Source organism: Ambystoma mexicanum, chromosome 1q (assembly GCF_040938575.1).
Source record: "Ambystoma mexicanum isolate Mex_15411 chromosome 1q, UKY_AmexF1_1, whole genome shotgun sequence".
NCBI classification, from domain to species: Eukaryota; Metazoa; Chordata; class Amphibia; order Caudata; family Ambystomatidae; genus Ambystoma; species Ambystoma mexicanum.
The window spans coordinates 44,003,309-44,291,666 of record NC_090922.1 but is presented as its reverse complement, the minus strand read 5'-3'; the positions used below and the strand labels follow the sequence as shown (position 1 = coordinate 44,291,666).

At 46.2% G+C, this 288,358-nt stretch overlaps 1 protein-coding gene across 1 annotated transcript; it reads left to right on the top strand.

The window, feature by feature from the left end:
- Window positions 1-113,026: 113,026 nt before the first annotated feature.
- Window positions 113,027-243,854, top strand: PKD1L3 (polycystin 1 like 3, transient receptor potential channel interacting). Its single transcript, XM_069642533.1, has 10 exons — window positions 113,027-113,271; window positions 115,434-115,450; window positions 115,831-116,024; window positions 132,757-132,987; window positions 144,797-144,898; window positions 185,511-185,686; window positions 187,587-187,733; window positions 199,172-199,359; window positions 219,527-219,729; window positions 243,849-243,854. Exons 1-10 carry the CDS (start codon window positions 113,027-113,029, stop codon window positions 243,852-243,854), a joined length of 1,509 nt encoding a protein of 502 aa, XP_069498634.1.
- The last annotated feature ends 44,504 nt before the right edge of the window (window positions 243,855-288,358 follow it).

The following is a 288,358-nucleotide window of genomic DNA, read 5'->3' as shown; positions in this document are numbered from 1 at the left end:
CCTTGTCTCGCCGTCCTGACTACGTGACCACTGAAGATAAGGCATTTCCTAAAATGTTCTCTCCCATGATCTTCGTAGCCCAAGCAGTTGATCTCCTGGAAGAAGTCCGATCGCAAACTCAATCCTCAATCCTCGGAATTATGGAAGGACATTTCAACACGAAATCTCTAGAAATTAAGAGCCAAGGAAGGCTACTCATTCAAGGACAATGCACTACTCATTCCTACACGGAAGTTACAGCAAAAAATAATAAACCTTTGTCATGACACACTCCATTCCGGGGACCGAGGTATCACCAACACCCTCCGTCTTATACAGAGACAGTTCTGGTGGCCTAAAATGAAGTCTGACGTACAGCAATACATCCAGGCTTGTATAACCTGTGCCCAAAATAAACATGATAACAAAAGACCGGCGGGTCTTCTTCTGCAGCCCACTCTACCCTTTAAACCATGGGAAATCATTGCTACAGACTTCATAGTGGAGTTACCACCTTCCCGAGTTAATACTACCATTATGGTCACCATAGATTTGTTTACCCATATGGCCCATTTTACGCCACTGATGAAACTACCCTCCTCTTCAGAGCTAGCTGGAATATTTCTGGAACACATATTCAGACTACATGGGCTTCCTTCCAAGATCATATCTGACCGGGGTCCCCAATACATTTCACAATTCTGGAAACACCTCTGTCGGGTACTAGGACAACGTGCCCTCTCTTCAGGATATCACCCCCAAACCAATGGAACCACAGATCGTGCAAATCAGACCCTGGAACAATATCTCTGATGTTTTGCCACCAAGGTCCAGGATGACTGGTCTCTCCTGATACCCGTTGCGGAATTCGCTTACAACAACTCCGAGCACTACAGACCAGCCCCTTTTATTGTAGCCAGGGGTTCCATCCATTGGTCTTACCCTCGGTTCTTCCTTACCCTATACCAGTACCTACTGTTGACTCATGGATCAAAACCCTTATCAACATTCACCGGGAGGCTAAAGAACACTTAGAGAAAGCCAGATCACAGACCAAGAGGTATGCGGATTCCAAGAGAAGACCAGGTCCTTCCTATACGGTCGGTGACCGAGTGTGGTTGTCATTAAAACTACTTCCCCGACACTTACGACCAAACAAGCTGGCTCCCCGCTACTATGGTCCATTTCCCATCAAGGAGATTATTAATCCTGTCTCATATCGAATCAAGCTACCTGACTCCTGGAAAATAATTCATCCAGTTTTTCACACATCCTTATTGAAACCCTACATCCAATCCTCTCGAAAATCCAGTAGACCACCTCCTCTACTGGTTGACAACCAACTGGAATATGAGGTGTCCCGGATTTGTGACTCCAGGTATAAGCGGGCCATCTTCAATACCTAGTGGAGTGGAAAGGATATCCTCCTAGCGAAAGGACCTGGGAACCTATTTCAACTATCAAGGCTCCTCGGTTGCTCAGAAGATTTCACCTAATACACCCGGGCAAACCTGGAGGGAAAGGCCTTCGGAGGAGGCATGCTGTCATGACCTTCAGATCACGCCCCTTTTGGACCTCCTGGTCCTTGTCTCAATGGGGCTTACATTCCGTACTACTTCCAACATGACCGTTCAGAGCCATAGCCCTTGCTCGCTCCATACGCTGAGCGCGGCGTGATCTATTTATAGACCACGCCTTCCGTGGCTCCGCGCGTCTCAATGCTATTGCAGAGTAGCCCAGACGTGTTCGTAGCTCGCGGTATTGTTTCCTTTGTCCCAGTGCTATTACCCACTCCTGTCCCTTTCCCCTTTCCTGGTTCCGGGCATTTCTAGACTTTTCAGTCTCCCGGATTCCTGGACTCCGCGATCCCGGAACTAAACGCAACCTGGAACCAGACGAGACTCGAGCAGCGATGTTCAAGACCAGGAGCGTTCGCAAGAAGGCAGCGATCGAAGACACCGGCAAACACCGGACCCAGGTGAGAAGGGGGGAACTCCTTGAAACCTGTGTCTTTTCTCTCCTTGCAGGTTGCGATGTTCCTCGCCGAGCGCCGTAATGTTCCAGCAATGATACCGACCAGGAGATGACTACTCAGGTAAGAATTGTGTGGCTTTCTTCATTTGGGAGGAAACGTGAGTAAACGCTTACTAATGCTGTCTTTCTTTCTCCTCTTTCCAGGTTATGGTATTCCAGGATGCATGCAGTGCCGGATGATGGAGTTGGTACCTTCAGGTGAGTGGAACTGAAGTCGGCGATGGATTGAAGACAGCCTACTGTTCCAGGTAATTTTCGTAGTGTTCTTTCTCTCTCTGCAGGTCCTTGGTTTCAGATAAGCTGGCATCAAAGAACTGGACACGGTTAGCGTTACGCTGCCCCACAGCAAAATAGCACAAAGCGTTTTCTGCTGTTTGGGTGCGGTTTAAATAGTCTCAGGTAAAGTAGTCCAGGTAAAATAGTCCCAGGCCTGCCACACCCAAAAGACTGGACTGCATAGCTCAGTTCCTTGTAACTGAGCTATGTGTGTGCCTCCATGTTGGCTGAACCCCCCCAAGTTAAATAGTCCCAAGTAAATAGTCCCATTCTAATGTTGGTCTTTATGATGGATAGGAGACTGTCGCCAAAGGCGCCAGGACTGACTTCAAGAGAGTCTTGGATGAGGTTTTAAGGCCATTGGCCTAGTCCTAACTGGAAGGCTGACTTGCCAGTGAGGGCCAGGGGCAAGGGTCATGACACTAGCTAGGCCTGAGTCCCGACAATCCTGACATTAGTGTAGCCCGGATCTTTTCCAGACCTAGCAACACCCCTGGATGGTGCAGATCTCTTACGTTCCCTCTAGATCAATCACCGCGACCACACTGTTTGCTGGGTGTGGGGCTCCTTGTGTATGTGGTGGGATATCTCCAACAGAGAACATATGGTGCCTTTGGGACCTCCCGTTGAAGGGTATGTGATGGGTTTGAAGTTGGACATCGAAGCTGATCTTGTGCTCTTGTGTGGCCTTGTCCTCTGTCTTGCGGAGACAGTTGTGGCCATGTCTGCAATGCCGGTGCTTCTTCTACATTGAGCTCTCTCACTGCTTCTTCCATTTGGATTCCGCAGGAAGTTGCAAGCTTGCGAGCTCTGCCTAGTTCGCAGATACGCAACAAGGGGAGACCTGGTTCCTTCACAATGTGTTTCCTTAGGTGAGAGGAATGACATTTTTGAATGACCTGTCCCTTTATCTCTCCTTCCTCCTGTGGTAGGGCGCATGCCCCTGCAAGGGTCCTCAGGCGAGTATAGAAAGCATCTCGTGATTCGTTGGGCCCTTGACTCGTTGTCTTAGTTGGAAGTGCTGATAGTCGAAATGTATTCCAAGTGTAAAGTATTAACACCTCATTTGTTGCTCTGTATGATCAGTCCCCTCTGGGTAGGGTTTTGAGGAGTTTCTTTGTGTCACTTCCAGCATAAAAGAGAAGGCGCGAGCCTTGTTCTTTTCCACCATAAATGCTTTAGATAACATTTCCTGTCTTTAGTACTACAGGGACCAGTGTGGCCCCAGAGTGGCAGGAGATCCATGAAGATCGAACTCGGCACCAGGCATGCATGACAATGATGGGGTGGGTGATGTGGTGCCTTGCTGCATTCCTATCACAGGGCCGAGCATTGGCTGAGCAGGAAACCCCACCTTCCTGCAAAATCTATGATGAGCTGACACAGTGATTACAGTTGTTCAGCACGTGGGATTGGTAGATTGTACTACACAGGGTATGACTGTGGGAAAATGAGCTGCACGAGCCCGCTTTGAGACCAGGGCAGCTGGCTTTGTTTCCCATTTGATGGGCTAGGAGGTGCAATGCCAGTAACATTTCTGTTAAATTATTTGATGTGAGTGACTTCTTCGTATCCGGGATTAGTGTGTTAATGTATTCTTTTCTTCTTTTTGAGTTTTCTTTTGTACATCAATCGGCCTTCCTGTCCGTGAGGTGGATGCGCCCTGTGAACTGGTGCCTGCAGACGGCCAGTGCAGCAACGTCAGTTGCTCCAGAGTTTGGGCACCTCCACCCAGCGTGTCCATCATGGCCGGCGCGACATTGGGGATAAACTACTGTTATATCTGCCTTACGTCCCGCTACGGTGATGTAAGGCGTCCCTAATAAAAGCCCGCTCCGCGTGGGCAGTTCCAGGGCAGGACAGCAACACACGTGTGTCCGTGTCTTAACTGCTCCCGCTGGAGCTGCGCAGCGGGGCTTTGCAGCCCGAGGCCCTCATCTCCTGTTTCCCGCCGACACATCAGCAAGGAAATAGGATCCAACAACTACATTGCAGCTCAAGGTGGCACTACAAGGAAAAGCGACAACCCCCTTGTTGCCAGTTGTTGGAGGAGGTGAGGGCCTCAGGGGCAGCTTTTAGGATGCTGCGTGCATCAATGCAGTGACAGGTGTACACACGCTGCCTTAAATTATTCTGTGTGTGGAAGGGCGCGGTCCTTTTCATTCATTTGTCATATCCGCTGCATCACTACCCCAGCGGCGTGACATTGCAACATATGTCAATGGCGTCATGTAGAATATTTGTCAGTGTTGTTATTAAAGACGGCTGCCAACAACGTTGTTAAAGATGTCTGTCAATGACATCAAATTAAACAAGCACAAGAAAAGCCAACAGTTAGGGGTATTTCCTTCCACAACAATTATATGCAGCACTTACAGTGCCACCAAATAGTAAAAACTAAAAAAAGACCAACTAACGGTCCCCCTAGGCATGCTCCATTCATAAAGATGCCCACAACTATTTCTAATGTTCTACAATACCCCACAAGAATGCTGCAAAACAGTGAACGCCCCTTTTGAATAAAGAAAATGTCGTACGTGCACCTGCACATAAAGCCATCATCCCAACCTTATAACAAACATTGGCAATGGCAACAGTTTGGGTTTTTGTGTAGGCATGTGAAAGACACTTAACAGGCACTTTCATAGTGTTATTAACTGGCCATTGAGGGTAGCGGGTGCAATATGGTGCCAGTACCTGGCCATCTAATAGCAGTGCCTGGCAAATGCCTAATAGTTATACACAGGCAAAAACTGTTGACTTTGCCAATGCTTAGTTTTAACAGGACTTCAGTGAAGGACACGCATAGTTATTATAAATCGAGTGGCTGAAGGCAGACCTGGTTAAGACATTTTGAATTCCACGCATAGCACGCGTTTACAGCTCCAATAAAGTCATTAACACTTGGAAGAATGCTTTGAAAAACCACTGGCAGGCACTTCGAGTGAAAAGTTTGATGGAAAGGCTTGAATATAGTGAGCTCATACAGTTCCCATGAGGCAGTGTTTTAGGCGTTGGGGCAGGAACTGGGTGGGAATGGCCATAAGGATTAACATGGCCATGGGCAGTCAATGGGTCGGCAACGCCAACCGTTTGGCCTTTTTTTGGAGGTATGGGAAATGCATTTGGCAAGCACTGTCGTCAGGGTATTAATGGCCAGTGATGGTAGAAAGTGAGAAAATGGTGTGAGTATCTAATGGCAGTGGCTGGCACATGCCTAATACATATGTACAAGCCAGAACTGTTGGCTGTTTTTAACATGAATTCAATAAAGGACAGGTATATAGTGCTTATAAATTGAGTGGCTGAAGGAAGACCTGGCAAGACATTTTTATCACACCAGTAGCGTGTATACAGCTCTGGGTTGTGATTAAAAATGTAAATACCGACATTGGAGCATTTTCACTTTACTCCTTCACGCGTGCATCCAAGAATTGCTGAGGCTCCTGTTTTTCTTTCAACTGGTGTTCTCCAGCATGGGTCTGGCATGGTTTCACATGCAAACCTTCCCTCCAACCCCTCTGCGGCTCTTCTCTTGGTCCTACTGCCACTTTACTTGCTACCAAGTCTGGGGACGGCTGCCAGAGGAGGGGTTTAGGTAGAGAGCGGTCGTTGGCTGGGGGCAGTGTGGCCCGGAGACCAGTGATTGGTTACTAGTGGAAAGACAGTTCAGAAACGAAACTGAAACTGTTTTTTTCTTTACCGAGGATTCCCAGCCTGACGACGGGGAATGTTCATGAGCATGTGAATCCATGCCAGACCCATGCTGGAGAACAACAGTTACAGGTAAGTAACTTGTTCCTTCACTTTACTGCACTGGGAAACAGTACTTTATCCCAGAGAAGGTATTTAAACCTTGGAAAATCTGAAAGACTTCCCTGTCACTGCCCTGAAGGTGCCGTGTGACACAATGCACACTCCACAACCAAAAGACAGTTTGAATCACAGTAAAACACATGAATTGGGGGGAAAAAGGGTCTCGGTCTCTCCGGGTTAAAAAATGAAGTCCTCAAAATCCAGCAAAGTTTCCGGGGGACTCTAAGGTGGAGGCAATTGGCACATTTTTGAGAATTCACATTTAACATCTGGCAAGGACAGCCACCCTGCTGGGTGAGTGACAGCTAGGCTGGAATGAATGGGAGAGAACTGAATAAAAGGCAAGGCTTTTGGCTTGGAAGGCAGTCGGCCACTGGACAAAGGAACCGAAGAATAACTTGAAGAGGACGCCTGCTGCAGCTCCTGGACCATTGGTTTGCCCGGTGAAGCCCTGCTGCTGTGCTGAAGCTCCAAATTCGTATTGTCTGAGAAGCCCCTGCAAGGACGACTTCTCACCTTGAGTTGGTGGGACCAATCCACTCCAAAGTAAGCCACCTGGACATTCTCTTGGAGCTGGTTAAGTTTCCACTGCAGTTGGAACCGAATAGCCAGGGAGAGGCACACAGATTGTGTGTGTTGCTTAAGCTGGCCAGGAGCTCCAGGAAGATCCTCTGGACTCCCAGAAAACCGGACTGACCGAGCCCGAGCCCCCTCAACAGAGTGCAGGACCCCAAAAGCAAGGAAAGCCCATCTCGACAGCCAGGAACCGCTGTGTTGCTATTTTCAGTAGACGCGAGGAGCTGAAACACTGAACAGCCACTTGTTTGAAGATTTGAAGAGTACAGGAGTCCTCAGTCTTGTCCCCACAACTGAGGCCCAGGAACAGTGAGATCTGCAGAGCTGCACAGGAATAGAGGTCATCTGATGCACTTTTTCTTCAGTACAATGGTACTGTAAAAGTCTGAACTTCTTGCTGTATAGTTGCTTGCGCCTTCTACTACTCACAACAGCTTGTGGCCCTACATAGATTCTTTTTCTTCAAAAACATTGTGCAAAGACTTTTCTTACTTGCCTGCAAAGAAGTGCTTCAGCTCATATAGACTTTTGCCCATTGACTTTGGCTTAGCCTGTTCCACTGAATGACTTATTTGGGACATGAAATTATTTGCCTGCTTAAGAATCTGTGGTCTCTTGTATGTTCTAATAACCTTTTCCTTTGACGTACTCCTAAATGATTCTAAATACAACAGTTATAAATTAATGTCCCCAGCACCCTAGCTATTGAAGTCACCTGAGGGTGTAAGTTGTCTGTGACCCCTCCCAAAAGGGTACTCACTGATTTAGAGATATTAAAAGTGTATTTTGTGAAGTATATTTGGGTGTTACTGTTGGCCTCATTACACGGATGGCGGAGAACCATGACGCTATTAGCGCCATGGTTCATGCCGGTAAAATACCTGCACCGCCTTGGCAGAAAGGGGAATTACCGCCCCATTCCAAGGTTGGCGGAGCAGTGATTCCCCCTTCCACCATTGCCCTTCCCCATTCCCATTTTTGCCCCATAGGGCATAATGGGGATGGGGAAGGCGCTAATTACGGTACCGCAAATTGCGGTACCGTAATTAGCCCCCTGCGTCCCTTTGCGGGTTGGTTTTTAACGCCTGCAAAAAGCAGGCGTTAAATCCCCCAACCCGCAAAGGGACCTCGTAGTAAGGCGGTAAGGAGTTACCGGTACCGGTATTTTACCGGTACCGGTAAATCCTTACCGCCATCCATGTAATGAGGCCCATAGTCTCTCCCCCCGCGACCACATGTGAGCCGCTTGCCCAGCAAGGCCCCCGAGCCCATTTTTGAATAAGGGCAACAGTCCCAGGACCCGCATGCAGCGCGGCCCAGAAACCAACTTCCTGGTCCCGCCTCCCTCCAGCCCTGATTGGCTAATCCTCTGGCTACTGCCATACTACATCTTGGAGCCATCAGCATGCTCCCACTCTCTCCCCCCACAAACACAGGTGAGCCGCTTGCCCAGCAAGGCCCCCAAGCCCATTTTTGAATAAGGGCAGCAGCCCCAGGCCACGCGTGCAGCGCGGCCCAGAAACCCACTTCCTGGTCCCGCCTCCTTCCAGCCCTGATTGGCTAATCCTCTGGCTACTGCCATACTACATCTTGGAGCCATCAGCATGCTCCCACTCTCTCCCCCCACAAACACAGGTGAGCCGCTTGCCCAGCAAGGCCCCGAGCCCATTTTTGAATAAGGGCAGCAGCCCCAGGCCACGCGTGCAGCGCGGCCCAGAAACCCACTTCCTGGTCCCGCCTCCTTCCAGCGCTGATTGGCAAATCCTCCGGCTACTGCCATACTACATCTTGGAGCCATCAGCATGCTCCCACTCTCTCCCCCCACAAACACAGGTGAGCCGCTTGCCCAGCAAGGCCCCCAAGCCCATTTTTGAATAAGGGCAGCAGCCCCAGGCCACGCGTGCAGCGCGGCCCAGAAACCCACTTCCTGGTCCCGCCTCCTTCCAGCCCTGATTGGCTAATCCTCTGGCTACTGCCATACTACATCTTGGAGCCATCAGCATGCTCCCACTCTCTCCCCCCACAAACACAGGTGAGCCGCTTGCCCAGCAAGGCCCCGAGCCCATTTTTGAATAAGGGCAGCAGCCCCAGGCCATGCGTGCAGCGCGGCCCAGAAACCCACTTCCTGGTCCCGCCTCCTTCCAGCGCTGATTGGCAAATCCTCCGGCTACTGCCAGACAACATCTTGGAGCCATCGGCGTACTCCCACTCTCTCCCCCCGCGACCACAGGTGAGCCGCTTGCCCAGCAAGGCCCCGAGCCCATTTTTGAATAAGGGCAGCAGTCCCAGGCCCCGCGTGCAGCGCGGCCCAGAAACCCACTTCCTGGTCCCGCCTCCTTCCAGCGCTGATTGGCAAATCCTCCGGCTACTGCCAGACAACATCTTGGAGCCATCGGCGTACTCCCACTCTCTCCCCCCGCGACCACAGGTGAGCCGCTTGCCCAGCAAGGCCCCGAGCCCATTTTTGAATAAGGGCAGCAGTCCCAGGCCCTGCATGCAGCGCGGGCCAGAAACCCACTTCCTGGTCCCGCCTCCCTCCAGCCCTGATTGTCTAATCCTCCGGCTACTGCCGGACTACATCTTGGAGCCATCAGCGTGCTCCCACTCTCTCCCCCCACGACCACAGGTGAGCCGCTTGCCCAGCAAGGCCCCCGAGCCCATTTTTGAATAAGGGCAGTAGCCCCAGGCCCCGCGTGCAGCGCGGCCCAGAAACCCACTTCCTGGTCCCGCCTCCCTCCAGCCCTGATTGGCTAATCCTCCGGCTACTGCCGGACTACATCTTGGAGCCATCGGCATGCTCCCACTCTCTCCCCCTGTGACCACAAGTGAGCCGCTTGCCCAGCAGGCCCCCAAGCCCATTTTTGAATAAGTGCAGCAGCCCCAGGCCCCGCGTGCAGCGCGGCCCAGAAACCCACTGCCTGGTCCCGCCTCCCTCCAGCCCTGATTGGCTAACCCCTGCTCTCTGCCAGTTCCACCCAAATTCTGATTGGAGTGCCAAAGGTCAGCAGTGACCCTCCCGGGGCAGCCCTCTGCCCGTGCAGCCCCTGCGGCTAAAGACCCAAGGCAAAGGGCGGCTCCAACAGAGGCGGCTCCAGTAGTGTCTGCAGGTGTCCGCAGGGGAAGCCAATGAAGCCAGGAATCGGCAAACAACAACAAAAACTGTGAGTGTTGCATGGGTGGGGTATAGAGCAATTACTCTATTCCAGAAAACCGCTGCCACTCTACCTTACCTTTTCATAGCATAGACTGCCATAGACTTACATAATGCATACTTAAAAAGACTTGCGACCACTGCAAATGGACGGTAAATGTTGCCCTGCAATACATACCAACTTACTTACCAATGTCTGCTAGTACCACACCTGGAGGGAACTGTGTAGATTAGCCTGCGTCGCATCTAGATGGGATCAAGATTGTTAGCATGCACCACACTTACAGAGAATTCTTAACATGTGCCCACATAGATGGAATCCTCAACCTAGCCTGCGTCGCACCTAGATAGAACTGTGAATGCTACCATGTGCCACTCTCAGACATAATTCCTTACTTTGGCCTGCGCAGTATCTAGACAGGATTGTGAATGTTAGCATATGCCACACTTAGAGTTGAGAACATAAGCCTGCGCCGTATTTAGACAGGATTGTGAATGTTAGCATGTGCCATACTTAAGGTTGAGAACATTAGCCTGCGCCGTATCTAGACAGGATCGTGAATGTTAGCATCTGCCACACTTAAAGTTGAGAACATTAGCCTGCGCCGTATCTAGACAGGATTGTGAATGTTAGCGAGTGCCACACCTAGACAGAATTATGACGATTGCCAAGCACTAAACTTAAAAGGAATTGAGAATGTTGGCATGTCCCGCACTTTGATAGAATTATTAACATTGGCCTGTGTGGTATCTGGATGGTATTGTTAGGGTTGGTGAGTGCCACACTCAGACTGAATTGTGTAGGGCAGCAAATGCCACACTTAGATAGAATTGTGAATGCTTGCATGTTAAATGTCACATAACTCACTAACCAATATAAACTCTAACTCTCTGCATACTTAAAAAAAAACTCACACAACCATCTCTCACACAGCCAGCTGCACGCACTTCACCACACTGCAACAACACATAAGCCACACCAACAGCACAGGCGGACTGACACCGATCCAATACTCGCACCAAAGCTCAGCACCCGGTGTCTACCGAGTTGAAGCTGCCGAGTTGAAGCTGCCAACAGTACACCACTCCTCCCACTATCCTGCGCCCTCTTCACCTTACTAACCCATCCCACCTTTCTCATTTACAGAACCTCCAGAGCGCCTGGGGACCAATTCCGTTGGTGACGGTGCGCTATATAAGTACCGTTAACATAACATAACATAGCATTTAACAAATACCATTTTGTTTTCTGGACTGGTACAATAGCAAGCAATGCATTTAAAATGGCTGCAGATAAAAAACAGGTCAGCTAAGATTCAGCAATCTATTTTAGAAAGCATTTTAGTTCTCGTTCAAAGCTATATCAATCAATTAAATTGTGATGCAAAGAGACTACTTTTTAGTGCTAATCCCTAATGCGTTCCCACACAGTTCCTCTCCCTTCCCTGTCCAAAACACTTCCTCGTTGGAACTCTTTGAGCTCACTTTAATCAAGCCGCACCATCAAACTTTGCACTTGAAGTGCCTGCCATTGTCAAAGCTGTCTTCTGAAAGATAAAATGGGGGTCATTACGAGGTTGGAGGTAACCATGGCGCTATTAGCGCCATGGCTGCCTCCAAATCCTTACCGACTCCGCCCTGGTGAATGGAGCTATTACCGCCCCATTCCAAGGTTTGCGGGGGCGGTAATTCCCCATTCACCAGGGCCCTTCCCCATTTCCATTTGAGCCCCCATAGGGGTCAATGGGAATGGGGAAGGCGCTAATAACGGTACCGCAAATTGCGGTACCGTTATTAGCTCCAAAGTCCCTTTGCGGGTCACGTCCTTAACGCCTGGTAAAACCAGGCATTAAGGGAGGACCCGCAAAGGGAACTCGCAGTAGGGCGGTAAGGGATTTCCGGCACCGGTGCCCTTACCGGTGCCGGTAATCCCTTACCGCCCACCTTGTAATGAGGCACAATGGCTTAATTGGAGCCATGCTCTCCAGATTCAAAGACAGAGGCAGTATACTTGATGATTAGGTTCAGGTCACAGCTGCCCTCTTGACTTAATGGCTGAAATGCGGAGCAGGAGAAGGAAAGGTGCATATCAAGGAATAGATTCTCATTCCTTGACATGTCTGATAGTGAGAAATTATTCAGGCAGACCCTACACATTTCTCATTCCTCTTATGTCATCCATGGCCTTCTATCTGAGGGGCTGTACCTTATTGGCCATCCTCGAACATGCAATAAGCTGGCAGCTGCACCCCATGCTATGACAAAGGTCCTGTAGGAGAACCACTATGGCATTACCACAGGAATCCCAGTCACTAGTCTGTGCCTCAATACACCTCTATACCACAAAAACCCTGTGTAAGGTGATCAGCAGTGAGGAATTGTTCTGATATTGCTGGCTGCCTCTGTGCTACTGGGGCTGTAAATTGACCACTGAGCTCACAATCTGTATTTACAATGTCATCCTATGCAGCAGTGCCCACTGTCCCATCTAGCAAGCAAGTCAGGTAATGCATTGCTTCAAGCAGATGTCTTATTGAGGCCATGCGGCATGGCCTAGAGCTCATGGTGTGAGGCTGTGTTGCGAATCGTTTATTGATCCTGAAAACAGAGCCTTGCACTCTTGCAAACTACAAATATATTATTTGAGGGCTGCTGGTGGGTCACCGCTGCTGGTGTTTTGCCCACGCCTGGTGAACCTGTGCTGCAGAAGTCGCGTAGAGACTCCGGCCTGAGCTGCGTGGCACACAGGGCGAAGATGGCGGCAGTCCTACGCACTTGACGTGAGGGGGCCTGGGGGCTGACTGGGGGCCCGACCTCGCCCCGCTGGTGGGCCCTGCCGAGAACACAAACAGAGCTGCGGGCGGTGCTGGCTGGATGCGCGGGGGGCTGGGATTGCGCCCGGCCCACGGCCCGTCGTGGAGGACGCCACACCTTCGGAGAGGTGACTTGCGGTCCCACGGGGACCGTCTGGAGAAGCCACGGCGCACAAGGGGCTGAGACTCCCCCCTACGATAGTGTACTCGAAGTGACAACGGTGGTTGGACACTGCCGTTGTGCTACCCGGAGAGCGTGGCGCGGAGGAGTGGACCCTACTTAGGTGAAAGACTTGCACCCGGGCCCGCGTTGTGGACTGCAGCATTTCCCCTGAGCATGGCCCTGGCTGATCGAATGGCTCACAACACTGCCATAAAGACAGTAATAAGCTGATTGGAGTAGGAGTGTTGGGTAAGGAGTGCTAGTGGGGCGCACATCCATGAGGCAAAGGGGAACACTGAATCTGCAGAGGTGCACCTGACCTAGGCACAGCAACTGAGGTGCGGGTGCGCACCTGGACCCCCCTGTGGGGTGTCAGGGAGTCAGGGACCCCTGGAGGACTGAGGGTGGGGGAGGCAGCCAGGCGTCTGAACTCCTGCCCTTCTTTCAGAGACTGGGGTACGTTGAGTAGAGCCACCGTCAGAATGGGGGAGGCCGGCAGCGGGGGCCCCTGCAGGCTTGCACTAATCAGCACACAGTGCCTGGGGGGCAGTGACCCGCAGGGGTCCCCAAAGTGGAGCGAAGGAAAGTGGCAGTTGAGAGAAGGGCCATTGTGTGTTGACATACACGCCAGCAATGCCCCACCCTGTGTGGCGCACCCACTTGACATATGGCAGCTCAGAACGACAAGGAGTGCTAGACTGTCGCCAGGGGATTGCGGTGCTGTGAAGGGCTCTGAGGCATGTGGAGACGGCCTCCGCAAGCAGTAAGCTGCGGATCAAGGAGGGCGGTTCTGCTTGGATTACTTTGGGTGCCTGTGGCTTTTGCTCGTGGCGAGGCCTGGGGGTGCAGCACTCCCCAACCTCATCGACCGGTGAGATGCCTAACAATAAGCATAAGCAGAAAGGTACCATCATGGACCCCTTCGCTGGGCGTGGAAAGCAGCAGGGTTCGGCTGAATTGCAAGGTGCTGAGGAACAGGGGAACGCCGAGATGCCCCTGGAGCAGCGCGAAGATAAGGTTTTGGCGGCCATAGCGGCGCTACGGACCTTACTGGAACATAAGGTCGATGAAGTCAAGATTGACGTCCAGCTTTTGTGACATGATGTGCGATCTCTGGCAGAGAGAGTCGTGACTACAGAAGAGCAACTCAAGCAGACAACGGATGTCACCACGGATCTGGCTGCCAAACTAAAGACTCTAGAAACCCAGAATCGTTTTTTGGAGCGGAGGAGGCAGAGGGACACTCTCGCTGGAACAACGTATGAATCCTAGGCATTCCCAAGGGAGAGGAAGGCAGGGATCCTATGATGTACATTGAAACTCTGTTCCAGCAGGAAATTGGAGCAGGCAAATTGACGCAAGGTTTCTCGGTTGAGAGGGCACATTGGTCCCTCCAGAGGAAACCCCCGCCGGTGTCGCATCCACGCCCGATCATTGCAAAAATGCTAAACTTTCGGGACCGTGAAGTGCTGCTACAGTTCTCCAGAGACGGAGGGTTTATTGAACGCAGAGGCTCAAAGGTCTCCATTTATCCGGATTATACTCCCCAGGTGCAGCAGCAGCGGAACCAATTCATTTCTGTTAAAGCCAGACTCCGCAGAGAGGGCATCCGATATATGCTTACATATCCCGCAAGGCTTAAGGTGATCTACGGTGGCAAGACAAGATTTTTTGAGAGTTGTCCTGAAGCAGTGACTATGTGGCTAGAACATAACAATCTGGACACTAACGATTGCATGGCACCACAAGGAGCGGAACCTGCAAAGTAACAGGGCTAGGCACTGAGTACTGTGGACCACCTGGGCCAGCCTCATGACTCGAACATGGCCAGAGAAGACCAGTGTCTATCCTTTTCTTCACCAACGGAGATCCTGGAACCAGGCTGCGCAATCACAGTGGCTATTACACCATGGCTGGCGATCTGGCCCACATGGGTATATTAGGATCCCACCCTATCCGGAATGGAAGGGCGACAGGCAGTCCCTGTTGCGTTACCTGGTGAGTGCTGGCCCATTTTGGTCGGTGCCCACAAGCCCGAGCAGTCTATATTTGCTGGGCAAAGTTGGTACCCCATGTTACCGGGTTATTTGTTTTGTATAATATGATTTTTTACTCAACCACGACACAGTACACGGGGGATAATGTCAAACGCTGCCTAGGTAGCATGGATGTGGGGAAGATTGCGTGGTCAGAGGAGGGCTTTGCATGTCCAGAGTTGTCCCGCGCATGCAGAGGCAAGCAACAGAGTGAAGCTTTTTACACCGCACAATACGACACAGGTTAACATCATCACATGGAACGTGAGAGGACTGGGCACATATATGAGGAGAAACAGGGTCAAATCATAGCTACAGCGGAAGAAGGTCATGGTTGCATTATTGCAGGTGACACACCTCATGGCCACGGATCAGGAAGTGGTAGTGAAACACTGGGGAGGTGCGGTGTACGGGCCACCTATTCCAAATTTGCACACAGGGTCCTTACATGGATTAGTGGGACGCTACCATTTCAGTACCTTAGTAGTGACATTGATGCAGATGGTCGGTACGTGATCCTGAGAGGGTACGTTGAGGGGATACAGGTGGCCATTGTTCTTCCTATTTCCCAAATCATGCCATAATGTCTTATGTCCAGTGTTTAACAGCTAATCTAGCATTATACAGGGACGCCCTTTTCATATGGGGGGGTGATTTCAATTGTGTACGGGACAACATCAGAGATAGATCTAAACCGCCAAGGATAGGCGAGAATGCAGAGGGAAAGGCACTTAATGCAGCCCTGGCAAAACTGTCCGCCGTAGATGTCTGGTGGGAGATAACCCGGAGCAGGTAGAATACTCCTATTACTCCCCACTACATAAACTCCACACCCGATTGGATTACATTTTTGTAGGGGCGGAACAGTTGTCCTTTTTTACGGGGGCAGAGTACATGGGGCGAACGGTCTCGGATCACTCGCCCCTGGTGGTGGCATGGAGTTTTGGCACACCTCGAACCCCAGTCTCATTGTGGCGATTGCCTGCAGATGCCCTGCGGGACGTAACATTCTGGGAGCAGCTCCGAGAGGTCCTGCCCCTATACCTTGAGGAGAATGTTGGTAGCGTGAGCAGGTGGGCGATGGTCTGGGAGGCATTGAAGGTGGTCACTAGGGGGGAGGTTATTGATAAAGCAGGGGGTGTCCGCAGACAGCTTAAACGAGAGCTAGATGCACTTGAAGATAAGATACAGAGCTTGGAAGTTAGGCTGCCAGTGGAACAGATGGTTGAGCGACCACTCCGAGAGGCATGGCTGGAGTGCCAAGCCACTTGGGAGAGGGTGTCTAGATTTGATTACACCACAAAGACTGAGCGAGCACATGCAGAGGGAGATAGATCCGGGAGGCTCCTGGCTTGGCTATGCTTGAATGAACACCCCAAAGTCCCGATTACGCTACTCAGAGATGATTGTGGTACACCCTGGAGAGCGCAATCTGCTACTAACGATATATTCACTGCTTACTATACCAAACTCTACACTCACACTGTGCATGTCCCAGCAGCAACGTTGGCTGACGCTTTTGCTGAAATCGCGCTCCCCACTCTGAACAGTGAACAGCGTAACTTCTTAGACCAACCTTTCACTGTGCAGGACCTGGAGGAAGCAATGGTGGCAACTGCCGCGTGCAAAGCCGGGAGGCGATGGTCTCCCAGCCGAGTTCTACAAAACCTATAGGGAGGAGCTGACACCAATTTGAAGAAGCCATTGAAACGTGAATGCTTCCGGACTCTATGCGAGAAACATGGATGGTTCCTATTCTCAAGCCAGGGAAGCAGGCGGGCTCATGCGACTCATATAGACCCCTAGCTATGCTGAATACTGATGTTAAACTGCTGACAACGATGCTGGCGTCTCGTCTCCAAAGGCACATTGCGGTACTGATACACCCAGACCAAACAGGCTACGTAACTGGTCGCTGCACTACCTTGAACTTACGCAGAATGCAGCACATAATAGAGCAGACCAATGATAGCCTGGGACAGTATGTAGTAGCCCCGCTAGATGCAGTGAAGGCTTTCGATTCAGTTTATTGGGAGTGGATGGAAGCAGCATTGAAGGCCTTCGGATTTGGAGGGTCATTTTCGAAGATGGGTCAAAATTCTTTACACCTCTCCTGTTGCTAGAGTTAAGACGGGGAGACACATATCCGCAATATGGGATATACAGAGGGGGACACGACAGGGGTGCCCCCTCTCGCCGATGTTATACATCCTAGCGCTCGAGCCCATTGCTCAGTATTTTAGGCAGGAGTATCTAGAAGCTGGGATATGTATTGGTGGTACAACTTACTTACTCTCATTGTACGCAGACGACGTGTTACTTTACCTATGTCAGCCGCGGCACAATTTGCCCCTTATATTGGGAATATTGGATCACTTTGCCAGCCTGTCTGGGATTGCATTCAATAGACACAAGTCGTGCCTCTTCCCTCTCGCAGAGCTAAATGATGTGCGACTGACTGCTACACTAGATCGGGGGTTGGAATGGAAACACGATTGCTTCAGGTAGCTGGGGTTGCAGAGAGCACACACACCAGGTGAACACGCTGAAGAAAGTGGAGGGTGTGAAAGGTTCCATGGCCTTCTGGTCCCGACTCCCCCTCACGCTGATGGGCAGAGTAACTATTACAAAAATGATTCTACTGCCGAGGCTGTTATACAGCTTCACTAACATCACGTATTACATCAAGGCCCCCTTCTTTCGGGAGCTGGAAACAGTAATAAGAGACTTCTTATGGGGCCCCGCAAGGCACAAATTACCTGTTAACATATTGTCACTCCCATTCGCACATGGCGGGGTACAGCTGCCTAGGTTCGAATTTTATTACTAAGCGGCACACATCGGCTTCCTAGCCAAATGAATGGCAGACGATCAGAATGCAGAGCATACCTTGCTTGTGCCTTTGACACACCCGGTGCGGTTAAGGAAAACACTCTGGCACCCGCCTACCATATCATATGCACAGCCTTTATTATTAGCTGTAGGTAGGAGGGTATGGCAGAGGACATGGAACATTTTGAAGACCCCTCATCCCTACTCGCCTCATAGGCCCATATTGACAGGTGGCGGGAACAAAGATACGGAGGAAATTATGATAATGAGGCGCTGGGAGGAGGTGGGCATTGCGACGTGGAGGGACCTGTATGAAAATGGTACCTATAGAGAGTTCCCAGACCTTATTCAAAAGGAGGGGTTGTCTGAAGGGCAGTTCTTGAGACATATGCAAATTACCAAGTATACAAAACTAACCTAGCTGGACTGGCCGACAGAGCCACAGCCGAACGCCCTTTTATCACTCATGTATGAGCTGGAAGACTGCTGGAGACCTGTGTCCTGATTGTACAAAGCCCTTATAGAGAGCACGCTTATAGATCATGCATGGCTAAAAGCTAGGTGGGAGACAGATCTAGGCATGGCCTTTACAAACAAACAATGGCAATGGGTGCTTGGCTATGGGGAGAAAGTCTTGCAAAATGCTAGGTTTCGGCTCCTACAGGTTAATGTACTACATACTTAACCCCCGCTAGGATTGCTAAATTTAACAAGGAGGCGACATCTAATTGCCCCCAGGTATGGTAGAGCGGAGGCACACATGATGCATATGTTTTGGGAGTGTGAAGTTGTACAAAGGTTCTGGGGGAGATCAAAAACACCAGTGTAAAGGCAGGCAGTACGAGGTACCAGTGGACCCCACAGGAGTGTGTTCTGGGAATGTACCCCAGTGTTGGTCAACATAAACACACTGTCAGGTTCATGGACTTGGCTTGCATCATGGGGAAGAGATGCATTGCCATGACATGGAAGTCTAGTAAGGGGCCGAGGTGGGAGGTGTGGCTGAGAGAAATGTGGCGCTGGTGTTTGGCGGAAACCACGGTTTAGGGCCGGGTCATAGATGTACATGGTGGCGAAGTAGGCCTCCTCTTTGAGGCATGGAAATCCCTGGTCAATACTGCATTACATCCCTCAGATGACAAACCCCCATGAACTTTATACACCTGAGGCAAGGTATACTCTCCTATTTTGTTTACTTAAAGCAACCCGGACTAAGTGGACATAGAGACTTACACCTATATCAAAGTATGAGCTAATACTGGTGAAGGTTGAGAGAACCAGAATCATAATGGTATAATTGGTTGGTTTTCATTTTCCTTTGTTCTTTTGTACCCGCTCTTTCCCTTTCTCTCCTTTCTCAGTTCTATTTACTTTTCTTCTTCTCTGCTGATCCTTTACCTAAAAGGACTTCATATAGCAATATGACAGGCACAACTGTTTTTTTTGTCTTTCTTAATTCTTATTGTTCAGGCTGTTGGCCTGCTTATTTGAAAATGTTAATAAAATACTTTAAAAAAAAATCTTATTGAGGCCACCCACCTGCTAGATCACTACACTTGTGGATTCCCAGCTCCTAAAACAGAAGCTACATTTCCACAACACAAGTAGGAATTGACTGTGATGAAATGACAGCACTCACACGAAATTGTCCATAGTAGAGGCTTTTTGTCAATCTGAAATACAGTGTTCCTATTCAAGCATGTTAGTGCTGCTGCTTGGCCACCTACAAACCACATACACAGCAGGCAAATCCATTTCAAGAGCCATTTTCAAGAGCCGCAACTTAAGCAGATCATTTTCTCAGTTTCCACTGGGTTCTTTAGGAAGATTCTGTGGTGCACCAAGTGCTGTTTCTGACTCACAGGGACCTGTAATAAGGTTGTGAGTTACTGCACTATGGTAAATCTCCAGTGCTCTGTCTAACTCTACAGAGACCTCTATTAACAACCTGTGGTACTGCACCCAGTAGATTATAGCCTTTGAGAAGAAACAAAACAAAGTAGTATAACTTACCGAATGTAAAAGCTGCAATAACAGCCTGACAGAGATCAGCCTTTGAAGCCGGAGCCCTGTTGGATTGCCATTGCACTTCATCTTGCTGCTGGGGGATATTCTCTGCATTCAATATGGTGCAATCAGTAGAAAAAAAAGAATGCATGTTGGATTGCACTTTCAAGCAGCCCGTGCTCGGTTTGTTTCATCACATGGAATTTAACACCAACAGGCAACATTTGAAATACTGCAGGTGAGGGTGGGCTTACACTGCTCATGCAGTTAGCTATTGAAAATAGACTGTAAAAACAAATTGTTCTGAATTATAACAGAGGATGATACCCAGCATATGCTCCAAATGGAACATGTAATGACGTTTAAGATGAAAGTACAATTATGTAGCAACAATACCAGCATTCCAATGCTGACCACATCCCTTCTCGGTACAGCCCTCGACAGGCAATGACCTGCAGAGCCCTCGCTAGACAGCCGCTCAAGCAGCCTGGTCCAAGGCGTTGAGCTCTGCAAGACAAAGGGCCTCATTACACAGTAGGCGGTAAACCATGGCGCTACTAGCGCCATGGTTCATGCCAGTAATTTACCGGTACCGCCTTGGAGGAAAGGGGAATTACCACCCTATTCCAAGGTTGGGAAGGCGGTAATTCCTCCTTCCTCCATTGCCCTTCCCCATTCCCATTTTTGCCCCATAGGGCATAATGGGAATGGGGAAGGCGCTAATTACGGTACCGCAAATTGCGGTACCGTAATTAACACCCTGGTCCCTTTGCGGGTTCGTTTTTTAACTCCTGCTAAAAGCAGGTGTTAATGTACCAACCTGCAAAGGGACCTCGTAGTAAGGCTGTAAGGGTTTACCGGTACCGGTAAAATACTGGTACCGGTAAACCCTTACCACCTACTGTGTAATGAGGCCCACAGTCTGGTGTCTGAGGATCATCAACAGCCAGAGACTGCCTTGGAGCACCCTAAGTGTATGCGAGTAACACCATGATTCAGTGAAAGAAAATGGCTACCATGCGGAAAAAGCACATACTGCAGACCCAAGTACATCATACTGACATCACAAAACTGCACATCCAATCAGGCACTGCTTACATCACAACACACTTGACTAATGCCCACAGATAAGTACATGCACAGTTTCAGAGACATTTTGCAACAAAACATACCTATAACAGTAACTTTTTAATTTTTTTATAAAAAATAAATGACAACTTAAAAGCTCGAGTATGTTTTTTTTACGGCATCAAAAAAGTCAACTAACTTTTTAGAAATATTAACATATAGCGGACACCATTTTGGAAGTGAAAATGGCTGCCAAATTCAGCACACAACACAAATGCAGGGAAAGAGTGCAAAAGGGGAGCGGTTTTGTGTCGGGATGGGTGGGAATGTGTGGAGAATCATATAGATTCGACTTAGAGATGGGCGTTAAATGCATGGACACATAACCAAACAACACAAATAGCCTATGTATCCATCCTCATATGCCATCTCCATTGAAAAGCATTACAGACCCTCATTCACAACTCCTATTTGAAGCTCTTATTTTAAAGCTCTTATTTTAATGAGAATAGCTTTGTTTTAATAGGTCACGTTCAGCACCACCGAATAGGCAAAACTAAAAAGGCTGTCAGCCATGCAGCAAAGGTTGTCCTTTGGTGGTGATGTTATTTTCCCAATTAGCTTGCAGAAAACTCCAGGATGTTCGATGTCCTATCTACCGGGTGTTATCACCTCTAAACTGTGTAGCTCTTCCCTTACTTTTTATCTCTTGAGACTCCACTTCCCATCTGAATATATGTGGGTACGCCCACTGCTGCATGATCAATGGTTGTATAACCATTGGTAAAGAATCCGTTTTGGCAAATGTATCTTCTCCATTGAGAAAATGCCTAATTTTCTCCCCAAAGATCCTCCATTTGTTTGAAAGGGTCATGTTTGATACTGGTGTTTATGGAGAGAACCAGAGAAAGGTAGACTGAGAAATGGAGAGCCAGAGAAAGTAAGAGTAAGAAATGGAGGACCAGAGAAAGGAAAAGTGAGAAACAGACATCGAGTCAAAGTTAGATTGAGAAATGCAGAGCGAAAGGTGTAGAAAGTGAAAGAGAGAAAGGAGTGGGGAGAAGAGTAAGTAGTGCTGAGAGAGGATTAGAGAGGGAGCGAGAAAAGAAAATGAATGCTTGTTTCTGAAGTGAACATACCAGAAATTGAAGAAAAAGATCTTGGCATTCAGAGCCAGCAAAGTGAAATAAAGCGAGGATGTTCTGGGAAACAAAACCATCGCTTTTGCATGTGTTCTTGCAACTGCATTGTCTCTAAGATTTGTAATGAATTTACTTCCAGGCCAAGGAGCTGGGGATTGCAGATTTCAAGGATTTGGCTAAACAGGTGCGGACCTTCCCAGTGCTGCAGCAAGCCGCTGAGATACTGCTGCATCTAACCAACACTGCCGAAGACCTCTCCCATGAGGCACAGGTAGGAAAGGTGCCAAACAGCTTGAATGCCAATATTTGTATGTGAAATTTAAGGGTACATTGACTAAGTGTAGGGTGACCAGATTTAAAAAGTAAAAAAATGGGACAGGGCAACTAACATAAAATTAGGATTAACTCTTGAAAGTGGCTGTCATGGCACTGCACCTCAGTAGCGGTTGGAGGAGAAGGAATTTAAGTGTTACTTGTGGACTAAGCACATATTATAATTAATTTATCACACATTACCACTATCTTATTTCATAAAATGCTGCATTTCTTCTCTGTGAGATTGTGCATTTCTGCCTGCCAGCTATGAAGACCTGCTACCATAGACCAGGACCATTGCATTTTCCAATGGAAAAATAATCTTGAGAAATAGGGACAGAGCACCCAATTCCCAGCACAGTCCTGGCAAAACCGGGATGTCTGGTCAACCTAACTAAGTGTTCTTTGCATACCATAATCAAAATAGTGCCTTTTCTACTATAGTTGCGAAAAAAGCATAATGGTCTGACACCCATTGAACCTGGCACCATTGTGAGAATTAGGGGTGTGCAGTAGATGGTTAATAACCAACAAACATTCACTTTTAAGCAAACATTATGTCCATCTCTCATGTTTAACATTCTGCAAGTAATATGCAAATCAAACACTGGTTAAACCTAACCTTGTTCCTTTCATACACCTTGTGGGTCCTTCCTGGTTGCAAGTCACTAGTTTGTTGCATTTCTTTACATTGCATAATATTATACGAAGGCGTATGTAGTAAAGGTCCTTTTGAATCTGTCCTTGTTATGTTATGTTTACTTATACCGTGCACCGCTACCAACCAGGGGCTGTCTCCAGGTGCTTCTTATGCAATGGCTGTGTATCCTTTTCCAATTAGGAGAGGTAATCTGATGCCCTGCCAGTTTTCGGGCTGAGCCATAAAAGGGAATAGGCAAAGGGTGGCTTTGCCATGCCGTGATTGAGTAAGTGAATGAGTGCGTGAGTGATATATTTCGTATAGCACAGACCGTGGTGACGTGGCCAAGTGTCTACCTTGATTGTGGCATCAGGGTGACACGTTTATCTGCCAACAAAACTAAACACTATGGTCTCAGTCTCATTCTCATGCCCATGTTATGATCACAGTAATGGTTGGACTCAGTTCCGTCTTTGGAAATGACAGAGGCAGATCTGCGGTTCTGAGTATGTGAACCCTGGTTTGGTTGGATTTCAGTGTTTTTAACGGCACACCTAGCTCTCAACCTTCTCTGTTACCAAGGCAGGTGAAAACACCTGATTGTTTTTTTTGGGTGGTTGTGTGAGAGCCCGTTGAAGTGAATCAGCGTAGAGGGGGCTTGACGTCTAAGTCAGCAGATTGCAAGGCGGTTGACACCCGCCAAAAGCATGTGAGTTGAGAGTAATGCGCACATATCCAGTGACTGGGGCAATCTAAAGGGTGCACTATACGCACAGTGAGGATATTCAATGGCTGCCGTCATTTTCTCAAGCATTTCCTGGAACTGCATCATGTCACCGCTGGCGCAGGTAAACATGGCATGTTTCGAGAAAGTGAACGACTTTCCCACCTATCGAAATGAGGGGATTTCCGGTGTTCGTCCTGCTCCCCAATGTATAGCGTTGCACCTGGTGTTCAGCAGTCGGGCCTGTAAACATAATGTGCAGGGGAAAATGCTGGAAGTTCAATTGCCTTGCGTTTACCAAGCATCTGCATTCATCAGAGCCAGCAAGAACCTACACTTTTCAGTGTTAATTAAAAACGGGCACATTTTCTTTCTCACTTAATCCGCGGTTTGGTTTAACTGCGAGAGTGGGCAGAGCCTACAATGTTTTCCTTTGGGAATTCAGGACCAACGTGGAAATATTGTTGATAAACTGAAAGAGTGCACTGTCAAAACACCAGAATGTAGCAGATTTAAACATATGTTAGAAGATTCCAAGCATCTGACCAAGAGCTCAACTTTATCTCATTTTTAATCTTAATCTCACGAGAGGCTGTGCTAATTATTTACCAGTAATCTTTAACATTTCCAGTCCTATTCTTTCTCGTCACAGTACCCCTGATGGACCAACTCCCAAGCAAGGAACCCAGTCCACCTGTTCTTTATTGCCCATATGCCCCCACTAGCATGACTCTCCCAGTCATCATTATGCATCAGTTAAATGTGCCCAATACAGCATGGTCTGTTTCACAGTGCGCCAGGTGACCGTAAATCGGGTTGTAAGTACTGTGAAAAGGAAGAGGGGGCTTGAGAGGAATGAAGATTACCGGAAGTAACCAGCCCATTACCTCCACATCCCACTTCCTCATTCCAGTACTTACTTCTGAGGATGGAATACCAAAGTCTGCCATGTAGTAGTGCAAGAAAAAAAAACACAGACTACTCAGGATGTGCGTCACACACCCGTTACCAATTTATTTCTAGAAAAAAACTCAAAATGATACAAAATGTACAACGTCCTTTCATGGCGGGACGTTTTTTCGCTGGGTTTTTTACTGAAATTTTTTTAACGGAAAAAAAACCTTTTTTGGGGGGGTTAGAAAATTATATATATGGGATGTGGGTGTTTGGGAATAGATAAAAACTGAAAGGGAATGGGGGTTGGGGGTGACCCCCCAAAAATAATAAAAAAAAATAATCTATGGGTATTTTCGTTTAAAAAACTCACGGTAAAAAACCCAGCGAAAAAACATCCCGCGATGAAATGACATGGAACCAGAGGGCAGTGACCAGACCAGAGCCACAACCAGCTCGTTCAGCAGAGGATACCAGGGCTGCCTCAGCCACACTCGCACCACCAAAATCCACTGCGACCCCAAGTCTCGGACCATGACCAGTACCCTTTCAATTAGAAGCTGAGGAGGAGGACAGGCAGAGAGAAGCCCTTTTGACCAAGCCCGTCTTCTGATGCACATCTGCATACCAGTCTCTAAGGTGCAAATGTGGGCGGCCTGGCACAGCTGCATTGCAGAAGCATGAACACCATGAGAGGTTGAGTCTGAAAGCAGTTCCCCTTGGATTGTATATCCTGCAATATTAGCGCACCGCCCGCCTCTTCCTCCTTGAGTTTTGCTAGCTACCTTAAACAACCCAATGCAGGTCTGGCCCCATATGATGTGTACATGGAAGCAGGGAAGGCCATCTGACCCGAAATATAAGCTATTGTTTTAATGCGAAGTCTGCCTTCCTGTCCACCTTATCCTGCACAGCAGCCTCCTGCGATGCCATGCATGAGTGGCCTGCCAGGCTAGACACAATCGTGCCCACGGGCCTAAGTGTGGCAGCAAACGTCCCTCCCGTTGCAAGGGATAATGACGGTGCAGGAAACAATTGGCGCTAACGGAATTACTGGCACTTTTCCCGCACCGCCATACTACGTGTATGGTCCTGGAGTTGGAGGATTAACCTCCAGCATCGTGCTGGAGGTAAATGCTCCCACTTTCTGCCGAAATTCGGCAGAATTACTGTGGACCAAGCAGCGGTAATGGTTATTCAGTTGGGTGGTATTCCGGGGGATTTACCGTCAGAATACCACCCAACTCGTAATGAAGCTCAAAGTATAGACATGAAGCGAGGCACATTTATTTTCTCAAGCTCCCTGCAGTCCTTCAGAACTTCCTCCTTAATTTCTGGAAGCAAGGGAAACGCCACTTTGAGGGTATGCTTCAATTGCCTGGGTGGAGGCCGGCCCAGTAGACCACCACCGTAACAGCCAGCGTTAACTCGAAGCCCATATAGTGCAATGCCTGAACCAGCACTGCAGATAGCGTCTCCTTATCCAGATATGATCCGCTGGGCTCCTCCTCCTCCTCAGTGTCCACCTTTGATGCAGACAAGGGGCCCTACTGGAAGAGGATGACGACGAAGCGCCTCTGTGGATTTCGTATCCTGTTGAGCCTCCACCGACAACGCTTTTCAGCCAATGCGGACCAACTTTCTTAGACAGCACCGGCATCTGCCTGTTCATCTTCCTCTGGACCGCCCTTGTCCTAGCAGGAGAGAAGAGGGGGAGCTCACGGATGCCTCATCCAAGGGTAGGTGCATCCTTTTCTCAGTCCAATTCCTGGAACTCATGGAAGAACTCACTAGACACCAACAGTAAAAATTCTCTTTCAAATGAAACCGCAGGGCCAGCTTCCCTGTTTCACCACCCGGGAGCAGGTTGCGAAACTCTGAAATCATGGACCTCTGAAAAGTGCTGATGGGCCAAGCTGGTCCAGATCCACTGACATTCCAGACATGGAGCACCTGAGGCTCGCCTCATAATCATTTGCACATCCGAGAACCAACTCATGAAGCAGCAACACAATGCATGCAGCAATGGGAGGCAATACCCCAACTCCCATTGCAGTGCCAACAGTAACTACAACAAAACGGGCAGCCAAATTCCAAAAAATGCCACACAAAATACAATGGGAACCAAAGGCACAAATCCATGCCGCCACAACACAGCAACCACCTCCTACCTAAGCCCATGTGTGGAGCGAATCCCATCCTGGGCAGGAAACTGGTAAGCCCCCCCCCCCCCCAGGATCCACTCAAAAGACGGTAAATCGGCCCATACACCCCTCATCCAGACCCTTCCGCACCACAGGTGCCCTGGAAGAACTCCCACCTCACCCATACATCCGGAGCTCAGCAGTGGCTGGAGGCGGAATGGAGCCCACACACAGTTGCCCCGCAAAGTACAGCAGTTATAGGATCGTGTAGCAGCAGACAGTGGAGCCACCCAGGATGGCAGGAAACACAACACTGATGCATGATGGTGACTGGGAGTAATATGGTCTTGGTGGAGAGGGGCGGGGCATATGGGCAATAAAGAAAAGGTGGAATGGGTTCCTGGATTGGATTGGAGTTTGGGACCTTAGAAGTAGGTACTGGGAATGTGAGGATGGATGTGCAGGTAATGGATCTTGTGGATACATACTCTTAGAGTCCGGACCAGGTAATTGGAAATCCTTGTCTGTGTGAGAGACATCCCCACTACAGAAGACAGGTGCATGTTCTGGACGAAGTAATTGGTACTTTATAAAGATGATCCATCCCGGGGAGTGAGAACTTAGCTATTTGCACACTGCCCTGGCTTCCAGAGAGGGAGGTGACCTCCAGTTATGACACACGTTATTCAATTATTAGGATCACATTTCACTGCAGCACACCACAATCTCCAATTTTGCCGGCCCTTCCGTTTACAACCCATAGTCATCATGTACTTTTGCCGAATTGGCTAACTAGAAGTGGCAAAGGTCTACCATGTAGAGAACGCCTTAGGTTATTAAATGGAAGACCAGTGCTGGAACATGAAGTGTTCTGGGGCACTGGGGCCTCTGGTACACCTGCATTGGCATCTCCTGTCTTTATGTCGATAGATCTTTGCTTTTTTTTGTTTTTATAATCCACCTTGTTTTGTGTTTGTTCCCAAGATCAATGCTAGCCATACTCTACTCATCTTATCAGAACGGCTGATGTTGACCTTGATCCTGAACAGCGATTTACTGAACCAGGCCGCCTCGCCGGCTACCGTCCTTTTTAATTCCTTCGACAACCTAATGAGAGGTTTGAATTCCAACTCCAGCATCTGGGATCCGGATGAGGTATTTCTATCTGATCAACTCTATCACTGTTACTCTGGTGATGCGCATGCCCTGAGGTGCTGTTCAATTGAGGTGCACACAGTATTGTTACTTTGCTAGGCCTACGCCATGAAGTGCAACTGCCAATTACAATTTATCATACAATACTATATGACCTACGAAAAGATGGTTCTGTTCTCCTTGGTGTATAGCTCAAGAAAGGCTTGCAGTGAGAGATATGGAAAGGTCCGGCGAGGGTGTACCACACCCTACGTAGCCTCGATGATTTGAGGTGCTGATTAGAATTAGACTACAACCAACCATTTGGGTTAATTACGTGTATGGTGGTGAATTGCTGCATCTTTACCACACCGCCGTACTACGAGTTGGGCAGTAATGCAGAGGAGATACCGCAAGCATTTGCCTGGAGGTAATTTCTCCCCCTTAGCACCAACAAATTGAGGAATTACTGCATTCAATAATTCCTCCAAAGCCCCCATGGAGTTGTACGCCCACCGAAAATGGGGATCAACACTGCCATCCTGCCACTTGTAACAGGCAGATTTTGCCTGATTACAAACATTAAACCGAATCACCACCAAACTTGTTACTGGTCCAATGAGTTCATACAAATGAAAAGTGCACGCCTAGGGCCCTATTTATGGAAATGTGTGGATAAATCCCACAGGGGCTGCGTGCTGAGAAGGACATTGCGCGAGCCTGCATGCAGAATGAAAAATGCGCGCCCCACGTATTCATGGAATTTACTTCACAAAGTCACCGTAATTGCAAACCGCGGCCTGAACGCCCCGACATGCCCACACACAAAGCATAAACAGGTAGAACAGCTACCTTTGTGCGCTCTCCCAGGCGCGAACACACGCACCCTTCAAACAGTACATGGGGTCCCGCGCAAGCAGGCCTGCATTTGGGGACTCTGCGCAAGGTCCCCCGTAACTTTATCTGGCACCCGACAGCATGCGTATAAAAAAATCGTAACTCTGTAATTACTTGGGAAATCTGCCTGCGAACCCCCGTAAACCGTTCCTGCACCCCACTTAACTGCATACGCACACCCCTAAGTTAGATCGGATCCCCAGTTGAGTACACGCACTCCGAAATTCGGCAAGCAAACCCACCTCCGCGCTGCGAATCCTATGCGCAAGTGTACTTACACCTGCCTTCGGGTGGCGTACAATATAAAGGACTTGCATGGTCATTTCCCGGCCAGGAGGTTGCACGATTGAATCCATGAGTACGTCTCGTGCCGCGCAATTGTGGGCGTGCAAGGGACTGCCTGCTGGCTGTCTCTCGGAACGCCCATTTTTGAGCAAGTTCTTCCCTGTTTTTGGTGTTCCGGCCCTTCCCAGCCCTCTGCGCAAGCCATGCCCATGCTCTGCGTGGAGTCTCGCGCAAGGCCCTCAATGGCACGCAGAGAGGAGTCGAGCCTGCGCGAACACCACGCAAGTCCAGCAAAAGTACAGCGCATTCAATTCCATGAATCGACTAACTGGGATTTGCGTGCAGAATGCCACGCAAGTACCCTATTTTCCACGCAAATAATTCCATGATTCTGGCCCACAGTCAATGAATTAGCAAGAGGGAAGTGCACTGACACAGAGTAAGAAGGTAAGGAGGAGAAGATATGAAGAAAAGAGCAAAGAGGCGTAAGGTGGTGGAGAAACCAAAAGTAAATGCGGAAGAGTGAAAGCAAATTAAAAAAAAAAGAAGGGAGCACGAGAAGAAGGGCTGAAGGATTAATGCAGGAATGGAAGAGGGGGTAAAGCGGGATCTCATGCAGGAGGGCGAGAGAAGTGACCAAAGATAGAAGGGGCAATGACAAATACAAGGAATTAATGGATTGGCAGGAAGGAAAGAAAAGAAGAACAAAGGAAGAAAGGTACTGGTAGAATGGAATGGTCTGGGGTAAATGATGAAAGAAAAAATACATCACAGGACAGTAAAATGAACACAAAGCTATTCATTGCAATTCCTTTTTAGATGTTAATACGTTAATCGTAAAAGGTCAGAGAACACCAACTTAAACAATAAAAATGGGGATCAAAACTGAGTTAAACAAAAAAAAAAGAAATAGCAGTTTCAGCTAATCAGATGTCCATTGGGAGGGCATTCAACGGCCCAAGAGAGGCAGAGCGAAGATTACGAGGTGAATAAACTTCTGAGTGGTAAGCGGGAGCAAGTGAATACATGGATTTAAATGAGAAAAGTGAAACTGACAAGGATGCATGTGGGAAAGCATCAGTGTCAGGAAATTTACAAAAGAGCAGGTGCCAAAAATAAAGAACAAAACACATGAACAGAAACGTGTGAAAAAGACTGAATTGGAAGAAAACCAAAATTAGTTGGGATACCAAGGATAGTTTAAGCAGGTCAGCAGAAAAAAATGGTAAATAGGGTCTCATTGTCTTGATATTGCCCACATGAAACCAACATAGCCAAGTAACCAATAACATTTGCTCTTGCAACGAAAGAGGAGCATTCATATAACGCTTAAGGAGAGACGCAGTAGAAGAAAGACACAAGCCTGGAGACAAAGACATAGAAATGGAGGAAGGGTCAGCAAACAAAGAGATTGGTGAAAGGGATTCTTAATGTTTTAGCAGGATTAATAGACTGATTATCATTCAGGAGTGAAAAACAGCTAAACAAGCAGATAAGTGGGCGTGTATTAGTCAGTGATTTTAAACATAAGGCAAGAAAATCTGAGTGTGTCAGCATGGAAACATGCACAAAAGCCAAATGAAGATATCACCAAACTCAAAGACATAATATTAAGAGTGAAGAGACGAGGACCAAAGACGGACCCATGATGCATCCCACAGGGCAGAGAGAAAAAGGGGGAGCACATTCAGGAGACAAAAAGAGCAGTTCTAGAAAGCAAAGAGGAAACCAGTTCAATCCTGCTCGTGAACTATTCAAGGAAGAAAATGGGAGGATGGAGAGTAAGGTGATCAACGTTATCTCAACAGCAGTAAACATATCCATGGGTCCCAAGGCAGAGGAATGTTTTGGGTGATGCAAATGATGACGATTGTGAGGGATTATAAGAAGCGCAGTCACTGAAAAGTGACCTGTTTGCAAAAACTGCATTGTATTGGGGACAACAAGGTATTGGTTTGGTGAAAAGCAGAAATCTGAGCATGAACAGTTCTTTCTAGTAATTTTGAGAGACAATGCAGAAGAGAAGTCGAACAAAAGAGAACTGAAAAGAGGCATTGAGAGAATATGTTTTTGTCTGATGGGTGTAGTTTTAAGTATAGCCAGGCAGTAAGGCCAAGCTGTGCAAAGTTGACCGTTAAGACAGATTTTGTGAACATTTAGATGTGTGTGCGAGTCAGGCATATATCAGAGACGTTCACCCCTAGCAATGCGTTGAATTTAAAGTGTCGGTTTCAGCATATATCTCCCAAGGGGCGCAATAATATGACTCCATTAATAAATTAAAGTAACAAGTCAGCTGAGAGTTCCACAGCACAAGGGGGCTACATATATGCATTGATCCTTTCATTTCCGGAAATAGGAATTAAATACTCTTTTATAACCAGATCAATGACAGAGACCAATTGCTAAGCCAGGGATTTGAACAAGTGCTGATCTGCATTGCCTTGCTTCTAAGACAAACACATTACCCCTTAGCTATGCTCCCGGTCCGCAAGCACTTGGTTTACTCCAGGGCAATGTTGGGTATTGCATGCATCACATATGTGCTTCCCACTGGTCAGCCTTGCAAAATCTTCCACCAAACAAGTACATTTCCTGCAAACCATGGCTCTCTGTAAAATATGTCAGAATGTAAGACCAAGTGTGAGGTCACAGAGCAGTTAAGTACAACCCTTTTTCTAATGCAGTTTGAGTGTTTCTCTCCCTGCATTTTAAACATATGTTACTCAAGCTCATGACGCAATAAAAAGAAGTACACTAGAAGGGTTAGCAATCTTGATCATTAGATATGATAAGTCATTTATAACGGGCCTGTACACAAGAGTTTCTCGGCATGGTGATTAGGGAAAAGACCACCAGGCAAAATATGCAATATTGGCAAGCAAGAGATGTGATAAGATAGTTTATTTATATAGCGCCTATACACAATGTGTTTCAAAGCGCTTCAAGGCAAGGAAGGGAAGAAGGGAAAATACAATGACATTCTTACATGCCATGAACAGCAAGGATGTGAAATTAACAATCGTACTCGGCCTGACGACATTTCAGATAGTGCAAGAGCTAAGGCATAGATAAGGAAGGGAGGGGGACAGTGGGAAGGAAATGGAAACAGACAGGCAACTACCGTACTAGGCCTGATGACATTTCTGGTAGAGCCGGAGAAAACAAAAGGTTAGGGAGAGGGGTGCAGAAAGGGAGGGGAGGAACAAAGCAAGCAACTATCATACTAGGCCTGACGACATTTCAGATAGTGCTGGGGGGGAACAAGCAATGAGAGGGGGAGGAGACAGAGGAGGTTGCTATCATACTAGGTCCAGGGACATGTCTGATAGAGTAAGTGCATGCAGGAAAGTAAGGGGGGAGGGGAGGAGTTAGGAAAAGGGAGAAAGGGAGAGGAAGAGAGAACAGAGAGTAAGCAGTGAAAAAGAATGGAGAAGCAAGAGGGGAGAGTGAATACAATTGCAGAAGTCAGTAGTAACACATAATGTTGCAAGCCTGGATACAAGATGAAGATCAGCAATAATGACAACAAAGACAAGGAGAGCAATCTTGACTATTGGGCTGGGCTAGCAATACTGATGAGAAGGTACGGGAATTGCTATAATGATCCACTGTCAGGGGATTCGAAATAATGAGAGCTAGCAGGTGATTTGCAATATTGACCGAATGTGATATGAATGAAGATCACCAGAATGGACTACCCGTAATGATTTCAGAAGGATTATCACACATCATAAATCAGACATCTCAGACATTGTATTGGTCTGGCATGAAACCCAGCCACATCCTCACCGACATAGCCCTACCCTCACTGAGACATCATCTTCCATTAACAGTTCCACCTGACCACCTCTGCGCACTATCCAGCCATCCATCAATTCCAGTCCCCACATAGGCATAGCACCACCGCCACAAGCACGATCCAACCATGCCACACACATGCGATGCCTCGTTCAATCCCCAACTTCAGGTCTGTGTGGAAGTAGCCCCATCCTTGATCCACGCCGCTACAAGTACATGCTTACCTTCCCACTACACCACCCAATCCCATTTACACTATTTAGTCACAGGTGTCTGGGTGGACAGGAAATGGTGAGGAGCAGCGAGAAAAGAAGCGGGAGAAGACAGAAATGAGTGGGGTAAGGAGTGAAAGGGGAAAAGGAGGTGAGGGAAGGGGAAAGAAGGAGAGTCCACTCTAGAGGATGAGTTTCCAACTTAGAAATAAGACGGTCTATGGGCTTTAGCTGGGCTCCCCACTTGAACAAAATCGGCCGACATTTGCCAAATCACGATGTAATGTCAAAAGTGGTGGTGCTTATAAATAAAGTGGACACCAATGTAAAGTGCTTTGCTTAATCACAAATAACTGAGTAAGAGAGACGCGCTGTAGTATGCTGGGAAACTGCCGTTTTGGAAACAAGATGGTTTGACTTCTAATCCCTGCTTCTTTTGTGATCTTGGGCACTTCGCTTTAGTTACCTGTCCTGTGTCTTCCAGCGTTTCACTGCTGCAGCATGGCCAGGCTCCCTGCAGACTTTTACCATCCTCCGTCCGCCCCTTGTATTCTGGCTATGCCCCCCTCTGCTCCCCCCGCTGAACCACCCACCACCTCCGGAAGTCATATCATCCTGCCTGGGGCAAAGCCCCAGACAAAGTCCTGGCAAAGTCTGTGCTGTCTCTGCCAGACTGCTTAGTGTTCATAGTGTTTGTGATGTTATCTTTTCCGACCTGCGGTATGCTAATGCTCCAGGGGGTCGTGGCAATTAATACTATGAGTTCATGGGTCGCTCCAGAATGAATCCCTTCCGGCAGAATCTTTATTTCGCCCTCGTCACGTGGCTCGGGTTTCCCCTCGGACAAGTGACTGGGCCCATCTTGGTTACACCACAGTGTTGTGGCGCTGTGCTGGCCGTTGTGCTAGCCCGACCTTCTATTGGATTGTGTGTCACGTGTTTTACCAGATGACAGTGAAATGAACTGTCCTGTGCCTTCCAGGGTTTCATCGATGCTGCGCGCCCGGCCCAGTACCCCTGTGCCCTTCTTCTTAATTATTGGAGGCGTGGGCGGACCCACGCAGGCGCTTCCCCATCTGCTACCATCCTCCATCCGCCCCTTGGATACTGTTCATGCCCCAGTGCTGACCCATCCACGACCTCCGGAAGTGATATCATCCCACCTGGGCAAAGCGGCAGCCCCAGGCAAACCTGTGCTGTCTCTGCCAGAATGCGTGGTGTTGTGGCGCTCTGCTATCACCCCGTTTGAATAGTACCCAATGGGGAGTTTTTTTCAAAATAAAATGGGATGCAAATTGTGCATTTTAAATAATATTTACTCAGCAACACTTGTTAAAACTATTATCCGCACAGTGAAGTAACTCATGGCCAGTGCCATGGAAGTGGTTTAAAGTGGAATTCATATATAAAGAAATTGCACTGTTTTAAACTATTATTTTGGACATTTCCTTTGATTGGAGGTCAACTGCCAGCTCTGCCCCCACCCACGTCTCATCAGGCACCGCCCCCCCCCAAAATCCGCCCCCACCTAGACCTCGAGGGATCCTCCACCACATTTTTTCCATTTCCACCACTGATTTCTTTGCTTGTCTGGTTCTCATCCCTTTCCTCCCCTACAAGTCTGTACCCTCACATCTTCCAGACATTCGCCTCTGCAAAGGCCACCCTCTCACTGCCATCAGGGATAATTGCTTTGTTTGTGATTACTGGTGTATTTATAACCACTCCTCAACAGTTTATGTCTGTCCCCTCTCCGTTTCACACTCCCTTATGCCACCATTTTAACTCTGGTCCCAGACCAACTCTCTCTCTCCACAGTAGCTCTAATCATATCAATCCCCCTTTGACTGGTCTTTCCTAAATCTTTAATGTTGTTCTTTGGAACTCTCGTTCCATCAATAACAAAGCATGCTCTATTGTAGACCTTTTTCTCGTTTTCATTATCGTTTTCTCTGTTTTACAGAAACTTGTCTGTCTCCGTCCAATACTGTTATTCCTGCCCAGTCATTCTTTTCCCACACACCCCACCCCTCCAGACGTGGAGGCGGTGTTGGTATTTTGTCTACTGTGTCCACTGCTTCTTACCACCTTCATTTGGACGGTCCCCGTTTCTTATCTTTCGAATACCATTACAGCTCTTTCTCTTGCCAGGCTATTTCATTGTTATTTAAAACCCCCAGCCCGTTTCCACTTTTTGTGATGACCTTGATCTTCTCTCTACTCTTCTGACCTCTGCTGTACCTCTGTTTCTTCTAGGTGACTTCAATCTCCATCTTTATTATATTCATGCCACTGACTTGCTCCTTTCTATTCTTCATTCGTATCCACTTCTACAAATTCCTACACCACATTCCCACGTATCAGGATCCTCCCCTTGCCTTATTTTTTCCACTATCCAATCTATTGCCCTGACCACTCTATTCCTTGTTTCTCTTTTTCTCTCCCTCATTCCCCTACTTTGTATCAGCCCTCCTCTACTTTTCATCGTTGAGATCTTCAACTCTTTGATCTCTCTGCTTTTTCTTCTGCTGTCAATTCAACTCTCCCTCCAATTTCTATGTATTCTTCTCTGCTGACTCTGCCTCTTCTCTTTTGTCTGATACTCTGTCTGATTCACTTGATGTTCTCTATCCTTCGATTGCCCTCAATCCATCTAATAGGCCCTCTCAGCCTTGGATGTCACCATCTCTCCGGTCCATTTGCCGCCCCCTCCATCAGGCTGAGCAGTGTTGGCGCAAGTCTGGGACAGAAATGGACTTATCTCTTCGATCTTCTATACACTCCACTTAAGACTCTCTGCTTCTCTCTTCTAAGTAAAATATTTCCATTCTCTCTTTTCCTCACTTGCTTGTCATCCTTATCTTTTTCAAAATCTGAACTGCATCCTTGCCTCTCCTCCACCCGCCCCGTCTTCATCTTCTGCCCTCACTGCATCTAACTTTGCTAACTACTTCATTTCTAAAATCTCTCTACTTCACTCTTCCATTCCTTCCTCTTCTTATGCTCCTTCCTCACCCTTGAGCTATTCTAGTTCCTCTTTCTCATGTGATATTTCTCCTTGTCACCACCCTGCTTTCATACTATCCAATAGTGCTTATCATTTGCTTTTCACTAGCCTCACAAGCTCTCATTATTGCTTTTCACTTGGCTTTGTACTTTCCCATTTTTCAGGAATGCTTTTCCTTCAAGTTCACTTCATTCGCAAATGCACATCACTTTCTTTTCACTCGTGCAGTATTTTCATATCTTTTGCATATCTTTTCCTTAGTTCGGTATTCAATAACTCCTCACGTACTTTGCAGCTTATTGAGTATTGACTATCGTCCATTTGGTCTCCAGACCCATGAATGACATGCTTTTATATTATTTGCATCTTCCTTTGCCCATACCAAGTCAGTGAAGCGCCCTGGCATGAGTGATCTCTCTATACCACTCACTGGTGTACGGCCGCTCCTCCGGGTGCCATTGCTTTGGTCTCTGGCTCTTGCTCGCGCCTCTCTCTTTCGTCGGGAGCTCCAGCGAGCATCAGTTGCCTCTTCTAAACCTTCCTGCTGCTTTCAGTGGCTTACTGAAGAGTTCTATGTCCCCCTGCTGCAGCAGGGAACACACAGTTCAGGGCTCTAGAGCTCTCTCAACCCTCTCAAGGCCAGTCCCAGCCTCAGTGTCTTTCTTGCTCTCCTGCAGTTGTCAGCATCCTTTTCACTGGCCCCTCTCCAGCCTGCTCCACATCGGGTTGCTGTGTCCTCCTTTCCAGACGGAGCTCTCTTTCCAAATGGCTCTCTCTTCCATGTATGCACCTGTAGCTGCTCAATTGGCTGCAGGTGCAAGTCCTTTGCTTGACCATCATTAGTTCTGTCAACGGGACATGCCTGACCCTCATAGTGGTGTTTCACAGTTCTCTTCGTTCCAGTACCAAAGTGGTGTGCACAGAGTGAAGTGTGCATTACTCTTAGTTGCCTCTTCCTCATCCCAGTCTTAAAGGGATATGAATATGGGACAGTTGGTGTTTGTTACAGTGGGGAAGATTGGTAATAACCTACAAAGGTCGGGGGAGGGGTTGGTGTATTCTGAAAAGGGAAAGGGGGATAACATACCTCACCCAAAGCCACCTTTCCTCCACTCCCCAAAGATCCTTCACCCAGGTGATACTCCCTCACATTTCCACCCCAGGGTTGGCATACAAAAGCGAGGGCCCTTTCCTTGTCACCTGAGAGGAAGACCCAAGGGGAGTAGATGGGAGGATGCCCTCAGGTTCCTCGCAGGTGGCAAAGATGATTGCCTTGGGTATGGGTGCCTACGAGGATTGTATTAGGGCTGTGAATGTTTGTAGTGGGCTGGGAGGTTCACATAGTTGTGAAAGAGTGAGAGTTAATAAAAAGGCAGCATTCAGGGAGGTCTGAGATTGACTGGTAGGTGGTTTATAGGCAGTCTATGTAAGTGATTTGTATCATTTGCGTAACTGGGTAGGTTGTCTTGGAAGGTGGTGTTGTTAATGTGAGTTTGTGTGACTTGTTCAAAACTTGGAGTTGGCGTGGCAGGATGTGGCATAGGCAAGGTAACCTGTTAAATGAATGCCTCAAAGTGGCATGCCTGCAATGGTCGGGTGACAAAGTATAGAAAGATGGTACGGGGGGGTGGTCAAGAAATTAGCTTGATTAGGTCAATGGAATGTGCATGATGACTGGCTCAGATTGGTCGAAATGCAAATAAAGATGGGATAAAGGCAGGAAGATAGTTAAGCAAGCCAAGACCTTGGTGCTAAAATAGTTGTGCAGCCCCCGGAACAGAAGTTGGAATCCCTGTGGGATCCCCTCACCCATTCCGCCTTATAAGATTAGCTAAAACAAGTCCAACTGAGTTTGGCAACAGGATCACCTTTTATTTGTTTATTCATCCTATGTGTCCCTCTCTGCTACTTATGGTATGTGGTCAGCACTGTCAAGGTCCATGAAATAACAGATGAACAATTAAAGTATTCAAGACGATGGCTGTCAAAGGAGGCACTAAGTAGAATACTGTTTTGTATTATTCTGTGGGAAAGCATTTTAGATGCACGATTGGTTAAGGCTCTATAAAGAACTACAATTGGAAAGAATTAAGAGTAATTGAGGTTTTAGGGAAAAGGGATGTCCATAGTCTCCGGAGGATAGCTCAGGGGCAACATGCTCGCCTTGGAAGCAAGATGACACGGAGCAACGCAGCTTCAATCCCCGGGTCCATGCTTAGAAACCTCTGGGTATTAAGCGTGTTGTAAATAACCTATCATATCATTGAAATGGTATTATTGAAGGCTGTATGTTTTTAGTCAGACTAGCAGGAAGCCTGAATATAGTGACTGGTTGAGTTTTGCAGTAAAGGTGGACTGCGACACAGCTTGGTGAGGATAGCTCGATGGTTGCAGAGGTATACAATTGGATGAAGCTGGAAGGTGTGATACAGTGAGGGAAAGGCAGAGTAGTGGAGGCTCATAGTAGGATCATCATCACCAATCATTTTGTTCAGAAAAAAATGTATCAGAGTAGACAACAAAGCAGATTTTACAGCACATCATAAAATACATAAAAAGATCATAATTAAATAGTTAAATGTTCACTAAAATATTGGGTAATCAGCAGTAGTGTAGTCTAACACACCCATGATGTTATCCTTAAGGACATTTTAGAAACAGTCTCACTTCTCCTCCATGCTGACCGAAGAAATGTTAAAAGTGTAAATCAAAGGGAGGTCTGCGAGTCTCTCTACCAGCACGAACACAGCCCCTTGACCTGTTCTTGGGTGGATGGCGCCGTTTTAAATTTGAAAAAGTAGATTCTCCATGCTCCTCGCGCTTTAACAAGTGCAGGTTTATTTATCAATTTGAGTGTGGACTCATAGTGCCAATTGTGGTCAGCCGACACGTGTTTCGACCTCGTGGGTCATTGTCAAGCCTGAGGTTAATTTAAAATTACACACATATCCAGCAGTTGGTTTGAAATTCATGACATGTGTGCAAAGTGACGTGAGTGCAGAGTGTGAAATCTGTGGAAACTGTGGATCTCAATGTGGGTGTTGTGGCCCTTTTCAGAGCAGTAGTAGGGTTCACCTTTCTGTATATCGGCCTTCTAACAAAAAGGGGCTTCCCATGGCGTACAAGGTTCTCCACATATTCTTCTCTTCCCGTGATCCATTTGGAAAATCCCTGTTGGGTTCTGGGGTTTCAACCTCCAGCTGGAGTAATGCTTTGTGGGTCATGTATTCCCAAACATTCCAATGCTGCAACTGCCTTGTGGAACTAGTGGATCGTATGTCTTAGAATCTTTCCTGCAAGGGTTCTGCTTCCCAACCTTCTACTGGAGTGGTCTTTGCCCCTTGCACCTCATAACCAAATTTGGATGTTCATTGCAAGCAATAGGGCAGATGTTTATGGGACTTTGGATGGGTTTGGGAGTATTATCTCTGCCCTCTATTCAAAACAATGGGATGGTGGTGAGACCCAAAGGTTGCTGCCCATAGCATGCAACTTCCCCTGTTCCCAGAACGTCAATATCCGGTCCATGCCATGTGTTATCATCACAGAGTATAGGTGGTTTGGGGGGCTGAAAGGGTATGTTCCGGTATAAAGGAGGTATATGTAGAGAATAGACGATTGGTGACAAGGTGATGGATGGGGCTGACTTCATTTGGATTGAGTTAGAAGGTGGAATATAGTTTATGAGATAATAAATGCCACAAAACGACCTTAAATATGGTGAGATAGCAGGGAGCTTTCATGGACAGCATCAAAGCGAGGCAACAGGATGACATATGTATCCACTTTCTGAGCATTCCACACATAGATAATTAAGGAATCCTTCAGCCTAGTCCCACACTTTTCATTTGTGTAAAAATCCACAAACACCTTAAGTCTTGGTATAGATTGGAAGACTCTATATAGCTTTTCAAAGCACGTAAAGGAAGTGCTCATCCGCTCTGAGGTCCCTCAACCAGGCAGCTGCTGTCTACTCCAGTAAGGGACATATCCCTGCACCAGGGAGACATATTCCTTCTGGGAACCCTTAGTTGTTTAGTAATCAAGCCCCAGGGTGGTAGGCCCAGGTATGCCCGTTTCCATGAGAAGGTGTCTCAGGGGAAAGTCCCAACTCAGGTTAGTTGCCGCCAAGAAACAGCAAGAGAGCTACAGGGCAGTGCCTCTTTCTATAACCTTCGTGAGCATGGCTTAGGCCCATTCTAAAGTGTAACATTTTGCAGGTGAATTTCTGTTCTCAAACATTCTGTCCCCCTCCTAGAGCAGGCCCATGTGGCTGGTGTTGCATCATTCTGCTATGTAGTTCAATAGGAGAGGAATTATTTTCAGGCACTGCTCAAATTCTTAGCATTGTCATCGGAAAAAGGGATTATGACACCCTTTAAATTCTATTACATTATAATATACATACATTTCAAAAAGTGCATCTATACATATTAGGAATTCCAAACATCTACATACGTCCGTTTTGCATAACTACTACTAACTATGGGCCAAGTGTGTTTCAAAGTATATTTATGTTGGCTTTTCATGTCACTTTACATTTTATGCTTGTTTCATATAGGCAGAGGTTTAGAAGTCTCTAGCCTGCACCTGTCACTTTCTGTTTCCAAACAGTGGGTTTTGAGGACCTCATGAAACACACCTCGGGAGGTTACGGGTTAGCTCAGCAATGTTCTTCCCGCCCTCTGTAACAATACAGGGGTTGAACTAAACCCAGGTGCAAACCGAAGAACTGGTGTATCTCCAAACCTTCATCCTCTGTGGGACGATAAGATACCCACCGTAGGAATGGTCCTGAGCTAGCTGGTGGCAAGCCGTCTGAAGAGTCTTTCGATGAATTAGGAGCTGGGTAGGAGTCCATACGCCACACTTTCTACCCTGTCTGTTACAGCTCTATTAGGAAGAAGATGTCTCTGCCTTTCTCACACATTTCAGGACAGCCACCAACACCCTAGACTGGTCCTGTGAACAACAAGTCTAATACCTAGGGCATTTTCTGCTGCAAGAACTATAATTGGCCTATTAAGTGGTCAATCCTAATGGCTAGACTAGTTGTGCTAACATCAAGAAGGACTTGTTCGAATAGATGGGGCATAACGGCAAACGCTTGTACAACAAACTTCAATAAGTAGTGCTAAATCACAACAAATTCATGTGGCTGATGGCTAGTAGAATAGAGGGCCTAGTTAGGACATTGATAAGGTCCCAAGCCCTAGAAGGGATCATTAAATTGCTAACCTTGGAGACATGTGTTCAATCCCTACCCACCCCTGTAAAACGTCCGGTCAGACAGCTCTATCTTTCAATCTTGCAGCAGGCTATAGAAACTCCAATTGGCCCTCAACTAGCCAACAGCTCTTGGACTTTCCCCACAGATATCCACTTGATTGATGCCATGGGCCCTCATAAAGACAACCAGGAATATCATAGACAAAACAATCCCGACCCCCCCTGCAGTGAGAAGCCCCACCACATTGCCCAAAAAGAGATAACCAGACCCCCAAACAAACAACACCTATGACAACCTTGATATTTCATTCCCAATCCCTTCATCAATCTCTTGGTGTAGGCTGCAACCAATTCACATAGGGGATATAGGTCTATACAAAATCCAACTAACAGGGTATAATTAGGTCATCATTGTAAAGAAGAGCCTATTTACTCACAATAAAAAAGTAAATGGAAAATTACAAAAGAATGAAGGCAGTACTAGACAAATGATTTATTTCCAACTCATGAGCTTGAAAGGTGGGGTGAGTTTATCGGAGGGATTAAGAAAGGGGTAGACTAGTGAATTTAGGTTGGAAGGTGAAATGAAGGGGCTTTTCTGCAATGTGGGAAAGTGGCATTGCGATGAAAATCTGACTGGTTGATGTTTTATGTAAAGGTGGCATTGATGTGCAGGCCAGGGAAGCTTCATGAAAAGTAACATTGAAGAAGTGGTGGCAGTATTCTATAGCAGATGACCTCAAGGGCGATGAGAGGGCTTAGTGTGACTTGTTTGGTCTACTCCACTGTGTCTTTGTAAAAAATACTTGAAACAAGGTATACGCTCCTCCTGATCTTAGATCCATGTTATTGAATATCAAAGTGGTCTCCCGTTTTTAAACGTTTGCCATACTTAGAGCCGTTACAGTAAAAGGTCTCCACACTGTGCTACTTTGTTTTGATTTATTAATCAAGATGTAAACACTGTGTACACTAAGATGAGCTGTCCCAAAATCAGTGACACTGTTGTTCATTTAGTAGTTTCCTGCTGGTACGCTCCCTCCCCTAGAACAAGCCTCACCTAGCATACAACTGGCGTTAAGGGAGCTGCATCACCTGCCCTAAGAAACAGCACCCGATTATGACTAAAGGTAAGACCAGGATCCAGAATGTTTGCTCAAAAATGTCCAAATGACAAGAACCCTAGACCTGAATAGAAATGGAGTGTTCCGATATCTACTCAAACATATGCAGCAACCACAATAAGAAGCTTCAAGATACTTCTCCCCAAAGCCCCAAAGGTCTACAACTTGCCCAGAACAGAGAAAAGAGATCCTTCAGAAATGATCACATTTGTGGTCTAAGTTAAGTCCTCAAAAAGTAACTTATTACCAACCTGGGCTGTTTGTTTTGCGCCTACTTCTGGGCATGGTTCTGTATCTCATGCAGCTGTGAAAGCTGAGTGCTGGCATTGTCACACTGGATGTATGATTTGATGTTGCTAGGAAGAAGAGAACTTGAGTAGTACCACAGCTGTGCTCAATCACTATAGGCAAGGAACATCTGTAACGTATGTTGCTTATGTAAACAGATGGCGGAGGCAGTCCTGGGGACGGTGGCCTATACAATATGAAATGTTAGTGGGTTGGGAGTACAGCAAGTGATCAGGCGGAGAATAAAAAGAAACATAGGCCGGGGACATAATAGACAGCGGAACAGACCTAAAAAGAATAAACATATAAGACTTAGTGCCGTAGTCAATGGAGAAATACTCCACCTGCACCGAAAATGCCCACTTCTCCATGAGGATCACCAGAAAGCTTCAGGAAGGCCCTGCCACCATTAAGGTACACGAGGTACCTGATAATTCCAAGATGGCCGCCCGATTGATGCCCGAAGCCCCTCTGCCTAACTGAGCCTTCTGCAGCCATCTGATTGGCCAGCGGGCCCATCTCTTCCCCCACTGGCTGCCGGCAGGCGAAGCCGGCCCACTCACTCTAAGGCCCACGGGAGGTAAGGCCAACACCTGTTTGTGCCTGTTTCTTGCCGATTCTGCCTCTGCCAGTCCCCCTGGACCACACAGGAGAGCACCAGCATGGAGGACCCGCTGTCTCAGGACCAATCACTACTGCCTTCCAGCGCCTGAGGTCAATGGTTAAGCCTACTATCAGTATAATATGCGCACCCAATGATCCCCAAGTTGGCTATCCTTCAGCCCCAGGCGCCAAACCTTACCACCTGGCCGTCACCCTACCTGATTTACCTACCACCACTGGCCCATTCCACTTTGTTCACGGCAGCCGCCCAACCTTTACGTGACAATTGTACTGTATTCGAGCAATGCCTCTGAATCACTGATTGCCCGCATATGTACCTACCTAGTCAGCCATATTTGAGCATTGCCTCTGAGTCACTGATTGCCTGCATATGTACCTACCTAGTCAGCCATACTTGAGCATTGCCTCTGAGTCATTGATTGCCCGCATATGTACCTACCTAGTCAGCCATATTTGAGCATTGCCTCTGAGTCACTGATTGCCGGTATTTGTACCTACCTAGCCAGCCATATTCAAGCATTGCCTTTGAGTTATTGCCCCTGAGTCACTGATTGCCTGCATATGTACCCACCTAGTCAGACATATTTGAGTATTGCCTCTGAGTCTTTGATTGCCAGCATATGTACCTACTTAGTCTGCCATATTTGAGCATTGCCTCTGAGTCATTGATTGCCCACATATGTACCTACCTAGTCTGCCATATTTGAGCATTGCCTCTGAGTCATTGATTGCCGGTATATGTACCTACCTAGCCAGCCATATTCGAGCATTGCCTTTGAGCATTGCCTCTGAGTCATTGATTGCCTGCATATGTACCTACCTAGTCAGCCATATTTGAGCATTGCCTCAGAGTCACTGATTGCCTGCATATGTACCCACCTAGCCAGCCATATTGGAGTATTGCCTCTGAGCCATTGATTGCCCGCACATGTACTTACCTAGCTGGCCATATTCGAGCAATTGCCTTTGAGTCATTGACTGCCTGCACACGTACCAGTCACTAATGTGGTATTCTAGATAGGCCCCACTTTGCAATTATGTATCTACCAGCCATTTACACAATTCTACTGAGGGCTATCCTACACCTACTCATCATGCCAGATGTTAACATACCTAACTCCTTGCCAACATTGACGTCTGTAGTACACCTGAACGATAACTCTCCTGACCAATATTTACCCCCGAGTTATGAGCCCCTTGAGACAGTTACCGCGATATCTCACCCATGTGATACACTTAGCAGAAACTTCAGTCTCCGTGCTAGACTATGTAAACTGCATGAACCCCTCCGCAGATCTCTGCCTTCTACCAACATTCAAACAAACCTCAAGCAGGTTTGCAAACCTTGCCATACTAGACAACCTCCACAACTTAATTCCTATACTTGCCCAACTCAGAACAACAAGTCAAAAACACCCATTATGTCCACTTCTCTACATCCTCAAGCCATAGAGGTCATTAAGACCCCTATTATTGTTGGAGCACTCCTTAATGTAAGATCGCTTGTCGCCCATGCCCTAGACATTGCCGACATAATTACAGAAGGCAACCTTGACTTTCTCGCTATCACAGAGACCTGGCTACACAATACAGCAGGACCTTTGCTCATGCTAGCTATCCCTGATGGCTACACGATAGTCAGACACGACCGAGAAGGTGCTAGAGGTGGCGGCATAGCCATAATCTCTAAAACAAGCCTTTCACTCAGATTAGCACACACCCAATCGATTCAATCTTGTGAGACCCTATCTGCCAAACTCCAACTAAATAATAATCAAACACTTATCATTCACCTCTTATACAGACCCCCTGGTCCTCTAGGCACCTTTGATGAGGATCTCCATAACCTACTTACAAAATAACCTCAAACCCTGTTCTCAATCTATCCTTCTTGGGGACTTTAATTTAGGTCTCCATGACACCACAGATACCATTGCCAAATTGGTAGCTAACACTATTCACACACTTGGCCTAACTCAAAGAGTTGATAAGCCTACGCACCTGAAGGGAAGAACATTAGACTGGATAGCTGACTGCAACTGTACAGCCACTATTTCATCTATAATGCCCCTACCTTGGACAGACCATTCCCTGGTGTCCTTTAACCTAGCTACCGCCAGACCTAACCCGACGGCCCATCCACTAGCGCCACCTTGCTTAACCAGAAATAAAAAATGTATCACTGTAGAGAAAGTGATCCCAGCGATATTACCGACCCTTAACGCTCTATCAGCTAATCTAAACCCTAGTATCCGAGTGCAAGAATTTAATACCATCATGCTCACTACCCTAGCTCATCTAAATAAATGGTTTACTCCACAGCTAAGAGATTTACGCATTCTGAAAAGAAAGAGTGAAACCACCTGGAGGCTCTGCCCATCAGTCAATAACAAAGCTAAATTATCCACCCTCTCCTCACTTTACAAAAAAGAAGTTTGCCAGGCAAAACGTAACTCATATGATGACCGTATAGCTAAATCTAACTCTAGCATGAAAGAGCTTTTTGCCATTCTAAAGGAACTCGAGTCTCCTATCGCCATTCAGGACACCTGTACCAAGGACAAACCTTGGTGCACGGATATCCAGCAAGCCTTAGCAAATAAAATTATCACTCTCCAAAATAAAATCCAGCAAAAAAAAAGAAGTACTCAAAATTCAGGATTTGACTAAAATGCCTCACATCAATATCCTACTGGCGCACAGTAATATCTTCCACTTCTCCAAAATGACCGCCTTGGAAGTAGAAAAAGTTATCCTGTCGCTTAAACCATCAAATTGTAAAGGTGACATTTGCCCAGCACAGTTAATAAAAGACGCTGCCAGAGAATTATCTCCCTTTATCGCCAAATTGATCAACGCCTCCTTTGCCTCAGGCACTATCCCTGCCAACCTTAAACAGTCCTGGGTACTCCCCCTCCTTAAAAAGCAGACATTAGATCCCCTCATCCCTACTAATTACCGCCCTATTACTACGGTACCGTTTCTTCTTAAGATTCTGGACAAAGCCGCATATAACCAAATTCAAAAGCACCTAGAACTACATAACTTATTAGGAGAAAGACAATCGGGCTTCCGTCCCCTGCACGGAACTGAAACTGCCCTCATTGACTTGAAGTCTCAAATTGATGAGCTGAGTGACAAAGGGAGAACAGTACTCTTACTACTCCTGGACCTCTCAGCTGCCTTTGATTTGGTGGATCACAAAGTCCTCTGTAGTCACCTGAACTCCGCCGCCCATTTCTCTTCGGAAGCCATTGGATGGATCAAGTCATTCCTGAGCGAGAGAACGATGAGAGTCTTCTCCCCCTCAGCAGCGGCAGATCCCATCCCTATCTCATGTGGTGTTCCCCAGGGCTCTTGTGTATCCCCAAGCCTATACAATATCTTCACCAAGCCCTTGTTTGATGATCTGGACCATCTTGGCATCACCTACACTAATTATGCAGATGATACACAGATCCTCCTCCCGCTTTCTGGGGATCATGCCAAAGACATGGAATTGGTGAACAAAGTATACCTTATCATCCAGGCATGGATGGCCACTCACGGCCTCTGCCTAAACGATGATAAGACAGAGTTGATTATCCTGGGTACCCAAGCCAATATCAAAAAACTAGGTCAGGAATTCTCCTCTTTCAACATAGATGGGAACATCATCCAAGTATCCAAGGATGTAAAAACCTTGGGATTCTATCTTGATTCTACCCTATCACTCGATAAACAGCTAAAATCCCTTGCATCCTCTACGGCCTACACGTGCAAACTGATAAGAGCCGGTAAACCATTCCTTTCCAATAAGAGCTGCCTAATCTTGGCTAGAGCCTTAATTCTCTCCAGAATTGATTATTGTAATGCTCTATACTCTGGAGCTAATAAAAAAATAACCCAAAGACTACAAACACTACAAATAATGCCTTGAGAGCAGCACTAGGCATTAATAAAAGGTCCCATATCTCTTCCACCAGTCGACATCATAATTGGTTGACCACAGAGAACAAAATAAATCTTAAGATGCTATCACTGACCCACAAAGCCCTTAATAACTCTGCCCCTAGTTACCTGTCTGACAAATTCCACAGGAGAACATCTCTTAGACCAACTAGAGCTGGCAACTCCAATTGCTTGACAATACCGAACTTTAGACTCACTACTATTGGAGGAAATAGTTTCCCGGTTAAGGCGGCTAAAACCTGGAACTCACTACCACAAGACCTTAGAGCGGACCTGCCCTACCTTTATTTCAGGAAGAAAGTCATTCAATTCCTTACCTCGACTGACCTCAGTTGACTGGTGTTACCTACCTCCTACTGATTTTTATCACTAGACCTTCATTCCATATAACTGGAATTCTGATTGACCTACTTGAACTTGTATATTTTGTAATTATTTGTGTGACCCTACTGTAGTTTCTAATGTACACTGTGCTATGATGCAACCTTGTGACCCTACTGTAATTTCTAATGTACACTGTGCTATGATGTAACCTTGTAAGTCTCGCATTTTCTTGCCACTGCGCCCTGCTACCCCTGGGTCTGGCGCGCACAGAAAATGAATAAAACAAACAAACAAACAAACATATCATCATAATTGCAGTTGTGAGTGTACATGTGAGTGAGGTGGGCTGGGGTCAGGTATGGAGAGATAGAGCGGGGGAAACGGATGCTACCTCAGAAGCTAATAAGTAGAGTTTGAGTTGGCCTTTGAACAGATCTACAGATAGGCTGTTTTTTAATGGCTGGGGGAGAGGGTTCCATTGGAAGGAGGCATGTAGAGAGAGGGTCTGAAAGTAGGAGGATGCTCGGGGGTGAGGCACAGAAAGGTTGAGGAAAGTGGAGGATTGGAGAGAAGGCACATACACTGTGATGAGTCGGGAAGATATTGGTGAGCAAGATCATTATTGATTTTAAAACAAGGTGTATGCATTTGAAGAGAAACTGGTTGAACATGGAAAACCATTCAGTGAGGTTTCAGTAAGTGGATGTGGGGGAGTATCTGTAAACGGTGTGCATGGCAAAGTTGACAACCGTGTTTGCTTTGCACTAAGATGACAACTAGATTCTTGGCAGTGTGGGAAATGGATGAGGTGGTAGCAAATCTTCCTAATAATGAGTTGGTTGGTTCTGGCCTGAATGGCAGTGGTCACAGGGACCTGTAGAATTTTGAGGTCACTGTCAAAGACGATCCCCAGGTTAAGAGCCTTCAGTGACAAAGGTAAACGGTCAGGTGTGAAAGAGGGTGGAGATTGTTATTGTTATTGTTATTTTGCATTTATATAGCGCCTTATATACCATTGGTATGGTATGAAGGCGCTGGTAGGTTGAACGCCCTTGGGAACCGAAGCTCATATCAGTAGGGAAAGTAGAGTCAAAAAGGTGCGTGTGAGCACCGGGTATGTGTACAACTTGTGTGGTATCCGTGTAATAGCTGCTTTCTAGCGGTAGGTGTGATGGTTGAGAGGTCAGGGGTATGTGTTCGTCCTGGCAGGATTTATCCAGATCGGAAGTGGCTGCGTTAGGCCTGAGGAGAACGCCTGGCTGGGGGGCGTGTTACCAGCAGTGATTACTTAGAATGATGTGGAGTGAGCAGCGAATGTTGATATGAGAACAGTTATACCGAATGGTGTCCTAGTATCTCTGTGTTCTATTTGAGTGGTGATGTAAGGAGAGAGTAAGCGTGTTGGTGAGATATGATGGGTTACATGCCCTTTCAGGCATTTCTAAATTCACAGAGAGGCTATTGGGCACGCTTCTAATATTCACAGAGAGGCTATTGGGTACATTTCTATATTCAAATTTCACAGAGAGGCTATTGGGCATACTTCTTAATTCATAGAGAGGCTATTGGGCACACTTCTAAATTCACAGAGCGGCTGTTGGGCACACTTCTAGATTCACAGAGAGGCTATTGGGCACACTTCTAAATTCAGCTTCTAAATGCACACTTCTAGAATCACAGAGAGGCTATTGGGCGCACTTCTAAGTTCTGTTTCCATATAGAAACTATTGGGCACACTTCTGAATTCACAGGGAGGCTAATGAGCACCCTCCTAAATTCAACTTTCACAGAGAGGTAGTTAGGCACACTTCTAAAATTCACAGAGAGGCTATTGGGTGCACTTTTAAGTTCTACTTTTCACAGAGAGGCTATTGGGCATACTACTTAATTCACAGAGAGGTTATTGGGCATACTTCTAAATTCACAGAGCGGCTAGTGGGCACACTTCTAGATTCAGCAAGGCTGTTGGGCACACTTCTAAATTCACAGAGGGGCTACTGGGCGCACTATGTGTTCACCTGTTTTACGCATTCATCCCCTCATTGCACTCATTCCCTCTACGCACTCATCCCATCTACGCACTCATCCTCTCTACGCACTCATCCCTTCTACGCACTCGACCCCTCTACGTATTCATCCCTCTACACACTCATCTGCTCCCCGCACTTATCCGTTTTTAAGGACTTGTGCTTTACACGCATTCAACAGCAATATCCTGTTCCATATATTCATCTCTACACTCATCTGTTCTATGCCTTCATCCGTTCTGTACACTCATTCTCTCTGTACACTTCTCTACTCATCTGCTCTATCCACTCAATCAGCTCATCCGCTCTATCCACTCATCAGGTCTATACATTCATCTGTTCTATCCACTCATCCGCTCTATCCATTCATCCGCTCTATCCACTCATCCGCACTATCCACTCATCCGCTCTATCTACTCATCCGCCATATACACTCATCTGCCATATACACTCATCGGTCGTATATACTCATTCGCCATATACGCACTCATCCCCTCTGGGCACACATCATCTCTATACACTCATTCCCTCTACGCACTCATCACCTCTACACACTCATCGCCTCTACACACTCATCGCCTCTACACTCGTCGGCTCTACACACTCATCCCCTCTATACACTCATCCCCTCTACACACTCATCCCCTCTACACACTCATCCCCTCTACACACTCATCCTATCTATGCACTCGTCCCCTCTACGCACACGTCCCCTCTACGCACTCATCCCTTCAGCGCACTCATCCCCTCTACGCACTCGTCCCCTCCACGCACTCGTCCCTTCTACGCACTCGTCCCTTCTACGCACTCATCCCCTCTACGCACTCGTCCCCTCTACGCACTCCTCCCTCTACACACTCGTCCTGTCTACGCACTCGTCCCCTCTACGCACTCGTCCCCTCTATGCACTCGTCCCCTATACGCATTCTTTCCCCTCTACACAGTCATCTCCTCTACACACTCATCTCCTCTACACACTCATCTCCTTTACGCACTCATCCCATTTTACGCACTCATCCCCTCTGCGCACTCGTCCCTCTAGGCACTCATCTGCTCTCCGCACTCATCCACTTTAGGCACTTGTGCTTTACACGCATTAACAGCATTATGCTGTTCTGTATATTTTATATTAGGGGTTGTTAGCTGTTAGTTTCTCACATCAGGTGATTTGACGGATTGGTGTCCTTGAGTTGCTGTTGGTCTGTTTGGGTTAGTTTGGTACAGGTTGGTTTTAGGGGAAGAGCCAGGTTTTCAGGAGTTTGCGCAAAGACATTAAATCCTCAGTTATGCGGATGTGGGGTGGGAGTGAGTTCCATAGCGTGGGGGCCAAGGCTGTGAATGATGATCCACCTAACCTGATTGAGTTTGTCTTCGGTATGACTAGGAGACCGCTGAGCTTGATTTTAGGGTGCGTGGGGGGTGGTAGGGTTTTAGCTTGTCTTGAAGATTTTGAGGTCCGATTTTATGCAGTGCTCGATGGGAGATGCACAAAGTTTTGAAGGTCACTTTTGGGCTACTGGAAGCCAGTGCAGCGTCTTAAGGGCTGGGGAGGTGTGGTCCCTTGGGCCATGCGCAAGTAGCAATTTGGCTGCCGCGTTTTGTGCTCTTGGGAGTTTATTCAGTTGGTACGCGTGAACTCCGAGGTATAGGGGGTTTGCGTAGTCCAGTCTTGATATAACGATTGATTGGACCGCAGAGCGTCTGTTGGGAAAGGAGAAATATGGAAAGATGCGCCTAAGGGTTTTAAGATGGTAGTGGCAAGACTTTGAGACATTGTTGATTTGGCGCGAGAGTGTTAGGTCAGAGTCTAGGGTGCATCCAAGATTTTTCACTGAGTTGGAGGGGGTCGGTGAGTTGCCCAACGCGGATGGCCAGGGTAGTGGGTGCGGAAGGAGTTCAGAGTTGCCACATACCATGATTTCCGTCTAGGAGGGGTTTAACAGGAGGTGGCTTTCAGTCATCCAGAGCTCTATGTCGACGAGGCAGGAGGCTAGGTCAGGTCGGGAGTTGGGTTTTGAGTTCAGGAGTTTTAGAATTAGTTGAGTGTCATCGGCGTAGTTCTACCACAGGATGTTGTGTGAACAAATTATTGGTGGGAGGGTGATCAAGTAGAGATTGAACAGGAGGGCGAATAGGCATGCTCCTTGTGGGACTCCTGTGTCAACTGGTTGGGCTTGGGAGGTATAGGTGGAGAGTATCATTGTTTGGTACCGATCTTTGAGGAATGAGGCTATCCATTTAAGAGCGGTTCCACGAATTCCTAGGGAGTGGAGGCGGTCTAGGAGGATTGAGTGGTTGATTGTGTCAAAGGCGGCGGATAGGTCAAGAAGGATTAGTGCTGCGCATTCCGCAGAGTCAGCAGTCATTTTAAGGTCACCCCAAATAGAGGTTAGGGTGGTTTCAGTTCCGTGACGGGCTCTGAAACCTGATTGAGCGGGGTCTAGGAGATTGTTGGCTTCGACACAGGCATTTAGTTGGGAGTAGACAGTTCGGTCAATGAGTTTGGCAAGGAATCTGGTGTTTGAGATGGGGCAGCAGTTTTTGGGCTCGAGAGGGTCGAGCGAAGGTTTTTTAATTAGAGGTTTGACGTGAACCGGTTTGAATGCGTCGGGAAAGATACCAGAGGAAAAGGAGGTATTTATGATGGATCTTGCATGTTCTCCTGCGCAGATGGAAGCAAGCATTTCTTTGAGGATTGTTGCTGGTCAAGGGTCTAGGGGCGAGCCAGATGATTTGCGGGCAGATAGGAGTTTGCGAAATTGTTCTGGTGAAATTGGACTAAAGGATTCGAACGTTGGTTGCATATTGGTCGCAGCTGGTGGGCCGGCTGGTATGGGGGGAGGATTGCTTGGGGGTGTAAGAGAGCCAGTTTTGTGGCTAGGGTATTTGTTCTTTCGAGAGCTGTGGTGTAAAAGTGGAGTGAGAGTGAGTTGCACAGTGATTGTGAGGGGGTCGGGATGTTCATGTTGCAAGTCGGATTGGTGAATTCGGAGATGATTTGTGGAGTTCTTTGCTTGAGTTTTTGCAGTTTAGGATTCGGGAGTTGTAGTGGGCTTTTTTTGCTTTCCGGATTTCGGCTTTGTACTGATAAAGGTGTCGGGCCAAGGTGGTCCTGTTCTCCTGGGTTTTGTCTTTCTGCCATTTGCGTTCTAGATATTTATATAGTTGTTTAGTTATCTTCAACTCAGAAGTGAACCATCTGGGGAAGAGGCCACGGCGGTTTGATGGTTTGCAGGGGGGTGTGAGCCGCATCAGAGGTGCGTTGAGCCATGCGTCGAAGACTTCGGAGGTTAGTTGTTTGTTGAGTTGGCAGGTAGGTGGTGGAGACTGGAGGAGTGCGTTGGCTAGGTCTGGGACGATTATTCGTTTTTTCCAGGATTTACGTAGATTCGGGGGTTCAGATTCGATTACAGGAAGGGGGTCAGGTGAGTGAATGGCGAACGGGAGAATGAAGTGATCGGACCAGAGGATAGGGGTGGGGGGCTTTAAATGAATCAGGGAGTTGGAGCTGAAGATGGCATCAAGAGTGTGTCCTTTATAGTGAGTCGGGCCGTTTATGAGGGGTTGGAGGTTAATTGCGTCCAAACCGTCAACCAGAGAGTGTTTCATAGGGTTGGTGGGGATGTCGAGCCACATGTTGAAGTCTCCAAGAAGGGTGAGGTTGGGATGGTTTAGTTGAAGGGTGGCAATATAGTCACAGAGGTTGTTTGCGAATTGTCTATCGTAGCCAGGGGGCCTGTAAATTATTAGGAAGGTGTGTGAGAGCGACGGGGAGAGGGCTAGTCTAACGAAGAGAGATTCGCAGGAGGGAATGGAAGGTTGGTTGTCGATGATTGAGGCATGGAAGAGGGACTTGAAGAAGAACGCCTCAATCTGGAGGGACGGTTCAGTGGGATGAGGGAGTAGTCAGGGGGGAAGGCTTCATTAGCGATCGGGGCGAAGTCGTCCGAGAACCATGTTTCGGTGATAAAGACCAGGTCTGGTTTGTCTGAGGCGAGGATGTTAAAGATGCAGTGTCTGTTTTTCGCTACGGATCGGGCATTAAATAGGATGCAGTTTACGACCGCCAGCGAGGTTGGTCTTGGGGCTGGAGCGGAAGGTGGTGGTGGCGGAGGGAGTGGAGACTGGGGAGGGAGTGGGGTAGGGGGGGTGCTGCTCGATGGGAATAGTGGGCGAGCAGATAGATTGGCGGGCTTCGGGCGGGATTGGATAGCTGTGTGTGTTAGGATGATCGGGTTTGGTTCAGGGAATTTGAAGGTGGGGTGTGGGCGGTTAGGAGTTTCGGTTGCAGTTGATGAGAAATCGAGGGAGAGTGGTTTTAGGAACGGTGAAGCCCCGGGGGAAGGAGGTGATTTCGGGAGTGAGGTGATGGGTCGAGACAGGGGAGGTGAGGAGTGCTGAGAGATTGAGGGAGACCATGTACGTTTCCTCTTTAATTTCTTTGTGGCGATTAGAGTATGAGAAAGGGTAGTGGAATGGAGGGAGAGAGGGGCATTTGAGGTTGACAGAGGTTGCAGGGAAAAAGATGACTTCCAACTTAGATGAGTTTGCTACCAAGCAGGGTACAGCCATCCAGAGTCGAATGGCTACTAGGCAGCTGATGACCCTTTCTGATATGGCAGGTGTGAAGGAGGACAAATAGATAGCGATTTGGGTGTCATCAGCAAAGAGGCGATGTTGAAAGTTAAAGAACGACAAGAGTTTGCCTCAGAATGAAGTATAAAGGTGAAAAGGTGTGGGCCAAGGACTGACCATCGGTGGTGCCCACGGGAAGATGTGTGGCAGACAAGGAGTTAGAATTCCATGATGAAGGATTAGTTGATCAGTTGAGAGTAGGATGCGACCCAGTCGAGGACTGTGTCAGTAAGGACATGGGAGAAGATGGTTTAAAGGAAGGGATGACCAACTGTGTCAAAAGCAGCAGAGAGTTAAACTGGGATGGGGATGAGTCTGGAGGAGCGGAGAGAGTCGTGGGTAATGGCGAGAGAGTTAGAGACGTGGGTGAGAGCAGTTTCATTAGCACCCTGGGATGGGGTGCTGTCCATTCAGGATGCTCGAGATGCAGGCTGTATTCTATAGTGCAAAACCGCATTCCAAGTAGCCTTGAAGGGCAGGGCCCCCACCTTCCCTTTCCCACTCCCCCTTCACCCATTAGCACCTGTGTAGTTTCCTACATGAGTGCTAGTGGCGACATTATTTTGTAAAAAAATAAAATAAACAAACGTACCTTCACTGCGCAGCTCAGCCCAGCAGCAGTGATGCTCTCATGAAATCCATTTCCATGTCTATGGCATCACATTCATCCACATGAAAAACGGACTTCCTGTCAGCAGCACTGCTGCTGCAGTGGGCATCGCAAGAAGGGTAAGTTGATTAAAAAAATAAAACATCTCCTTTAGCACATGTTTAGGGAACAACATGGGTGATAATGCGTTATGCCCCACCGTGGCAGCCCGACCGTTTCGGTAATGGCACTGCCACCCTCGTTAAAGGGCCCTTGCTGAACTCGGGCCCTTAACTTGGGTGGCAGGCCGTTACCTACAGGGTTGGCTCACCACCTCGGAGCATATCGCCTCAGTAAAGTGGTCACTCTGAAAACCAGACTACAGTGGATCACAGAGTGTTTGAATCTCAATGTAGTTAACAGTGTAGTTGAAGCCAACTCTTTTGAGAATGTTAGAGTGGCAGGGCAAGAGAGGGAAAGGCCTATAGATAGAGAAGTTATTAGGATTAGTCACAGGTTTCACAAGTATAGCAATTACTATGGCTATTTTATAGCACGTAGGTAAATGACTATGAAGAAGGGTAGATTAAATAGGGAGGTGAGAGGAAGTGATGGGGACATGCTCTTTAATTATTTTCGTTGCGAATGTATGGATGGAAGCACAGGATGTGTTCTCTGAGAGGAGGATGAAGTCCTGAATTCTAACTTTCTTCTAGATATAACAACACAAATGCAATGAATCTGTTACTAGGTTCTCTGAAACACTGACACTATGCATGCTTACTCAAGGCCGATTTTAATGGTCCAGTGAATTAATTTGCTCTGTGTCCTTTGATGCTATGCAATGTTGTACCTTGAGTGCGCAATACAGGATGAATAGACATTGGGGGTCGTTATGAGTTTATGACCCTACCATTTCCCCCGCCTGATATCCCAGTATTACCGGATATTCCAGGTTGCGCAAACGCTGGTAAATCCCCATTCCATGGAGTCCCATAGGACTTGTGGTTCCCTGGTCCGGTAAAATTGTCGGTGCTGGAATTACAGGCACATTTACTGGCAATTTTTCCAGACCGGACAAACTGTAATGAGGCCCAGTCTCGCTAACAGAAGTGGCAATTCTCTCACCACCCATCCCTACCACTCTACTACACTGACCTAATATCGTTTCTCTCTCATACCCCAAAAATGACTTAAACCTATGTTTTAACAGAATTAGGTACATCGACACCGAGATTCGATCATCCCGCATTCTTAACACTCCCTGCAGTGGCAACATCCAAAGGATAAATGGCTCTGATATTGTATTCCATTATTTGTTTTGCTGAACCCAGAAATGACATGCTGTTCACAAGCCAGTCTTGCAGACACAGCTATTTACTTTGTTCTCTTTGGGATAGGTATGGATATGGAATACAAGAGTGGGTGGGGTGGAGGTCTCGGGGTGGATCCCAACCTCAAGTGAAAGATGGGCGCATGTGGTGTTCTGGCTAGCCTGTGTACCAAGCTGACACGCGCTTTATTTGCTTCTGCTCTATTCTGCAGGTGGAGCAGCTACTGGATCCAGCCCTAGAGGCCCTCACCAATATACAGACCTCCTTACTGTGGCACAATGGCACTGCAGCTGTATCGCTGAACGTGTCCGCCTCTGTTTCCAGCACGATCGTTAGCAGGTAACGACACAATCCGTGACCGACAATAAACACAACATCTAGTCACTGCATGCTGAGCAACTCTCATAAACACAACCGCACAACAATTGCTGAAAGGATAATCTAATGCTAACAGCAGAACTTAAGTTCAAGAAAATAGTACGTGCCTAAGAAAAAACAGCATTGCCAGCCTTCTCCAAAAAACACACACACTGGATAGCAGAAACGAAACTGTACAAAACCCAAAGGTGGGATCCGTCACACGCTACAAAAATACAAATACAAAGCTCAACTCACACTCTTCACCTCCTCAGACCTTAGCTAGCAACAAAGTGGGTGAACACCCCAGATCTCAACTCCCCAACACCTGCAAGCAATGCACTGAGTGCAAAACTATACCAACTATTATACACCCAAGCAATAACTTGCTAAACTCTCAAACTGTGGGCAAGAATACAACTAGTGAATAACAAATATCAAACCTTCTGAACCTCAAATTCTTCAATTGAATAGAAAACCCCAAACCAATGCTTGAATCACTGCCAATGACACAAGTGGATATAGAAGACTAGCCTCATCAACCCACCGCAGTCCATGATAAATATATAAAAAAGAGCAGAAACTCCCGAATCCATAACAGAAAAACCACTGAAAGGCCAATACAAACCTAATCTTTAAATCCAATGTCAGCAATACATAGCATGGATGGCACAGATCACCAGGTGCTAGTAAACCAAAGTAAATCTTCCCACACACTGTATACATAATGTATACATAGTCCTTACTAAACCGGTCTACAGCACACTGGGCAGATAATACAAACTCAGGCAACGGTATAGTGTGCATATAAATAAAACTCAGTAGTTCAAAACATAGCCATCACATGATTACCTGGTAGCGTAAAAACAGAAAATCCACCTCTTACACACAACTAACACCTCAATGAAGCAATAAATCAAACCAAACATCTCAAGTTTGTTAATGAAAGAATGGGTGGCCATTTAGGACTCAGGAGCCTACCCCAAACATACATAAGTAATGCACAAACCAAATCATGAAAGCAACAAACAAAACTTGAGTGTTGATTGCCTTATATCCTATAATCGCGCGCGCATCCGGAAGTGCTCGGAAGTGTGGCTGTTGGGCTGAGCACTCTGCTTCTTTGGTACTGGGACAGGACTCGGGGATAGCCTCGTCGTCGGCAAGGGGAAGCCCAGCATTTTCTTCAATGCGCGAAACGTGCACTACTTTGGACTGTTGTGGACTCGCTACTGGACACCCCGCCCATTGATCCCACCTACCACCTGCTCACACGCCCACAGCCACTTCCACTAAAGCACTGGTGCGCGCGCATCCCGCGCGCGCATCTGGAAGTGCTCGGAAGTGTGGCTGTTGGGCTGAGCACTCTGCTTCTTTGTTACTGGGACAGGACTCGGGGATAGCCTCGTCGTCGGCAAGGGGAAGCCCAGCATTTTCTTCAAAGCGCGAAACGCGCACTACTTTGGACTGTTGTGGACTCGCTACTGGACGGTATATATTGCATTCAATTGTTCCTGTTCCTGGTATTGACCGCGGGTCTACCGCGGGTCTCGCTAGCTTGCAAGCCAGCGTTACTTACTCTGTTCTCTCTTTGGTTTCAGCCCCACCCATTGATCCCGCCTACCGCCCGCTCACACGCCCACAGCCACTTCCACTAAAGCACTGGTGCGCGCGCATCCCCCACGCGCGCATCCGGAAGTGCTCGGAAGTGTGGCTGTTCGGCTGTTCGGCTGGCGGAGGGCGTACGGGGTAGGAGCTATTGATCCCTGCGACAAGTTTGTTAAAGGTTTGTCCTGTGAGCTATTGGGGTGCTATTTGGGGTCAAAACTGCATAATCAGTTAAATGGGGAAAACCAAACATCCGCCCCGCAAAGATGCGAGAGCGGACTTCTTTATGGCAGTAAGTGCCAGAAGAGCGAGCCTCGCCCGAGCAGCAGCCCTACCGCTGCCTGAGGCCGATGAGGATGAGGCCGAATTATTACAATGTGCGCAACAGTGTTCACTACTTGATAAGCAGATGGAGGATAACATAGATCCCTCGTAAGAGGCCGAATTTTTAAAATATGCACAAGAACGTTCCTTGCTTGATAAACAAAGCAAGGACAATATGGATCCTTCCCAAATGCTGTTTGGAGAAGATGATCCATTAAACAATGTGCAGGAAATAGGGAAGGTACTGAAAACAAATAAAGAATATGATAACACCCTTTATGTGAATGAGAATGAATCCCAAGGTAATTTGAATTATGACAAATTATTGGATTTCTCTAATGGTACTACATTCAGAGGGGAGAAAGCCACTAAGAGCAGTTCGGACCCTTCTGCCTCAGAATTTCCTGTAATGATGGCTATCTTTAATCATCTAATTCTGTCTGAATTACATAAGCAAACTGATTCACTAGCTAATTTAGTCATCGAATTTAAAGCTTTACCAGACAAATTGTCAGATGCACTGACACAGACACTGAAAACTAATATGGAGAGGAAAGGGGAGCAGGGGTCAGAGACTCTAACAAAGGTATCTCCTATAGAAGAGATAACTATTCTAGAAGCTTCCCAAGATCAGGCTCAGGAGTCTATCGAGGTGGGGGAGGTTACTGTGCAAAGTACCCAGGCAACCAAAACAACCCCTAAAGGGCTGGAGAATGTGGTGCCGGAATTTAAACTGTCAAAAAGACAAGAAAAAAAAATTGCAAAGCAAAAAAAGAAAAATAACAACAAAAATGGAGCAATAGCAAAAACATCTAGAAAGTTTTTGAGAGATGTCATAGAGGTGGAAGAGATTGAGGAATCTTCACCTAGGGCAATTAAACAACAACAAAACAAAACCATATTAGAGAAGGAGTCCCGGAGAGCCATTACGGTTATGGATCAATCCACCCAAAGTGCATATATAGAAGGGGACAAACAACTATGGGAAGCAATGAAAAACAAAAAACATAGGGATGACCTTTATGAAATCTTTAATGTGGCTGTGCCGCAGGAAAATATGGCAGACAAAGGGAGGCTTGCTAAGGTTAAAGAGGTGACTCACTCTACCCGAATGGAGGGACCCATGATAAAAAGGAAGACAAATGGGATGAATGAAATAGTCACTGAAAGGGGGCCAGTCAGGAACTTGGTCCCAATCGCAGTTAATACTGGCCTGGGCAGCAGGGATTGGAAAATCGTCCCTGGGAAAGATCCCAAAATTAATCAGAATGTGGCCCCGGGCAATATGAGACGGTCTAGTTTGGGTCAAGAGGTTGATGTGGGGGTGAACAACGGGGGTATGAGGGCCAACAACGAACTTAGTCATCCTCACAGGCCAACAGACTCTCAACCATGGACTGTGTCCAACAAGGGGTCGGGCAATTCGGTTGAACTAAAGACAAGGAATGGGCACGCCAACGATAACCTTTCCGAAGTGATCATAGAAGGCAAAGATGGTAACTCGAAGGAAATGATGACGCCCTCTATCAATCAATAATAAGAGTGTTAAGGGAGAAACATCCTCAGGAGGCACTTAAAATTGGCATTGAACAGCGTCAGAATAATACGAAGGAGGTTACATATGAAGAATACTGTAAGGGTTCGAGTGGGGATGGTTATGGAGGTGTAAATGAGATTAAGGGTGTTAGAGAGAAGGATCTGCTCCACTCACAACCGATACTCGATCTAAAAGATCCGCTAAGACCTGATCTACCAGGGCTGGTCCTGACAACACTATTTACGGATCAGACCAACACATCCCTCAACAGACCCTTCATATTGTCTCTTCTGGGACAGATGCCGAACTTAAGTTTGATTGAATCGTCAGATATCCATCTGGTTGACTATATACATAGGCAGAGGTTGGATTATGTTCGCCTTGTGATCCCTTCACCTTTGGTTAGAAACCTCATGATGAGAGACGCGGAGCAATTTCATCGTAAAGGTTTCGATATTTTTGATTATGTTCATTCTCAACCCCATATATCAGCATCAATTCGAAACAATAATAGACCCCAGAGGGATGAATTTGTAAATAGGGAGGTGGGGGTCAGTAGCGAGGTGCCTGAGAATGGGGAGAAACAAGATTGGAGATGGCTTGCCCTGACGTTGAGAGCGTCGATTGATACTCTTAAAAAACTAGGGAAGCCACTCTAGCGAATGAAAATCGAATCCTCAAACTTCTAAGTTGGAACTCAAGAGGGTCGATCAGTCTCCTACATAATGTGACCTTAATGAAGGAATTGGTGCAATATGATTTACTTTTTATTCAAGAAACCTGGTCAAGGGTGCCATTGTGTTGGGAGGGTTTTACGGTATGCTCATTGTGTGCACAAGGGGGTGTGAGAGGTCGTCCGAAAGGAGGCCTCTTAATTGCTGTTAAAAATCACTTGAATCCCAAAAACATGGGTGATGGGCATTCGCACATCATTTCTTGGTTGTGGGTTTCACATTATTGTTTAACAATAGGGTTACACCCTTTTTTTTGGTCAATATAAATTGGAATCCGGTTGAACATTTGGACAGGCAATTATGGTTGGAACTATGTAACTTGGGGTCCCTGTTGGAGAACTGGTTGCTTGTAAATGCAGGGGGCCAGATTGTGATTGCAGGTGATCTTAACGCAGTTATTCATGAGGACCCTTTAATTGGGGAGGTACTGATTAGTAATATGGAGGCATCCTCGCAATCAGTGGGTAATCAGAAGTGTAGGGGAAAATTTGGGCTCACTTTTCGGAGGTGTGGGGTTTGGAAATACTTGTAAATATTTTGCCAACTTGGAAAGCCAGAGGTTATCACTCGATAATTGACTATTTTATATGTTCAATGGATCTGTTTAACCGTTCAGGTAAATTTGATATTATTGAGACCATATTTAGTGATCATTGTATGCTAACTTTGGACATAGGCATAACAGTATCAAATGAGCCAAAAATAATATTTAATCATAATTTGAAAGTCATTTGTTCAGGGAATCGAACTATTTGGAAAGGGAAAAAAAACATTTGATTTACCGCCTCCATGATTGAAGATTTGGAGACATTTTCAGATCAGCAGAGACTGATGACATACTCGGTCAGTAAATTCACTGACTACATCAGTCGCTCACTAACAAAACTTGGGGTTGTAAGTACTCCCTCCAAATCGGCTACGAAGTCGAAATCACATACTTTTGACATGGAAGTCAGGGATAAAAAGCGCTGTATGAGGAAAGAGATCAGACAAATCAGGAAATCAGGGCTCACCCTCTTAAACATGGTTAATGGGATTAAAAAAATAAAACAAAGCTACAAAAATGGGTCCATACAACATCGTATAATTAGATGCCAGAGAGACGGGGAAACTATGCTAACAGCCCTGAGAGGAGCTAATTCAAGAAACTTTTGTTTTTTAATTAATAACTGGGTCAAACCTCAGAAAGAGGTACTTTTGAACCCCATCAATGAATCAATGTGGAAGGGCCATTTTGCCAATCTGTACCGTGTTAATAAAGAGGAGGAATTGGCAACATGGAACCATGAACCGAAATGGCTGTTGAACTTTACCACATGGGACTTAAAAAATGTTATAGTAAAATCCAAAAACTCAGCGGCACCGGGCCCTAATAATTTGTCTAATAAAATCCTCAAGTGTGATCCCGATTTATGGGCAAAAATACTTTCCGTTTTGTTTACCAACATATTAACAACTAAAACCATACCGTTGTCCTGGAGGGTATCAATCATTATCCCTATATTTAAAAAGGGTTCTCGAGTATGTCCCATGAGCTACAGGTCAATAGCCATTGCCGATCCTGAATCTAAATTGTTCTCATCTTTGGTTCTAAGAGACATCCAGAAATGGATAGATGATAAACAGATCTTGGACATGAGACAATTTGGATTTAGGAAAAACATGGGGACCGAATGTGGGGGGCTTATCTTATACTGTCTGAGAGCGGAAGCAATGAGGAAGGTGGACACTTCGGTCTTTATGGCTTCAATGGACCTGAGTTCCGCGTTCGACTTGGTGGACAGGAACATTTTGTGGAAAAGACTAAGAACACTGCACATGCCAGCAATTCTATTAGACATAGTAAGGGCAATTTATTCCCAGACTGGTGTGAAAGTCAGATTAGACTCAGAGGGCACCCTTTCTGATGAATTAACCATACATAATGGCCTGCGCCACGGCTGCAGATAAGCACCCACAATCTTCAACCTCTACGTTAGTGGTGCGAACCTGGCTCTCTCAAATAAGGGCCTAGTGCCTCCTAAACTTTTGAACACCCGCCTGGCCTGGTTAGCATATGCTGACGACTTTCTCCTCATAGATACCACTAAGGTAGGACTACAAAGAATGCTTACAGCCTTTCAGGGGTTCATTGATTCGATAGCGTTAAAGATCAATCCAGCTAAAACAGTTATAGTTTGACTTGGCAGGAAAAACAAGAAGTCAAAAATGTTATCTTGGTTTCCTGGTACCACTCGACTTAAGGCTCAGTCGGAGTTTAAATACCTTGGCTTTGTAATAGCGGGTGCGAACTCGAGACCCCTGCTGAGGACACATCTTAAACTTATGGCTGACATTGCTATTGGTCAAATGCGTGCCCTAGATTCGAAATTTGGGAAATTTTCAATGATTCCTCTGAGAGATTATTATACAAAAAAAGTTATTCCCCGCTTAACATACGGAGCTGAATTTCAACCTGCAAATTATGAAGGAGAGTGGTTTTATATAGAAAGATATATTTAGAAATCAGTACTGCACCACTTACCGAAATGTATTCCTTATCATCTGATCAAGTACGAACTGGGCCTAAATTCCCTTCAGGCATTGGTAACTTGGAAAAGAATGATGTTATGGAGGAAATGTAACTCGATAGAGATCAACTCACTGTACATTCATGCAGGTCGGGACATAGGAAATCCTTTCATTGCTGTATTGAATGATGAGATTTTAAAAAGTTTGAAGCTTTTGGGTATGTCAGTCACTTCTCTTATGAACAACCCTTCGAGGGTGAAAGAAAGTGTTCTGGGTTTCGATTGGATGCACACGAAAAATGCTATTCTTAATACTAAACTGTATCAACAAGTGTGTGCTCTAAACAAATGGTTCCCAGTTATAGAGAGTTACTTAATTAAGTACCCAAACAAAACAATTCGAAAACGTTTTAGATTCAATGTAATCCCTACTAATCAGATTAATTCAATTAGATTGACTGTACAAGGATCTTGGCCATGGTGCAGATATTGTCGTATAGAAGGGATGGTTGAGGACCTGAAACACATACTCTTGGTCTGTCCGGCCCTCAGAGAAAAACGACTTCTATACTTTGGTCAATATGTGCAGAACACAGCAGAGGTGGATAGAGAATTTATCTGGTACAAAATGCTACACAATAGTGAAGGCAATTTAAATATCAGGGTGGCAACATTTCTGAGAAATATTTGTGCTCTGTTTTAAGTTTCAATATTGTATACAACTTTCGTATTGTTTATTTCTGTTTTTTTCTTGTTTAGCGGTGTTTTAGGTCGTTTATGTATCATGTACAAATATCAATTTGGATTCTGATTATTTGAATTTGTGAAACTGTGAAAGGATAAAGTACTTTTTTTGTGAATTTTGTAAAGGTTTTCAGAAACCAAAACAAATTTAAAAAAAATAAATATATCCTATAATCGTGGCCTGAACACTTGATGTTGCCACCTGATTTGCCAAGATTGACACGTAGCAAGACTCGTGAGGCCGGCCTTGTATCAGAAACATATGGATTAGAGTCCTAATTCTCCATAAATTAGTATTACTCTGTGCCAGCAGCTCACACTTACCCATCATGCCACCAGCCACCAAAGAATCTAACTCGGGCAGCGCAAGAAGTTGGATATCAAAAACAAATTCTTGTTCCTCCAAAGGGAGGCAAGCAACCAATACATTACCGCAGGGACAGTCCATCCACTTGGATGATGTTTTGCAGGATATTAAAACTATCAATAAAATTAATAAAGAAACAAACCAATCATTTAAAACATTGTGTGTGAGATTAAAGACATCAGCGCATGCATGACTCAGCAAAATGACCACTTGGAGCACAACAAATGGCAAATAAGTGCCTCTGAAGATTTGATTTGAGTTCATTTGATTTATTGAGCATTTGTTAGGCGCCTATGCAACAAAATGGTGTTTCCAGGCACCACAAGATAAAGTGGGGAGGGAACAGGGGAGTAAATAATAATGGCAAAAGAAAACAGTAAATATAAATTTGTGGTCCTACTTGGGCTTGTGACATTCAGACGTGCAAGTGCAGTGAAAAGAGGAGCAGGAGATAGGGGAGGGAGAGAGCAATGTATTAGCAAGTGCTGGTGAGAGCCCAGGAAGGAATTGCAGAGGGGATCCAGGGGAGGAGGGAGCTGGCTAAGTGCTAGGGTGGAGGAATTCCAAGGGTGGAATGCACAGCCGTCAGTTAGGGGGGCCACAAGGTCAGCGATGGGGGGGGGTTCTGTTGCCGACTGGGCAGAGGACTGGTAACCTGTGAGATTCATGAAGGTCCGGGCCACCAGTCTCAGTGGCAGTGGGGTGGTTAGTACGGAAGGGAAAGAGAGAAAGCAGAGTTTTGAGAAATTTCTGGAACTTAAGGAGGTCCGGCTCAAGTCTGAGAGGAGAAGGGAGGCTGTTCCAAACAGAGGCACCAGCTGAAGAGAGAGACCTGCCACTCACTCTCTGCTTGGAGAAACGTTTGACAAGAAGAGATTTTGAGCTAGAGGAGCGGAGGGCTCTCGCAGGGAAGTATTTAGGGAGAGAAAGTTGGAAAGAGCATGCTCCCAGGCCCCGGAAAGCCTTGTGGATGATGCAGAGCATCTTGAATTTCATCCTCACAGCCACCGGGAGCCAGTGGAAAGATCTTAGGGCTGGAGAGATAAGTCTTGCAGCCCTGTTCGGGATTATCTGAAGTGGGTGTAGTGAGGAAAGCAGGGGATTGAGGAAGAGGCTGTTGCAGTAGTTCAGCCTAGAGAGGGCCACAGCTCTGGAAAAATTGAGCTTCTGGGGAAAGGTGAGGAAAGGGAGAATGCCTCTAGGGAGGTGAAGCTGGATGTGGGCCTTCTTGGTAAGGTCCAAGATCTGAGGGGTGAAGGAGAGAGAGGAGTCGTAGAGGACCCCAAGGTTTTTGGCCTGACAGGATGGTGAGGGTAGAGGGCCCAAGGAAGGCAGCCAGAGAGTAGGAGGGAAACAGGGAGCAGGTGTCTCAGTTAGAAGGATCTCTGTCTTACTGGCATTAAGACAGAGGTCATTGGCCACACACCATGTCTGGATAGCGGAAAGACAATCAGGTATGAGAGAAGAAATAGAAGAGGTAGTAGAGGGAAGTTTGAAAAAAAGCTGTGTGTCATCAGCGTTACAATGGAAATGAGGAGAGAAGGAGGAGATCAGGTGAGCATGAGGGGCGAGATATATATTGAATAGTCATGGCGACAGGATAGAGCCTTGGGGACGCTGCAGATAGAGAGTGAAGTGGTGGAGGAGAAAGGCCCACTACATCTGGGAGGGGTGGTTAGTGAGGAAAGAGGTTAGCCAATCCAGTGCCCGATCTGTGACGCCAAGCGTATCAAAGAGCCGTTTTATGAGGATGGGATGGTCGACCATGTCAAAGGCAGAGGAGAGATCGAGGAGAATGAGAAAAGCTAGAGACAAGATTTGCGAGCATGTCTTCATGGGTGTTCAGAAGAGCAGTTTCCGTGCCTCTGGATGCCCGGCATCCGGATTAATGGTCATGGAGGCAACCAGCGAGTTCAGTATGAAGGATCAGTTGGGGAGGACCAACTTCTCCAAGAGTTTACCCAGGATGGGGGTGGTGGAGATAGGGCAATAGTTAGACAGGCAGGAAGGGTCCGCAGATTACTTTTTTAGGAGAGGGTGCACAAGGGAGTGCTTGAGGGATAGAGGAAAAGAGCCAGTGGTGAAGGAGTGGTTACAAAAATCGGCAAGAGCCAGCGCAAGAGAGGAGATGTTGTCCTTAATGGTTCTAGAAGAGCTGGGGAGCACCTGTTTGGATGAGACCTTCATAGAGTGGATAACTTTGATAACCTCATCAGGTGCTAAGGGCAGGAGGCAGGAGGGTATGGGGGGTGGAGGGTGGGCAGCCAAGGGAGGCATGAGAGAAGGAGCAGGAGTGGAGATGGGGGTGGTGGAGAGTGAGGACAGGATATCCTGAGTTTTTTAAGTGAAATCGGAGGCCAAAGCTGTGCAGAGAGCCTGGGAAGGAAGGGGAGAGGTGGAGACTGCAGTTGGATTGGCAAGTTCCTTGCAGATTTTGAAAAGTTTTGCCGTATTGTTAGTGGCTCCTGAGATGCAGGCTTGGATATAGGCCTCTTCTTGGAGCGGATAGAAAAACGATATTGCCTTTGGAGCAGGTGGCAGGCCAATTTGTCAGAGGATGAAGCCGAGATCTGCCCCTTCCATTCAGCAACTCTGAACCTGCGTTTCAGAGATGCTAGATCGGAGTCATACCAGCCATTGCACTTGGAGGCAGGTTTCAGCTGGATCCCATAAAAGGAGCAAGGATGTCGAGGGTGTTATAGATGTAGAGGTGCAGGTTAGTAAAGCAGTCAGAGGCAGAGTCAGAAGCAAAAGTGGGAGGAGTGATGAAAGTGGGGGCACAATCATTGACTGACTCTCGCTTCATTGGTCGAATCACGGTGAAAGGAGGCTGGCAGTGCGGGGGGGGGGTTTCAGATAGAGGGCCGAGGCACCAAGTGGGAGGAGAGGGGAGGGTTGTCAGACCAGGAGAGGGGGTGGTGACCGGGTTAGAGATGGGGATGTCTCCATAGATGAAGGCATCCAGAGTGTGTCCGGCTGAGTGGACCGGAAGGACGAATAGTGAGAGAGAGGGAGTTGCAGAAGTCACAGAACTGTGAGGTGGCTGATTTAGGAGAGTTAAGGTGGATATTGAGGTCACTGAGGAGGATGAGTTTTGAAGAAGAAGATAAGAGGGAGGAGGCCAGGTCGGCACATTCAGAGAGGAAGAAAGAGATAGGGCCAGGGCCTGTAGATGGTAGTGAGAGTGAAAGAGAGAGTACTAGAGAAACCAAGTCTACAGACAAGGCATTCAAAAGTAGGATTGAGTAGGTATGATAGAGGCAGGGACCCACTCCTGGGAAATCAGGGCTACTCCACCTCCAGACCAGTTCAGCCTGGCTTTGGAGACGATTTTGTAGCCCTCAGGAAGGAGAGGGTCAAGAGCAATGACAGAGCTGGCATTGAGCCACGTCTCTGTAAGGGCGAGGATGTCAAGGTCAAAGTCTTCAAGAAGGAGACAGATGTCAGAAGAGTGTTTGACAGCAGAACAAGCATTTAGAGTAGCTAAGTGAAGCTGATTACCACCCTTGAATGTTTTCCAAGGAGGGATACAGGGGTGTTGTTTCCCGTTGGTGGTAGTGGAGGGGTTAGAGGAGAGGAGGAAGGAGAGGTAGCAGGAGAAGGGAGGAAGTTAATGAGAGAGTGCAGGCACCGGTCAAGGAGGAGAAGAGTAGGTTGCGAACCTTGGGCCATGATAGTACCATTGAGGTAGACATTAATGATGCACCTAGAGGATGAGAAGTATGCCAAGAGTACTTCCCAACTAGTGCCATCATTAATAGTTGAAGAGGAGAAAGGGGAGAGAATGGAGACCAGGTGGGGAGTCCATAGATCTGGGGAAGAGACAGAAAAGAGGATGTCATTAATAGTCTGCCTGGAAGTAGCATTGACGTAGGTGTCAGCAATAGGTAGGCTTTGTTTGGAGGCCAGGAGAGCTTTTTTAAGTGTGTTTCTTCCACACTTTGTGTCAGAAATATGATAGTTGATATAGTAGCAGTTGGAATAGATAGGGGAAATAGAGAGTGCCATGTAACGGGGGTGGGGGCAAGGAAACAGACATACAGGGGAGCTGCACAGTATACAAATAAACTTACCAGGCGGCCTAGCAGCCAAGCAGGCACAGATGAGGGAGGTTCTTTAACAAGATATGCAAAGGGTATCAGAAATGTTAAGTACCAGACTGGGCCAGCGTTAAAATGCTGTAAAAAGCGATCAATGTGCAGGTTTAAAGGCACTTCTAGATTGACCTTTCCAGCAAAGCACTAAAATGCAGCAAAAAACAATCGCTGCACAGGTTTAAAGGCACATCTAGATTCAACTTTCCAGCAAAGCACTAAAATGCAGCAGAAACAATCAATGCACAGGTTTAAAGGCACATCTAGATTCAACTTTCCAGCAAAGCACTAAAATGCAGCAGAAAACAATTGCTGCACAGGTTTAAAGGCACATCTAGATTCAACTTTCCAGCAAAGCACTAAAATGCAGCAGAAAACAATCAATGCACAGGTTTTAAACACAGCAAGATTCAAATTTCAGGCGATGCAGAGACTACAGTTAAAAAAAGGGCTTCAGAAGGTGTTTCCAGAAAGCAAGAAAAGTGCAGCAATTCAACCCGGGCAGTGAATATTTAAGAAACCTAGATTTGAAAACCAAGCACACATGTAGAAAGGCAGCATTTTAACAGAGTTTGCATCGGTAAATCACGTGTAACAGATGGAACTCAAGGCTGCGGTGGAGAAGTGAAGATGCAATTGCAGAGGTGCTTAAGAGCAGAGAAAGCAGCAATTGGGAACAGAAGAAAAGTTTGTCAAATGCAGCATAGCGAGATGGGTGGGTAGCATCCACTATGGGAAGATCGTGGCACAAGCGCATCAAAGTAGACTGTAGAAGGAGGAGGTCAATCAGGTCCTGCAGGCATGCCAAGTGAGGGACGGCCGCAAAGACAGATGCTCATTTGAAGCCGGGCAGCGGTGCACAGTGGATGGTGGTGAAGTGAAGGAAATGCATGCAAAGTACAAAGAGCCATCAGCGCTGGTATGAGTGGGCCTGGTGAACCCTTGGAAATGGTGGGAGACAGCAGCCAAAGGTGCTGCAGCAACGGAGAAGGGTGAATGGTGAATGAGGGTGCTTACCTGGTACTGCACTGATGAGGTCCGTTGTAGGCGAGTTCAGGGATGTTGCAAGGGGGCCCTCCCAGGTCTGGACATGGCCAGACAAAGTAGGAAGTAGCCCTTAGGTGCAGGCCCTTTGGTGGGGGCTGAGGCTCGCCTGCTGGCTCCCGGGCCAATCGGGTCTTTGTCCTCACAATGACCAATCAGGCTGCTTCGGGCAGGCTAGTGGACAGCCGCAGATGTTAGAACCAGTCACGGCAGCCGTGTTGGAAGGCCGGGTTGTGAAGGTAGAGTCTCTCCCAGGGGTTATTCACCCAAGAACAGGTCATTGGGCTGTGTTCGTGCTGGTAGAGAGATTCCCAGACCCCCCTTTGTTTGCATACATTAACTTTGGGTTCACCCTAAGTTAACAGGGCAATCCAGACGTGGACCCCTTGCTCACTGTTCTTAGAGAGGCAACAGTTTCACCTCACTGATGATGCCCAACAAGGCTGAAACACGTGTATGGGGTTACTGATGGTACTCTTGTTCAGAGGAGAATTGCCTAGCATTTCGGCGCTGGACTGCCCCTGGGCAGGACAAAGGCTGATATGCGGGGACATTTCTTCTCTGTGAAAAGGGCAGTGAGCTAAAGACTTGGTAGAGTCTCTCCCAGGGGTTATTCACCCAAGAACAGGTCATTGGGCTGTGTTCGTGCTGGTAGAGAGATTCCCAGACCCCCCTTTGTTTGCATACATTAACTTTGGGTTTCACCCTAAGTTAACAGGGCAATCCAGACGTGGACCCCTTGCTCACTGTTCTTAGGGAGGCAAAAGTTCCACCTCACTGATGATGCCCAACAAGGCTGAAACACGTGTATGGGGGTTACTGATGGTACTCTTGTTCAGAGGAGAATTGCCTAGCATTTCGGCGCTGGACTGCCCCTGGGCAGGACAAAGGCTGATATGCGGGGAAATTTCTTCTCTGTGAAAAGGGCAGTGAGCTAAAGACTTGGTAGAGTCTCTTCCAGGGGTTATTCACCCAAGAACAGGTCATTGGGCTGTGTTTGTGCTGGTAGAGAGATTCCCAGACCCCCCTTTGTTTGCATACATTAACTTTGGGTTTCACCCTAAGTTAACAGGGCAATCCAGACGTGGACCCCTTGCTCACTGTTCTTAGGGAGGCAAAAGTTCCACCTCACTGATGATGCCCAACAAGGCTGAAACACGTGTATGGGGGTTACTGATGGTACTCTTGTTCAGAGGAGAATTGCCTAGCATTTCGGCGCTGGACTGCCCCTGGGCAGGACAAAGGCTGATATGCGGGGAAATTTCTTCTCTGTGAAAAGGGCAGTGAGCTAAAGACTTGGTAGAGTCTCTTCCAGGGGTTATTCACCCAAGAACAGGTCATTGGGCTGTGTTTGTGCTGGTAGAGAGATTCCCAGACCCCCCTTTGTTTGCATACATTAACTTTGGGTTTCACCCTAAGTTAACAGGGCAATCCAGACGTGGACCCCTTGCTCACTGTTCTTAGAGAGGCAACAGTTTCACCTCACTGATGATGCCCAACAAAGCTGAAACACGTGTATGGGGTTACTGATGGTACTCTTGTTCAGAGGAGAATTGCCTAGCATTTCGGCGCTGGACTGCCCCTGGGCAGGACAAAGGCTGATATGCCGGGAAATTTCTTCTCTGTGAAAAGGGCAGTGAGCTAAAGACTTGGTAGAGTCTCTCCCAGGGGTTATTCACCCAAGAACAGGTCATTGGGCTGTGTTCGTGCTGGTAGAGAGATTCCCAGACCCCCCTTTGTTTGCATACATTAACTTTGGGTTTTACCCTAAATTAACAGGGCAATCCAGACGTGGACCCCTTGCTCACTGTTCTTAGAGAGGCAACAGTTTCACCTCACTGATGATGCCCAACAAGGCTGAAACACGTGTATGGGGTTACTGATGGTACTCTTGTTCAGAGGAGAATTGCCTAGCATTTCGGCGCTGGACTGCCCCTGGGCAGGATAAAGGCTGATATGCGGGGACATTTCTTCTCTGTGAAAAGGGCAGTGAGCTAAAGACTTGGTAGAGTCTCTCCCAGGGGTTATTCACCCAAGAACACGTCATTGGGCTGTGTTCGTGCTGGTAGAGAGATTCCCAGACCCCACTTTGTTTGCATATGATAGTTGATATAGTAGCAGTTGGAATAGATAGGGGAAATAGAGAGTGCCATGTAACGGGGGTGGGGGCAAGGAAACAGACATACAGGGGAGCTGCACAGTATACAAATAAACTTACCAGGCGGCCTAGCAGCCAAGCAGGCACAGATGAGGGAGGTTCTTTAACAAGATATGCAAAGGGTATCAGAAATGTTAAGTACCAGACTGGGCCAGCGTTAAAATGCAGTAAAAAGCAATCAATGTGCAGGTTTAAAGGCACTTCTAGATTGTCCTTTCCAGCAAAGCACTAAAATGCAGCAAAAAACAATCGCTGCACAGGTTTAAAGGCACATCTAGATTCAACTTTCCAGCAAAGCACTAAAATGCAGCAGAAACAATCAATGCACAGGTTTAAAGGCACATCTAGATTCAACTTTCCAGCAAAGCACTAAAATGCAGCAGAAAACAATCAATGCACAGGTTTTAAACACAGCAAGATTCAAATTTCAGGCGATGCAGAGACTACAGGTAAAAAAAGGGCTTCAGAAGGTGTTTCCAGAAAGCAAGAAAAGTGCAGCAATTCAACCCAGGCAGTGAATATTTAAGAAACCTAGATTTGAAAACCAAGCACACATATAGAAAGGCAGCATTTTAACAGAGTTTGCATCGGTAAATTACGTGTAACAGATGGAACTCAAGGCTGCGGTGGAGAAGTGAAGATGCAATTGCAGAGGCGCTTAAGAGCAGAGAAAGCAGCAATTGGGAACAGAAGAAAAGTTTGTCAAATGCAGCATAGCGAGATGGGTGGGTAGCATCCACTATGGGAAGATCGTGGCAAAAGCGGATCAAAGTAGACTGTAGAAGGAGGAGGTCAATCAGGTCCTGCAGGCATGCCAAGTGAGGGACGGCCGCAAAGACAGATGCTCATTTGAAGCCGGGCAGCGGTGCACAGTGGATGGTGGTGAAGTGAAGGAAATGCATGCAAAGTACAAAGAGCCATCAGCGCTGGTATGAGTGGGCCTGGTGAACCCTTGGAAATGGTGCGAGACAGCAGCCAAAGGTGCTGCAGCAACGGAGAAGTGTGAATGGTGAATGAGGGTGCTTACCTGGTACTGCACTGATGAGGTCGGTTGTAGGCGAGTTCAGGGATGTTGCAAGGGGGCCCTCCCAGGTCTGGACATGGCCAGACCAAGTAGGAAGTAGCCCTTAGGTGCAGGCCCTTTGGTGGGGGCTGAGGCTCGCCTGCTGGCTCCCGGGCCAATCGGGTCTTTGTCCTCACAATGACCAATCAGGCTGCTTCGGGCAGGCTAGTGGACAGCCGCAGATGTTAGAACCAGTCACGGCAGCCGTGTTGGAAGGCCGGGTTGTGAAGGTAGAGTCTCTCCCAGGGGTTATTCACCCAAGAACAGGTCATTGGGCTGTGTTCGTGCTGGTAGAGAGATTCCCAGACCCCCCTTTGTTTGCATACATTAACTTTGGGTTCACCCTAAGTTAACAGGGCAATCCAGACGTGGACCCCTTGCTCACTGTTCTTAGAGAGGCAACAGTTTCACCTCACTGATGATGCCCAACAAGGCTGAAACACGTGTATGGGGTTACTGATGGTACTCTTGTTCAGAGGAGAATTGCCTAGCATTTCGGCGCTGGACTGCCCCTGGGCAGGACAAAGGCTGATATGCGGGGAAATTTCTTCTCTGTGAAAAGGACAGTGAGCTAAAGACTTGGTAGAGTCTCTCCCAGGGGTTATTCACCCAAGAACAGGTCATTGGGCTGTGTTCGTGCTGGTAGAGAGATTCCCAGACCCCACTTTGTTTGCATATGATAGTTGATATAGTAGCAGTTGGAATAGATAGGGGAAATAGAGAGTGCCATGTAACGGGGGTGGGGGCAAGGAAACAGACATACAGGGGAGCTGCACAGTATACAAATAAACTTACCAGGCGGCCTAGCAGCCAAGCAGGCACAGATGAGGGAGGTTCTTTAACAAGATATGCAAAGGGTATCAGAAATGTTAAGTACCAGACTGGGCCAGCGTTAAAATGCAGTAAAAAGCAATCAATGTGCAGGTTTAAAGGCACTTCTAGATTGACCTTTCCAGCAAAGCACTAAAATGCAGCAAAAAACAATCGCGGCACAGGTTTAAAGGCACATCTAGATTCAACTTTCCAGCAAAGCACTAAAATGCAGCAGAATCAATCAATGCACAGGTTTAAAGGCACATCTAGATTCAACTTTCCAGCAAAGCACTAAAATGCAGCAGAAAACAATCAATGCACAGGTTTTAAACACAGCAAGATTCAAATTTCAGGCGATGCAGAGACTACAGGTAAAAAAAGGGCTTCAGAAGGTGTTTCCAGAAAGCAAGAAAAGTGCAGCAATTCAACCCAGGCAGTGAATATTTAAGAAACCTAGATTTGAAAACCAAGCACACATGTAGAAAGGCAGCATTTTAACAGAGTTTGCATCGGTAAATCACGTGTAACAGATGGAACTCAAGGCTGCGGTGGAGAAGTGAAGATGCAATTGCAGAGGCGCTTAAGAGCAGAGAAAGCAGCAATTGGGAACAGAAGAAAAGTTTGTCAAATGCAGCATAGCGAGATGGGTGGGTAGCATCCACTATGGGAAGATCGTGGCACAAGCGCATCAAAGTAGACTGTAGAAGGAGGAGGTCAATCAGGTCCTCAGGCATGCCAAGTGAGGGACGGCCGCAAAGACAGATGCTCATTTGAAGCCGGGCAGCGGTGCACAGTGGATGGTTGTGAAGTGAAGGAAATGCATGCAAAGTACAAAGAGCCATCAGCGCCTGGTATGAGTGGGCCTGGTGAACCCTTGGAAATGGTGGGAGACAGCAGCCAAGAGGTGCTGCAGCAACGGAGAAGGGTGAATGGTGAATGAGGGTGCTTACCTGGTACTGCACTGATGAGGTCGGTTGTAGGCGAGTTCAGGGATGTTGCAAGGGGGCCCTCCCAGGTCTGGACATGGCCAGACAAAGTAGGAAGTAGCCCTTAGGTGCAGGCCCTTTGGTGGGGGCTGAGGCTCGCCTGCTGGCTCCCGGGCCAATCGGGTCTTTGTCCTCACAATGACCAATCAGGCTGCTTCGGGCAGGCTAGTGGACAGCCGCAGATGTTAGAACCAGTCACGGCAGCCGTGTGGGAAGGCCGGGTTGTGAAGGAATATGTAGTCCTCATGCCATGAAGGACTTTGGAGCCAAGGTGCCCTTTGGGATAGTGAAAGGGGAAGATAAGTACGAGACGCTACCCCCTGCACTTCACACCACGATCAAATAATTACAGGACCTCAGTACTAGGGTGGGGGACCAGGAGAACTCCTTGAGATGCATGTTGGGGGCTCCTGAGAATGCTGAAGGACAATATTTGCAAGTATACCGGATTAACCTGTTCAAAGAGAACAAAGTGCATCCTTGACCATGGAGAGAACACACTGAGAGACCCAGAATCATCAAGATCGATTCCCAGAGCTTCCAACACAAAGAAAAAGTTCTCAGAATGTGTGTAACAATGCGCGTTAAAATGAATTGTCCATCTTCTGGGCAGATGACTCTAAAAGACAGAGGGCATTTAATGATGTGCTCTACATAGTCTCAGGCTCATCTCTCTGGCATTATCTCACATTTGCAGCTATCTTTCAACTTCAGGTTAAGGACATTTGCCACAGGTTTGGGTGTCCTGAAGACACCAGACAATTCCTGCATCCAAATGATGCCATCCAATGAGATACATTCTTCCCTGAGACGCAGGAAGCAGCAGCCAGAATGGCTGACATGGGCAAAAGAGCCAAACTGGGGCAGTCATTTATCACATGAAAAATGTTTATTTCAGTAGGACATAGCATACCATAAACACACACCAATTAACATCACAATATCCATAAAAAAAATAAACAAGTAACATCATTACATAAACTTACAAACAGAATCAGGGAGAATCAAACCTTAATAAAGACAGAGTGAACCCATAACAAATAATGTAATGCAGGCTCGTAGCGTTGCAGGCCACGTCCCTGCAAAATGGGTTTTAAAGTTTGTTCCGTGATTATTGAAAAGTTGGGGAAGAATAAAAAAGAAATTGCCACATCTTCTGTAGGTGCCCCACATAAAAGACAGGACTGGTCCGCTCTCCCTTTGGACCAGACTGACATCACAGCTCTCAGGTGTATGCAGTTAAAACAGGCCCTTGAAACAGGAAAGCGCTGAGACGGGTGTTTGGCCCAGATCAGATATTTTTGAAGGCCAGGAGATGCAATCAGTGAGTGTAATCGGTTGGCAGGCTTCATAAGCTCTAAGGATGCTCTTCTGGCTAAAAGAAGATGGAGCACACCGGCTCTCGCAGAGTTTGCAGCCTTGGATGATAACAGCGCTGATGTATAAAAGCAATGGCCTTCCCCTGCATCCGCCAGCAGCGTCCTCACATGCCTGAGCCAAGGAATTTTTGAATGAAGGTCTCTGCCACCAGATAACTAATTAGTTCTTGAGTCAGGGTAGCTCTGTGATTTCTCCAGATTCTGAGCCAGTGATTTATTTATTTTATTTATTTTTTGTTTGCTTGTTAGATGCTTTTACAGCAAGTTAAATACTGTTTGAAAGCACCCCCAGGGCGAAGGGAGGGAACAAGGGAATGAAACACATTACAAAACACAAGATTTAAGAGCAGTGGGAGGAAAAAAGGAAAATGATTGAACCTACTATGCCTTATGAGTATTCAGAACATGCAATTGCAGCAAGGATGAAGGCAAATGGGGTAAATGCTGGGGAGTCCAATGAGCCACAGATGAAGTGCTAGGATTCTTGATTGCTACGCGACCTGGAGCCACCCTAGGTGTAAGTGCGAACCTCCAGGGCAGAGGGTGTGCCAATGCAAGTGCTGAGGGTAGACAGGAGCTGGGCCGATTGGGTGTGGGAGGTCAGGGGCCCTGATGATGCATAAGAGCCCCGGATACCAATTACAGCAACTGTGGGATTAGCAGAGGAGAGAGGCAGGGAAGGAAGAGGTAAAGAAAAGTCTTAAGGGACTTCTGGAATTTAAGCAAGTCCTGCTCAAGGTGCAGAGGGACGGGGAGGCTGTTCCATAGGAGAGAGCCAGCTGAGGAAAGCGAACAACCACCTACCTTCTGTTTAGCAAAACACTTTACACACAAAGAGTTGGTGCCATAGGGCAAAACTGGTCTAGAGGCAGATTATTTAGAAGGATAAAATTGAAGATAGTCTGGTCCCCGGGACCAGACAGCCTTGTGGATGATGCAGAGGGATTTTAATTTAATCCGTGTAGCAACCAGAAGACAGTGAAGACTTTTTTAGGGCAGGAGAGATGCAGTGCCTGGGCTTAAGGCCAAGGATAAGTCTTGCTGCCCTATTCTGGATTAGCTGGAGGGGTTGCAAAGTGGATGGGTACCAGTAGGGCCACAACCGAGTCGCCCAAGAACCAACAGCCAAGTTCTTGATGGACTGCAGAATTTGGAGCAGACCCCGGCAACCCCAGAATGGTCTTGAGAAAGTCATTCTTAGCCACCTGGATGTGCTCCAACCTGACAATACCCCATAACTCCATACCATGTCTGGCCACAGACGTGGCTTTACCATGGTAGACTTGTAGTGCCAATTCTGGTGGTTTTGCTTTAAATGAGCCCAGAGCTCTGTATACCCTCCAGCTGCCTGCTTAAACCTTTGTAGCTGCTTTTCAGCATGTGCCTCAGGCCTCAAATTTGCAGAGAATCTTACCCCAAGATAATCAAAATGATGAACTCTTGGGATCAGCTCTGCAAAACACAACTAAAGACTTAGGGGGACATTTCTTTCCACAGCAGGCTATAACAGCCAATTTCCAGATATTTATTTTGAGTCCGAGATTGGCCATGAATCCAGAATAGTCGTCCACCAGACGCTGTAATGATCTGAGGGTGCTGGCAAGTAAAACCACATCATCAGCGTAAGCAAGTACTGGCAAGCATCTATTACCCAATTTGGGAGAATCATAAACCGAATGTAATAAATGTTTGTATAGGCCGTTTGTATAAAGACAGAAGCGGAGTGAATCCACGACACACCCCTGATGCACCCATACTCCACCTGGAAAGAGGGGATGCATTGTCCATCAGCTCCACTCCTCACTTGGCCCTTTGTAGAGAGATGCAATCGATCCATCAGGTCCACCAATGGGCCATGGGCAATTCATGGATCTGCGCACACTCCACAGCCTATCATGATTGACCTTATCAAAGGCTGTGCTCAGATCCATGAAAGCCAAGAAAATTGGGTTTTCTATAACAAACAGTGAATGTGCTGCAATCTGGTAAAGATTTAGAGCCTGCTCTGCTGTGCCTAGACCCGGCCTAAAGCCCAGTTGGATAGGGGAGAGAATACTTGCATTCTCAATCCACGACTCAAGTCTCCCTAGAATGGCTCATCGCAGGATATGAAAAGCTGAATCTAGCAGAGATATCGGTCTATAGGAACCCAGCTGCTCCCTTGGGCCCTTTTTATATATGGCGCCGATCAGCACCCGAGACCAGGAGGCTGGAATGAGTCCTCTGGCACAGGCAACATTAAATCCAAGTGTCAAAACGGGAGCCCACATGTGCGGCCGTGCCATAAAGAGATCTACTGGCACACTGTCTGGGCTAGGGGCCTTGTTTCTACTTTGTTTTTGATAGCCAGTGAAACCTCCTCCACTGCAAAAATAACACTGGCCATCTGATTGCGAATTGGCAACTCAATGCCACGGACAGACAAGCTGTCCCCATACATGGTTGCACAATCACCACCAAATAGGGAAGAATAATGGACTACCAATGACTGTTCTTAGACCACCACAGGTTGCCCAGACGTCCTATATTTATAGAATGGTCCCATACTCAGAATCTCCCAAAATGTCTGGGATTGTTAGAGGCCGCTGAGTTAATCCAGTCCTCCCATGTCTCTCCTTACTTCCTCCTTATTATACAACTTTGTGGATATAGGATTCTTCAGAATACTTAACAGAGAGGTTTTCAGTTTTTCACATTCTGAGTTAAACCATCTAGGATGAGGACTAACCCTGGGGCAGTCGATTTTGATACCTTGGAAGAAAAACACAAAGCGTCCCAGGAGACACGCAGGCAAGAATGTCAAAAGCGGCATGTGGGGACAAAAATTGCAAACAAAATCTGTTTGTGATAAAACTGCTGGCAACAGTGGAGTATTGCCAAAGAAAGAGCCCTTGGATGTTACACAGTCCAGCAGACTATTGGACCTTGCACAATCCAGCAGACTACAAGATGTTAACTCTGTGTTGAGTGTCCTGCCCTTTGTTTTATATGATTTTCAGTTTGGCAATGGCGATGTCAATCAATGAGCAATGCCTCTCCCCTTATAGTGAGTCTATGCCCCATCAAACATACCCCATTTCGACGACATAGGCTTGTTAAGATGTGCATTGTTGACAGGAGAAAATGGCGGCTCCTGCGTGAACTCCGGCAGTTTCCAGGGCCGTATGCCGGAACAAATCCTTCTGTATGATCCGGTTCTCTTTGAAAATCGTGTGTAACCCGCACAAGTGTCCATAGATGCCCCACAAGAAATTTGGAGACTCTGTGTGTGACGCTTTCTGAGCTACGAGCCCAGCTGATTCCTGGACGAACTGAAGTTTGGCGGCCGTGATCCGTGGGGAGGAGCCCGGCGCTGGGCTGCCGCGAGCGCCGTGGGGCGAAGAGCACCTGATTCGGCATCACAGGGAGGGGGGCAGCGGGTGCTCTGAACACCGTAGAGCGCCTGCGGACCCTCCCGTGACAATCCTTGGGAGGCGGAGAAGAGGCGTGGGGAAGGTAGGGCAGGCTCTCCCTCCCGGCTGCGACGCGCGCCCTCTTCCACCGCGCTGCATGCGGGTTACGCGGCCTCCTCGCGCCGCGGAGGGGGCGCGGACTACGGCTCCTCAACATCGTGGGATATATAATTAAGCTTGGCCGGTTCGGGCCGTGGCCCCTCCTTCCTCGCACGACCTTCGGGCCAAGAAATCAATATAGCCCGGTCGACCCGGCCGTGCCTCCTGGGCACACTGAAATATTTATATGAACTGCACAGGCTAATACCACGATTCCCCCCCCTGCCGCCCCACCTTCCTACATGCAGACTATGGCCGGTGAAAGGGCCGTGGATTGGGGAAAAAGCCCTTGGGAATATAAGGGACTCCCAGCTACGCAACCTAAGCAGTGATCGAGGTAGCAGCTTATCCCTCAATATATACATTACTCATTCAGGGGCAACCTGGGAGTTGTTGCCTTACCACACTGCTCCTCCCCATCGGCAGAGAAAGGGGGTGCAGTTCAACGGCGACCTGGTACGGATGTGACACTGAAAGCCCCTCTCCCCCCATCAAGGACACTGCGGCCAGGATCACCGATCTGAGTGCCGGCATCCAAATTGTAAGCCTCCTCTTTGTCAGCTGCAACGACAAGTTTATAGGGTGGCACTCATAGCCACTGACCACTACTATACTACATCGCCACAGGCTGGACACTCTGACTGGTGTAACAACATCGTGGGATACACCTTGAGGTGGTCACAAGGCAGGCAGTAACCTCAGGGGCTGGGTCCCACGACAGCCTTGACACCCTATCCAAACTACAATTGGTGGGGGCTACTTGCAGCAACTTCTACAGAGAACCCCTTTGATCTGTACTATGCCTAAAAACTTTGGCCACAAAAAGAGCAGAGGCACTATGGACATATTTACGACCACAATGCAGAAGGACATGGCTCCTGTGGCTAGCGGGGAAATGTCCACACAGGAACAACAGACTCCACCAACCACAATGATGGACCCCCGGGCGGTCTTCGAGGCCATGCAACAGGGCTTTGCGGCACTCACAGACAAGCTAGATGGAATCACAGCAAGTGCGGCCACCATAAAGACGCAACACGACAAGCCTACTTCCTGCATGACTGAGGCTGAAACAAGGATATCCAGAACAGAAGATTCCTTGGACACCCTGAAAACCACGGTCTCTACTATGGCCATAGAACTGGGAACCGTGAAGTCTAAATGTGAAGATTTAGAGGCGAGGTCCCACAGAAACAATATTCGCATTATTGGGGTCCCAGAAGACGCAATCAAGGGGACGATGGAGAAAGCGGTTGAGGACCTTCTACGCATCCTACTGGGAGATCCGGGATGGTCCCCGATGTTCCTGGTTGAGACGGCACACAGGTCGCTGGCCCCGAAACCCAAGCCGGGGCATATCCCAGACTGATCATTGCATGCATATTAAATTACAGAGACAGAGATTTGATCCTACGTAAATCCAGAGAGAAACAGGAGTTAAGGTGGGAGGCTAATGTCATACGCATTTACCCAGACTTTACATTGGCGGTCCAACAAGAGACAAAGCTTTTCACTGGGGTCAAGAAGATGCTTCGGGATCGGCAGGTGCAGTATGCAATGCTCTATCCAGCTATGCTTAAAATCCAGCATCAGAATAAATCATATTTTTTTACATTCCCGGAAGAGGCTGTAAACTTTGTAGAGACACATATCCCTCCGAACAATGGGCAATCCTAGAAGATGGCTATTTAGTGAGCAGTGGGCTGCATCACTTCCAACGAGCTGATGTTATAAGATGTATAGCAACGGGAGAGGCTCCCTATAGAATCCTTAGTTTGGGAGCAACGTGATGCAATGTTCAAATGCGTGGTTACCAATTTCTAGACATCACAACGAGCGAGAGGAATGAGAAAGAACCGGAAATGACGCTTAGACTTGATTTCGGTGTGCGCGCTGGAGACGCCACAGCACCCCCTGTAGCATGAGCATAAGAAGTAGATGGGAGGGGAGGGATGATCATTTGAATGCACAGTTGAAGTTTGGGGAACTGTGAGGGGTGTGGGGAGGGGGACATGGGGATTGTTTGGGGTTTGTTATGCAAAAAGGGTTGATAACAGGAAAAGCACACAGGAGGTAAGCACGGATGCGCTACACCATACAACAGGTGAATATAGGGGTGCAAACATAAGCAGCTACCTCATAGATAATGGGTAAAAAAGGTAGGGAAGATATCAATTTGCTCAGCTGGAACGTAAGAGGCCTTGGTTCCAAGATAAAGAAGAGGAAGATTATGGCATACCTCAACAGGCAATCTGCTAAGATTATCTTCCTACAGGAGACGCATATGGGGTCCAGTCAGACCGAACAATTGATACCCAATTGGGGGGCTTTTCAATATTTTACAACTTACTCCAGGCGAGCTAGAGGTGTCGCGATATTGCTGCATAAAACGTTACCTTTCCAATTTATAAAAGTTGAATGTGCTGCTTCATGGTAACCTCTATGATAAAGAAATAGTCTTCCTTAATGTATATGGTCCAAATATTGACCAACCAGATTTCTACACTTTGATCTTTGAGAAATTGGTGTGCTTTCCATCAGCCCGAGTGATTGCTGGGGGGGACTTTAACACCATTTTGAATGTACAACTTGATCGCACCTCGGCACAATTCAGAACATTAACAAAAGCGGCGCAGGCAATACTCACACATATGTCAGACCTGAATCTGAGGGATGCTTGGAGAACATTACACCTGGGAATGAGAGAATATACATACTATTCCTTGGCTCATGACATGCATTCCAGAATAGACCTATGGCTGATAGACACGAGGAGCATGGCGTGGGTCGTGGAATCTAGCATTCACCCTAGGATATACTCTGACCACTCCCCGATACAACTAACACTGAGAATTCCCGATAGGGCCCATGACCGTCCGTCATGGTGTTTTAAGCATACAGCCTTAAAAGACCTGGTTTACAAAAATTCAATAGAACAATACATACATGACTATTTTGATATAAACGAAAACTCGGTCTCAACTCAAGCTATATTATGGCAGGCGTTTAAAGTATGCGTCAGAGGCCACTCGATATCCATAGAAGGAAGAATCTTGAAAGACATAAGGGGCAGGTTAACTCGATTGGAGGCACAAATAGCAGCCCTGCAGTCCCATTATGCACTCACATCGTCACCCCAGCTTAGCTTGGAAATCAAGACCAAGCTTGAGGAATACATGGAGGCAGCAGATCAGGAGGTCAGATACTTTGACAGGCCTGCGGCAGCACAGAGATACAGGGAGGGGGAACGTCCCGGGAGGTTATTGGCCAGAACGGTGCGTGGTGAAAGGGGCCCTATGACCATCCCCTGCATACTCACAGTGGATGGTACAGTAACCACTGACCAAGTGAAATTGAAAGAAACATTCTAGGAATTTTATGAAAAGTTATATTCCCCGCAGAGCGCTGCCGCAGAATCTGAAATAGAAAGTTGTCTCTCCCGAGTGCCCACAACCCTTATAGCAGAAGCCACTAGAGGAATACATGGAGGCAGCAGATCAGGAGGTCAGATACTTTGACAGGCCTGCAGCAGCACAGAGATACGGGGAGGAGGAACGTCCCGGGAGGTTATTGGCCAGAACGGTGCGTGGTGAAAGGGGCCCTACGACCATCCCCTGCATACTCACAGCAGATGGTACAGTAACCACTGACCAAGTGAAATTGAAAGAAACATTCTACGCATTTTATGAAAAGTTATATTCCCCGCAGAGCGCTGCCGCAGAATCTGAAATAGAAAGTTATCTCTCCCGAGTGCCCACAACCCTTATAGCAGAAGCCACTAGAGAAATGTTAGAAGAACCCATCACTGAAGCAGAGATTGGCGAAGCAATAAAGACACTCCCCAACGGGAAATCCCCAGGCACGGACGGGCTGGGAGCTGAGTTTTACAAAGTATTTAGTCACCTACTAGCACCCAGACTGTACTCAATGTGGAGGGAAGCAATACAAAAGGGGGAGCTCCCAGAAACCACCAGGGAGGCGATAATTACGCTTCTGCTTAAATCAGGAAACCCCCCCCCGAGGACTGTAGGTCATATCAACCGTTATCCTTACTAAACACAGATGCTAAGATCCTAGCGAAGATCCTAGCCCTTAGACTTACACCGTTGATGCCATATATGGTTCATGAGGATCAAGCAGGGTTTATTATGGGTAGATCCACAGCAACTAATATCAGACGATGCCACCAAATCATGGCCACAATACCCCCCGAGACCCAAGGAATAGCGGTCTCCCTAGATATGCGGAAAGCATTCGACACAGTCTCCTGGCCCTTTCTTTTTGGGGTGTTGTGCAATTATGGGTTCGGCCCACAATTTATAAAATGGATAAAAATTTTGTACACACGACCCATAGCTAGGATTAGAGTCAATGGAGCGTTTAAAGATATATTAGAATTATTGGGGGGCACTAGACAGGGCTGCCCGCTGTCACCGCTCCTCTTTGCCTTAGTCATAGAGCCACTCGCGGACATTCTCAGATCACGCTACGGTACATTCGGGATACGGGTTGATGGTAAACCACATATTATAACGTTGTATGCAGACGACATCCTATTATACCTAAAAAACCCCGACCACACACTCGGCAAGGTCTTGGCAGAAGTGGAGAAGTTCGGCGAATACTCTGGCTTACGCCTGAACCCCAATAAGTCGGAAATATTCCCTCTGACTGACAACACGACTCAGCCCAGAAACCTGCATGGCCTCATATGGAGCCCGGTTCATATCACATATCTAGGCACTCACATAGCTAGGACTGCCCTATTGTCTCGTTCCTTGAACTACAGTGCTCTGGTTGAAACATTATGCATCAAGATGAAGCGATGGAGCGCTCTACCCATATCATTGATGGGGAGAATAACACTGGTTAAAATGGTAATACTACCGAAACTCTTATACCTGTTTACTACAGTACCAGTTTGGCCGGGCCGTGCTATGTTCTCCAAATTTAATAGTTCCTGCATAGCTTTCATCTGGGGTGGACATCCTCGATTAAGCTGGAGGGTCCTGACCGACACCTATCCCAGTGGGGGGGGGGGCTGATGGCTCCTGACATGGAGTTATACTACCTTGCGGCGCAGGCGCACTTCGCTGCGGGTTGGGCCACATCCTTCATCAACCCGGGCCCCCTGCCCCCCTCCCCGGGGGAGCGCGACACGGTGGTGGCATTGCAGAGGCTGACTAGACCCGCCCCCAAACACTATCACACGATACACCCCACCAGGGTTACGATCACAGCATGGTCAAAAACCGCAGACATCTTTAATGCTGGTAAGTTATACCATCCAAACATGCCTATTTGGGGCGACCCACATACGCCTCTATACATTGAAAGTGATGTGGCAATGCATTGGACCACGAGATGTGTCACACAATGGGGACAACTATTCCCGGACGGAAACTTCATACCCTGGGGGGACATTCAAAATGTAGTGGGAAACACGAGAGCTTATAAACAACAATATGACCAAGTGGCGAATGTGGCGCGCCTCATGTTTCCGTCATTCCCGAATGAACCGGAAATCAATATGGCGTTAGGCTACATATACACTGGGGGGACTCAGAAAGTAACAACCTCTGCTTTGTATAAAATTATAATACAGACAGGGCCGATGGCGGTCCATGCAGCCAAGGGCAGGTGGGAGCAAGATTTGGGGCAACTGATAGAAGATCGGGATTGGCCCCTGATATGCTCACTAACTAAACAGATATCATGCAACTCGAGATTCAAGCTGATTCATTACAAGATAACACATAGGACACATTACTCCCCGGCAAAACTTAAGAAAATATGTCCCCCCCATGCCCGGCACCTGCCCTAGATGCCACAGTGAGAATGCTAACATATTTCACATGCTATGGGATTGTACAGAACTGAAACAATATTGGTCCAAGGTCTGTGGAGCACTTGATATGATAGCTGATCAGCCAATGGAATGGTCCCGGCGACTATGTCTGCTTGGGGCGGTGGGCAAAATGAACCCAACATGGCGTAGATTGTTGAACTTGAGCCTATTGATAGCCAAGAGGGCCATATTGATGAGGTGGAAAAATCCCCAACCGCCGACTAAAGAGGACTGGAACAAGGACATGTTGTGGGCTAATGATAATGAGGAACTGTATATTGACTCAGTGCTTCCCCCCTCCAAACCCAAGAACATATGGGCGAGGTATAAACAATACTTGTCAGAACTAATAGAACGGGAATGCCCCGCTGCAGGAGATAGCCAATCGATGTAAGTTGTATGAACACTCAAGAGATTGTTATAAATGTATGTGTATAACATGTGTGCAATCATAAATAAAGTTGTTAAAAAAAAAAAGATGTGCATTGTTATAAATTGAACTGAACTGTAGGCACAATGGCCGTCATTTCAACTTTGCTGGTATCCCGGCCGTAATTCCACCAGAATACCAGCAAATGTAATACTGTTACCGGCACTCGGTCTGGTGGAATATCCACCAGATTCTGAGTGCCAGTGATGGTGGTAAGTCCCCATTGATTGAGTCCCATTGGACCCCATATGGTAATTCCGTCAGGATAACAGCAAATGGTAATACCGTTACTGGCACTCGGTTTGGTGGAATGGCCTCCAGATTCTGAGTGCCAGTGATGGTGGTAAATCCCCATCGATTGAGTCCCATTGGACCCCATGGGGGGATTTGCCGGTGCGGAAACGTGGCTGTATACGATAACACTGGCGCATTATTTCAGCACCAGCTAACTCATAATGAGGGCCAATATTCACATTATCACATTAGTGCACAAATATTGAATCTATTAACAATGGGTGCAATGGTCTTTTCTTGCAGAAAGGTTCTCTGATTATGGCTTGGCATGGGTGAATGAGCGGGGTAGGGAATGAGCTATGGTTTTTTATGTCTCATCAGGAGGTTCAGGGTCCTGTGATCTTGTTTCGTCATCGGAGGTGCATATCAGGAGCCTGCTAAAATGGTGCTCTGTAGAAGGGTTTTCCTGGGGCCTTTTGCATCCAGATGTTTGAAAGCCTGATCACGCGGCATCACTTTCAGTAGTCTTCTACAATGTAAAAGGCAATGGTCACGCAATCACGAGGCAACAATTACTTAAACATCTTAAAGATTATCTCTGAGACCCACCAGGGCACCGCCAAATCTAAAATACTCTGTGGAGACCGGGTGGCTCAAGGGTTGTGCGTGCCATAATGTAGCAAGAAGCGAGGGGTCCACCTTTTCATGACTTTCTATACTTAGTATGTCTGCATAGAATCCAAGGGAGCTCCAGAGGGGGGTGATAGATGGTGCTTGGGGCACTGCCACCAATCAAGACATCACCATGGTCACTGTATGTAGGCCCGTGAAGGATTGCCTAAGTATTATTCTACTATGAAAGGGGTGGCGCCCACCCTAGCTTCTTTCACATGCAGGATAAACCAGGGCTTGTTTTGATGTTCTTTGCAGACCCCAACTTTGCTCTCCAACCTTTGTTTGACATCCTTGGAATTCTAAATGATAATGGCCCAGTTTCAGGATATAAAGGTCAATCTTGAAAAATCAGAGTTAATACATGCCTCAGAGCCTAGTGGCGGGACACTTTAAATTAAAGAGTGCACCCCCCAATCCAAATCTTCACACTTTAAATTGTAACCATCACCCATCAAACATCTAGGAATTCACATTGCAAATGATTTCTCCAAAGTTTATAAATTATCATCTTATAATTGGGAAACCAAAATGTGATCTTGCGAGGTGGAACATGCTGCCCTTATCTATTACTGGCAGATTAAAAAAGATTGTAATGAACACTATGCTACAATTACTAGGGCGCGATCTAACAGTAGTAATGCAGTCGGAATTCTGTTACCTGCTCATTACTGCCAAATTACTGCACTGCCGAACTATGAGTTTAGCGGTAGGGAGGTAGCAAAGTTGGAGGTAAAAGGTCATCCTTACCTCTAAAAATCGGTGGAATTACTGCAGCGGAATTACTGCTGGTGGTAAATCTGCTGAAATCCCCATGGAGTGGGAAACTTACACTGCCCTACCACCACCTCCACTGTAAATCCGCCAGACCAAGCGGCAACAGTAATTCCATGTTGTGATATTTCAGCAGATTTAGCACCAAGCTCGTAATGAGACCCTACATCTGGAACAGATGCTCCCACTGGAACCTTCCTGAGTAGCGTTTCGGGAACTTAGTACAGGGTGTGATGAATTCATTTGGCAACGTGAAGCCTAGTGAAAGGCTTCGATCTTGAACTTCCCTACGTCGGAAAGTGTCCAAGCAATGTTAGACTGGTGGAGATACCTGATAGTGGCGAAGATGTGATAACTTAGGGTAGTTGGGCGAGAGTGATACAGCAGCGTGGAAACTGACAGAGTTGTTCACTTGGATCCCTCTTTCACCATAGGAGCTCTCAGCGCTTCTTTCACAACGAATGCCCGACAGCCATGCGATCACACCCCATAATCAACTTCCTCACAACATTTTGGCATACATCGAATAGTTTAGTAGAGACCCATGTACTTATCCTTCATGCTTGCCACTAAAGGGATTTCCCTTGCGCACATCCTGGCAGCCATGGAATTGAGTGGATTAGAGACTAAAACCCTGGGAAACCTTTTTGAAAATTAGAGACCTGTGACATAGTCAACTGACTTGTAAAATAGGCAAATGCAATGGGGTGCACCTTATGCCGGTTGTATCTGATGCCCAAAACGGTGTCAGGACCCGCTTCTGGGACTAGAATTCAATAAGAAGGGGAGTGGATGGTAACCAACGATGAGCGAGAACTTCTCAAAATCAAACCCCTATAAAGCACAATGGGCCTCATTACAATGAAGGCGGTAGAGGGTTAACAGCGCCGGTAGAGCTGCTGGCGCTGTTAACCCTCTACCGCCTCATTACGAGGTCTGCTCGCGGGTCCCGCTAAGGATGTCTGGTAAAACCAGGCATCCTTAGTGGGACCTCTAGCAGACCAGGATTCTAACAACGGGCCTGTCATTAACGGGCCCGTTGTTAGCATCCTCACCATTCCCATTGAGCCCTATGGGGCTCGAATGGAAATGGGGATGTACCGGGTCCAGTTCCCAGGAAAAGGAATTACCGGGCCCTCCAAGGTCAGAATGGCCCGGTAATTCCTCATTCCTGGAACCTGGACCCGGTACCCGGTAAGGGGGTAGCCACGCCGCTAAAAGCAGCATGGCTACCTCCATACTCGTAATGAGGCCCAATGTGCACCCAGGTACCATTTGCCAATCTAGAGCTCTCTCTTCCCCCCTCTCTCTCTGTTTCCCTCTATATCTCTTTCTCTTTCTGTGTGGGTGGTAGTCTTGTTGCAGGTGGTTGTTAGCCGGAGCCACCCCAGCTATTGCTCACAGCTGCACAAGCAGCGAGAAATCAACTATATTGGTGGCTATTGAAAAATAAATAAAAAGGAAATTATGTAATTGTATTAACATTGTTAACTGGGTGTTTTTAAAATGTTACATATTTATTTCTAATGATCACTTCCAGTGTGTACTGTAGTCATAAGAACGTCACGCTTGTCTTAAAGAGCAAAACACATTGTCAAAACCTAGAGTACCTATGTACATACTATCGAAAGCCCTTCTTCCTCCTATCACTTTTTGAGCAAGAAATATCGCCACAGAATGCCCAACAGTGGGACTGTCTCAACATACAGGTTCCTGGAATCCCGCAGAGAACACTCTCAGCCCCCCCCCCTTGCATTGCATTCTCTTGTGGGTGAGCAGCTACCCTTCACCTTCGTCACTTGTCATGCACTCCATTGCACGTGACTAGGTGGCTCTATGATAGTGTGGCCTCTTAACTAAAATGGCCTAGTCTGCTCCACATTACAAGGTAGATTTCTTTGATGTTGTTTTTTTTTTAAACCCACCATAACACTGATGGTGTTTGATACACTTGGCGCAATGCTCCAATTGCAAGGCTCACTACACCAAACTGCTGATCCCCAAAGAAGGTGAAACGCGGTTGAGGTTTTTGCATCTATGAGAGTTGTACTGATAAAACTATGTGTGAAATAGCAACAACCCATAGGTCAATGACATTTCATGGCTGTAACCAAAGTGCTTTGTTCTCTGGTTCTGGTTCTGAACTGGAGGTGGCATTCCAGGGATGGCTACTAGGGGGCACTGCAAGGGATATCACTTACCTGTTACATAAAGTCAAAGATAACAGACAAAAGAGGATAAAGTTCACTGCGGGACTTTTTTCTTTTCAGCTTGAACACAGGGCGAATGTTACTCAGGCAGGCTCTATCTAGCAAGCAGTGCCTGTTCTGGATGCTGGTTGTTGCTTAGTGACGAGCGCATCTGCCCTCCTGATGGAATAAGGTCAAAGAGTCCCTTGTTCGCGGACGTTGTTCGTGACTGAGCTGTTTGTATTCAACCCCCCGGCCCTCAGTTTTTTCATCGTGCTACTTGAATGGCGAGAACCGCAAACGTGCGCACTTTCGGGCAGTGTGGTCCCCTCCCTCCATTTTAATTTGAATATCACTGCAAAGTTTTAGAATATGTGACGCAGTTTTCCTGACAAGCAATGGCTTGCTCATGGGCAACGCTCTGCTATTGTAAACAAGACTACATTGAACATGCATTGCAGAATCTGGCTTGATCTCTTGCTGAGAAATAGTCCAACCGGTGTGACTATGGCCTAATCACCCAAACATGTATGTACACATTCTGGAAACAGGTTGATTCAATCATGCGCATGACGTATGGTATGTCTAATAAAAGTGCCACTGCTAGTCTTTTTATTGTCCAGTCATCCTTATCAGTTTGCTCTGAACATTGTGACTAGTTTTGAGCAGACACGTGTTTCGACCAATATGTTTCTTGGAATGGCGGCTGTGCACTATACTCTAAGACTACAGATCTATTCTGACGGAATAAAAGAATGCAGCACTCATTTGATACAAGCCGTCTCCCAGCTCGGATAAGTCATTAAAGACATGAAGTATCATTATAGCATTTGGTTAATAATATCGTACTGGTAACAAGTGGGACCCAAATTTACACACAGCTTAACAGCACAGAGCATTGAAAAAGACCATATTGGTCGAAACACGTGTCCGCTCAAAATTAGTCACAATGTTCAGAGTTCAGAGCATACTAATAAAGATGACTGGGAAATAACAAGACTAGCACTGGCAATTTTATCAAACATACTAGACATCATGTGCATTGATGAAGCAACTTCCTTCTAGCAGAGTCTAGTAGTGACGCCATTGGAACATGGAAAAATAGTCCGTGAAAAAAAAAGCTCCTGAAGAGAATCATTTTATGAGGAAAAACAGTTCAGCAAGATTAAGAAAAATACAAAAGTGTTCTATATTAAAATTCACATCGCATATTTAATACACTGCTTTCCTTGGAAATAAGATGCTACAGCATTTATCATTAAAATCTCACACCAAATCTGTCCCGGGGGATGGCTCAGCGGCAACGTGCTTGCCTTGGAAACAAGACGACACAAAGCAACACAGGTTCGATCCTCGGCTCCTTGCTTAGAAACCTCTGGGTATTAAGTGCGTTCTAAATATTCCTGTCACACGCCTCGCTGTGAGCGCTTTAAAACGGCAAATAAATAAATCATCTCCCGATCCACCCCCTACCCTTATGTCCACTTATGCACCCCAACATAAAACCTCACTTTCTTTGCAGAAAAGTAATTATACTTAAAGCATGAAAGACAATCCCCGATAGCCACAAACATCCCTTTAACAAAGCAACCTGCACATAGTGCTCCATTATTTATTCATCAACCCTTCCTCTTCACCCATATTTCAATATGTGCCCCCCTCTCCCTTACCTACCGCTCTTACAATTGGGGAAGAGTCCCACCTGTACCTGACCTGGAGTGACCCAGAGGTACATACTGCTCTGGCATGCAACTAACTGATACACACACTATAGGGTCGCCCCTTGGTGTCGGTGTGGATTCGGGGCAGTATACACTATTGGACAAAAGGAAGGAGAATCCACACAATAAATAAGCACAGTTTTCTGTCCTTGTTCATTTAAATTCATCAAGAACTGCTCTGTGCACGAAAAGGGTCACAAGTAAGAAAACATGAAAAAGTGTCTGGAGTATGTCAACATTTAATAATAATAATACAATAATTAGTGACAAGTACATGCTACAATGACAATTTCTAAAGATTGAAACCAAGACAATTGTTAAATTGTAACAATTATACATATATATCATTCAACTAAGCCACTTACAAACAATATTCACAAAACAGAAACAAGCACACTTTACAGTTGAATTTAAAAAGGTTCCAGTCTTTAAAGTGTGTGAACGGCTGTACTGTGATTTTCAAAGAACATTATTTTCCGATTGTACCACCTGTGAGTGAACCATTTTAAGCTCCAGTTGCTTTTGACATATTATCGAGGCTTCATTTTTAAAATGTTCCATCAATGGCTTTTTTAACCTGCTCATTTTAATCTGATCGTTGTTCGTCTAGAAAAATCGGCCATTTGAGGCAATACCATACTATCATGTTTTCAACACTTCCGGCTCCGCCACCTGGCTTCAATGTGAACCCGAACGTTACCACATTGGCCATTTCCTACACATGTTTACCAATATGCTGGCTCCCTGCCCACAAGTAGAGCGAGAGATGCCGAAAGGCCAGAAACCAGCGGTCACAGTTCAGTTTGAATGACCACATGATTTACTATAACCTTATGGAAAGTGAAAGTGCTGCACTCTTGGGTCGATGGCCGCTTGCAGACAGTTCAAATACAACAACACTACACCTCAACAAACTTACATAACACACTCCTGGTGAATGAAACCTAGCACCAAAGCACCCCTGGGAGACAAAAGACCTCTGTGCTCTAGACACATAACACCTGGAAACAGACCCACAGTCAGAGCTTGCGGTCTGCACATATCAACACAACAGCAAAGCTATCTTGAGTGTACCCAATTTTCCATCTAGCCCAACCAATCCCCCCTTTTTCAAATGTTGAAGAAAACCTGAAGACTATACAAATGACAGCATTGCGCAGTAAAAATCCCAATAACATCATAAAACATAACATAACATCAAACTGTCCTATCCGTTAGTACACATACACCTTGCATGGCTACACTGTGTTGTCCTTATTTATTGCACGGGCATGAATGCGGCCTCTATCTGTCCATTCAATGAAAGTACAGAGCCGAAGTATCAGTGGATGGTCAAGGGATGGTGGGGGAGACAGCTGATGAGATGTAGCTTACCTTGTTGCACACGCTGGTGTACAGGTCTAGCCATTGAGACATGATGCAACTTGTTTCCTTCAGAGAGAGTCCTTCCACTTTGCAGCTCAGCTCTTACAGGACACCAGAGCCAACGCGCTGCCAGGTCTCCTTCCCAAGCAGCTCGACTCTACAAAGCCTGCTCAGTCACTACTCCAGCATTCACGTTCGGGTAAGTCTGGGGTTGTGCAGGTGGCAACAGGGGATGAGGCATAGTTTCAGAACTTAATAGCATCACAACTCTGCCATAGATGTAGTTACGGGAAGACAAGACAGCCGGACATCGGCATTGGCTGAAATGTGGCTACCCGTGAACCGGAAGATTTGTGTTCTGTGAGGCAAAAATGTTGCCTGTCCGAAATGGGCACCAAAAAACATATTGCAGACTGAAAATGGTAATGTTTCTGATATATCTCCCTTGGCGCGGCCATGATCTCCTACCACCACCACCAAGGTGCCGGAGCAGGTTGCATGTAACTTATAAAACATTTGTTGCAAATACTGTGGATAAGCAAGAGTTAATCATCCATAAAAGTAATAGAAATGTTTGGAACTATAAATCATGTCATGTTGTATATATGGTTTCACCACGCGTCAAACTTAATTGACTGAAATTATAGGACACCTGGAAGCTTCAGGTCTCGCCCAAATCACGCAACAATGTCTTCAAAAAATATACCAAGAGGACAAACGCAAAGTGAAAAATGAACCTTTGTCTAGTTAAGATGATTGTATAGGGGCCAAGTCGCGGGTGAATTGTTAGTTATCGATGGTTTACGTTAGCCAGACAGAAAGACAAAACAATCATATTATTAAATGCCTAATAGTTGCCCTGAAGGTGGAATCAGGGTTGAGGAGGTGGTTTGGGTGCGGGGGGAGAACAACATCTCTGAGATATCTGGATATGACAATGGGTACATCTGCACATTTTTAGATTATAGTATGCTGCTTTGTGAGGAGTACAACAAGATCCACATTTTATACCAGAACAAAATCCTAGAAATGGTTGTGAACAGGTTGACTGGGACTGTTGGGGGATTACTTACTGGTAATTTGCCTTAATTCTAGTCTTCTGTGCCTCTCAACATCCTGACTAATTGAGGTAATCTTGAGAAAATGACATCTTGACACCATCCATACAAACAGAAGAAAACCACCTTAAGCCTTCCCCTCTCCCCCACCCTCTACCAGACTGTAAAGCCATGTATCTCTTGCTGACATTCCTGTATTTCTAAAAGCAGGCTCATAGCTGACATGGCCACTCCTGGGTGGGTTTACAGAATAAGGATGGCTTTGCTATGTTTGGAGGACTAGAAGTACTCCAATAACTCATGCCGCATCATGAACTCAGTCTTTAGCATGAGGCTGGGATTTCCACAGGCACTACCCTGCAAAAAAATATGCACAACAAGAATTGAGAACTCACACCTGTGCATCTAGAAAGAACAAGATTCAGCTTCAGTACCTTGAACCCCAAATCGAGCTCACAAGGCAATGTGTCACCTAACATCTACACATTTTAGGTAAAATGCCAATGTAGTTACATCATCAATCTCCGCACATTACCCACACGTAATCGCAGTGCCAATGAAGACTTTTCCTAGGTGGTTTTAATTGAAAAATTAAAAGCACTGGCTGAAGATGTAGTTAAATGCTTCTTTCTCCTGGACCCAATCAAACTGACCAAAAATCCTGCTTCCCATGGGCGGAGGTGTGGATGAGCAGGGACAGGCCAGCACAAAGATATGCTAAAACGTGGCTGCAGAGAATGAGGCACCATGAGCACAGTGGCAGACAAGGTCCAAATAGATGAGAGAACAATAATAAGTATTTGCAACCATGTTGGCAGAGGTGTTAAGTCTTTCATTTCAGGTAAAACTTCCAGGAGTAATGTAAACAATAGCTGAGCCCTTCCAATTGTTCCACAAAAAGCTGCTGCAATTGTAAAATAACCGGGGGCCAATATTATGCCAAGATACACGGATAACAAGGAATATTCTGATTTGCAACTCTGAAAGCAACAGATAAAATAAGCCTGTGAAGGAGACCACCCCTGGAAGCATTTGGATCACTCCAAGTTCACTCATTGTGAAGATACTGGACTGAACCAACACATTAGATGAACAGGATAGACCATGATAGACCAAGATGATCATCCTGGCCTCACTCTTCACTAAAACCGAAGATGAAAACCAGGAGACAAACCCATCATGCTAAACATTGAAAGGAAGAGATTGCCATACCTAATGACCTTCCCTGATGACCTCTACTAACAATCATTACAGGAGCAAGATTGGCTGTCTCAATAATTACAGAAACAACGTCAACTGGAAACTTTCCATTAATTGTACTGTTGACAATCATCTGAACCTGCTCTTGAGAAGTACGAGCAAATCCATAGGTAGTGTTGTCCCCAACATGTCTGCCTCCATCACCACAGCTGCCTCTAACAGTGCTTACATATGTAAAACCAAATGATGTCCACACTCTTGTGGAACTCTCCCGTCCCCTGCACACCCAATCAATTCTGAAAACAATCAATAATTTAACAATTGTAACAATTTGTTTTTGAAAAATGTTTGTGAAAAATAATTTAAGACAATGATTATGTTAAAAAATAACCATCAATTTAATGTTGCTATCAAATACAAGCTACACATTTGCATATTGATTCATTAAATGTTTGTCATCTATACTGATGCAATTTCAACTTGTTAAGCGTGGACATACACATTTATCTGTCACACTCAATTTAGGCGCAATATTCTTCGCGGGCGCACAGTATGTTTAACACATTTTCTATTAATCATAGAGAGCGTTAACATATATTACTCAACGCGTTTCGGGGTTGGTTTTGTCCCCTTATTCAAGAGTTGTTTGCCCTCTTTCTATTCCTCCTTTTGTTCTTCACCTATAATATATAATTCAATATTCAGTACAACATTCAATTTTCATCTTAATTGGTCTCTGTCATGTTCTTTTTGTTGACCATATCTATAATAATAATCACCTGGATGTTCAATGTCAAATCTCCTATCTTGATAATTATGGGGGTCTTTCCAAAGAATAACCAAAAAGTTGTATTTAGAGCATTGTTGGTATGCAACCTGTAGAAATAATAGAAAAACGGTAGAGAAAAACTAAATTAAAATCGGAGAATGAGTCCTGAATTCTAGTTAAAGAAGTTCTTATCATGCAACATGTGCATCAAAATTTACCTGCCGTATCTTCATCTGTGGTACCACACAGTAAGTTAGTTAGTGTCACTGTTGGACCGCCAAGGAATACCCGTGGGGGAGAAGTAATTTGGTTGGATGATTTTCCAAGATGTATCTGTAAAACACATGTACATGTGTTGTAATAGATGGTCAAAGTATAGCCATGTAGAGCCTAAATTAAACCATGGATAATAGTTAGAAAATGGTCTATGAAACTTAAGGGCATTAATTGTAAACAACTGCTTCTATGGAAGCAGTGGGTCTAAGTTGTCTAGCACGGTCACATCCCATGTTAAATGGGTCAGTCGATAGAATAACTAATATTCACATGGTGTCTATCTGCTAACATATATAGACATAGTATGAGTGCTCGAGGCATCTGTCTTACCTTACTCTACGAATGGACGTTCCAGGATTAGGTGCTGTTTTTCGCATAGCTCCTCGCGAGTAACAATCTAAAATGGATGCTGTTTAAATAGTGATGTTATCACCTACGAGCGTGGTGCTCTCATTGTGTTTACACCGTTAACGTGTGACGTGAAAATCGTCATGCCTACGCATGTTAACAAAGTCTGTTGATGCACGTACTGGTTAAATGTAAGCATTCGTGACTTGATAAATCAACTCATCACTAACTAAGCCCAATATGTGCTTTATCATATTGATTTCCAGAGGTAGGTGTTAAAAAACACACCTGGGCTGCCTAAAATTAGCAGAGCTAGGCGTTTGGCGTCGTGTATGTGCGAGTCCCATGGAGGGGGTGATATTGACCATCCATGTACTTATTACTCCAAACAGAACATACTCACATTCTCCATTCTGTTATCCTTGAACCTTATTAGATAATTCTCACGGGTGAAAACATCCCTATATGAGTTATCATCACAGAAGCTTTGTGTACCCCAAGTTTGTGAGTTGGGTTAAAATCTATTGACTTGTGTGCAAGATTATTAATTGGATATCACCCTGGCCTCTTATCTATAAGAATGCAGCTAGACTATAGTCTTCGTTAATCCCGTTGGGAGTTAGGCTGTTCAATTTTTCTATCCAGAAGATCTCCCTCTGGTTCATGCGCCTGGCATGATTCCCCCCTCTTTGACATTTCTTTACAATCTCCAAGATCACCACTTTTAGTTGGGCAATATTGTGTTTCTTTTGGGCAAAGTGTCTGGCTAGTGGTGAGTGTGTATTATTAGTTCTTATGTTGCTTTTGTGCTCATTCCAGCGCTCCTTGGCTTTCCTTTGTGTCTGTCCGACATAGTAGATGCCACATGGGCAACTTAAACCGTAAATAAGAGATTTTGTGTCACATGTTGCGAAATCCTTTAAGGAGATTTTCTGTCCGTTGGATGGGTGTCTCACATAAATCCCCTTCATTATGTTGTTACAGTTACCACAACTCAAGCAGGCATAAGTGCCTGTTTTCTTCTTTGTGAGTGTGCGCTGGCTCTCAGCTTGGGGTCTTTCGGCTTTCACTAGACTGTCCCTAAAGTTCCGGCCTCTCTTGTAGGCAATAATTGGTGGTTCTGGAAATAGTCTCTTTAATTGAGGATCCAAGTTAATTATCCTCCAATTCTTTTAATCATCCTTGTTATGTGGTGTCTCTGTGCTGAGTATCTCAGTGCATAGAGAAATGGGATTTCTTTTGATTTATTCTTAGGTGTACGAAGATCCTTTCTTTCCAAGTTATGTGTTTTCTCCTCTGCTTTCTTGATGACGGTTTCGGGGTAACCTCTTTCTTTGTACCTTTCTGCCATGCATAGATTCTCATCCTTACGGGTGTCTGGGGTTGAAATAATCCTTTCAAATCGAAGAAATTGACTGTAAGGCAAATGGGAAATGAGCTGTAGGGAGAAACACTGCGGCATGTAAACACAACCTTGTTGTGTTTCTGCCTGCCTTGGCTTTCACTTTGGGTCTCCGGTGCTCCCCTGGGTGAGGAGCCGGAGGAGCCTGAGAAACTTGGAAAGAAAAACCGCAGCGTTTTCAAACACAACATTGTATTTATGTTTGCGGTCGCTTCAAAAGCGACCGCAAACATAAATAAAGCATTTTTAAAGCTGCGGTTTTATTTCTAAGTTTTCCGGGCTCCTCCAGCCTGGAAAACTTAGAAAAAAAACCGCAGCTAGTGCTTATTTTTTTAAAAAAAATAAATAGCACTTACCGAGATTCAGCTGCAGCTTTCCTGCTCTGGTCTCCGGTCCGCGTCCTCCGAGTCCCGGCACCAATGAAGGAAAAGCCACCCAGCGGTAGCTTTTGTTTACTACAGCTGGCTGGCTTTTCCTTCATTAGTGCAGCAAAAGCAAAAGCCAGCACAGGCGGGCATCCATTTCACAAAATGGATGCGCCCATGTGCTTGCTTTTGCGAATTTTGAGCTTGAATAGCTCAACATTTTCTATAGGAAGTTTAAAAAAAAATAATGCTAGTATTATGTTTTTATATTACCTATCTATTTTTTAAATACATTTTTTTACTGGACTATCCCTTTAACTAAGAGGTGTGCGCTAGCCCATAGATATATTGGATTCTAACAGTGCTTACAGTCAACTCCACAACTACATTATGCCTGCAAGACTGCTTCTCCAGAGGAACCTTCACTCTGCCTGCTTCCTGTACCAGGGCTACCTCTAGCCTTTCTGGCCTTTTGTCTAGAGAAACCGTCAGTCTCCTCTCCAGGGGTGTTGCTAACTTTGTAAAATATCTGGGGCTACGCTAATGTTGGGACTGTCGGGACTCGGGACTAGCATGCCATTTTAGTTGTAGCGCCTGAGCTTTTATCCAGGGCCACAACCAAAAGACCCAAGGTTATAGCCCCCTCAGCCGCCCCCATCGGTGCCTCTGCTCCCCTCCTTCTGCTCCAGATGGACTTCCAGCCTGCCTGATTTCTGCTGCAAAGAGGCCTTCAGCGTGTCTTGCTTATGACTCCAGACATTGCCAGTTCAGCTACAATACCTCCAATCTGCCCTCTGTCAGCTCCTGATTATTTAGATGGCCTACCTTCAGCTTCTCTACCTCCTACCTGCAGGGGTGGACCGGCCTATTGGCAACTCTGGAGATTTCCCAGTAGGCCTCTGCACCCTGAACTTCTTTTGTGTGGTAACCTATTTTATTTCCAAATGTTCCCATAGGAAAAGGGTTTGGCTTGCTGAAAATGTCTGATATGGGACCACTTTCAAACATTATTTCCAGGGCCTCTTTTGGTTCCCAGTCCACCCCTGCCCACCTGCCTACAGTTGGCTACTGAATTTCCTTTATATCTTGATTATTCCACTATCATGCCATTCGTGCCTAGGATTTATTAAAATGCCCTTTTCTAGTTACTGAGCATTCAGCCATCTCACTTTTCACCCTAGATCGATTAACAACTAATACCGCCTCTGTACCTAAGCGCAGTATTCTATAGCTCTCAAGCTTTACTTTTGGCCAGGTTACACAAAGTTTAAAACATTGTTAAGGTAGCATACAATTTTAAGAGGTTTTGAATTTGGTTTTAGTTTTTAATTAAATGTCAGACACTTGAAGGAAGACATGTTGCCTTTAACTCAAACATCTTTTTGTTGTAAAATTCAGGCTCTCGCCAAAGCACGCCACAGTAGTTTTTATTATTGATTTTAAAATCAGGATTAATTGTTAAGCTTGCTTACTCAGATGATTATGAAACTTGAGACACCAACGTTTTAAAGAGCATCTGTAAAATTATAGTGCAAAACATTCGTTCTTTTGTCTTTTGCATTGCTATGCCTTTAAATACACAACGTTTGAAAATGTTCATTTTCTTTGTGCATTTAATGTTACGTGTAAAACGGTTTTCCTTTTTGTGCTCTCAAATATCCCATTGTTCAGTTGAATGCACCAGACTTTTTTAAACGTAACCATCCTTGCTGCTATTAAAAAACAAGCTATATCGTTGCAACAACCAGTCTTTTTAGCATTCATTGATTTTAAACAAGCTTTTGATTCTGTGTCTTAGAGATGTTTTATAGGAAAAACATTTTATTGCAAATTGTCCTATGTACATCCTTCATTTAATTCGCCAATTTTATACAGATACCTCTATAAAAGTAAAACGGTGGTCTCCTTATAGGTGCAATCCCAACTACTTCATGCCTGAAACAAGGTTGCATCTTAGCTCCCATTTTATTTAATTCCTGTATAAGAGATGTTAATCTCTCGAATCTGTGCGTTCATTTCCACCAAAACTTGGTTCAAGAGTGATATCATGGCTTTTATATGCCGATGATCTCGTTTTACTGGATAGAACATCAATAGGCCTACAAAGGAAACTCACAGCACTATACAGATATGCTCATGATAATCACTTAACCATAAATGTTGTAAAATCAAATTTTTGATTTTCCATCATAAAATGACTAAATATAAGTATACATTAAATTGGTCTCTAGCCAAAGTATCCCTTGTTCAAGTCGGACAGTACACATATCTTGGTTTAAATGTCAACACTCAGGTATCTGACTTACCATATTAACTTGAACTAAAGACAAAAATGAAATTCCAAACAGTCCAAGGCAAAGCCATTCAGAATAAGTATGGGCAATTTTTGTATAAACCATCCAAATATGTTTATAAGCAGAAAGTCATTCTGGTCATTATTTATGGCTCCCAAACCAAACCACCATCTAGTTGGCCTAAGTGGAACTTACTTGAAGGTATATACTGGAAAGAAATTCTATCTCTCCCGTTGAGCACACCAATTAATGTCATCAGATATGAGTTAGGTCTGACCTCACTGTCAGCGATGGTTGCATGGCAAATCTTGGCCTCCTACAGAAAGTGCATTTCTAGCTCGACTACTAGTAATACTCTTCTACCATCCTTAAAATCGATTTTAAACACTAAAACAAAGAGCCCACTACAATCATGGGAAATGTACTGTAATACTATTCTAAAAGATGCTGACATCACCATACAATTATTGCTCGAATCACCTGACATGGCAAAACTGAAACTCTGGCACTGGGATTGGCGAACAACCTAGGAGACTTGCAACTTATATTCGACATTTCGCTTGGCTGCCTTTCTACTCAAACCACTCTATTCCCTGACACCAACTATGCCCAATCAATTCTAAGGCTTCGCTTAAATCTATGGCCCACCAAGACCCAAATCGCTTGTTACAATAAATCCCAAAACCTAGATACAACATGTAGATTCTGCAATATGATTAGCCATCAAGAGTCCCTGCAACATCGTATAACTGAGTGCACTACACTGACACAATTGAGAAAAGACGCCTATTTTAAACATCTTAGTGACCTTAGAATTATGTCGAAAGAACAAATGTGGTTATATATTTTCAATGCATCTAAGGTCTCACGGAATATCTCAACAGTTAAATTCTTATTAGCACTAAACCTAGGTAATGATCTAATTTTAACGACTTTAACTATTTAATTTATGATAATTGAGAATCTTGTTTTATCATTTTATGGATGATGCTGATCTATGAGTTTTTTTAAGCCTTTTATTATTATTATGAAGCTATTAATTTTAAATTTGAATACATTTGTTTCAATACAGAATTTGTTAATAACCTGTGCAGAATGAGAAATTGTGATTATTATCTTATATTCAAATATGATTGAATCTGTTTCTTTTGAAAAAGTTGTGATTACAACTAAAACAATAAACGATTATATATATATATATATTTGAAAAAAGGGGAAAGTGATTCCATCCCTCCCGAAGAGGATAGCACTCACAAGCAGTTGAAAGAACGCCAGTAATATATATATAATGTTACGTGTAAAACGGTTTTCCTTTTTTGTGCTCTCAAATATCCCATTGTTCAGTTGACTGCACCAGCATCACATTTTTCTCCTTGTCATGTCAATTTCCATATTGGCATGCCAGTTGCTTATTGCCACAATTAAGCACAGTGTCCTGCCACTTCATTGCGCCCAGGAAAGGACCATGCCAGTTTCACGGTTCCCTAAGAAAATGACTACCTAAGTTCATATTGCCCCAGAACCTTGTTGTGTCGCTTAATCATTGCTCACAGATAATGTGTCCATGCAAGTTTCATGTTTCCTTCAAAACATTGTCATACCAGATTCTAGAAAGCCAGGCCAGGTTCATATTGCCTCAGCTCAATTCAATCCAAGCAAACTTTATTTCAGGAAACAAATCACATAAACGTCCATACAGAAATACATATAAAAGTGTATATAATGAGCACTAACATCAATGAATTCTATAACCAGCACATTCTGCAAGTAATAATTTAACACTACTACACGTAACTTCAATATAATAAGTATACATAGTTTAAAATGGATAAACATGCATAAACATAAACTAAGCAACCAAAGAATCAAAGCTTAAAATAGTTCTCTACTTTTTAGGGCAGTTTCAGAAATGTCATAAGGACCCAAGCCGTTACCTCTGTATTAGCCTTCATAAACAAAATGAAGGCCGAGCGACATTGTCGAAATCCTTCATTTTTTAGAATATGGTATGGAATGTTTTGGACAAAATAACAAGAGATGAAAAGCAGTTTCAAAAGTGATCGGCCAAAATGGAAAAAAACTATCCCTGAGGTTGGTATTGTACCAAACCCTGGAGATCTTTAAAGTATTAAAATGTGCTTTAATTATTAAGAAACGGTGGTGTATGTATGGAGAAAACATGTATGAAGGGGCCATACCCACCGTGACAGATAACATCTCAATATGTCTATTAGTGAGTTTGACTGCTACTTTCCGAAATCTGTAAGGTATATATTGATTTAAAATCACACCTTTCAAACCTGACGCTGTACTTTACCTGCTGATAACCTAAGACAATCAAAGATGGAAGTGGAGATCTTGGCAAGATCCTTGTCAAACACGCTTAGCGAGGGTGTCTCAAAAATCTGATCACTGGTAAAAACGATTGTGAGAATTTGTTTGCATAGCAGTGCTATTGAATTGTTATAAATCGATAAGCATAGTAAGCTTGGTGCACAAGACAATTATAAATTCAATTCTCTCTGCACTGCGCAATTAGCGCATGATTTAGGGAGGCCTAGAAGTCTTTCATAAACATTTTCAATGCCTTTGAGTTTGTTCACGTTACAAAAGCCAAAAATCCCACTGCCATAGAGCGCAATTGCTTTAGGTTTTGTTTTTTTTTTAATCATTGGTTCAGTTGGTTGAACCTAATAATTATGAGCACATTTAAAATTTGTACCAGTTGCTTGCCTCATTTTAGAGGCATAGTTAGTTATGTGGAATTTGGGTTTAAGATTTGAGGAAAATTGCATGCCGAGGTAGTCATAAGAAAGAACCACAGGTATCGAGATGTTGTTAGAATAAAAGGTTTTGCACTTTTTCCTCCCATTATGAGAAAAACAGCTTGTTGCAGATTTCTTCACATTAACTTCGAGATCTAAAGCTGACATGGTATCTGCGTAAACGCCATTAATTCTCTGCATGTAGGTCCTGGCTAAAAATATTAAGTTGGCTGTATATGATAGAACCGGGACCCCATTGCCCATAATTGAGAGAACATGCACATTTAGGTCCTGTAATATCGATGACAGAACATTAATGGGCAAGTTAAAAATCACGGGGATCAAAAGTGCAGTCGTGGCGTATACCATGAACTATGGGAAATGAGGCAGTAGCATTGGCAAGGGCGACTGCATTGTGTCCCTTATGGATATACATGAATGCAGACAGAAAATAAGCAGGAATACCCAACTGATTTAAAATCGACCATCACTTTAGGCGATTAACAAAATCAAAGGCCATTCTCAGGTTCAGGAATGCAGCATAGAGTGGTTCTTTTTTAAATTAAAAGTCGATTTGACCACTAACAGGTGTACGTTCACTAATTGATGATCAGTATTTACATTTTCCTTGAAGCCATATTGCTTTTTCCGACAGGATATCATTATCCCAACCAGTTTCCTCTGGAATGTCAAGGTCTTAAATTCTTTCCTCAGAATTGCAGCCTTTCGTAGTTCCTTGTTTACAGATTTTAGTTCAAGTGAAAGGCCCTGCCGTGCTTTCTTACAGTCAGAATCTAAACAAGAGGGGCGGATTCAGCTAAGCAGATAGTTGTGCCATGTCCTGGTCTCCACTATGCTTGCAGGCTCAATTTGCCTCCAAAGAAAGGGCCATCCAGGTTTCAGATTGACCCCAGAAGATTGCAATCATAGTTTTGTATTATCTCCATTTGCCACACACCCCGAAATTGTTCCATGCCAGTTCCAATTTTCATCCCACTAATAGCTGTGCCAATTTAAAATTGTGCCATTCCAGTTCTAATTTGCTTCAAATTAAGCACATGAGCCTTATTACGAGGTCGGAGATAAGGGATTACCGGCACCGGTAAGGGTGCCGGTGCCGGTAATCCCTTACCTCCATATTCCGAGGTCCCTTAGTGGGTCCCTTCCTTAACGCCTGGTCTGACTAGGTGTTAAGGACGGGACCTGCTAAGGGACTTCAGAGCTAATAAAGGTACCGCAAATTGCGGTACCGTTATTAGCTACTTCCCCATTCCCACAGAGCCCTATGGGGGCTCACATGGGAATGGGGAATGGTTTTCAGAATGGGGATTTACCGGGTCCTCCAAGGTTGGAATGACCCGGTATGTACCCATTCCGAGAACCCGGAACGGTATGCGGTAAGGGGGTAGCCATGGTGCTAATAGCACCATGGCTACCTCCTACCTCGTAATGAGGCCGTTTGTCATCTTTTCGCAGTTGCTCCAAACATGTCATTCCATTTTCAACTGTGCTTCGCCAGTCTCACATTGTCCAAGTTAGGCAAGGCATGTTATTCTAAACAGGAAACGAACATGGCAGTTAGACATTAATCCCAGTACAATAGAATCCCAGTTTCATTTTGTCTCAGAAAACTATGCAATCAATTGTAAACGCACCTTTCACCTACATGGCGATCAAAGGAGTCCTAATGACCGACATTTCCCAGTCAAACCTTTTATAGTGCCATGCAAGGGTGTGTGAGCGGTGTGGTGTAGGTAGCGGAATATACTCTCATTTCCTTTTTTCATCTTTTAGGTGGCTGCTTTGACCTTCAACCCCTTCAAGTACCTTAATGAGCAGGTCATTGTTGGGAACGTCGCCAGGATTTCTCTCACCTCAAACGAGCAACACATTGAAGTTACCAACATACCAGAGCCAATTGAGGTGGGAAACATCTCCAATCTGAGGGCGTGGAGTAGAAGAGTGAACATGGCTTTCCATGCCCGTTACCCCGTTTCCCTTGTTTTATCCCATTTAGCCTCATTTACTGTGACTGAGAATGGCCCCATCCTTTCCTTTGGACACCTTTTAAAGCAGGTGTCTTTTGGTCTTGCCAGACCAATGATCTCCTCCGAGCTTCTCTCGTCATGATGGAAACCCTGAGCTTTCATTGGACGATTGCGGACAGGCGAAGCAGCTTTGACTCCTTAAACAAAGAGTGCTTGAGGGTGAGCATATAGCAGGGGTCGAAATTAACATTAGATAAGCAGGAGCTAAAAGCAGCTTCTGGGTAACCGGCATTAGCCAGTGAGCAGAAGCTACCACCAGGGAACCAGGAGCAAGTACATAGCGTTCTGCAAATCAAACTTCAAAATAAAATGCAACCTTCTGCTTATTTGCTATGACCCCTTATGCTTTAAATTTCATTTAGATGTGTCCTAATGCTTATTTATAGATTGTCCCAAATGAACTGTTACATTTACATAGTTGTGTTTGTTCCGCATTAGTTGGCCTGGGGAGCCAAAAGTAGCTCCTGGTAACTGTTGGTTTCAAGTTAAGCAGGCTCTTCTAAACTATAAGCAGAAAACTATAAGCAACACCTTCCTCTGTCTCTTGAGTATTGTTTGCCTCTTTCTTATCAGCTCTGCATGAAAATGTCTCTCCTGTCTATCACTTCCCCCATAGCATCACTGCTCTATTCTAGCAAGTTGCATGCAGAGTCTGCCATCTACTGCAGCCACACTCCCAGCATCCCACTTCCTTTACTGAACATAGACAGCGCCCCATTAAAGCTGGGCAAACAAGTTCAGGAATTCACTGAACCATCCGAGTTTTTGGTGGTTTGATGCTCTGCAATCTTATCAAGCTTTTCGAGAGATTTACCTGCAAACATTTGAGGCAAGTCAGGAGTAATAAATTAGGGTGGCTGCCAACTCCTGTAGGGCCCTATAACATGCACACCTGCTCCATGATCCCTTCTCGGATAGATGGTCCTGTCCAACTCCATCTCTGGGTTGCATCTGCAATCTCTTGGCTGATCCCCTTCTCTGTGAATGGTACACTTTCATGTGACATGTGCACTGTTAAGTCTTTCCCTCTCCTGCGACAGGTTCTCTACCATGTGAACACTACTTCCTATGGATAGTTCAATTCTCATGCTCTGTCAATCTCAAAAGGGATTTATTAGAATTTATTGAGTGCTTTTGTCAAAGCATTCTACAAAATCGACGTATACAACTATAAATACAGGTTATGATGGAAGTAAATAAGGACCAAAGCAATCAGAGAGTAAATTAATAGTCCGCTTTGATAGAAAGAAGGTGAGCTTTTAAATGAGTATGAAAGACATGAAGAGACGAGACAGCGTGGATATCGATAGGTAATGGGTTCCAGTGTTTGGGGGCAAGTAAAGAAAAGGAACGGAAATAAAAAGGAAGCACATAGGGGGCTTAGGTACTGAGAAGAGATACAATGATTGAGAGCAGAGAGAGTGGGAAGGGGACAAGGAGACCAAAGAGGAAAGGTAGGTAGGTGCAAGGTCATATAGAGACTTGAAAACAACGCAAAGAAAGTGGGAGAGAAGACAGGAATGGAATGAGTATAAAGAGGTCAAAGGCAGAGAAGGGGTAATGGACGAGCAACGAGGAAGACAAAGGAGAAGATGGATAGCAGAGCTATAGACAGATCAAAGAGGGGGTACGATGAGAGGAAGGCCAAGTATAGAGAGCAGATCAATAATTAAGATGACAGAAGATACGAGGCTTTGCGGCCTGAAAGGAAAGAAAAGGACGAGCACAATGGCAATTGTAGAGATGAAAGCGACCAATGAAGGCAGTGTTGGTGATATGTGATGAAGGAGAGGGAAGATTTATAGATCGCGCTGGAGTAACAAGCCAAAGAGGAAAAAGGGATAACAGCAGGAGGGGAAGGGTGACCAGTGGAGGAAGGGCAGCGGGGAGGAGAAGAAGAAGGGAAAAACTACATTTCTGTCTTGGATGGGTCAAGGTGGTAAAAATGATAAGACATCCAGGATTGGATGGTTGTCAAACAGGATGACACAGAGGAACGAAGAGAGTTGGAAAAAGAAGAGAAGGAAAGAAAGATTTCAGTGTCATTAGCATAGAAATTATAGGAAAAATTGAAAGAGTGAATACGTGCAGAAAGAGGAATAGTGCCTAAAGAGAATGAAAGGGGAATGCAGACAGAGCCTTGAGACAAGCCATAGAGTAGTTGGTGAAGAGAGGATTGATGACCGGCTCAAGAGACTGAGTAGGACCAATCAGAGAGCTAAAATTGGTCACAAAACAGACCCAAGTAAACCAAGGGAGGAGAGAGAAGAGAGAAAAGTAGGGTGATCAACCATATTGAAGACCGCTGATAAATTAAGGAGGATAAGAATGGAGGATAGTTTGTTATAACAGGCAGAAAGAAGAGAATTAGAAACCTCTTGAAGAGTTGTTTCTATAGAGTGTACAGGACGAGAGATTGTAGAGGGGGGAGAAGAGAATGGAGGTTGAGATAGGAAGAAAACGGAGAGTAGACAACCCTTTCAAAAAGTTTAGGTAGACATGGAAGAAAAGAAATAGGGTGAAAATTAGATGGGAGGGATGAGTGAAGTGAGGGTTCTTTCAAGGTGGGGATTATGATTGTGTGTTTGAAAGAGGAGGGAAACGACGAAGAAGAAAGAGAAAGATTCAGAAGGCAGGTGAGATAGGGGAGAAGCTGAGGACACAGAGCGACACAGGGGGTCTGCGCTTAGAAACCAATTATACTATACTATAGACAGCAGTAGAGAAGAAGGAATAGGATTGAGAGGAGAGGCCCCGTTGGATGGGCACGGATTAAGAATTGACAAGTGTCAAAGTCTGTAAGGGGAGGAAATGAGAGGAGTTGGGAACGAGAGGAGGGTCGATAGGGTGCACAGAGATGCATTTAATGGATGAGGGGTTAGGAGAAAAGGATGAACGTAGAGTCGAGAGCAATGGAGAATGAAAAAGAAAGATCAGGACCAGGGGACGAGTGCAGAGAATACTGTTAAGTAGCTGAGAAAGACAGCGTGGATGGAGAGAAAGAGATAGAATGATGGTAGAGAAATACTTTGTTTTGTGATAAGTAGATTGATGTCATAGCAAGAATGGAGGTCTGGGGATTGGGATTCCTTCCGGCAGCATTCAGCTAAATGGAGTGAAGAATGATGGGAAAGAGGAGAGGGAGATAGCCAGGGGTGCAGAGGTTTACGAGAAGGAGAGAACGGGCGAGCAGGATACTGAGCATCAAGAGTAGATAGAAAAGAAGAATGAAGGTGAGAAGCTGATGCATCAGCTGATAGTCTGGTGAAGATGAGGATGGGAAATAGAGAAGAGAGAGAGCGAGAGAGGAGAAGAAAAAAGAGGGAATCAAATATCTAAGATCACTCACAAGGAATGAGGTAGGAGAAGGAAGGGGAGAGGGAGAGAAGGAAGTGATTCACAGGAGACTGTCCAAGAAAGCAAGAAGAATTAAATAAAATGCCAGCCCCACCACCCTCCCCAGAACTGTGGTTGTATGGGCAAAGTGGACAACAGGAGTGAGTAAGGACGCAGGGGTGATAATACTGGAGGAAGAAGTCTAGGTTTCGATAAGGGGTAAGAATATTACCTTGGTTACGCCATGGGATAGAAAGAGGGGGGTCTAGAGGAAAGAAGCACTGGAATACAAGGAGGCATAGTAATGGTGCAAAAGGGAAAAAGAAAAGGAAAAGAAGGAAGGAAATAGAAAACAAGACAAGGAGGAGGTAGCAGAGAATGCCATGTCAGGGTGAGGTGGTCATACAGAAGGAGGATATGGGAGAGGGAGAAAGAAGCACACAATCTTCTATGATGTTTGTCATATCATTCAAAGGCCTTCATCTCACGTCTTGTCTCCCAACTCATGTGTCAACCTCATCTCATTTGTCTATACTAATTTCATCGGAGCGCTTTTCTGGTGTGCATACTCCCATGTCTTGTGCCTGCTCTCCGCTTGTGTGCTCTTGTAAGAGCTGTAACACTGTGAAATTGCTTTCATAACTAACAGTGTGTGACGCACTCAGCTAATGTGACTTGCCTCCCTAAATGATCACGTGTTGCAGATAATATTACCCAGAAATGAAGACACCAGCGCATCGCCTGAGTGGAGGAGCTTCCCGCGAGATCACGTCTTGCAGGTGGCAGTCAATGTGACGTCAGAGGAAGATTCCTTGGTCGTAAACATAGAACCCGAGCTTCCGCTTCCAGTTGTCCTTTACCTGGGATTCCAGTATGCACCGAATGACACGCACTTTGACCTGAATGCCTCATTCCCGGATGCTGGTAAGGCAAGCCGAAGGTATAGAGCAAATGCATTTATTATTCACAAAAACTGTACTTGACTGTTTATCATAGTGATGTTAAGAGAGCAAACGTTTTAGCATTACTCTTGGATCAATTGCGATCTATGGTTTGACGATAATGGGCCTCATTACAAGTATGGGGCTCAAATGGGAATGGGGATGTACCGGGCCCGGCACCCGCGAAAGGGCAATTACCGGGTAGTTGCCCATTCGCGGGTGCCGGACCCGGATTCGAGTTTGGAGGTAGCCTTACCAGTTTTACCAGCAAGGCTAACTCCAACCTCGTAATGAGGCCCAATGTGTCACTGAGTAATGATGGCATAGCAGGGGCTAAAAGATCTGAGCTGTTGGTTCACAATTTAGAAAACAGTTAAGTATGGTACTTCTGGGCCGTCAACTAGCAGTAGGCTGCTCAGCACAGAACCTAGAATCACGGTTCTAAGTTCATTCAGCCTCAGTTTTTTCCTGCAACCTTTTTTTGCCAAACAGTTTTGCCTGCAATAACACATCGATTTTTTATGTTTTTTATTAGGGCCTCCCCCCAACCACCCCTACCCTATTATTTATTCCCTATTCCCCACCCTACCCCTTATATGCCCTTTCCCCCACCCCCATGTGTTTAATATTTCTTTCGGGCAAAATAATTCGACAGGAAACGCTCGGAAAAAAATAACTGTCGATGAATGAAAGTCACAGCAGCATCTCATGTGGATGAGAATGAGGACAGAGTCAGGGCACTCTTCAGAACCACTGAGGTGTCAGGTAACACGCTGAAACATGGCAAGAGAGCTTCATTGAAGCCCCACAACTCTTCTATGCATATCCTCGTGGTCATGAAGGAAGAGCCTTATTTTCTTTTTAATCATATCTGCCACTATTGACGTGTAAAATCTCTATCGTCCATTCTTAGCGATGGAACACATTATGAAGCTCACCTTTGAGTATTGGTCCACAGAGCCACCTTCTCACTACGATCCAGGCGTCATACGGATCCCAGGTCTTCCCAGAGATCAGAACCAGATTTAAAAAATCCTCCTTGGTATATGGAATTATCACCAGTCATGAGCTTTGATGGGGCTTTGTAGCTGTGACACTCTACAACTCGGGCTCTCGAAATTTAGGAAGACATAAACCCTATACAAATTTCTCTGTGATTATTGTAAACCCTACTCCTGTGTATGGCACACTCTCCCTGCTGAGACATAGACACAACAGCCATCCTTATGGTCAGTGATGGATTATGAGCAATTGTCTTTAAGATGTATTGAGTTGTCCGATGAGCAGGTGACAAGTGTCTTCTTCAGCTATTTGTGCTATGATTTTATGGCTTATAAAAAAGTTAAAAATCCAAAGGTTTAACCCCTGGTGTCTCCAGATGTTTAACACCTTTGTAAGTAATCATTAAGCCAAAGCCTAGTCTAAAGAGTTTGTGTGCCTCCCTGGACACCCTAATCTACAAAAATAATGTCTCAAGATCCAGCCAACTGACATTTGCAAACCTAAGATTACCTTGTCGTCTATCCTATGGCCAAAATGTATTTTTTAAAGGCCCGGTCTGAATTTGTATCTGATGTATAATGAATTTATGCAAAAAAAAATCTGTATTGTTTGTAATGAATTTTCTAACCTGAAATACTATCAGACTGTGGCCTTACCTTGCTTCTCTGTTTGCGCAGAGAAGTGAATCAGTAGGGCTGGCCCTGGTCCGTAGCCATCTTGCTGTCTGAGTAGAACAACATAAGGCAAGGAGGCCAACGGAAGAGATGTCCTACAAGGGAAAAAACCCAATGGGGGAAAAACTGCTGTTTGTAGGAGCAAGAATCCAGGAAAAAAAGAGGAATCCTCCTGGCAACAGCTGGAATCAGGACAAAGAAGGAAGGAGAAAAGGCGAGAAATTGACCCAGTCCGGAAGGGAAATGAGGAATCCACCTTGCAGAAGCTGGAATCAGGACAAAGGAGGAAGGAGAAAAGGCGAGAAATTGACCCAGTCCGGAAGGGAAATGAGGAATCCACCTTGCAGGAGCTGGAATCAGGACAAAGGAGGAAGGAGAAAAGACGAGAAATGGAGCCAGCCTGGAAGGGAAATGAGAAATCCACCTTGCAGGAGCTGGAATCAGGACAAAGGAGGAAGGAGAAAAGGCGAGAAATGGAGCCAGTCCGGAAGGGAAATGAGGAATCCACCTTGCAGGAGCTGGAATCAGGACAAAGGAGGAAGGAGAAAGGTGAGAAATGGAGCCAGTCCCGAAGGGAAATGAGGAATCCACCTTGCAGGAGCTGGAATCAGGACAAAGGAGGAAGGAGAAAGGTGAGAAATGGAGCCAGTCCCGAAGGGAAATGAGGAATCCACCTTGCAGGAGCTGGAATCAGGACAAAGGAGGAAGGAGAAAAGGCGAGAAATTGAGCCAGTCTGGAAGGGAAATGAGGAATCCACCTTGCAGGAGCTGGAATAAGGACAAAGGAGGAAGGAGAAAAGACGAGAAATGGAGCCAGTCCGGAAGGGAAATGAGGAATCCACCTTGCAGGAGCTGGAATCAGGACAAAGGAGGAAGGAGAAAGGCGAGAAATGGAGCCAGTCCCGAAGGGAAATGAGGAATCCACATTGCAGGAGCTGGAATCAGGACAAAGGAGGAAGGAGAAAATGCGAGAAATGGAGCCAGTCCGGAAGGGAAATGAGGAATCCACCTTGCAGGAGCTGGAATCAGGACAAAGGAGGAAGGAGAAAAGGCGAGAAATGGAGCCAGTCCCGAAGGGAAATGAGGAATCCACCTTGCAGGAGCTGGAATCAGGACAAAGGAGGAAGGAGAAAGGCGAGAAATGGAGCCAGTCCCGAAGGGAAATGAGGAATCCACCTTGCAGGAGCTGGAATCAGGACAAAGGAGGAAGGAGTAAAGGTGAGAAATGGAGCCAGTCCGGAAGGGAAATGAGGAATCCACCTTGCAGGAGCTGGAATCAGGACAAAGGAGGAAGGAGAAAGGTGAGAAATTGAGCCAGTCCCGAAGGGAAATGAGGAATCCACCTTGCAGGAGCTGGAATCAGGACAAAGGAGGAAGGAGAAAAGACGAGAAATGGAGCCAGTCCGGAAGGGAAATGAGGAATCCACCTTGCAGGAGCTGGAATCAGGACAAAGGAGGAAGAAAAAGGTGAGAAATGGAGCCAGTCCCGAAGGGAAATGAGGAATCCCCCTTGCAGGAGCTGGAATCAGGACAAAGGAGGAAGGAGAAAAGGCGAGAAATGGAGCCAGTCCGGAAGGGAAATGAGGAATCCGCCTTGCAGGAGCTGGAATCAGGACAAAGGAGGAAGGATAAAGGTGAGAAATGGAGCCAGTCCCGAAGGGAAATGAGGAATCCACCTTGCAGGAGCTGGAATCAGGACAAAGGAGGAAGGAGTAAAGGTGAGAAATGGAGCCAGTCCGGAAGGGAAATGAGGAATCCACCTTGCAGGAGCTGGAATCAGGACAAAGGAGGAAGGAGAAAGGTGAGCAATGGAGCCAGTCCCGAAGGGAAATGAGGAATCCACCTTGCAGGAGCTGGAATCAGGACAAAAAAGGAAGGAGAAAAGGCGAGAAATGGAGCCAGTCTGGAAGGGAAATGAGGAATCCACCTTGCAGGAGCTGGAATCAGGACAAAGGAAGAAGGAGAAAGGTGAGAAATGGAGCCAGTCCCGAAGGGAAATGAGGAATCCACCTTGCAGGAGCTGGAATCAGGACAAAGGATGAAGGAGAAAAGGCGAGAAATGGAGCCAGTCTGGAAGGGAAATGAAGAATCCACCTTACAGGAGCTGGAATCAGGACAAAGGAGGAAGGAGAAAAGGCGAGAAATGGAGTCAGTCCGGAAGGGAAATGAGGAATCCACCTGGCAGGAGCTGGAATCAGGTCAAAGGAGGAAGAAGCCAAGGTGAGAAATGGAGGCAGCCCGGGCTAAGTTGGATAACAAGCAAAGAGCGGGCCAGTAAGAGTAACACCAGGAAGGAATAGAGCCCTACAACTGATGTTGTCCTTGAAAGTTTTCGTATAATGTAGTCCGCTGCAGCATACTTTAAATGTGATGTCTTCATTGTGGCTCAAGGGGAATTTTAAAGCTTGGCCGTTAGACTGGCACAGCAAGAAAGAGTCACAAAAGATGCGAAGTGTGCACAGTCTTGAAAAACAGTGCAGTTCCACCTCCTCAGCCTGTGTCCGTTTAACGGGCTAACCTGACAGGGGTGTGTGGGCTGCAAGGAAGGAGAGCAGCGTTGTGTATCCGCGCGGAGAGAGGGCAGCACTGCTAGCGCTTGTATGCCAAATGCATTTCTGGAATCAAATGGCTGTGGAATGAAGTGCTGTGGTGGTAGAGGTGTTAGGCCCAGGGTGTATCTTAGAGAACCTAAAGCAGTTCCTGGTTGAGGGCTTTCAAGGTATATTAGTCCCTCTTGCATTAGGGACACAACAAGACGATGCTGAACTCGTCCCTCATTCTGCGAGTGTTATTGAGATGTCTCTGATTGGCTATTTGGCTGGTATGTATTTTCTTGCTAAGCATTGCAGAAAGAGAGGGCACCTGTTAAAATGTGCCATATTCGGGCTCCGACCAAATACTTAACGCACAAGAGACAGAATATTTATTTTGCGATAAAAACCAGCACACCCTACATATTTAAATGAATACATTAATTGTTTTATTTTTCAAATAGTGCTTTACAAAAAAAGTTGTCTTAGCCCAGAGGTCTGCAATCTTCGTCTCGCCAGCTGTTTTGGACTACAACTCTCACCAGCCTTAACCACCACTGTCTATGTTGAGGGATCATGGGCGTTGTAGTCCAAAACTTCTGGAGAGCAACAGGTTGCAGCCCCCTTTCTTAGCCATTCTCTACGCATTATCATTTAATTGTTAAATTCGTCTATTTACAACTTGTATAAATACATTCTTTACCTACAACATGCATGGAAAGGAGGAAACTATTGTTGTAACGCTATCTATCATTCAAAAGCATATATTTCAGTACTTCTGTTGTCATGGTTATACGGGTGGTGCTGCAATATTATTGTGGTATGCTTTTATCATATTTTAGCATGTGTTATAACTAAGGGTTTTTATGAATGACTATGCACTATTGTAGTTTTATGGAATAATTTCTACAAATCCAAAATAAACTTGATACTACTGCATTCATTCAAATATTTTGAAAGTAAATGAATTACAAATGTTTTTACACTAGTCATTTTAAGAAAGACATAACTGCTGACATATGTCTCATGTTCTTAATATCTTTTACAAATTAATCAGAGCAAGAGCTTGTTGATGAAGAAAATGGCATTTCACCATTTGCCCATGTATAGCAATGCACTGGCGCTCAGCAAATCAGGTGGCGGGAACAGAGGGCCAGAATACACATTCCCCGCCTGCTGTACCTGCCACCCAAAGCACTTCCCCGGATAGCGTCATTTTTGTTTTTGTTAATGTGGGGAGGCACTCTCCCCCGACAATAAAAAACCCTGATCCCCTTTACAAACCCCTCCCTCCATCCACACTAAACTGTGGGACCGGAACTTTGTGCTCTGGGACCCGGTGCTCCTCCCATCTGCTGGCCGCCATTGACATGGAAAAGGAACGTAGTCCCTTTTCAATATGGCGGCGGGCATCTTGTATTCTTTTCTTTTTCCTCAGGAGATCGGCTGCGCAATCAACGCGAATCGCCCGAGGAACAATGAAAGCCATTCGCACTTCCGATGAACCCCGGGGTGCGAATGGCTTTCATGCCCACTCAGGAGGGCGGACATGGGCAGTAACGGCCCACAGCCCGAGCTGAGACCCTTGCTTTGCTCTTACCTGCCTTAGCTCAGGCTGGCAGGGTTTTGCCGGCCATGTCCGCCCTGCTGAGCAAGCATAAATGCCATATTAATGCCTATGAGCACTAATTCTAAAATGTAAAGGTGTGCTAACTATAATGCAGTGACAAATATTCATTAGTAATCCCTACCTCTACAATCCCATATGGTACAGGGTTGAACTTCCTGACAGACAAAGAGTGGCTGAGAAGTCATCTGTAATATTGTTCTGCTGCTGTATCTTTGTTTTAGTGTTTCTTTACCCAGCGGTTTGTGAGGAGCCTAGAATGACCGGCTGGGTCCTTGTAACCGAGACACTGTATTTTAGGCACTCGGATTTCCTTTCCCCAACAAAGGCCTTTCCGAAGTAGGAGACTCGATTTGCTTAACTTGAAAAAAATTGGGCTCATGTGGGTGTACAATACTTTAATTGATGTGTACTGAGAAGACAACTGCTAAAATGCATCAGGTAGGATCTAACAATGCTTTGTAAAATTAAAGCCCGGTAAGAGTACTCCGGTGTCCCAGAGTCATTGAGTGAACACAGCAGAGAGACATTAAGCTGGTCCCCCTGTTATGCCAAGAGCCGGCCCCCATTCGCCCATGTTTCTACCGCAAATGTCTGACTTTTACTCATGTTTCTTCGCAGCCAGTGGGTACACCTGGGTGCTATCACCCGCGCAGCTGGGGAACGGCACCGGGTACTACCACATAATGGTTCAAGTGACTAATACTAGCATCCTGGGAGGAAAGACCAATGTGAACTTCTCTATTGCCACCTTTACCACTCAGTGTGTCTTCTGGAACCCGACTCTCCGCCTCTGGAAGCATGAAGGATGCTCGGTAAGAAATAGCTTCTAACTATATTTTTCAATCAAAGATCTTTTTCTAAGTTGTGTCTAGTAGACATCAAATTTAAAAAGGCAAAAGGGAGCAAAGCGGGGGAGCAGCAGAGAACCTTTGTAGGCAATGGCAACCTATTGCATTCTGATTTGGTGTATAGACTTTGAGTGATCGTTGTTTCATAATGAATAAAGACCATTATATTAGTGGTGGTGTTCCAGACTTTAGTTGCAGTTGGCCCAGTACTCACTTACACCATTGCAAGGTAACCCCATTGGCTATACAAGAAGGATTTTAAGGGTCATCATAGTGTACATAGAATTCTGTGTATTTCAGTTGGCATTAAAATACCTTCAACTCTCCCTCCGTAAATACCTTCCCACTCGAGCTCTACACCTCCAACTCCCTCAGGGTCAGTCGCTTCTCCAAGCAATGAGCTGGGGGTCTTCGGCTGGGGCCTCCCTCTGCAACAGCCTCCCTGCCACTCTGAAACTTGAGTAGAACCATCTCCGGTTCCGGAACCACCTCAAGACCTTCCTCTTTGCTTCTGCCTCCGCTCTTCCTCTCCCCTGCTGATCTGTCTGCTTCGGCATCTTGCACCTGGTTACCCTCTGATTTTGATCCCAGGTCTCTGCCCACCCATACACCCGCACTGCCTCCTGGCAATTCTTGCACTTGGGTCTGTATCTGTAACCCTACAGTCCCCTTACCTGCACTTGTCAGACACTCCTTGTCTCCGCTTTAAACCTTGCACTTGCCACCTTGCTGGCTGCACTACCAGTTGTTGTTTTATCCCTTGCTCAGCACTTTCCACTTCTCCCCTCTCCCTTGTACTTTCCCCCTTCCCTCTCCCCTGCAATTTTGCGCGTTCTCAATGTCAATGGGCCTAGTAAGATCGTTGTTTTTGCCCTCCCTTGTTCCCCGCCCTTGCCTCATCATGCTCTGAAACACGTGTGTATGAGCGCGATACAAATAAAATATCATATAGTATCATCATTTTGCATTGTCCATTCCTAGTCGTGGATTCTCCGCTATTGGACTCAGGCATAAAGCCAAAAGCGAAACCGTCCACCAGATGTTTATTAATAGACCCGTTCATTTATTAAAAAAACATCGAACACTTTCGGACCTGGGACGCAAATAATAATCTGCTACTCATAGTATTTACTTCCGGGTCACATTCATTTCCTAAAGGTCAGTGTCCAGGGCTCCTCGATCCCAGCTTCATGCTGAGCCCTCTGCCATTCTGTATCCACAGAAGGCTTGCGTCCCCCAGAGCCTACCCTCAAACTTTGCAATGCCCTCTTCTGCACTGCAAATCCAAGTACATTTGAGAAGCAGCTGCACACGTTCCCTGCTAAACGAAGCCTTATCTACTGCATCCGTTCCTGCCTTAGCTGCACACGTTTGCCACTTAGAAATCGTGTCCCCCTTCTGGGCCAGATGTAGTCGCTCGCCCCAAACACCTTCCTGTAGCTCGCTTTCTCCCGCACTGAAATGACTCAGTCTCACCGAGAGGCAAGGGTTTAGTAAAAGTTATCCTTTTTTCTTAAAACTTCTTTTTATTACTTTTTTTTTATATAACAAACAAACCAAGATGCGATAAGGAGTACAAACATCATATGTCGTATCTGCAAGTGTAGTTAATCGATCATTACATTTATGGCGTATCTTGTTTGCACCCTAAAGCTCCTAGACTCCCTTGCCCCCTTTCCAATCCTGGCTTAGTAAAATGTATCCAATTAACGGGGTAATTCATAGAATTCAGCTAACAAGTGACGCACGCGGCTGGCGCACAATGTGCGCGTGCGACAGTCTATGCCAGCCGCGTGCGCCAAAATCTTTTTCAGCGCACAGCGTATTCATGGATTTTAACATCCATTACCAGCCGTGGCACAGACTGGCGCAGCGACCCTGTAGCAGCGCCAGTAAGGCCCAACCTCTCCCCGTGCGCCATGCACAGCGCACAAATCCCGTACACGGCGCACAGACCAGTAGACCAGCATACAGGCCCCCAACCACGAAAACGCCTGTAAAACTCCCCGCGCACCCCTCCGAATACACGTACACCCCTGCGCGGGGAGAATCACACGCGATTGGGCCTGTGTGAGTGGTGTACGTGTATTACTGGGGTGCACGGGGAGTTCCACATGCGATTGGCCCTGTGCGATCAGGGTACGTCTATTACTGGGGTGCGCGGGGAGATTCACATGCGATTGGGCCTGTGCGAGCAGGGTACGTGTATTTCAGGGGTGCGCGGGGAGTTTCACACGCGATTGGGCCTCAGCGAGCAGGGTACGTATATTACTGGGGTGCGCAGGGAGTTCCACACGCGATTGGCCCTGTGCGAGCGGGGTACGTGTATTTCGGGGGTGCACGGGGAGTTCCACACGCGATTGGCCCTGTGCGAGCGGGGTACGTGTATTTCGGGGGTGCGTAGGAAGTTTCCCAGCGATTTCGCTGTCAGAGCAGGGTACGTGTATCCAGTGGGGTGTGCAGGGAGTCCCACACGTGAATTGGCAGTGTGGGTCCTCCCAGGGGTGTGCCCTCTACCCCCTCGACCGCCCCTGCAGGCAACCCACACCACAGGGGACTACCCTGCACCCCTGGTCATTTCCCGACAGGCAGCCCATCCACCATGGGCATGCCCCCCAGCCAGCCCACATGTCACCTTGCACTAGTGATCACCAACTCATGTCCCCCAGCACTCCCACCCACCCAGCATTGACGGGCACCTGCCAGCAAGCCCCGACTCATGTCCCCCAGCACCCCCATCCACCCAGCATTGACGGGCACCTGCCAGCAGGCCCGACTCATGTCCCCCAGCACCCCCAACCCCCAGCAGTGAGGGGCACCTGCCAGCAGGCCCCGACTCATGTCCCCCAGCAACCCCACCCACCCAGCATTGACAGGCACCTGCCAGCAGGCCCTGACTCATGTCCCCCAGCATCCCCACCCCCCAGCAGTGAGGGGCACCTGCCAGCAGGCCCCGACTCATGTCCCCCAGCACCCCGACCCACCCAGCATTGATGGGCACCTGCCAGCAGGCCCCGACTCATGTCCCCCAGCACCCCAACCCCCCAGCAGTGAGGGGCACCTGCCAGCAGGCCCCGACTCATATCCCCCAGCACCCCTACCCACCCAGCATTGACGGGCACCTGCCAGCAGGCCCCGACTCATGTCCCCCAGCACCCCCACCCCCCAGCAGTGAGGGGCACCTGCCAGCAGGCCCTGACTCATGTCCCCCAGCACCCCCACCCACCCAGCATTGACGGGCACCTGCCAGCAGGCCACAACTCATGTCCCCCCGCCCCCACGTCATGACGATCCTCAATCATGGGCCTTATGGCCACCCACATCGCACCCCACGCCACCCCAGTCCAAACACACAACCAGGTATCACATCCACCCCACAATGTAATCCGGATCACATGACACATCACAAATGGCAAGTATGCACACACATCAACACAGTTCTATTACACCCACACAATGCGTGCATGAGATTGAGAAAACACACATCCTGACATGCATCTAACCAAAGAGAAAATACCACACATAGAAGTAGGAAATGAAAATGTATTAAAAACAAAAGCAAGGGAATGAAATGAAACACACAGAATGGAAATGATGAAGAAAAAGCTGCATGTCCAAAATATAAAAAGAAAATGAGTGAACGCAGAATCAAAATCAATCCAAATGCACATGGGTCCAAAGTGACTGTACGGCAAATCAAATCCAAAGTGATAAACCAAGACAAAACCATTGATCCAGTGAAATCCAGTGTTGAACTATTTACAAAGTACAAATCCAGGGTCCATGAGCCCAACCTTTCAGCTGAAAACTAGAAAAAACCCTACCTAATGAAAAACTATATACAAAAACGTGGGGCATTGTCCAAGCACCCCAAAATAAATAATTACAGAAAGGAAACCTAACACTATCTAACTATATACAATGGCGGCGGGCAAGTCCTGCGGCTCACTCTGTGATGTCCCGGGCCAGGGCATCATCGAACTCCATGTCGATGTCCCGGAGGCGGGACTCTGCCCTGGCCCCGAGGTCTCGCAGGGATGCACTCATGGCCTGTTCCAACTCCCTGCGAGTTGCCTCGAGGCACTCTGCCCGCCTCAATGCCTGACGCATGGAGAACTCCGTCCTGACCATGGTGAGCCATGCCTCATCTGCCCGCCGCCACTCCGCATCTATACGCTGGCCCAACTGCAGCCACACAGAAGACACACCCATTCCAAGGTTCTCCTGCCCTCTGGCCGATGCCTGCCCCTCTGATGTCGATGGCCCCGAGCCATCATTGCTCCAACCTAGAGCCTGCTGCTGTTGCTGCTGTCCATGTGCCCTGTCCGATGGTGCCTGCACATCCTCCATCTGCTGGTCTCCAGTTGTTGGTGTGTCCACCCCTGCTGGACCGCCGACTACCGACTGTCGCAGGGATGGGATCTCCACCAAGCTGGCTGTGTTGGTCGGGCCAGGTCCACAGGGGGCCCTGGTGGAATCTGGGCCGGAAGACGGCAGGGAGAATGACTGGCGCATAGTCTCCACAGAGGAGGAGAGGTGCGCCAGAGTGCACGACACATGTAGGAACCCACCGACCAGGGCCCCTCCCAACAGTGCCACATCGCGACGCTGCTCTTCGTGATGGCGTGCGTGCTCCACCCAGGAAGCACGCACGTCATCACAAATGTCACACGTGCGCAACGCGACACCAACCAGGACGGAGCCCATACGGTCCTGGGACCCCTCGTCCGCAGGTAGTGGAGAGGCAGATGACGTGGCACTCCCCCCTACCTGCGGATGGGCCTGGGACGGGGCATCCCTGCTGGTGCATGGTGGTGCAGTCACAGGGTAAAGGACAGCAACATGCACAGGCCCCTCCGCGGTGACCTGTGCTGCCTCGTGACCCTGGCCCTGGACTGCACCACTTGCACCAGTGGTACTACCCCCACCAGGCCCCATGTGCGGCTCAGTAGCGGGCTCCTCCTCCTCTGTGGAGACCGCCAACCTGGATGTCTCTGCACCGTCTTCCGCCATTGCAAGCCCCTGTGGGGGCTTACCCGGCCCTTCCGCTACAGCCGTAGTGGCAGACACGGCACCAGTCACCTCGCTCCCGGATGATGGCAATTCCTGGGAGGGTGGCTGGGCCTTGCGTCGCCGCCCAATAGAGGCATCCCCACCGCTTGGCTCCAAAGCGTCATCTCCGCCCTCTTTTTCACTTGACGCTGCATAGAGGGAGACATAGAACACAAGCATCAGGGTACAGTACAATATTCCCCTAGACAGGAAACAATAAGACATGAGTGGCACTGTCAAATGTCACTTCCATCCTGTCCCTCCACAATACATGGGTGAATGCACTCAACACACATGCACAAACAGGCACGGCGCCTGCAATCAACATCAGCATCCATGTACAAGGGCCTCTTTTAACCAAAAATTTGCCTTCAAACTCACATGCATCATGGCTCACAATGATTCCATGCACACACATCACCGGAGTGTCATGCATCATGGCTTGTACACCACAGACACAGTGGATAGACACAGTGGATACATCGGTGACGGCACTGCATGAGTGAATCTACACATCATCACGGCATGTGTCATGCATCCATGGCGTTTCAAAGTCACACACACACTTCTGAGACACACACACATGTGCACCATACATGTACATGAGAGCAGCACCCATCCCTCACCCCCCCCTCCATGTCCAAGAACAGAGACAGGCATGCATACATGTGTGCATTCCGCATACAGCTCCCCATGTTGCATTGGAACACATGCACCATACATGTGGTTCACACATTACTGGTCTCACATGCATGACCATGATGTCCCTGCACACACACATCCATACATGGCCTATGTCACACATACAGGCAAGTATCAGACTACCAGCACCCTGCAACATGCCCTGTCTCACACAGCAATGCTTGGCCACTTACCGCTCAACTCCAGACGGGTCTGCCTCTGAAGGATCTGGGCGTGGAGCGCTGGGCCTACGCATTCCAGGACCCTAATCTGGATGTTGCTCATGCTGACCCGGCCCCCCTACGCGAGGCGCCGGGCCTTGTAGAGGGTCCTGGACCTGAAGTCCTCCCAGTGCTTCCGGACGTGCTTGATGTTGCGGGTTGCCACCCCCTCCGCGTTGATGGCAACCACTGCGTCCTCCCAGATCCTCTCCCGTCCTTCCTTGTTGGCGCGTGATGTTTTGAAGAGGGCATCATAATGCCCCAGGACATGCTCCACCAGGACACCAACTTCCTTCTCACTGAAGCTGGTGGCCCTCTGCCTCTCTGGCTGGGGGTCGCCAGTGGTCTCAGATGGTGTTTGCCCTGACATGGTGACCCCTGAGGCAGGCGTGGGTGGGCAACTGGGTCCTAGGGCTGGGCTGTGGAGCGATGGTATCCCAGTCGGGAGTCTTCTGTTCCAGCAGGGGTGGACACAGCAACTGGACCCCTGCAGATGGCTGACGTGCAGGCACCAAATAGCAGGGCACGTGGGCAGCAGGCAGGCAGCAGCAGATGGCTGGTGGGAGCGTGCTCGGGGCTTTTGGGGGCAGGAAAATGGCCTTTTGGGCAGGTGCGTGGTCTTCCGTGTGTTTTCGCGTGGCCAGCTTGATACTGAGTGATTTGGCACTTCAAAAATGTGCACGTCAACGTGAAATCCGAGGAAAGGCCCTTAGCGCGCCAGCGCGTAATTGACGTTACGCGCACGGGCGTTCCACACAACACGGATGCATTGTGATTCAGCACGTGAGAAAACTGCAAGTCACCCGTGCTATTGGAGGAAAGGGCCTTAGCGCGTAAGCGCGTAAGTGACGTTGCATGTGTGGGCTGGCTTAAAAGATACGAGTATCACGCTATTTTCTTGTACGTGCTTTTTGTGGAGAGTGAGCAGGTGTTTCTTGTACTTCTTGTCGGTTCACACGCGATTACTTCACAACGTTTCCAGTTCGTACTCCCTGTTTCCTCAGACTGCGTTCTTTTCTTCTTTTGGCGGGGGTGCTGCCAACTCGCACACGCGCATCTTTTTCACGTTCTTTTTCAAGGCAGACGTTGAGTCACGCACGTATTTTCCAACTGTGGTTGCCCCCGTGTGTCGCATAACCCAGGCTGCGTGTAACACGCGTATGTTTATTTTTGTGTTTCTGGGTGCCACAGCGTAGTGCGGGTTCATTTTTCCACGCACGTGGTCTACCAGGGGTTGCGTGCATGTGTACTTTTGTTTTTGAGGTGCCTGTGCATTGCGTGACCCGTCATCTTTCCCCAGGGGTCACATCCAGCCTTGCTAGAGCACTAGGGTACGAATTCCATCTAGTACCCTACCCCTTTCACCCCAATTGCCCAGGACAATTTTTTACTGCAACTCCCATACGCACAACAACATCAGTGCCATGGTTGGGAGGTGACCAAGCAGTAAGGGAGGCAAAGGTGGCCGACCTCCAAAAGGTGGGCGTGGTGGGCGCAATAGGGGACGTGGCCAGGATTTGCAGGGTGCCCCTAGGGCCCCGTGTGTGGAGGACCAATTGGGGACACCTATGCCCCCCCCAATGGTTGTGGGAAACGTAGCTGACACCATCCCAGCTCAGCCCTTGTTGGACCGGCCCATTTTGTCACCTGAACCGGCACAGGATGACTCCCAGGCTGACTTCCAGGTCAGCAAGTCTAATCCACGTGAAGCGGTGAAAGTTGCTGTCACCAGGCCACGTGGATCTGAGGCAGCAATGTCATCTGCTGCACCAAGTAGCCAGGGTGGGTAGGCTGCAGGGGCAGCTGTAGCTCAATCCACCCCAGCTCTGAGTCTCCCAGCCAGGACAGTGTTGGTCCAGGTCCATCATACCGACGTTGGCCCTGCTGACATCACCCTGCAGCCAATGCCTGCACCAAGACCTATGGTCATTGTGCCTTTACAGGCTTCTAGTACCCAGTCCACCTGCGCTTCTGCCCCTACTGACCAGAGCGGCGTAAGCCACTCAGGATCCGCACCATTTTACAAGAAGAAGAAGAAGGGTGCTCTTGCACTACAGGCTGAGACCCCAGACACGGCTACACACTCCGGCACGTCAAGGAAGCCTACCTTCAATGACGCCGAACTTGATGCACTTGTGGCCTATGTGTCGGCATATAGCCGCAAAATGTTGGTGACTGCAGGCTGTAAGACTACGCCTGCTCAACGTAGGGCCCACTGGCAGACTATCGCGGACCACATTAGTGCCCTTGGATTTGTGAGGCGTACAGCTGATGATTGCTACAAGTGGTGGAATTACCTGAAACGCAGAGCAAAGAACAAGCTGGCTTCCAATCATGCCTCTACTCTGGTGACTGGCGGGGGGGTCTCCACCAGAGGACGACCAACTCACTGAACATGAGTCTGTTGCTGGAACCTTCGTCACAGAGGAACAGATCCAAGGCGTGGGAGACCTACCAGATTATGAGGCATTGTCCGGTGAGTGCCCATGCACGTGTGTGTAATCCATGTATATGTTTCTTGGGTGATGTGTAATGATTGAGTGGCAGGTGAGGGTGTGTACTCCTCAGTGGTATGGGTCACCCATGTACTTCCTCCAAACCATTCACCAGCCTTGGGTTTGGGTATGACAGTATCCCTTCTGACCACAGTAGCCAATTAGCGCCATATTACTGCAGTTGCCCTTTAACGGTCATCTTGCAACAACATTGTTCTGATTTTTCAGTATTCATTCAGCCTGATTGTTTCAATCCTCCCATTTTTGCAACGCATTTTTCTGCCCTAATGCCACATATGTGACATTCTTCTGTCATAGATTACCACCCACATTGGCTCACATTTATTACCTTGTTATGGGAATGATTTGACCATTCAGGCTGATTGAGTAAGGGCCTGCTCACATTACTTTTTGGGCCCTGTTTGAATGTTGAACATGACTGTTGTGTTCTGTCATGTTGAAGTGACCAACCATTGATGTATCCATCTGCCTGCCATCAATGTATTATTGCACACTGGATGTGTTGCAGTGTGTGGCACATGCATATTTTGTCACACTATTTTGAATTTTTCATCTCATCATGTCCATCTCACATGGATGGGTGACAGTACTCATTCACTGACATATGGCTGTACTTGTCAAATGTACCATGGCTATGCTACGTGCCATCTGTGTGCTGGCATGTCCCATGTATGTGGATTGACCATGCCACTCACAGGCTAATATGTGATGACAGTGCTATCCAGCATGCAGCACCTGTGTTCATTTTCCATCTTGGAGATCTCAGTGTCTGCTTTTAGCCTCCCCTTCCAAATCATTGACAGTGCATGCATGCCAAGGTTATGGTCATGTGGGACATGTGTTGTTCATGTACTGGATCTCTGGCTTGTCAGGCCTATGTGTGTGCTATGGTGCTCATGCCTGTTTCCATTTGTTGTCTTTCATGTTTTTGCAGGTGATGACGCACTTGATGCTGTAGAGGTGGAGGAGATGGTGCAGAACCAGGAGGAATCTCAGCCATGACCGGGCACCAGTGGAGGACGTAGTGTGGTGGTGGGTGAAAACCCAATCCTCCTGCAGACCATACTGTCCAGGGGTGTCTCTGGGTGCACCTCCCCAGACCTCAATGATTCAGGTGCTGAATCGGATGATGAGACTTATGTACTGTCACAGGTGAGTGTTTCTGGCAGGGATGCTGTTCTGTCCAACCCACCTCAACCAGGGGTAGACCCCTCTATGGGGATGTCAGTGTTTGTAACTCTGCCTTTGGCGGTTACGGATGCAGGGTCACACTCCACAACATCTGATCCTGTTCCTGGGCCAGCAGATCAGAGGGGGAATGCAGTCCTGCAGCCTCAGGCAGTGCCAGCACAGCAAGGTGCAGATCGCCTTGCCCCAAACAGGTGTGGTGCCCGCCGACGCGGTGGCCGTGCGCCACCAGGCAATACTGTATCTGAAAACTCCATGTACGGTATAGCAGCACAACAGGGAGCATCAGTTGAAATGATGGCTCAGGCAATGGAGAGGGTGGCCACTTCCATTCTCCCCCCTGAAAGGCAGATGGAGCTCCAACAGCGGGCAACAGAGTCCATTTGCCAATCACACAGGGAGGACATGTTGGCGTCCAACAGGGGCCGACGGGCGGCACTGGAGACTCTGCACGAAGCCATATCTGTAGAGTCCCAGGGCCACAGGGAAGCCTTGAGGTTAGAACTTCATTTCCTTAGGGAGAATCTGGTTGAACTTGAGACTTCCTGAAATTTTAGGGCAGAACAGCAGCAGGAGCAGCTCACATGTTCACTCTCAGCTGAGCTGCAGGCAACTCATGAGGAGATCCGGGCATCACGCGAGGCCATGCGTGCAGAAATGCAGGCAACCCGTGAGGTGCTGCATGGGGATCTCCATACTATCATCCTCCAGAACGAGACCTTCCACACCCGCATGCTTGCTGCCATGGAGGACCATACCAGGGCTTTGCGTGGGCTGCCTCCCATAGCACCGCCACCTTCTGATGTAGCAGCAGAGAGGGAAGAGAGCGACAGCAGTTCTCCCACATTGGCGTAGCCGTGCAGGCCATGAGCCCATGGAGGTAATTATTTTTGCAACATCCACGCAGGTGGGTGTTGGTGTGCACCCTGTCCTCGAACCTCCTGGGTGCCCCCCCCGGCCCACACATGGCCATTCTTGATGTTTTTGGTTTTTTTTACAGTGTGTTGCCTTGTGTGGCTCCTGTGGGCATCCACTGTGTATTCCAGCTGGGCACATGCAGGGTTGTCCTGTGTTTGGGTTAGATGCTTGGGTTCCTGACACACACACCCCTCCTGTTTCCCTTTTCCATGGGCTTGCAAAGGGTGTGACCAAGTGACAGTGACTTACACAGTGACATTGGGCTCCCATGAGCTGTGTGGACATCCCTAGTGGGGATTGTTGTTGTATTGAACACTGCATGGTGTATTGATATGTGCTGGTGCATCCAGGTCTTCCTCCTTATTCACCGGTACCTTCTTCATGTCTTCATAAGGCCGTCTCCTTTGAAGATGCAGTTCATGTTGTATGCACTACGCTGACACGTTTGCCTGACAGCAACCCTCTGCAGTTGGAAGGGGTTGATGTGCTGGCTTATTCAGGTTGTAAGACTTGCACTACTTTGATTTTGTACTGTCAAATTTTGGCCCTGTTTCATCCTGTGTTGCTGTATTGTGTTGCTGGTAAGTATTTGTTCATGTGTGCTGTTTGTTATTGATTACTGGGAGCATATTGTCTGTGGCCTGTTTCGATTTGGGACAGTGCACTTTGTGACACTTGTGTCATGTGTTGTGCATTCATTTGTTTGGTTTCACATTGCATGACATGCCATGGTGTGTTGGGTAGCTGAGATGGGGAGGGGTTGAGGGACATGGCACTATTTTCATGTTGTATTTTGCAAGGGGGTAGTCATTCATGCAGCATAAATGTGTGCCTTTTTGTGACACAGCATTGGTTGTCTTTCAGTAGGTAGGGATGCACACAATGTAACACTTCCAGGTGACCAATCTCAGGCTGGTATGGTTGTGACAGTTGACTGTCCCTTATGTCATCATCATTGATTGTCAGCTGGTATGTGCCAGGGCTGTGTGCACTCCACAGGGGTGTGATTTTAGGTGAAGTAATTAGCCACCAGCTGCGTACGGGCTGCCTCACCACGTCCCCTTTCCCCATGCATGTGGTTGGGCATGTGGGGGCACCACCATGTCCACCCGCAGGCCCCTGCATGTTGCAACATTGTGCAGAACACATGCTGCCACTATGATCCTGCACACTACTGGGGGCGCATATAGCAGCTGCCCACCAGAGCGGTCAAGGGAGCGAAAGCGTGACTTGAGCACTCCGAATGTGCGCTCCACTATGCCCCGGGTTGCAATATGGGCTGTGTTGTATCTTAACTTGGGTGGTGTGTTGGGGTGCTCAGAGGGTAGGCACTGTCCCCTGGGGAGGTGATGATGGGTATCATTAGTGGGGCTGTGACATTACTCAGTATCTGACATGCATGCATTTGCAGAGGCATTTATACTCACCAAGCAGCCATGTATCGCCATGCCGCCCAGCTTCTAGGTCCCAGTTTAGGGGTGACATTCTGAAAATGAAACTGTCATGGGCGGACCCTGGATAGTTGGCATATACTGAGGTGATGATTCCCTTGGCATCACATACTACCTGCACGTTGATGGAATGCCAGTGCTTGTGGTTTCTATAGATATGCTCAGTTGCCCTGGGAGGACGTAGAGCCACATGGGTGCAATCAATGGCACCTAGCACTTTGGGGAAGTGTGCCACCCCGTTAAAGTCCTGGATGGCAGTCTGCCTTTCTGCAGGTGTTCTGGGCATGTATATGTGCCTGCGGACTGAAGAGTGTGCAGTCATGATGGCCAACACCTGGTGTAGGCAGCGTGACTGCGTGGCCTGTGAGACCCCCCAACCCCCACTATGGCACTTGTCTGCTGAAATGAACCAGTGGCCAAGAAGTGCAGTACATTGAGCACCTTTTCCAAGGGGCTCAGTGCTTGGGAGCGCAGGGTGGGTGATGTGAGGTCATCCTCCCACTCACTCACCAGGTCGAGTATTATGTGTGGTGGGAACCTGTACCTCCCATACACCTGGTCATCAGGCATCCCAAAAAGCCTGGTCCTGGGTGTAAAAATTCTGGGCCTGGCTATCCTCCTCCTCCTGCGGTGTCCCACGACCACTGCTACGAGGAATGGTATATTCATCGTAGCGTCTGAGCTTGTTTGTTGTTTGCGCACACTTTTATGCTGCGCGGGGCCGCGTATGCCTGCTTCCTGCTGGCGTACGTGTTTCCGGATTAGCGCGTCTTTTTTGGCACACGTGTTTCCCCTGTTCGATTCCATGAATACGTGTTGTAGGCGCGCGTGTGGGCGTTCCACGCATTTGCCTCCTGTACTTCCCCTGTAACGCCCACATTTTCACACGTTGTTCCCCATTCCGCGTGTTACGCCCCGTGTTCCGCCTACTTTTGTTGTGTGCGCATCGCTATGTGCGCTTTCGCTGTGCACGTAGCACACGCCGTTTGATGACGTGTGCGCCCACGTGCGCCATGCAGGATTTTAGCGCACATCCCAGGATTTACACACGCACGGACTTCCATGAATCGATGTGTGCGGCTTTTGCACGCTTGCGCCGCGATTTTCACACTTGCCCGGCGATTCGCACGCTTTCTCACACTTGCGCGGCGCACATTAATTCCATGAATCGGCTACTTAATTGAGATCTTTTAGCCTATGTGTTGGTTCAGAAATGAGAGATGAATTTCTGTTTAAATCACCAAGAGTGAGATTATCCCTTTCTGCCACTGGATCGCTTGCAGGGTATTGGGATGAGCCAAACTGAAGTTCTGAGTCCATAAAACAAATAACTTGCAATGAGAGGGGAAGGGTCATTCGTCCCATTGACCTTCTTCTGCTGTGTACATAAGTAAATAAATTATCGTTGATACTGAACCTGCTAACAACGCAGTGGTCGCCTGACGCCACGGCTTCACCAACGCTTGTCTAAGTATGTGTGTATTTGGGCCTAAGACTGATACAAACAGAAGTGAGGAACGGAGAGTGTGTCCGGTGGTGTGGAAGAAGTACACTCAGGGGTGTGTGTGTGTGTGTGTGTGTGGATATGGTAGCCTGATACCAAGAGGGGAGGAAAATCACTTCCCCATATTCCACCAGATGGAAGGTTCTGGAGCTGCCGATGTTAATGGCATCTAAAACTGCTATGTGAAGAGTTGAGAGTGTGAGATGGAGAAGGCAGGGGCAAGGCAATGGGCCAATAGAGAACTGTATGGAGAGGATGGTCCCTTGGAGAGCCAGCCCATCTTATCAAGATGATTCTCAAATCTGACCCAACCATTTGCTTAGTATGTAGGTGGTCGCGGCTTGCCCGTGCTATCCTTACCTTTGATATGAATCAAGATGGCAGTCTTTGTGAGCCAGTAGTGACCGCTAGATGCTGGGTGGCCATGGAAATAGGGAATTCACATTTCCAGCGACACACTGAGTATCCTTCCATCATAGATCAATACCTCAGAAAGTCATATATTTCATTCGCCACACAAAGGTCGTCCCACAACATGGAGGGTGATGATGAGACGAAATGGAGTCGTTGGGAATACAAACCTAGAACCACTGCACCAAACGTCCTGCATTAGAGGACTCCTCAGCCACAAACGTCAACGAACGGGCAGTTCTTTTTCTTCTTCTTCCTGGTATTTCATCTGGGCAACTTCCCTCCAATGGATTGAAGTTATACAACCTCTACTTGGTGTTGTTCGCAACCATCACAACTTCCCCCACTTTTCTGTATGGTTTAGGTAATTCAAAGCCATCCGTTTTTTTCTTATTTTCTCATCTCTTGGCTTCCTTTTAATATAGCCTCTATTGTTGTAACCCAAATATATAATATCCTTTAATCTTTACTTTGTATACTCTACACATTCCCAGAAAATAGTGCTATGTAGTATCTGCTTGTGCACAGTGAATATATTCTCCAGTTCCATGTTTGCCTATTTTATGTAAATGTTGACTCAGCCTCGAGTGACCTAATCTGGGTCTAATCCGCAATGTGTTTTATAATCTAGCCATCTCTTCTGTGTTCCTCTATTCATTTGGACCATTTTCTGTGTTGCATCGTCCTTCTTCTTAGGGGTTTCTCTCGGCAACCTCCGTCAGTGTATTGGACAGTGTGCACCCATCGTCATATTATGTCCGTCTGCTAATGTCTCCTACAGCTTCCCCAATGTCCCTCTTTCAGATACATGGCATAGTATGTTCTGTCCTTTCTGTTCTGTTGTGCAGTCCTGTCCTCTCTCAATATGTCTCTTGATGGACCATCCCCTCTCCCAATGTCCTCACATCATCCTCCACACTCACTGCACTCAAGCAGATGGTGCTGAATGGTTTCTGCCGCTCCGCAGAGATCACAGTCTCCGCATCCATGCTGGCCCATCTCGTATGACATATCATTCAGTTTGGTATGACCCAATGGAAGTCTGGTCACTGTGCTTTCCTGATTTCCGGGTAACCCTATTTCTAATGCTGACCTCATTTTGTATGTCAAAAATGTCTCTCCCTCCGCTACTACTTGCGCATATATCTTGCCATTTTGTCATGAGTGCCCTCTTAATCATGCTTTGTATGTAGCCTTCATTTAGTGGTATGCTAAAGTCTACTTGCACTCCAACCTCTCTCCTGCTGCAGAGTCTGCTCTATCATTGCTTCTTACCCCTGAATGACTTGGTACTCATGCCTGTTCTGTTTATCCCCGTTTTTAGGCCTAGATTGCACCATGTTATTATATTTTACATGCCCTGCCTCTCTCCCCTACCTTCCTTCAAGGATGTCAATTTATTTATTTGTTTATTTATTTATTTATTTATGTATTAGCATTTATAAAGCGTGCATCAGCCCTGAGGCATCGTGGCGCTGTTACAGAGATACTTGCTGTTTACAGAGGACCCAAATACTTAGTTACCTGATATACAGAGTTATAGATGGGCAGGAGCATACATAGAGTAAGAGTGGCAGCACGGAGAAGAGAGCAAGGGTAGAGGGGGGAGCAGCAGTGTGTTAATTGAACAGTGTGGTTTTGAGGGTTTTGCGGAAGGTAGTGAGGGAGGTTTCAGCTCTGAGTGCGTTGGGAAGGGCATTCCAGAGTTTGGGTGCTCGATGAGGAAAACAGATGCCTCCAGTGTTAGCTCTTTTGATGGGGGGGTATGCAGAGTTGGTTGGCGTGGTGACTTCTTTTGGGATGCGTGGAGGTGTCTCTAATGCGCTTAGTGAGTCTGAGAACATTACCACGTCTGGAGCCTTTACATACATGATGCATTTGTTCATTGTCATAGGAATCACTGAAAATTCTGCAGTACAAATAGATGCCCACCCACAATCCTTCCCATTTGGCATATACCTAGACGTGTGTATGATATGCCTGTTTGTTTCTTCTCCGGATTTTCTAGTCCCATCTGTGTACAAAGGTAATTTTGCATTGTTTCCCTCTACATACCTTGCCCCTTTGGCTTCTGTTTCTGCAACAATGAGAACTGAGTAACTTTAATGTGATGGTTCCCTCCCGAGAATACAGTCCTGAGGCTGCTGTCCAAGTAGTCACTGGGCCAGACAACAAGCCTGTAGGGTTCCTGTGGCATTGTGATAACTGGGTGCATTTTAGAAAGTTGCTGGGCTACTCTGAGAATTATCTGCATATACACCGCCCCTTTCTAATCCCCTCCCTCTGCTGTAGTTACCTACTTAGGTTAACAGGTGGCAGCAGAGTGGGCCGATAAAGCATTGGGAAACAGCTCAGTTTACTGGCCAACATGCTCTTTTAAATCCTGTTTCAGAAAAAAAAATCCTAAACTTTCAAAGAAGTTAGCAAACATTTTAGACATGGCATAAACTATACAGCAGAATGCATGATATTTTGTGTGGGGGTGCGGGGAGATTAGGAGGCTGGAGGGGTGGGTAAAAGTTGAGTGATATTTATTGTGGCGTGTGACAGAATTTCCAAGTATGCTGGAAAGGGGGAAAAGTAGGAAACTACATACCCAAGGTGATAAAAATGGGATTGAAACACAAACGCAAGGGAAATTGTGGACCCAGTTTGCCTGTACACTATTTCTTGTATTTCCCTTTTGTAGAGCTTGAAGGGTCAGTTTCTGGTCTCATAAGATAAATTATCGATATGTTATGACCATTTTTTCAGGTTGGACCTAAAACCACAGAAACCAGCACCCAGTGCCTCTGCCACCACCTGACCTTTTTTGGCAGTACCTTCCTTGTCATGCCCAGACTGGTGGATATCAGAGACACTGCCAAGCTGTTTGCCAATGCTGCCAATAATCCAGTTGCCCTGATTCTCTTGGCTACCCTCATAGGGGTCTACATCCTCGCTGCAATCTTGGCGTTTAGGAAAGATACAGAGGACAGGAGGAAGGTGAGCCATTTTGCTTATTATTGTGATATTTGCAGTAGGCTTGTTCTGCTACAGTGTCAGAAACGTTCATGTCTGGCTCGGTGATTTGGATCATGTGTGGAGGAAGAATGCCTTTTCTTCCTATAATGGATGGTAACATTCACTGAGTATGTGGCCAAACAGTGTCACTCCTGAGGGATATTCTTTCTACGGACTATAGGCCTCATTCCGAGTCCAGCGGTAACCCTGCCGGTGCTACAGCCGGATTCAGAATAATTTACTGCCGCCTGACTTGCCGGTAACAACAGGGGATTTCAACCCCAGCAGTCTGGGAAGTCAGGAGCCAGCAAATCGTAAGTCCCCATTCCCATAGTCTGACTCTATGGGAATGGGGACAACGGAAGCACCGGCAATGTTGTTTCCAGACCTGCAAGGTTGTAATGAGGCCCTATGTGTGCAAATATATAATAATTATAATCATAATTTGCATTTATATAGTGCTACAAACCCTCAGGTATCTGAGTGCTGCTTAGTACCCTCTGTGTGTGGTGCTCATTTATCGACCTCGGAAGTATGAAAGGCTGAGTTTGGCCCTGCCAGGATTTGAACCTGTGTCGTCAAGCTCTGCACAGATGTCAAAGTGAGCGCTCTACTCGCAGTGCTATCTGACCAGCTCAAATACATTGGTATTTCTGTCGCAGCCACCTAGCTAGGAAGCACATGGATAACAATGGCAGATCACGTATGCAAATCTTCATTACTCCTTACTCTTCCTCCTCACAATTCGTCACAGTCCTTGCTTAATTGAAGGCAGACTGACATCCACACAAGTCTGTAATTTGAACCATCCGTTAATGTGATGTTAGTTCGGCTACGCCCTAGCCCTATCTTGTGTTTTCCAATGTTGCAAGGAGGGTTATGAATCAAGCAGGGAAAGGACTGTGGAAGGAGGGGAGCCCTCTCTATGTGAGTACACGTATATATTGTTATCTGCGCAGTATTTGTTTAGGCACCAACAATTGCACGGTCCGCTATAGCACCCTGCTATATGTTTACTGTTCCCAATCCCTGCTCATTGGAAGCAGATTCATGGCTTTGGCGGGTGCGAATGGATAAACTCGTTTGTAGGCACTCACCTTATATAGTGGGCAGTACGGGAAGAACAACAACACAGTCTGCTGCTACTCTGCCCATTATAGTGTAAAGTCAGTCCATAGGCACAACTACCAATGGGTTTATGGGTGATCTGCTTCCCACAACTTATGAAAGGTGCTCCTTGCCCCAGGGACGTCATTTCACCAAAATGCCTGGGGTAGTGGAAGTGACAAAACAGGATTGTTGGCCCACCGATGACATCACAGGAAGTGATGTCATTTAACCCCGCCCCCAAGTGATATCACGGGAAGGGATGGCAAACGACCTTCAGATTTTTCAGATGCGTCTAGCACCCGTGTTTCAAGTCACTCTCATTTCTGCCATGGGTAAGAACCAAGGCACAGAGGGAGGTGTGATTTGTCCACGATCACACATTTAGGGAATGTCATTTTCCAGATTCGACATGGGGTCTATATGTAAAATATACATAATGCAGTACTTGTAACAGGGTAACCGAAATCTCTAATACAGGCTACAGCTAGTGTATGTAACATCTATAGATCAATGGACACAGAAGTACCCGTTATCTGTGGCATTCCTGTGTTAAACAAGCCAAAAAAGCACTGACCTGAGGAGGCGGGCACTGATTTTTACCCGGCAGCAGAATGCTGCAATAGCAAGGCCTGAAAATTAAATAATTGACCAGGATTTAGTATTAACAAAATTCCCAGGTTATAAATGTATCTATGAGTCAGCTACCACTACGATAGAAGAAACCTATTAGACCGGTTTGATTGCACACACGGGAGTGCACCTGATAATGTTATCTTTGTATAACATTATAATAACTGGAAAAGGTTCTTTCAATATACCCAAGACCCACTATAGTTTTAATTATCTAAGCGTAATACTGGGTGCCAGGGGACTTAAAAAGCCCCCACCAATTTATGTAATATTATTGCTGCACACATAAATCAGTTCCACCACGCAGTTATTTTAAATTGAAAACACCCACAAGTTGCTTCTCACCCGGGGACTCACTGACAGACTTCAAGGTGCGCACTGCACACTAGCCCTTTGTCAGACCCAGTGGTGCCCAATGGCGTAGCACAAAATTCCCCCCCCCCGTGAGCCACGCTGTGGGAACCCCACCTGAAGTTCCTTAACAAAGCAGAGGGCACGCCACACCTCGGGCTGGCCCAGACCACCACGTATGCGCAATGTCCATAATGATTATGCCGCCGCAGGGGCATGCACTACTCCAGATGAAACAAGTAAATACGTTTTTTTAATCAAAGCTTAAATGTTCATGAAGTGTAGAAAGAAGGGGGTGTTGCCTGGTCCACAAAAGTTGTTTTTTTGGAGGGTGTAAATATTTGCCATAAGTATGCGATTGCGACCAAGCATAGCGAGGGAGCCCAAACTAATAAGACTAGGTTTTAGATGGGTGAGGGGGCCAGGAGGGGTTCTTCTCCCGCCCCTCAGAAACTGTTTTGAAGAATGGGTTAAAATGGTGCATTACACAGCACACCTTCTGTGAAAATGTTGTAAAAAGCCAACAATTTGGGTAAAAGGCCAACACTCGGTTTTGTAGGGTGTCGGGGAAAAACAACGAACAAAATTACAATAGATGCAAGTCACCAAATGTGCACAGGGCATTTCCCAATGCATTATCATGGCGATGCCTGCAATTTATGCCAGTATAAAAAAACATTTTCATGCTGGCTGTGCCCATACATTTCCATGCTGGCTCCACCAACATATGCTAGTATTCCCATGTAAGACATACTCATGTTTGCTTTAAAATGTTTTTTTACAGTATCATTGCTGACACTGGGCACAAAAATGGCTCTGCCAATACTCCTATGTAAGAACATACTCCCATTGGTTTGGTCATCACAAGTGACGTGTCACAATATGAAAACCTGTCCAAACTGATTCCAGTGTAAGCCAGTCTAGACCCATAAGATCACTTATCATGCTTTATTCATCATAGATGCTCAGTTAATAAAAAGTCATGCTACAGTAATAAATATACAGGCCGCTACGCCAAAACATCAGTTTAGTGAGGTAACACTACTTATCATTCTTGCTTTTCTGAAGATGCTGGGTAATAAATGTTATACCACAGTAAGCAATGGCTAGACTGACTGCACCAAAATGCCAGTCTAGCCAGGTAATGAGACACATGAACTTGGCTCTGCCCGAAAATACCAATAAAACATGCAAAGTCAATAAAGGATGTGGCAAAAATGCACCAGTGATCCCCTTTCTCCCAGGGCTTTACACACACATGCACACGTGCATCCCCTTTCACCCACTGGTCACTCACCCATACATCCCCTCTCAAATTCATTCACACTGCGTTCACCACACAGGCACACACCCAACCTCCACCCAGAACATTCAAACACGCACTACCGCATTCATACTCATTCACCCACCAGTCACTCACTCACTCACACCTTCTCTTACATCCACTCATTGCCTTCACTACACAGGAACAACCCCACCCACCAAGAACATTCAAAAACACACATGACATTGCATTACTTCTCATTCATCCACCATTCACATACATACATCTGACACGCACTTCACACATGCAAAATACACATCATATTTTTTAAAAAAGCCTTCTTACCTTTTTCTTGCAGCTTCGGTCCGTCCTTCCTGGCCACCCTCAGCTCCTCCGTGCCACTCACAAACAGGAACCAGGAAGCTGCAAGAGCTTCCTAGTTCCTGTATCTGAGCTGCAAGGAAGCAGAAGGAGAAGGGGTTGGCGCTGAACGTGGCATGTGACATGTGCCACATGTCACGGGGTGCTCCAACCCCAACACGTACTGAGCACCTCCCCGGTCCAGCCTTCACCCTGATGGGTGATGACTGGGACGGGGTCCCACCAGACCTGGTGTGGTGTGGCCCCCACACCACAGGGACCCCCACCACACCAGGAGCTTCCGTTATTTTCTTTTTCAAATAAGTGCATTCGTTTTTGGGGGGGGTTAAAAATTTGGGGTTGCCACTGCGGCCCCCTGGCTGCGACCGCTGGCGACCCCGAAATGACATCCCTGCCTTGCCCCCGAGCATTAAAACACCTCCCTTCTTCTGTTAATGTTGCTGATCACAGAGTGTTAAAACCAGCATGAAGACATTGCAGCAGTTACCTTTTTAACAAGTCTTCCCGGGCAGTGCACTGATAATATGCAGCCCTGTGTCGTCCTCTCTGTTTTCCCTGGGGTCAGAGGATGAGGGCACTGTCCAGTAGAGAGCATGTGTTGAATCTAGAGGGATCATTACTGGGGTGGCTCCATAAACGCTCTGCGCTGTGATTCCAACTGCCCTTTTCATTGTTCCTTTTTCGCTCTCTGCTATAATAACATAAGGCCTTTCTGCCAGTCAAGAGGTTGCTACCAGGGAGCAACTGATGGAAAATGGATCCTAAGGGCAAGTTATCTTTACTGACCCACCTGTGTGAAAACATCAGCATCTTTGTTGTTTTGACTGGGATGGGCCATCTGACTTTTAAATCCATATCCCGACCACGGTCTGGAATGAATGAATTAGTGAAAGATAAGGTGAAATTAATACATTTAAAACTGTAGAAATCGGCTTAATCCACAGTCAAAAATAGTTTAGATTTTTTGTGACACTTCACATTTTATTACTTAATACATGCCAACAAGCTACCTACCTGTTTCAAGCATTGATAAATGCTGGTGACCATTCTTTGATAACACAACCCTGAAGAACTGGTGACTAGCATGTCCTATTCCCTGCATTCTGCCGCCTCTAGCCTCGCAATTATAATGTAAAAGCAAAACTTACCAAAATGCAAACACACACAAAGTCCAAGATGGACCCTTTGCTATTCACATAGGAAGGATTGTTACAGTGCTGAACACTCACCATTTTATTTATGCCCACCCCCATGAAGGGCAAAAACTAAAGATAGCTTAAGTTGCCCAGCTGCACGAGTGACCAGCCAAAGAATAGCCCCCACCCCCTCAATCCCTCTAGCGAGTGACTGGGCCTCACCATTGGCAGGAAACTGCCAGTTGCTCCTGTGCACCTCTGCAATGAAGCATCAGGCGATAAAACAAATAGGGTGACTTATAGTCCAGAATTGTCTACCTTGCCGCCATCCACAAAGCGGACAAATGAATTGAATCTCTCCACAAAACATCCAAATAAATAAATAATGCAGGTAAAGCGGAACACATTCCAACAAAAGAGCCCTAATGTTGAAAGTAAACCTACAAATACAAATAACTGAGATGACTTTGCACCCCTGTTGGGCTAAATATCTGTGTGATGCGCTGTTTTTACAGGACAAGTAACTGCAGGACAGCAGAAGAAGCGCAGGAAAGGCTGTAATATGCATAGCAGGGCTAGCCCCCCACTAAGGCCCCCCACCCACACAAAACAAAATACCAAATGTCAACATCATAATAAATTGTGAACATAATCTTATATTGGAAAAAAACAGATCACATTTATTGGAGTCAACATAATGGGCGGTCCTAGCCTTGCTCTGTGTACTTGGCCTAAAACACTCACCGGGTGGCCCTTTGCCATTGCCGGGATTCCACAACAAGTGCACCAGCACTTCGGTTTAAAGTGCTTCCAGGTGACCCTGTCACCTCTGGTTTTAGTTCTTAGCAGTCGCCCGCCTCTGGTTATTTCTGCTGCCAGGACAGTACTCCTGTACCCTTGGTATGGAACAAATATCCCGAGATCCACTGCTTTCAGTTTTCAAGGAATACTGTGAGAAACCAGAAGTCATCTCACCCGCTGGTCCCCGGACAATGTACCGGACATGTTCCATTACTATGGTCAGGTAGAGTCAGGCAATCACTGTCAATGACTCGCACCTGATCTCCATTGAACTTCCCCACACAGATAAAAGATGGATCATGAGAGCACTCTTTGTGCGAGGCAGAGCACACGAAGGAACAGTTTCTTCCAGGCCACAGCTGAATAGATGGAGAAAGACAACAGGTTGAGAAGAGAGAGAAAGGTGTGAGATGCCCTTGAGCTTTCGATGAGTGATCGTCATACTTTTGAGGATTTGAAAGTAGAATGCAAAGCAAGAGAATTCTTTTCTGTGTGTCTGAGATACCCGGGCCCTCCTGCATGACTGGCTGAGTCAGGGAGCAACAGCAGCTGACGTGGTATCGTCCTTGGCTCCTGGATCAAAGCCGAACCTTCAATACACCAGTGAGTCGGGAGGAACTGTAGAGACTGGTCTGTTTTTAATATAAGGTTATGAGTGGCAGCAATGTATCCTCAGAGAGCAAACGTTGAAGCGTTTGATGAAAGACGTGAGTAAAATAAAATACGGAAAGCTGATAAGTATGTTGAACATTGTGGGGTACAATTACCAGCCCAGCAGAACTCCCCTGCACCACCAAACTGCATTTTCAGCATTTACAAGCAGAACGGCTGTGCTGGCTCTGCTGAGCACCTATTCCCTTGCATCAAAACTGCATTTTTAGCAGTTACCAAAAATAATGGCTGCGCTGGCTCTGCAGAGCGCATATGTGGCGAGATGGAACATAGAACACCCCAAGAATGGCTGCAGTTATTTTCTTCATGTGCACCAAAAAGCAGGATTCAAAGGCAGCCCGGCACAGCGCTGCTATGCTGCCAGCTCAAGACTTCAAACTGCCAAAGAAAATGTGCTATGTAAAACGACTTTGCAGTGGTGATCTGCATTTTTGAACATCACCCAGCTTGGGTGTTAGTAAAACATAGCCATGTTCATCCATATTCAGGTTGTACACCAGAAAATGGGGGCATTCCTCACTGAATGGCATGTTGTGTCAAGCAAAATCTATGAAGAGCAGAGACAATTCGTTTCAGGCCATACAGCAAGCATTTACTCTTGCAACAAAGTAACACAGGCAAAATTCCTCACAAGAAGCACTCTCGCTCCCTTGCTGATGTCAGTTTCCAAGAACGTTGTTTTGAACAGATTCCTGTGTATTAGAAATTGACCAGAGGTATGGAAATGTTCAGAATAAAGATGCAAGGAAAGTCGCATTTGTAAATGACCAGGGAAAGTAAAACAAACCTGTGTTGCACTGCTCTGCAAAGCAGTGAGTGGATATGGTACAAGCTGAATGGAAATAATATTGTAACATGCCCTGGAACAAAACTATATATGTTGGGAAGAAAAGCTGCCAAAATATAAATTGTACTATGTGTAGTGTATTTTTCCCCACAAAAAGAACTTCAACATCATGGCTAGGCCCATAAATTGCTGTCAAACCAGTCTTTACAAAGGCAGGCACTTTTAATATGCTAGCCCCATGGGAAAATAAGCTCCTTTCCACATGAAAAGCCCAGAGGTGGGGGAATTCGCAACCTCGTCAGACTTCCTTGCATTTCTCAAGCAATGGACAATGGATCAGGGGAACTGGCCTTGTCACAGGCAAGTGTTAATTCCTTTTGACACCTCACTTCAGCTGCATCTGCCAGAATGAAAGGGTGCTATGGTAAGCCTGTTGCCCAGAACTGACACAGTGGGGGTAGGATGACTGGGGAAATCTTAAGGACTGCTCTCCAGTGACAGATGCCATCCATTTGATTTAAAAGACTTTTTATATTAAAGTATTTAATTCAGTAACCTAAAGATGCAGTAACAGGAAATTCGGATGGTTTTAATGTAAATTATGTGCCATTAAAATGAGTCTATGGGCCTCATTAGGACCCTGGCGCTAATGGGTTAACGGCACCGTAAAAAGCTGCGGCGCCGTTAACCCATTAGCGCCTTACTAGGAGGTCCCTTTGCGGGACCCGACCTGAACGGCTGGTCTAGACCAGCCGTTAAAGTAGGGACTCGCAAAGGGACCTTGGTGCTAAGTACGGTACCGCAATTTGCGGTACCGTACTTAGCACCTTCCCCAGTCCCATTGAGCCCTATGGGGCAAAACTGGGAATGGGGAAGGGCCAATGTTCAATGAGCAATTACCGCCCCGCCAACCTTGGAATGGGATGGTAATTCCCCAGTGAACATTGGCAGACTCGTTACGATACCGGTACCAACCAGGGCCTATGTATGTTATCCTAGCATGTGGGGAATGTGAACGGCATCAAAGTGACATTTCTGGGGAAAGCATACATGCTACAGTTTTGAAACTTAAATGCAAATGTGCCCAACACTCTAAGGCTCATGTGTATCTATTTGTAGGATGTTTGATGAAATAGTTTCCATACAAATTGCGAAAGAATGCCAGGAGAACAAAGCAATATCGCACAAACTTGGCATTTGGACAGAAATGTTACTTGTAAAATATGTATTTGCCTATCTAATTTTTTAACAGTGATGTTTATAAAAATGAGCATTTTGTGTCATAACTGATTTTGGCAGAAGTAACTGTGGTATAACAAAGCACCTCATAAAAACACACACACTAAAACTGTGTCACTTCCTTCAGACCAATCTGCTTACAGGGAGGCAGCGACATCCTCAGCCTGACCTATCCGATTTTAGTGGTATGTCTATCTTAGTTCTGCCCACATAGTAAAAATCCTCTGAAATCATCCTGCCTATACAGGAGGGGACTTTCAAAAGTCAGGACATTCAAAAAATCCAAAACTCCAAAATCCAACTCAACACCCAGAGATCCAGACATTCCACATTCACCCTGCAAGATTCCAGATTACAGAGCCAGGCCAGAGGGAGCACCTCCAGGCAGAACCTCCTATCCAGGCTGAACTTCTTATCCAGAATGAAATCCTACAAAAATCCCAATAATTCAGGGAGAAAGGGGGAAAGGCTGCTGAACCCTTTTTGGGATTATCCAGTGACCGGACCTGCTTTGCCCCGCTACCTGCTTTGCCCAGCAGATGCACCCCGCTGTCCACTGAGACCAGACCACGGTTGCCTTGCTGAGTCCCTAGGGGAGAGCCTTGTCGCTGCACAGTGAACAGACCCTTGTCCCGCTGTCCGGAGACCCGGTAAGTGGCCCAAACTACCACATTCAAGTCCTTCTTATAAGTATTATCCCTCCCCAATACGAAAAAGCTGCATCCTTCACTCTGTTACCTCGTATTTGTCCCACCCTATAAGAAACCCTATAACAAATCCTTGTGTTCGTTACAGCCCGGAGGGTGAGACAACTGACCAGTTTTAAGTGTCCATGGGTGTTAGACAAGGCTGCGTCCTGGCCCCGCTCCTTTTTAACATCCAGATACAGGAAATAATCGATGTATTGTTGAGCGGGTGCCAGGAATGCCCGAAACTTGCCTCATGCAAATATCTGGTGCTTTTTTACACGGATGATGCAGTTTTAATCTCAACCACTCCACCGGGTCTAGAAAAATCTTTAGCTATTTTTCTGGCCAAGTCTTCTGAGCTCCACCTGAAATTGAACGTCAGCAAAAGCAAATCGATGGTGTTTAGCTCCCAACCCACTAAACACAGGGTGATCCAACTTAAAGTGGGAGGTAGCCTGATTCAACAAGTGGACCACTTTGACTATCTTGGGGTGAGGCTTCAAGAGTTTCCCGGCTGGGTTGCCCAGGTTGATAAAGCGGTCATCAACCTGGAAAAACTAAGTGATGCTGCTAGGTTGTACTTTTGCAGTCATGGCAGTGGTGCTGTGTCCCCGGCTCTGGACCTATATAGCAAGCGATTACAACCAGCGGTGCTGTATGGGTCAGGGGTCATTTGAAGGTTGGCCAATTGAATATAAAAGAAAAGAAATTCTTAAAACAACTATTGCTTCTACCCAGGAGTGCTTCATCTGCCCCTACTCATTTGGAGTATGACATCATTCCTTTGGGCCTTTGTTTAATCCTGCCTTCTTTTGGATAAGGGTCTGGTATCAACCGGGACTGGAAAAGTGTAGGGCGGCGTTGCTACATCTTATATCCTTGAACGGAGGCAAAAGCCTTAAATGGTTTGCCCATATCAAGAAGATGTTACAAAAATGGGGTATTAGCGAACCTCGGAGTGATCCAAGGGGGAGTTGCCGATCAACTATGAATTAAGCAAAAACCTCTGCTAAACGGATTGCAATGGAATTTCTTCTCAAGGATGCCACCAAGTGTAATCTTGCTTGTGTTTATAGTGCCCATATTAGCGAATTAGGCTTCAAGCAGTACCTGGGTGAAATCTCGCCCCCATTCGAAAGATCTTTGCATATGCGCTTGAGATTGAGTATTTTTCCAGTGGCTGTGTGGTCCCGGGGCTGGTGCCCCTTAGCGTCCTATGTGTGGAAACACAAGAGAAACAGCGTCACATTTCTCTCTACTATGCGAAAAGTCAAAGAGGTTGAGACTTCTGTGCTAAAAAGCAGTCCTAAGAGCTTATCCAGGCTATGTTGCTCCCGCATTGTGACACTTGCAACCGCTCGATACAGCCACAGGACGTGGCTGCTGAGAAAGATGTTTCAGGCTTGCAACGAGGATTAATTACGTTTTCTCTATTCCTCTTTACACTGTATACGCCAAGGCTGCGAGCACGGCTTGCCTTGTTTTAATAACTTGAGGAAGGCTTAGAATATGTAAATGTCTTGTTTTTAATTTGTTTGCTCATGAAATGTTTATTTATTGTAAACGTAAAGATTTATTTTACCGAATAAAAGTAAGTTGGCTTTCCCTAGGATAATTACTCAAAAATGTGCTAGCAAGTGGAATGTTGCCTCTAAATGTACCTGTTTTTGTTTAGCCCTGCTTGGGACAGCACAAGTACTTTCGACTTTTGTTGATAGAAATGCTTTGGTAATAGGAGCTGGTTTATCACCTCACATTGCACGGAAAGTGTGTACTGTGGCTTATGCCTTCCATAGCATTGCCAGCACAAAAAAACAGTTGTTCTGTAATAGAAAGAGGAACATTCAGAGGCATTTCACCCACTCGATGTGCAGAATGACTGCCACTGGCACAAAAAAAGCACTCACGATGCATGGGAAACATTTTTAAAGCACAGACAAAAAGCAAGTGGCCATACTGTGGGAGTCAAGCCTTTAAGCAGCACCTGTATGCAGGTAAGGGATAGCCCTCTCTACTTCCACAACAATCTAATACAGCTTACCTTCCTGGGAATAAACAAAAATAGACCAATACGAGTTGGGGGGAAGAGGAATGTTTCCCTATGGAAGTACAATACAAACAGTGTTTCAAAACCAAGGTATTATACATCCTTTTTTTAAATATATGAACTGGTTAGGCACTTTAAAAAAAATAAAACCGACAAGTACCATATATAACAACCAGCTGATAAATGAACAGTAACAGGAAAAATGCCTAGCCGGACTATGATCATCCTGATGAAAGTTCCATTATCAATGAGAATGGGCAGAAACATGTCATGCCATGTTGATATGCTATAGCACTGAAGGCATCTTTGTGCATGTTTTAGAATTATAATTACCCATAATAGAAAAGAGTGTCTTATTTAGAGTAATGTTTTTTCTAGTTTATTTTTTGTACCTGATTCAGATTTAATAGTATGTGTCAGTTACGTTTTAGAGAAATAAAAGGTGTTTGTAATACAAGGGTGCAGAAGTTAATTCACAGGTTGTATGATGGTTAAAGTGCAAAAGCTGAGGATGGGTCTGGGGTAACCACCTGTATCGTCCGTGCCTCCTTGTTATTGACTAAAAATGTGTATAGAAGATTCCTTGTAAAGATTGAGTATGGACATTGAATGTGACAAGAAGCACATTTTAATGCTCATCTGGCTTTGGAGTCCATTCACGCTTTTCCCCCCACATCCATGCAGGTGAAGGTCACTGTGCTTGCTGACAATGACGCTGCCTACCATTCCCGGTACCTGGTTAAAGTTTTCACTGGATACCGCAGGGGTGCTGGTACAACGGCTAAGGTTTGTGATGTTAATGTCTCTTCTTGTAGCATTCTGTATGTTTTGGAATTAGTTGTGCCCTAGCAACAAAGTGGGGTTTACCAATAGTGTTGGACCCTCACAAACCTAGGAAATCTCTCAGAGGGGTCTCCCGTGTTTTCCACTAAGTAAATTACTTCGATGTAATTTACTTTGTGGCTACTACTTTGAAAATACCGCAGCGCAGATTGTATATGTATTTGTGGGGTAAGGCGTAACAGGTGGGTGGGGAAGGGTTTGAGATGGGGATTGGTAGTGAAGGGGACGGAGGGCATGGGGATAAACAATTTCAAAGTATATTTTCAAAGTGATAGTAACGAACTAAATTACATCGAGGTAATTTAATTCATTGGAATTACATAAAACCCTCAGAGGTGTTCGACTTGGGCTACTTTTCCTATGTGAAAAGGAGTAACACCTCTGCTTCAGAGAGCAGGTTTTGCATGGGTCCATCATCTGTCACTGTCGGCATAGTGTTTCACTATGTCATGTGGGAAAGCAGAGATGCACAGTGTTTCACTCTGTCATGGGGGAAGGTAGAGATGCACAGTGTTTAACTCTGTCATGTGGGAAGGCAGAGATGCAGTGTTTCACTCTGTCATGTGGGAAGGCAGAGGTAGCTCTGAGATGTGTGTATGCATTGACTCGAGCCTTATCACCCATCACATATCCTGTAGTGGGTGTCAGAGTTTGCAAACAACGCGTTTTAACCAGATTTAACCCTGAAACACCCCGTAGGCCTACTGCCCCTGTGGCGCCCTCTCTCTGCACTGATAATACCACTTCTCACGTGTAACATTTGCATTGACGCATGGCGCATTCGAAGTCCTCTGGACACTGGCACCCCAACGAACATGACATGGTGCCACTGGCACCCCCAGGTACATGACATGGTGCCACTGGCACCCCAACGAACATGACATGGTGCCACTGGCACCCCCAGGTACATGACATGGTGCCACTGGAAAATCCAGCATTGAATCAGAATCTCAGCAGTGGCCACTGGATGTTCTTATGTTATGGGATTGTTTTAATTATTTTATTTTAAACACGTTAAGGGTTCAAGTAATTGTTCTAGCTACTAAATGCAATATTTTAGCATGAGGGTCCTAATGAAACAGAAAGGGAGGAACTCATATTCCCCAAAAAAGTCTTGGTGTTGAAACCCTTTAAATATCTTGTTCCATTGTCATCACTGTCTCACCTTATACATTAACTTGCCCCCATAACTTGTCTCAGAACAGGATGTCACAGCGGCACCTGTCTGCCTAGTAACAAGACGTATATGTCTTGTTCCATGAGGAGCTTCTATACAGAACCCCAGTTCTTTATCTGAGCTTCCCATGACAGGAGATGTATAGATCTCAGGTGGTGATAGGGGAGCAGGTGCAGCAGTGGCCCTGCCGCTAGGGTGGCAGAAGGGAGGGTGGAAGAACACAATGGCTTAAATGGGGGGAAAGGACTAAGCGTGCCCTGCTGCAGGGTCTGATAGGTCAACCATGAAGTGGAAGGAGAGGTCAACCCTTGTGGCCTCACTCCGTCTTAACCCTGATCTAGAAAATAATTGACAAAATACTATTTTGAGTTTGTATTTGTACATATACAATTGCCATAATGTGTAGACTACCACGGTGTGAGGGCTTTGTTCACAGGCACGTGAGTCAACATATGAACATATCTGTCATTCTGTGTACACCAGATGTTACAGAGGCTGGTCAGTGGAGAACCGCAGCCTACTTGACAGCCAGCACCAATTAAAGTACTACAGTAGCTGAGTCCGCTTTTATACTTGTTCCACAAGGTTCTGCTATTTACTCCGCCAAATTTGCACTTCCCCATGCTCTCCTAGACCCTCAGTGCTGCGCTCCTTTTAACTGACCTACCCAAAATGCACCCAATGGCGCATCTCTTCTTTTCTTTGACTGCTTTACATTAAAGTCACCATTTCAGAAATCAGGGCCCGGTGTGACCTCATTCTGTAGTGAACCCCGTCTTTCTGCATGTAGTGAACGGAGGATAGCACAGGTGCAACGCGCTGGTCTTGGAAGCAAGACCAAGCAGAACAACACAGATTCGAACCCCGTGTCGGTGCTTAGAAACCAAACTCAGGTGTGATATTAGGCACGTAATTAAATAATTAAGTATGATAAAGCGTCTCTTTATAGCTCTATTACTGGACCCCACAGTCACTTTTTTATGGTATGTTCGGCATTGATATTGTGCTCATTTCCAACTCCACAAAACTGTTTGGAATCTACGGCGAGCTGGCACACATTGACCAGTGCGAAACTGCCCTTGCTTTCACTAACAGTCTTGCTGACAACTTGAAGACCTATCACAATGACAAAATCCTCTCCTTAAGAACAACTATCCCATCCGCAACTCGACCAATGGACGTTCCGAGCACCACCCAGCTGCGCTTCCAGCTGGAATAAGGGTCCTGCGACCACCATGATGGGACTCATTTATTGCACTCAATCCACTTATGGATGCAATTTAAGTACCTTTCTCTGAATGATGATAAAACAAGGATTTCGCTCATTGGTCCTAGCACATCACTTCCTTTCCATTCACAGGGCTGAATTCCATGGCTGCACCACACACCCGTCATGAACACTAGAAACTTACAAATTATGTTTGGGAATAAACTTTATACATTGCCCAAATAAACTCAGTCTTCAAAAATGTGTACTTCTATTTCCAATTACGCAAAGGGATCCTTCCTCTCCTGAAATGACCTCACACAATCTCTCTGGTCTTTGCAATCATGTCCCTCACCTTGCTTACTTTAGTGACTGGTATACTGGTCTTTCTGTAAAGATGGCATTGAAACTACTAAGAGTTTGATAACTTGCTATGAGACTCCTTTTCGGTTTGAAGGGACATGAGCATATGGCATCAGCATGGAAAGCACCCCATTGGCTCCTGATCAAGAAGAGACCTCATGTCTGACCCAAAAGTTCCTCTGCAGTCTTCTCCAGGATACCTGTTGGGTTATTTGATCCTTTTCCACTCACAAGATGCCCAAGATCAGTCAGCCAAGTCCTCCTCCACTCTGTGCGGCCAGATACAAGATATTATGAGGACACACTTCAGGTCCATGGTGCCTGACGTTGGAACCTACGCCTACCGAGCCTTAGATTGGACCTAGACCTCAAGTTCTGGAGATGCCTTAAGACGTATCTCTTCCACTCGTTTCATTGTTCTGATTCCACGACTTCCTCTTTTCCACTCTCTTAAAGGCCTGCTAGTCTAGACCCTATGGCCTATCCACTTGCTGCTCTGAAGCCTAGGTCTAGGTCTACATGGGATCCCAATCACTGCCAGAAAGGTCTTACCTTCTTCTCTCAGAATGTTTTCAGGATTGCCTTCACCATTACCGTATAGTTTATAACCCTGCCTGAGTTGGTGGTCACTTGTTGAGCATCCTTCCCAGGTGCTCTGAGGCTACTTGCTTTTGTCTTGTTGCACTTGGTGGACCCTAATAAATAACTAAGCATAATTGCCTCTATCCATAGGGCTCAAACCATACTCGAGGACATGATGCAGGAGGCCATTAGCGGCCGCATTTTTTTATCTTTGAATGTTGGCATGTCACACTTGGACAGACCAATATGAAACACATATGGGGATTTGTAAGGCTTTCTGTGAAGCTATAACTATGAGGAAGGGACAGTGGATGAGCACCCAGTAATGTTAGAGGAGAGAAGCCTTTCCAAAAAGGACCAATCTCTAACCTGTGGGAAGTCAGAATCAGGAGAGGACCACAGTGACATTTCGAGTCAAAATGTTCTTTATTAAAATACCCAACACCTTTGCTGTCTCTAACTTTCTTGGCCCCATTTCTAAAGCAAAGAAAGGAGTCTAAAAGAGTGCTCGTCTGGATGTCCTACAAAGTAAATATTGGCCATGAAAACCTATTCTAACGTGATTACTGTCCCTACCACTGTGAACACAAAAAGCCTAACTTTCGCAACATTAGAATAAGGGCCTCTGCCCAAAAGGAATGAATGTTGGCTGGTTTTCGCCCCCAGCTTGATGTTTCTTTATCAAAACAAAGGGGCTCCTTTCCCCATGGCACAGTTAATATCAGGAGATCAAACGTCTCTTCAATCCTTACATCCTTGGGATTGCATGTCAGTCTTAGATGTTCTTAAAAGGGGCTCCTTGCCCCATAGCGCGGTACGAAGCAGAAGAACAAGTGTCTCTTCAAGTTTCCCCTCGTTGTGATTGCCTGTCAGTATTAGTTTAGTCTATCTCTCCTTGGATTGGTCAGGCACCTGTTCTGAGTCTCTAGTTTTCTTCTCCAATAGGTACCACTTGGTTCATAACTCCACACCAGATATTCTTCTTGCTATCCCCACCAAAGAACTTTGTGGTACTCTCTCCAGTGACTTTTCTCCTGGATTTAACCCCAGGTCTCATACCCTGCTTGGGATTTGGTATCTCTCAGCCCACTGTGGGACCTGGTTTCTTTCACCCCATTTTGGGGTCGGATTTCTCTCTTCCTGCCCTGGGGTCAGGTTCCTGTCAACCCGCCTAGGGGTCTCGGTTCTCTTACCCTGTGTTGGGGTCTGTTTTCTCTTACCCTGTCTTGGGGTTTGGTTTCTCCCGCCCCGCAATGGCGTCTGGTTTCTCTTAGCCTGCCTTGGGGTTTTGTATATCTCTCTCACATCGCCTTTGGGGTTTTATTTCTCTTACCCTGCCGTGGGGATGTCTGAACTTTCTCTATTACCCCACCTTGGGGTTTGGTTTCTCTTACACCGCCCTGGGGTCTCGGGCCTCTCTGTACACCTTGTGGTTTTGTTACTCACTCCCTAGGGGTATCCAGTCTCTCACCACACCCTGGGGTCTGGCTGGGCCTTTCCATCCTCCTCCCGGTTCCCCACAGCAACCGGTCAGGTAGCTTCTGTCTCCCTGCAGTGCTCCTTTGGGCTGTCATTCCAGTTGGCCAATTCTGGTTTCCTCCTCAGGCCTCTTTTCAGTGTCCTGTGTCTTACAGAGCTGATGCTCCCTTCCCGCTGTCTTTTGGCGTCAGTTCAACGGGCTTGGCCACAGTTCGACCCGCTATGCCAGGCGTGCTCTATCCTCTTCTTGCCCCACTCTTGCCGCTCTCTGCCCCAACTTTCAGTGCTATGCGGATGACACCCAACTCATTTTCAGGCTCTCTTCCACCTCCTCTTCTCCTTCTCTCATCTCTGACTGTCTGTCCAGCATCCAGGAGTGGTGCGCCGCCAATGATCTCTGCCTTAATGCCAGTAAGACTGAGATTCTCCTCATCGGCACACCCCCTCCCTCCTTTCCTGTCGATCTCTGGCTGGCCTCTCTTGGCCTTCTTCCCACTCCCACCTGTGAGGCTAAAAACCTTGGAGTCATCTTCGACTCCACACTTTCTTCCCTCCTCACATCTCGGACATCTCTAAGAAGTCACACTATCAGCTGCACCTCCTCAGAGGTATTCTTCCTTTCCTCTCCTAACCCCAGAAGTGCAAAGACTTGTCCTTGGCCTCAAGCGCAGGGATCGTATCTCTCCAGGAATGAAATCTCTGCACTGGCTCCCTGTGTTGGCGAGAAATAAGTTCAAAACCCTCTGCATTGTCTACAAGGCCTTATGCGGCCTGGGGCATCAATACCTTCAATTCTCTCTTCCAAAATATCTGTCTTCTCAAACTCTTTGCTCATCCGCCTCCAACTCCCCCAGGGTCAGTTGCTTCTCCAAGTAGCAAGTTAGTGGTAGATCTCTTTCTTCTGCTGGGGCCTCCCTCTGGAACAACCTCCCTGCCTCTCTGAAACTTGAGGAGAACCATCTCCGGTTCCGGAAGCACCTCAAGACCTTCCTCTTTGCTTCTGCTTTCTCTCCTCCTCTCCCCTGCTGATCTCCTGGCTCATTCTGAAACTGCACCCTGGTTACCCGGCTACCCTCTGATCTCGGGCCCAGGTCCCCCCCCCTGCCAGTTGCACACCTGTACTGCCCCCTTGGACACCCATTCACTCGGGGACTGCTTCTGTATCCCTACAGCCCCTACTAGCACTTGACTCCTGATGTCTGCACTTACTCTTGCACTTGCCATCAGCTGGCTGCACTTTTATTTATTGTCTTTATTTATTTTACTGTTATGCTATGTACTGCACTGCCCCGTCCCCTTTCCCCCTGCACTTTCACCTTCCCCCTCCCCCTGCACTTGCACGATCCCAATGCCACCTGGCCTAGTAGGATCGCTGTCTGTCTTCCCTCTGTTTTCTTCTCCCTTGCCTCGTCGCACCTTGAAACACTTGTGTATAGGCGCGCTATAAATGCCATATCATATATCATATCACACCTCCCAGGAGGAGGTCTCTCTTCCTCTGTGGCTCCGTGGGCTAATCTTCTCTCATGTAGAAATGCTGATTGGGTCTTTATCTTCCACAGAACTAGGGGCTGGGTCCACTCTTTGTTCTATCTTCTATCTTCTGTGGTATAGACAGTGCCCTAGAAGAGTCAGAAACCATACCAGCCATCAGTGTAGGAAGTTGAAAGTTATTATACAGTTCAACTCCAACATAACCAACAAAAATATTTGTTTTCTGAGACAAAAGAGGATAACAAATATCCCATATATATCCCTATTTATGGATTTCCTGTCCTCTAAGGGGATGAGGGGGAGTCACCCCAAGTGGGATCCTGCTTTCCTTGTCCCCTAGGGGGCGTTAAGTTTAGCAGGCTCACCTGTCTAGACCCAAAAGAGGTGACTCCCCCTTGGGGAGTGGGGACGAATTCCCTGGATTCATCACAGACCCATGACCTTAGGCACAGGATTTTCAAGCAAAATATAAAACGCTGAATGCGGGATATACAGCTACAGTCAAACCCTTTTTGCTTAATGTATATCAACAAGAATTCAAATAGTTGATAGGTTGGTTTATTACATATTTTGTTCAACCATAACTAAGAAAGATGAGGTCAATCATGGGACTAAAATGAAACTGGGCAGCTGCTTCACTTAAAGTGTGTGATCTTGGGCAAACAATTTTTTTTACTGTGCCGTATCTGCCAAAATTGTTAGTCCATGGAAGTGATTCTGTTTATAGCATCTAGTTTTCGAAAAAGCCTCAATCACAGTTTAATAGACTTTTACTGTTGCTCCATTATAATATTAGTGACCAGTCATATGCAGTTCACAAAGTTATTTGTGCTTTGTACTGCAACTCCCCGTGATGCACCAGTCTAAAGGATTGCTGGCGCTCATTGCACTTCATTTTCTGTATTGCCCATTACAGTGATGTCAATACATATGCAAGACCAGATATGATGATATGATATGATAAGGCATTTATAACGCGCTTATACACAAGTGTTTCAAGGCGCGACGAGGCAAGGGAGGGGGAACCGAGGGAAGGACAGAAAACGATCATACTAGGCCAGGTGTTATTCAGGTGGCGCAAGGGAAGGGGGAAAGGACAGTCCACTACAGGGGAATAGATAAATAACAATAGGTAAAGGTAACGGCCAGCAAGTGGCAATTGCGAGGAAGCGCGGACAGCAGGTGACAAGTGCTGGTAGGGGGACTGTAGGGATACAGAAAAAGTCCTCAAGTGCGGGGGTTGCCAGCAGGCAGTGCAGGTGTGAGTGACTGGCGGGGGAGGGACCTGGGCCGGAGACCAGAGGGTGTCAAGGTAATCCAGTGCAGGTCCGGTAACAGCCAGGAGGTCAGCAGGAGAGAAAAGGAGAGAAAGCAGAAGCAAAGAGAAAGGTTTTGAGGTGTTTCTGGAACCGGAGATGGTTCTCCTCATGTTTAAGGGAGGCAGGGAGGCTGTTCCAGAGGGAGGCGGCAGCCGAAGAAAGAAATCTACCACCGACTCGTTGCTTGGAGAAGCAACTGACCCTGAAGGAGTTGGAGGCGGATGAGCGAAGGGCTTCTTTTTATACGTTCTTTCCTTGACTACTAACAGCGAGCAGCAATGAGAATAAAGAATTCCAAATGGAAAGTTTTTCTTATAAAAAAAACAAATATTATATATATGATACCATATCCCAATCGAACATGAAAGCCTAGTACAAGCCCCCATACCACCCAATAAAGTTGCATCTGAGCTTGCTGTTGCTTATGCAAGTATTTGTTGGTATTGTGCTTCGCCACAGCACCACGGTACCTGGAGCCGCAGCGCAAGCCTGCTCATTGGCGTAACACTGAGGGTTGCCCTTCATGCAGCTTCTCACTGCCTGTACAACACTCGCACAGGGACCTTCTGGTCTACTGAGAGATACCCTGCCCAGCTTCCAGTGACCTCCTGGGTGTGTGTGGAGCATTGCAGAGCCCGACCCTCACACCGCATTCCTGTTCCCATTGTGCAACTATGCCAATACCTTTAGTTAGTATCAAAGGCTGGGCTCTCTTTTTAAGGGATTGTGCTCTTGTGTCTGCTCGTCGCATGGGTTCTACAGTGCTTAATTGGTGCAGAGCACTGACCAAGGTGCTCTGGCAGATCAGGTCGCTGGTGCCTTGGTCAGTGCTCTGTTGGTCCTAAACCACTGCAGGACACACTGTGAGCACCGGCCATCACGCCCAGCTCACGCCCACTCCTAGACCGGGCCCCAGCAAATTGATTCGTACTACACTACTTAATCAGAGGTCTACAAACCAGGTCCTGCTACCACAGCACCACCTTATGTGCATTTTATCCTGTGCGCACCCACGCTACCTCTAATAAGGTGTCCAGCTCTTTCACGCCAAGAGATACTGCAGGTCCGTGGACCCATACCCTTCCGCCCGTGGCCCAAATTCCTCCACACAAGCATTCTCTGAACACCTAGATGTCACAGTCTCCCCTGTCCTGACGAAGGCCCCCACAAGAACATGGCCAGAATATAGCCCCTACACAAGGCCGAAACACTGTGGTGTAGACATTAACTCTTGAATCACAGTGCTACGAATGGTTCCACTGTATTTAACTGTTGTTCATTATATGTACCCATTGCAACTGTTTACGTGATATGACCCCTATCGTGAACCTAACTTGCTATTGTCTGTCGTGCAATTTATGTTGCTCTAATTGTACAATCTGGTGTTCTGTATTATACAAAAACCAATAAGCATGTATATATGCTTCAAATCATAAGAATAAGTATTACAACAATTCAGGTGGGGTACTTATGTATTCTGTGATCTGAAAATGAGCGATAAGGGGGCATGCTTGTTCTACTGACCCGCTCACTTCTATTTAATGATTATATAGCCCTCCTGCGCAGAATAGGGTCACCACCAGGAGCCCGTGTCTCAATTATTAGAGTGGAATTCCAGCCATCTACTGGACAGTAGCGATTGCAGGCTGCATCCCAGACTGTTTGCCCTTTGCTGCAGATTGAGTGATGCAGATCAGCTGTCCCTGGACCCCTTGCCACATGCTGGCCAAGCATGCTCATCTCTGCATGGCACCATGTGCTAACTTGTGTTTCTGACAGTTGATATTTCCATTTTTTTCTGTAAAAAGTAAGTATTCTTACAATTTTAGAGTGCGACGAAATTGCAGTCATTTTTTGTGTATGTGGTTTGATCATTTTAACTGTTTGTAATGTAAATGTGGTTTGTTTGTATGTGCTGTATTAGGACATACAAAATCCAGTGCCAGCTCCTCATAATGTCCCACCACTGCCAGTTCCTCACATTGACGGTCCTTACATCATCTATCAGTGCACCAGTGCCAGCTCCTCACATTGTCAGCCAGTGCCAGCTCCTTGGTCCTTTTGCACCAGTGCCAGCTCCTCACATTGTCCGCCAGTTCAGGTGCCACATGCTGTCCACCAGTGACGGTCCTTACATCATCTATCAGTGCACCAGTGCCAGCTCCTCACATTGTCAGCCAGTGCCAGCTCCTTGGTCCTTTTGCACCAGTGCCAGCTCCTCACATTGTCCGCCAGTTCAGGTGCCACATGCTGTCCACCAGTGACGGTCCTTACATCATCTATCAGTGCACCAGTGCCAGCTCCTCACATTGTGCACCGGTGCAGGTGCCACATGCTGTCCACCAGTGACGGTCCTTACATCATCTATCAGTGCACCAGTGCCAGCTCCTCACGTTGTCCGCCGGTGCAGGTGCCACATGCTGTCCACCAGTGACGGTCCTTACATCATCTATCAGTGCACCAGTGCCAGCTCCTCACGTTGTCCGCCAGTGCAGGTGCCACATGCTGTCCACCAGTGACGGTCCTTACATCATCTATCAGTGCACCAGTGCCAGCTCCTCACGTTGTCCGCCAGTGCAGGTGCCACATGCTGTCCACCAGTGACGGTCCTTACATCATCTATCAGTGCACCAGTGCCAGCTCCTCACGTTGTCCGCCAGTGCAGGTGCCACATGCTGTCCACCAGTGACGGTCCTTACATCATCTATCAGTGCACCAGTGCCAGCTCCTCACGTTGTCCGCCAGTGCAGGTGCCACATGCTGTCCACCAGTGACGGTCCTTACATCATCTATCAGTGCACCAGTGCCAGCTCCTCACGTTGTCCGCCAGTGCAGGTGCCACATGCTGTCCACCAGTGACGGTCCTTACATCATCTCCTCAGTGCACCAGTGCCAGCTCCTCACGTTGTCCGCCAGTGCAGGTGCCACATGCTGTCCACCAGTGACGGTCCTTACATCATCTCCTCAGTGAACCAGTGCCAGCTCCTCACGTTGTCCGCCAGTGCAGGTGCCACATGCTGTCCACCAGTGACGGTCCTTACATCATCTCCTCAGTGCACCAGTGCCAGCTCCTCACGTTGTCCGCCAGTGCAGGTGCCACATGCTGTCCACCAGTGACGGTCCTTACATCATCTCCTCAGTGCACCAGTGCCAGCTCCTCACGTTGTCCGCCAGTGCAGGTGCCACATGCTGTCCACCAGTGACGGTCCTTACATCATCTCCTCAGTGCACCAGTGCCAGCTCCTCACGTTGTCCGCCAGTGCAGGTGCCACATGCTGTCCACCAGTGACGGTCCTTACATCATCTCCTCAGTGCACCAGTGCCAGCTCCTCACGTTGTCCGCCAGTGCAGGTGCCACATGCTGTCCACCAGTGACGGTCCTTACATCATCTCCTCAGTGCACCAGTGCCAGCTCCTCACGTTGTCCGCCAGTGCAGGTGCCACATGCTGTCCACCAGTGACGATCCTTACATCATCTCCTCAGTGCACCAGTGCCAGCTCCTCACGTTGTCCGCCAGTGCAGGTGCCACATGCTGTCCACCAGTGACGGTCCTTACATCATCTCCTCAGTGCACCAGTGCCAGCTCCTCACGTTGTCCGCCAGTGCAGGTGCCACATGCTGTCCACCAGTGACGGTCCTTACATCATCTATCAGTGCACCAGTGCCAGCACCTCACATTGTGCACCACTGCCACATCCCCTCTCAGTTGGGGGTTTCAGGCCATTACTGCACCTGCATGCTCATCACATGCGCTGCACCCACTGATCATTGGAGGTCATCCACTAGCACCAGAAAGACCTTGACCAGAAACATACTACCTTAAACACTTTCTTCCCAAATTTCCTGCAGGATTGCCCCCTCTTCTGCCCTGCCTCCTTCCTTCACTCTGCCCCTTTTTACTTATCTCACAACTTTCCGTCAACTGCTCCCCGACACCCCAACCTTTTCAGCAAAGTTCCTCCTCTGCTCTGGCATCAAAGACTTCACGTACACATTTCCGTTGAGACTTTTAGAGATCCTTGAGGAGAAAAAGCAGACTCGTACAATGCTGCAAAAACTATACTCGTGCATTAAGCAGAAAGTTCTGAGCACTCATTTCGCAGAAAGCGGACTTACCTGCGATGCCTACAATCCATTGCATTCTCTGGAGTGAAGCTGCGGTGGGCCTGCATCGGTGGGAAGGTTGACCTAAATTACAGGGAGGTTGGCGCAGGCGTACACATGCGCTAGGGGCTGGGGACACAGGGAAACAGGGTAGATGGTGATGGGGCGGGAGAAGAATCCAGCGGACCCAAACCAGCCCACGGACAAGCCAGTCAGGCAGCGTACAACGCATAAACCAGCAGAGTGTGAGAGATGTGTGCAGGGGGCAGAGCTGTGCACTTTGGGGTGCCAGGTGGGAGGAACAGGCAGGGACAAGTCATGAGAAACAAGCATTGGCAATGCCAACAGGTTTGGCTTTTGTGTAGACATGCAAAAGGTAATTGTCAGGCATTGCCGTAATGATACTAACTGTCCATTAATGGTAGCAGCTGGAAAACAGTGCAAAAACCGCTGAAACTGTTAGCTTTGCCAATGCTTGTTTTTAACCTCAGTGAAGGACATACCTATTGCTTATAAATCCAGTGGCTGAAGGCAGACCTGATTAAGACATTTTTATTACACCAGTAGCAGAAACAAAATACACCAATGAATAGGTTCAAGGGTACTCATACACAAAGGGCTCCCACAATTGGTTCGAAAAAATGTGTATGAGTACCCTTGAACCTATTCATTGGTGTATTTTGTTTCTGATTTAACCCTCCTGGGTAGAATAGGTTCCATACCAGGAGCACAAATTTTTTGTTACACCAGAAGCATGTTTAAAACACTAATTTTAAACCATTAGCTTTCGGAAGACTGCTTTGAAAAAACCCTGACAGGCACATTGAATGCAAAATTTGATTTAGAGGCTTGATAAAGGTAGCTCAAGAGATCCCGGGAAGGTTTGTTTTGGGTGAGGAGGGGCAGGAAGTGGATGGGGAGGGCCATAGGGATAGGCATGGACATGGGCAGTCAATGGGTGAGTAAATAACCAAACAGGCGCGGAGTGGACGGAGAGTGGCAGTCCTGCAGGAGAGTCTGTTGCCCGTTTCTACTGTTTTCAGCGTGGGGGAGGACCCTTACATAAACCCCTTCTATCCGCGGAGCGGACGCGGAGTGGACGGAGAGTGGCAGTCCTGCAGGAGAGTCTGTTGCCCGTTTCTACTGTTTTCAGCGTGGGGGAGGACCCTTACATAAACCCCTTCTATCCGCGGAGCGGACGCGGAGTGGACGGAGAGTGGCAGTCCTGCAGGAGAGTCTGTTGCCCGTTTCTACTGTTTTCAGCGTGGGGGAGGACCCTTACATAAACCCCTTCTATCCGCGGAGCGGACGCGGAGTGGACGGAGAGTGGCAGTCCTGCAGGAGAGTCTGTTGCCCGTTTCTACTGTTTTCAGCGTGGAGGAGGACCCTTACATAAACCCCTTCTATCCGCGGAGCGGACGCGGAGTGGACGGAGAGTGGCAGTCCTGCAGGAGAGTCTGTTGCCCGTTTCTACTGTTTTCAGCGTGGGGGAGGACCCTTACATAAACCCCTTCTATCCGCGGAGCGGACGCGGAGTGGACGGAGAGTGGCAGTCCTGCAGTCATGACTGCCAGGACTGCAAGGGCAAACAGAGAAATGCGGGAAATTGTCATGAACCCAGAGCAGAATGACCCTCCGAGAGAGGAAGAAATGGAAGAAGAGGGTAGACGCCTGAGGAGCGCCAAACTATGCCAGAAACAGCAGAGTCAAAAACAACAACAAACATCAATATCCAAGGATTACCTAGCGACATTGCCTCAAATGGGCTCCCCAAAACCGATGTTCCAGCAAGAGCCAGCGAACACCACAAAGGTACAACCAACCAAAAGCAAAGTCTTCCGGCCTCCAGTCTTAGAAGACCCCAAATCAGACCAACACGACCCCCAGGAACGACCATCCTTAACTGGAGGAGCAACTGATGATATATGGGCAAAGAGCCTGGAAATCAAGACAGTCAAGGCCTCGGCTGGCCGGAAAGACACCCTGTCGCCACTCCGAGCCGCCGCGGTTGAGCGGGACCCCGCGGAGGCGGCCCTCGAAGGGGGACCGCGGTCCGCGTGGGACAGCGAGGAGGGGCTGACGGAGAGGGAAGACAGGGCTAAGGAGGTCGGAGCCGCCGGGAGAGCGAGCCTCGAAGTGGGAGCTAGGCTCGCCGGTCCAGCGCAGCCCCCCATACCTCCCTCCCCGGAGCACCGCAGGGCACTCCCCGCCCCACGGCGGGAGCTCTCGGAGGAGGGCTGCCGGGCGTGGAAGTTGCTGAGGTAGGGAGGGGAAAAGAGATGGATGGTACGACTGCCTCAGGAGAGGCCGAACCGGAGGAGGTGGCGGGCACCCCACCTGAGGAGAACGGGCAGGGGGAGCCCGATAGAGAGCTGCACACCACAGGAGTATCACCGACGTGTTCACTAGCGGAAAGGAAAGTGAAAGTGGTGGCTCTCATTCACAAAGAGGCGGAGGAAAGTGCAGAGACCAGTTGGGTCTCAGAAAAAATCAATGTACAAGGGCCATCAAACCCCAACAAAAAGAAAAGACAGAGAACAAGTTCCTTGCCTCTCAAGAAACTCAAGAACCGTACAACAACGAAAAATAAGATCAGCAGCAGAACGAAAAAAAGGCCCCAGAAGCTCGAACAGCAACAAAAAACACCTGACCAATTGATGGTCAAAACAAATGAAAACGACCCACAGAGAGCAGAAGGAGGGGCACTTAAAAACTCAATAAAGGATTACTTTTACGCAAACATTAGACAAAAAGCAACAAAAGAGTACCCACAGAGGGAACTTACAGATCTTGAAATACTGGAAGCTTTAAACGACTGCTTGCCGGTAGCAAAACTACGCAGAGTTGAGCACTACGTCAGTGATAACCGGTCACATAGTAAAAGACGGTCCTCAGGAGAAAGTAATAAGGCACAAGGACAGCTGAGTGACAAAGTGGGGCCTGAGGGGGAACCACCGTGCCCGATGTTACCCCAAAAGATTCCCACGAACTCACCAAGAGGCCAGCAAAATCTGAAGCCGACAAAAGTCATAGAGAAGGGGGAACTGAAGAGAAATCCGGGCAAAGAGTCAGAAATGGGGACTGTCATGTCCGAGCACAAAGAAAACCCCCATACCATCCAAGAGGAGAGCCTCATTATAGTTGACCCGAAAGGCCCAATGGATTTAACAACAGAAATAAAGGAAGGCTCCTGCAAGCTAAATCCGGCAACACCCTCACTCCCAGAGGGTACAGCCTTGAATGTTGACAACTTCACAGGAACAGACAGAGACAAAGTTCATAAAACCCCAAACAAAACGCCGGTGCCAGAAAAACTCAACCAAGCGGGGCTCTTCAAAGCCCAAAATGAAAACATGACAATAGGAAGGCCATCCACAGCAGACTTAGTCGAACTAAACCAAGAAAACCTTACGAGACCCCTAATCAACCAAAACTTGAACACGGGGGGAAATGACAATCGAAGTTACCACATCGACAAAACTCGAAAAGGAAGAGCCTCATTAGAAACAACAAGGCCAATTCGAGGCAGCTGGACAAATCAGACAACAATGTTAACTGAATCCCCCTTAAGAAGAACCTCGCCACATCATTCGACCAGCCCGACGGATTCCTCAAATAAAAAAAAAATGGACTTACTGTCAATTATGTCATCAGTGAACATTGCATTGGCACCATTCATGAAACTTTATGAAACTATCGCTGACTCCTTGAAAGACCACACAAGCATCCAAGCGATGATCCACAGCAAAGTTATCTTCTTAGAAGCATATGTCATGGCTTTGGAAGCCAGAAAATCAAGCACAGTTATAATAAATGACGAGGGTTCGCCTTCACGACAAAAAGAGCAGTATGAAGACAAAGAACAAAGACCGGTGAATAAAACCAGGGGGACTCAAACCATAGCTATTACAGGCCATACAACAAATAATCCACCAACAGAGGGTGCAAATAAAGAGGCGAATTTAAAACAAACTGAGAACCAATCAACAAAGAGACCACCACCTAGACAACCCTCAACTGGAAACCAAACTGCAGAAGGTATTTTTCAACTTTTCACACGACCAGTAAAACACAAGGAAAAATCACAAATGAAAGGCAAAGAAATAGAGTCGAGGCAAACAAAAAACCCTGAAACATCAGAAAAAAGAACCATCCGCCTATCGCCGTCAACAATTGAAACGCCAGAAAAAAGAACCTTTACCCTATCTCCATCAACAATTGATCGCATCGAAGGCGAAGAATTGATGAATCTGAGCCAACACCTGGCAGAAAACTCGCCTACGAGTCTAGCTGCACATTGCTCCAGTGAAGCATCAACTTCACAATCTCATAAAGAAAAGGATAATACAGAATTCACAAGAAGAAACGAAGAAGTGATTGGAGAAAAAGCAGCAAAAAATTCTAGGGAAAACGCGAAGAATATAAAGAACAAGGGCGCCAGTCCAATTGATACAGATAGTCAGACAAAGCAAAAAAGGATGCAGAAAGAAACAAAAAAAGAAAACGAAAGGTCGAAATCGAGACCCAGAGACAACCAGACCTCAGGAAACTGGAAAAAAGAACAAAGATATAACTCCTCCAGACAGAAAGAGGGTGAACGCGGTAAATCAAGAAGGAGATCAGAAGGTAGACGGAACGAACAAAAACACAAAAGAAAGCCGTCTAGAAACATAACACCAGGCAGACCGCGTTCTCAATCCACGAATGCCCACAACAAAACCAACACTGAAAAACGACTCAGCCCGCCACGAGACAAAGGAGAAATGATCTTTCGGTACAGATCCAGAACACAGAAATATAACCTAAAACCGAAAAAAGTGGACAAAGCTAAATGGCGTATAAAGCTGACACAAGTGAAAGAAAACAGAGACGAAATAATCTTGAACCGAAACTCAGTGCTAACACTGTTTAAATACATTCGAAAGCTGAATCAAATAAAATCAGAAGATCTGCTTGTAGTAGAGCCAAGCCACGTAAATGCAAAAGCAAAAACGGTACTCTATGTCACATCAACAACGTTGAAAAACCTGATCCTCGACTGTAGTGAAGAGCTGGACGAAATGGGCTACGAAGTCAAAGTGCAATCGACCAAAAGCGAAGAAGACAATAAAAGGGAGGCTGAAAACAAAAGGCGCATTACGCCCAGCAGAAAGCAAGTAGACAGACACCCAAAAAGTGCCTTAGGAAGAACCGGCCGCAATAAATCGCCTGAAAAAAACAAGGACAGAGCAAGAGCCCGGGAAGTTGAAGAGAAACTGAGGGAAAATCGACAAGCCTCGAAAGAAAACAAAAATTATGAAAGTTTCACAAAAACCAAAGATACAAAAAAACTTAATAAAACCAAGGCAATTCCAGAAATAACAGCCAAACTTTCAACAGAAAAATTTCCCCAAAAAAGATGTGAACCCACGAAAGGCATATGGTCCTGGCTGCCCAAAATTCTGATGGAAAAAAAGCAAACATAGCAACTCGCGAGAGACGAGCACATTCTACATGACAGACATCGCCCGACCCCCTTAAAGTGCGAACTAAAAATGTGCTCATGGAACACGAGAGGATACATCCATCTACTGTCTCCAAAAGACATGGACCTGGGGTCATATGACCTTTTATGCCTCCAAGAGACCTGGCTGACTGAACCCCCTGCAATAGGGGGGTTCAAAGTCATCCTTGCACCAGCCAAACAAGGATGTCGAGGAAGACCTTCGTCGGGCTTATTGATTGCGTCTAAAAAAGACTCAGGGATCAAACTAGAAGAAACATTGATCAGCAACCAAATGATTCTGATGGTTAAGGCGGCATGGAGCCGTTGGAGTACCGTTAAAAACGCCTACGAGAAAGTCACCTTAATCGTAGCAAACACCTACTGGAACCCCGCAAGCATAGAGCCTACCGCCTACATAGAGAAAATGGAGGACGCGATAGATGAGGCACTATCGGAACACCTGGTAAAATACTTCCTCATTTGCGGAGACCTGAACGCTACGTGCACGAGCTCGGAAGAAAGAGAGGCGGACCTAGGCCACAACTCAACAGGCAAACAACGCGGCAACCTATGGGTCAAATTGATGAATTCAAGAAACCTTCACAATTTGCACGAAGCATTCCCAGACCTAAATCGCCCGCCATCATGGGAAAGGAATGAATTGACAGGTACCATAGACTACATCTACGTCACTGAACCATTACTGGCAATAACGAAAGATTTTGTAATTACAAGAGTTACCGCCAGTGACCACAACCCCCTGTCAACAACCTGGATGTCAATAAGGCCCCAGAATGAGTACGTTGAGCATCAAGTCATAGCCAACACGAAGGGAAACCGTCTACACCTTACAACTGATGCCATTGAGGAAATAGAAAAAGGATTCAGCTCAATGCCAAATCACTTGGGCAAAAATAATACAGACTATACGCCATTCCTGACGAAGTTCAAGAAGACTCGTAAAATAAAAACAAACAGTGGAAATCCCCCAAGACACGTGTATGACCTAACACTGGTGGAGAAACGTCGGGCACTGCGGAAAATACAACGCAAAGCAAAATCTTCAGGATCTCCAGGGGCTGTGAGAGCGGCAGAAGCGGAAACCAAACTCTACAAAGCATGGGTAAAAGGCCACAGACTGTCTCTCTATCAACAAGATGCTGAAAACATTCTAAAAGCGATAAGTGGCAAAAACATAAAAGAATTTTGGAAAATTTTGAGAGCGGTTAACGAAACCCAAGAAAACACAATCATAACCGAGATTGGGGAAACTACTTGGACAAAACACTACACTACTATGTACCAGGCACCAAGTACCAACTTAAAACTACAGGGCGAAATGTCTCCTGAGCCATGGATAATCATAGATGATCCACAGGAAATCCGATTGAAAATCAGAGGCTTAAAAAACTCCCACGCCCCAGGACCCGATGGGATCACAAACTCCGATCTAAAAACACTTGAAAATGAGTGGGCAAGTCTGCTAAGTAAAATCTTTGGCAGATGCTGCAACTTAAAAACGATACCACCCTCATGGAAACAAGCAACAATCGTTCCAATATTCAAGAAAGGAGACAAAAAGGACCCGATAAATTACAGACCAATTGCGCTCCTGGATGTCATAGGTAAAGTGTTTGGCTCAATGCTTCTCGACCGCTTCAAGATCTGGGCGGAGGAATCACCCTGTAACGACCCACTCCAAACGGGATTCAAAAGAAATCTGGGCACAACAGCCAACATTCTAATGCTAAACGTGCTGAAAAACAGAGCACTGGAAGGAGGAACAAGAATCTTTGTGGCGTTCATCGATCTGACACAAGCATTCGACCGGATAGACAGGGCCCGCCTATGGTCCAAACTTGAAACCTGGGATTGTCCACCGTCTATATTAAACCCGATTAAGGCACTATACACCGACACTTCAATACGCATCCGACTTGATCAAAATGGCCTTTTATCATCACCCATCCCAACAGCGAGAGGAGTGAAGCAGGGGTGCCCGTTGGCCCCGGCCCTGTTTCTGGCATTCATTGGTGACATCCAAAATGAGGATTCAAAAATTCGAGCATTTCCTCCAAAAATTTGCAAAATCCCGATAACACGATTGCTTTACGCAGACGACTTGGTCCTAATGGATCACACACCAATTGGTCTGCAGCGCCAACTGACAAAGCTTCAAGGGTATATGCAAGAAAACAAACTGGAAATAAACGTAAAGAAAACAAAATTCTTAGTATTGGAAAAAGCGACCAGGAAAACAGAAAAACTGAAACTAACTTTGGAAGGATCACTGATCGAGCGAGTGTTCGACTTCAAATACTTAGGAGTAACCCTAGACTCCTCTTCGCAAGACAAAGCCATGCAATCGGTCCTGATGTCCAAAGCCAACAAATTGGCAGCCCAAGCTAGGGCCATAGATAAAAAGTTTGGAAGATTCTCACTGATCCCTGTGCTAGAACATTATAAGAAAAAGGTGATGCCGACATTAACATATGGGGGAGATGCTATGATGAACTTACCATGATCCATTTGGACAAAAATTGAGGCAAAGTTTTGGCGAAAAGTCCTCAGACTCCCAAACTCGACCCCAATAGCCTCAATCCGACGAGAGCTTAGCTTACCCTCTCTCAGAAGTTCAGTCTCACAATCGTCTCTAAGACTGTTCAGGAAATGCCGGATGGCTGAGCCACCATCAATATACTTTCTCATCAATCTCGAAATAGAAAGGAACACAAGCAAATCCCTTAAAAAATGGAAAGAAGAAAACATCAGCTTGCTAGAACAGGTCAATGCAGACGAAGAACAACTAATAAAGTACCCAAAGAGAACTTTCACCAAAATCAAAGAACTCGACTGGATAAACACCCTGGAGACAGCAGGAAAAAATAAATTAACCTTACACCTGCCTCCAAACACGAAAAAACTCAATGAACTCCAGGAATATATAAAGAAGTTTCCGTCCAGGAAAGGGAGAGACACGCTGATGAGAGCCCGTTTAAATGTCTTGCAGACAAATGAGATCTTGTCAATTAGAGGCCAGTCGGGAAACAACAGTTGTCGATTTTGTGAGATACAAGAAAAGGAAACAATCCGCCACTTGCTCCTAAAATGTGCCTCAAACCAACATATAAGAAGTCGATACTTAAAATCAACCTTCACAGATTTCATCATAGAAGACGAAGAAATATGTTGGTCTCGTTTGATTGGAGGCGACAAAACATCATGGCAAATAGCTTCCTATAAAATCTTGGAAGCCATAAACTGGCCGACAAAGGCACATTTTTAGAGAGCTGTTCTCATTTTCTTCCTTTTTCTTTTTTTTCTTTCCGTCACGACCACAGACAAAAGACAGAAATCTTAAATTTTGTAAAAATCTTTTGATTAAATACAAATAAAAAAAATAAAAAAATAAAAATAACCAAACAACACCTACACTCATTATGTCCCTCCTCATATGCCATCTCTCCTTAGCTGTACTCTGATGCCTCAGATTTGGCCCATAGGTGGCGCTAAAGCACCACCTCATAACCAAAACTAAAAAAGGTGGCAATCAAGAACCATGGAAATGTACCAGGAGCAACATTCAGCTGGACTGGAATCTGAGCACTGGTTTTCCACCCATCTGTTGAATAAGATTGTGCAGGCATCATTATGACCATATAATGAGAAGTTGTATGGCAGGAAACTCAGGGTAAAATAAATGATACTGATCCAAGAATGTTTACCTTAATTCCAGTACAACATATGGGTAAATATTCATTGACAGCCTATTTTGAATCTGCTCTAGTGCTAATATCAAACCTTTATCCTTTTTATTATGTCAATGCAAGGTGGCGTGGCCCTTTAGAGCAGCATTGCGCTACGGGGGCGGAATTGATGGCCCTACTGCTAACACTTTAATTCCGGCTGATAGTGAAGAGAAAAGGCTACAGCTGGGTTTACAAGAAGTGATAGAGTCCATCACCACACAAACAAGTCTTAAAGCTCCTGACCCAGGTAGACTTATTGCTATCCATACTTCCAAAGACGAACCATTACTGTGGGCTCCAGTACTCCGGAAGGTTCTCAATGCCTGTAGTAGCACTAATATGGTCCTTGAGTATTGGTGCTCAGCTGGGATTGTGCCCATACATAAGAAAGGGGGAAGAGACACGCTGACAAAACATCACCCGATCTCCTTATTGGATAGCACGGGGAAAGCTTTGGCTAAAGCTATTTTGAAGCACATCCAGACATGGGCAGATGACAATAGATCACCCCCACCCTTCAAGCTGGGTTTCAGCCCGGCTAATCTACGAATGACCAGAGCTTTCATTTGCACCTGCTTGTTCATAAATATACAATTCTGATGAAGGACAAACTCTACGTTGTATTCATGGACCTTAAAACGGCATTTGACGTGATCCCTCGTGACCTGCTCTGGCAGGTACTAAATAAAAGGAAAATGCCCCTCAGTTGATAGCCATCGCTCGATCTTTATATTGAGGAAACAGGGCAGTGGTTTGCTATGGGTTGGCAGGGGAGACTACCGGGACATTTAGTGTTTTTAAAGGGGTTTTGCATATATGTAGGGGAAGTGATATCTGCTCTGATGACCGGATGTTTAGATCCACTAAAAATGGTACAGGACAGATATCCAGCGTTATGTTTTGCTGATGACGCCGTCCTTTTGTCAATTTCCCCCAAGGGCCTGAGGGATACTCTAGCCTTGTGTTTGAGGAAATGTGAGAACCTAAGACTAATACTGAATACTGAAAAAACTGAAACCATGGTCTTTAAGCCCAAGTTTTCTAAACAACAAGCCATAGAGGTTAGAGTGGCTGATAGCAGGCTTGAGCAGGTCTCTTTGTACGACTATCTAGGTATTAGATTCCACAAGAATAGACTCTGGACTACTCAGGGCAACAAAGCTTGTGTTTCACTGGAAAAGCACAGTGGAGCTGTGAGGGTGTTTTTTGACAGACATGGAAGGGGCGCTATCAGACCTGCCCTGTATGAGCTGTATAAAAAACAAGCATGTACCTATGTGCTCTTTGGGGCTGACGTCTGGGGATTTCCTAGTGCTAACATAATTTCAAAGTTTGAATATAGCTTCCTAAAAAATCTTCTACCCCAGGGCACACCTGTCGTGCTCTTGCAGATGGAGACTAGCATACCTCCTATTGGGGATGTGGTCATCTTCCAATCGGTAATGTATTGGCTAAGGCTTTGCCATATCAAAGAGCTTGTGAAATACCAAAAAGCCCTGTTCCATGTTCAGAGCCTAGTGGGGGGGAATCAGTTTCCCCTGGATGAAGGGGCCAAGGGGTGAAAGATACCCTATCCTACTGAATGAGTCCACATTATGGACAGGTCCAGAACGAGTTGACAGAGCAGTCATCAAAAGCGTGAAGAGGGCCGTTGTTTGCCACTCTAGGATGAAGAGTGAGGAGGGTAGCCGCAAGCGGAAATTTGGACTGGTTATTTGTCTATCAAAGGTGGTTTGGGGTAGGAAAGTTTCCTGACAAAGTCAACCCTCCATATGCACGAGCCCTATACTTGAGAGTCAGATTGGGAACCTTGAGGGTTGTATCATTTACAAAAACCTGGGGAGCAGGAGGTTCAGGTATTTGCCCATTGTGTCGACTCACAGAGGAAACTGTAGCCCATTTCATGTTTGTGTGCCCTAGTCTAAGTATTCTGAGATCCCAGTGTTTAAAGCCACCTTTGAGAGCGACGGGCGTGCGCAATACTGCAAACAGCCCTGACATTGTACACAAGCTCCAGCAACCACACTATTGTCCTTATTGTGGTAAAGCATATCCATCTGGCACTGCTGTTAAGATCAACATCATTATCAAGCTAGGACAGTCGACTTTGCCACATTCGACTTGTGTTTATTTTTGCTAGAACATTGATTAAGGCATATATAGCTTGTTTCGTTTAATGCCTAGCAGCAGATTTTTTAATGGATGTAGCAAGATCTCTAGTATATGATATGATAAGTCATTTATAACGCACCTGTACAAAAGTGTTTCTAGGTGCAACAAGACAAGGGAGGGAGGATAAAACACACTATTTTACTAGGCCTGTGTCATTCAGATCGTGCAAGTGTGATACGCAAAGTGCAGGGGGCTAGGGGAAGTGCAAGGGCGAGGGAAGTGGGAAGTACAATCAGAACAGCATTGTCCTGAGTAAGTGCAGCCAGGGCAGCACGGCTATCAGTAAGTTCAAGGAGGCAGGGGACTGTAGGGTTCCAGGTACAGCCCCTAAGTGCTCGGAAGGCCCGAAGGCAATGCAGGGGCTACTGGTCATGAAGGAGCCTGGTACCTAGTGAATCTTTGAGGGTAACCAGGCAACCGGTCAGAGCAGCAGACAGGTTGTTCAGCAGGAGAGAGAGAAAGAGAGAGAAAGCAGAAGCGAAAAGGAAGGTCTTGAGCAGCTTCCGGAAATTCAGGTGGTCCGGCTCAAGTTTGAGAGGAGTCGGGTAGGCCATTCCAGACGGAGGCACCTGCAGAGGAGAGAGGTCTACCCCCCACTCTCTGTCTGGAGAAGCTCTGACCCTCAGAGAGTTGGAGGTGGCTGAGTGAAGGGCACAAGAAGGAAGGGGTTTAGGAAGAGAGAGTTGGATATAGTGCGAACCCCGGCCCCAGAAAGCCTTGAGGACAATGCAGAGGTTCTTGAAATTCATCCTTGCAGCCACCAGGAGGCAGTGGAGAGATTTCATGGCTGGGGAGATATGGTCCCTGGGCGTGAGGCCAAGGACAATTCTAGCATTCCCATTTTGGATTAGTTGCAGAGGGCAGAGAATAGAGGAAGGCAGATTGAGAAAGAAGTTATTGCAGTAGTGTAGCCTAGAGAGAACCAGGGCTCTGGAGACAGTGAGCTTCTCGGGGGAAGTGAGAAAAGGAAGAATACCCCTGAGGAGGTGCAGCTGGTAGTGGGCCTTCTTGGCAAGGTCTGCGATGTGAGGAGAGAAGGAGAGAGTGGAACTGAAGATGACAACAAGGATTTCTGCCTCACAGGAAGACATAGGAAGAGGGCCTAAGGGGGCGCCCAGAGTGAGAGAGGGAAAGCGGGGAGCAGGGATCACATTGAGAAGAATCTCGGTTTTACTGGCATTAAGGCAACGATTGTTGGAGGCATACCACTCCTGAATCACGCATAGACAGTCAGAAATGAGTGAGAGAGGAGAGGAGGCTGAGGGGAGCCTGAAGGAGAGCCGAGTGTCATCCACATAACACTTAAAGTTAGAGGAGAAGGTAGAGATAAGGTGGGCCAAGGGCATCAAGTAGACATTGAAGAGCCAGGGTGAGAGGTTAGAGCCCTGGGGGACACCACATGTGGAGAGAGAGGTGGTGGATAGAAAGGACCCAAGTTGGACCTGGAACGGCCGGTCTAGGAGGAAGGAGGTCAACCAAGCAAGGGCCTGATTCGTGATGCCCAGGTTCTCACAGGGCGGTTGATCAGGATGGCATGATTGACCATGTCAAAATCAGAGGAGAGATCAAGGAGGATGAGGACAGGAGGAAGGCTAGAATCGAGATTTTTGAGCAGATCTTCATGGGTATTCAGGAGAGCAGTTTCTGTGCCTCTGGCTGCTCTGAAGCCAGACTGATGGTCATGGAGACAAACAACAGATTCAGCTTTTCCAGGAGTTTGCCCAGGAAAGGAGTGATAGAGATTGGGTGCTAGGTTGCCAGACAGGAAGGATTGACAGAAGGCTTTTTCAGAAGGGGGTGCACAAGGGAGTGCTTAAGGGGAAAGGGGAGGGTCCAGTGGCAAAAGAGTGATTGCATAGCAGGAAATGAATTCTGCAAGGGGCTGCGACTTACCTCTCCCCTTGGGTGTGTTTAGTGTTTTTTCTATAGAATTTTAATTCTATAGTTCTTTGATTATGAGATTGTAATCTGATATAGTAAAATGTTTTTTTTTTTTGCTGAAATATGACGATTAAAATGTATGCATTAATTTTGCATAACTCTTAAGCAATATTTTATGAGGAATTTTGAAATTCTTTTGGAAAATAACACTCTGCTTTTTAATAATGTATTGTATTTTTGATTTTTGCCTTTATGACTTGGAGGCGAATAAAGTTTTGATTGATTGAAATGTTCTAAACCTTGTTAGTAACCAAATTGATTTTGTCAATAATTTCTTCTAATGTGAATATATGTGTAATAATTCTGAACTGTACACAATTCTCTCAATTCAACTTTTGGACATGTTGACATTGGTATTGCAAAGCTTCATAGCATGATGACATCTCATAACAGTTAATGTCTCATATGTATGGTAGAGTCATAATATGATGAAGGGTGTCGTCATATGTAAGGTATTTCCTAGGTCCTGCCACCATTTGCCAATTCAGCCTCAAATGCCCAAGTACTGCTTTGTGTGCAAGTTATAGCTTCACATGCACAATATATTCATCATATGCAATTTCCATCCTTACAAGACCAGGTCCTGCCATCATAATTCAAGTACCACTGCAAAAGTTCCAGTAATTCCATATTATGCCAGTTAATGCCCCATATGCATGGTGTATTCATTATAGATACAGAAGCATCATATAAAAGGCTTTATACATCCAGGTGCTACCATTTTATGTTAAGTGCAGCTTTAAAGATATCAGTAATGGCATCTTATGCCAATTTATTCTTACTATATTCCTATGTAAGGTACTAGTTTATATGTCTAGGTGTGGCCATCAAAAACAAAGTAGCATCAAATGACTCAGTGCACCATCTCATGTAAGTGAACGCCTCATATGCCTGGTATAGTCATCATATTTAAGGTACCTTCATGTATAAAGAGCAGCCACACATGGCCAGGTGCAGCAATCATGTGCCCAGTGCAGATGATCAAGCTCTGCCACTGTATGCCAGTTATAGTCTCCCATCCCAGATATTATCCTTGTATGTAAATTACAGATTTAGTCCAGGTTATGCCATCATAGTCCAAGTGTCACTTCAAATGCACTAATAACGCCATATTTTGCCAGTTAGTACATTCTATGCCTTGTGTGGTCACCATATGTAAAGTGTCATCATATTAAGCTATAGCCTCATATTCTCAGATGCCTTCATCTTATGCCAAGCGTAGTCTCAAATGTACAACAGTGGTCATTTTATGTCATTCGTAGCCTCACATGCCATATATAGTCAGGTGCAACCGCATACACCTAATGTACGCATCATATTCCAAGTGCAGATCCAAAGTCTCTAGTAATGCCATGGTATGCCAGTTAATGCCTCATATGCCTGTAATAGTTAACATATGTAAGGTGTCATCATGTGTAAGGTACAGCTACAAATGCTCAGTTGCTGCAATTATAGGCCAAGTGTATCCTCAAATACCCAAGTGCTGTCATCCTATTCCAGTTATAACCTCACATGTCAGGTATAGTAATTCTGTGTAAGGTACAACCTCACATGTCCAGGTGCTACCATAATAGGCCAAGTGCAGCCTCAAATAATCAAGTAATGACTTTCTATGTCAGTAAATTCCTTATATCACTTGTATAGTAATCATGTGTAGGATACAGCCCCACATGTCCTTGTGCTGCCCTCATATTGCAAGTGCAGCTTCAAAGGCCCCAATACTGCCATTGCATGCCATTCAGTACATTTTATGCCTGGTATAGACACCCTGACTAAGGTACAGCCTCACATGTCCTGGTCCCACCATCAGGCTCCCATGAATGCTTACTCCGACTCCGTAGACATTCTTACCTTTAGGGTCTTCCTGGATACCATGTCCCAAGGAGTTGGGGAGACAGGCCAGCAGTGTGCACTCCCACTCAGAGGTTTTGCCATCTGGAGATAGAAATCGTGAGCACCTCTCACAAGCATTGGAGATTCAACCCATTTGCATGAGGAAGCAAAGCTAGAGAAGCATACTGGGGCACAGGCAGTGGCAGCACAGGCTCACTGCCAATGCCACACTCCACACTCTACCCTGGTGATGCAATGAGGATCCTAAGGGGAATTCTAACCATTGACTGTTTGCTAGCAACTTCCACAAAGCTCAGTGGTATACATACAGAGGTATAACAAACAAAGTTGCATTTCAAACCCTTCATTTGGGGTCTCTAAAAGGAACGGGGCCAAGGAAAAGGGGAGAAGTAAACAAAAAGATATACCACTATGTCTCCTGGGCAATGAAAATAATGTCTGTGCCAGTCACAGTCTCTTAGGCTGCTGCCTACTGTCGTTTTCTATGGCTCCTTGGTGGGTCTCTTGTCATTTGAGAATGAAGCAAGCGAGCTGCTCCTCTCCCTACTGCTGGCTCCCACACATAGCTATTCAAAACCATTGTCTTAGGCCCCACAGCATCCAGCAGGCAAGGACCTCTTAGTGCCCTAGTCATACAGGTAGTTGAAGCACTGACTTTCTCCTTGCCTTAAGGTCCTGTACTGCTGCCCACTAGCCCACCACATTCTCCATCTCCTCCATGATGCTGCAACATGTTCTCATTACTATGGAGAACTTTCACAATCCATGTTCTATGTCCTCCCTCCTGCAAAGGCCCCTGTAACCTCCTCCACGCCTCACCAGGTTCTGATACCTGCCTCTATCCTAGACTCACCACACTTGGGTGCTGGGTTCACCTGTTTCTCCTAATGACTTTCTGAGTCCTGGCTTCACTGAGTCTCCCACCTCCTTTTCTCCTATCTTGATATGATATGATATGATAAGGCATTTGTAACGCGCCTATACACAAGTGTTTCAAGGCGTGACGAGGCAGGAGGGGGGAACAAGGGGAGACAGACAACGATCTTACTAGGCCAAGAGTCATTCAGATCGCGCAAGTTCAAGGGTAGAGGGGAAGGGAAAAGTGCATGGGGGAAAGGGAGAGGGGAAAGTGCAGTACAGGGTTATAAGCATACAGCATACAGGATAAATAACAAGGGCCAGCTGGTGGCAAGTGCGAGGTAAGTGCAGACAAGTGCTGGGAAGGGGGGCTGTATGGATACAGACACAGTCCCGTAGTGCAGGGGTTGCCGTGGAGGCAGTGCAGGGGAGAGTGGCTGGGCCGAGAACGGTGAATGGCCCAGTTGCAGATTCAGTGCAGTTTCAGTAGTATTAGCAGGGGAGAGGGGGAGAGAAAGCGGAGGCAAAGAGGAAGGTTTTGAGGTGCTTCCGGAACCGGAGGTGGTTCTCCTCAAGTTTCAGGGAGGTAGGAAGGCTGTTCCAGAGGGAGGCCCCTGCAGTGGAAAGAGATCTGCCCCCAACTCGTTGTTTGGAGAAGCGGCTGACCCTGAGGGAGTTGGAGGCAGATGAGCGAAGAGCTCGAGAAGGAAGATATTTAGGAAGAGAGAGTTGAAGGTATTTTGGCCCAAGGCCCCAGACGGCCTTGTGGACAATGCAGAGGGTTTTGAACTTGATCCTCGCAGTCACTGGGAGCCAGTGTAGTGATTTCAGTCCTGGAGAGATACGGTCCCTGGGCTTGAGGCCAAGGACAAGTCTTGCAGTCCTGTTCTGGATGAGTTGCAAAGGGCGGAGAGTAGAGGCGGGCAGATTAAGATAGAGGCTGTTACAGTAGTCCAGTTTAGAGAGAACCAGGGCTCTAGAGACAGTGAGCTTCTGATGTCCACCCTCCACTGATGTCCAACCTGCAGTTCCTTTCATACTTTCAGGGATTCTTGTTCCTGGGAGGGCCTCACTCAAGGAGGTAAATCTTGTGAAAAATGGTGTGCTTCTCAACTGGTTTCCGAATTTAGCTGTGTCTAATTCATTGCTGCTGGTCTCCCCGTCCGTGGTCCAAACCTCCAAAAGGTCGCTCTGCCATCTTGTTTTTTCTGAACTGGTGCATGCACAAATACAACAAGAAGTTACTGGAACACCAGAGAGCATATACACAATCAATTCTTAAGAAAGAAAAAATGAAAAATATTGTTTCCAGTATTAAATTGTATTTGTATAGATAAAAAACACCGCTAAAATATTATTTGTTGTGTAAAAAACACAGCCTACCCATGTTTCGACCACCAGGGTCTTTCTCAAGGCTGATAGAAATGCACATATACTAAGAAAACATATTTGTGGTTTCATACTAAAATATACATATATGTCATTTTGAATTTATTAAAAGTTAGAATAAATCTCGTTGCATTAGAAAAAGAATAGTTGTACAATGGAATGTATACACATATGGGTGGGACCATGCTTGATTTGCATATGGTGTTTGCCGTATTGTAATGGCTTGCCAGGCAAAGAACAATGGTCTGGAGGCTTGCCCAGAGCAATGCCAGAGTGTTAGCATTGACACCGAGCCTGATGGTCTCTCTGGAGCATGAAGAGGTACACTGCCAACCAGTTGGAATACAATCCACTGGCAGAGTTTAAACCACACAGATGTATGTATTCACCCTGGCGGAAGTGCTTCGTGACACACCTCTTATCAGCAAACGGGGATCATGAGATGCAGGAGCTGTAGAGGATGACAATGATGTAACATGAGAGGGCCGATAGACAGTCAGATAAATGGAGACAGTAGTTAAATATAGTGGGGTCTTCCCCACAGCACTAAGGTTAATAAACCTGAGTTGCTGATCAGTCTCCAAGCTTGTTTAGAAGCGAGGGTGGTTAGGGAGAAGACCCCAGGGGACGGGCTAGGCCCCGTGTACCTGAACGGACGAGACCTTCCGGAGGGGGAGAATGATGAGGACGACTACATGAGCAGGGTTTCTCACCAATCATCCCGCGGGGGGGCAAGTGTGGTTTCTCAACACTCGAGAATGTCAGTGAGGACAGGGGCTAGTGCAGCATCCCACAGTTCCCAGGTCTCAGCACAGTCTCTAAGTGGCCCAGCAATAGTTCCGACTGTTAATGAGGTAGCGGCTAGAAAGCTCCTGCTCGAGGAGAGGAGACTAGTGCTAGGGAAACCGAAACAGCAGGACAAGGTCACCCTAGAGCTGCGTAAGCTGGTGCTTGAAGAGCAGAAGGAGGCCAACAGATCCACCTCTAGCTGAAGCAGCAGTAGTGGCTCAAACCAGAGTGCCCAGGATAAGCCTGACGGCACATTCCCAAAGACTTAGTGCAGCCTTGTGAAGTGGGGAAGGATATTTGTCACTGGTTTGAAGTGTTCCAGCTGGCTTTCCAGATACAGGAGGTGGATGAGGTACTGTGGGGTGCAGCCCAGATGAGTCGCTTACCGACACCAGGAACTGATGCAATTCTTCAGTTAACTCCTGAGGAAAGGCCCGTTTATGAGAGCATGAAGGCAGCCCTTCTCAGGTAGTTCTGGAAAACCCCAGAACAGTATCTCAATAGCTTCAGAGAGCTCGGAAAGAAAAGTGGGTGGACATTTGGAGCGTTCACACTCTTTTCGTTGATATATCTGAGCGGGTAGGTGACTGGTAACAAAGTTGACACATTTAAAGGGATGTACAATTTGATTGCGTGTCACCATGTATTGAAAAATTGCGAGGCTCACCCACGCCAGCATTTTATGGACAAGACTATCACAGACCCTAGGGAGCTTGCAAAGGCTGCCGACAGGTTTGTGAGTACTCGAGTCCAGAAAAAGACTCAGGTGAGCAGACCCAAAGAGAAATCGCCGGACAAAAAAGTAAATAAGGATGGCAAGGACAAAGGTCCAACCCAATCCTATTTGAAGTCCGGTCCCCAAAAGAAACAAAGGGAAATCCAAAACCTCTAGCTCAGCTGTGCACACCAAAAAAAAGAGCACAGGCGCCCCTAACACTGGGCCATCTGCGTTCTCACCACCCAAAAGTTGTTTTGTGTGTAAGGAGCTGGGCCATAGGAAAGGGGATCCTGCTTGCAAGGGCTTACCCAAGCAAGACATAGTAAATGTTGGACTTGTGGAAGAGGCCATCATTAGTGTGGGACTCTTAGAGGAGGACTTCCCACTAGGCCAGGGAGTGGCCAAGTGCAGATTGGTTACACTGAGTGGGAATGGTACCAGGTCTCCAGAAGGGATCCCAGTTCCCAATAATAGTGAACTCTATCTAGAACATGTGTATATAAATTAACAAAAAAGTCCTGCAGTCCGAGACACTGCGGCTAGCGTCACTGCTGACACATGGCTGTGGGTACAGCCAGGCCAGTATATTGATGGGCCTGATTGTCGCGTCAATGGGTTTGATGGAAAGAGTAAGTGCCCCTTGGTGATGGTAGAGCTCAGCTGGCGAGGGGAAACGACCCAGCGCCGTGTAGCAGTGAAAGACTCCATCCCTGTCCCATGGTTGCTGTGTAATGATCTTCCTGATCCTGAGATAGTCGCAGTGGTTACCCAATCGAGGGCTAAAGAGATTGCCAGATTGAACACTTTCAGATGCTTGGGGCCTGGAGTGCTTCCAGAGGGCTTGTTGGAAGTACCTGCATGGCCGGTAGCCCCTAGTCTAGTTCCACAGACTATTGAGTTGCCTACTCCTGTGGGAGAGGGGCTAGTAGTCACTGAGGACCCTGTTTTGGTAGCAGGTGACTCAGTGACTTCAGAGTTGCCTGGCGCAGCACAGGAACCTGAAGTGGAGGCCCTGGTGGGCGCAGATCTGAAGGGCCTGCCCAAGCTAGATGAGTTCGCATCAGCTGGGGGCCCAGGTCAGACTGACATCTTCACAGTCCAGAAAGAGTGTCCCACTGTGGCGGGTCTGTGGAAGCAAGTGAAGGAGCAGGCTAAGGGCGAGGCCCCTGGACTGTTCAAAGTGTACTGGGAAGATGGACATCTATACAGTGAGCCAAAATATTCTGAGGGTGAGGGCACCAGAAGGTTGGTGATTCCCCAATTCCAAAGAAAGTTCCTTTTGGATTTGGCTCACCAAATTCCTGTAGCTGATCACATGGGAATGACGAAGACATCAGACCCGCTGTCTGCGCACTTTTACTGGCCGCATTTCGGGTGTAAAGGTTAAGGAATTTGTCTGGTCCTGCCCAACTTGTCAAGCTTCTGGCAAGTTAGGTGGTGCCAAAAAGTCCCCCTTAATTCCACTACCCATGGTTGGATGGCCTTTCGAGAGAATAGGCATGGATATTATGGGTCCTTTGGATCCTCAAACCAGGTCATGGAACAGATACTTCTTGGTGGTGGTAGACCATGCCACAAGATACCCTGAGGCTGTCCTTCTGAGGAGCATCAAAGCCACTGGGGTTGCGAAGGCTCTGATAGGGATATTCTCCCATGTTGGATTCCCCAAGGAAGTCGTTTCTGACAGGAGATCAAACTTCATATCATCGTATATGAAGGCTATGTGGGAAGAGTGCGTAGTCACCTACCGGTTCTCTACATCCTTCCATCCACAAACCAGTGGGCTTGTTGAGCGGTTCATCAAGACCCTGGAAGGCATGATAGGTGGCTTGGAAGAACGCCAGAGGAGAAAATGTGTCAGCGGTCTGGCTTCCAGGTCCAGGAGTGGCACGAACCAAGCATCCCCCGTGCGGTCTGGGTGGCTGCAAGCGTAAGCTCACACAGGCCTCCGAGACCCCAGTGGGGAAAGAGGGTTAGGGAATCGCTGGTTGGATGGGTTCAGCTTGCGAGGGCCACCGGAAAGAGGTGCAGGAGAGGGGAAGTGGATAGTACAAGGGGACACAGGAAAACACAATCAAATGCAGTTACATTACATTTCAAACAAACATGCACTCAACACAGTGTGAAGTAGAAAGGCACTTAGCTCTGGGGTGAGTGCTGGCCTCCTGCCTGCGCTCTCTCAGGTCCGGTTTTGGAGCAGTATCAGTGCTGCAAAGAGAGCAGGAATTACTACACGTGTCTCTTCACATTCACACATAACACACACAGACCTTGCGCCAGATTAGTGCCCCCTTCAGAGTTAGCCTTCTGTCTCCAGCCTTCGTGTTAGTTGCATGCAACGCAATGATTTTTGCTCTTGCTGTGCGATCCTAGCCGCACGTGGCTCCGCATGGAACCTATGTCATGGATTGCTAGGTTTTAGTTAGATGCGCCCCCTCAGACGACAGTTCGTGCTTTCTGCCGCACATGGCTAGTCGCGATTTATGAGCCGCACAAATCAAGGGTGAACGCGGTGTTCGCCGCGTGGCTAATCAGGTATGCTAACTATGGTAAGCATATGCACTGCTTCGTGGCGGTGGTCCTTTAGTCTGCGCGCTATCGCGGCACCCCCGCTAACATCTGTGGCAACGGAGATTTAGTCCGACGTGAACCTAGCTTTCAAATGAGCAGGAGGATTTAAGTTGCCGGGCTGAACCCCCTGCGCGTGCCCCTCTGCTGTTTCTAGCGGTCTCTGCACTCCGCTCCGTAATGCCACTAAGTTCTGCAATTCCCCGTTGCTACGGGCCTCCCCTTGCGCAGCGCGACTTATCTTAGTCAGGCGAGGGGCCTGTGGAGGAGATTGGCGGGGTGTGGCACCTCATGCTGATCCCCGATGCCTGAGCTCCGGTAAACACGTCTTCTCTGGTCGCGTGTTAGAGCACAAGCCCCGTGCTTTGTCTTTGATGTGCATGCGCGCATGTGCCTCGCCCATCGTGGGCCTAGTTAAGTAGTTCCTGGCCCAGGGGTGCTTGGGAGATGTAGTTTTGTAGGCTCTGTTCCTGCAATGAGGGCATAGAAGCCTTTTATAAGGCTGTAGTTTCTTAACCTTTGTTGGCATTTTCATTTCACAAGCATATAAATGTGTATAGACAGTCCCAACATTATCCTGCTCATAGGATCTGGAGTCTTGCCCCATGACAAAATGGGATATTCTCCTGCCATGCTTTCTGTTCGCCTACAGGGAGGTGCCACAGAACGGAGCAGGGTTTAGCCCCTTTTCTCCTCTGGTGTTCTTCCAAGCACACTGTATGAGGTCCCCTCAGTCTAGTGAAAGAGGGATGGGAAAGCAACCCCTCATCCCCCTACTTGAGATGTGGTAGACTATCTACTCTGCCTTCAGTCTAGAAGGGGAAAGTACAAGGAACAGTCAACAAAGAACCTAAAGGCCAGTCAAGAGCTGATGAAGCACTGGCACAACCAGAAGGCCAAAGTGACAGTCTATTCTCCAGGCCAGTCGGTGTGGATTATGGAGCCTGTCAAACCCAGTGCCCTTCAGGGCAAGTGGACTGGGCCTTACTGTGTGCTGGAAAAGGTCAGTGAGGTGAATTATCACATTGACGTGAAAGGACCTAAACAGATGTGCAGGCTCTTTCACGTCAACTGGTTACAACCCCTTTAGTGCCGGGATGACTTGGTCATGGCCAGTGCTTAATTTGTGCCGGTGTTTGGCGGTCCCCAACACCGGCACTGTTATTTCGGCACCAGAACATCATGACGAGGCCCTGGGGGCCGGTTCCTGAAGCCCACCCAGGCGTTTTATTGTCCCTCCTAAGTGTTGCTGCTTTCCCTATTTTGCCAACCTCTGAAGCCTGAAAGTAGATGCATGCAGGCTTGGCATGCGCCAACTTTGCACCAGGCCTGCAGATGAACGTAACTGGTCTGCTGTTAAATCGCAGTTAGTAGTTTAATGGTATCCACTACAGAATAATTACTCATTTTATTATAGCGGATATGATAGCTCAGTCAATTGACCGCTCGCTGCTGCAATGTGTGTGTGATCTGCAGGTTGCAGCTTCGAATCCCCAGCAAGGCCATTTCAGCCTTTCATCCTTTGGAGGTCGATAAAGGAGTACCAACACAGGTACTCACACCATTACCCAGCTATTGCCATTTTATGGCCAGGTACCACCATTATGGCAGTACCTGGCAAATGTCTATCCCACAGAACTGACCAGGGCTGCCCACGCTGCAGGCGTTGGCCACTGCTCCGGGGCTGGAATTATGGGGCCAAGATGTTTTGGGCACTTGCACTTATTTATTTACAAATTAAGCACTAGTCATGGCATTAGTGACTGAGGAGACCGATCCCCTCCCAGACCTATTGCACACTGAAGCCAGAGATGGGTCAGTTCAAGGTGTCAACCTTGCAACAGACCTGTCAGAACAGCAACTGACAGATTGTCAACATTTACTGGGACAGTTTGCCGGTATGTTTTCTCTGACTCCAGGTCGTACAGATTGGTGCACCCATGATGTGGACACTGGAGACAGTAAACCCGTGAAGAGTAGCATTCACTGGATGTCCGATAAAGTCAGGGACACCATCAAGGAGGAAGTTTCTAAGATGCTGTCCCTTGGAGTGATAGAGCCATCCCATGGTCCCTGGGCTAGCCCAGTGGCAGTGGTCCCTAAAAAGACCAGTGGTGGGAAGACTGGAGTTGGCTTTTGTGTGGACTACAGGGGCTCAATTCCGTTACAAAGACAGATGCTCACCCCATTCCGCAGGCAGATGAGCTCATTGACAAGCTTGGCACTGCAAGCACATGAGTACCTTTGACCTCACAGCAGGTTATTGGCAGGTCGGCTTGACAGATAGAGCGAGAGATAGTTCAGCATTCTCAACCCCGGAAAGACATTATCAGTTCACTGTGATGCCCTTAGGATTGAAGAATGCCCATGCCACTTTCAGCGGATCGCTAACCAGGTTTTGTCGGGTCTGGAGAACTTCAGTGTCACCTATTTATATGACATTTCTGTCATCAGCCACACCTGGGAGGATCACTTATCCCACCTGAAACAAGTGCTTCAGGCGCTGCAAAATGCAGGTCTGACTATCAAGGCCACGAAGTGCCAGATACCGCAGTGTACTGTGACTTACCTAAGCCAACTGGTCAGTGGGGGTAAAAAACAACCTCTCGAAGTAAAGGTAGAGGCTATGAAGGAGTGGGACATCCCCACCACCCAGACACGGGTGATAGCCTTTCTAGGTCTGAACGGGTACTATCGGTCGTTCATCAGAGGGTATGGGACCATTGCCATGCCCCTGAATGATGTAACTTCCAAGAAGAGGCAGAAGAAGGTAACTTGGACCCCCACCTATAAAACCTCCTTTCAAAATTTGAACGATGGATTGTGCATGGCCTCAGTTCTGAAAGTGCCAGACTATGGTCAGGATTCATTATCCTGACAGGCGCCTGTGATTTTGGGATTGAAGCAGTGTTAGCGCAGCTGAACTCTGAAGGGGTAGAACAACCTGTTGCCTAAATTAGCAGGCGGTTGACAAAAAGGGCTGTCGTAGAAAAAGGGGAGTATGCAATCATGTGGGCCATAAAGAAGCTGAAACCCTACATCTTTGGGTCTCACTTTGCGATCCAGACAGACCACCAGCCTCTGCGATGGTTAATGACCATGCAAGGGGAGAACCCTTAGCTTTTGCTTTGGGCCATATCCCTACAGGGATTAAATATGGACATCCAGCACAAGCCAGGCTCCCAGGAAATGCAGAGGGCCTCAGCCGGTACTTTCACCTTGATGACAAACCAGACCCTCAGTATGGTGGTGGTTCACATGCTGAGGCTGGGGAGCATGTGCGGAATTCGACCATCATATCAGCCCCACTCATTTTCGGAGGTTAATATCCCATTGATTTTCATTTTTTTTTTAAATCAAGAAAGCCCAGGTGAGCGCACACTCCCCGTGTGAATGGTCGAATTCCTCACAATGTATTCCCATGTGTGTTAGCATCTGCAAATAAAAGGGTCAACTCTAATTGTCAGAAATATGGCTCAACCTAGTAAAAGTATTATTGGTTATATATATTGGGCATGTAATTACCTCAGTGAAATCATTTTTCTTGGGTTGAAGTTAAGGTTCAGAGTTTCAGAACAATGATGTGATCATGATTCAATTGAATCTCGTGCTGATTTATTTCTATGAAAGAATTAAAGACAACCATTGTTGCAAGAAGCTATGGGTAGATATCAGAATACAATATGGGTTAATTTGCATGGATATCTTACCATATTGCTTTGTTTAGGAATATTTATTGTGGTAATGGCCCAAAATGTCGCCCTCACAATTGCGACAGCCGAAATGCCCGACTTTATTATTTTTTTAAACACCCCCTTTACACCACATATATATGTGGGGGCGGTATGGGATATAATAGTAATGTGGGGGGAGGCTGCATGTGGTGTAGAAGGGGTTTAATTAAATTTTTAAAAAATCGGCATTGTCGGCCGTCGCAATTGTGTGTGGTCGCAGTGATCACATAAATCCTTTATTGCAAGCAGCAATCTGCTTGTTGGTGGGCGTTCCGCGTGTATATGGTGGAGACGCGATTTTCTCTCTATGTGTTCATCTACACAGGATGACATCATGCATAGCACATATGACGTCCTCTAGGTCTCGTAATGTTTTGATGAATGTTAAGTTAAGCTTTTGGGTTGACAGCATTCCGGTTGCCAGCACTCTGATGAGCTAGTTATATGATTACGTAGGAATATATCCTGCAATTTTGCTCATGGTTTAATCTTGTAAATGAAGCTCCAATTGAAATATTAGGATCTGGAAGGCATACAATTCTTTTTGACTCCCGTTGCCCTATTACTAATTATTGAATCTAAAACATTAAGGTAAAATAAACACTCACAAGGTACAGAAAGGGATACAATAACTATTCTTGGATGGCAATATTATTAATTGTAATTGAACTAATGGGAATAAAGTGTGTTTGGATTTCCAAATCAGGCTTGGGACAACAAGTGCTGATGATATATGAGTAATCAGGTGAATCTTATTAACTATGTGCAGCCAATTAAAATGTATGATCATTCGACAGTTACGCCACAAAGTTATCTTCAATGGGATCTGAAGTGTAAATGTCCAGACAGGTGTGATCTACGATGTCTATCCTAATAAGTAAATGAGCCAATAAGAAAGAAGAATATGAAAAAATTATTACCTAATTCATCATGATTAGAGAAAAGCATTCATCTTATGTTCAGTGTTCAGTCCCTCCATCATTGTACGATATTTGCAAATGTATCTTGCTTCTGTTTGTCTCAGTGTTCTTTCTATATCTCCACCTCTTCTCCTGCACTTGACAGTTTGGAGGCCAATAAATGTAAGATTGTTCTTGTTATCTTGTTGATGGTATCTTTGCTATGGCGTTGCAAGTGGACATCTCAGGTCCTGGCTCCTCATCAGATTAAAGTGTTCATGAATTCTGAGGCGTAATTCACAAATGGTACTTCCAATATAAATCGTATTCAAACACAAATAATTGTGTAGATGATACATCTGGTTCTACAGTTCATAAATTCACAAATGACAAAATTGCAGTGTTCGCATAAATGTATGTTTTGGCATGTTGGCACATTGAACAATTTCCACACTTGAAGAAACCCTTTGCACTAATTCTATCCAACTCTCTGGCTGCAGGTTCAAAATTACTATCCATTAATGAGCGGTTGAGAACAGATTTAAGTGTTTAAGTGTTGGTGCTTTGGTATAAGCAAAAGTGGGGTTTTCCTTGATGTATTGTTTGACATTGTTGTCCACTAAAAGCAGGTGCCAGTGATTCTTTATGACTTGATGAATTAGATAACTATTGCTGATGTATCTAGTGATGACCCGCACCATTCCAGTGTCTTTGCCAAAGTCCTTATTTTTAGGAATCAATAAATCTTGTCTATCTGCTATGGGAGGATAGCTCAGGGGCCACGAATCGCCTTGGAACGAAGACCACACGGAACAAAGCAGGTTCGATCCCCGGGTCCACGCTTAGAAACCTATGGGTATTAAGCATGTTATAAATAACCAATTACGATATTACAATAGAGGTTTCTGTGCTGAACTCCATAGAGAGTCCCGGGCTTGTAACATCTATCTTCCAATCTTTTAGTTAGAAGATTGCATTCTTACTTGAATACTGTATTATCACTATAGTTCCTTCTTTCAGATATGCATTCTCCTATGGGAATGTTATTTTTCACACTCTGATGATGGCAACTGGTCCCATAAAGTGTGGAATTGACTTCTGTTGGTTTACGGCATGTACAGCTTTGTATCTTATTCTGGGCTGTAGTATGTCAGGGTATCCTATGGGCCGGGAAGGTTGAAATGTCAGGGTATCCTATGAGCCGGGACAGGGAAGGTTAGAGAAATGTACGAGAATAACTGGGATGAAGAACAGAACATAGGGCAATGTGGAAACGGTAGTGTTCTGTCATAGTAAATTGGGTGTTCGGAAGATGACAATCAGAGGGACAGGATTGGTAGGTTTTGTGGGGCAAACGGGAATGACCAGGATTATTAGAATGAAGTGAACAGGGGAATTGTGGGAATGGTAGTGTTTTGTCTGAACAGAAGGGGAGTGCAGGAAATAGTGACCAGAGGGGCTTTAAAAAGAATGACCGGGTGTAGGCGGGTACGGCACGGGACTAAAGGGATTTTGGGAGAGACGGTTTCTGAATGTGACAGTTGCTGGTTCGATACAGAGGGATCATTGGATCCAGGAAGGAGAGATTGAATGGAAAGAAGCAAGGCAGATGTGTGATAGCCTATAAAGATCTTAGGGAGTTTGCTCTTCTCTCCTTCTTCCCAGCTTATGCCAGACCGCGTTTCCCTTGGGTTATTCCCTCAGGCTTCTCCCTCCCAGCAAGCCTTTCTCGCTCTTTTACCCCTAGGGTTGAGATCTGAGTGGATCCATCCTTCATTGGCCACCTGAATAAGAGTCTCTCGAGGTTCGCTATGTGAGATACCCTCAGGTATTTCACAGAACAGAGTGGAGTAGGCAGCCGGGACAGGGAACCGATAGAGGTGGAGCACAATCAGTTTCCTCTCTGTTGCGCATTCTACCACCTGACGTATCTTCAACCTACCGTGACTCTGATATCTTCATAATATTGTAAGCGGCTCTCTCAACCAACCCATGACTCAATGATAGATCCATTAGCTCATGACACAGATGTCCCTTCTCTAGCCTACTGCCATGTGGTATCTCTTGTTGCCCACAACGCTGGATTGTCACTTTTCCACACATGCGGAGAGCATTAGTCAAAAACATTTGGCCCGCCAGATGTTTTGGAATTCAACTCCCATTCGTCCTAGCCAGTAGAGTAAATGGTAAGCGATCATGGGAGTCGTAGTCCAAAACATCTGGTGAGCAACAGGTTGCAGAACCCTGGGCTGCAGTAATCAAGGTTTCCTTCAGCCTCGAGTAGCCAAAGCCTTGCACAGCCTTTTTTAGTGCAATGCCTTGCTAGGCTTGCAGAACTGGAAGGCGTCCCCAAGTCCATGACTGGAAGCTGCATGCTCCATAGTTCTGGTCCTAGACTCTGGAGACATGGTGAAAGCATGTGAGAAACATGTGAAGCAACATTGAGGAAGGGACTTTCATGGGTCTGGCTTCATCTTCTGCGCCTCTGATTCCACCAAGCCCCTTTGAGGGTTCAAAAGACTGAATATTTCATAGAAGGAATTCGGCACCACTGCACAGAGCACCATCTTACTGCTTCTGATAGAACAGGCTCTGATACCTCCACAACTTGCTGGGAATTGTAGATTGGCTGGAGCAAGATTATTTTTTTCATTGTGGTTCTCCTCCTTTCAGGTTGTTCTGACCCTGTACGGTGCAGAAGGTCAGAGCGATCCACACCACTTGACCGACCCTGGAAAAGCTGTCTTCGAGCGTGGAGGGGTGGATATTTTCCTTCTCAAAACCTCGTTCCTGGGTGAGCTGCATAGCATCCGACTTTGGCACGACAATCTAGGAGCCAGCCCTGCCTGGTAAGTGTCACTTCTCGCTCCACATACCTGGATGTTGTCCCCTACAGCTGTCATGCGTATGCATTGCTTTGTTCGGTGCTGGGAGGCCGGTGTCAGCGCCATTAATGAGGCATTGTGCAGACCTCTTATGTATTTTGAAAATTCCTCAGCTGACCCACTGAGCTGCGCTTTGGTCTCTGGAATGCAGTGGCGCTGTCATTGTGCTCTACACCCTGGTGAGAGTGCTTGTCCTGAGTTCTCAGCAGTAAGGCGATTGGGTTGGAGCCTCCAAGAGGGTTAAATATGCATATCCCTGCCACTTTGTTGAAGTTATGGGTAGGCAGTGGTGCCTGTGGTGTGGTTGTCCCACCCAGGGATTGGAAATTATGCCAAGAGAGGAGCTGGGAAGAAAGAGCCAGCATGGCACTTGAACCCATAGCTGATGATCTTAAACATTAACTATAAAGCACTTCATGGAATGGGTCCAACTGCATAAATCAGTTACAGTACACTGCCCCTTTCTAGTTGGTGAGCTTTAGGGCTGTAAGAGCGTTGGTCAGGCCTTCAATCAGTTACAGTACACTGCCCCTTTCTAGTTGGCGAGCTTTAGGGCTGTAAGAGCGTTGGTCAGGCCTTCAATCAGTTACAGTACACTGCCCCTTTCTAGTTGGCGAGCTTTAGGGCTGTAAGAGCGTTGGTCAGGCCTTCAATCAGTTACAGTACACTGCCCCTTTCTAGTTGGCGAGCTTTAGGGCTGTAAGAGCGTTGGTCAGGCCTTCAATCAGTTACAGTACACTGCCCCTTTCTAGTTGGCGAGCTTTAGGGCTGTAAGAGCGTTGGTCAGGCCTTCAATCAGTTACAGTACACTGCCCCTTTCTAGTTGGCGAGCTTTAGGGCTGTAAGAGCGTTGGTCAGGCCTTCAATCAGTTACAGTACACTGCCCCTTTCTAGTTGGCGAGCTTTAGGGCTGTAAGAGCGTTGGTCAGGCCTTCAATCCGTTACAGTACACTGCCCCTTTCTAGTTGGCGAGCTTTAGGGCTGTAAGAGCGTTGGTCAGGCCTTCAATCAGTTACAGTACACTGCCCCTTTCTAGTTGGCGAGCTTTAGGGCTGTAAGAGCGTTGATCAGGCCTTCTGGAGTAATTTTACTGAATATGACCCATCTTGACATGTTGCAGACTGATATGGGTGGATTGCCTGTGGTGTGTTTGGGGCTGTCAAGTCAAGTGATTGGAACATGCTAGACTTTGATCTCTGTTTGTAGGTGCTCTGGACCAAGTGTATACATGGATCCAGGGTCTTTTTCTGTATCCATCACAAAAGAAGGAGAGAATGCACCTGTTGACTATGTGTACCGTTCTTGTAGCATCCATGCCCCTATCTCTAAGCTCATTGTGCAGTTTGGAACGGATTATATACTACCTCACCTGGTCTGTCCCTTCCAAGGTTGCATCCACTGGAAGAAGCATAACAATCCCACCTGGGACAAGGAGTCAAATAAGTCAGTGACTAGTTTGGTGGTCGTTCCAATACACAGCCTCTGTTTACAACGTCCTTTTAACTGCCTAAACACAAGCAAGGTACTTCTTTAAACTGTTTACAGAGGGGATTGGAATGGAACGCCACCCCAGCATAGCTCGGATATATCTTAACAGCTACTCTTAAATGTCAGTAAGGTGTCGTTTACCAGCTTATTGATACCTCCATTCCAGCTTTGAAAGGACATTCATAGATTTTACAGAGTGCCAGCGCGTGCCCCCACTGGGCTGCAGAGCTCAGAAAGACACCATGACACAGCAACTAAGATATACCGCTTGCCATTTTTCGCTACAAATTGGGCAGGTTTTCGGTTCTAAGCTATTACGATCTGTCAACTTTATTTCCATGTGTTTGTTTTTCCTCTCCCACACCCCCTTCTATAGGTATGTAAACAGGTTAACAGTGATCGACTTGGAAGCTAAACACAAATGGTATTTCCTATGTGACTCTTGGTTAGCTGCTGACATCGATGATGGCCACTATGATAGGGTCTTCCCTGTTGCTTCCCATGCGGACATCACGTCTTTCAGGTAGGAATTCCGTTACTTTGACTATAATCTGAAGTCCATATGCATTTAGGAAATCTTTTCGATTTGCAAAAAGTAATCTCTGTTTGGCTTCTGATTACCCATCTTGGTCCTGCACCAAACACCCAGCCTCCAAATTTTACATGCTAGGATCTGTGGTGACGGTTGGATTCCTCCTGCCGGTGCTGCAGGCGGAGGGAGAGAGCAATGGCGGGGGAGGGGCGTATTGCAGGCCCACTGGTGCGCGGTGCGGGAGCCACAGAAAACGCGTCACACCAGTTTGCACTCGTGCCCCGAACTGCCTGCCTTCCGGCAGTACACACGTGAGGCGGATCTAACATTCCTCCTTTTTCCCAACAAACAAAAAGTAAACACAAACTCCATAACAGTAAACAACATCAAAACTCTCCTATGCAAATCTAGTCCTGCACAGGTACATGCTCTCTGCCTTTTCTTTCACCATTCATAACCTCTTACTCTATCTGGGGCCTTCGGGGCTGCCCTTAGGTTATACCTACTGGGCCTCTGCTGGGGTGCTGTCTCTGGGTTATTTCCCACTCTGGCTCACCTTCATTTTCTGGATACGCCTCCTCATATTCTTCTTGCTGCTCCCCTGGCTCTCCGATCTGTGTCACTTCTTTGTCATATCTGTGACTCTGGGCGTGCTGTGACTGCTCCTCGTCTTCATGCGATTGTCTCTCTTCATATGGCCACATCTGCTGGGGCACAAGCTTGAACCAGGATGCATTAATGGCGATTTTCTGCTGTCCATGTGCCGCTGTCACCTTCATTCCTTCCATTCGGGTCTCTGTCCAGGGTGCATAGTCATTGTTTCCAGCTTGGATTTGGTGGGGTTTCGCCGTACCAGTACATGATCTCTGCCTTTGTGCTTTGATATTCTTGAGTGTCTCATGTCGCTCATATGGGTGTTTGCTGCGACTGTTTTTCTTTGGGTGCTGTCGCTGTCAAAAAGATCGACCCTTCTGCTGGGGTGGTGTGGTATGGTTGAGTTCACTATGGTCCCATACATGAGGTGTGCCCGGGTATGTTGTTGAAGCTGTGGGGCATCACCCAGTAGTTCTGTAAGAATCTGTACAGATCCACTTTCCAGGGGCTGTTTTGGGAACTGGATATGCACAAAACTTTGTTGATCGTCCTTATGAATCTTTCCACATTCCCATTTGCCTGTGGCCATCTTGGGTGTGATGTGGTGATGTCTGATGTGTAGTTCGTCCATGTATTTCTTCAGCTCCGTCCCCTGGAATGGCAGTCCATTGTCGCTCCTGATGCTCCATGACAGTTCATGTGTTGCAAACATCTTGTCGAGCGCTGGTATTACAGTCTCCACCGCTGTCGAGGATATGATCTTCACTTCCGGGTATCGTGAGTGGTCATCAATGGCCACAAGCAGGTATGTCCCTTCTTGCACCGCGCAGTCGATGCTGATGGCGTCCCACCTTGATGACCTGTGTTCTGCCGCTGAATTGACTCAGGGCTTGGAGGTGCCCCTTTGATTTGGCAGGGATGGCAGGATGTGATGATCGGCTCCACCTTGGTGTCAATGTGAGGGAATCACACACTGTGTCTTATTCTGGCCTTTGTCCTGACCATTCCCCGGTGGCCTTTGTGTGCAAGCGCCACGATTCTGTCCTGCAGGCTGCTGGGGATGACTATGCGGGTTCCTCTCAGCATCAGCTCTTCGCTGGTGAGGGACAGTTCCTGTCATACTGGGAACATACTAGTGAGGAACTCTCTAACCTCTGGTGTACGGTTGTGTACATGGTGGAGGAATAATTTCCAATCACCAGATATGATTGTGTTCTTGACTATATTGCAGCAAGGGTCGTTTTGGGTGGCCTCCATGATGTGGTCGATGCCAACCGCCATGGGCTTCATGGTGTGTACTATTTCACATATATGCTCTTCCGTCTCCTGGGCCTCGCTCACTTCCCTCAGGGTCATAGCCCTTGGGTGCCTGGACAGGAAGTCCATGCCCGCCTGGTAGGCCAATTCGAACTCATACTACTGAAGGGTGGAGCAGCCACTTGCCAATTCTAGCTGGAGGGTGTACTGATGACCCTGTGAAGATCGGGATAAGTGGCTTGTGGTCTGTGTATGCCCTGAACTTCTGTCCATAGAGGTAGATATGGAAGTGACAACAGCCCCAAAGTACCACTCTGACCTCCTTCTCGATGTGCAAATAACGCTGTTTGGTGGGTGTGAGGGCTTGGGAGGGCTTGGTTTCCCCTGTCCGTGATTGTTGGACCAGAATGGCACGGGTCTCGCATCTACATGCAGTTCTGTCATCAGGGTTGGGTCGTAATAGGCCAAAAGAAAGAGATGTCTTTCTTCGCTGAAACGCTTCCTGGCATTCAGAGCTCCAGTTCCATTTAGCTTTTGACCTGGTGATCTCCCTAAGCGGCTCGGACATGGTTGCCAGGTTAGGAATGAATCTGCAGCAATATGTTGCCATCCCCAAAAAACGGTGTACTTCCATGGGTGTTGTCGTGGGGGAGGCCTCCTTTATGTCTGCCACCTTTTGTGGGTCGGCGGATACCCACTTGCTGTTGAAGATGTACCCGAAGATCCTTATCTCTTCTTTCAGGAATTCTCATTTGTCCCGGTGGATGGTTAGGCCTGCGGTCTCCAGATTTCTAGGCAATGCATGTGCTCCTGCCTGTCGCTGGCATGGATGAGGATGTTGTCACTGATATTCAGCACTCCTGGGATCTCTTGGATCAGCTCCTAGATGGCTTGTTGGAACACCTCTGCCGCTGAGGAAATGCCGAAGCTTAGTCTCTTGTACCACCACAGACCCAGGTGGGTGGAAAAGATTGTAATGTACCTCAAGTGTCGGTGTAGTTTCAATTAGTGGTAGCCAGCGTTGAGGTCAATTCTACCCTTTGAGGTCTGTGATTATCTCATCTAAGGTGGCGGTGATGTTTCGCTCCCTTTTGATTGCTGCTGTCGGTAGGCGCATGTTTATGCAAATCCTTACCTTCCTTGGTTGCTTTGGCTTTTTCGTGACCCCCATACCCATAGGTGATGCCCAGGGTGTTGGTCCTGTGACTTGCTCGATGATACCACCCTTTTCAAGTTCTTGTAACTCCTTTGCCACCAGGTCTCTCATGTGAAATGGAGTTCTCCTATGGCGTACCGCCCGGGCTGTACCGTAGGGTCAATGTGTAATTTTATGAGTTTGCCTTTTAGGCATCCAATGCCTTTGAGGATGCCAGGGTGCTTTGCTAGAAGGTCGGTGACGTCAGTGGAATCTGCAACATCACAAATGAAACAGATTAGTCCCAGGTATTCAGATGCATCGCCGCTAAGTAGGCATTTGATTCCAGTGTTAACGACGTATATCTTTGATCTGATGGCGGTCTCGCCTCTGCTTAGTTCCATTCTGAAATGTCCCTCTACCGGGAGTGACGTTTTGCTGCCATAGGCGAACAGGAGCGTTTGTGTTGACTTGAGTTCTGGTTGAGTACGCAGTGTCCGGAACATTGTCGTTGGTATCACATTTACTGATGCTCCTGTGTCTATTGTCATGAGTGTCTCTTGACCCTGTATGTTCACGAGGCATTTGGGTCTTTTCTGTTTCTTTCTCGGTTCAGCGTTTCCGTGGTTGAGTGCCGAGATCAAGTGGATTTTGCTCCTCCTCCTCATTCTCCCAGTCCCCACATATGCTGCTGTTTCTCCATGGTCGTCTCCGGATTTGTCTGTTGACGAGTTGTCCTTGACTGCTATACGACGCTTATCTGCTTGCTTCTTTTTCTTAGAAAAGATTTGGCCTGTTGCGGTTCGGGTTGTGAGTGTTGAGGCTGCACTGAGGATCTGCAGATGCGTCCTTAGTGGTCCTTCCGGCCGCATGCTTCACACGTGGTTCCCTGAGCTGCGCAGTTTCTCCTGTCGCAACATGCTCCACACACCATCGGCACTCGGTGGACCACCGGATTCTCGGTTGCCCCCGGAGTGAGTTGTTTGTTCCATTGTAGTCATCCTTCGGTGCTATTAAGTCCATATTCGAGAAACCTGGCATCACCATCTCGAACTTTTGAATCCACAAGATCCAGCGGGGCCCCACTGACGATGGATTGGTGTAGGGATAGAAAGGCCCCAGTGCAGCTGTGGCACCTCCATGATGTCGAGGGGCGGCACTGGCAGTGTCAGTGACGCGGCTATCCTTGCCGGTGTGCTGGGTCTTGGCATGGAGAATCCAGTTGCCATGTTGCTCTGATGCTGTGTTCTCCCCTGTGTGTGTGGTTGGCAATAGGCTTCTCCTGACCTGTGATTGCTGGAGTGTGTGCACAGGACAGTGGATTCAGCAGTGCCTGTGTCCTTCCATAAACTTCAAATTGCCTTTTTAGTGGCAGCCATTGTTCTTTGTATTCCTCTTTTTAATTTTTTTTTACCACGTGTGGGGGATGGTATCCCAACCATTTTTCCCCAAAATTTGACCTTATCGTGGTCGTGCAGAGTGATTGATTAGCTGTCAGTTGCTGCACGTGTGCTCCATTCTGTGATCTCGTCGCCAGTGTTGGATTCCTCCTGCCGGTGCTGCCGGCGGAGGGAGAGAGCAATGTGGGGGCCCGCATTGCTGGCCCACTGGAGCACGGCGCAGGAGCTACAGAAGATGCGTAACACCAGTTTGCACTCATGCCCCAAACTGCCTGCCTTCTGGCAGGGCGGACCCTTTATTACGCCTCACTTCACTGCGCATGCGGGACGTGAGGCAGATCTAGCAGTGAGTAAGTCCGGACATGTGTGCGTGCCGGTGTACGTTACATGATGGGAATAAAGAGGGTACTGCTTCTGTACGGGAAGCAATTTCCCCACTAACCCCAGACTAGCTATGGCGGGTTTACTTGTGCGTGCTTTCCCAGAGAGGCCACCTCTCTTGAGCATAGGGCCCTTTGGATAGCGTGCATGCAATGGATGGGATGCAGAATAACTCCGACACCAAATAATCAAACCAACCCAGGAAGATGGCAAAGGTTTCTGTTTTATTATCAATTGTCTAAAACAGGGAGTTACAACGGACATCAACGGATGTTTGCACAAGCTCTCTGCATATTTTACAAAAAAATCACATTTATATAGTAAAGATTTGTCATACGTGACGTCATACTACATGGCAAATAAGAAAAACCTACAAGGGGTTGTGACCGGCTCAAGGGGAACATCTAAGTATACTTTCTATAAGGGGTTGGGTTGTGATTGGATATCTACTGTCAGGTGGACAACCTGTGCCACCTCTACTGCAAGTCATCCTCAACACTATTAGGTACACAGTATATCATTGGCTCCCAAACTATAAGTTCCTTCGTTATATGGTCCTCTACAATTGGTTGGCACGCTTGTGCCATGTCTGGAACATTTGGTTCACTTAGGAGCATGTAAGCTCAAACCCAGGTGCCAGGAGGTGGACTTGACTGTACCTCACCACCCAATTAGCCCAACATCTCTCATCAACCATGCCTTCTGCTATGAAGATTGTCTTTGAACTTGGCCTTGCAGAGTATTCTTGTCATCTCTTCGAAAATACATTTGATAGGGTTTTATCAGTGGATACCTTTTCTCGAATATTCACTGTGGAATGGTCACAACTGTTGGTGTCAAGCATGGCACAATCTCAGGCTTCCAACATACAGGTGGTGGGAGGGCGGGACTTCCTGCAGAGGCATTTAACTGCTCCTCTACACTCTTCTCTACGGAGCCCCAGCCAGCCCCTCCAACAACTGGTGATAATGGTGGGCGTGCTCTACGCCCTGCACATGCGCCGATAAGCAGTGGTGCTCAGAAGAGCTGGTTGGGCAAGGCACGAAGAGCCCAGAGTTGCAGTGAGGCAGTCATCTTTCCGGCCGGGTGCCAAGAGGCTCAACTTCGCCAGCAAAGGGCCAAACGAGGCAGTGGAGCCAGGTGCTGTTAAAGAAAAAGATATATTTTTTTAATGATATGTTTATTTATATGTATAGGAAATTAATGTTTCAATGCCACGCTGGAGGAGACCAGCCAACAATACAGTAGGCCTCATTACAAGTGTGCTGGTCCGGTAACAACGGTGCCGGTAAGCCTACCAGCACTGTTGTTACCAGACCGGCACACTCCTAGTCTGCAAGCGGCTGCCGTCTGCGAGCCACGTGGTTCCATGAGTTGCGCAGTTTCTCCTGCTGCAACATGCTCACGCACCCTCGGCACTCGGTGGGCCCCCGGATTCTCGGTTGCCCCGGAGTGAGTTGTTTGTTACATTGTAGTCATCCCTCGGTGCTATTATGTCCATATTCGAGAAACCTAGCTAGGGTGATGCCTTTTTTGCCCAATTCCATTCTGCACTGTTTCTCCAAGTACATGCCATTGAAGATCTGGAGCCTTATTTGCTTTTCGACATTTTCGAATTCACAAGACAGTGCTAGTTTTCGGAGTCTCGTGTGGTAGGCATCCAGTGTTTCGTCCTACATTTGTACTGTGGTGCAGTAATTTGTGGTAGACTCGTTCCTGAGACAAGGTGGAGCTTGAAGAGGTGTACTGCCCCACGCTGATGAGGGGGCACCTTGAAAAGGTGGCTGTGCAGAACTAGAGTGGCCGTGCCTTGTGGTGATGGCCACACTTGCTGTGGGTGCACGATGTGGGACTGTGCCACTGTGGGGGTGGAGGGAGAGGTGTTCTCCTCCAATGTGGACAACAGGCACTGGGTTAAGGAGCCAGTAACAAGGACAGCTAGGGACCAGTGAGACAGGCCCAGTTTCATAGAGGTCCAGGAATTTGATATGGCAGGCACTCCCACATCCTTGGGACCAAAGTGGTTACTATGGGAGGAGCGGCTGGAGAAGTTTTTCAATGCTGCAGACAGAGAGGATGATGACAAGAAAAAGTAAATGTTGCTTTTCTACGCAGGGAGCAAGGTGCACAAACTGACCAAGGGAGGTAATGGGTCATACCGCGACATGGGGGAAGGAGTTCACAAACTACTTCAGCTCCAGAGTAATAGACTATGAGAGGTTTCATCTGCACCCAATGAGTCACTAGATGGTTCTTACACACGCCTGCGACAGATCACAGTGGTGTGTGACTTTCTAGATGAGGAGGGTGAACTTAGGGGACAGATCATCTAGAAGGTTTTCTCTAGCCAGCTCAGAAAACAGATCCTGAAGGAACCTAGCATCCCGCTACTGTGCAGTCTTGTGCTGGGAAGAGCACAAGAGCTGGCTATGCCAAGGGCTACGCTTATGGAAGATGCAATGAAAGGCCTGAAGGTGGAAGAGGGGCAGGCAGTGAAAACAGTACCTCAGTGCACCAGTCACGCTAAAAGCAGGGGAAGGCCATTGCAGAGAGGTTCCTCGCAAGAGCTCATACAGTACCCATGCAAATTCTGTGTGGAGCGTTGCCACATGTCCAGGAGTACCCGGCGATCAGCAGAGAGTGCGGACAATTTCATAGGATGGGGCACTTTGCCAAGGCCTGCAGAGTGCTGTGACCTCCCTCACCCACTCAGAGGCCCAGTCCACTGCAGAGAGGCAGAGGAATGAAGGTGGCTGCCCTCACAGAAGAGAACACTAAGTGCGTGGAGGTGCAGTATTCGAATGGGGGGATGTAGTTAAAATGGCGACAGCCAAGATGTACAGTCACAGTGAATGTGACACAAGTCGTGGTGTTGATCGACACAGAAGCCTGTGTGGCACAGTACAGAAAACTGAAAACTGAAACTTCTCCCGCTCTTGGTGAAGCCACGGATCTACACGTATGAGGGAAACAGTCCATACGCCTGGAGGGTGCGTTTCACACCCTGTTATTCCATGACAAGGTATCCACGCCGACCACACTCTACGTCACACCTGAGGTCAAGGACACGCTGCTCAGTTGCCAGATGGCTGAATCCTTGGGGCTGGTGATCTTTGCCTACAACGTGTATCAGATGGATGTAGGAAGGCTTTATGCAGAATATCAGAATCTTCCAGGGAATCGGGTGTCTGGTGGCTCTAGTGGTATGGCTACACATTTACCAGTCGGTTCAGCCAGTTGCACTGCGACATCTCAGAATTTCTTTGCATTTGAGACAAAAAGGTTGAGCAGGAGCTCGGGTGCATGGAGGAGGCAGACATCATCGAGAGGGAAGTTGGGCCCACATCCTGGGTGTCACCCATGGTCAAAGCGCTGAATCCCAAAATACCAGAAGAGGTGCGCATTTGTGTGGACATGCATCTCACAAATAGGGCCATCAAAAAGGAACGTCGCCCAACGCTAATACTGGATGACATTCTAGCTGCCCTTTAGGGTGCTGCTGTTTTCTCGACCATGAACCTCAGGGCGATGTATCACCAGATTACCCTCCATGAGGACTCAAGGGTGATCACCATGTTCTCAACCTATAAAGGGTTGTTTAGGTACAAAAGGTTGCGCTTTGGTGTGTCATCAGCACTTGAGGTGTTTTAGCTCACAGTGAGGGGAGTCCTTGCCGGCCTCAAGGGAGTGATTAATTTCAGTGACGATGTGCTTTTCTACTCAAAAACTGAACTGGAATACCTAGAGCTAATGAAAGCAGTGTTTTGTTGTCTGCAGGAGAAGGGACCAATGCTACATGAGCACATGTATCAGTTCCTGCAACCCAGAGTGTAGTTCTTTGGGTTTGTGTTCCAAGGAGGAGGCATTAGAAAGTGGGAGCTTTATAGGATTTCATCCCTTCCAGTAATCCACCGGAGGTACGCAGCTTTCTGGGGATGATTAACTTTTGCGGCAGGTTCACAACCAACCTATCCACTATTACGGAGCCACTGAGTGCACTCATTAAGAGGGATGACGCCTGGATGTGGGACACAGCTGCCCAGAAGGCATTTGCGGATGCCAAGGTGGTCATTGCTGTGGATGCAACAGTGGCCTTTTTCGACCCAAGGAAGGAATCTGAAATATTGGTGAACGCCAGTCCGGTGGGAGTTGGGCAGTGCTGATGCATTTGGACAAGGACAGAATGGAGACGCCCATCACCTTCGGCAGTAATGCACTGACAGTGGTTGCAAAGTGGTACTCAGAGAGGGAGGCGCTGGCAGTGTTGTGTGAGTCTAAGCACTTCCATTTGTATATTTTTGGGCACCCTGTCATGGTGGTGACAGATCATAAGTCGCTGCTGCCAATCCTGCAGCGATGGGCACTGCGACCTGCCCTGAGGCTAGAAAGGTGGATGCACTAATTGCAGAACTGTGGGGTGATGTTAAATTTCAGGGTGGGTGCAGGTAACCCAGCTGAGTACTTGTCACGTGATCCGCAGGAAGTGGATGCTGACTGGATGTGAGACACAGCTGCCAAGCAGGCATTTGCAGATGCCAATGCACCAATTGCTGTGGAAGCAATAATGGCCTTTTTCATCCCAAGGAAGGAGTCTTAAATATTGGTGTATGCCCAAGTCTATAGGGGGTCATTACAAGGTTGGCGGTAAGGGGTTAACGGCGCCCGTAAAGGTGCCGGAGCCGTCAACCCCTTACCGCCCCATTACGAGGTCCTTTAGCAGGTCCCACTAAGGGTGCCTGGTTTTACCAGGTGCCCTTAGCGGGACCCGCTAAAGGACCAGCATGCTAACAACGGGCCCGTCATTAACGGGCCCGTTGTTAGCATGGTCCCCATTCACATTGAGCCCTATGGGGGCTCGAATGGGAATGGGGATGTGTTCCCTGATTGGGGAAATACTGGGGCCTCCAAGGTTGGAATGGCCCGGTATTTCCCCATTCAGGGAACCCAGACCCAGTATGCGGTATGGGGGTAGCCATGCCACAAATAGTGGCATGGCTACCTCCAACCTTGTAATGACCTGTCTCTAAAGGAGATTGCAAAGGCCACAGCAGTTACAGAGGCAGCCACAGAAATCTTTTCAGCACACGGCCTGCCACTGATGCTGATGTCGAACAATCGATTGCCCTTTCAAGATAACAGTTTTTAGGGGTTTGTGGCAAGGCATGGGATCAAACACATCCGCATCACACCATGCTGGCACAGGGCCAATGGGGAGATGAAGCGCTTTATGAGCATTTTCAATAAGGTGTTTTGGATTGCGCTGGAGCAAGGGTTGGTGCTGAAGAAAGAACTTGTCACCTTTCAACCGACGTACCACATGACCCTACATACAGCGACAGGGGTAGCCCCACCAGAGGAGACATGAGTCACGGCAGTGGTGTCACATTGATGTCGGCAAGGCAAGGGATGACTGGCATATGAGGAACAAGCAGGAATCGGTCAGGAGGGGTCTGGTGACATCTCTGATACAAATGGGGGACATGTTGTTGATCTGGAACCGCAAGCCCACACACAAGTTGTGCCTGCCATATGAGCCGGAGAAAAGGGTCCATGGTAATGGCCAGGAGGCCAGCGGAAGTTGTGACTCAGATCTGCAGTTGGTTCAAGAAGACCTCAGCGAGGGATGAAGTGATGCACCAGCCTCAGCGAGACCATGCAGGAGAAAGTGGGGGTGAACTGGAACTGCCACTAGACTTCTCAGATGGTGGTGTCAACAGAGTGCTCCCAGGGGTACTGGGGGAAAGCTCTCTAGCAGCATGAGTGGCAACAAGTGGCAGTCGAGGTCTGCCCCGATATCCCCGCAGAGTGCAGAGACAAATACTGGCAAGGTTGCAAGAGTATCTGCTCGACTCTACTGGTGAGTGAAGAAGGGGTTGGGGTATCGTATGAAGAATGGGATCCAGAGACACTGAGGGGTGGTTTGATTATGTTACTTGGTTTTTCTTTGTGAAAGAGTGCTTTGGGGATTTTATGATGATTATATAAGGGATGTGGTGACGTACGTCCGGACACGTGTATGTGCCGGCCTACGTCACGTTACGTGATGGGAATAAAGAGGGGACACAGTTCCCCACTAACCCTAAACTGGCTATGATGCGTTTGTGTGCACATGCTGAGACAGAGAGGCCACCCCTCTCCTCCACGGGGCCCCTGCCGGCCTTCCAACAGGATCTATCTTCAGGCACTCGGGGCAAAACATCCCTGATTTATCCAACAGGACCTATCTTCAGGCACTGATTTAAGCAAGTTTTCCAAGCGCATATTCTTTTGTCGGTATTCTCTTGGCTAACTCCTTACAAAGTAGTGCTCCTCTGGATTTGTAGTTTCCTTCAAGCCAAACTGTGTGCCTTTAGGTATCACCTATGTTTTGATGGGCAACCTCATACATTAGTGAAGGGTAGACAACCTCACAGCCGAGTACTTGCAAGTGAAGTTGAAACCTGGGGTAGTAAGTGTTAAGCCTGTGACAGGACCATATCTAATCTTCTGTCTGAGCTATGTTTATGCGCATGTAGCAGGGGACTTTTCCCCATCATAGGCACATATATTTCATATTTTACACATTACAATTGTCCCTTTGTAAGACCACTGAGTGCTTTGCTGTGTTAAAGGCCCAAGTTCTGTATGACCGCTACAAATCGTTTGCTGTTTTCTCCATTAAGGTACTTAATGTTCTCGAACTCTGTGGAAAAGCTGATGAAAGATCACCTCTGGCTCTCGGTGCTGACCCGCTGTCCCTGGAGCCCATTCACTAGAGTTCAGCGGCTCTCCTGCTGTCTCACCCTTCTAATCTGCAGCATGCTCATCAACCTCATGTTCTGGAACAGGTCTTCAGGCGCCTCAGTGCCGGGTAACCAGTGAAGTTTGGTGACTATTTCTCTATTGATCTGCTGTCTCTCCTTCTGCCTGGCTTCATTTTGCTTCTGTGGTCATTCTGCACCCTGCATCTGCTCTCCATTTTCTCTATCACCTGTCTGCATCTTCTCTGGCCTATCTCTAACTGCATCATTGTCTCCCTTGCACGATTCTTTCATCTCTCATGAACTCAATGTCCAATCCGCATTTTGTCTTGCCTGTCTCCACCTTATATCTGCTCTGCTCTTCTGATACTGTTGTGTCTTTTTTGTGGGCGCTCTCTGTCTCCTCCTTTGACACTGCTCACTATGCTCCACAATGTATCCAGAGATGTTTTTATGGGTGGGCAAATGGGGCCCACCTGTTACCCAACTTGGGGGTCTGTGGGGTGGCACTGCTTGTGGGCGGCACTTCCTGGTGTGTGGCCAAGTCACAAGGCCAGAAAATATTTTGTGTTCTTTCTCTCATTTACATCATCATTTAGACAACTTTGTGCGTGTATGCCTGAATGCACATTTGAGAAAAAAACAAGCATTGGCCATGCCAACAGTTTGGGCTTTTGTGTAGGCATGGGAGAGGCACTTGCCAGGCACTGCGTAGTGGTATTAACTGTACACCGATGGTAGCAGGTGCAAAATGGTGCGCGTACCTGGGCATCTAATAGCAGAACCTGCCAAAGCTGCTGGTTTTTCCCCTGCTTGTTGTAAACAGGACTTCAGTGAAACACACACATAGTGCTTATAGATCGAGTGGCTGAAGGCAGACTGGGTTGACATTTTTATTACACCAGTAGCAGGTTTATAAATCAAATTAAGTCATTAACTCTCAGAAGACTGCTTTGAAAAAACACTGGCAGGTACTTTGAGAGCAAAGTTTCATGGTAAGGCTTGTTTAAAGGGAGCTGAAAGAGTTCCCATGAGGAGGTGTATTCGGTGGGGAGTGAGGCAATGGCCAAAGGGATAAGCATAAGCCTGGGCAGTCAATAGGTGGGCACATATCTAAATAACACAGTCAAGATGTGTGTCCCCCCTCAGATGCCATTTCTCCCTATCTGTACTCTAGTGCAATAGTTTAGGCTTATAGGTGGCTCTGCTACCTAATAGCCCAAATTAATAAGATGACTCATCACTCCCCCCCAGACTGCAAAGCCCCACCACATGGCAACCAAACAGTTCGCTGATTGGATTTGTACTGCTCACTGCTCACTGCTGACAGGCAGATACTAGGAAGATATAAAACCAAGCATTGGCAACGCCAACAGTTTGTGATTTTGTGTAGTCAAAGGAAAGCGTAAGGGAGGCATGGTATCACAAGTATGGCACTGACACAAGAGTTACAAGTTTCAAAACCTTTAGTATAGTCTTGGGGTTTGGAGAAACTCCTACTTTGCCCTATAGCCATGATGGGAGTAGTCTCTACAATAAAATGATAAAGAAAACACAGTCCTAGTCAGTCTTTGTCAAATCAGAATGGCCTATACTAACAAAACCGAATGCCTGCCCTATCTCTTATACACAGAAATGTGTAAAGGGGAATGTGTTTGCAAAGGAAACAGGATGACACTATCTGGCTCAGATGATCAAAAAAAGGCAGTTCAAAACGTGGTTTGGGGCCCGCTTGGCCTTCCACATTAAAGTCACTTATTCCAGTTTATTAAAAGTTATTTCACAGTTCAACAAAAGTTCCCGTAGGTCGCCCTCTGTCAGGCTCGGACCTCTCAAGGCATCAACAGTTCACATAGGTCTCCCTCTGTCGGGCTCAGACCTTTCAACAAAAAGTACCTGATTAAACGTAGATCTCCCTCAGCCAGGCTCGGCCTTCATAATCACAGCACTTGCAGGGATTTCTTTCCCCAAGCTTCATTCAAATTCGTTAGAGGTTCCCTTCCCCTAACTTATTTCATGTTTGCGGTCTCCCTCAATCAGGCTCAGACCTTTCACTGAGGTTGAAGAATTTTGAATGTGCAAGGCTTTTACCATAGACCTCTGCAGGACCACTTCGACTTTCACTACAGCTCTCCCTTAGGTTATTTGCCCAAGTGTCTCTTGGTCTTAGTAGTTCCATACCACAATCGAAAAAGTTCAAAGAAATCTTCCTCTTAAAGTAATCACCTTTTGACTTCCCCTTTCATCTGGGTTAATCTTGAGCATTGAGAATTTCAGAGTTCATTCACGTTGCCGCTTTTATAACAAGACGTCAAACATTTTGCAGAGACTTTCGAGTGGGCTATTTTCTTTTGCCTGACCACTCCGCTACTCTGTATTACTGGCTTCACCGTTATCGGTAACATAAAAGTGCACTACTGGTTTTCTTTCTTTTGCATCTCATCAATGCACCCAACCTTCAATTGTGAGATACACTGTTGCGGCTACAATCTCTCCTTGACACAAACCGGCCTTTCATGTCTTTCACTAACTCACTGGTTGTGTGCATTCCTTTATTGTCTCTGCTCTCTGCGGCTTTGATTCACTAGTCAAGGTTGATACCACAGGCTTGGCCTCGCCTGCCCATCTCTGTCGTTCACCCGGGAGGGTCGCCGGCATCCGTGAAACAAAATGCAGGTTTATTGTTGTCTGGGATTTGGCTTTCTCTGCGTATCCCTCACAGTTTATCGGAGGCAACGACCTCCTGCAGGGATCATTAGGGTTTCCCTACCCTTTGCTCTGGTCCCTCGATCGGACATCCTGCTCCAGTGGTTTCACCTTAGCCTCCGAAGATCTGCTCCTTCTCGTGTCTCACCTTGCTCCGAATGTGTCTCTTTGTTCCGCCTTTTATCTGTGAAGCAGGATCTAATGGGTATCAGGTGTATGTGATTACGGTCAAGTGCCTGACTTTGCCTGACCTGATTAATGTGATGTTTCTAATGAGATATGTAAGTGTTAGCCTCTTTACCCTCAGTTGTCCTCTTCCTCGGCCCAGTGTTTTTGTAGAAAGGGGCGGGGTTGGAACATGGGAGAATCCTATAAAATAGGATGCGGTATGGGCACAGGAAAGAGGGGGATACCGCATCTCACCATCGGTTGCCTCACCCCCACTCCCTGAAGATCTCCGACCCAGGTGATCCTCCCGCACTGAACCTAAAGGGGATGGCCGTGCCCTGACCACCTGAGAAAGAGATCCCGGGACTAGTAAGTGAGACAACCCTTGGTTTCTTACATTCCCTTCCCCTATGGGATGTGGCTTTATCTGTTCTCTTCTGGACTTTCCCTTTGCTAGGGTTTTGCATACTACTCTGTTGCTCTTCCTTTGGTCCTGGTATACACCGGGAACAGATGATACGATTTCTTGAATATCCCATAACATTTTAGTGAGTCGTTTGCTTCCTTAAGTATTCCCTATCAGTGTTAACAGTGGACTCACAGTGGGTCATCTCATCTTAGAAGTTCTATTCTGTCCAGTCCCAAGTGGGAGAGGTGTGAGAACAAAAAATCAGTTAGCCATTGGGTATGAGGTGAGAATTAGCATGGTGAAGGTGTGAGATTTTGAAAGAAGGTGGAAAAGTTAACAAAGTCCCTGCCTATGACAACCTCTTCTGGAAGCCTACGGATAACGGCTGATTAAATGAATGTTGGCTCCCCTCCAATATTAATTGATATGGGTATTTTGTTGTTGATTACGTTGTCCCCATGAAAGCAGGTAACCCTAATTAGGGTTGACATCTCAAGGTCTGCTGTTGAAACTAGATCGGCTCTTACTGAGGTTTGTTTTCTACCGGAATCTATTAAGGCTTTTACCACGTTTCCGTTAATCACAGCCATTTCATAGGTGAATTCTGCTGATGATTGACAAAACACATGCTAAATGATTCTGTAATTTCTTCCGGATCTTCCCATTCTTCACCTCACAGACATCCTTTCTCCATAGGTTCTTCTCTTTGCTGTTTTGGACAGTGTCTTGCCATATGACAATTTTCTCTGCATGAGAAACAGACAGGGGGGGAGAAGGTTTAACGCTGTTTGACTCCTCTCTTCTGGTCTCCTCTCAAAGTCTATGTTCTAGTCTTTTTAGTTCTACCCTTTCTTTCATCATCAATTCATTTTGTTTAGAAAGGTTACCCCTTTCTCTGATGTGTGTAGCATATAGTGGTACAATGGTTTTTGATCTTTTCTATCCTCTATGCAGGGCATGGAAGTATTTTACGGCCTCCAAATGGGATTGGGCCTTTTCAATGGCTAGCGTGAGACTTGGTTTATTTAGCTGCAACATTGCCTTTTTCTAAATATGGAGGTAAAACGTTAACTAATTGTTCCAGGGTTATCATTTCTATCAGTTCATTCAGATTTTTTTTACCCTTTTAGCCACCCATAATGATATTGTATTTTTCATTAGTTCTCCTAATTCAAATGGGGTTTCTCCTGGACTCAGTCGGATACTTCTTAATTTTTGCCTATAAAAGTTGCTGGTCTGACCTACTCTTTTAAGAAGTCCCTCTTTAATCGAGGTAAAGTTGGCCCCCAATGGAAGATGGAGTAAATGGTAGGTAGGTTGTAATTCCCCTTTCAATAATGGTCCCAGGTAACACATTTTTAGATGTTCATGCCATCCGGTTTGCTCTGCTAGTCTGTCAAAATTCTAAAAGAAATTACCCAGATCTTCTCCAGCTTGATATGGTTGCAATACCCCCTGGGGTAATAGATGTTTGGTCTATAAAGCCACTATTGTTCTAAACTTGATTGGAGAAGGTTTTTGGCTTGTATCTGATGGGCAGTCAGTTGTGCTAGCACATCGTCTATTGAGGCCATATTCTCAGGGGGGAAGGTGGGGGGAGTTCCCTCTGTCATACCTTCAAATTCTGAAAAGAAATGGTCTAACCTTCTTCCATGGAAGTTTCAAAACTTTCTAAACTTTTGGGGTTGGATTCGGATTGAGAAGGAGACCTCAGAGCATCAGTATTTATACTTGACAAGCCTGACCTAGAGGGTCATTCGGCTTTAAAGAAAAAAGGTTCTGGAAAAGGGGGGCTCACCGCACTAGGTCTAATAAAAACCTGAGATGGTCTTACTTTTAGGATTATTCAACCCCCACTGCTCTGTGCGGCAGTGAGAAAGAGGAAGTAAAACTTGCCCTTGAAAGAATACATCTTGTTGGATGATAGGGATATGGATATGGGAACACAGAGCCTCGTTAATGCTGTAAATTCGGTCAGAACTCTACATTTCAACAATTCTTTTCTCCCCTTCAGGTGGTCTCACCATAATCACATGGGTTTTCAACTTTTATCAATTGAGTAGTATCCCACTTCTAACACCATACATAAGGGAGGCATGATATCACAAGTATGACACTGACACAAGTTACACGTTTCAAAACCTTGATTACATTCTTGGGGATTGGAAAAACTCCTACTTTGCCCTATAGCAATGATGGTAGTAGTCTCTACCATCAAATAATAAAGAAAATAGTCCTAGTCAGTCTTTATCAAATCAAAATGGCCTATACCAATAAAATATAATGACTGTCCTATCTCTTATACAAACAAATGTGTAAAGGGGAATGTGTATGCAAAGGAAAGTCAGTGTTATAACATAAGGGATGAAGGTGGCTGAGTCAGCTCTCCTTCCCACGTTGGAAAGCACGGTATAAGGTGGCTCCCATAAACAGGATTACACACTCTGGCTCAGGTTATCAAAAAAAAAAGGCAGTTCAAAACGTCGAGGCCCGACTGCCTTTCCATGTTAAAGTCACTTATTCCAGTTTTCTAAAAATTCTTTCACAGTTCAACAAAAGTTCACGTAGGTCTCCCTCTGTCAGGCTCGGACCTCTCAGGGCATCAACAGTTCACGTAGGTCTCCCTCTTTCGGCCTCAGACCTTTCAACAAAAAGTACTTGATTCAATGTAGATCTCCCTCAGCCAGATTCAGACCTCATAATCACAGCACTTGCAGGAATTCCATTTCCCAAGTTTTATTCACATTCGTTAGGGGTTCCCTTCCCCTAACTTATTTAATTTTTCTGGTCTCCCTCAATCAGGCTCGGACCTTTCACTGATGTCGAAGACATTTGAATGTGCAAGGCTTTTACCATAGACCTATGCAGGACCACTTCGACTTTCACTTCAGCTTTCCCTTATGTTATTTGCTGCAGTATCTCTTGGTCTTGGTAGTTCCATACCACAATCAGAAAAGTTCAAAGAAATCTTCCTCTTAAAGCAATCACCTTTCAACTTCCCCTTTCGTTGGGGTTAATCTTGAGCATTGTGCATTTCAGAATGTGTTCACTTTGCCGTTTTTATAACAAGACACCAAACATTTCGCTGAGACTTTCGAGTGGGCTACTTCCTTTCACCGGACCACTCCACTACTCTGCATCAGTGGCTTCACCATTATTGGTAACTTAAAATTTCATTACCGGTTTGCTTTCTTTCGCGTCTCATCAGCGTGCACGCAGCCTTTAATTGTGAGATACACTGCTGCAGCTTCAATCTTTCCTTGACACAAACAGGCCTTTCATGTCTTTCACTAACTTACCGGTTGTGTGCATTCCTTTGTTGTCTCTGCGGCTTTGATTCACAAGTCAAGATTGATATAACAAACTTGGCCTCGCCTCCACAACTCTGTTGCTCACCTGTGAGGGTCGCTAGCATCCTTGAAACACAATGCAGGTTTCTCATTGTCTGGGATTTGGCTTTTGCCACGTATCCCTCACAGTTTCCCAGAGACAACAACCTACTGCAGCGATCTTCAGGGTTTCCCTGCCCTTCGCTCTGGTCCCTCGATCGGTCGTCCTACTCCAGTGGGTTCGCCTTTGCCCCGGAAGATCTGCTCCTTCTCATGTCTCACCTTGATCAGAGTGTGCCTGTATGCTTCGCCTTTTATCCATATGGGGGAGCTAATGGTAATCAGATGTATGTGATTAAGGTCAAGTGCCTGACTTTACCTGACCTGATTAACGGAACATGGTCAATGAGATATGTAAGTGTTAGCCTCTTTACTCTCAGTCATCCTCTTCCTCAGCCCAGTGTTTATGTAGATAGGTGTGGGTTGGAACATGGGGGAATCCTATAAAATAGGATGGGATATGGGCACGGGAAAGGGGTGATACTGCGTCTCACCATCGGTTGCCTCATCCCTACTCCACGAAGATCCCCAACCCAGGTGATCCTCTTGCACTTGTCTACCCCAGGGTCAGGATACAAAGGCAATGGCCATGCCCTGACCACCCAAGAGAGAGATCCCCGGGGACTAGTATGTGAAACACCCTTTGGTTTCTCACAAAAGGCGCTTGCCAGGCACTGCTGCAATGGTATTAACTGGCTATAGATTGTAGCAGGTGCCAAATGGTTCAAATACCTCGGTGTCTAATAGCAGTGCTTGCATAAGCCTAATACTTATACACAAGACACAACTGTTGGGTTTGCCAATGCTTGTTTTTAGCAGGCCTTCAGTGAAGGACACACCTAGTGCTTATGAATCGAATGGCTGAAGACAGATGTGGTTAAGACATTTTTATTACAAGAGTCGTGTGTTTTTTTTTTTTTTTATTTTTTTTATTAAAAGTTTTATTTGTTTTGTGTCGAGATGTAAACTAAAAGAAGAAACATCAAGACCTTTACAAATCATGACTAATTAAATTTCTGAGTATAAAAAGAACTTACATATAAATTCATATATTATATAAAGTAAAAAGTACAGCTACAAGTGCATGTTACATTTATAGCTCCATGACATTCAGCATAAAGATATAATTACAAAAAAATTGTCAAAGACAAGATCCACGGTCTTGCCGTTTGTCGCCCCCTAAGTAGCTTGGGCCGTTATATCGAAGCTAAAACATCCTGATCCAGGTGTATAAACACTTCAACAACAGTAATTGTCCATCAAGTATAAGACTAATTACCCATCAGCAGCTCTAACTCAATGGTCTTTACTAAGCGTGTAGTTCGAATTATCGAGGCATTTGTCGCCCCCACATACTACTAGTCCAGATCCATTCCCTCGATTCAATAGTGTTTGCCTCCACAAATGATTCTATCATTCTACAGCGTGCCTTTTCGAAGTAAGTGCAATACAGAAACAGATGTTTAAGGGATTCGGGCGTCTGCTTACAAAAGCGACAGATTATAGATATATCAGCTACATCTTTCTTGAACCAATGCTTCTGTCTAACCTGTGTGTGTAGCAAGTCGAACCTAAACAACATAAAAGTTTGCCGCACCTTGGGACAAGGGCATAGAATTAGATACGTCATGCGAGGTGTTTGTTTATGCACGAATTTGTTGTATTCTGAATAGGAGGAGTAATTAGCTATTTTTGTGCAAATATCCGCCCAATCGGTTTGATACAGTTTTTTTTTACTCTTTTCCTGAAAGAGCTCCAAATCATCACCTGTTAAATTAATCCTTTCCATAATTCCTATCATACGTTTTTTGTATTGAACTATGGAGAGAGGATTCTTGTTCAACATCATAGTATGAAGATCTAAATATAGTGAATTTTTTGGCGGGTATAACATTTTCGCAAAGTTCACTAGTAATCTCCAATTGTATTTAGCGGATAGAGAATTTAGACCTAATTCATGTATGACAATCGCGTTCGGCATGGAAGGGGGCAGATCAAGAGTGTATTTCCACATCTGCCCCTGTAGTTGGTCAAAAAGTGGGCCCAAGTCACTAAGATATAATTCCACTCCGTAGAGTAATATTGCCTCTACTTTTTTTAGATAAAATTCTAAGAGAGGAATTAATGAGAATTTGCAGATCTTATTTCGGAGCACTTTCATTTGATATTTTAGAGTAGTCGCCTTTATAGTAAGTATTTCCTTGATTTTTCGAAACGACATATTCTTTGTCAAAATGAGGCCAAGATAAGGAAGTTCCATAACTGTCTTAATCAAGTCATCATCAAATCTCCATGAAAAGTGACAGATTTTTTTCCTATTCGCAAGTACTATTATATTGGATTTTTGGGGATTTACCCTCAAATTATTAGATCTGCAATAATTCAAAAAGTTTTCTAATTTATGTTGCAATCCAACCTGTGTGCGGTCAAAAAGCAGAATATCGTCTGCATATGCCAACCATGATATGGTCAGTGCTCCTATGCGAATCGGAAAAGATTTCTCCTTGTCCCAAATTTCGTCGATTCCGGCCAGATAAAGATTGAATAACATTGCTGCAAGGTTACAGCCTTGTTTAACCCCTATTCGTGAAGGTATTTTCTCTGTAAGGGAACCTAACCGATCTAATCTAGAGTCGTGTCTTTATTACTCCAATTAAGTCAGTAAATCTCAGAATACTGCTTTGAGAAAACACTGGCAGGTGCTTCAGGAGCACAGTTTGATCGTAAGGCTTGATTAAAACAAGCTGAAAGAGTTCCCATGTGGAGGTATTTTGGGCAGGGAAGGGCAGGAACTGGGTGAGAATGGCCATCAGGATTATTTATTTATTTTTAACATTTATAAAGTGCACTAAACCAGAGGGCATCGAGGCACTGTTACATTACAAGTTACGTGCATTTGTTCTCAAATTGGAAACAGGTCAAGATTGACGCATAGAGCCAGGTTTTTAGGGCTCTGAGGAAGGCCCAATAAAATTGATCAGCTCGCAGGGCAGGTGGAAGAGTGTTCCAGTGTTTGGCTGCAAGTGCTAAGAAGCTTGAGCCGCCGGCTTTAGCGTGTTTAAATTTGGGCATGATGAGCCGGTGAACAGAGTCAGATCTAGTTGGTCTTGACTGAATTTCATGATTTTCTGCATGATTTATGGGGGAGCAGAGTTAGAAAGCATCTATGTGTGATACAGAGATTTTTTAACTTGATCCGTTCTCGTATCGGGCAATGTTAAGGTAGCTGTCAGGAGATAAGAACGGTCTTCAGGCGTTACTCAGTTTCATGGTGTGGGCAGCGGAGGAGGCAATGGCATTCACTTGACGGTTAAAGGATAGTGTAGTATCCAGATAGACTTCCAGCATTAGCATGACCATGGGCAGTCAATTGATGTGCACATAACCAAACAACACCTACAAGCTTTGTGTCTCTCCTTATATGCCATTACTCTCTATCTGTACTGTAATGCAATCGTTTCGGCTTATAGGTGGTGCTAAAGTGCCACCTAATAGCCCAAACTAAAAAACAGTAATGATGATTGGCATGGAGCTGCTTGTGACGTCCGCAGTTAGACAATCATTTGTCACGGTTCTCGCTGCCTTCCCTGACTGCTGGGTGTGGCCTTGGGTGCAAATGGGAGTGAGTGCAACTACGCGAGCCTCAGAGCCAAGAAGAACGAGTGCCCACACTTTGAGAGGCAGAAGGCCCAGGTTTCTAACTTGATTCCTGCCTGCCTTGGATTAGATGCTTCCCCTCCTCCTGTGTGAGTGGCACACTGCAGCAGCTTGCCTGAGGTGGCTGCTCAGCATCTGACCTACCTCAGTGCATGGTGTAGCCGGTTGCCACTACTGTTACTGCTTATCTGCCCCCCCCCCCACAATCAGCACTTTCACTTTGCTGCCTACAGCAGAAGGACAGCCAGCCAGGAGTCTGAGGAGCTCTTCCCTGAGATGCTCTTCCTTGAGGCTTGTGGTGAAGGGGATGAATGATCATCAAATTGGGGAAGGTACGTACATTCATCACCGATACATGGCCATCAGAACTGGGGTGCCATTCAGAGGGTCAAGCTGCCCTGGCACTTTGCATGGCAGGGCGGCCTCGCAGGGTGGGGGTTCCTCATGTGTTGTGTTGTAAGTTATTATTTGCATAGCACTTCTGGTGTTTGGGACCTAGTCCCAGTGATGACGAATCGGGATGTGTGGCCTAGTGTCCACATTACCAAGCTTAGCATGTAGCCACTTGGATTCAAATTCAATCTTCAGTAGCTGATCAGCACAATGTTATTCTGGACCAATCTCTGCATCTCCCTGTGTCTAAAAGGGCAATTATGTGGAATGTGATGTGAAACTGGAGCCACCAGCTGCTGTGCTGCTGTGTGCTAATATCGTCCCATCAATTCTATGATTCTCTAATTTGGCCTTCACAGACCCATGTCTGTCCATGTCAGATTGTTATGCATGTGGTAGCATATGTTTGAGGGGGCCCTGCTGCTATCTAGCTCAAATATCAGTATTTATCCAGCAGGATACAGGAGACGGGTAGTAACAGTTCACCTTGTACATTACATTGGATTTGTAATGACCTGCTCAGAGTACAAAAATATACACTAAGTAAAAGGAAAAGGAAATGGGGCGCTGAGCTCTGTAAACTGCAGGACACTGTTCCTGAATCCCATCATGGCCGGCTCAGCCTTACATTCTTTCACAGGTGGATAATATGGGCACTGGTTAGCTGAAGGAGTCTGAGGAGGGCATTGGCAGGTCCTCACTTTAGTGGAATGTATTTTGGGTGTGGCAGCCCCCCTGAGTCCTTGATTCTACAAGGCATGCAGTGAGAGAGCTCCTCCATCCACAGGGTCCGTGAATAAGTGTATGGTTTCAGAAAGCAGGGATATATGGCCCGAGAGGGCAACAATTCTAAAACCAACTGAGTATAGATTTCGCACAGCATGGTATGAGAGCTAAATCATGTCTTTATCTTGTTAATTGTTTGTATTGCACTTTGTACCGTACCACACATAGACCGGGAAAATGCCATCTCAGTCAGATACTGGGCCGCTTCTAAGCCATGGCACATTTTATTTGCAGTTGTTATTGGCCGGGGTAACCTCCATGGAGTCTGTGGGATTACCGGCTCCGGTCTTCTTAACGGTGCCCGGTATCCCTTACCGCCCTACTCGTACTGAGGCCCTGTGTCTCCAAGATAAAACAAAAGCAGGTGACAGATAGGCCACGTGCCCAGATGTAACAGGAACGTAATAGTAATGGAAAGTATGTTGACCCAATGTACAATAAATGTATTGGTGTGTGAAAGCTTTCATTGAGAATATTTTCTCTGGTAATTATGTGCGTGCAGAACTGTTGTAGGAGGAGCTGTACAAATTAGAATAAACAGACATAGGTTGCAATCTCGCCTTAGTCCCTGCCGCTGAATGTTGGCAATCATTTTGAAAAACAAAAAACACAGACATGTGTACTTCTCTGAAAGTGGGCTCTTTGCAGCACTCATGTTACAGTTCATCTTTGGTGCACGGTTGGCATCCACACCCTATCCATTAGCACCTTGTAAATCTCAATCAGCACCTAGCTAAGGTGATGGCTGGCAACAAAGGGAGAGTGATAACAGACAGGACAAGTGTAATTTATTTGCCTGAATACACTGAGATGTTGCACTGTGGGAGGGGCCTCCACCCTGATACCCAGCAAAGAAGTTGTTACACTTTTTTTAAAGACTTAAATACATCACGATAATGCATAGTGTGCTGATGAGGTATTGCAACCAAGTTCAGATCAGATTAACTGAACCTGTAAATGCCCAGTTTGTGTATGCAATACAACACGACCTTTGTGGCAATTCCATCTTTCCTTGAGGAACATATGTCACAAACTGGGGTAACTGGCGCGTATGGAGAATGTCAAAATTCGGCCTCCATTAAAACGTGTCGTTATGTATTTTTCTTAACGTATGCGGCGGTCTAGGGGTTTTCAACATGGCCACCGCCGAGTTCTATTTACTATCCTTCACTCAGCGGCTCGGCGCATTGCAACTCTCTGGATTTCTCCTCGTTGCTAGCGCTCCACATTACTTCTCTTGGCTGTGTTCCGCCCTTTCTTCTGCTTACCTTCTGCAGTTTTTCTCTCCACCTTTCCTCGCTCCCGCTCCGTGCTTATTTTTTTGCCTCTTTCTTTGTCTTTCTGTTTCAGTCCCCTGCCTCCCCTTTCTTTTTCCCGTGTTCTGTCTGGTCCTTACGATTCCTCTCCGGTTTTGTCAAGGAGTCGTTTTTTCCACTCGTTTTCTTGCGAGTTATCCTGTCTATTTCCCATGCTCAGATACTCCATTTCGCAGAACACTTCCCTTTAACTCCACATGGACATTCTGCAGAGTATTTCCTTTCGCCAACGAAAGCAGCCAGGATTCCGGCCATTGCCGTTTGTTCCTATCAAGATCCACTACCGGTTTATCTACTGTGACTATTTTGTTTTTTTTTTATGCCAGAGGCTTTTTCCCCTACAACGTTTCCGGCTGTTGTGGAGAGGGGTCACCGGAGATTCCTAGGACTTGAATCACTGTGGCTTCCTTCCGAGGCAGGCCTTATCTGCACAAAAAAAAGAAGGCAGTTTATCTGCGAAACCGAAGAAAGAAGCTGGATTATTCTTCAACCACGTCAGGTGAGGAGGAACGGGAAGAAGGCGTACTCCATTACCTGAGTGAGGAGGAGGATATTACTGACAAATCTGATTGCTTGCAACGCCTAACTGAAATTATGGCTACACCACAGCAGATTCAAGAGCTTGTGGCAGCGGTCCAAACCCTTAACCTTGAGGTTCAGACGCTCAAGACCGACAATGCAGCTTTACAGCAAAGAGTGGCTGCTAGAGAATAACAGACTTCCGATCTCTAGTTTCAGGGAAATCTGATGGTTCTGAAAGGAAGGTAAAGGAATTTTTGGAGGCCTGTTACATTCATTTTGCCTTTAGAAAGGGCTTCAGATCATGCCAAGGTGGGTTTCATGATTACTCATATGACTGGAAACGCTCTGGCATGGCAACCCCCTTAGTGCCTCAGTCCGACCCAGTTTTGCAAGATTTCGCAGCTTTCAAGACCCTCCTACAACAGATATTCCTAAGGACAGAATGTGCTTTTGTTGCTAGTGAAGACCTGTTGGATGTGCGCCAAGGAAATTCAGATCTACTTACATACATTTCAACCTGTAAGAAATTAGCGGCCGAGGCTGGCTGGCAAGAACAGGCCCAATACACCATTTTTCGCAGGTGTCTGAGAGAAGAATTAAAAGATGAGCTTGCTAGGATTCCTTGCCCGGATACTTTTTCTGACCTCACATCAGTTCTGAGAATAGATTTTCGCATCACAGAACAAAAGAATGAAAGCAAGAAGAACTGCAGTCCTGTATCCTATTCTGAAGCTGACCCCTTACCTTCCTCACCTGCTACGTGCCCCGTCAGAGATGAGCCTATGCAAATAGGAACTACTCAAGCTCCATTAACTCAGCCACAGTTGATGCTCCACTTGGGACGTCGCCTTTTACAGCTTCACATATCGCGCTAAGCATTCCCAATTTAGGTATGTTTGTACCTTCCAGTCAGTTTTTTACTATCATTTCCCGAAGCTTCACTACCGATCAGTTAATAGTTATTTCGTTTCCCCCCCCCCAGATGGCATTGATTTCTTAAACCTTTGGTGATTTAATGACTACTTATGCTGATTTTGATCTTCCGATTTTAAAGTCTGCTCGGCTTCCCGCCTGGACGCTCCACACTTTTTTCTTCTGACATTGTTTAGGTTGGTTTCAGCATAGAATTATGCTTTATGCTATTTAATTATCCGCGATCGATTCTCCTAACTGACTCATACTTATTTCTTCAGCTTGGAGTTGATGTATGGATGCATTTCCGAGACCATTTGTTGGTCCTATTATCCTTTTCCTGGAGCTAACTGTCTGATTTAGACATTCAACTTTATGGAGGTACAGATGTGTCTTCAATTATGCACTTCCTTTGGTAAATATGGTATTTTTTCTGTCCTACACTGTCGCTTTTATAAGGTGGACTCTAGACTATTAGTTTAGGTCTCGTCTAGCAACAGACAAGCTAGAATCTCTCGTTTGAAAATGTTCCTGTTTATCATTCAGTTACTTTCCTCATATCGGCACACTAGCCTCTATACCTGCCCATGAACTGATCCATCAGTAACGTGGGTTAATTGATACATATGAAACTCCATCATTTTACTTGAATTTAACTTTGGATTGAAGACCTTTACCTTGATTCAGCTAAATACCTTTCAATTCATCAGATGAGTTACCATTATCAGTAGATGGAATTACCAGGATGTACTGGTGTCTAGATTATGTTAAACTGTATGAACTAAGTGAATCACTTTTATTTCATTTTGAGTACACTATTATACAACATTGTGTTTTTTTATTCTTCTTTTTAAAGAGTCCTTGTGGCCATTTGAAGAAGAGGAACCTTACCTCGAAACGCGTCGCCAAATACAATGGACTCTATTTGAACTTTGGCCTATTGTTTGTTGTAAACTATGAGGCTACATTTTCTTCTTTTTTGTAAACTAATAACCTTTTTGAATTATATACTTTGTTTATAAAAAAAATCCTTTTGCAAGATTGTGTTCCTTACTTATTTACATTTGAATGTCCTTAACATATTGTTATACAACCTTACTAACCAAAGTAGTGGATCTTTGTCCAAACAATTGAAAGTGTGCAGGGGACGGGAGGATTCCTAGGTTGAATCTTCTTTCTCTCTTTTTTGTCTATTGTAGGGATTTTGTGCCAAGATCCCAGTTCCTCCCCCGCACCTAAAATATTCATAAGTGCTATACTTTATATGACTAAAAAAATTCCTTTGACGCACAGGTGTGAACTACTGTCCAAATTCTACTAGGTTGCCACACATCTCACCAGATGACACTTCGCAGGGATTGTGATGGTCCTCTTCATTTGCTGCGGATGCTTACTTGAGTCTGAGCTGGCTAGTATGTATTCCCTAGTGTAGAAATGAGTGACTATAGCTGCACTGCAGTTGTGCTCTGTAGGAGATCAATGAACAACGCATTACCATTAATTATTATCGGGTCTGAATGAGGGAAGGTTGTTATGACAACAAGTGGTGACCTAACTCTTATGGGCGCAAGGGAAACGGATAACACAGAGATTCGGCTCTGCTCTTCTTTGTTTTATTCAAAATGGCTCCTTCTGCAGCCCCGATAGACACCCACCCCCATTTGAAAACAAAGCTTTCTTTTGATAATGTTATATCACAGAAAAGGGTGGTGTTATTAGGTGGGGAGATTCTTACCTATGCCTCAGAGTCGGTTTCAGTTTGTCTTGAGAATTCAGCCGGCACCATGGATGGAGACGGTTGGTTTAGGAGGAGGAGCCAAGCTTGTCGTCTTGTTCACAGCGGGGCTCTATTCTTCAGCTCCGACTCAGTGCCCATGTTAGAAGGATCAAGGGCAGTGAAAGCGGGTTGATTCTGGCCCCCCTTGTCCCGGTCTCACACTACTAACACTCTGATGCTCATGAGTGAGCTTTTAAAGGGTAGCTCCTGCTCTGCAGAGCAGTAAGCAGGGAAAACAGACTGTCCCAAATGGAAGAAAGGCACAATTTTCAGCCGCTCCACACAGGAAACATTCCTGACACTCTGTCTCCATCTCAATAATGCACCTGGATGTCCTCCCCTGTTTTAAAAAAATGTTAAGACCCAGCTCTTAGCCCTCAAACCTCTTTCTTGAACTCCATCCACTCATTGGAAACCCTACCCCCATTCCATTGCAGGATCCATAACCACTTTTCTTCATTAACCTGGAAAAGATGCCACTGACTGCAATTGTTTCTATCCAATGACCCTCTTAAACATAGATGTGAAAATGTCTGGCAAAATATTGGCCTACAGACTGGAAAAAACCTCCCCACACACATCAACTTGGACCAAAGAAGCAGGGATGGACTGTGTACCAAAAGAGGCCCTGGAAATAATAACCAAAAGAAACAAAACAGGCCTACTGGGAAAACCCCAGAGTTCCCTATAGGCCAGTCCACCCATGCAAAGAAGAGTTCATTCTAGGGAGGATCCCATATGACAAGTTCAGTAGAGCCATTAACCTGATATATGTAAGCTCCTGCCATAAAGACCGTTTACTTTATTATCACTAAGTGGGAATAAGGCATTCCATAATTAGAGTGAACTGCCATCTACAACCATCAAATCAAATTCAGAATGAGGGACTCGCCAAGAAAGCGCCATCTTCCCATTACTTTTTACCCTCTTCATTGAACCTGTGGCCACAAAAATTAGAACTAATGAACACATTAAGGGCATTCAAGTGGACAAGGTTCCTCACAAAACTGTACTGCATGCCGAAGGTATACTTCTTTCCCCGACACATAAAGAATCCTCTCTGCGAGCAGTTATAGAACTGACTGAGTTTGAGAAAGCCGCTGGATTTTCCATTAACTATTTAAAGTCCAAAAAGGGTCAATATTACTGAGTTCGACTCGACTATCCAAACCAGGAAAGATAAATTCCTTTCGAATGGCAGCTCATCTACATTAGATTATCTTGTGGTGCAGCCTTCCAGAAACTGCCAGAGGCTTTCCCTTCCACAACATCCTACCTCTATTTAAGGAGCTATCATTGAATTTGGAGGGGTGGACCCCTGAAGGTGTCTCATAGATAGGCAGGATATGCTTGCTAAAAATGAAGATTGCCCATAGGCTCCTTTACGCATTCTGTTGTCTCCTAATTTAAATCTCAGTTGACGTACTCCCAACACTACGAAAGAAAATCTTTCATTTCATCTGGCAATGGGAGGCCTGGTACTTCTCTCCATTCTGCAATATCTCTCAGTGGGACAGGTAACACTCCTTTATGAATTACTACACCCACCAGGAGATTCGAAATGGGTCCAAACACAACAAGCTGTGACCACGGCACATTTTGCTGATTTACCATTTTTGGGTAGAAACACTTGCCTGACAGCTGCTTCTTTCGACAAGTGCTTCCTTGTTTTACAGGCATAAAGCCCAAAAACCTTAACTTGTTGACACAGGCCTTGGCTGCTACACCCCAGTACTAAAGAATCCTGAGCTTTCCCCTGGTCTAATTAAGGGCTCATTACATTGCTGAGTTCTGGGAGCTATATCCAGATTGGGGGATTTCTTCCAACAAGGACATCCGTTGACTTTGGCAGACGCTAAATCCAAACTCGATTTATCCAAATGGGAGCGGTTTAGATACTTTCAGCTCCCTCATTGCACAGTCAACCCAATAATTCATTTAGCTGGAACTAGGCAGGCAACCTCTCTAGAACTGATTATGCACGAACACACTGCCAAAGGTAGAAGAGCCAAAGGATACAGTCTGTTTGACAATGCAAATATAGATGAAAAACAACAATATATGTCCTAATGAGAGGAAAAATCTCAGTCTAAAATCCCTCCTTAATCATGGTCACGGGTATGGTGCAGATCTAAGAAGAGTTCTAGGTGCACTACAGCAAACGTCTTCATAAAATGTAGCTAAGGTAGTATTACTTTCCTATACACCTCAGTAGATCTGTTCCAAATTGCTTCCCCTTACGTTGGAGAGGATGTGGCAATAGTGGTACCCTGGAGCACACGTGGTTGTCCTGCCCAAGAGTTCAAGTCTTCTGGAAAGAAATCCTGTCCAGGGTTAAAGGTATAATAGGACTATCCCTCTTGCTGCACCCCTTGGACCTGGTGCTGGAAGTGGGGTTGAAGATGAGGGGAACGATAGCTTGCCCAGGCAATTGTCATCTATGATTGTCAATTTGTTGAATGCAGTTATACTGACTATTGCCCCGAGCTGGAAAAATCTTAAAGGCCTTTTCATATCGATATGGTAGTGAACAAACTGGGAGACCTGGGCGGTTGGGGTATTAACAGCAGTTCTGAATGACTTGCGAAAGTTCTATCATAGATGGGACTTATTTCTTGACTTTTGTGCATAAACAATTAAGAACACTTATAACTACTCCCCCCTATTAAGACATGCGCAACATCATAACTTATATGTTTGGTATTATCTAAGGCGTACTTTGTGATTGAAGAATGGGAGGGATATCTTCAGTGTAAGAAACCAAAGCTTTTGCTCTTGCATCATCATGTCGTCCTTTGGTATCTCCCCTCCCACCAGATAATAGGAGCCTCCTGAAACTATTTTAAATTGTATAAACTTACCAGTCAATAAATGAATTTATTTTATGTTTCCTTTGTATCCAACCATTTTAATTTAGTAGTTGTTTAAAGTGAAACATTAAATTGCGTTATTTAAAGAAATACAAGGGGGCATATTACTATTATATAATTTTCTTCTTAAACAAAACCAGCCTTAAAATAGATGTGCAAAGCCCACGACATTAAAACATGAAGGACTGTTTGTACAAATCTGAGGGCCTGTCAACATTGGTTAAAGCCACAAGCTTTCAAAACCGGTAAAAGAGTAGGACCACAGACTGCTTTATAACTTGGGCAAAATAAAAGAATATGAAAATGTGTTGTTTACAAGATATGGCAAGAAGGATACAAGTGCACACTATTATCCTCTTAAGACTACTTGTCCAATGTCAACTATATTGCTGGTAACACAGAATACCAGTTCACCGCTATGGGATCTGCAGCCCCTACTACATATGTGTCAATCTCGCCATGGGTGTTCAGCATATAATATTCTCTATTGGAAATCTTAAAGAGTTATTTGTTCACTCTCAGATTATTCACTCTGGCATTAATCAACATTTTGAGCAGGGACTTAATTTACAATGTGATTTGTAGAAATGTTGTAAAGAAATTCTCACAACTGATTAAACTAAGTCCTTCCTTAATGGACGTTAACCAGGGCAACTTCAAAGCAGAATCACTTGCCCAAATGTCTATTAATAATCCCTGTCTGAGGAGAGCCCAGGGGTGACTCCAAATGGATACCCAGGCCGTCACAGGTATTGTACATAGCACATCACCTATAAACCCTTGGTTAAACTCAATGTTGATAGAAAACCTTGGAGCCGTGCTGCAAGTCCCAAAAGAATCTTGAGAAAGATATGTTCTACTATCTGCAAACAAATAACATTCTGCCATACCAAGAGGTTTCCCCCAAGCCTAGCAATAGCACAAGATTTTACTCGGTGGAAGCATTATAACGAACAACTTTTGGCAACCCAGAGATGTAATACAATAAAAGATTGCTCCACTCAACTGTGCCATTCCAGTAGCCTGCATCCTGATGTGAGTCAGCTCTCTTAACGTTTCAGTGAAGGTGGCACCAAGAAAGACATTTCTTTTCCCTCTCAAGGCCAACTCTATGAAGATGGAATTTATAGGCTGTGTTCCACTTAGTACCCAAAATCAACACTTTTTGCTGCATGAATAGGCAACTGTAAATCTATCATACACCTGGCATATTGTGGGAACCTATGCCATGATCCTTACCTGTCCTTGCATGGTCCATTCATAGCCATCATTAGCATGGTTGCTACACTGACCTGTCTCTGTGACACAGTATATTTATGGATGCTGCACACAGTCACACATTCTAATCAGCTCTTGCCTCTCTCCTCTCTAGATGAACTTGTGCTGACTGTGACTCAACTCCTAATCAGCATACAGACAACAGTCATCCTGGTGCCAGCAAACTTTATAATTGTGTATATGTTCCACCTGATCCAGGTCCAATTGAAGGACTTCAAGTATTCACCCACTAAAATCAGCGTCTCCTTCCGTCCAGATCCTCTTCCAGAAGTTTCTGCCATGGAAAGGCTGCACCAGGTGAGTCTGTAACTGCCTTCTTCCCAGAATCTCCTGGGTAGTAAGTACCGGTAGGTTGAGCTCTGGAGCTTGGTAACCCCTTTTCTGCCTCAAATGAATGTCTTGCTTATGGATAGTAATCCTCAATATGATGGCCCATGTCCACTTGTCATAGTAATCACTCTTATCAAGCTATGCCGTCCCAAAGAACCCCTGTTTCATTTGTTCTGCAAAAACCTGCCTAGAAGGTAGTCCATGGCAGGGTACGCAGACCTCCTGGGAATCCTGCCTTCATTTGTTTATAAAAATGTGTTAGAATATAGAGTAGCAGACTTGATGCCCATGTGATGGACAGCAGGGCCTAGTGTGATGGAGAAGACCTGCAGGATTGTGGAGAACCTGCTGTATCATTGCGTGTTGTGGCAAGTTGGCCTGTTACGCCCAGGCCCAACCTGTAAGAAAAGCTAACAGTGCCTTTCAGGGAAGGTCAAGAAGCAACTCGCTGTGAATCACAAACAAAATCACTCAAGACAGACAATAAGATTACTAAAGCTGAAATGCCTTCTGAGCTTAATATGGAGGCGTCATCAGAGGTTTGAATGGGAACTGATCCAGAGGCCATGGACAAGATGTTACAAAGTCCCATTCTCAACATAGGTAAAGTGGACGCTCACAAGTGTCAGAAGCGTCTCTAAAGCGTACAGATTGACATGAACAATATGTTGTTTATATGCAATCAACAGGTCTTCCAACAAATATCCCCCAGTTTGTCCAGTAAATCTTTTAAATAAATGATAATGTGTTCATTGCTCCTTTGTCAATGCTTTTACTGCTTTGACTGCTGCAAATAACATTCCTAAATATTTAGAATTGTCCACCTGTTCTAGAAAAGTTCCATCTACCTGCCATGGTTTTCGAGCAGCCATCTTCTTAGGGCCTAAATACATAATTTTAATCTTTTCTATGTTTTTTTCTGAAGTAATTTGCATTTGAGCATTGAATTATGCCAGTGAAGGACCTTCTCAATCCCACTGGGGTCTGATCTAATATAAAAATATCTTCTGCATATCTCATCCCCTCCACATGCGCCCCTGCAAGCTTAGGTAGAAAGTTGTTGATTGCTGTTAATGCGTTTGGCAGGTCAGCAATATATTAATTAAAAAGCAACAGGGCCAATACACAGCCCTGTTTTAAACCCGTACATCAAATGCTGTTTGGAGTGAAAGTGCCCTTCTTAGCGAGGTGTATTTTTACTTTGGTGTCCCGGTATATTTGTGTGATCATATTCAATAGGCCAGAGGAATCCCCATCTGCATTGTTTACTATATAGCAGTTTACGATCTATTCTGTCAAACGTGGCTATATAGTCGATGAATGAAGCATAGGGGAATCTCCCTGCTTCACATGTCCAGATAACAGTTGTAATGTCAGAATGTTGTGTGTCATGGAAGAATCACTACTGAAACTGGGTTGGTAACGGATGTAGCAGTTTTGTTCCAATTGCCCATTTATATCCAAATTTGTGCAACAGCATTTCAGGTAAAATTTTGCTAGAAACATTTACCATTGTTAGTTACTGATAATTGGCAGGATTCTGCCTGTCCTCCTTTTTGTACACTGGTATCATAAGAGAATCTTTCCACTACTTTGGAAAGAAGCTATTTTGGCATATAAGGGGTGTAATTTCCATACCCAGGATGATGGGTCTTTCTTGAGGTTCTCTTTTGTCAGCCTATCAGGGGCCAGCAAAGCCTTTCATATTTTGAATATATTGCACATCTCTTCCTCAGACCCAAGATATTTATAGGTTTCAGCCAAGGGCAGATCGCAGTGCTCCTCACGTTGTCTTCTTTTATCCAAGCTTTCCTTAATATAATTACACTCTACAGTCTCAGATATGGATTTGAGTCGGTTCCTGTTGCTCTCAGCCCTAAATGTGTTAACAAGGTGCCAGAATACTTTCTGTACTTTGTTATGACAGTCCTTAGCATAGGCTGTCATTGTTTATTTTTTATAGAATGCTTGTGTCTGGTTAGGCGGTCCCTACAGTTGATTTTTGTACGTTGTATTAAACTCACTTGCTCAAAGACACTTATATTATGATCTTTAGTATGTGGCTTAATTGTCCGTCTCAATCTACGTTTTGATTAGCCATTTGTAGATCGTAGATGATCTGTTTGCTCTCCTTATTTCACTGAGCAGGTAGGACACAATACCAGCAAAAGAATCTCCCTTTCTTAAGGGACAGTCCAAAGTTCAATTGATCACAAATGATAAGATTACAAGAAATAACTGCTTTTTAAATTAATATCTAAGCGCTATCCATTGAAAGGAGCTAGCACCACCCTATAATACAACCCTGGAGTGGACACCACAATTCCCTCCCTCATCAGTAAAGTTGCAATGGCAGCAGAAGACATAGACAAAAAGGTAGGAAAAAACAGTAAAGAAGACCTATCCTGCCTGGATCTAGCCTTTTGTTGAGCTCGGGTATGTAGATGGCATAACTAGCACAGGCTACCCGTCAGGATTTCCAGACCATTTATTCTAAGCTGAAGAGGAGGTTTGCAACGAAACTCTAATGATGATGAAAACAATCTTTAGTTTATGTCGGACACCTCTATGGACTGCATACCTGTGGCTGCATTAACAGGCAGTGCATCTATAGGGTCCAGAAAGAGCACCCATGATTGGAAGACAAATGTCATCCAAAAGAGTGTTACCTTACATATTCCATTAAAGGGAGATATGCTTTTTGAGTCAGTGCTGGATTAGATGGTAAAGAAAACCTTTAAGGGCCTTAAATACTGCAATATTTCACATGCTAAGCCTGCACAACTCAAGAGGTTTCCCACCAAACCAATGGTCTTTAAAACACTCGGCAACATAAAGGTGTAGCTTGCCAATTAGGACAAGGTGGCTCCTTCGTCAGAGGAGGACATCAAAACCTGGCACCTTAAACCAGTTCTAGAAAGACATAACTCCTGGTCACATGGCAGTGATAAACTCAATTACAGTGGGAAGTTGTTGAATGATAGTAAAGCAGGTGTCAAGGAACAAACTGAAAGCAGAAGCCTAATTGCTCAGTCTACAAGACCTGATATTGAAGAAACAATTTGGTTCATGTATCAAGGAAGACCAAGGAAAGGAGTTCTAATCCATTGTCTTCCTGCAATTCACAGTCCTTCTCTTTCGATTAAAAACTGCCTGAGGGTCTTCACGAAGATGGCTGCACCAGCAATGGGATTCCTGCACCAGTAGGAAGTTCAAGTCAATGCCTACCTGGATGAGTGATTCAGGGAATTTTGGGGGTTGGTTTTTACACCAGATCGATACAATAATGTCCTTACTCCTTTTGGTAAAATTCGTTTGATATTTTTTATTTTAGATAGGATTTCTAGAACAAAAATATTTCAAAGAATACTTTGATGTGTTGTTTAATCACACAACCCTTAAGAATACCTTAAGTATCATATATTTGTAGTGGGACAAAAAGATACTAGAGGGTTTCCCTGTATAAAATGTTCTCCATCAAGTCAGAATGTTCTCTGATTTTTGATTCTGCGCTCAATTCTCTTGAGTGTTGTTAAACCTCATTGGTGTGTTGGAATCTTAAAGGTCACTTTATAATAACTGGCCCTCTACATGTGTTTCACCACACTTCATACTGTGGATCATCAGGAGGTTATTGCTCCTCAAATATTTATCAAAGTTTAAAACCATATTAATTCCTAATGTCTGCCTGGCCTCCATCCAGCACTTCCCCCAAACATTCTGCACCGCCAAACACCTTTGGGGCACAACACTGCAGCCCGCTCTTAGCAGCCAGGGTTGGGTATTGAAAAACAAGGTCAGAAAAGGCTGCCATCAATGCCTCCCTCGGTTCTGAACTCTTAGGCACAAGATTATTTTTATTTTTTTATTTTTATTGTTTAAAGCGCAGACCTAGCTTGAAAGCAGTGGACAGCTGTACAGAGTGTGGGTAGCCAGAATTTGAGCTGCCCTCTTTAACAGTACTACAGTACTGTGAGGTCTGTGCGTCGGTATGTGTGTCCATAGGAATTAATCCTTGGTCAGGCATTGTTGAAAGAGACATGTTTGAAGAGATTTGCGAAATTGGACAATTGTGGGGGCATTCTGACCCGACACCGGGATTGAGTTCTAGAGGGTGGGTCCAAATAGTGAGTTGTGATTCAAGCCGGTTGGTTGATTTGCTGCATGAGGAGCGTGTGCCACCAGATATGTGGGGTTTAGCGGTTTAGCCGCCAGGTACTCTGGTGTGCTACTTGTGACTGCTTTGTAGATGATACATGCAGTCTTGAACAGTATCCTGGCTTGCAGTGGAAGCCAATGTAGTTCACGTACGATGAGGGTGATTCGGTCAAATATCCGTGCTCTTGTAATAAGACGTGCTGCAGCATGGTGGACTGCCTAAAGGGGAACCAAGTGAGCAGAAGGGAACCCTGTCAGTAGAGCATTTCCTCATTGATATGCGAGACCACAAGGTCCTGCACTATGGTCCGGTAGTCCTGCGGCGGGATGAAGGGTTTCATTTGTCGAAGGGTAGAGATTCTGAGCCAGGCTATTTCTGAAAGCACAGGCTGCTATCACTGATGAAGCCTAAGGACTTTGCTGAGTCTGAGAGATGTGGATCAAATCCTTCTAGGTGCATACCATTGTTAGATGGCTCAAGATGTGATAGTTTGCACCTGAGAGAGAGAAACCGACCTGCCACAGGCCCCAGGCTGATAGAGGCACACGAGACAGGGATCGGGCACCACAAAGGGCAATGCTCAATTCCACAGGATGCCCCAGGTAGAGGCTATCGGGGGGCTAGGGGTGGCTTACCTTTGGTGCCACTCTGGAATCCATGCAGCTCCTCCAGACTGGAGAGGGAGAGAGCAAACCTGCTTGCCCCTTGCAATCACCAGCAAGCCTGCTCACTCGGCCACTGCAGGGAAACAACGGGCACCAGCCCGCTCCAGAAGCAACTCCGCTCCGCTGAAGCAGACCAGATAAAAGAATTGTGGAAAGCCAAGCAGGACCCACTGTGCCTGGCCTAGGACAGCCTGGACATTGTAACACACCGAGCAAGCTAGCAATTAGGACAGTTACAAGGCACATGAACTGGTTAATTATAGGCATGGGTGCTGGAGTGTTGTCTTAATTCAATAACTAAGGATAGTAGTTCTAGACAGACAATTGGGTGGTGTAGCAGACCTTATACATGTTGCCTTACCATGGGCTGTGATCCATGGGAAGGGGGTCACACAGCTTCATGTCATGGGGGGAGATCAGGTCAGGAAAGGACAGGTAGATTCATGGAGTCCGTGATTGTGAAGCCGACCACCAGGCTCCCTCCGAGACTTGCCTCTGCCCCCCCTCACTCTCTCTCCGCTGCTCACAAGGTGACCTCGTCCGCCACACCGTGTGATGCACTGCCAGTAAAGCCGCAGCCAGTGAGGGTTCTGACAGCTCTGAAAGGCTTCGAACAGACGAGCAGACAGCAGTGCCTCTGGCTTGTTAGAGAACAGGACCCTTTAGCATCAAGCCATGCTGCTCGTAAACTGCTTTATTGTTGCACTGCCCCTTTCTCAGTTTCTTGACACTTGATTTGACAGGCAGATGTGTAGTCTTACCAGCCAGTCAGTGCACCAGAGATTCTGGTATAGTGGCCTAACTACAGCAGAACCAACATTAATTATCTCTCCTGTTGCTATCAGGCACTAAAATTGCTTGTGTCATCCAGAGTACTGGCCCAAAGGACAAATAGTGAAGCTTGTGTCTATGCCCGTTATGCTATGTTATTGAGTTTTGTATATCACACCTTGTGCCCTTGTCACTGTTTTTTGGAGATACAGTATCAGCAACAGCTGGATTATAGGACTAAAGCATGAGCAGACGAAGCAGGGCAATGTAACTTTGTTGCAAAGTTGATGTGTGAAGGTCTGAAAAGGTAGGGCCCTCTGCAGTGCATAACATTTAGATATTTTATGAATTGTTTGGAGCAGTGCTTAATGTGTGTTCCAGGTTACTAACATGCATTTTTTATATGGTTGTCTGTAGTGTCTGTCAGAGTGGTGTTTAAGGAGTGTGGTGTTGGTGTATCTCTTGTAAGTTAATTTGGTCTAGGGAAATTTAGTGTAGACACTTATCTTTGGGTGGTGTATGTTCCATTGCGAAACTTGTGTAGTTTCTGTGCCAGAGTTGTGTTTGAGATGTGCTGTCATTTAGGGTTGGAGGTAGGAAGAGTTTGAGGTGATAGCTATTGTCACGACCCTCGCCCAAAACCCCCTCTGGCAAACCCATTGGCCAGGTGGAGTCAGGACTCGGGCCTCTAGAGCCTGGCATCCTCTTCAAAAGCCCTCATGGGGCCAGTCCTGGCGCCTAGGGCGCCAGGCTCATACACCATGAAAAACAATGTGCTTGGTAACTACTTCATTGTATTGTCAGCCAACATGGAGGCATCCACATAGTTTGGTTCCTAAGAACCAAGCTATGCGGTCTAGTGTTTTGGGTGTTGTAGCCTACGGACTACTTTACCTGGACTATTTTGTTGGGTTATTTAAACCACACCCGAGCAAGACAACACGCTTTGCGTTACTTTGCAGCTTGCAACGTGACGCTCATCGTGTCCAGCTATTCCCTCGAACGTCGGAGAAGCAGAACCTGCAAGGAGACAAAAGGAACATCATTAGCAGCAGCATCTTACCTGCAGTCTTCATCTTTAAACACTCGCAGCAACTGAGAACAGCTTCCTCGAATCTGCACGCCTCCCAGACAGAACGACCTGAAAGAGGAAGATAGAGGCAACATTAAAGAAAGCAGTAGAGACATTTACAAATTACGAACTGCTCAAAAGGCTTACCTGGCTGGTCGCCTCTCGGCTGGCAACACTCCGGACATTCCGTTCGCGCTGAAGAACACTGCAACCGACAAGGAAGGAAAACACAGGTTAGCAAAGGCAAGACTTTGCAGCGCTGCGGATAGCGCTTACTAACCGCATCATAGCGCTCTTAATGTGCCATAATTTACCAGAGGGGCTCAACCAAGCCAGTTCGCGCCGAAGCTCCACATACCTAAGGGAGAAAAAAGAGACATTTTAAACAAAGAAAGGCATGCAGGATAGCAACAAAACTAAAGAACAGCAATAAGACCTACCGGAACAATATCAAACGGGCCGGCGTCAGTGAAGTAACTAGACCGCACTCGCCCATGAAAGACAACGCGCCCCTGCAAAGAAGGCAGGACGGAGTGCACGCCTAATTCAACCACAAGGCAGAACCTTCCCCGCAGACCACATCAGGGCAAAGCTGAGAAGCATACCAGCGAGTAACCTGGCTGGGTGGCGTCCCTGTGGATACCAGGTGAGCGTAACAGCTATTAACATATCTTGCCCAACAGACCATCCAATAACAACTCAGGATAAGCATGTTCAGCTTGGGAAAACCACAGTTGGTCGAAATGAGTTCTACACTTTGTGAGAAGCCTGAGGACATCCTCACATTTTCTTCCCTTGGATCCTCAGCTCAGGTGGTCAGGGCATGGCCATCGCCTTTGGATCCAGACCCTGGGGGTGGACAAGTGAGGGAAGATCACCTGAGTAGGGGATCCTGGGGGAGTAGAAAGAGGTTGCCCAAGGGTGAGACGCAGTATTCTCTTAGTTTTTCCCGATATCATCACCCTGCTCTCCCCCATTCTTTGCGGAACACTATCCTTCTTTTCCTGACAGTAATATACCAGACTTACCTAGTATCCCTCTAAAACACTACAACTCCCGCAATCCCTATTTCTCACTTGCTTGAATAAGTACTGGGACCAGGAAGAAACAACATAGAAGAGGAAAAATTACCTACAGGAACCAATGTACCATGAGTTCCTATTGGCAGTCTCCATTTTGTCCCACTAATAAAGTCAGGTAGGGTCAGGCATTCAAGGATAACCAGACACACCTGACTTCACTTAACTCTGGCTGGGAGTATAAAGGCAGCAGTCAGAAACAGCATTTTGAGCGAGCTGGAACTGCAGAGAGGACCTGGAGAGCCTTGAAGCCGGAAGTAGCAGATGAAGCTCTGGAGAGTTTCCAGAGGAGAAAGGAAGGGCAAGGCACTTACCCAGTGCCTGTGTGAGGCTACAGCACAGTTGAGAATGTGGTTACCAGACATTTGGTCGAAAAAAATTGGTCGACCAGACAAATGGTCGAACCAATTTGGATGAAAACCAAATGGTTGAATTTTTTATTTTTTTATTTTCACCCCTTTTTTTTTTTTTGGGGGGGGGGGTTCCCCCCCAACCCCCTTTTTTTCTAAAAACCCATTTTTGTAAAAAACGAAAACCAGAAAAATAAATATATAATTAAAAAAAAAAATTCGGCCATTTGGTTTTCGACCAAATTGCGTCGACCAAATGTCATTCGACCAGTTTTAGGTCGACCAAATGTCTGGACACCGAAAAACCATGTCTCCCAAGGGCCAAAGAAGGCAGACATGAATATTAGTTTCACCTGGGCATGTGAAGGGGAGCCCAGGTGCTTGAGGGGCAGGTGGTGAGACCCCGACCTCAACCCAGAAATCCCAGGGAGCTGCCCACAAGCGCTGCGCTATCCGGGTGAGTCTCATGACCAGAGGAATAGGGGAACCCGGTAAGTGTGTGTGTGGCTGGAACAGGAGAAGTAGGCATATGTATAATGAAAGAGGAACGGCATTGTGCAACTTGTAGTTTTGGGAAACAGCAAGATTTAAAAATCCAGAAAAGAGAAGTGGCCAAGATAAACGGCATTCTAGGACTTGCAGTACGAGAAAACTGCTAAGAAAGCAAAGTAATGCTGAAATTTAAAACGGTCGTTTTGAAATCAGTTTGATTACTAGGTTCGAGCCCGGCAGAGAGAAATCTAGATGAAAAAGGAATTTGTTGATCTTTTGTGTATGAAACTACGAGACCCAAGAGTCAGTGGAGTAGAAGAGCAACGTTTGATGAAGTTGAAAGTCAAAGTGGTCCTGTTGATGTCTGTGAAAAATCCTTGCACAATCGAAAGTCTTTGACATTAGGAAAAAGGTCCAAGCACGACTGGGGGCGACCTGAAATGTGAATAAAACTTGGGGAAGGGAGCCCCCCACCTACCGGCACTGTGATTGAAAGGTCTGTGCCCGACTGAGCGAGACCTGTTTGGATTTGAGACTGTATTTGTGCTTGGGGAAGGGAACCCCCTGAACTGTAATTTGAGAGGTCTGAGCCGAGTGAGACCTGTGTTGAATGGTGAATTGAACTGAAACCAAGTAACTTTATCTTGGAAGGCCAAGTGGGCACTGATCTACGATCTGAACTGCATCTTCAGTGTCTAGAGCCAGAGTGTGTCACACAGCCTAAGTCGGCCTGTGAGATCAAATGTGGGGAAGAGACTTTGCTCAGTCACACTGATATATAATTTGAACACTGATTTTTCCTTTTGTGCATTTACATTTCCCTCTTCACATTTATTATCTTAGAATTAGGGCAGGCATTAGGTTAGTATAGACCACTTTTATTTGATTAAAGACTGACTAGGACTGCGTTTTCTTTGATTTGATGGTCGAGACTACTCCCATTTTAGATATAGGGCTAGATAGGACTTTTCCAACCCCATCCAAATATTCAAATAAAGTTTTTGAAAACTTGCAGCTCGTGTGACTGTCATTGTTAGTTTCCCTTACAACTTCCATTCAAAACATTCTTTCTCCAGCTGTTATGCCTTGTTATGCTATATAATGTGATGTTGGGTTAAGTGATACTACGTCAGGTAACACCATGTCATGGCACACATTCAGAGGCCCAAAATGTCTAGCCTGCTGCCCAGGATTCCATTCTGTCTGCCCATTGACCCCCAAAGACACTCCACTGTAGTGCCACCCAGTCTTATACGGAATTCTGATCCAAGGTATATGATATGATATGATATTTTATTTGTATCGCGCTCGTACACAAGTGTTTCAGAGCGCGACAAGGCAAGGGAGGGGAAACAGGGGAGAACAAAACAACGATCTTACTAGGCCCAGTGACATTGAGAACGTGCAAGTGCATGGCAAAGGGAAAGGGGAAAAGTGCATGGAAGGGGGAGAGTGGAAAGTGCAGAGCAGAGGAGAACAGATAAATAATAATAAATACAAATAAATAGATAATGAAGCAATAAGAGGGGTAGTGCGGTCAGCAAGTGGGAAGAGCTGTGTTTACGGCAGCAGAACTGGGTAAGTCTGATAAGTGCATAAAAGAAGAATAATGGGGCATGGGGGAATGTGGGGGTTGCAGGTACAGTCCCCAGTGCGGGGTGTGGCCAGGAGGCAGTGCAGAAGCATGGCAGGGTGAGCCGGTACCTGGGCCCGGGGGACAGAGGGTGGCCAGGTGCACAGTTCCAAGAGAGCGGATCAGCAGGGCAGAGTGGCAGCAAAGTCAGATGCAAAGAGGAAGGTCTTGAGGTGCTTCCGGAACCGGAGATGGTTCTCCTCAAGTTTTAGAGTGGCAGGGAGGCTATTCCAGAGGGAGGCCCCAGCCGAAGACAGAGATCTCCCCCAGCTTGTTTCTTTGAAAAACGACTGACTGTGAGGGAGTTAGAGATAGAGGAGTGAAGGGCTCGAGAGGGGATGGTATTTGCGGAGGGATAGCTGAAGGTATTTTGGGTCAAGGCCCCAGAAAGCCTTGTGGACAATACAGAGGATTTTAAATTTAATCCTTGCATCCACTGGGAGCCAATGGAGAGATTTCAGAGCTGGAGAGATACGATCCGAGGGCTTGAGGCCAAGGACAAGTCTCGCAGTCCTGTTCTGGATTAGTTGAAGAGGGCGAAGAGTAGAGGCAGGTAACTTTAGAAAGAGGCTGTTACAATTGTCCAGCCTAGAGAGAACCAGAGCTTGGGAGACAGTGAGCTTCTGGGGGAAGGAGAGGAAAGGAAGAGTACCTCTGAGGAGGTGCAGTAGGAAGTTTGACTTTTTAGAGACCTCCGAGATGTGCGAGGAGAAGGAACGTTTGGAGTCAAAGATGATCCCAAGGTTCTTAGCCTCGCAGGTGGGGATGGGAGGAGGGCCAAGCAAGGCCGGCCAGAGGGAGAGGGGAAAGGATGGAGAAGGTGTGCCGATGAGGAGGATCTCAGTCTTGCTGGCATTAAGGCAAAGATCATTGGCGGCACACCAATCTTGAATGGCAGTTAGGCAATCCGAGATGAGAGAGGGAGAGGAGGTGGCCGAGGGCAGCCTGAAACTGAGTTGAGTGTCATCAGCGTAGCACTGGAAATGTGAGCATGAGTGACAATGCAGTGGGCGAGAGTTGCCAGGTATTGGTTGAAAAGGTAGCTTGATATACACCACAAACTAGCAATTAACAAAGCCAACCATACTTAATGTGCATTTTATTTTTAAATCCTATCATTGGCCCAATGTGTGTAGGTTGCACCATTTGCTGATAATGTGGCACCAGCTACCATAAACATTCCTTGGGGAGAACAGGAGGAGGGTCCCCTACAAGTAGAATGTGACCAACCCACGCATAGTCTCTGTAAGTAGCCCCTTCGCCGCCATTTGTGGGATTAGCACCCCCAAACCCAAAATGCTGATCATATTTTGCAGCCTCTCCTGGATCCTGTGGTGTTGTGTGTTAGCCCAGGGACATGTGTGTAACATGCTTGCCTGTACATTCTTTCTAGTTCTTGTCCTAAATCCCAATAATGATTGCATGTACTGCATGTGATGCTGTTTGGTCCTTTGGCTCACGGTCAATCTTGTCTCATCTCTCTTTTCTCCGTGGACACAGGACCTGCGTGAGACGGTTCATTTCCTGTATGTATATGCGATTCAAGTGTTGGGCGCATCTGTGGAAGGCATGGAAAGTTCTAACAACATCCCCCATCTCATGGAGACATTGTCCTCACTTATCTATTCCCACTTCAGCAGCTCTTGTGAATCTGGGGGGTTGAAGCAGACGAGTGCCTTCCAGGTCAAAGGTAGGTACTTGACTATGATATCTGGTAAGTGGCATGTCTGTAGAGGGAAGCAGCAGATATCACTCCTTCTTTTGTAAATCATCTAACTATATTTCCCTTCACAGCTATTCCTTCCATTCATGTTTTAATTGTGCCTAGGCAAGGGCCACAACATGCTGGTCCTTCAAACCCATGACATGGTATGGGCTTGAGTCAGCATGAGGATCTTGAACCAATGGGAAGGAATAGGTTGACTGCCGATTTTAAAATTGGTGCATGCATGCGACAAGAGAGACGAGAGGCTAAATTGAATAGGATCTTTAATGCAGATGCGTGTCGAACAAGGAAAATAACTAATATCAATGAGAATAGTAAATCTTCCCTCCACGATTCCACACACATTCCATGTTGTAGTCTACTTACACACTCACCCTCCTTCCTGCACAGTGGATAACACTATTCCCACCCTAAGTGACGCAAGACCTGTATTCCTAGATTAAGATAAACACACAGCACACCGCACAGAAATTCCAAATCATGCAAATACCCATGGGCTTGCCTGGTACAATGGAGATATTGGGCACACATCAGTATGTGCCACTGACTCCAGTGTCACTCTTGTCTAAACATCCAACACTTGAATAAGTTCCTCCATCAGTGTTCCCATTACACACAATTCAGCTAGAACACTTGGCCATCCAGCACCCACTTCCACACTCTTTAACCACACTACACATTGCCACTTCACGTTAGACACGCGCTGTGTGTCATCTAGTTCCATACTCCAGTACCACATAATTATTCCCCACTCGAATCGCAGAGCATGGTGATTTATACAAAGGTAAATCCTTCAGTGTATCTAGCTGGAGATTTATTCCAGCTAGAAAAATGTACCACAACTCGAGAGTGACTATGATCCCTTTATGCTTCTATTTCACGGTAGTGAGGTTAATGATTTTAATGCTATAGGATGGCACTCTATTACCTAGTTAAAAGTAGCTGCTAACAATTGGAGAGTCAATTGTTGCAAACTTGCTAGTGATTTCGATTTACATAATTTATATTAGCACCCAGTGAGGTGTTGTGATGAAACCTTCCAGCAAACCAGTGAGCTTGGAAGGTTGGCTTTACCTCACCTATCACCTGCCTTCCAAACTTCCTGAGAAGGGGAAGGCCATCATGTCCCAGGTGATGTGCCATCCCAACCCTGGTCACACTAAACTCCTGCAGTACCACCCCTTCATCTCACGGCAATGGCCTCCATGGAAAGGGAAAAGTGACTACTATAATTTCCTTCTCCCTACGTCCAGGGCGGCATTTTTGTTGTGTAGCTTTTTGTAAGTTGAGAAACGGCAACTGAGCTGTTTCTCAACATTTAAAAAATCCTGTTACACATCCCGGTAAGCATGTTGGGATGCTAATAGCAAAAGAAAACTCTGTAGGTACGCATCCCCATATCACCTATCATGTAATGGCACCAGGGCCCATCTTAAAGGAACTGTAGCTCTGGCCCTGGGATATTACTTAACTGGTAATGCCTGCCCATGTCTGGGTTTTATGCTTAATAATGATTTACTGCCTTTTCTATCTTGTGTCTTGGTTGGGTTTTTAGTATCTCCGAACCCTATAGTCTTTTACGATACTTTGACCACGATCATCAAACCCTAGGTGAGGTTACCATCAAGCATGTTTAAGACTAATAATTTAAAGCAAAGGTACGTTGGTGGATCGGCGGGCGTGGCCTGAAAGCGCTCTGCTCCTCTCACTTCCATGGGCAGAGTACTGCCCTCCCAGGTGGTGTCTCAGCAGCAGCCGGATGGCGACAGCTCACGGTAGCCCCGGGAGCAGTATTGTGGCAGGCCCTTCCTCCTCAGAATTTGAGTTGGAGCCAAGGAGTGCTGGGCCCAAGAGTCTGGATACACTGTCCAGAGGCATGGTGGCAGACCGAGCTGATGCACACTTACAAAGGTGCTCTCTGACCACGGCAGGCTCATGACAGCCGTACAGCCTATGGTTTGGCGTCAGGGCCGGACTGTGGATCGGGAGACCGAGCTCTGAATTGTACGTGCTCCCTGGCGTATGGGGGAGTCACCCAGCTTGCAGTGGACGGAGCATAGCACAGTGAACAGCCCAGCTCAGTTTACACCGGGTCTCGTGGTTTTGCACAGTGGTGTGAAATGGCCTTTTTCATAGGGTGAGCCTGCTGGTTTATTCTTAGCGTCTTGCCTAGCTTAGGTCCACGTTTTGATTAACCGCTTCCCATCTGACCCCCAGGAATATACTCGAAGACATTGCTGCTCCACTCTGTCCTGGCTGTTGAGTTCCACCTTGGCTTTCAAGCTAACTATTACTGTACCATGTGCTTTAAATCTTTGGGTCAAATTGTGTACATTCAAGCCTCCATAAACACCAGAGGTTCTCTACAAAGTTAATGCACGATGGCACCAGTTTCCAAAAGGGAATGAAACGGTGAGTTCTATCAGCTCCAAACCAGTGATGAAAGCTATAAAAACTGGAGGGGGTGGTTATCTGTAGTCCTGCCCTCTTTATGGCAGAGTAGAAGCATAAAGGCACCCCAGCCAAGGTTCTCTATGTGATAGCAATAGACGAGCAACCAAGGCTTAAGCTCTCAGGAGGTGATGCGGGCTGGTTCTTAAGACCAGTGTAATCCCCAAGCCCCCCCACAAAGGAATGTCCACACACTATGTTATGTACTAACACAGTTCTTTATATCAAAATAAGGTTCAATATATATACACAATTAATAACACACTTTGCACTTTGGTAAATCTAATATGGCAAATATATACAATGTCTTTGTGGTACCACACTTGACTATTGACTCCTTTAAAATGCACCAACTGCTGACAGTTCCAATGGCATACAAATCAAACAGTAATGTGTATCAGCATAGATCATAGGAAGGAAGACAAGTTGGGTTAAACAATGGCAGAATGCTGACCCCCTCTAGCTAGATGTCAGTATAAGGGTACCTGAAAATATCATAGGTCCTCCAGGTAAGATATATAGAGACTAAACAATGGACCTAGATATGTATGAGGCTAGAGGCAATACTTTCACAATTTACAAAAAACGTTCTTCTAATAGAAAAATATATTTTATTTATTTTTACACACAATTTTTATGTTCTTAAATCAGAACATATTAGCGCTACATAAATTCTTTGACATCATCGTCTCTTCGTAAATTGTGAGAGTATTCCCTCTAGCCTCATACATATCTAGGTCCATTGTTTAGTCACCCCCTCTAGCTAGAGGCAGTTTTGAGTGAGGATCCCCCCACCTGGGCCACCTGTAATATTGACAAGCCCAGTCCCTATATGTTTAAATACTCTTGTTTCCTGGTCAAAAATGTTCCACTACCCCAATGTAGCTGAGTTTAGCAGAGTTTCTTTGACTGTTTGTTGACGGATCCCTCGAGGGTGGACTCCATTTGAAGCAGGAGCCACAGGTCATCGAGATTTCTTTGAAGAAATGTGAACACTGTCATCGAGACAGCAGCTTCGACTTTCACAGTGCTCGTCGATGATCGATCATGGATGTCGAGCGCAGACGAGGCGTGCGGTGCACCTCGATGTAAAAAGTTAGTTGCCGTGAAGCAGACTCGGTGAAGAACGTAGGCCCAGCAGTGGGCGTTGTGTGTCAGCATCGACGATCGGGACTCGACCACGGCTGGCTTTCGAATCATCACTCATCGGCATCTTTGTGGATTTTCCTTGGTCATTGACGACTTCGACTTTCTCCTGTGGGATAAAGCGGTCGATGGTGATGGCTAGGGAGTCCTTCATTTAAATGTTCTTAGGCAGAGGTGGAGCGTTGGTGCTCCGGTTGTCGAGCAGCATGGCACCAAACTGTCCCCTCTTCTGGGCAACACGACTCGACTGGCTTCCAGAGGTTACGGAAATCCTCTGAACTTCCTTTGATGGCAATTACATCGCCTCTGGTTTGCCTTTAACTATTTGAATGGCCTGCTGAGAAACACCAGGGCCTCATCACAAGCTGGGCAGAGGATGGGAAAGCAACAAGGGTAGTTAAGCAGGGTCACCTACAGGCTCCATGTTTATTAATCTGTATTTGGCAGATCTTCAGCTTGCCTTTGATTCAGTAGATGGGTGCTCTGTTAAATTTGGGAGCTTGGTACTTTCCTGGTTAGGCTACGCAGATGATTTGATTATCATGCCCTACACTTTGCATGGACTACAAAAAAATTACATGCCCTGGAACAATACTCACAAGATGATTTGAGGATTAACATTGTGAAAACTAAGATAATGGTTTTTAACAGAGGGCATAAAAGATTGAGGAATTACAAGTGGTATGTCCAGGATAAGGAAGTGGAGGTGGTCAGACACTACAAATAATTTGGTGTAATTGTAGATGACCAGTTAAAATCAGAAATACACTGGTAATCGGTAAAACTAAAAGTAAGTAAAATAGTGGGAGGAATCAATGTTTTTTCAGGTACTCATGGTGGCCACAGCCTGGAAGCAATTGCTACACTGTATAGAGCAGAAATTGGATCTATTTTGACCTATGGGGTTAAAATTTGGGGCAGGAAGTTTATGTTCTGCTTAGACAAACTAGAGGCAAACACCCCAAGGAAACTGGTCAAAACAAGTCCTACACTCCCAGTGGAATACCTAACCCTGGAACTTAATCTGGCCAGCTGTAAAGCAGTGTATAGACAACAGTTAATATTGTTGTATAGGATGCTAGTTACAGCTGAAGGAGATTCATTGATATATCGCCTATGGTTTGCCTTTAACACTTTGAATGCCCCTCTTAGATAGGGTCCGCTGAGAAACACCTAGGGCCTCATCACAAGTTGGGCGGTAGCCCTTAAATGCAGCGGTAACGCTATTACCACTGCATTTAAGGGCTACCACCCAATCACGGGTCCATTTTCGGGTGCAATTATCACTGCAAATGCCCCATTGGCTCCAATGGACCCAATGGGGAATGGGGAACACCCATTACCGGCCAACCCTTGACCCGCTGCTAATAGCGCCGGACTGGTTGGCGCTAACACTATTAGCACGGGCAGTATCCCGGTGGTAATACCGCTGGGATACCACCCAACTCGTGATGAGGCCCCTAGTCTTTTGCAGTGGGGTGGGAAACTGAGTTAATTCTAACAGTAGGGACTTTTAAAACAGTTTTATGTGGTCTATTGTACTCCCAAGATAGAGATCAACACATTTTGACATTCGCATCTAAATCTACTAGTACTGAATTTGTTAGTTTTATTGAAGGTTGTAGCCCCCCCCCCCAGCGAAATAGCTCAAGGCATACCCAAATGCTAACATTGTAAGGAAATATCTAGAAATTAAATGTAATACTATGCTCTTAATGGAAGTATTGGATGGCCATATGGGTATCCCTAGGAGAGATAGAGTTTGCCGATTATGTGTCAAGCGGGTACTGGAATCCACACACGATTTGATAATAGATTGTCCAAGTTTGGACAAGATAAGGGGGAACAACCTCAGGAAATACCATAATAATGGAACAACTGTTGCTGTGCAATTACTGTGGGTGCAATTTTTAAACGGTAATGATTTTAATTTGATGTTTTATGTTGTGAATTTTACAAATGTGATATTTGATTTACTGAACAAGTTTTTTCGTTAGGAAATGTTATTGTATCTTTTGTGAGTTGACATTGCATAAAGGATTGAAGTGTGCATAAGGTATAATATATATACATATTACAGGGCCTGCGGCACCGGCCCTGTGGTTATGGTTAAGATGCTTAACTCATAGAAAGAGCTTTTTTTTGAGTGGCTGATAACTTTGCCCCCCTGGACGAATCCTCACCAAACATTGCAAAAAATGTATATGCCCCTCTCAGAAGTTTGGTGCGGTGTTGGCCATGGGGGGAAAAGTTATGGGGGGGTCCCAAAATGTGTGGAAATCCTCATAGACACAGAGATTTAATCTGGTTGACCAAGTCCACTGGGCAGCTCCATGCCAGATGTTTATTCCATAGTCTGCTCCTGTTAATTCCGTTGAAGGCTCTCCATAGATCAACAAAAGTGATGTAGGACATTTGATTTCTTTCTTGGGCTCTGCACATCAGCAAGGATAAAAGAAAAATTAGCAGCAAAATCTCTAGGCCTTTAGCAAACCCAGCTTGAAAAGGATCTTGCCTACCATTCTCCATCAACCACTTAGACAGCCTACGGAGAAGAAGCATAGCGTAGAGTTTCCCCAGCCCATCAAGTAATTCAATTGGGTGGTAGTTATTAGGGTCGCCTCGATCACCACTCTTGTAGATCGGGACTGCAGTTGCCTCCCGCCAAGAGTTCGGTATAGTTCGTGAGAGGAGTATCCCTTTCAAGATTTGATCCAGAATCTGCGCCCATTGTTCTGGATTAGTCTTAAGCATTACATTTGAAATGCCATCGGGCCCCGGCACTGCAGAGGATTTTGAATGAGTTATTAGGTTGATCAAGTTGATAACCTCATAGTCCAGGGTCCAAATTGGCTGGGTGTAGGTGGCTTCTTTCCATCTTTGGGTTTCTAAAAAATAAGCAACGAAAAGAAGGTGGCCAGGAGCCTTCTGCAACTCTGTTTATCGTGATGTAGTGTGTAACTGGTCCTGTTGAATTTATTATAGACCAGATGGCATCTGCTTTTTTCCCTTTAAGGCTATCAAGGTTGTCTGGGTATCTCTCAGAAGCATCTCCTTCCTTCGTCCTCTTATCCTGTTTTTATAGGATTTCTTTAGGGAGATGATAGTTTCGCTCACTGAGAGTGCTTGTACTCATTTTGCTATGGTCACTGCTTTCCTTGGGGCTATTTTTTTTTCAGCCACCTCCCTGTCTTATACATGATGATGGTCAAGTTTCTGCCACGGATGGTTGCCATTTGGGACCTGGTAAGGAACCAATAGTGGCACGTAGTCAACTATTGGGTCATCCTCCGAGGAAATATCAAGCCCACTATTTTCCCTCAAAGACTTGATTAGTTTTTCCACATCCAGTTTTGACATCTTCAGGCTAGATCCGTTGTTTGTTGGCTCAACTTGCGTTGGCATGCAGTAGGCAGGTTTCACCCTCTAATTCGGACAGCACATTTTCAGCTAATTGTGGTCACTCGCTACAGATGGTATTATTTCAAAAACGGTTAGAACCTCAATGAGGTCTCGTGATACAAAAACATAGTCTATTAGTGAAAGTTGCGCACCACTCTTCCACGTTGGGAGACGCAATTTGTTTTTTCTAAATTACCGTTTAAGAAGTGAAGATCTCGAGACTTCATTAGTGATGACAATTTGCTGCCTCTCTGGACGGATTTGGGGGCCCCTTTACTTGGACTGCTGCATGATATACTTAGGTCAGTCCCACACAGGGAATCTAAGTCCCCACACACACATTAAATTGAGGGATTTTCCAGTAGATATGCTTCATCACTAATTGTGCTGATGGTATCAAGCATCTGCTTTGTCCTCATCTTTATCGTATTCCAGTAGACATTTATTAGAGAAAGGTGGGTGTACCCTACTTGCTGGGCCTTTTCCGAAAGTAATCTCTTGTTCAGAATGGTATGCTGGACGTGGAAGCCGTGGTTGGTAGATTTTGTTGCTTCAAAGTCTATGCCTGCACCAATCAATGTCAGCAGGCCCACAGTCGGGCGGCCACGACCAGTTGCAGTTGCCAGGTTTAGGAAACTCTCAAAGCCACCTAATGTTGACTTGGTTGCCAGCCACACTTCTTGTAAGCATATGAAGTCTGTCTCTGTCCATGGAGTCTCCCCAGGTTTCATTAGGTGTGAGAAGCCACGTATGTTCCAGGAGATAAGAGACAGGAGGGGCCCGTCAGGCAGTTTCTTGTTTAGCTATGTAACTTGCTCTGACCTGAGCACCGTCGACATCCAGGACCATGAACTCTAATTTGGTCGTTTTTACAGGGATTGAGTTCCACAGCCTGATTATAGTGAAAGTGAAGTTTGGTTTACTTGTCTGCAACTGCAGGCCTTTGGGGTTGGGTCTTGCCAGGTCGGTGTTGGAATGAAAGGATTCCTTATCTCCATTTCTACTTTCGGCTGTCTCGTTAGCAGTGGGTGGTTGCAACCTCTGGCTCTCACCAAGGACGCCGTTATCTGGTTCAGCTCCAGTCAATGTAGAGGTTGTTGGATTTGAGAGGACTCTGAGTTCTGTGAGGTCGTATCCTAGTAATAGCAGGGAGGTTGCCGCGGCCATCAGCAGGTTTTTTACCACCATGGAGCGCAGGTGGAGAGACACCAAGTCCATCCTTTTGCTTGCAGCCATACAGCCCAAACCGCTGGATGGATTTTACCAAATGTGCGACAGGAGTGGCGGATTGGTCCCAAAAGCATGGTTTTGTAAATTTGGTGTAAATCCGTCCAGTATTCTTTTTTAAATGGCCAAAAAGTAGGTACAAAAATATCTGGGTACGGTCCACAGACTTATTTCCTGATTCCGAATCCGCAGACGACTCTGGACAAATCAGGGGGTGGTGTGACCTTCAAGTACATCATATGCACCCACTGTTTGGATACTCAAAAACGTGCAGTGCGTCCGAATTTTTGAAACAGTCGCCATGTTGGATCCATGGACTGCCGCCAGTGTCCGCGGTCAGCCCAGTAAGAAAATGTCTGACAACACATTTGCGGTTATTTGGTGGCCGAAGGAGATTCTGGAAAGGGTGGGTGAGAGGAAAAAAGTTGACATGGAGCAATTTTTATAGAGGAAAAAGGTGTGCAGTTGTCGCATTGTCCGCGGACATCATTTGGATTGCAGGGGGTTCAGGGCGAGTCTTGTTATTTGAAGGTGTATTCTACATACTTGTTATATGGTTTTTATGGTTAGACTAGACTTACTAATGGTACCTTTGTGTTAAAGCTCATGGAACAATATGGAAGTGTACAAAACAAGGTTGACTTTGTTACTTTAAATAGATGGCGAGGGGTCTATTACAAGTGGATTAAGAATGATAGTGCTAGCTGGCTGTTGTATTCGATCAAACAGATTAAGCAGAAACTAAAAAGTCTGATATATGATCTGGACTATGAACAAGTGTTAGTACATGTTGGATCGAAAGTAAATAGTGGACTATTTCTTTGCCATTTAGCTATGAGGGAAAATAAACCAACCTATCAGTGTGCATATCCAGATTGTAACACGATCCGTTGGTACCTGATGTACAAATTTAATATTTGTAATGTGCTTGTAAATCTGGGTGCCAAACTCGGCATTCAAAAAGAACTTAGATATTGCAGACTATGTGGAGTGAATACCCTCGAAACAGCATACCATTTAATATGTGAATGTGACCGCCTAGCTGAGCTAAGAAGTAAACATTTGATGAAATATAATAATAATATGTACAATTGTATTATGCTAGATATGTGGCGAAGATTACTTGATGGAAATGACATGAATTTAATTTTTTATATGATGAAATTCTATGCGATGATTTTAGATATTTAAAAAATGCTATCAAATGATATATTGATGTTTTAATGGTGATGTATTAACCTTTTTAGAAGCTTATCAGTTGTACTATGTATGTGATTTAATGAGATTTATATGCAAAACTTTAATTGTTAAAAGCAAGTTATTAAATAAATATATGGTTTGATTCTATTGTGGTGGTTGTGGGCATGGCCATGGGGAATGGCAAAGTTTTAAGTTCAAACTTTCTAGATGGCCCAAAACTGCAACTATATTGGGGGTAAGTATGATATTAGGAAGTTATAGCAAATTAGGGTGCACTGGTAAAAACCTATGAAATTCACAGAATAAACGTTGTTAAAGGGACCTTATGGTTAAGTTGAACTATACATTGGTTCATTATTTCCATTAGTACAGTACAAAATGGTAATGGAAATGTTGGATAATCTTATTAAGTCTAACTACTTTATTCAAAAATGTAAAGTAGATGGAATCTATAAGATTGAATTGGTTCTCATCATCATCACTTTATTTCGCTAACATGCTTTACCATAAAAGTCAACATGTACATTACAAAACCATACCAGAACTAGCTGACAGTATCTATATAAAAATAGCTAAAACCAATGTCGGACCAAAGTGCTTCTGTGCATGCAGTGGATGTATTTTACATATTCCTCAAACGATAGAACATCCAAAAAAGGAAATAATTGTAGCACCAGGCCGGGGCATGATTCTTCAGCCCGTCGGTAAACATGAATAGTTTAGGCACACCATTTAGCTCAAATATTGGTTTTACGGGAGAAGATTGCTCCTCTTTGTTCTTCTTATCAAGCCTAAATCAAGAACCAACCCATCTTGGACGTGGCCAAGGGAACCTTAGCACTTAGACAAAGCGCAAGGGCCCCAGTCACGGTTGAGACATGTAGTTGAAAAAAAAGATGTCTTAATGACATGTTTGGAATATCCTTATACATAGGACAAAGGAACAGGAAGTGAATTCGATCTTCCCTGGCCCCTGGACAAAAAGGACACTCTGGGCTCACATTTGCATTCCATTTCGCTTTAATAGATTTTTTTTTAAAATATATTTTTATTATTATTTTCAGGTACAAACATGGAACTAATAGCCAACCCCCAGATCCCCCCCCGCCTTCCCCCCCACCCCCAGAAGATCTTCTGGTTGTCTCTGTGTTCCAGGGAATGTCTATGATTTGAAAATGTCTGATACTCTAATGTTGTGCGGGCACCATTGCTCCATGTAGTCCAATTGCAGGTAGTCCAGAACCTCTCCCCATTCCTTTGTGAAGGTTTCTTTTGATCCCTGAATGGTTTGTGTGAGCTTTTCCATGGTTAATTGTGACCAAACATTCTGTAGCCATGCATACAGGAGTGGAGGTTCTTGTTCTTCCAGTTTTGGGCTATTGTCGCCCATGCAGCTATGAGTAGGCCCATAAAGCTTCTCCATTGTGATTTCTTGAATTTCTTGGCCGCCTGATCTTTCATTCCACATAGCCAAACTCTTTCCCCTAGATGCTCCACATCTGGGAAGATCTTTGTCACTTCCGTCTTTACTTCTGACTAGAAGCCTTTAACCCCCCGGCAGTCCCACCAGATATGCTTCCACGTGCCCAACTCTGTGCAGCCTCTCCAGCAGGTGTTAGATGTTCGGGGGCACATGGAGTGTAGCCTTTCCGGTGTATAATGCCATTGGGTTACGATTTTTAGCCCCATTTCTCTTTTTTGGATTGATCGGGTCATTTTCGGAATACTGTTCCACAGGTCTGCCCACTGCTGTTTGTGAATATCCTCCCCCAGTGTCCTTGCCCACTTGACCATGTAGGCCCATTTGACTTCTTCATCTTGGGAGTTGATGAAGTTGTATAAAGAGGAGACCAGCTTCCTTGACCCCGAGTTGGTTATTAGGTACTTTTCAAATGGCGTGAGGTTTCTTGTGGCTGCCGCTTTGATGTCTGGAGACGCCAGCCAATGCCTGAGTTGTTCATATTTGAACCTGTCTGCTTCTGTTAGGTTTAGTAGTGTTTTGCAATCTTTAAATGTTGTAATTGTTTCGTCTTGATACATTTCCCCTATTTTTGTACATCCCGCGGCCTCCCATTTTTCATAGGCTCTCGTTCCATTCCCGGCGGGAATTGGGGGTTTCGGCAAATGGGTGTGAACGGGCCTTCTACCGTGGTCATGATGCCCCTCCGCGTTTCTTCATCCCAGGCCTCTAGGGTGGTTTTCATGACTACCATGATACGGAGGTTAGGGTGTCTAAGTTGTTTTAATTTCCAGAGGGTTTCTTCCAAGGGGATATAGCTACCGCCCGATCTTGTGTCACCCAAACTGTTTGCTGGTTGTCTCCCAACCATTCCCTCAGAGCCCATAATTGTGCTGCCTGATAGTACTTACGGAAGTGTGGTAGGGACATTCCCCCACCCTGATCGGAGCATGAGGGTCGCTCTGGCGATCCTTGGGGGTTTTTTGCTCCATATATAGGTTGAAATTGCTTTAAAAAATTATTTGGGTATCCTGATTGGGGGTGCCTGAAAGAAGTACAGTATTCTGGGGAGGATGTTCATTTTTACTGCCTGGATTCTGCCCCACCATGATACCATAAGGGGACTCCAGCGCGCCAGATCCCTCTTTACCCGTTCGAGGATGGGAGGGGGGGGTAGTTTTCAATGTATAGTGCATCTATCTTGTGTGTTAGGGTTATGCCTAGATATTTAATCCCTTTTTCTGCTATTTTTAGGTCTAATGTTGCTGCTACTCCTTCAATCTCCGTTCTGTCTCCTGTCAGGTGTAAAATCTCTGATTTTTTCCTGTTTATTTTGAGGCCCGAGATTGCCCCGAATGTCTCCAGTTCTCTAATTGTTATGGTTAATGTTCGTCTCGGGTTCACTAGGGCCAGCAGCATGTCATCTGCATATGCTATTTCTTTGTGCTGTGTGCCTGCCATTTCTATCCCCGTTATGCGGGCTGACTCCCGGATTCTAATTAGGAGTGGTTCTAGAAAAATAGCATAGAGAAGGGGGGAAAGCGGGCATCCCTGTTTGGTGCCCCTAGTTATCTCTACTTTGTCGGTGACCTCGCCATTTATGGCTATCCTGATTGATGGGGAGTTGTAGTTAGCTTTTACCATCTTTATAAATTGATCCCCAAAATTCATATACTTTAGTGTTTTGAATAATATTGACCACTCTACCCGGTCAAAAACCTTTTCGGCATCGAGTGTGAGCAGAGCTGCCGGGGTATCTGTGATCCCTATTTTTTCCACTAGATGTATTATTCTTCTCAAATTATCATGTGTTTGTCTCCCTGGAATAAAACCTGATTTGTCGGTGGCTATTAAGCTGTGCAGTAGTGGGGATAGCCTTGTTGCCAGAATTTTTGTGTATATCTTGGCGTCCAAATTAATCAGTGCTATGGGGCGATAGGAGCTGGGGAGGGATGGGTCTTTCCTTACTTTGTGGAATACCAGCACTTTTGCTTCATTCATTGACAGGGTCACATTTCCGTTTTCTTTAAAGGAGTTTAAGAGTCTCTCAATACGGGAATGATTAGGTCTGCATATGTTTTATAGAAAGGGGCGGTGAAGCCGTCCGGGCCTGGTGCCTTGTTATTTGGAAGTCCGGCTATCGCTTTTTTTACTTCCTCTTCGCTAATCGGGTTCTCTAATGCTTTTCTGTCTTCATCTGGAATTTTGGGGATGGGGAGGGGTTGTAGGCACGTGTCTTGGTCGTTTTCGTTCGGGTGATTTGTTGCATATAGTTTTTGATAGAATTCTCGAAAGGCTTTCCTTATATCTTGGGTTTGTGTTTGAGTTTCTCTGTGTGAATCTCGAATGCTCGTAATGGTCGTTGTTTTTTGTTTTTCGCATAGCTGTCTCGCCAGATATCTATCTGCTTTGTTGGCTTTTAAATAGAATCGTTGTTTAAGGTACTGGAGGGATTTCTCTGCCTCTTTCATGCAGAGCATTTCCAATTGCCAATTGCCCCTGGACATGTTTTAGGGCCTTCTTGAGGTTTCTGGAGGGATGGACATTAGCTTTTCTTGTGTATCCTTTATTTTTTTTCAAGTTCTCTTTCCCAGCTGTGTCTCTGGCTATCTTTGGTGGCCTTGAGTGCTATCCGCGGGCTATGGCTTTGAATGCCTCCCAGAGTGTGCCCATTGGGATGTCCCCTGTTTCGTTTTGTGCGAAATACTCTATAATCTTGTCCCTTATCACTTCACCCAGAATCGGGTCTATAAGAATGTCCTGTGGGAGCTTCCATCGCCATAGCCCTCCCCCTTCCCTGGAGTCGTCAAATCCAGCCACAGCGGAGCATGTTCTGAAAGTGATATCGAGCCCACTTCTATTCCTTGAATTTTGCCCATGAGGCCCACCGAGACCCAGAAATAGTCTATTTTTGACATTGTATTATATGCGTGTGAGAAGTAAGTATAGCCTCTCTGTTGGCCCTTTAGTTCTCTCCATACATCACAGAGTGCCAGCTGGTCCATTTTTTGCTTGAGATGTTTAGACGGTGCACCCTGGCTTATGGGACCCCCCAATCTCCTATCTGTTTGAGGATGTCATGCTATGTTTAGGTCTCCCCCTAAGATAACTTCGCCCTTTGCAAAGCCCTCGAGTTTCTCCAACGCGTCTTGAAGGAAACTATCTTGACCTGTGTTGGGTGCATAAATCGTAGCCAGAGTTAGTCGGTATCCCTCAAGTTTCATGTTGATGAACGCGAGCCTCCCCTCCCCATCCGTTAGCCTGTCTGTTAAGATTACATCCGCGCCCTCTTTTATTGCTATCAGCACCTCTGCCTTTTTGTCTTTGGCATTTGCTTGTGCCCAAATCTTGTACCCCCTGAAATGTACTTTCTGTTTGTCTTGAGCTTTTATGTGAGTTTCTTGAAGTAGGAGAATGTTCGCCTTTTCCCTCTTCAGCAAGGTCTCTACTTTCTTCCTCTTCACTGGGGAGTTGAGGCCCCTGATATTGTACGTTAGGATTTTAAGTTTCCCCATTTTGTGTTGGCCCGTTGTGAGTATTTATGGTTCCCTGCAAGGTGAATCGCTTCTTTCTTCCGGAGTTTTCCCTCCCTTCTTCCCCCGCTTCCTCCCCAACTTCCCCCCAACTTTTAAACTTTAAAACAAATGATTTCCCGAGGAAGGCCTGGGTACCTATGTATGCTAGGGCGTTGAGCCTATCGCTCCCGGCCCTCGATAAGCTTGGTGTAAACGTCGCGGGGGTTCATAAACCCTGCATTTCCTCAGTCTTCCCTGAGATTCATATCCAAGGTCTCCTGCCGAGCCGCCGAAGTGTGTATTCTGCGACATTCATGTAAGTTCATTTCTCTACCCAGTTTGCTTCTTCTTTTGTCGTGCTTTTTCCCAGCCTCTGAGCCTTTTGTGGTACCCTCCGCTTGAATTGTTGGCCCTTCCTTCCACCCCTTCTGCTTGTATGTCCATTATGTGTAAGCCTTCGTTGCATGTGGTCACTCTTCTTTGCTTGCCTTCCCAGTTGAATAGGAGGCCGAACGGGAATGTCCATTTGTATCAAATTTCCTTCGCCACTAGTTCCTTGACCAACGGTGCCATATCCCTTCTTTTCTGTAAAGTCACAGAGGCCAGATCCTGGTACAGTTGGATCTCCGCCCCATTCATCCTGATGTGGTCCAGTTGTCGCGCCCTCTCCAAGATTTGTTCTTTTTCTGGGTACGAGGAGAGGGCTGCTAGCACATCTCTTGGTCTTTCCCCGAGTGCCCCTGTTCTTTTCAGCCCCACTCTGTCAACCCTATCGATCCCTATGGCATCTGCTTCTTCTTCCTCCAGAATGTCTCTGAAGACTTCCTGGACCGCCCTTTTGAGGTCCTTATCGAGTACCGATTCCGCCAGGTTCTTTATACGGATGTTAGATCTACGGGACCTATTTTCCAGGTTATAGGTCAGCCGCACCAGGTGTTCCTGTGTCTCCCTCTATTGCCGTGTTTAATCTTCTAGGTTCTGGACTATTCTCTCCATCGTGTCTGTCCGCTCTTCTAATTTGGCCACATCCATCTTTACTTCTTGGACCACTTGTTTCATTTCATTTCTCATTGTAGTGAATTGGTCCTGGACCGTGGTCATAAACTTGTCCTGTAGTTCCTTGAACCATGAGTGCATATCATGCCTTGATGGAGGCGGTTGGCCAACGTTGGGGTGGATGCGGTCCCCTGGGGGATCTTCCTGTGACCTTCCTCTGGTATGAAGCTGGGATTCTACCGACCACATCTGCACCAGATTTGCATTTTGTTTAGATGTCTGCGAGTTCGACATAGTAGAGGCCCCCTTCCCCTTTGTTTTAGACATGACCTCCCTGGTGTTCTGCCACCTCCGGGATGGGGGGAGGGTGCCTTGTGGTTTCTCCTGGGCCTTTCCTTCTGTTTGTTGCCCCTCGGGGTCCACCTCCTTGTTAGAGTGGGGGCTAATGGGGGCAGTAGATTTGCGGTGAGGGGGGGTGCTTTCTTTGGTGCCCCCCTCGTGTGTGAGGTCTCCTTTAAATGTTCTGGGGGGGAGGGGGCTGGTGCCAGTCACCCCCTCGTGCTCCGCAGAGAGGTTTTGTTTTATGGGGGGCCCCAAGGTAATTCGCTCCTTTAATTCCCTTCCGCCTGCGCCCCTCTCTTCATGGCCCGGCTGATGGGCTGTGCGGTCCCCCGAGGGGAGAATTAGTGTGGCTGTGTGCTCTCCGGGGACTTATTCCTTCCAGTGCCTCCGGGCGACTGATGGCGATTGTGATGTTTAGGCCCTAGCGCACGCTCCCCCTGCCGTGTCGCCTCGCGTTCCTCTCCTCCGCTCCCCCGCCCCTCAGTTGCTCGGCTCACTGGAGGGCTGGCTCTTCGTGGCGCCTCCACCGCCGCAGCCCTGAGTGCTCCTTAATGCCGGGGGGCTGCCGCGACCACCGACGCCTCCAACGGGTCCACTCTACCGCAGGGGGCCGCGAGGTGCTCCAGTGGGGGAGGGGCGGTCGCGTCTCTCCTCCTACGGGTTCCCGCTTTCCCACAGCGCCGTGCTAGATGGTCGGTTCACGCCTGCGGGATGAGTCGGGCGCTGGTCACACCTATACCGGTATGCTTCGTGGGTGTTTCCTGTTCTGTCCTGCTTTATTGAGGTTCTTGCCGCGGCCCGGGCGGAGAGAGACCTAAACGCGTCTCCCTGTCCTGGCGGCCGTCTTGGATCCCGCTTTAATAGATTTTAAAGGTAAGATGTCAAAGCGATCTTTGAGAAAGAGAGAACTCATTAGCTTGGGACTCATGGCATCGAGATAGTCTTCATAACCCTGACCCTATTTAAGGTCCCTGCAGTTACTAAACTGCAATGATGTGGCTGTTCTCTCTGCTGTCTCCTTCATTCTTTCCCCCTTAATAGCATGCAAAATGTTAGCTTTTGAGGATGCGTTGCTAATCGTGGGGTTAGTCAAAAGCTCTTCTAGGTTCAATAAGAGCAGCTCAGACTTTACATGCTGCACCCAGGGGAGTGATAATCGCCCCACCTGGTCGGTTACATCTTTTAGGTCACCTGGTATTTTAGAAGGTTCTCGTTTTTCCACCACCTAAAACAGTACAGGAGTGGTTTTGGTCTACATATTTGTCTAATAGACTGAACATTTAGTTCCAGGAGGATCTGGAGAGTCGCAGCGCTTGACGGAAGCCCCAATACACTTTTAAGAAAGCCATTCTCTCCCACAGATAGTTATGCAAGATTTGTCCATCCCATAGCTCAGCACCATAGGTGGCCAACTGCCTGGCCTGGGCCTTGTAGGCCTCTAGAGTCACACAAATAGCACCACCTCCATTAGCTTTAGCGAAGTTGTCTATAGAGCCACCATACCTGCCCAAAGTAAACTCTGCCTTACTCGTTCCAAGAGAAGTTTTCGTGCACTCTTATGCCCAGGTAGTCATATTTTTTAACCTGCTCAATCGATGACGCATTTAGGCTCAAAAGAAGTTTCAGACGCTTTTCCCCCAGGCACCCTTAAAAACTATGGCCTTTGTTTTGTCTGTGTTTTGTTCCATTTTTTAACTGTGAGGGGTGGCTCCAAAAGGAAACTTTTTTTTAATGTTTTAATTTTCTATTTTTTGTATGAGAGCTAGGAAGTAAGGTGGGGGAGGAAATTAGGGAAGGGGCACCAATGACAGATATGGAGGGGCAGGTGGACAGCAAAGATGTTGGGTGTGCCTTAAATCTAAGGTAAGGGGCAGTGTTTCTCATGCTCCTTGAATGCAGCATCGAAAGCACTTCGAAACTGCTCCCCCTGCAGAGTGGTGTGTTGCAGTATATACAGATTACTGTTGTCTTGGGAAGATATGGATCAACAGACTCTTTTACGTTTGTTTGTTTGTTTATGTTTGTTTATTTATTTAAAAAGCGCAGCCAGGCCCGGGGGCATACGGGCGCGTAAGTTTAGATCTGGTTACAGTTACATTTGAATGCAGTGGGCAAAGGTTACAATGTTTACGGTTACAGATAAATACAGACATTAGTCTGCCAGGCCCGGGGGCATACGGGCGCGTAAGTTTAAATCTGGTTCCATTTACATTTGAATATGGTAGGCAAAGGATACAATGGTTACGGTTACAGATAAATACAGTCATTAGTATTACAGATACATACATACATGTTGCAATGTTTGTGTGGTAGGCAATGGAGGCTGCAGATAAAATATAATATATAATAAACTATTTACAATACGTACAGTGGGTAGTTAGTAAGTCAAGGATCTTTAGGCTGTCATTGTGTCCATTTTGTGAAGCCAGCGCTTCGTGTTGCATTTGAATAGGTTAAAGGAGGGTTCTGACCTAAGGAGAGCGGGGAGCGTGTTCCATAATTTCGATGCTTGTACAGGGAAACTAGCTCCTCCCGGGTTATGGAGTTTGAATCTCGGTATGGACATGGTGTTTGCTTGAGCTGCTCTAAGTGGTCTTGATGATGTATGTGCGGTAAGTTGGTTAGTGAGGTAGGCTGGTGCAAGGTTGGCCCTGGCTTTGTGTGTAAGGGCCAAAGTTTTTATGGCTTGCAAGGTAGCTGGTGGTATCTTTTGTTGTACAGGAGTAGCCTGTGTGTTGGCAGTATTGGTTGACAGGATGAGGTAGAGAAAAACAGCCTACTACTTTCTGAGGAAGAAACAGCCTCTCAGAGCATCCGGTTGTTGGATTTGGTGTGGCTGTGCTTGGAGGTAGTCCTGTAGGAGTACTGCCTAGGTTGTCTGAGCACTCAGTACATTCCACCTTGGAAGCTTTCGGTACACCTCCAATAGTGGTAAAAAACTGCCATACCCATGATTCTCTCTGGGTGCTGGAGGTAGCTATTTCCTCTATCTCATCTTCCTGGTCCTCTTGATTATTTTTTGTATCATTGCCCTTTTTCCATTGTCCAGGCCCGCCAGCTGGTGGTGGCAGTAGTGGTGGTGGCTCCTGGGGATGAGCGATGGCCATGGCAGATGCCATTTTTGAAGTTAAATAGCAGTTGTGCTAATATTCTTCCAAGCATGTGCGAGAGCACACTTAACACTACTCTCTCCTGGATTGCAGATGAAAATGAGTAAAAATAGGTGAAGGAGCTGTGAAATGGTAAACGTTCAGCTTGAAACTTCCTAGATCAGCTGAAAATTGAGTTTTGAACTGTTGGCGAAGCTCTGACCCGTTCGTGAAGCACAGACTTGTGGTCACGTTACCCTGTTTGGAAAGTCTGCGATAACGTCAGACGTTCATGAACATTGTGAACAAAAGACAGTGTAAAAAGTTGCAGAAAGTTCATAATAGTGTTAAAAATGTTGCTAGGAGATGGGGAATGGCACAGTTTTAAGTTCAAACTTTCTAGATGGGCTCCAATTGCTGCTATATTGGGGTAAGTGTAATATCAGGAAGTTGTAGCAAATTAGGGTGCACTTATAAAAACCTATGAAATTCAGTGCAAAAACTTGGTCAAAGTGATGTTATGGTTAAGTTGCACTAATAAAAAACGTTACTAACTTGACCGAAAACTAAAAAGATTGATTTAGAATGACCGCTCTGTGACCGCACAGAGTAGTCATTCTGAATCGAACTGTCAGCCCCTGCCGCACATGAGTGCACACAGGGACTGACAGGTGAGTGTCTGTGTGTCTTTGTGAGTGTTTGTCTGCGTGAGTGTGTGCGTGTACGGATGTGTGTGGACTTGGTGTGTGTTGTGCTGGGAAGGGGTGGTGGGTGGCGAAACGGTGTGTGGGGGCAGTGTAGTATAATACTGGAATAATGCGCAAGAGGCTGTGAGGCTTCAGATGATATTGGTTTATTTGTCATCAACAACAGCCTATGGACTACAGCTTAACTGGAGTAATGCTAGGTGGGCAGGCCAGTCCTGTGGTGGAGCCAGTAGGAGCCGATCCTGCTCCATGCCTTGCTCCAGGCGCATCTCCCCTGGGAAGCGCGGAAGTCGCATTTCCGCTTTCTCACGATATCTCTACACACCTCCCTCTGATAATGCAACACATGTTATTGCAGAACATAGTCATTGTATCTCACTGGTCTTCTGTATTCCCTTTTCAGCCCGTCGTTTCTCTCTCTGTGGGTATCCTGCTCGTGGTCATCAGCTTGCTCTTCTGCAGGTGTATTCACTTCAATTTCTTCTTCTTCAACTTCTCTTCTGTCTGTTTCTGGCTCTCGTTCTCTCTCTCTTTCATTGTCCATTACCTCCTTGGTTTCAGATCTTTCATGGGTCTTTTCACTCCCTTGCCTCTTTTCAAACATGGCTACTATCTCCATGTTCCATGTGCACCCGTCTTCGGTGCGGACATGATTGGTTCCTCTGTGAATCACTCTTACAGGTCTGCTGAACCTTGAACCCGTCACTTGATCCTTGGCCGGCAACCATTTTTTGATCCAATCTCCTTCTTTTACATCTGACCCTTGCTTTGTTCTTCTTCTTCTGTCACTCCACCTTTTCATGCGTGCTTTGCTGTTTTCTATCCTCCACATCACTTCTGACATGTCCACTTCCTCGTCTTCTCGTACTCTGGCCAACCATGGTGGCACTAGTGTGGACGCTGCCATTTTCCCTCTCAACATGCGAAAAGGGGAGATGTGGGTGATCCCGTTGGGAGTCAGTCTGTGAGCTGCGATGGCCTCCTTGGTCGTCTTGAGGGGATCCATTCCTGACGCAGTAGCTAATTGGATGGCTCCTTTGATAAACCTGTTGGCCCTCTCCACAAGCCCATTGGCTTGGGGATGATACAGGGCCACTTTCTTCTGATGAATGTTATGTTTCTTCAGGAATAGTTACATGTCTCTGGATATGAGCTGTACCCCATTGTCTGTCACTAACTCACTGGGAAGCCCTTCCCTCTGGAAGATGGCGGTGAGAACTTCTATTACAGTGGTCGTTGTGATGTTGGGGACAAATTCGGCTTCGACCCACTTCGATAAGTAATCTACTAGTACTATGCCATAGCGATGTTCAGGTTCCATTGCTTCCAGAGGTCCTATAAAGTTCAGGCCTACTTTTGACCACACCGCTTCGGGGGTTTCTGTGGGAATCATGGGCGCTTGTCACTGTTGAGACACTCATGGCATCTCTCTATCATGGTGCGGATCTCTTGATCCATAGACGGCCACCAGTAGGCTTCCCTTACACTGCGACGTGTCATGGTATTCCACAAATGGCCTGCATGAGCCCTGCACAGGATGGTTTTCCTCATGCCTGTGAGTGGAATTACTTGATCAGTCTTCATAATTATGCCGTCAATCTCAGAGATTTCATCTGCCACTTTCCAATATGGTCTCAATCCTTCTGGCACTGCTCTTTCATCTGGCCATCCTTTCTTGACCCATTCTCTGATCCTCACCATGGTGGGGTCTTTTCCGTCCTCTTCCATCCAATATCTCTCACTCAGCTCTAAGTAATCTGGGGCCTTGAGATCTGTGACGGATGCCACAATGCATTCTTCTTGCAAGAAGGTGGTGGCATGGTCCTTTCCTTCTGGCAATCTCGACATGCAGTCTGCCTGCGAGTTCTTCCACCCCGAGATGTGTTGTACCTCAAAAGTGTATTCCTGCAGCTTGGCAGCTATGCGTGCTAATCTGGGCATCAACACTTTGGTGCCGCCTGGGCTGAGCATATGGATGAGGGGTTTATGATCGGTAACTAGTTTGAACTTTGTACCCCACACATATATCCTGAAATGTTCCACGGCCCATGCACACGCCAGCATCTCCTTCTCGATGGTGGAGTAGTTTTGTTCGGCTGACGATAAGGCTTTTGAAGCAAACGCTACCACATTTTCCATGTCGCCCCTTTTTCTGGGTAAGAACGGCTTCTAAACCGTAGGCACTGGCATCCGTGGTGATGACTGTACTCCAGTCTGGGTGAAATGGCTGCAGGCATGGCGCATCCACTATATGTCGTTTGATGCTTTCTACCGCTTTCTTCTGTGCTTCTTGCCATGTGTATTCTTACCCTTTTTTGAGGAGTGTCGCTGAGGTTTCAGTGAATTTGGGGATGAATTTGGCGTAACACTCTGCCAACCCGAGGAATGACCTCACCTCATCTTTGTTGGCGGGTTTGGGAGCATTGATTATTGCTTGTAGTAAGTTTTGCTTGGGGTTTATTCCTTGCTCTGATATCTTGTACCCCAAATACTCGACTTCTTGTGACTTGAACACACATTTTCCGTACCTTAATCTTACTCCTGCTTCTTGAAGCTTTGTGAGAACTGTTTTCAATGTGGCGTCATGTGTCTGTTCGTTTGCAGCGTATACTAGGATGTCATCCTAGAAATAGGACACGTTCTTGACATTCCGTAGTAAGACGTCCATCATGCGTTGAAACGCCGAGGCTGCAGATGATAGGCCAAACGGCATCTTTGTGAATTGATAGGTACCAAACGGAGTGATGAAGGCAGTAAGTGGCTTGGATTCCTTATGTAGCTGTATTTGATGGTACGCATTCCTCATGTCTAACTTCGAGAACACTCTGGCCTCCTTCATCATGAGGATTAATTCATTGATACTCGGCAATGGGTAACTGTCCGCGATTACTTCCAGGTTTAGACTGCGGAGATCGATGCATACCCTCAGCTCTTGTGAATTCTATTTCTTTATGAATACGACTGGGCTCAACCACTCAGATGCTTCAATTTCCTCGATAGTGCTGTCTCTCTTCATATTGTTCAGTTGGCTTCTGAGAGTGTCTCTTGCGGTTGCTGGTACCGGCCTTACCCTGTGTTTGACCGGGACTGCGTTGGCCTTAAGTAGTATTTTGTGGACGAAGTCCTTGATGTGTCCTGGCTCTTCCGAAAATAGCTTTGGGTAATCTTCCTTCACTACCAGCGCTCTCCTATAACCGACTGACAGTACCTGATCCTCTGTGCTGAGGTCCAGCTTAATTTTTAGTTTTTCTTGGTCATCCCAACCTAGCACTGCCGGGCCTTCTTGACTGAAGTAGACTTTGGTGGTGGTCTCTCTCCATTTGAACTCCACTTTGCCTTTGATCTAGCCAAGCAGGTCTACTGACGCACCACTGAACACTGTAGGCCTGTGCCGCGTGCTGAGCACTTGGACTGTCTCTGTGCCCATCATCTCCTTGTACGTGCGCAGCTGTATTATGGTTAGGTCCGAACAAGAGTCAGCCATGACTCTTGTTTCCAATCCATTGATTTTGATGGCACAGTGGGGCTTCTCTCTTCTAGCTCGCGGGCTGTTTACCATTATGACGGTAGGTCTCCCTTCTTCATCTGAGGACGACTCCTTCTCCGTATTGTGTTCGGCATTGACGCTGGTGATTTTTATTTTGCGCCATCGGCACGGCACACTATGGAGAAATGTCCAATCTTCTTGCACTCTCTTGCCGGGCACTCTTTGTCATACGCTAAGTGTTTCGTGCTGGTGCACCTGTGGCATTTCAACGGTTCTTTCCTCACCCATTTCCCTTCTCTCGAGTCGGGGACCGGCCTCACTTTCTTTGGGCAGAAGGTTACCGCTTGTACTTCGGCTTGGCTGTGCCCGCTTGCGTATTCTTTCCTCCTGCCTGCTGTCTCCTCCATTGCTCTGGCTATTTCAACCGCTTTCTCTATTTGTAGTTCTTTCTCCAGTATGAACTTATCTTGCACCTTCCTGCTGTTGGTATGAACCACCAGCATGTCGCAGATCAAACTTTCAGCATTGTTTCCAAAGCTGCATAGCACGGCCAACTCGCGTAGCTTTGTCACGTAGTCGTCTACTGGTTCTGATGCTACTTGTTTGCGGCTGTAAAACCGTATCCTGTGTAGGACTGTATTCTCTTTACTGGCGAACCGCTTGACAATTCTTCTCACGGCTTCCTTAAATACGTCATCATTGTCACCCGCTACTGGCTCCGGCGTGAGACTTTCGAACACCCTCTGTCCCTCGACGCCCAGGGCATTTAGTAGCATTGCCCTGTGTCTCGCCGCCGAGTAGCCTGCACCACCCAAGGCCTCCACATACGTGGTGAATAAGGGTTGCCATTGTGGCCACGGAATGGCTGGCCTACCTGGAGTCTGGAGGAAAGGTGGTGGTGGTGTTGCCCCTTGCATGGCACCGCATAGATTTGGTGGTGATCCTCGTCGCCAATTATGTAGTATAATCACTGAAATAATGCGCAAGAGGCTGTGAGGCTTCAGATGATATTGGTTTATTTGTCATTAACACCAGCCTATGGACTACAGCTTAACTGGAGTAATGCTAGGTGGGCAACAGGCCCTTTAACTAATGTGCAGAGGATATGAGTCTTTTGGCTTGTTTGCATGCCTGCAGGCCAGTCCTGTGGTGGAGCCAGTAGGAGCCGATCCTGCTCCGTGCCTCGCTCCAGGCGTATCTCCCCTGGGAAGTGCAGGAGTTGCATTTCCGCTTTCTCACGAGATCTCGCGAGACCAGGAGTCTACACTACACTACAGGCAGTGAAACCCCCCGTTTTACATAAACGTCACGAGCTGATTGGGGTTCGGGAAGGGCACTCCTTGGTGGAGTGGGGGGGGGGGAGCATGTCATATTGTAGCATTTTAAAGCTGACACAAAAAAAAGGTTAAACATAAATCTGTCTTTTTTGTGTCAGTCTTAGAACCATAAAAACCTATGAAATTCAGTGAAACAACGTTGTGATTAAACCGAAACCCCCCAGAAATTTGGCAGTTATGAAAAGTTAAGCAACCATAACTCATGCCACCACCATGCACTGCTAAGAATAGCACCAGGACATCAAAGATGACATCACAAATATCATTAAGGACATCACTGATGATATCACATATTAAATGAATTTTGATGATAAGTCTGTGCAAGGGATTTTGTTTATAATGTTGGAAACAAGATGTAAGGGGTGATCGGGAGACCTGTCATGAACTACATAATATATTTAAAAATGTACTCATCTAAACAAAACATTATATTGGAGGGTTGTTGTTAACACAGGAACCTAATCATACACACACATAGGCAATGGCTGCAGCATGCACCACAGAACTGAATTTCTTTTAATCTGGTAATTTTGGCTAGTAAAATAATAAATGCTAACATATCAGAGTTTTAAATAATGCTGAACATGGAATAAATAGCTAACAATCAGAGACGCATACCGGGAAACTAAAGTAAGGAAAGAGGAATCATCACCAGAAAATGTCAATAACATTACAATTCATCATGAGGTATACAAGAAGGTTAACGTCCACATTTATAGCACCTTTTCAATGTTAAAATGATTACTGTCAGTCAACAAAGACAACATATGTTAGTAACCTAAAACCAGTGGCCTAGATATGTGATGGTCATCAATGGCATTTGTGATGTCATCTTTGATGTCCTGGGTGTTAGTCTTAGCAGTGCACAGTGGTGGCATGAGTTATGGTTGCTTATTTTACCATAACTAGCGAATTTCTGCGGGGTTTTCAGTTTTACTTGGAACTATAACGTCCCTATAACAAAGTTTTTTCACTGAATTTCATAAGTTTTTATTAGTGCATCTTAACCATAACGTCTCTTTAACAAAATGTTCTCCCTGTATTTCGTAGGTTTTTATTACTGCAACTTGGAGCGAGAGGCAGGAGGGTAGATGAGAGTAGAGGCTGGATTAGGAGGTAAGGTTCTTTGTGAAAATGTCTCCAGGAAAATCAAATGTAGTCATGTGAAAAGTAGCCAGCAACAAAATTGTTTTTTTTAAAATGTAGTCATTCAAAACAATGAATGAAAAGTGTGAAAATGTTGCCAGTAATAAGTTCGCCAAAAAGGCTATTTTTAAATACACAAATGTACAAGGCATTAACCCTTAAAATGACCCAAACCTTTAATAAAACCAAGAGGGAGAAAGGGTGAGGAGAGCAGAGGGCGGGGTCCGCAGATTGCCTTTTCACCATGTATGAGGGCTCTTCAGCATTCAAACAGGCAGAAAAAGCATCTATTGATTCATGCAACCTAAAATGCTATGACGTTCAAGACTGCCAGCTGGGCATTAGACAAGCAGTCAGACCAAAAACAACTCCAGAGGCATTTCAGAGGCATGTTCCTCTAGAAGTCACTTGCACCCTTTGGCTTTCCCTAGGCATCGCTCTCTTGATTCAAGCACCCGAGCTGATACTCAGTCTGGCCAGGCAGTACTGAAGAATCATTTTGGTTAGAAGGAGTTGGAATCTCTTCCTTATTCGGCTTTACATGGTAACTTTCCATGAATATGGATGAGGTGGAGTGAGTTATAGGGGTCTGAAAAGGTCATTTACGGTAGTGGCTATATTCCACTTTCCACAATACTACCCAGCCACTCAACTTAGCTAGACATCTGGTAGTACTTTGTTGGCTGGAAAAGGACTCACTGGAAATGGTGGAGGGTGGAGGCAGTGTGCTGGGGGAGGGGTGGGGCATGGGCTATTCAAATGTCTATTTTCTGCTTTGCAAAATGCTCCAGCCCTTTCCAATAAGGATGAAATCCCACAAGCATGGAGGAAAAGGGACTGCGACCCAGGAATACATCAGTACTACAGACTGCTGTTGTGGGGGGCTCTGGCTGCAGCTCAGAGAGCCATTCATGAACCCAATCGTGTTTTCTTTTCTGAGCAATGAAATTAATACTGTCTTGGTGGGATTCATCTTCAGACTAGAGGCCACAGATCCACTCTTGGATGCAACCTTACTTGAAATGATAAATGTCCTTGATGGTGAGGACCTTTAGGGAACGATGGGTGTCATTAGATCTTGATACCAAGATTGTTCGTATGTTATTGTGATTTATACGGTGCACTGCTGACATTTTCATGGTCTACAGGCGTTCTAAATAACAAATCATTATTATTTACCCTTCCACTGATTGACCATGGCCATGACAGTCCCTATGGCCTTTACCACCCACTACCTGCCCCTCCCCGCCTAAAACCCATCGCTGTGGGATCTCTTTGAGTCTAGCTCAGTTATTTCTGAATAGCCTTCTGAAACGCTAGGGCTTAATTGCAGCTAAACTAGCTCCTGGTGTAATACAACTGTTTTAAGCAAGTGTGCCTTCAATCACTTAAATCAGAAGCAGTGTATGTGTCCTTGCATCTGTTCCTTACACCAAATTCATATTAAAAGCATGCATTGGCAAAGTCCACCTTTTTGTATCTTGTATGGGCATTAGATAAGCATTTGCCATGCACTGCCATACCATAGCCAGCTGTTGCCACCTTATGACCAGGTACTACCAATATGGCAGTGCCTGGAAAGTGTGGATGTTATGCCTACACAAAAGCCAGAATGGTTGGCTTTGTTAATGCTTGCTTTTGAGGTGTGATTAAATATGTCCAGGGGGTTATTGAAAGTAGTGCTAAGTAGGATGTGACTAAAGGGAGCATGATGGGATTGTTAACATGGAAAATCTTAAAGGAGCAATATTTTTATTTTTATTTTTTTATTTGCATTTGGTTCAAAATTCATGACAATTCATGTAGAACCTTTACAAAGTTTAAAATCTTACAGATAATCATTTAATCAATCAATACAGTTTAGAAAATAACTCTAATTCATTTTCAATGTACTTACAGAATTTTGCGACTTCATATATTAGGGGTTTATATGATCCCTGCATCATTCTGGACCACAAAACTTCAAGGCAATCCTCGAATTCAATTTCCACAAATTTCCTCAATTTAAGTGTCCTAAAGTTCTTAAAATGCGGACAGTACAATATAAGATGTTTCAATGTTTCATAAGATTCGTTACATTCAGCAAATCGACAACCCACATAATTATTTGATTTATTCATTTCCCAGTTCTTAGTTCTTTCCCTAGTATGGTATAGGTTTAGTCTAAAACGGATATATGCCTTTCGGATATTTTCACAAGGGAATAACAAGACATGATCGTAACGTGGAATGCGCTGTTTTACATGTGTACCATATTCTTTATATAGCCCATAGGTCTTAATTGAATCAATTGTTATACACCAATCCATTTCAAAGAGTTTTTTCTTAGCAAAACCAGGACGATATTGAATATCCTCAACAGTAATATTTGCATTGTCCAAGATTTGTTGCATTTTCAAATGATAGTTAGAAAAAGATTTTGGAGTTTGAGAACCCAACATTTTGTTTAGATCAATGTACAATGAATTAATTGGAGGATAATGAATCTTGACATAGTTGGACAGCTGTCTCCATTTCCAACGAGATGATAGTGCAACCAGCCCCAATTCATGCCGAATTATGGCATTTGGAATTGACATAGGGAGAAACATTGCAGATTTCAAAAGAGAGCCCTGTAAGCTGTCCAGGGTGCTTGCCATGTCACATAGACAAATATCTAATGTATACAATATAACACTCTCAATTTTTAATGTCATAAAATCTATTAGCGGGATTAAAGAGAATTTGCAATATTGGCTATAGATCCTTTTCATTTGGGACAATAGTGGTCGTGTTTTGTTTCTAATTATAATTGACCAAGCGTTAATGGAGTTGAGGGCTGATAAATGATACCCTAAGTAGAGAGCATTGTTCACACGACAAATTTGTGTGTTCAACATTTGCCATCTAAAATTCCCTCCTTTTGATTTAACTCCAAAGGTCATAATGGCAGTTTTCGCTGGGTTCGGTGTCAAATTACTAGCTTTTGCAAAAGTCTCAAATAATGAGAGTTTAGTTTGAAGTCCTACCGGAGTAGGGTCAAACAAGATGATATCATCAGCGAATGCAATCCATTTCAGATGAATACTCCCCACTTTAACCGAAAACAAATTCCCTTTTTTCCCAATTTTCACCCATATCAGAAAGATATAAGTTAAATAAGGTGGCCGCCAGATTACAACCCTGTTTTACACCAATTTTTGTACATATCGGGGGAGTAGTCCCACCTTCCGGAGAGATTCTTATTCTATAGGAAGTATTTATGTGCAACTTAATGATCCAGTACATCAGCACAGTTGGAATCCCTATTTTCAACATTTTCTTCCACAATAAATTGCGGACCACCGTATCAAAAGCTGAACTCATATCGATCATTGCTATATAAACAGGATTGGAATTTTTTTCTTTTACTCCCGAAATGACATGCGACATGATAAAAGCATTTAAGGTTGTACTCATGCTCTTCCTAAATCCAGTTTGATATTTCGAGTACATGTCATTCGCCGCAATTACTTTCTCCAATTCGTTTAATAGAAGGATAGAGAAAATCTTAGCCTCAGTATCAATTAAAGATATTGGACGATAATTTTCCGGGAGAGATGGATCACCCTTTTTAAATATGGGTACAATATTAGCAGTTAACCATGAGGGTGGAATTTCCCCAGACCTAATGATAGAGTTGAACTTATGGTTTATAATGCCAGACCACAGCACTGGATCCGCCTTATAAAGACATGGGGGGAGACCATCTGGTCCTGCAGCTTTTGAGTATGTCAACCTGGAGATTGCCCACATAATATCAATACAGTCCCACTTCAGCCTTGGGATTTCAGAGTATTCAAGAGAAACATCTGGGACAAAACGAAAACTACAAGGCAGTTGGTATTTAGTCTTTATGAATGTTTGCCAAGTCTGCTCAGGAATACAGTTAAGCGAATACAATGCCACACATTTATTATTAGCTTTCAAGGTGCGCCAAATTACTCGTGTGTCATGAGCCAGAATGGCTCGAATTAATGTGCAATTTGCGTCATTGTATCTTGTAATACGAGCAGATTTCAAATTATGTTTGTAGGCTGATAATATCCTATTCCTCCTTGCCTTGCTGTCTTCGATGCCCAAGTTGTTTCTCTTTAAAGATCTCAACGCCCTATTCTTCTCCCTTTTTAATAATTTGCATGTATGATCATATAAGTGTGGATGTTGCACATTACTATGTATTTTACCAAGTCGCTCGAGTGCTGTGGCAACTATATCAGGATAGTGCATGCGCAATATATATTCATAATTTCCCCCTGCACGTCTGATCCTCTCAATCACCGAGGAAATTTGTTTAACGACAAAATTGCAGATCCCTTGCTTCCATCTAATGGAATGCAGGGGACGATCAATTTCGACCACTGCCAAGGTAATATTTGGCATGAGCGAATGACATTTCAGTTGACAGAAGGTAGAAAGTTGAGCGTGATCTCCTATCTCAATCTGTCCTATTACTAGGGGAGCCATATGCATGATAAGATTGTGGGATACAAATATATAATCTATCATTGAGTGCAACGTACCTCTTGCCCATGTATTTCGTAGATTCATGCCATTTCTTACCATTAAATCCATATCCCACTCAGTGAGGAGTTCTCTAAATTTAGCTCCTCTACTATAAGAAAGAGTGGATGATTTAAATCTGTGGGTTTCAGTCACAGGAGCAATATTAATGCCCGATGGGTTTCAGCTGTACTTGATTACTGGGAGATGTATGTACAATATGAAATGGGAAAGCTACATTATCAGTCCGGTCTAATGGGATAGGAGGTAGGCAGGCTGAGTGAATTACTGTAAAAATGAAGCCTAAAGTGTTCCTTTTGTCATGAGTTGGGTAAGTGGTGAACTGTCTGACTTTGAGGTGGTACAAGAGCTTAAGGAGGGCCTTGTTTGTCTTTGTGGTGGAGCTGTCACCTAGCACAGTGACGTCTCTAAAAATAACTTGTTCTAATAGTCGGTTGTTGTGAAGGTAATAAGATTGTCAGGAGTTGAGTAGCTGATGAGTCTCGACATGGAAATAGTCTGCTCTAGTATGGTCTCTCAGTACGCCACGCAAGTGTTAAGTGTTTGACCTCTCAGTTGCAATAGTTTAAGGTGTGCTGTGGTATGAACTCCAAGAGGACGATGATAATATGGTTTTATTTGCTCTATATTTACAGTGGTCAGCGCTCGACATCATCACTTCCTCTGTTACCTGTACAAGGTGCTAGAGGTACTACAGGCAGATGTCCAACACATCAATCTCACCAGAATGCAAAGGCCTTACGACTTTATCCAAATCAGCAGCAAGCTCCAGAAGCTTCTGGAGGAGCTGAAGAGCAAAACCCTACTTGATGAGGTTCCAACCACTAGGTAAAGATTTTACCCATTCCTCCTAATGCGCCTTGTGTCTATGATAAACGGTCTGTAACCTACAAATAAAAAAGTCCTTTGTTGTTTTTCTTCTGCTGTGAATGTGTCCCCCGCTGTGAATGCATGTCCTCCACCATCCACCTGTCCCCCGCAACACCCCGCTCACTATACTGTGTGGTATAGTGAGGGTGGTGCTGCGAGGGACACCCCCGCAGCACACCAGAAAAGAAAAAAAAACAACTCCCCGCTCACAATACTTTACAGTATAGTGAGTGGGGGTTGCGGGGGAACCCCCTGCAGCCCCCGTAAAAAAAAAAAAAAAAGGACTCTGCAGTGCAGGTTCCTGATCTCAGAAGTGAAAGGGAACTGGCGCTGCAGGCACTCAGCATGAAGAGAAAGGTAAGTAAGGTATGTTTATGTTGGGGGTGTGGGTGGGGGTGTGTTGAGGGTGTGGGTGAGCGGTGTGTCGTGGGTGTGTTGCGGGTGTGGGTGGGGGTATGGGTATGTACGTGTGTTCGCATGGGAAATGTGCGAACCTTTGGTGGTTCGCACATTTTTCATGCAAATTTTCCGACCGCAGTAAAATCAGCTGCAGTCGGATCACGTAGATCCTCCACAACATGGCAGGAAGGATACTCTTGAGCAGGGGCACCGGGGGTGCGAGTGCTCCTGGGCATGGGCACCCATGGGGAAAATCCATCCATGCTAAAAGTCCCTATAGGTTCAATGGAACTTCCTATAAATCTGTCCATCGGCTCCCCCGGGAAAATTAAAAGTCAGCTCTCCTGCTCATGAGGCTAAACTGAAGAGACCATATCACCACAGCCCTGACAAGCCTACACTGGCTCCCAGTAAAAAAAAAAACACATTGGCCCTCATTACAACCCAGGCGTTAAGGGGTTAACAGCGTCGTAAAAGGTGGCGGCGCCGTTAAACCCTTAACACCTGATTAAGAGGTCCCTTTGTGGGTGGCACTTTAACGCCTGCTTTTAGCAGGCGTTAAAAAACCAACCCGCAAAGGGACCTAGGAGCTAATTACGGCACCGTAATTTACGGTGCCGTAATTAGTGCCTTCCCCAGTCCCATTGAGCCCTATGGGGCAAAAATGGGAATGGGGAAGGGCCATGGCGGCATGGGGAATTACCGCCCTGCCAACCTCGGAATGGGGCGGTAATTCCCCATTCCGCCATGGCGGAGTCGGTAAGTTACCGGCATGGACCATGGTGCTATTAGCACCATGGTCCAACGCCTGGGTCGTAATGAGGGCCATTAACTTCAAAGCCCTCTGTATCACCCAGAAAATCACTGCACGGACAAGGAGCTGAATTCCTCCAGGCCAAGATCAACCACTTCCAACCAGGAAGAAACCTAAGATCAAGTGATGAGCTCCAAATCGAAATATAACAATACGAAAAAAAGAAATTTGGCGGAACCGCAGTCTCACGTCTAATTGCCAATGGCCCTCATTACGACCCTGGTGGAGGTCCATGGTGCAATTTGCACCATGGACCATGGCGCAGAGCTGCCAACTCCGCCATGGGGGTTGGCGGACTTACCACCCCATTCCGACCTTGGCGGGGCGGTAAGTCCCCAATCCCCATTTACCCTTCCCCATTCCCATTTTTGCCCCATAGGGTATAATGGGAGTGGGGAAGGCGTTAATTACGCCACCGTAAATTACGGTGGCGTAATTAACAACAGGTCCCGTAGCGCCATGGATTTTTCCGCCCGGAAAAACCAGGCGTGAAAACCGCCATGGCGCTACGGGAACTCGTAGTAAGGCGGAAGGGTACGCCATGCATTACGCTGGCGTAATACCCCTTCCACCAGGGTCGTAATGAGGGCCAATATATGGAACTCAATCCTGAGGGACACAAGAACGACAGGAGACCACCTCACCATCAGAAATGACTGTAAATTGGCTATTCAACTCACAATGATAAGTATAAAACCGGCGCTGCCAGCAAAATCTTCGGGGACCTAAGATAATTCAATGATAGCACGGATGCTGGAACCAACAATCAAACAAACACACTGCACCAACCACTAAGCTTCCCCAGCATACCCCACAGATTCCTCACATGATCTAACGGACCTGTCTCACCTCACAGAAACACACAACACACCCATTCACCATAAAACAAACTGTTGCAAACAAACATCCCAGTCACTGGATGTTGCCCTTCCAACACAATAACCCCAGTGCACACAAACCAAATACACCTTGAAAGCCGACTCGCACAGGCGCCAGTTTCTCTTAGTTCTACAAGCACCAACAGAAAAGCACAACCTCTATCCTACTCCCTCTTCCCTCACTAACCTACCCAACCCACTTCTTACAGAACCATGTGAGTGCTTGGAGACCATACAATGATAATGGTTTGCGGTACAAGTCAACTTAACATAACATAACCATTAATATCCTTCCTTTGCTGTAATGTCACGGTTGTGAATGCCTCTTCCCTTCTGTGCATCTATTTCCCATCCCATTCACTCATTTACCCTTGAGGGCCAGCCTTAGGCAGGCTGACCTGGATATCTGCCTGCGATGCCAAATCACAGGAGGACACCTGGAGCTGCAACTTTTCACAGCCACATTCCCCATTCTTCTGTTCTCACAAAGGAAACTGTAAGCTAAAGACATTACCAGCCTCAGTGGCACTAGAAGGTACATCAGCAAAAACAATATTGAGGCCTTTCAATTGCAAATTACTCGTGTGGCCTAGGGACGTGGTTGTGAGCCTGACAGAAAGAAGAATTAATAGCTTTTAGTAAGTGGTCATTAAGGGGGCAGCTCCCTTGCTGGCCACCTTTCTTAGTTCTGCTGGCCAGAGGATAATTTACATCACTATGATAATTACATATATCCTTCACCATGCTATTAGTTCTTTGGTGTGGGGCAGTGAACAAGCTTTGTGACTCATATTATGCAACCCCAATGATACAACCAGGGAAATCATCCTTTACAATTGCATTAGGAAACATGTGTTTTCCATTCTAATCTATACATCACATAGCTCTTGCACCCATGAAATAATTACATCTGACTTTGCACTGGGTTCAAGGCAAAAGCACAGAGATCTCAATCGGGCCCTTGTCAGGTACCCTGTCCAGTCTTCATTCATTTTTTTTCTTTGCATTCTGGTATTTGTAGTCTGACATTAATTACAGAAAAATGAAAACTACGGAGTAAGGCAGCAAAGAATAAATACAGGCCTCCATGAAATGTTCTCACCTGACATGGGTCAACTTAATCTGTGTATGTGAGCAGATTGAAGATCTAGGCCACCACACGTTTAACAAGAAATAGCTGTTTCTTGAGCATTAACGATGAATGGTAAAATGTCCGGAACAGTTTTCTAACCAATTATTTTCCAAGACTGCTGCCTTTGCTTGTAATACACTGATTTGTGATCAGATGTGTGCTCCAGGGATAACAAACTGGACCAACCAAAACTGCTTGTGCCCCAAAAATACATTTAGCGGTTTATCATTGCCCTATTCCATTTCAAAATCTTAAGCTACACAACAACAATATATTCGGGTTGTTGCAATATGCAGGGGAGTTTTCCCAGTTGTAGGTAAAGGGGGCCCAAAATATCACTTGGCAAGAGGCCTCTTCAGCTGTAGAAGGAGCCCCCTTTTGTCTCATGATACATTTTGACAGGTGGACATGCCCCCTGTTTCCGGTCTTAGTCCCGCCCCCTTTTGATATGCTTTTATATAAACTTAATATACATTTGGTATAAAAATTATATCAAAATTGTTTGAAATTGATTTTATATCAAATGTATATTTTCATAGGAAGTGTTTTCTAATTTGTATTGGTTTTGATATAAGTGAATATAAATTGTATATTAAGGGCCTCATTACACGGATGGCGGTAAGGGTTTACCGGTACCGGTATTTTACCGGTACCGGTAAATCCTTACCGCCTTGCTACGAGGTCCCTTTGCGGGTTGGGGAATTTAATGCCTGCTTTTTGCAGGCGTTAAAAACCAACCCGCAAAGGGACCAGGGAGCTAATTACGGTACCGCAATTTGTGGTACCGTAATTAGCGCTTTCCCCATTCCTATAGAGCCCTATGGGGCAAAAATGGGAATGGGGAAGGGCAATCGTGGAAGGGGGAATTACCGCCCCCCAACCTTGGAATAGGGTGGTAATTCCCCTTTCCACCAAGGTGCTGCCGGTATTTTACCGGCATGAACCATGGCGCTACTAGCGCCATGGTTCACCGCCATCCGTGTAATGAGGCCCTAAATCTATATAAAGATGGAAGCAACGCTGGACGATGTTGATCAGTCTTGTGCTGAGAGCAAAGTGAGCTCTGAAGAGGGGGACTGTGAATCTAGGGTTTTGCCGAGGGACACGTTGCTGATGTTACAGAGGGCTTCCGGCCCTGGGGTGACAGGAACGAGATATACATTTTATATCAAATTGATAAGCCCCCCAAAGTTTCTGATAACAATTTTATTGAACCCCAATACTGTTTATATGAACTTTATAGGAAGCAGAAAATGATATCCAACCATTTTGATAACTTTTTTATATAAAAATGTATATGCAAATATAAAAAATATTTGTGATGCATACATTTATATAAAAAGTAATATAAAAATCATATTTTTGGATATAAAATTGTATCAAAAAACATTTAAAATCATATTTGTATATTGAAATGTATGTATAAATTATTTTTTTATATAAAATAAAGATTTGCATTTTTATATAAACTTCCCTGAACATTTTGATATCAAAGATTTGTTATATCGATTTTGACAAAAAAATGTTTTACCAATCTTATATGAATTGGCTTTGATAAGTAAAGTGTGCTTCCCAGAGCCCATACAAAAGTCAAACTATTGTTTCTAAGTGGTCTACAGCATCTCGTGCGCGGCATACATCTATCCCTCTGTGACCCACCAAATAGCTGTGAATCAACACTGCAGGGGGGGTGGGTTATATCTACGACAAGACCTGGGGAATCCTAGAAATGTGCTGACGCACAGAGTGGCATTCTATCCACATCAGCAGAAAGCACAGATGGGCTTTATATTTGGCTCACAGCAATACAGAGTGTTTGTGCCAGCCGTATAAACAAAACCACCTATGTAAATACATGTTTACCAAGTAAAACCAATGGTAGTTAGCAAGGCTATTTTTAACTCATGCCTGAAGGCTGGCACAGCATTTGCAGGCTGAACTTAATTTTAGATGTTGCTATAAGAATACAGGAAGCTAACTAGTCACAATCTAGGTTGACACTCGCGAATTCTTGAAGAGTATGCAGGAAATAGAATACTCTGCTTCTGTTGATAAGAAAAATAGCATTGTCCCTAGGAAGCATCTGCAGGGGTGAGGTTATTTTTAGATGTTGCTATAAAACATAGAAAGCAGTATGCATGAAATAGATTTCTACATTTTGTTGATAAGAAACCCCTTTCTGTAAACTGATCAGAAATACATACATCTGTGTATTGTTGATAATGAAACAACATTGAGCTTTCACCCATTAAAAGGGGTCTCTGACTCCAGCAGGCCTACTGCCGACCACAGTGTCTGAGCCATGGATTGTTGCACCCCTGCAGACTCCGGCTAATTGATCTAGGACACTTAATTGCAACTCTGTGGGGTACCTTGCATCTCAGCTAGATTTGAATGTGGGTCTGTAGATACTTGGGAAACCCCGGCAGATCCTTTTAATTGGAAGCTGGGCCTGCTGTTTATTCTGAGTTTTATTTCAACAACAGCAGAAAGGTGGGTTGGGGGGGTTTTTCAATACTTTAATGCGTTGTTTTCCTATTTTTCTAACCTTTCTGTATCATGCCATGCGTCACAAACTGAACTTAAGGGAGGAGGAATTCAATCCCCTCTCCCCAACCACAGAAGCCGAATGGATCGACCCCTCCCATCGTGGTTGGCATGGGCGCCTGGATGTTTGAATTACAGGTAGCCACGTGGCAGCCAATGGAGGGGAAGAAGGAGTTAGGGAAAGGGGATGGACAAATAAAGGGAAGGAAGGGAAGACAACAAGACATAAAACGACAAAAAACTCCTACAATTCCTGACTAGATAGCTTAATACTCCTGCAACCTGACCTGACTCTATCTTCAGTAATTAGTTAACACATAACACGCCACCTACACAACTCGTGAGCAAACATGGATTAGCACAACATAATGCACATAGAAAGACGCTTTTCTCCATGCGGAAAAGCGAACAACTGGTAATAACTTAAAACCATAATACACTGATAATGAACAGAGAACATTGAGACGTTCATATGCCTAACAAAACATGGCTTAACATAATACACTGCACATAGGAAAAACGTAATAACTGGAAATGCGGATTAGAAGAGTTGAGTTTTCCCTGGTGCTTAGACAACAATGTGCCTGCTACCAGACTGGCGTTTATCTTGCCCAAAACCAAGGATTTATGTGCCTTCACTTAACTTTTGGTCCGGACGTTTTCCTCAGACGTCCGGACATAAATACTTGAAGCTTCTGATTTACTCCATGTTAATGCCGTAAACCGGCCAAGCAAACAAACAAAGAAACACTTAACTGATGGTCCGAGAGCCTACTGCGGCTGACCCGGACCTGTAGCGCTGGAGCAGATTAAGGAGCGTGTGCCGCCGCACCCCGGGATATAAAGATGCCTTGCGACATGACCGGCGTGACTCCTGCACGCCACTCGCTTACACCTTCAGCGTTCCTGCTTCGTTCCTGCCGCCATCGCCGCCGCCGCCCATGCTCTCCAACATTAATCAACAGCACATGAGCACGGGCGGGCGGCCGTTAAGAGCCCAATCCCTAATTGCAAAGTGCCGGCAGCTGAGTACCCACAGGCCCAAGGAACTACACATTTCCCCATGCCTGCTGGGAATTGTAGTTTTTAGATATGCCGTACCTGCTTCCTCCTGCACCACAGGCCCTTATTCCTGACACCATGAGACAGGGGCTTTCTGAGACAGGCTGTGCTTTTTTAACTAAACAGCTGGGTGCTTTTAATTATGTGTTTGAAAATGTATAGTTTACTTAGAATGCTCTCTGGTTATGCATGCTGGCTAGGATAGCGCACAGATGTCGGTATCGCCGGATTCTATTTCTGTGTATCTGTGTGTGTGTTGTTTTTGAGATTTTGACTACAACACTATGGAAGAAGTAGAAAATGTGTAAAGGGTTTTGTAAGTGTTTAGTGTTTTTATTGCTGCTACACAAACGATCAGACACTCATACAATCAATCAGACACTCACACAATCAATTAGACACTCACACAATCAGACACTCACACAATAAATCAGACACTTCAATATTAAAGCCTGGACCCCGCCCTTATAGCCATTCCAAACATTACATTAAACATTAAATAAACCCAGACTGCATTTTTGGGGCACTTGTCTTTTTGTGATGTGGTGTATTTGCACATGCACAATGCAGTGTTTTAGCGTCACAGGGCCGAAAAGGTTGATGAAATATTTGAGTATTTGAGTTTTTGCCAAAGATCACACATGTTGTGCAGATGTTATAGGCACGATTTATTGGGAAAAAGTACTACAGCTGAGGACATTTTTAAGGGAGGCGAGTGCCAGGGTGTTATACCGGGCTTGTGATGTTTGGGATGTGTAAAAGTTGGCTTCTTACTAGTCCAAAGACTGTACAAGTGCATGTTTTAGATTGTGACGGATTTGTTTTGTACTTTCAAGTAGGCGCTACATTTTATTTTAATCTGCATGGAAAGTCACACAAAACAAAATGTGTCTATGCTCTGTCTGCAAGGGAAGGCGCAGTGTGTTGCCCCGCATATTTACATTTGAAAACTGCATTGTCTGCTTTAAAATAAAAGTGTGAGGTAAACGTGTTACAGGACTTTTAAAATACAGTTCTAACTTTTGCAATATTCTGTACAATCTTGACAATGCGTGCAACGAGAAGGCCCAATTTTGCCAGATCAGGCACTTTGGGTCTCAAATTTTTGCCAAAGATCACACTTTTGATGAAGTGGTATAATCGAGATTCGTCTATATAAACAGATTGAAATTTCAATTTCTTAGGGGCACTGTACCCGTTTGTTACATTGGATTTAATATGTTGATGCTGACATTGCAACACGATGTGCGGTGCAACAGTTGCAATATTGTTGGTGAATATTGTAAGGCGCTAATGCTCACTTATTCTGAATCTATATTTTTTGTCTACTCATTTAATCACTTTTCACTGGTATCATACAAAACCAAATGTGTCAGTTGTCTAATAATAAATTGTGAACTGCATCCTACACTGTGACTAGAGATTACAGAGTAAGGGTTAAAATAACTTCTTATTTTTTTTTAAATAAACCAGCGATGGGTGTTATTATACATAGTAAAAAGGAACACGTAATAAAGAGCCAGCCCATTTTATGATTTTCGAACAAAATATTTTATTTATATAGTAGGACATATTTAATGTAGAAAGGAAGAAAGATTGAGCACAATCAGGTCAATGCAGAGAGCAAAGGTTTTAATGCAATGAAGAGTAAACATGTAGATTAAAAGAACCAGCTCTCAGACACTCAGCTAGGACAGGTACAATACCTGTGTGGCATAGGTGATTTAAAGGTAGAGACGGCAGTGGTGCAGTGAAATAGTGAGTGGGTTGAAACTTACAGGACACTGCATCACACTTAAACACAATTGTGGCACCTGACACCCCAGCAAAGCCAGTTGGGGTTCAATACCACTATCTATAACTTTCCATGATTGAGCCCTGGTTGCGGTGTTGTCCCAAATGTATACCCCCTTGTGACAACAGAGCAGCGAAATCTGTGGTGGTGTCTTGGGCCTGCATCCATAAGCCGAGACATCCATGCGACACCGATTACCGAATTCCATTGAGAAATAAATAAAAAACAATCTCCATCTTTGAATTGTGCCATCCATTCACCTGTGTTAAAGTGCCACCATAGGTCAATCTGAAACTGTGGCTGACCCCCTAATCCTTGGGTCTTGCAGGCCCCTAAACCAGATGAGGCATGCTGCGTTACATGAATCATTGGCCATAAATACAACGGCTGCCGGTTGTTGGTTGCCACATTCCACATCTAGAAACTCTGCCGGCTGTGCCATCCATCTGTTGGTGTACACAATGTCACTAAAAATACAATGAAAAATATAGATTCAGAATAAAGCATCTTTTAGACAGTGAGCATTAGCGCCTTATAATATTTACTAACAATATTCACCAACAATATTGCAACTGTCGCACTGCACAGCGTGTTGCAATGTCAGTGTCAACATATTAAATGCAATGTAACAAACAGGTACTGGGCCCCTAAGAAATTGAAATTTCAATCTGTTTATAATTAATAATCTCGGTTACACCACTGCATAAGAGGTGTGATCTTTGGAAAAAATGTGAGTCCCACAGTGCCTGATCTTCACAAATTGGGCCTTCACGTTGCATGCAATGTCAAGATTGTACAGAACATTACAAAAGTTAGAACCGTATTTTAAAAGTCCGGGCATACTTCTACCTCACACTTTTGTTTTAAAGCAGACAATGCAGTTTTCAAATGTAAAGATGCGGGGCAACACTTTGTGCTTCCCTTGCCGCCAGAGCATAGACACATTTTGTTTTGTGCCACTCTGCATGCAGAATACAATAAAATGTAGTGCCTACTTGGAAGTGCAAAACGAATCTGGCACAATCTAAAACATACAGTGGCACGGAAGCCAACATTTACACATCCTCAAACATCTTGAGCTGGGTATAACACCCTGACACTCGCCAACCTTAAAAATGTCATCAACTCTAGTACTTTGTGCCAATAAATCACGGACATAACAATTATTTATTTATTTATTTATTCGTATTTGTTAAGCGCACAACAGCCCTGGGACATTGTGGCGCTAGTTACAGCAGGATAAAGAACTTAGTTACACATAGAAACGCATACATACATGATTAAAGTACATTAACAGTGAACAGTTGTTAGGAAGAGGGTGGTGGTGGTTTAGTTAAAGAGAGAATTTTTTTCTAAAGGCTGTGAGCAAACTTTCTGCTCTTAGTGCATAGGGGAGCTTGTTCCAAAGTTGTGGCGCTATGTAAGGGCAAATACAAGCATCAAATTGCACGCTAAGAATATTTCATCAACTTTATCCGTGCTGTGAAGCTAAAACACTGTGGGCCTCATTACGACCCTGGCGGAAATCGCGGTGCAAAATGCACCATGGAGCACGGCGGAAAGCTGCCGATAGCGCCATGGGGGTTGGCGGATTTTCCGCCCCATTCCGACCTTGGCGGGGCGGTAAATCCCCATTCCCCATTTTACCCTTCCCCATTCCCATTTTTGCCCCATAGGGTATAATGGGAGTGGGGAAGGCGTTAATTACCCCACCGTAAAATACGGTGGCGTAATTAACAACAAGGTCCCGTAGCGCCATGGATTTCTCCGCCCGGAAAAACCAGGCGGAAAACGCTCCATGGCGCTACGGGAACTCGTAGTAGGGCGGACGGGTCCGCCGCGAATAACGCTGGCGTAAACCCACTCCGCCAGGGTCGTAATGAGGCAAAGGTAATGATCCCCTTAAACAGATGTAAATCCAGAGGTTCAAGATTAGAAGGGATTATCATCAGAGGAAGCATGGCCTCATGGGGGAAACTGCAGGGAGGAGGAATCAGGATATGTCCAGCTGAAGATATATAAAGGAGGTGAACCAAACAAGGGCCACACAGAATAATAGATTGATGGCCCAGTGGTTGACAGCGTGACAGTGTCTGAGGCAGCAGAGAGGTCTAGGAGAGCCATGAAGCATGTATAGACTTTATTGGTGATAATCAGAGCTTCATCGACAGCTTCAATGTTTACAGTTTTTGTACGGTAGCTGGCCAAGGCCAGATTGATAGTCCTGCAGAATGTTGTGGTGATATAGGAGATTGTGAAATTAGATTATCACTGTCTTTTCCAAAATGTTGCACCATGGAATGAAGGTTGAGTCATAGGGTGGTAGTTGGATAGGTCATCTGAGTCATGGTGAGGATTATTGTGGTATTTGAGATGCATGTGAGAGTGCAGTGTTGATGATATTCAGCAAAGGGGAGAGCTGCAGTTTTCAGGGATTTTAAGAGAATGAATGGTAGGAAGACCCTCATTACCATTTGAGTTAGGTTTCTGGAGCTTGAGGATGTCGCAGAAGGAGTTGATGGTTAGGTGTTGGTTTGTGGGGATATTGCAGAGAAGGACATGGGAGCTGAATGAGAGGGTTTTATAAAGGTTGTTGTTTTGGCAAGTGTTATGTTGTGGGCGAAGATGGGATCAATGTTGGTGGATTCTTGACCTTAATCAGGAAGACAACATTGGGGTATTATTGACATAGTGCTTGACTTCTCAAAAGATAACCTTGCTTTTGTTCCTGGCCTTTAATATCGACTTGAAGTGGTATCCATGTTTCAGGTGTTGAGTTTGCTTGCTCTGCATGAAGCTTTACTGGTAGAATGGTTTTAAGGGGTCTTTGTGGACCACCCCATTCTTTTTAAGTTTTCTTCGGGTTGTTTTTGACATTGGGACTTGCACGTATCACGGTGCAGCAGGCTTAGGTCAGATCTTTTTGGCTAGAAGTGTGGCTGTTTGTCAGTTACACCATGACCGTATCTAGTCGAGTGTCGTCTGACAGTTTTTGGGGAGTGATATCAGGGCCTCTTGCTTTGTGTACGTGGGTCGGTTTTTGAACTATCTTGTCTTGAGCTGATGTTGGAAGGTCTGTACGGTCCTTTATGGGGAGTTTCACTGTAGTAATTTAAATGGGAGTGACAACATGGTATATGAAGTCAACACAATTAGTCGGCTTTTGCTACTTAGCCCTTCGTTGTAATGTAGAGGCGCGATGCCCTATGATGGTCGATGGAGATGAGGGGGAGTTGCATGATATAAACCACATAAACCAATACTAGAAAGCAATGATTACTGCTGGGATACAGCTGGGTGAAGCAGGGGCTGCTGGAATAAGAGTGATGCTTTTGGTGAAGGCAGACATTGCAGAGCACTATGTAAATGTAGATTACGCCTCTTTTGGGGTGGTTTCTTCTTTTTAAGTCTGTCCACTCAATCTCCTCAGATGTTTCTGTTCTCCCTTTTCCATACCTCCCATTGGCCGATGCTGCTCATCCTTCTCTTGTAATCCATGTGTAATGACTGATGGTCCTTTCTCCTTTCTGTAGTTTAATGACTGGGTTTCCCCTGACGGATTATTCAGCGACCAGGTCTCTCTCGAGCCGGCTTCCTAGATGGTTTGCATATGTCTGCTGGTTCTTCCTGTTCTCCGTCAGTGCTATGTCCGCATTCTACCTGGCGCTGATAAGCCTTTCCCTGTCCAAAGAGAAAACCACCAGTTGGCTCGTCTCCGTGCTGTTGTCACTTTTCCAAAGCCTCTTCATTGTGCCACCAGCCAAGGTAAGTGGTTCTCCCGGGTGACTATACAAGCATCGATCAGCTAACATTATTCTGACTGCCATACCTCTGAGATATCTCCATGCCAGCCAAAAACTGCTCAAGAAGTTGGAGCAGGTAACCCCACTTACCCAGCTGGAGAACTTTGAAATTCACGCCATAGTCTATGGCTTTGTATTGCTTTTCTTAAGTGCCATGTAGAGTCATACTTTCCAGCACATCCCCACTCACTCCTTTGTATTGGTTACTTCCAGAGCTCCTCCTGAAAGTACCTGCCATTAATGAATAAGAGATGCTGCATGAATATGAAAACACAGCCTATTCATATTCTCTCCTGAAATGTATCCCCTAAAGAATGAATGGCTAACCCTAAAATAAAAAGCAGGGCGTCCCTTTCTCTGCTGGCTCTGCCTTAATTTCCCACATATGCGCCCTATCTGAGAGCGCCCTATCCTGTGTGCCTTGTGCCCAGCTTCGTTGCAGATTATTTTTAGCTAAATAAAAAGCCTTGCGTTCTCTTCAGGCACATCTTTGGGCAAAAAAATAACCTATGAGGCTGGGCCTTTTAACTCAAATGGAGGGCTATTCCCACCAGGCATGGCACGCAACCCAAAGCCGACATGATAAAATAAGTATTTTGGATTTAAAAATGGATGCAACCAGTCCTGTATTGAAAAGTAAATGGGGATAATATAAATTGCTTACAAACCCAAGAATCTACCTAGGAGTACAAATCGCACCTGGGATTATTTAGACCTGGGAAGCTTCACCATATCCCCTGGCTACTGGTCTCTGAAGGAAGCTGGCCCTGCAGAAGTGTAAGCCACTCTCCGCTGCTTCTGCACTGTCCCATTGGGGATGCACTGCTGCGCTGTCATAAGAGTGCGCCACAGCTCCTGCGTTCTTAAATAGCGTTAATACCATAACCAGAGATAACGTTCTGAGGGAAGTGAGAGCTGTTAGGGCCTAAGGCAATTGACTATCATTGGTGTCCGTCCCTACCCCCCCCCCCCCTAACACAATAAGCACTCGCCTGCTCCATCAGGTGAAACGTTTTTTTAAACGGCGTTAATTATTGTGCACGGGTTCGAGCCATGTACATAAAAAGCCTTAACTAAAAAAGCCGCAAAAAACATGGCCACCAGGTACAAAATCCAGCAGTGGACTATCATGAAGCCGATTGGGATCCCCACGATGCCAAGGCATAGCTAAACGTGTGCCCACTGGCCCAAATAGGGCATGCTTATGATGGGGTTACAGGCCATTGGGCCACAGAAGATAACGATAACGCACAAACACTCAGTAAAATCTGTTCAAATGCTGGTTACTTGAAGGGCACTTTCTTCATTTGTGTTCGAACGAGGCTTTACCATGAGTCCCTGCTGTGAGATCTGTCTGAACTGCCTGGCTCCCTCCGAAACGTAATTACAGAGGCACAAGGCTGAAAGGGCCAGCCCCACATGCTTGCAGCTAGGCGTGCACCCACAAAAGGTGTACACTTGGGATCAGTAAGGGCAAACCTTACCATAGAGGCATTAAGCCCTCACTGGTAGTCCCACTCTTTGGGGTACCAACTGGGGCCTAATGGGTGTTGGGGGGGGGCGCGGAGGTTAGGAGATGTGCATGCAAACGCAGCCGTGTGGCTGGGGTATTCCCCATTCAGGTGTACACACACACACACACACACACACACACACACGTGTTCGTTCAAAGGGCACCTGTAATTTTATGTGCTTGTGTTGTAACTAGGCTGCATTCTCACTACCTATTAATGAGGGCTGCTTGATATGCTAGTGACACTGAATAATACACCTACAACTCCCCTGGAATTGGGCTGACTGGTGCTGCCAGAAAAAAGTGGAGAGAAGGCAAGAAAAATAATGCTGCAACAAGTGGACAGAGGAAGGTACAAGTCGCGTGAGGAGGTGTATGCTCGTCTGGGGTGCTGCTGGCTTGGGCAGCACCTCAGGGCATGGGATGCTACACAGCTCAGCTGCCTTGGAATCTAAGGAGCGGCCTGGGGGAAGATCATCAGTCAGCCAATCATCAATGTATGGTGAGCCCCGTCAGTCTGGTGGAGCGACCCAGGGGTTCTGTAGCAGCCAGCCTCCCAGAGGCAACGAGATTCCCGGGAGGATAGCTCAGCGGCAGCGTGCGCGTCTTGGAAGCAGGACGACACGAAGCAACAACAGGTTCGATCCCCGGGTCCGCGCTTAAAAACCTCTGGGTGTTTAAGCGCGTTATAAATACGCAACTAAGAGAAAAAAAAAAAAAACAATTACGCAACTAAGAAAAAACAAACAATCCCTGTAACAGCGCCTCGATGCCTGCGTGCTGTGTGAGCGCTTTATAAATGTTAAATAAATAAATAAATAAATTCCCCACTGACTTGGGAAATAAACTTCATGCGTCGGGGGGTGGGGGGGTGCACTGGAAAGACCCCTAGCTGTGTGGGCAGCTCAAGCACTGTTAGGAGGAGCTGACAGGGAGCTCAAACCTGGGCCGCTGCTGCAGTGAGGCAGTCGGGGAGATAACCAGCTGATTTGGTGCATGTCCACACGGTTCACCCCACGCACACCCAAGGCGACGCAGGATGGTGCCGTGGTGAAGTGCTCCTGCTCCAAATTGAAGTTGGTGGTGGGTGTGATCTCCCGTGCCCGGGCTCACCGGCACGGATGGGGATCGGGGATCAAAGGCCTTACTGTCAGTCACACAGTGAGAAAAAACACAGACACTCATGTTTAGCCTTGATAATTGCAAGCCACGTCTCCGGCTTGCGTGCATACTTTATTTCCCTTTCTCCTCCCCTTCCTCACATCAGGTGGGGTGGGCTCCTCCACCCATCACGTGTTGTATGGAAGGGCACAACACCACATTCCTCGAAAACTTACATTAACAAAACCTTAGTGTGGCCACTCTACAGTCCGGTGATGCACGGCACAGGGTCTTAGACATGTCCTTCACTGTGGCACCTCCTCCCGCTAGTACACCTGATTAAGTACATACCCTTGCAGTCAGGATGATGGTTGAGGCCGTTCTCTCAGCACATAGTGGGATTCTTGCCCTCTATCAGGGCTGTCAGATTCAGCTTCCTCAACTTGGGTGCCACCAGGTGTCGTCATAGCATCCTCCATGTTGATAGTTTCTTCTCCTCCTGAAACTTGCTCTCGACGGGCTGGTGGCTCATTGCTCCTTGGGGTTTCTGTGACTCTCTCCTTCCACATAGTTGGCGGTACTTTGCAGAAATGAGGTATGTTCCTGGTGAAAACCTCTTGTCCTCGGGCTGCCATCACCATGTTATGATTAGCCTCCACAACAGTCCTGGGATGTGATTCATACGACATTGTCCTCTTCTTGGGTGGAGATCGATTCTTTACTAGTACTGTGTCTCCTGTTTGGAGCTCTCGTGTTGTGCCCGGCGGGCACAGCTTTCCTTCTCATTGTGATTCCTCCAGGTTCTCTCTACATGTTCTATGTCCACCCCTGTCACCACCCAATTTGGATGGAGTGGGAGATTGGCCTCGATTGGCACCTCAAACATCAGTGCCATAGGACTTATTCGAGTGGCAGTGTGAGGGGTCTGTCGGTATGGTCATAGGAAATGGTATACTGCTGAAAGCCACTGCTGCTGTTGGTCATTGGCGATTTGTTTGACTTTGTTCAGTGACCCCATAAATCTCTCAGAATCCCCATTGGCTTGTGGCCAGTATGGGGTGATTTTGTGGTGACATATGTTAAGGTCCTCTAGAAAGTTCTGCAGCTCCTGACTGGCAAATGGGGGTCAGTTGTCACTCTTTATGTTGCTTGGCAGGCCGTGCACTGCAAATATCTTCTCCATGGCTATTATGACTGAAGACGCAACTGTAGATTTCACGGGTTACACCTCTGGGTACCGGCTGAATTTGTCTACAGCTACCAGTAGATAGCATTTGTTTGCTACCGAAGAGAGCCCACAACCAAGCCCGCGTCTCTGCGGCATCTAATAACTCGGCCAAACTCTTTAAAATCTGCAAGGAACTGGCCAATCCTGCTGCAGCCTCTACCTCTCCTGTCCCCTTCCAGGCCCTCTGCACGGCTCTCGCTTCTCACTTCATCTCTAAAACTCAGGACATCCTGTCCTCTCTCTCTTCCTCTCCCCCTCCTCCCTCTACTCCCTGTTCTTCCTCTGGCCCCTCTTCGGCCACCTCTCCTCCCACCATCCCTGCCTTTCCCCTGTTCTCCCCAGACAAGGTTTCTAGACAAGTCCAATCTATGAAAGTCTCGTCAAAACAGGTTCACCCCTGTTCATCCAAAACCATCAAGGACCACTTTGACACCCTGGCTCCTACTCTGGCTAACTTCTGCAACCACTCCTTTGCCACTGGAGTCTTCCCTTCCTCCCTGAAGCACTCCCTTGTGCACCCTCTTCTTAAGAAACCCTCTGACGACCCGTCCTGCCCGGCTAACTATCACCCAATCTCCATCACTCCTTTCCTGGGCAAACTCCCGGAAAAGCTGGCCATCTCCCAGCTTAATCTTCACACACCAAATCTGTTGGTTGTCTCCATGACCATCAGTCTGGCTTCAGAGCTGCCAGAAGCGCAGAAACTGCTCTCCTGAACATTTGTGAAGACCTGCTCTCTAACCTTTATTCCAACACCCCGTGTGTCCTCATCTTACTCAATCGCTCCTCTGCCTTTGATATGGTCAACCATGCCATCCTGCTCAACCATCTCTGTGATAACCTGGGTATCACCGATCAGGGATGACTTGGCTGACTTCTTTCCGATCGACCCTCCCAGGTCCAACTTAGGTCCTTCCTCTCCTCTATCTCTACCTGTGGTGTTCACCAGGGATCTAACATCTCTCCCTGGATGGTCAACAAATACCTGGCACTTCTTGCCTACCGCATTGCCGCTCTCTGCCCCAACTTTCAGTGCTATGCGGATGACACTCCGCTTATTTTCAGGCTCCCTTCAGCCACCTCTTCTCCTTCTCTCATCTCTGACTGTCTGTCTGCTATCTAGGAGTGGTGTGCCGTCAACGATCTCTGCCTTAATGCCAGTAGGACTAAGATTCTCCTCATCGGCACACCTAATCCCTCCTTTCCTGTCACTCTCTGGCCGGCCTCTCTTGGTCCTCCTCCTGCTCCCACATGTGAGGTTGAAAACCTAAGGGTCATCTTCGACTCTACACTCTCCTTCTCTACTCACATCTCTGATGTCTCTAAGTAGTCACACTACCAGCTGCACCTCCTCAGAGGTATTCTTCCTTTCCTCTCCTTCCCCCAGAAGCTCATTGTCTCCAGAGCTCTGGTTCTCTCTAGACTGGATTACTGCCACAGCGTCTTTCTAAATCTGCCTGCCTCTACTCTCCAGCATCTGCAACTCATCTAAAACAGGACTGCAAGACTTGTCCTTGGCCTCAAGCCCAGGGACTGTATCTCTCCAGGACTGAAATCTCTGCACTGGCTCCCAGTGGCTGTGAGGATTAAGTTCAAAACCCTCTACATTGCCCACAAAGCCTTCTGGGGCCTGAGGCCCCATTACCTTCAACCCTCTCTTCCTAAATGTCTTCCTTCTCGAGCTCTTCGCTCATCCACCTCCAACTCTCTCGGGGTCATTCGCTTCTCCAAGCAACGCGTTGGTGGTAGATCTCTTTCTTTGGCTGGGGCCTCCCTCTGGAAAAGCCTCCCTGCCTCTCTGAAAATTGAGGAGAACCATCTCCTGTTCCGGAAGCACCTCAAGACCTTCCTCTTTGCTTCTGCTTTCTCTCCTCTTCTCCTCTGCTGAACTCCTGGCTGAAACTGAATTTGCACTGGTCACCTGGCTACCCTTTGTTCTTGGGCACAGGTCCCCTCCACGTGAGTTGCACACCTGCACTGCCCCCCGGCGACCCTTGCAGTCTGGGGCTGTTTCTGTATCCCTACAGCCCCCTACCAGCACTTGACATCTGAGGTCTGCACTTTCCCTTGAACCTACCACCAGCTGGCCGCACTTCTTATTTATTGTTCCTATTTATTGTTTTTTAAAATGTATATGTTTACTGTTATCCTATGTACTGCACTTCCCCTCCCCCTTTCCCCTTGCACTTTTCCACTTCCCTCCTCCCCTGCACTTGCGCGATCTCAATGTCGCCTGGCCTAGTAAGATCGTTGTCTCAGTCTTCCCTCGTCTCCCCTCCCTTGCCTCATCGTGCCTTGAAACACTTGTGTATAGGCGTGTTATAAATGCCATATCAGATCATCCCGTGCAAAAATCTACACTGTCCGACTCCCATCTTTTCCAGCTTCTGGGGGTGCTGGGCAAGGGTTCTGGGACCATCTGCCGTTGAGACAATTGACAGGCTTTACAGGATTCAATGAGGGCAAAGACTCTCTTTTGAATCTTGGCCATCCAGATTCAAGATTTTAGGTATGCCTCGGTCTTCACTACCACTTGGTGTCCTTCATGTGCCAGCATGAGGGCCCGTTCTTCCAGCACTTTAGGTAGTACTATGCAATGCCCTTTTAGAATGACTCCTTCAGCCGATATGGTCAACTCATTTGGAATCCCTAATAGCGCTGGCAGCTTTTCTTGGGCCACTGCTGTGCGGTGTGTTATAGCTGACAGGAAGTTCTTCCAGTCTCCTGATTGTATAGTTAGTTTTACTCTGTGGGGTGCAATAGCCCCTGGATGCGAGACATAAAGAGGCCAGAGTCAGTTATCAGGACTCACCAAATTGCTAGTCCTGTACAGAGATGATGTCCAACATAAGACCGATGAAATCAAAGCAAAAAGCAGTGAAATTGGGCCTCAAAATGTCGAGATGCTTAAAGATGCAAACTGCCTTGCATAAAGGAAAGACACGTGGCAATGTTTGACAAATTCTCAGAGAGCTGAAATGACATTCCCAGAAACAGCAGTGCCCAGAATCTTAAATGAAAATGCCCAGATTGTGTTTGAAGCCGTTGCAGTGAAACTAAGCCTTTTTACTGTGAAATAGACTCATACTTGCAATTTCGTTTTTTCCCTTTAAACTAATAATAATATGTTCAGCAACATGTTTGTAAGACTTTCAAAATGTGAACCTGGTTTCTGTCTATTACAGGCCCATCACATATTAAACAACAGTGCACAGAATCTATACTGGGATGCTGAACTGGGTTCAGGCAGCTACAGTAAAATGGAGATTCTTTCATGTGTGAACTAAATAAAATATAATTTAGTTTTTACTCCAAAGTGACAATCTGCAAAGCAAAATGTTCACCAAAGCCACTAAAAGTGTGATTATGATGCTTGTATTTAGTGACACTTGTATATGCTGAAACTGTGTGCCTTTTAAGAGTCCATTTTAAAGTTAAATGTGAGTTAAAAGACAATTTACGGCTGAGTTTGAAAGGCTGTGTGCTGCTTGCCATTTCTTTTTCAAGATGTGAAACTGCATTCTATCCCTTGGTTGTTCTGGAGACCCAGCCCTGGCCTGTAACTTCAAACATCAGTACATTCCCTTATAAATACAAGAAATAAGATGCTTTGAGATCAAATTCACAGGGTGGACTAGATAAAGACAGGTCTGTTCCCTAGCCTTTATGACCTCCGGGTCACACAAGCCCATTAAAAAGTGCATTAGTGGTCATTATCTCTTGCAATGGGTAGGCTAATCTAAACACAGATCCTTCTCTTGACGTCACATACTTGAAGAGAAATAAAACTGAGAGAGCAAGGGTGGAGGCCAGAGCCAAGGAGTGGTTTGGCTGTCCATTATGTAAAAGGGGATAAATCCATTTTATTGTGTAAATTGGACAGTGTACATCGCAAAATAGTAATTCTAAGCTTTTATTAAAGGTGAAAGTTAACCCCTTCTAACCATATAAAAACGATTTTGGTGAGATGAACATAACTGAAGTTATGAATGAAAATGTGATTTGTGCCGTCCTGTGATTGCCAGGCATGTGTAAATTTGATAGATCATGCCAATCATAATTCACATGACGCCTCTAAAATGGCATATTTTTCCAGTTTGGGAGTAAATGAAGAAAAACTGTAGCTCTGCACAGGAATGGCATACAGACTCCTGAGTAGTGTCATTTGACTCGCAGTAAAATATAGGTGTCAAAAATGCATTCATATCTGTCAAAACATGGAGAATAAGGGTACTTGCAAGGTAGTGAGATTTTTTTTTCAAATTTGGTTTTATTTGGTTTTAAACAAAGAAAATTCGAACAAACATTTGGCATTCAGGTCGTCTTACAACCAAGGAATTCCAATCCCCTCCTCCCTCCTGCCATGTACGTCATAACCAACAACAATAGTTTCAAATCCCCCTCTCAGCTCCCTCCACCCCACAGGACAAGGTTTTTTCTCTTCAGTTTACACATTATCGTGCTGTCATGTTTATATTGTACAAGGTTCACCTTCCAAAATTGCCCATTCACTACAACAAAATGAAAAGTCTTGACTACGGCAACCATATGTCTCATGGATTGCCGGGGCCGCACCTCTTATAGCCTGTAAGGTATATTTCAAGTATTGGTCTCTCCATCGGATCCGCTGCGCTGAACTCCATCAGGGGCAGGGATGTACACCATTGCAAAGTCATTCCATAGTGCCTCATTTTGGGCAGCCTTTCCGTGGAGGGCTGCCGTGATTCTTATCATTGTAAAAAGGTTTGTGGCCACTCCAGTCCGCTCACTCTTACTGGGAAGCTGGCTCGCCTTCCACTTGATTACCAGGCAGGCTTACGCAGAGAGGAGTAAGGGGGCCACAATTCTGTTCACTTTTGACACTTCATCTTCACCCTCCTCTAGACCAAACAGTATCATGAGGGGCGTGGCCTTTCGGGAGATCCCGTCTACCTGTTTAATCCAGCCCAGGACTTCGTCCCAATATAGCTGGATCCGGGGACACTCCCACCATATATGCCAGTAGTTAGCTCTGTCTCCACTTAATCGCCAGCACAAGGGATTCTCAGCCTGAAACATTTTTGACAGCCTTTCCGGGTCATATTGCCACGTGTGTAGTAATTTGATAGCATGTAATTTATATTGAGCTGCGATTGACAATTGTGCAGATCCCTTACACATCTTTGACCATGTACGGTCATCCAGCTCCCTGCCAAGATCTTGATCCTACCTGTGCCTGAGTCTGGCAGTGGTCCCCCTCCCGCCATCTTTCAGGGCTCTATACATATTCGAGATTGTACCTTTGTTTTCCGACACCGTATCAAGCAGTTTTTCAAATGGTGTGAGTCCTCTCTGTATTTTCAATTGCCATTTTTCTCTGGAGAAGACACCCTTATCTCTCAGATAAAGGAAAACCGGGATCGGATGAATTCCCAGTGCCTCCTCCAGGTCTGGGATTGTTCGAAAGACCCCACCATGCCATAACTGCTCCTCCCTCTCTAGACCTGCCTCGTACCAGGATTGGTATCGTGCATGCTCCGGTATCTCCTCACGTACCCCCGGGGCCCATATGTGGCTCACTGGAGAGGGCCACATAGTGACGCCCTGCATGTCCACCCCCTCCCTCCAAATGTCCCATATTGTGCAAAGTATGGGGTGGTCTCGGAGTCTTCGAAGGAATCTCGGTCTGGGGACCCAAACCATTCCAAAACGGGAGCCAAGATATAATTGTCGAGATGAACCCATTGCAGGTCTTTTTTCCCTCTCAGGTGAAAAATGAACACTCTTAATTGTGCAGCTTGGTAGTATACCTTTAAGTCTGGGAGGCCCACCCCTCCTTTACCTTTGGGCATGCTGAGCGTTTCGTATGATATTCTCGCCTTCTTCCCCTGCCATAACAATTTCAGGATGGCACTTTTCACCTCTCTAAAGAACGTCTCAGGGATCCTCAAAGGGAGCACTTGGAATGGGCATAGAAATGGTGCGAGGCAAATCATTTTGATGGCATAAAGCCTCCCCATCCAGGAGATTGTAAGCCTCTGCCATCTTGCCAAATCTGCGTGAAAAGAGGTGAGGATATGGGAGAAGTTTGCTGCATACATATCATCCATGTTTCTCATCAGATTAATCCCCAGGTAACATAAGGTGGACCCCCCCCAGCTCAAGGCCCAGCTGAGAGAATGTCACAGAGTTCTCAGGAGTGGGCATCTGCAGCAGAAACAGTATAGATTTGGAACTATTGATTTTAAAACCAGAGAGTGTTCCGTAGGTCTCTAGCAGGTGTATGGCTCTAGGTACTGATGTAATGGGGTTAGACACATGGAGTAAGACGTTATCTGCATAGAGGGCTAATGTATATTCTTTTCCATCAACTTTGAGACCTTCTACCTGACAATCTGCTCTGAGCGTTAGGGCGAGCGGCTCGAGGGAGAGAGCGAACAGTATTGCTGAGAGGGGATAGTCCTGTCTCGTACCTCTCCCCAGATTGAACAATCTAGAATACTCCAAGTTAACCATAACAGATGCCTGGGGCGACGTGTAAACTGCCTTGACTCCTTTCCTGAATGTAGGGCCCAATCCAACCTCACCCAATACCGCGTCCAAGAAGTCCCAGTCCACCCTGTCAAATGCTTTTTCAGCATCAGAGGTCGCCATTCATTTTCCTTGATTCATGTATTAAGTGGAGAGTCTTTTGGATCGTGTCAGCCCCTTGCCTTCCCATAGAGAATCCAAACTGGTCGGAGTGTATCAACATGGGTATATGGATCTCTAATCTGGCTGCCAGTATGTGGGTGTAGATTTTTGTGTCAATATTAAGGAGGGAGATGGGGCTGTAAAATCCACATTGCTTGGGGCCCTAAACTTCCTTGGGGATCATGGAAATTAGTGCTTGTGAGAAGGACTGATGAGCTACTCCCATTTGAAAATGTAATTAAATAGGTCAACCATAAAAGGCAGGAGGGGTCGAGATAAAGGTCTTGTAGAACCCTGCCGTATACCCATTATTTCCTCGTGCTTTGACCATTCAGAGCCCCTTAATTGTCCTTTCCACCTCATCTGGCATTGTAGGAGATTCTAGAACTTCCACCTTGTCCATTGATAGTTTGGGCATATCTACCCCCTTCATATACTGGTCTATATCTGCTTTTCCCAGTGTAATTTCGGATCTTGTTCATAGAAATCTGCAAAAATCTCTGGAATGTCTTCCCCCCCCCGGTTGGGGATTCCCCACCTCATTCCACAGCTGTAACCCACCTCTCTGTTCGCTGTCCTCGCAGTCTAGCTGCCAGGAGTGCATCCGCTTTGTCGCCTTTCTCGTAATGTTTTTGCTTGAGGAACTGGAGTTTGCATATGACCAACCCCTGGTAGTGAGATTTTAAGTGAAAAAACATGACTGAGCCCACCTGTCGAAGGGATATGATGAAAGGCTCTCCTCCCCTAGCCAGTCCAAAACACTCCCACATTCCCTGGCCCTATCAGCACACAGATGGAAGTGGACTAGTGACACTCAACCAATCCCTTCTGCAGGAATCATGACACTTTAGTGATGTCATCTGCGCTATAACGAAGCTAACTTGCCTCAGAGCAGGACGTTTCCCACTAATCCCATTAGGTGATCTGCTGCAGAAATCTGGCGTGAACATCCCAGCAGTGAGAGGCCTAGCTTGCAATGGAGCCAGGAGACATATAGACTGATATGGACCCTTGGAGCCAGGAGAGGAGGCCTTTGACTGATCCCCCTTTGCTGTCCCAGCGGTGTGCCATGACGCTCTCTGAGGTCTAGTCCAGACCTCTCCTGTAAGTAGAAATACCCCAAGCCATAGATTGTATAAGCCCTGTATTTTTTCAGTATTGCCTTAGATATTTACCCATTGCAAAATCCCCTAGTTGCCATTGCCTTAGTTCTTTCCCCTTGAGAATTCCCCATTCGCCTGTGTAGATCCTTAGTTTATTTATCAAAGTAAATCAATTAATTTCCCCATTTATTTCATGGGATTAGTATTGTTGGCATTCAAAACCAACCATCTTTTCCCAGTGCATTGTGAGGCGGTATAGTCATAAAGAGTTGCCCAAAAGAATAAATCCCATTGTGTAAGGTGCTAAACGAACTTGTCCCTGTGTTCCCATTGTGTAAGGTGAAAAACTAAATTGCCTCTGTGTTCCCATTGTAAGGTGCAAAACGAAAGTGTCCCTGTGTTCCCATAGTAAGGTGGAAAACGAAACCGTCCAATGTTCCCATTGTGAGCTAAAACGAATTCCCATGTGCATTTTCTTTGTCACATTGCCCTGGTGCTAAACATCCCAGAATCGATTTTCCTGTTATGTTCTGACCATAACCCTGAAGCCCTTTCTGTCCTTTGTAGATGTAGAAAAACCAATTTCTCCTTTCTTCCTATCCTTTCCCATTACAACTGTGCTAGGTAATTTAAAACGTATGTTATAATTCTGTTCTGACCATCGTCCCAAAGCCATGTGTGTTCTTATCAGGTGTAGCAAAACAAATTTGTCCCATTGCCTTTCTGTCTTCCGTATTGGTTCTGTGGTCCACAAGTCCTAAATCCGATTTTCCCTTGTGTTCCCCACTCCCTGCCACTGCCTTCCATTCAAAGAAATCAAGTCAAATTGATGTTTGGGGGTGAGGGTTGCTGGCGGAACACTTAACCATTGTGCTATCATTGTGTGTTGAATTGTTCTTCTTTCTTGTGGGTTAAAAGGAATTATTTCTGACAATTTATCTCAGCCTGTTCACTTTGCAGAAGTCATTGTATTTTTGTGTTGCCACAACATTGGTGACTGATGCAATCTGTTTGTTAATTTGACTTAAATTAATAATAAATTAATAAATATCTTCTTAATACACACCGGCCTGGTTCCTGGTCCATTGGGGCACCGGGTATTCATTGGGGTTGTGTGCGAGACGGGTGTAGACCTTCTCAAAAAGGACCTGAAGTATATAAATACAAGCGTATTTATTGTACGCCACATTCATTGTAGGGGAAGGAGATCCCTGACTTGCGTGTGCCTATGTAATAAACTGCTACAACTCTCTGCAGGCATGAGTCTTTCTCTGTTTCTTTGACAATTTCTGGCAGGGTCATCGCTCTCGGGCAAGGGCACGCTACTACATGGCACACGTCTTCTTCAGTCTTTTGCGCGTGTTCTCGCTTCTATTATGTTGCTAGTCGTGGGTGCCGGGACAAGTAGTCTGTAGAGTTATCTGCTCCCACACAGTATTTGACCTCTATGTCAAAAGGCTGCAGTTGTAGCATCCACTTTTCCAATCATACTGGTGGGTGCGGCGCTGACCCTTTGAATGTCGGGATCAAAGGTTTGTGGCCTGAGAAGACTTTGGCAAGCTGACAAAGGAGGTACACTTGAAAGTACCGGCACCCCCATAATATTGCTAGGGCCTCCTCAAAATGCTCATAGTTTTACTCCATTTTGGTGAGGGCTCTGCTGGCGAACTTGATGCAGAATATGAT

Excerpts from the sequence above, each read along its gene's own strand:
- PKD1L3 (XM_069642533.1), top strand. The coding sequence starts at position 113,027 with ATGGAGCCAGTCCCGAAGGGAAATGAGGAATCCACCTTGCAGGAGCTG. Across the intron at positions 132,988-144,796 it reads ATACAGAGGACAGGAGGAAG|GTGAAGGTCACTGTGCTTGC; the intron begins GTGAGCCATTTT and ends ACATCCATGCAG. Across the intron at positions 144,899-185,510 it reads GTGCTGGTACAACGGCTAAG|GTTGTTCTGACCCTGTACGG; the intron begins GTTTGTGATGTT and ends TCCTCCTTTCAG.